Below are 258658 nucleotides of genomic sequence, written 5' to 3'. Positions count from 1 at the left end.
ACTGTAATCGTTCCCCATACAGTCATGGAAGTTGAGTCATTGCTTGCACACAGTATACCAATGACTGTAATCGTTCCCCATACAGTCATGGAAGTTGAGTCATTGCTTGCACACAGTATACCAATGACTGTAATCGTTCCCCATACAGTCATGGAAGTTGAGTCATTGCTTGCACACAGTATACCAATGACTGTAATCGTTCCCCATACAGTCATGGAAGTTGAGTCATTGCTTGCACACAGTATACCAATGACTGTAATCGTTCACCCATACAGTCATGGAAGTTGAGTCATTGCTTGCACACAGTATACCAATGACTGTAATCGTTCACCATACAGTCATGGAAGTTGAGTCATTGCTTGCACACAGTATACCAATGACTGTAATCGTTCCCCATACAGTCATGGAAGTTGAGTCATTGCTTGCACACAGTATACCAATGACTGTAATCGTTCCCCATACAGTCATGGAAGTTGAGTCATTGCTTGCACACAGTATACCAATGACTGTAATCGTTCCCCATACAGTCATGGAAGTTGAGTCATTGCTTGCACACAGTATACCAATGACTGTAATCGTTCCCCATACAGTCATGGAAGTTGAGTCATTGCTTGCACACAGTATACCAATGACTGTAATCGTTCCCCATACAGTCATGGAAGTTGAGTCATTGCTTGCACACAGTATACCAATGACTGTAATCGTTCCCCATACAGTCATGGAAGTTGAGTCATTGCTTGCACACAGTATACCAATGACTGTAATCGTTCCCCATACAGTCATGGAAGTTGAGTCATTGCTTGCACACAGTATACCAATGACTGTAATCGTTCCCCATACAGTCATGGAAGTTGAGTCATTGCTTGCACACAGTATACCAATGACTGTAATCGTTCCCCATACAGTCATGGAAGTTGAGTCATTGCTTGCACACAGTATACCAATGACTGTAATCGTTCCCCATACAGTCATGGAAGTTGAGTCATTGCTTGCACACAGTATACCAATGACTGTAATCGTTCCCCATACAGTCATGGAAGTTGAGTCATTGCTTGCACACAGTATACCAATGACTGTAATCGTTCCCCATACAGTCATGGAAGTTGAGTCATTGCTTGCACACAGTATACCAATGACTGTAATCGTTCCCCATACAGTCATGGAAGTTGAGTCATTGCTTGCACACAGTATACCAATGACTGTAATCGTTCCCCATACAGTCATGGAAGTTGAGTCATTGCTTGCACACAGTATACCAATGACTGTAATCGTTCCCCATACAGTCATGGAAGTTGAGTCATTGCTTGCACACAGTATACCAATGACTGTAATCGTTCCCCATACAGTCATGGAAGTTGAGTCATTGCTTGCACACAGTATACCAATGACTGTAATCGTTCCCCATACAGTCATGGAAGTTGAGTCATTGCTTGCACACAGTATACCAATGACTGTAATCGTTCCCCATACAGTCATGGAAGTTGAGTCATTGCTTGCACACAGTATACCAATGACTGTAATCGTTCCCCATACAGTCATGGAAGTTGAGTCATTGCTTGCACACAGTATACCAATGACTGTAATCGTTCCCCATACAGTCATGGAAGTTGAGTCATTGCTTGCACACAGTATACCAATGACTGTAATCGTTCCCCATACAGTCATGGAAGTTGAGTCATTGCTTGCACACAGTATACCAATGACTGTAATCGTTCCCCATACAGTCATGGAAGTTGAGTCATTGCTTGCACACAGTATACCAATGACTGTAATCGTTCCCCATACAGTCATGGAAGTTGAGTCATTGCTTGCACACAGTATACCAATGACTGTAATCGTTCCCCATACAGTCATGGAAGTTGAGTCATTGCTTGCACACAGTATACCAATGACTGTAATCGTTCACCATACAGTCATGGAAGTTGAGTCATTGCTTGCACACAGTATACCAATGACTGTAATCGTTCCCCATACAGTCATGGAAGTTGAGTCATTGCTTGCACACAGTATACCAATGACTGTAATCGTTCACCATACAGTCATGGAAGTTGAGTCATTGCTTGCACACAGTATACCAATGACTGTAATCGTTCCCCATACAGTCATGGAAGTTGAGTCATTGCTTGCACACAGTATACCAATGACTGTAATCGTTCACCATACAGTCATGGAAGTTGAGTCATTGCTTGCACACAGTATACCAATGACTGTAATCGTTCCCCATACAGTCATGGAAGTTGAGTCATTGCTTGCACACAGTATACCAATGACTGTAATCGTTCCCCATACAGTCATGGAAGTTGAGTCATTGCTTGCACACAGTATACCAATGACTGTAATCGTTCCCCATACAGTCATGGAAGTTGAGTCATTGCTTGCACACAGTATACCAATGACTGTAATCGTTCCCCATACAGTCATGGAAGTTGAGTCATTGCTTGCACACAGTATACCAATGACTGTAATCGTTCACCATACAGTCATGGAAGTTGAGTCATTGCTTGCACACAGTATACCAATGACTGTAATCGTTCCCCATACAGTCATGGAAGTTGAGTCATTGCTTGCACACAGTATACCAATGACTGTAATCGTTCACCATACAGTCATGGAAGTTGAGTCATTGCTTGCACACAGTATACCAATGACTGTAATCGTTCCCCATACAGTCATGGAAGTTGAGTCATTGCTTGCACACAGTATACCAATGACTGTAATCGTTCACCATACAGTCATGGAAGTTGAGTCATTGCTTGCACACAGTATACCAATGACTGTAATCGTTCCCCATACAGTCATGGAAGTTGAGTCATTGCTTGCACACAGTATACCAATGACTGTAATCGTTCACCATACAGTCATGGAAGTTGAGTCATTGCTTGCACACAGTATACCAATGACTGTAATCGTTCCCCATACAGTCATGGAAGTTGAGTCATTGCTTGCACACAGTATACCAATGACTGTAATCGTTCACCATACAGTCATGGAAGTTGAGTCATTGCTTGCACACAGTATACCAATGACTGTAATCGTTCCCCATACAGTCATGGAAGTTGAGTCATTGCTTGCACACAGTATACCAATGACTGTAATCGTTCACCATACAGTCATGGAAGTTGAGTCATTGCTTGCACACAGTATACCAATGACTGTAATCGTTCCCCATACAGTCATGGAAGTTGAGTCATTGCTTGCACACAGTATACCAATGACTGTAATCGTTCCCCATACAGTCATGGAAGTTGAGTCATTGCTTGCACACAGTATACCAATGACTGTAATCGTTCACCATACAGTCATGGAAGTTGAGTCATTGCTTGCACACAGTATACCAATGACTGTAATCGTTCCCCATACAGTCATGGAAGTTGAGTCATTGCTTGCACACAGTATACCAATGACTGTAATCGTTCCCCATACAGTCATGGAAGTTGAGTCATTGCTTGCACACAGTATACCAATGACTGTAATCGTTCCCCATACAGTCATGGAAGTTGAGTCATTGCTTGCACACAGTATACCAATGACTGTAATCGTTCCCCATACAGTCATGGAAGTTGAGTCATTGCTTGCACACAGTATACCAATGACTGTAATCGTTCCCCATACAGTCATGGAAGTTGAGTCATTGCTTGCACACAGTATACCAATGACTGTAATCGTTCCCCATACAGTCATGGAAGTTGAGTCATTGCTTGCACACAGTATACCAATGACTGTAATCGTTCCCCATACAGTCATGGAAGTTGAGTCATTGCTTGCACACAGTATACCAATGACTGTAATCGTTCCCCATACAGTCATGGAAGTTGAGTCATTGCTTGCACACAGTATACCAATGACTGTAATCGTTCCCCATACAGTCATGGAAGTTGAGTCATTGCTTGCACACAGTATACCAATGACTGTAATCGTTCCCCATACAGTCATGGAAGTTGAGTCATTGCTTGCACACAGTATACCAATGACTGTAATCGTTCCCCATACAGTCATGGAAGTTGAGTCATTGCTTGCACACAGTATACCAATGACTGTAATCGTTCCCCATACAGTCATGGAAGTTGAGTCATTGCTTGCACACAGTATACCAATGACTGTAATCGTTCACCATACAGTCATGGAAGTTGAGTCATTGCTTGCACACAGTATACCAATGACTGTAATCGTTCCCCATACAGTCATGGAAGTTGAGTCATTGCTTGCACACAGTATACCAATGACTGTAATCGTTCCCATACAGTCATGGAAGTTGAGTCATTGCTTGCACACAGTATACCAATGACTGTAATCGTTCCCCATACAGTCATGGAAGTTGAGTCATTGCTTGCACACAGTATACCAATGACTGTAATCGTTCCCCATACAGTCATGGAAGTTGAGTCATTGCTTGCACACAGTATACCAATGACTGTAATCGTTCCCCATACAGTCATGGAAGTTGAGTCATTGCTTGCACACAGTATACCAATGACTGTAATCGTTCCCCATACAGTCATGGAAGTTGAGTCATTGCTTGCACACAGTATACCAATGACTGTAATCGTTCCCCATACAGTCATGGAAGTTGAGTCATTGCTTGCACACAGTATACCAATGACTGTAATCGTTCCCCATACAGTCATGGAAGTTGAGTCATTGCTTGCACACAGTATACCAATGACTGTAATCGTTCCCCATACAGTCATGGAAGTTGAGTCATTGCTTGCACACAGTATACCAATGACTGTAATCGTTCCCCATACAGTCATGGAAGTTGAGTCATTGCTTGCACACAGTATACCAATGACTGTAATCGTTCCCCATACAGTCATGGAAGTTGAGTCATTGCTTGCACACAGTATACCAATGACTGTAATCGTTCCCCATACAGTCATGGAAGTTGAGTCATTGCTTGCACACAGTATACCAATGACTGTAATCGTTCCCCATACAGTCATGGAAGTTGAGTCATTGCTTGCACACAGTATACCAATGACTGTAATCGTTCACCATACAGTCATGGAAGTTGAGTCATTGCTTGCACACAGTATACCAATGACTGTAATCGTTCACCATACAGTCATGGAAGTTGAGTCATTGCTTGCACACAGTATACCAATGACTGTAATCGTTCACCATACAGTCATGGAAGTTGAGTCATTGCTTGCACACAGTATACCAATGACTGTAATCGTTCCCCATACAGTCATGGAAGTTGAGTCATTGCTTGCACACAGTATACCAATGACTGTAATCGTTCCCCATACAGTCATGGAAGTTGAGTCATTGCTTGCACACAGTATACCAATGACTGTAATCGTTCCCCATACAGTCATGGAAGTTGAGTCATTGCTTGCACACAGTATACCAATGACTGTAATCGTTCCCCATACAGTCATGGAAGTTGAGTCATTGCTTGCACACAGTATACCAATGACTGTAATCGTTCCCCATACAGTCATGGAAGTTGAGTCATTGCTTGCACACAGTATACCAATGACTGTAATCGTTCCCCATACAGTCATGGAAGTTGAGTCATTGCTTGCACACAGTATACCAATGACTGTAATCGTTCACCATACAGTCATGGAAGTTGAGTCATTGCTTGCACACAGTATACCAATGACTGTAATCGTTCCCCATACAGTCATGGAAGTTGAGTCATTGCTTGCACACAGTATACCAATGACTGTAATCGTTCCCCATACAGTCATGGAAGTTGAGTCATTGCTTGCACACAGTATACCAATGACTGTAATCGTTCCCCATACAGTCATGGAAGTTGAGTCATTGCTTGCACACAGTATACCAATGACTGTAATCGTTCCCCATACAGTCATGGAAGTTGAGTCATTGCTTGCACACAGTATACCAATGACTGTAATCGTTCCCCATACAGTCATGGAAGTTGAGTCATTGCTTGCACACAGTATACCAATGACTGTAATCGTTCACCATACAGTCATGGAAGTTGAGTCATTGCTTGCACACAGTATACCAATGACTGTAATCGTTCCCCATACAGTCATGGAAGTTGAGTCATTGCTTGCACACAGTATACCAATGACTGTAATCGTTCACCATACAGTCATGGAAGTTGAGTCATTGCTTGCACACAGTATACCAATGACTGTAATCGTTCCCCATACAGTCATGGAAGTTGAGTCATTGCTTGCACACAGTATACCAATGACTGTAATCGTTCCCCATACAGTCATGGAAGTTGAGTCATTGCTTGCACACAGTATACCAATGACTGTAATCGTTCCCCATACAGTCATGGAAGTTGAGTCATTGCTTGCACACAGTATACCAATGACTGTAATCGTTCCCCATACAGTCATGGAAGTTGAGTCATTGCTTGCACACAGTATACCAATGACTGTAATCGTTCACCATACAGTCATGGAAGTTGAGTCATTGCTTGCACACAGTATACCAATGACTGTAATCGTTCCCCATACAGTCATGGAAGTTGAGTCATTGCTTGCACACAGTATACCAATGACTGTAATCGTTCCCCATACAGTCATGGAAGTTGAGTCATTGCTTGCACACAGTATACCAATGACTGTAATCGTTCCCCATACAGTCATGGAAGTTGAGTCATTGCTTGCACACAGTATACCAATGACTGTAATCGTTCACCATACAGTCATGGAAGTTGAGTCATTGCTTGCACACAGTATACCAATGACTGTAATCGTTCCCCATACAGTCATGGAAGTTGAGTCATTGCTTGCACACAGTATACCAATGACTGTAATCGTTCCCCATACAGTCATGGAAGTTGAGTCATTGCTTGCACACAGTATACCAATGACTGTAATCGTTCCCATACAGTCATGGAAGTTGAGTCATTGCTTGCACACAGTATACCAATGACTGTAATCGTTCCCCATACAGTCATGGAAGTTGAGTCATTGCTTGCACACAGTATACCAATGACTGTAATCGTTCCCCATACAGTCATGGAAGTTGAGTCATTGCTTGCACACAGTATACCAATGACTGTAATCGTTCCCATACAGTCATGGAAGTTGAGTCATTGCTTGCACACAGTATACCAATGACTGTAATCGTTCACCATACAGTCATGGAAGTTGAGTCATTGCTTGCACACAGTATACCAATGACTGTAATCGTTCCCCATACAGTCATGGAAGTTGAGTCATTGCTTGCACACAGTATACCAATGACTGTAATCGTTCACCATACAGTCATGGAAGTTGAGTCATTGCTTGCACACAGTATACCAATGACTGTAATCGTTCCCCATACAGTCATGGAAGTTGAGTCATTGCTTGCACACAGTATACCAATGACTGTAATCGTTCACCTTACAGTCATGGAAGTTGAGTCATTGCTTGCACACAGTATACCAATGACTGTAATCGTTCACCATACAGTCATGGAAGTTGAGTCATTGCTTGCACACAGTATACCAATGACTGTAATCGTTCCCCATACAGTCATGGAAGTTGAGTCATTGCTTGCACACAGTATACCAATGACTGTAATCGTTCCCCATACAGTCATGGAAGTTGAGTCATTGCTTGCACACAGTATACCAATGACTGTAATCGTTCCCCATACAGTCATGGAAGTTGAGTCATTGCTTGCACACAGTATACCAATGACTGTAATCGTTCCCCATACAGTCATGGAAGTTGAGTCATTGCTTGCACACAGTATACCAATGACTGTAATCGTTCACCATACAGTCATGGAAGTTGAGTCATTGCTTGCACACAGTATACCAATGACTGTAATCGTTCCCCATACAGTCATGGAAGTTGAGTCATTGCTTGCACACAGTATACCAATGACTGTAATCGTTCACCATACAGTCATGGAAGTTGAGTCATTGCTTGCACACAGTATACCAATGACTGTAATCGTTCACCATACAGTCATGGAAGTTGAGTCATTGCTTGCACACAGTATACCAATGACTGTAATCGTTCACCATACAGTCATGGAAGTTGAGTCATTGCTTGCACACAGTATACCAATGACTGTAATCGTTCCCCATACAGTCATGGAAGTTGAGTCATTGCTTGCACACAGTATACCAATGACTGTAATCGTTCCCCATACAGTCATGGAAGTTGAGTCATTGCTTGCACACAGTATACCAATGACTGTAATCGTTCCCCATACAGTCATGGAAGTTGAGTCATTGCTTGCACACAGTATACCAATGACTGTAATCGTTCACCATACAGTCATGGAAGTTGAGTCATTGCTTGCACACAGTATACCAATGACTGTAATCGTTCCCCATACAGTCATGGAAGTTGAGTCATTGCTTGCACACAGTATACCAATGACTGTAATCGTTCCCCATACAGTCATGGAAGTTGAGTCATTGCTTGATCACAGTATACCAATGACTGTAATCGTTCACCATACAGTCATGGAAGTTGAGTCATTGCTTGCACACAGTATACCAATGACTGTAATCGTTCCCCATACAGTCATGGAAGTTGAGTCATTGCTTGCACACAGTATACCAATGACTGTAATCGTTCCCCATACAGTCATGGAAGTTGAGTCATTGCTTGCACACAGTATACCAATGACTGTAATCGTTCCCCATACAGTCATGGAAGTTGAGTCATTGCTTGCACACAGTATACCAATGACTGTAATCGTTCCCCATACAGTCATGGAAGTTGAGTCATTGCTTGCACACAGTATACCAATGACTGTAATCGTTCCCCATACAGTCATGGAAGTTGAGTCATTGCTTGCACACAGTATACCAATGACTGTAATCGTTCCCCATACAGTCATGGAAGTTGAGTCATTGCTTGCACACAGTATACCAATGACTGTAATCGTTCCCCATACAGTCATGGAAGTTGAGTCATTGCTTGCACACAGTATACCAATGACTGTAATCGTTCCCCATACAGTCATGGAAGTTGAGTCATTGCTTGCACACAGTATACCAATGACTGTAATCGTTCCCCATACAGTCATGGAAGTTGAGTCATTGCTTGCACACAGTATACCAATGACTGTAATCGTTCCCCATACAGTCATGGAAGTTGAGTCATTGCTTGCACACAGTATACCAATGACTGTAATCGTTCCCCATACAGTCATGGAAGTTGAGTCATTGCTTGCACACAGTATACCAATGACTGTAATCGTTCCCCATACAGTCATGGAAGTTGAGTCATTGCTTGCACACAGTATACCAATGACTGTAATCGTTCCCCATACAGTCATGGAAGTTGAGTCATTGCTTGCACACAGTATACCAATGACTGTAATCGTTCCCCATACAGTCATGGAAGTTGAGTCATTGCTTGCACACAGTATACCAATGACTGTAATCGTTCCCCATACAGTCATGGAAGTTGAGTCATTGCTTGCACACAGTATACCAATGACTGTAATCGTTCACCGTACAGTCATGGAAGTTGAGTCATTGCTTGCACACAGTATACCAATGACTGTAATCGTTCCCCATACAGTCATGGAAGTTGAGTCATTGCTTGCACACAGTATACCAATGACTGTAATCGTTCACCGTACAGTCATGGAAGTTGAGTCATTGCTTGCACACAGTATACCAATGACTGTAATCGTTCCCCATACAGTCATGGAAGTTGAGTCATTGCTTGCACACAGTATACCAATGACTGTAATCGTTCCCCATACAGTCATGGAAGTTGAGTCATTGCTTGCACACAGTATACCAATGACTGTAATCGTTCCCCATACAGTCATGGAAGTTGAGTCATTGCTTGCACACAGTATACCAATGACTGTAATCGTTCCCCATACAGTCATGGAAGTTGAGTCATTGCTTGCACACAGTATACCAATGACTGTAATCGTTCCCCATACAGTCATGGAAGTTGAGTCATTGCTTGCACACAGTATACCAATGACTGTAATCGTTCACCATACAGTCATGGAAGTTGAGTCATTGCTTGCACACAGTATACCAATGACTGTAATCGTTCCCCATACAGTCATGGAAGTTGAGTCATTGCTTGCACACAGTATACCAATGACTGTAATCGTTCCCCATACAGTCATGGAAGTTGAGTCATTGCTTGCACACAGTATACCAATGACTGTAATCGTTCACCATACAGTCATGGAAGTTGAGTCATTGCTTGCACACAGTATACCAATGACTGTAATCGTTCCCCATACAGTCATGGAAGTTGAGTCATTGCTTGCACACAGTATACCAATGACTGTAATCGTTCCCCATACAGTCATGGAAGTTGAGTCATTGCTTGCACACAGTATACCAATGACTGTAATCGTTCACCGTACAGTCATGGAAGTTGAGTCATTGCTTGCACACAGTATACCAATGACTGTAATCGTTCACCATACAGTCATGGAAGTTGAGTCATTGCTTGCACACAGTATACCAATGACTGTAATCGTTCCCCATACAGTCATGGAAGTTGAGTCATTGCTTGCACACAGTATACCAATGACTGTAATCGTTCCCCATACAGTCATGGAAGTTGAGTCATTGCTTGCACACAGTATACCAATGACTGTAATCGTTCCCCATACAGTCATGGAAGTTGAGTCATTGCTTGCACACAGTATACCAATGACTGTAATCGTTCCCCATACAGTCATGGAAGTTGAGTCATTGCTTGCACACAGTATACCAATGATTGTAATCGTTCCCCATACAGTCATGGAAGTTGAGTCATTGCTTGCACACAGTATACCAATGACTGTAATCGTTCCCCATACAGTCATGGAAGTTGAGTCATTGCTTGCACACAGTATACCAATGACTGTAATCGTTCACCGTACAGTCATGGAAGTTGAGTCATTGCTTGCACACAGTATACCAATGACTGTAATCGTTCCCCATACAGTCATGGAAGTTGAGTCATTGCTTGCACACAGTATACCAATGACTGTAATCGTTCCCCATACAGTCATGGAAGTTGAGTCATTGCTTGCACACAGTATACCAATGACTGTAATCGTTCCCCATACAGTCATGGAAGTTGAGTCATTGCTTGCACACAGTATACCAATGACTGTAATCGTTCCCCATACAGTCATGGAAGTTGAGTCATTGCTTGCACACAGTATACCAATGACTGTAATCGTTCCCCATACAGTCATGGAAGTTGAGTCATTGCTTGCACACAGTATACCAATGACTGTAATCGTTCACCATACAGTCATGGAAGTTGAGTCATTGCTTGCACACAGTATACCAATGACTGTAATCGTTCCCCATACAGTCATGGAAGTTGAGTCATTGCTTGCACACAGTATACCAATGACTGTAATCGTTCCCCATACAGTCATGGAAGTTGAGTCATTGCTTGCACACAGTATACCAATGACTGTAATCGTTCACCATACAGTCATGGAAGTTGAGTCATTGCTTGCACACAGTATACCAATGACTGTAATCGTTCCCCATACAGTCATGGAAGTTGAGTCATTGCTTGCACACAGTATACCAATGACTGTAATCGTTCCCCATACAGTCATGGAAGTTGAATAATTGCTTGCAAAAAGCAAATGCATGCCATTTGTAAGAAAGTTTAACGCAATAATATAAGGGAAACAGTGTCTTTAGTTTGAGGAACAAACAGTTTGCCAGCGCAAAGTTGTCTTCTTGTTGTTGTTAATTGTTAGCTTAAACAGCTTGTACCTGTTTAACATGCGTGGATAGTAACGAGATTATTACAAGTGTGTATCGTACACGTAACACTATTCATGTATTCCCAATCTTGGTAAATAGAAAAAGTCGTTTCGTACACAAGTTAAACCCTGAGGAATGTTTGACCTCCCAATCTAAATGAAGGATGCGTGGGTTCTAGAGCCAATGAGATGTCAGCTCTCTAAATCAATATCGTCACTAATTTTCAGGGATCCATACATAAAATGTTCACCACTATTTTTCATTTACATCCCAATTGAATCTGTTTCGGGGGATAATCGAGACTTGTTATTCTCTGGTGTTGACGTTTCATATTGACCGTCCCATAACAGGATACAAATATACCCTCGTTTGGATGTTAATATCGTGGAACAAGTTATCCACAACAATAAAAGAGCACGCTCTGTTTTGGGGGTATTCTTTTCGAAAATCCCCTATTCGCATCATGGAGATACAGAAATCAGAATGTCGTACACTCGTGCCCAGAATTTAGAAGCTTGGGCCCGTTGAACTGATTGGAAAGTTCATCTGAACACCTAAGAAGACGTCCTCAGATCTGTACACAGAGGTATCGTATTGAAAGAAAAGACATGATTTGAATTAGATGAAAACTATGAATCTATGAAGGTAACGTATTGGAAGAGTGAGTGATTGAGTATGGTTTTACGCCGCATTTAGCAATATTCCAGCAATATCACGGCGGGAGGCACCAGAAATGGGCTTCACACATTGTACCCATGTGGGGAATCGAACCCGTGTCTTCGGCGTGACGAACGCTTTAACCACTAGACTATCCCCCCCCCCCCGTATTGGAAGAAAAGATCTGATTTTAATTAGATGAAGACGATGAATCTATGAAGACGTCCTCAGATCTGGACACAAACAGGTATCGTATTGGAAGAAAATATCTGATTTTAATTAAATCAAGCAAGACTATGAATGTATGAAGACGTCCTAAGATGTGGACACAAAGAGGTATCGGAAGAAAAGATATGATTTTAATTAGATTGCGGTTGGAAACCACATCACTAAGTGCAACCAGAGAGAAACAAAGCTACTTCCTTGTGTTTCTGCCCTAGTTGCAAAATGCGCCGTCAGCATGAGGTGAGGTGAGGTGAAATGGGGTTTAACGTCGCGTCCAAGATTATTGCACTTATATAGCGACGTGCATGCACGTGTGTGTGTGTGGCTGCTTGTACTAGTCCGGACAGTTGCCGATTTATAGTGCTAGCTCACTGAGATACCATGCCAAAGTTTAACATGAATACCCCACTCAGACACAGTATACTGACTCCGATCCGACCAGTCCTTGTTTTAGCCCCTTAATACCGGGCGCCAGACAGGGTAACAACAAGTACCATCTTTTAACGTCTTTTGGTATGACGCGGTCGGCGGACGCTCTACCACTAGACCACGGAGGCGGTCTAGTCAGCATGACGTACCCATATGACAAAAACATGGCAGGGAAACTGGATTTGTTTCCCATGTATAACACATAGTGGTCATACTTAATTTGTTGAATGTTCATGAATGGAACTTGAGTTGTCTAGTCTATGATGTTATTAGTGGAGCTATTTATATGTTCTGCTTAAATCAAACGTAAATACTGAGGAATCATTTAGTTAATGTGTATATAGTGTACATTGACAAAACATATTAGGTGATTAAAAATCTAGAATGACAATCAAATTTGAAGATTGCTACCACTTGTAGCAATAAGCATCTATTAAGAAGTGAGTGAGTGTGTTTTAACGCTGCTATGACCATCGTTCCCTGATCAGTTTCAGCTTAATGTGGGAGGAATCCCGAAGTGATGCATGTTATTAGACGTTTATCACGCTTGTGAAACACTCGAGCACGGTTATGCTGCTGACAACATTATAATAATAATAATAATAATTTATGCATTTGTATAGCGCAGCATTCACTGTGCATAAGTGCGAAATCTGGTATCCGAACCCACGACTGTAGGTTCCTGGTACGCCCAAGGGACGCAACTCTTCCTAAGGGACGCAGCTGCGCCATTCGTGGCCCGATCTAAAATGGCAGAAACCCTGTATTTGTTCAAACACAATAATCTTGAATAGAAGCCTATTATCTGACACATTGTTCCATATACTTCGAATTCAGAGTTAAATGTATCTTAGACATATATTGAATGAGCACACCTCTTATAAATTACATGCGTGTTACAGATGACACCCATCGGGGAAAAACCATGTTGACAAGACTTGTTTCAAGTAGACAGCTCTCAGTAGATACCACCTATTCCCGCGCATCCACCATAGTGATTGACACCGAATACCTCCCTAGCCCTGCAATAACCACGCTCATCTATCACCAAGCTATCTCTATCATACACACACCGTTTATTATGGGAGTGGCCCGTCATTAAATCAAGATAAAGGTGAAACTAAACTATAACATGTTGAAACAATTGCCACGGTTTCATGGTCCCACCCACACTGATAAACAACAGTCGCCAAGAGCCTAGTTACTGACGTACACCATGCTTCTCAGGTGGTCTGGAGCGACCTGACCAAGTTTTAATATCCTTGACATAAAAAAATCTGAAGAACATACAAGCGCCATACAAGTGTGTCATCACAACTAAAAGAAAACATTATTAATCGCCATATTGCTATGAAAGGAAGTGACAATAACCACTAAGTCTTGCTTGATAAAATGTAAACGTGAAACGTAGATCGCGTGGTGTTTTACACATTCAGGAACAATGTGGACCTCCCCCTTGCTCGTTACGTTGGTAACTCTAGGTAGGTGCTTTTAGTATCAGACACCATATCTGCATTCATATATACCAAGGGGTATTTAATGACGAATTTGTTGTTTGCAACTGTGACATGTGTTTAGTACAACTCTTCTGACCTAAACTTACACTTATCTCTGATCTGTAATCAGAGGAAACATTTCCAGGACGGGTCAAATCAAATGACATTCTGATTCTTACTGCCTGAGATTTTCTATTGTAAGCTTATAGATTATGTTTATAGGTTTGTCAGCGCCTCACCCATGTAGGGATTCCCGCTTAGAAGTGGTCCCAGGCAACCTATTCTGGTTGTAAGAGGTGGTGACTTGGTTGAATGTGCATCATCGTATCCTGGTGGCATGCATCGTTGCTCATAATATCACTCACTGGATTATCTGGTCCAGATTTGATCCTTTACAGGCCGGCGTGACCTAACTAGAATGTGGCCGAGTGCAACAGGCTACACATGAATGTGAATGTTTCCAGAGGCTATGCCAAATTGACTTGTTTTGAAAATAGTATTGAACATCATAAAAACTGAATTATTATTACCATGGACACCAGAGATGTGCCATGTCACAGTACCAGTTGTGACCATTTTACAGGCAGAATTTACTGATGGATTTCAACTCCTTTAATCTTACAATGTTCCTTTATCAAACAAATTCAAAACGTCAACACTAGAGAATAAAGCGGTGCGGCAATTACGAATAAGTGACAAGTTCTTCGAAAGGAATCAAGGTTTTCAAATTTGCTATCTCTTAAATTATGGGAGCGGTGTGGGAACGGTTTCGGTGTTAATCCGTTCGCTCATCTCACCAAAGACCTGACACGTACCTTTTTATGCAGATTGTGAGTAGCGGGTGCTACCGGTACTGCAGGACATGCTTACCCTTTGCGCAAACATCGGGTGTCATCACTGATTTTCAGTCATCAATTCATATAGTTTTCACTCTCTTGCTATTTTGTCTTTTACGCCCAATATAATCTGTTGCGTGGGATGACCCAGACTAACTCGGTGTCTTTCTTTCTTTCTTGTTTAACGCCGCACTCAGCAATAGTCCAGCTATATAAAGGCGGTCTGTAAATAATCGAGTCTCGACCAGACAATCCAGTGATTGACATCATGAGCATCGCGCTACGAAATTGGGATACGATGACATGCATCAAACAAGTGAGCGAGCCTGACCACCCGATCTCATTAGTCGCCTCTTACGACAAGGATAGTCGCCCCAGGGCTCAGTCACACATTCGGGATTTTTACTGCCGTCCTTGATAGGACCATTGAAATTTGTCAAAGTCTGATCAAGATCCTCTGATTCGTGGCGGGAAATTCACAAATTTGTAAAAACATTTATTCAATCACGACAGCAATCAGATATTGTTCAGGAAGCGTCCCGATTCAGCAGTTTCCAGCCGAATTCGGCCCGATTCTCAATCCGAATCTGATCCGATTTGTATCTTCCGAATGCGATCCGACAGAGATCAGACAGTGACCGGACAGTGAACCGACAAAGACGGTTCGCATTCGGCAAGATCTGGACGCAATCTGGACTCAATCGACAAGAAACGGCAATGAACAATTTCCCCAAATCATGCCCGTTCATAACGACAGCGTCCCGATCCACAGGACACCGTCCAGACAACACAGGACATTGTTACGATTTTGATCCGATACAGCAGAATCCTTCACGACAAAGTCACGATTGTAATCCGACTAGACAAAATCGGAGTTTCCTGAATGCTACGGGACGCACCATTCTGTCGGGAGTGCTTGGCCGACCTCTCTGGACCTTTTCCGATCCGTAGGGCTCTGTTACGAACGTATACGACTGCGTTCAGACAATGATAGGACATTCCAGATCATTGAGGATAGTTATCCGACTTTTTAACTTTTTATGTAGTAGCTCCGTCTGATCTCAAGCAGGAGCCATAATCGGCACTGTGTGAATGCAGCCTTACTCGGCATCACGGAGTAATGCTGGAATTGTGCAAAACAACCCGATTCAACCATATTTACTCCTACATTCTTCCGTTATTTTAAACATTGGTAAACGTAACAATGCTATACTTCCAGCTTATCATGTGAATTTAATTGTATTAAATCGAAAGACTTCATTCTTATTAGTTTCCACAGTGACAACGTCAGCGGACTCAAGCGTCAAGTGCGGTGTCCCGAAGGTGATTCCTGCCACGTCACGTGTCGTCAACGGACAGGAAGTCAGGCGTGGGGCGTGGCCATGGATGGTATGGACACTGATTTCCTGCCTTTCTTCACTATTTGATACCTTCACATTTTAATTACCGCATGTCAACTAGTGAGAGGGCGTTTATTCGTTCTCAACAGCTCTAACACAATGTATAATGACCACGTCCTATTATAATTCTGAAAACTCATAATACCAGAAAATTGACGTTCTGTAGCTGGTGGTCACATATTTCAACTAACTCTTAGCCTAAAACAATTGGCCCATTATTCTGACGTTTGTCGAATTCATGACGATGGCACTGCCTAAACCTTTATGCAACTGCCTGACACAGGTTACCAAATAATTTTCGAAACATTCGCAAGGTAACGTTCTAAGGTGTCTTCTATTTGGGTTAGATTTTCTTTACTGTTTCCATCTCGGTGGACGGTCGGGTAGCCTAGTGCTTAGAGCGTTCGCTCGTCACGCCGAAAGCCCTGATTCGATTGGCCACATTGGTACATTGTGTGAAGCCCATATCTGGTGTCCCCCACCGTGATATTTGCTGGAACAAATGCTTAAAGAGGCGTAAAATAATACTCACTCGAACTAATGTTCGAATGGTCACTGTTCCATACCCGCAAAGTGGCAATATATATAGCTGTATACAGTGACACCCGATTACTCCGGACGGTATGATTTCGGGATGGGTGCGGTGTAAAACACTAAACGTCCAGATTGGGGGAGGGGGTGGGGCTCCAGACTCACGAGGTTTAACTCCATCTGTACCAAAGGAGGATGGTTGCTTGAGGCACATTTCTATCATATCAAAGATGAGGTGAGGTGAAATGGGGTTTAACGTCGCGACGTATATAGCGACGTGCATGTATGTGTGTGTGTTTGTGTGGCTACTTGTACTAGTCCGGACTGATGCCGATTTATAGTGCTAGCTCACTGAGATACCATGCCAAAGTTTAACATGAATACCCCACTCAAACACTGTATACTGACTCCGAGCCGACCAGTCCTTGTTTTAGCCCCTTAATGCCGAGCGCAAGACAGGGTAACAACAAGTACCATCTTTTAACGTCTTTTGGGGATCGAACCCCGGACCTTCCGCTCTCCGGGCGGACGCTCTACCACTAGACCACGGAGGCGTCTATCATATCAAGACTACATGTGAATTGATTATAGCGTATGTTAAAATAGGATTTATGGAATGTGTGCAAAGTTTGTAATTGGTCTAAGAACAGTTGCACAAAGTTTATGAATGACAGTTGTATGTAATTTATTTTAAGACAGATTGTATGACCTATTGAATACAGAAGAGTCTCACTTTTCACGTTACCCATATTCTTGGTTTCCAGGTACTCCTCCAGGAAATGACCACCTCTGTATGTGGAGGCGCCATTTTGAACAAACATCTCATCCTGACAGCAGCACACTGCTTTGACGAGTAAGCTTCAGCTTATACACTATACAAGTTATTTAGGAATTGAACGATGGGTTCAATGAAGTGTTAACGATTTCAAAGCGCTGGTTAATCTGTGTGAACCTCCGAGCTTGGTACGACATTGTTTTCATTGGTGCTAGATTCCTGTCATTTCCGAAAACAAGGCATCAAAGTCAATATCGCTCAATAAATCATTTCGTTCACCTCAGTAATTTTACAGAATTAATTTTCTTCACTTGCGTTATTAATATTGAAAAATAGCCATTCCATATCCAAATCACCGCAAGGACAATCCATTTTGTTTCATGAAGCAGCTAGACGACATCAATCATCAGAACCAAAGCATTTATTTATTTATAAGCCAGATGAAATGTAACAAGACCAGGCAAAATACTAAATTAATTGTTTATTTGTCCATCCTTAGAAAAACAAAGAAGACAATTTTACACAGATTCTACTTCATTGAATCCAATATGTATAAAATTATTTTCAATAATCCACTATTAGAATCATTGCGAAAATTGTCCAAAGTCTGTAAAATCATCTTGTCATTGTTTAAACCTATCCAGTAACTCTCCCCCTTATTAAATTGCACATATATTGCTGCCCTAGTGAATCTGTATAAATATGCATGCATGCTCGGCAAAGATGTTTTTGTATCTATTCTATATTTATATGTATATGATATTATGTTGTTGGAATAATTTTGTTAAGTTCAGGCATGCACAACGGATTTCAACGATAATGCTGTTTTATAGCGTTAGCCCACTGAGACGACTAAGCCTTATTTTAACATGGATATCCCACTCAAACGTCTTTTGGTGTGACGCGACCGGGGATCGAACCACCGTGTATGACAATGTGATGGAGCTGTGGCAATCGTAGCGCTAAGATCGCTTGCGCAAGTGCTGTTCAGTTTGGGTTTCCTGTCAACAATCGGTTACCTTGACCTACCCGGTTGTAAGGGGAAGCACTGTCGTCTGAGGCGCCGCGATTCGCTGTGCAGAGTTGCGTCCCTTGGGCACGCCAGAAACCTGTGATTGTGGGTTCGAATCCCGGTTAGCCCCAATTATGTTTCTAGGTTTGTCAGCACAATTCCCGTGCTCGTGGGTTTCATCGAAGTAGGTAAACGTCTGAGACCTGCATCACTTCGGGCTTTACTCCCACATTAAGCTGACACGCCGTGATATAACTGTTAAAAGCGGCGTTAAACACAACTCACTCACTCTGATTACGACCTTTGACAGTCAACACCTTATCGCTCCTCGTGGTGTTAAATGCCCATGGCTGTTCCAAGAGGCTGCCAACCCTCTTCTGGCTCGTGGGATACGGGTCTGTTTAGATGGTATTCGGGACTCAATCGTACTTGGTACGCAGATTCAACATTTAAAAAAAATAAAAGTGTACGTCTAGTTTATATAATTTTTTTTTTCAGTAATTGAACTTAAGCACGCATCCATTATTACTTTGACGTGTTATATAGGTAGGTATAGGTTATATATTCAGAGGTGAACCAAAAAGATTCAGATTGAAAAATTAGAGGGCAGATGGCAGTCGAGGTTCGGGAGAGGAGGGGGGCGCTTGGTTTCATCGCTAAAAGACCTCGAGCATTGGCATGAGTAAGCCGTGAATAATAATGAAGTTCTGCTCGCAAAATAACTAATTCTGTTTTACTTAGAGTGTTTTAAAACATTCCACAAATCTTGAAACTATTAACGCTAGCGCTGCTTTTTTTTCCAGCATGGTCAGTAGAAGCGTTGGGCGGTGGCGGGCAATAGGCGGCAAGCACCATACTGATCGGTACGACATCACGCAACGAACGTACCACGTGAAGAAGCTCGTGATGCACGAACATTACGATAGCCACAGCATCCTTAATGACATAGCCCTACTCGTGCTGCATGAGACGATCGACTACACCGACTACATCCGGCCTGTGTGTGTGCCATCTTCCTCGGAGGCTCTCTACGTGGGCCAGCACTGCTACCTGGCGGGGTGGGGAGATACGCTGGGTAGGTAATCGGGAGTGAGTGAGTGAATCAACAATAGTGTAGTCATATCACGGCATGCAAGCTTTGTGTGGGAATGCCCGTGAAGATATGAGTTAGAATTAGTCTTCAGCAACCCATGCTTGTTTAAGAGGCGGCTTACAGGATAGGGTGGTCCAGCTGCGGTAACCGTACCTGGGCCCACTTGCACAAAACGATCTTAGCGCTAAGACTATCTTTAGCCCATGTTAATGTATAGGAGTTAAGATGATCTAAGCGATAAGATCGCTTTGTGCAAATGGGCCCTGTTCTGCTCCCTATGAACGATTTTCATATTGGTTGTCCCGACACGAGCTATGTGTTGTGCTTTCATTGTGCTTTCCTGATAGATTCCCAATGAAATCTGTATCGCACTTTATATGCTTCAGCCATGTGCACGCGTTGTGATCTGAAGGTAAATGCAACATGATTCACTTCCAATGACACAAAGTCCGTGTTAACACCATGCAGGCACTCTGGGATCAGTACCAATTTGGCAACACCAGGCACCGACCTCGTTCTGGATGTCCAGGCGTCACCTCGGCAAGATAATCATATCCGTCTTGTTCACCTGCGAAATCGTTTTCAGACTGCAGCTTTGACAACCCGCCGTATCCCTCGCATTCTAAAAAGTCTGATAAATCGATTACGAGAGCATAACATCCGACGCTGTACGTTCAATGTCACAGCCACGTCGTCGAACTGCACACATGACACCGTCAATGTTCAGGGCCCACTTGCACCAAGCGATCTTAGCATTAAGATGATCGTAACTCCCATACTTTAACATAGGCTTACGATAGTCTTAGCGCTAAGATCGCTTTGTGCAAGTGGACCTAGGTGTGTGTTACAGGGCTGGAGGTTAGTCCTCACAGATGAGTCCAGGTTTCATCTTGACAGCAGTGATAGCCGTTGGCGTGTTTATCGACGTCGAATGGAACGTTACGCTAACGCGTATGTTGTTCAACGTTCTGCATTCGGTGGTGGGAGCGTAATCGTGTGGGGTGGCATCACTGCATATAACCCTAAATGGTCATCGATTGCAACAGACAGGGGCAAGGTACCGTGACGACGATATCCGTCCTCGTGTCCTCCCGTTTCAGCAGACCCATTGACGTCACATTCCTTTTCAGAAGGACAACGCATGCCCTCAAGTCGCACTGTGGTCACAGACTTCATTAGACAACAGAACATACCCACACTCCCTTGGCCTGCTGTTTTGTAAGATCTGTCACCCATTGAACATGGGTGGGATGAAAAGTTTACGCCGTCTTCCAAACAACCCGACTTGTTTTGTTTTGTTTGTTGTTTAACGGCGCACTCAGCAATATTCCAGCTATGTGACGGCGGTCTGTAAATAATCGAGTCTGGACCAGACAATCCAGTGATTAACCTCATGAGCATCGATCTACGCAATTGGGATACGAGGACATGCATCAACCAAGGCAGCGAGCCAGACCACCTGATCCCGTTAGTCGTGGGTTGCTGAAGACCAATTTCAGCCCGGAATCTTCACGGGACGCCCGACTTCTGAACTGACAACTGACCCCCACGTCACTTTCAGCCTGATATGACGTTTACATGTGTAGACACTGTCATGATGAATTCATGTTTCATGGACATCAATATATTGTCCTGTTGCAAAATCGTTTTCGTTTGCATTTTTATTATTTCCCATAGTAGTCAGTGATGCACATAAACTTTTTTTCCGCTAGTATATGTAAAGACACGAGTGGTACTTTACTTTGTTCCAGATGTATGGGTATAGTTTTGCTGCACCGAAATAAAAAAAACAATATTTCGTTTACCTGGGGAAATGTGTACCATATGAGTGAGTGAGTGAGTATGGTTTTACGCAGCTTTTGGCAATATTCCAGAAATATCAAGGCGGGGGACACAATAAATGGGCTTCACACATTGTACCCATGTCGGGAATCGAACCCGGATCTTCGGCGTGACGAGAAAACGCTTTAACCACTCGGCTACCCGACCGCCCCACCACATGGATGACAATGTAAAAGGTATGGTTATCATATACACATACACGACACAATAAGTCTGGTTTGCGCATGCATGACCTGTAACGTGATCTGCCCTAGGGACCGGCAACGGCAACGTCCTAAACCAGGCTGTTCTCCCTGTGATCAGCGACAACACGTGTAGCAGGCCTGACTGGTACGGTGCGGAGTTCACACCCAGTACCATGCTGTGTGCTGGCTACGAGGCGGGCAGGAAGGATGCGTGTAGTGTAAGTACGCCATTCTTAACCAACAAAGTGGGTCAGTAGCAATCTCATTAAAGTAAGATCCTAGTTCTTGCTACCGCTTATCAAAGATCTGAGGACATCCCATTAGGGGTCCCGTCAGAACGACCTTTCATTCGTTAATCAGAGCGTCGCGTACCAGATCACGAAAGTGACAGTCGGAATGTGATTTCTAATCATGCAACCTCGAACACTTTAACACGGGGTATTCGGAACGATAGTTACGGGCTCAATGACTGAACCTATACAATCTAGAACATCTATTAGCCATTTCAGAATGTTCTTTTGTTCAGGTTTCAAATTTTTAATAGAGAATTTATCAAAATATGTTTCGAAGCGTAGTCGCCAATTTGATGTTAGTGCCGTAAAGCACGAGAAAGCTGGCTTTTGATTGGCTAATGTCGACTTCTTGTCAGTCATTCCATTGGTCGGTCAAAGTTCGGACAAGGTCTGTCTGACGTGACCCGTAATGGGGTGTTCTCAGATCTTTGTTTAAGCGGTAGCTAATGAGATTGGGTCAGTAGTGTTGTACCCGCACTGAGCAATTTTCAAGAGGTTGTTTGGGACCAGTTGTAACCCTGAATTTAAACTCCCGATTCGATATCGATACAATAACATACTCGAATAATCAGTTACAGTAGATAAAATATCTTTACAAAGATCTTGGTGAAACAACCAGATGACGTCATCAAAGATTTCAGACAACAGTTACTGTCTGTATACATCGATCATGCCACGGTCAAGGACATGCGTGATATACATAGTTACACCATGTCACTAGTTCCTGTTACACATAAATCTGTCTCGTGAAGATCCGGGTGGGGGTGGAATAGGTCTTCAGCAACCCATGTTTGCCGTAAAAGGCGACTAACGGGATCGGGTGCTCAGGCTCGCTGACTTGGTTGATGCATGTCATTGTATCCCAATTGCTTGGAACGATGCACATGATGTCAATCACTGGATTGTCTGGTCCAGACTCGATTATTTACAGACCTCCTTCATATAGTTGGAATAGTGCGGCGTTAAACAACAAACAAACAAAAACATATAAATTGAGAACAAATCCGAACTATATGTTGTTCTTCTCTTCTGTGTTCCGACTGTATATAACACCAATGGAAACCTTCTTAGAACAGTGTTTCAAATGTTTTGGGTTTGTTTGTTTGAGACACTATGTAAACATAATACATGGAGACTGCTCCACCCTACTGTTGAATCTCAACAACATTCCTTCTCACACAGGGAGATAGTGGCTCGCCCCTGGTCTGCAAGCACGGGGATGCATGGTACGCCCAGGGTAAGAGTAAGACGTTGCTATTATTTCCCGTCCAGGTTTTGACCAATCAAGCGATTGAAGTACTTTTCGACCCTAAGAACAACAGTCCACACTCATGGGCAAAAAAATCATAATAACCATTGATTAAAGTGTGGAAGGAGGTGTTAACGCCGCAAACAGCGATAAATCAAGCGGCCTGTAAACAATCAGGCGTCAGGCAAAGCAGCGATGAACCACAAACCTTGCGAGGTAAACGCAGCAGCAAAAACCGCTGACTGTCCAGATACACGGTTCCCGGAAGTATTACCCCTGTATAGTGTTGCTCTCACTGCCCAGTATAACAGTTCCCGGAAGTATCACCCCTGTATAGTGTTGCTCCCACTGTTTAGTATAACAGTTCCCGGAAGTATTACCCCTGTATAGTGTTGCTCCCACTGTTCAGTATAACAGTTCCCGGAAGTATCACCCCTGTATACAGTATCTCCCACTGCCCAGTATAACAGTTCCCGGAAGTATCACCCCTGTATAGTGTTGCTCCCACTGCCCAGTATAACAGTTCCCGGAAGTATCCCCTCTGTATAGTGTAGCTCCCACTGTCCAGTATAACAGTTCCCGGAAGTATTACCCCTGTATAGTGTAGCTCTCACTGCCCAGTATAACAGTTCCCGGAAGTATCACCCCTGTATAGTGTTGCTCCCACTGTTCAGTATAACAGTTCCCGGAAGTATTACCCCTGTATAGTGTTGCTCCCACTGTTCAGTATAACAGTTCCCGGAAGTATCACCCCTGTATACAGTTGCTCCCACTGTCCAGTATAACAGTTCCCGGAAGTATCACCCCTGTATGCAGTTGCTCTCACTGCCTAGTATAACAGTTCCCGGAAGTATTACCCCTGTATAGTGTTGCTGTCACTGCCCAGTATAACAGTTCCCAGAAGTATTACCCCTGTATACAGTATCTCCCACTGTATAGTGTAACAGTTCCCGGAAGTATCACCCCTGTATGGTGTTGCTCTCACTGCCTAGTATAACAGTTCCCGGAAGTATCACCCCTGTATGGTGTTGCTCTCACTGCCCAGTATAACAGTTCCCGGAAGTATCACCCCTGTATGGTGTTGCTCTCACTTCCCAGTATAACAGTTCCCGGAAGTATCACCCCTGTATGGTGTTGCTCTCACTGCCCAGTATAACAGTTCCCGGAAGTATCACCCCTGCATAGTGTTGCTCTCACTGCCCAGTATAACAGTTCCCAGAAGTATTACCCCTGTATACAGTATCTCCCACTGTATAGTGTAACAGTTCCCGGAAGTATCACCCCTGTATGGTGTAGCTCTCACTGCCTATTATAACAGTTCCCGGAAGTATTACCCCTGTATAGTGTTGCTCTCACTGCCCAGTATAACAGTTCCCGGAAGTATCACCCCTGTATAGTGTATCTCCCACTGCCCAGTATAACAGTTCCCGAAAGTATCACCCCTGTATAGTGTTGCTCTCACTGCCTAGTATAACAGTTCCCGGAAGTATTACCCCTGTACAGTGTTGCTCTCACTGCCCAGTATAACAGTTCAAGGAAGTATCACCCCTGTATAGTGTTGCTCTCACTGCCCAGTATAACAGTTCCCGGAAGTATCACCCCTGCATAGTGTTGCTCTCACTGCCCAGTATAACAGTTCCCAGAAGTATTACCCCTGTATACAGTATCTCCCACTGTATAGTATAACAGTTCCCGGAAGTATCACCCCTGTATAGTGTTGCTCTCACTGCCCAGTATAACAGTTCCCGGAAGTATCACCCCTGTATAGTGTTGCTCTCACTGTCCAGTATTACAGCTCCCGGAAGTATCACCCCTGTATAGTGTTGCTCTCACTGCCCAGTATAACAGTTCCCGGAAGTATCACCCCTGTATAGTGTTGCTCTCACTTCCCAGTATAACAGTTCCCGGAAGTATCACCCCTGTATAGTGTTGCTCTCACTGTTCAGTATAACAGTTCCCGGAAGTATCACCCCTGTATAGTGTTGCTCTCACTGCCCAGTATAACAGTTCCCGGAAGTATCACCCCTGCATAGTGTTGCTCTCACTGTCCAGTATTACAGCTCCCGGAAGTATCACCCCTGTATAGTGTTGCTCTCACTGCCCAGTATAACAGTTCCCGGAAGTATCACCCCTGTATAGTGTAGCTCCCACTGTCCAGTATTATAATTCCCGGAAGTATTACCCCTGTATAGTGTTGCTCTCATTGCCCAGTATAACAGTTCCCGGAAGTATTACCCCTGTATAGTGTTGATTCCACTGTCCAGTATAACAGTTCCCGGAAGTATCACTCTGTCTGCTGTTGCAGGTATAGCAAGCTGGGGTTACGGCTGCGCGGAACCCAAGTGGCCTGGACTCTACACGGAGGTGTCCAAGTATGTAGACTGGATTCAAGCCAAGGCCACAGAGTTGGGCTACCCAATAAACTAACTAAGTCCAAATTCATCTTTCGTTCACTATTTAATGAAGCAAACTTGACATTAGAAATAACCAATGCAATACTTACTTATTGGCTTCACAAATCATTGATTTCACATCCTACACGTACACTTCTACACTTCTACACGATGTAGCGTGGGATTCCTCTCATGTATCCATTGTTAATCCACTCTGAACCATGCGTTGTTGATCATTTGTCTTCCAAATAAATTTAGTTAAAGCTGTTTGTAGCCGTTTCCATTTTTGTCATTTTATTAAGAAGAGGTTGGATATTGGGGGGTTTCTACATAAAATAATGTTTACATTCACGTAACATTATGTTACATATAAGGTCATGTTCGACACTACAATTACGTTTGTGAGTGAGAGAATATAGTTATACGCCCTTTTCGACAATATTCCAGTCCTATCAAGGGACCACCTCCCTTCATAATCATTATAACTATGTTTTGGTCAATAAACTTTAGAAATGTCAACTGTTCACAGATCAACAAATATCAAGTGTGTGTCAGAATATTCCGTTAATCTCTCCAGTTGCAAGACGTTCTTGAGCAGTTAAAAAGAGTTGGGGTTCGATTTCCAAAATATGTATCAGCCGTGAAGTTAAATTTACGCGTCCCCAGCAGTCACGTGACTTGAAAATTGCTAAAGGCGGCTCTAAACCCTATTCACTCACTCGCGCTCTCATACACGATGTGTATCATCTTTGACGCTGCGGACAGAATGGAAACTATGGAAGAATGGAAAGAATGGAGTGACTCTGATTAAATAAAGGGTATGGTTCTGGGGTCAACCTTATACTCGTCACAAACCGAATTTATCCACAAAGGTTTGCCAAAAAGCCGCAAGAGGAACATTTAGAACAATGCGTCTTTTATCTTCAACGAAAGCAATACTTTTGTGAGATTTAATGTCATAAATAATGTATCATATCTTGGGGCCTTTGTAATTTAGTAGGATAGAGACATTGTCAAATTTGTTGATGAATCAAACGTTACATCGTCGCGCTCGAGAATTACGTTCGGGTTAACCAGCTGATCATAAAGCATCATAATAATAACTTGAACTTTTGATCGTGAACAAATAGTACTTGATAATACTTTTCCAAAGACTAAGTATGTGCCATCATTTAACACCTGTAGAATTCGATATCACACATATGTTTTTACCACTTTATCGCAAAAGGGTTTCCCAAGAAGAAATAATTGTCTGTCTCGGGGTCAACCAAATTTGCTCTTTGATGAATAGTTCAAACCAAGGACGTATATACATATATATTCTATATACGTCTTTGTTCAAACGAAAAGGCAATTTGCTCACCCTCGATCTGTTAACTGTAATGTGGTTTCTTCAGAATCCGTATTCCTCACGCCCCTTTCTCTCTCTCTCTCTCTCTCTCTCTCTCTCTCTCTCTGACAAAAAGACATGTGTTCCTCAATAAAGACGCCACAGGGTTTGGTCAGGCCGTCGTCTTCTGTCAAAATGTGTCGGACAAAGTGCTGAATAGCAGTCAAGTGGGTGACCTTGTTGGAAGCGCTGCCCATGACAGCGTCTGTGACTACACCTTGGGGCCCCGCAATGCATTTCTGGCATTTGTTTGTACCTCCGAATGAAGGGTAAGTTTTGGAAGTTAGTAGTAGCCACTATCAACTTCATTCTTCTTCTTCTTCTCTGGGGGGCACGGGTGGCCCAGTCGTCTAAGGCGCCGCGATTCGTTGTGCAGAGTTGCGTCCCTTGGGCACGTCAGAAACCTATGATTGTGGGTTCGAACCCCGGTTCGCCCCGATTATGTTTCTAGGTTTGTCTGCACCATACCTGTGCTCGTGGGTTTCACCGAAGTGGTAAACGTCTAAGACCTGCATCACTTCGGGCTTTCCTCCCACATTAAGCTGACACGCCGCGATATAACTGGAATACTGTTAAAAGCTTCTCACTCACTCACTTTTCTTCTCTGGAATCGAAGCAACTACCTGGTACGGATTAATCTTACACAGACTCAACGGAGCTTTGCCGATATGCTGGCAGGTAGGCTTCCCACCGAGCACCAAGTTGACCAGTAATAAGCATTTGTTGTTATTATCTGCAATAACCAAAGTTTTGCGGCCTGTATCAGCCGGAACGGCCACGATGTCTGTAGGATTTGGTGTAAGTTGAGTTCTGAATCTTCGATGCCTGTCGGTCCCCTATACATAGAGTTAACAGTCAGCATAGTTGACAATGCATTTCGCAGATGCATCCCATCGACATTGTTTTTAAGGAATATATTCGCTACGCTACCCTCAGAAATCCTTGTGTCGGGGCAGGGATCACAAGCAAGGGCCGCTAACTTGCAAGATTGGTACATATCATACAGGTGACTGTCCGAGTCAGACTTGATGAATGAAGACAGCTGAACTGACATTTGAATTGATTTGGATTCCTCTGTCAGCTTCTTAGGAGACATGTTGGCAATTCCCTGTTCCTCTTCAGTCAGGTCTATCTCTTACACGCCTTTTTCATTTCCTCTTTAACTTTATCCACCCTGCTGGAAAGGGCATCCATCTGTGTGATGGGTATTCTCAATCTTTCCTCCTCTTTCTCAACTCTGCCCTGTGTTTTATGCTTGGTCTCCCTCAGCACGGACTTCATGTCCTCCGTCATGGCTGTACAGAGAGCACATTCTTCAGCAAAACTTAATTCCAACTAATTGTTACAAAAATAGAGTGAAAAGATTAAAAGGAGTCTTGAGAAACCATTGCTTCAGCAGTAAGACGCTTCTCCTTCGATAAGGGGTAGTGGGGCAGCCTCGTGGTTAAAGGGTTCGCTCGTCAGGCTGAAGACGCTGGTTCAATTCCCCACATGGGTACAATGTGTGAAGACCATGTCTAGTGTCCCCAGCCGCGATATTACTGGAATATAACTTAAAGTGGCATAAGACCATACTTATTCACTCACTCCTGACAAAATGCAAGTGTATCTCAGGTGTGTAAGGTGATTGTGTAAGATTTTATCGGTAGATGTATGTGTTTTCTTTTAAAAAAACACAGTTCATAATTTTGTGTTATAAAAGCTCAGTCTTCATCTCCTTGACACAATTCATTCTCAGTCTCACTAAAAAATATCTTGAACTCAATACGGCCAGGGCGGTCGGGTAGCCTATTGGTTAAGGCCGAAGACCCGGGTTTGATTCCCCACATGGGTACAATGTGTGAAGCCCATTTCTGGTGTCCCCCGCCGTGATGTTGCTGGAATATTGATAAATGTGAGCAAAGCCAGAAGCGCTGAGTTCAGTACGACTCTCAAGGAGACACTTCCCATTGGCTACATGAGTGACGTCATCATGCTGCTGATCAGGCGTGTTTGACTCTCCTATATAAAGAAGTGACATCCTATTATTTCTTCATCATCACCACCATCATCATGTTTTTCACCCTGCCTACATGGTGGCTACTTACATGGAAAAATGAAGCTCATGGACGGCAGCCTATTAAACACAATGAAAGGCATTCAGTTGCAGCTTTATCATGGACTTGAGCACATCGTTGAATACTCCTCTCTACCTTGGTGAGGTGAGGTGAAATTGGGTTTAACGTTGCGTCAGATTATTGCACTTATATAGAGACGTACATGCACGTGTGTGTGTGTGTGTGTGTGTGTGTGTGTGTGTGTGTGTGTGATTGTGTGTTTACTGACCCCGAGACGACCAGTCCTTGTTTTAGCCCCTTGATGCAAGTACCATCTTTTAACGTCTTTTGGTATGACACGAACGGGGATCGAACCCCGGGAACCGTCCGCTCTCCGGGCGGACGCTCTACCACTAGACCACTGAGGCGGTCCTCTCTTCCTTGAACTGAAGATATCATCTCTCCAGGCAATCTACCCTCTTCCTCTGTCAGCATGGCTTCACAGTCAAAGGACCTGGCCTCGAATATCACCAGTCTACACGACACCATGATTGCCCAAAATGAGTTATACAAGAACAACTACATGGACCTCCAAACCGCATTCAAGTGGTGGAACAAAAGTTGCCATGGATCATCTGTAAGTTGACAGGTATTTGCCCCAAAAGAGAGACACTCTACACCCTGATTGGTTGCCTCTGCGAGTTGACTGAGGATGGCTATTGTTGGATGGCTTATCATCAAGAACACTAACAACTGCTCTCTGGCGCCACCTCCAACAAACCCTTGTTATCACGAGGCGTGAATAACTTACACTGGTGTCTTCTACGCCATCAGCCACGACAGTATTGCCTTCTTCCACATCCCCTACCTCCTCCGTGTCCTGTCTGGTCCCTCAAGGGTATATCCACGGGATGCCTTTGATGAATACGTTGTTTTCCAAATGGGGCTTCATGTGACCTTGCCCAATGATGCTTCCATTGATGTGGTCAAACTTTCCCATCCAATTTAATCATCAGCAGTGGGACGTGGGCGTGAGTGAACTTCATTTTCCAATGACATGGCACAATGTGTCTTACCCCTTCAACTGGTTTGTCCTTAAAGTGAACTTGGAAGAAATGACCAGGATCTATAGCTCAGCTGCCCCTGATGATACAGTGACAGAAGAGAACCCAAGCATCCCCAGAGTGACCACTGAAAAGATCATTATTCCAGAGGGCATTTATTCCAGTCGAGAACTGATCAAGAGACTGAACAAATTGCTTCAACAAACTTGCATACCGCTGTTGCAGAAGTATACAGCTGATGTTTACCAAGCAGATGGTCGAGCGCATTACACAATCACCATGAACTACCCCAAAGAACGACTCCAATTTCAAATGCGTGGAAAAACGAATGTGAACTTTCATGCTCCAACCCCGAGAGACGTGTAGGAGTTTCACTGGTGCCCCCTGCAGAACAGGCAACCTACCTGGTCATGATGCAATAAAAGCAGCATACACCACCCAACTGGTAATGCCAGCTTCCTTGGTACGCATGTCGATGAAGAACAGGAAGTGAGCCATGTCTCTGATGTGCCTTTTCAGTTGGGTGTTTTTGACTGTCCTCTCTTCATTGGTGAGCAGGAAGCAGACCATCTAGCTGGTTTTGATACTGTCCACATCTACTTGGATGTGGTGGAGGATCAAATCCTTGGGGACGCCATGGCTCCTTTGCTCATGTAAATTCCTGTGTCCATCAGATGGTGGAAGACAGCATCGTGATCAAACGCCCCAACATCTATGCTACATGGGGTTGCGTCATGGAACCACGGATGCCATCAAAATCTATTTAATGGATTACTTAGGATGTCCCATGTCATTCCAGAGTGGGAAGACCATCATGACACTTCACTTCCGTCCGCGTCATCTGGGAACCTTCTGATGTTCAACATGATGGGACACCAGTTCATCCCACACCACCATGCCATCAGTTTGGGTGGACAACAGCAAACCAATCCCAATCTATGCAGTGTACTGTACGAATGCTCGAAAACTGGTATGAATCTGATGAGATGTTTAGGTACGGGTTAGAAATTTTCGTAAAATACGAATGTCTAATGTGTACGCATCGTCTTGTAGTATCCTCAAATTCAATGGTTTACAAGAAATAGAAATGCATGTACTTTCTATTCAGTTTCCCATAAGGCCATAGACTAAAAATATATTTAGAATGTTATATCAACACAGACAAATTTAGAAGAGAATAACACTCGTTCGATTGCATTATTCATTCACTAGTTCCACAATGAATTCACACAACAGCACAACTGTAATCATGGTAATGTCAGTGTCTTTTTATTCCACTTCACTTCCCCTTACTTGTCCTATTTATAGTAACATTAGAAGCACTATGTACTATTACACAAAGGGTTTTGATCTGAAAACAGCATTGTATGGTAACAGGATTTAACAAGAGATGTCAACCACAACTTACTTTTATGTCTGTCCATGAGTTTAAAGAAAATAGTGATAGGTTTTGACATGAGTTTACATATATGTTTAGCTTATACGCATGACTTCAGTGATGGTAACCTGACTAGATAAATTGAATTGTTTCTTGACCTTAAAGTTTTGATGTCTACACCAATGTAATTGTAACAGGGAGCAGTATTTACATAAGCCAGTTAGGCCTGTTTACCAATCCCTTTCAAGTTAAGTTGAACAAAATATGTTTAACAAACTGTAATGTGTAAAACACATATACCAAAAATGAATTGTCACAGACAATTTTCTATACAATTACCCATAAACCCCCATGTCCTTACAAACTCTTAACAGAACTATTACAAATAGACAACAGCCGCATGGCCTATGTGAAATGACATCGATCTACAGCTATCTGCTATGAAGATCTGGGGCAGAATTGGTCATCTGCAGCATACTCATCTGTACTCATACATTGTATGAGAGAATTGAACCCAGGACTTCGGAGAGACAATCAAGCACTTTAACAAAAAGGCTACCCCACTGCTCCAGAAATGAGAACAATTCATTATGGCCTTTGAATCAAAACTTAAAGAAAAATAAACAAACAATTTTGAGAAATCTATGTTTATTCCTGTTACCTGTGACACAAATCACACATGCATGTTTGCCTGCATGCTCCATAACAAGTACAAGAAAACCTCCTTGTATTGATGCCCTGTGAAACACCAGCATATATCCAGCGTTCCTAGACGAGCGACCATGACCATGGTGTCATCAGTCTGGACATTTACATGGTAAACTTATCAGCAAAAGGTAGTTTGAATTGTAAGGTATTACTGCCTTCATATTTCCTGATCATGTCCATCGTTGCATCCTTCTAACAGTAACCATGGCAACTCTACAAAGTTTCTAAATCTGCTCCAGGTTTAGATTGATGTAAGTTAACATAATGAAGTACAAACTGGAAACTTCCATTTCAAACTTAATCCTCAAATAAATATAATTATCATACCTCCATGTCAGAATGATGAGATCTGATTGGTCTATGTGATCTTGATAAAATACTGTTTAACACACTTTGGAGGGGAATAAATTTGTCATACAGGCTCACATGGATTTATGAGAGACAGAATAAATCCCTAATACCCCGCCTTAAAGCAAAAAGCTGCACACTTTTTCCGAGTCCATGGAAGGCACATGACATAGCACAAGTTTACCTCAGCTCAATCGAACAGCTGTTTTCCATCAATTTTGAAATTGTGTTAAATCTTTTACAATTTCACATTAAAACATGTCGGTAAGATATATTCGTTGAAGCAGGATCAATCAGGGTACATGGGGTTTTACCTATATATAACCTAACACAGGACGCATAAAACCCCATGTACCCTGAGTGATCCTGCTACAACTTATTATAGTCTCCTTACATTATCCTTTTCAGTTTTCATTCACATATGACCTTGCTCCAGTCAGTGTCATGCTGAGGTTCACTTCCTAGTGAGGGCCCATTCTACAATCTAGCATTTAATGCTGTGGGAAAACATAGGAAGTACAACAGTCAGTAGATGCCTAGTGGAATGGTGCCCTGGTTTGTACACTGTTGAACATTTGTGGCAGAATCATGTCCCATCACTTTTTACTTTGAAGAATGATCCGGTCGTGGAGAAATATTTCTGGTTGGCCTCCTGGACCTTCTTCTCTGCTGCTTGTGGGTTAACGATCTCCAAACCCTGCAGATAAACAATACAGCAATACATTAAATCCCGCTTGTGGGTTAACGATCTCCAAACCCTGCAGACAAACAATACATTAAATCCCGCTTGTGGGTTAACGATCTCCAAACCCTGCAGACAAACAATACATTAAATCCCGCTTGTGGGTTAACGATCTCCAAACCCTGCAGACAAACAATACATTAAATCCCGCTTGTGGGTTAACGATCTCCAAACCCTGCAGACAAACAATACATTAAATCCCGCTTGTGGGTTAACGATCTCCAAGCACTGTAGACAAACAATACTTATAAACCTATCACCTCGGGTAAACCTAGTAACCAGTTCATCTTCAAAACCTAGGTTTTGAAATGGGTAGTTTATAAACCTGCTTTGAGGTTTTTAACATTTTAACTGTAATACCTAGGTTTTACAGTTAAAATTTCATAAACTTGCTCCTGATATGAACACAACTGAGTTTGAAGATTAGGTAAAAGTCACATTTTTTTACATGGTAATTCCATGACGTAAATTGAGCCGGCAACCTCACATATTGTGTTAAGTTTTGTAACCCACCGTTTTCCCACTGAGCTATTGGGGCAAGTGATGTGAAGTTGTTCAATTTTACATGTCATGACTCCGTCTGGTCCATGCTGCACGTGTATTTTCTCTCACACGCTTTGATCGAATTCCTTTTATACCAAGACACACTGTATTGTTTCAATATGAGGTATGTCTATGTTTTCTTATTTGTCTGGTATTTCTTGTATTTGGGCAGTTCATAAGATGGCTAAAACATGCCTCTGAGGTTTGGGTTGAAAATGTAAAAAAAAGCAAGGGAGGGTAAACCCTGAGGGCCGAACTGTTTTATCCTATACATTAATACAGTCATCATACACAATCCCCACACTCACCTGTAGCAGTGTGAACCCCTGCCCTACACAATCCCCACACTCACCTGTAGCGGTGTGAACCCCTGCCCCACACTCACCTGTAGCGGTGTGAACCCCTGCCCCACACAATTCCCACACTCACCTGTAGCAATGTGAACCCCTGCCCCACACACACCTGTAGCGGTATGAACCCCTGCCCCATAAAATCCCCACACTCACCTGTAGCGGTGTGAACCCCTCCCCCTCCCTCTCACCTGTAGCGGTGTGAACCCCTGCCCCACACAATCCCCACACTCACCTGTAGCGGTGTGAAGGCCACACTGGAGGCTGTCCCTGCCACCTGCTTCTTCACGGTCGTGCTCCCTCCCCACACGGTGTTGGACTGCTTGCTCAACTTTTGCTGAAACACAATACCTCATATAAACATAAACTCAACCGACATTTCTCCTGTTTGAATACTTTCAATATCTTTTGACATGATAATAGACACTTGCATGACAGTAAAGTAGATGATGTTTTGTACCTAAGTCAGTACTATATATAATCACTGCGGCTTGAAACTGCCAGACGAGGCTACCAGTTGTTGAGAGCAGGGACTAAGTAAGCTAAGCATATCTTCAGGGCATGAAAATTATAATACAAAATATCCACTAGGTCTCACATTATAACCATCCAATCCTTCGTTTACTTGTCTACATGCATGGGACACATTATAACCTGGAGCCGATTTCTGGTGTTCCCAGCTAGTCTAAGCCATGATATTGGTGGAATATTGATGAAAGCGGAGTAAAACCTAACTCACTCACTCACTACCCTGGAAGTGCCACCAGGACTCTCCTAACACTGCATTGTGCACCTAGCCCACAAACACCTGCCCAGCATTCACGCACTAGACGAACAGTAGACGGATCACAGCAACCACCTGTGTGTAGGTAACCACTACTAATGGCTCTGTTCCTGGTGAAACATCACCAACAGCGTACATTTGCTTTCCTGGAGGTTCCTCCCCAGGGTATACGGTATGCATGGGCCTCCTCCATCATGTCCATGTCAGGCCCAACTATCTGCCAGTTCATTTGATTTAAACTTTGGTCCATTACGGTTTTTTCCTTTGTAAGAGATTTATTTAGTAAGACACAACCCTTCTGAGCATGATTAATACCTATGAGGTGGTGATGTATTCAAGGTTATATCACTGACATAGCGACCTGCATGTACACGTGAGTATGGCTCTAGTACTTGTTCAGATTTAGGATGGTTTTATGGTGCTGGTCCACTGAGGTATCTTGCCAAAGTTTGAAATGAATATCCCTCTCAGACATAGTACACTGACTCCGAGCCAACCAGTCCTTGTTTTAAACCCTAATGCTGAGCACAAGGCAGGATATCAAGTACCACCTTTTAGAATGACACCACCAGGGGATTACTAACTACAAAATACAATACTCACTTATCTTCGCAAAGATAAGGTGAATTAGCAACATGACTTTGCATTTCTCATTTTTGTGTCATAAAAAATATGTTACCTCTTTTCAGCATTTGAACTTTGCATATGTTGAAAATGTATATGTGATGAGTGAGTGAGTTATTGTTGTTTCAAGATACAGACAAACATAGTCCTTCTTTATCAAAGCAGCCTCATAATAATAAGCCTTGGCCAGCGAACCCAGTGGTTGATAGCATGAGCAATGCCCCATGACATTTGGCATGATGACACACAACCAGCCACGTCACACAATGTGACCATCAGGCTTTCTGTCTGCTCTTCCACAAACAAGGGGACGTTCAGTCACACACAACGGGGCAGTGTCAGATATGTACCAACCTGCAGTGTCTTGGATATCCTGGCTTTAGTCTTGGCATCAACCGGTGGCCCTCGGATCTTCCCAGATGCTGATTTGCCCAGGGATCCAAGTGAGAAACCCAGGTCGTCTTGGTATGCATCTTCTTCAATCTGACAACAAGTTGGTGCGTTGATCAATACAAAAAAACAATTACACCATGACACTCATACCAGCTCACTATGCATGTATGGAAGCGAAATAAATAAGGGTATTCGAACATTTCAATTTGAAAAATACAATCACTAACAATACTGCTTTAAGGAAGCATTGTTGAAATATGACATTATAGTTAGGTATAGTGATACCATAAATACAAATTACAATATGATAACTAAACACTAGGTGCCTGTATTTGATGGGAAGAGATACTCAAACATTCTACCATGAATTTACTCGATTCTGATTGGTCAATCAGAGGCTATTAAATCTCAATAAATAACTAAACACTACATGCCTGTATTTGATGAGAGATACTCCGACAATGACATGATCAAATGAAATAAACAGAGATCCAATCAAAACAAGCAAATAAATGTCATTATGAATAAGAAGCTAGAAAACTGGACATTATACTTCACAGTTTATTTTCATACCATCTTAATGTTCTCATTATATATACTAGTGTGATAATTGTGGTAGAAGCATAGCATTGATGAATCAATGACCGCTATGATATGGTGCCTGTCCTGCTCTACAGAGTGTGTGGTCCAGCTGACTTTCTACTCACCTCCCCGAAGTTCATTCGGTTGGTCTGTTTCCTCATCTCAGTCAGCCCCAGCCTCTCCTTCATCTTCCGTGCTCTGCAACACAACGTGGAAACATAAGGTACAGAATTGAAACATAGGTACAGTGTTGAAACACAACCCAGCAACCCATTCTTGTTGTATAAGGCGACTATGCTTGTCGTAAGGAACGACTAACAGGATCAGGTGGTCAGACTTGCTGACTTGGTCGATGCATGTCATTGTATCCCAATTGCGTAGATCGAAGCTCGTGATGTCAATCACTGGATTGTCTGGTCAAGACTCGATTAATTACAGACCGCCGTCTTATAGCTGGAATATTGCTGAGTGCAGCGTTAAACAACAAACAAAGTGCAGCCATAAGGTACATTGTTATCAGCAGGTACAGTGTGTTACCATCAGGTGCAATGTGTTACCATCAGGTACAGTGTGTTACCAACAGGTACAGTGTGTTACCATCAGGTAGTGTCTTACAATCAGGTACATGAGTTAAGGCTAAGATCATTTTGTGGGTTAAGACCTACATACAGGACAAGACGAGTTTCGACAAGTTAGACTGTCTGACTGGTCCCATTGAGAAACTATAACCCACTGCTCATATACCTAGCTACTCCACAAAACACCACCACCCACCTCCTGCCTCCTCTCTTCTTGCGCCCGGGATCAATAGGAGCTGGGAGTGGCTTCACAAACTTGACCGGGGGAGGCTCAGTCATCTTGTCCAACTTCTGCTCAATCTCAGCCAGCAGAGTGTCCCCCACATTGCCATCCAGACTCTCATGGAAGCTGTCAACTCGTGCTGCCAGAGTACACTTAGAGGACACCAGTCTCGCAGCCTTCCTGCGCAGATCCTGACAAGCAGACAGGACATAGGAAATCAGGGCTCCAGATAACTCTTCATGCACTGTGTATTTACTCACATGTATAATTCAGATTGTTTGTTTGTTTGTTGTTTAACCAAGGCACTCAGCAATATTCCAGCTATATGAAGGTGGTCTGTAAATAATCGAGACTGGACCAGACAATCCATTGACTGACATCATGAGCATTGATCCACGCAATTGGGACACGATGACATGCATCAACCAAGTCAGTGAGCCTGACCACCCGATCCCGTTAGTCGCCTCTTACGACAAGCATAGGTTGCTGAAGACCTATTCCACCCCGGAATTCACGGATCTAATTCAGATTGGATATTGATAGTTTTCTTTGGGTATTCAATACATTTCAATACATCTCTTTTTTTCAATAATTCTGCTTTGAAATGCTGTTTCAGGTGACTTCTAATTTGTATCTGTTAGTGTGCTGCCCCAAGTAACACGTCACATGAGTTCATAACAAAGATATACATGTCTCATCAACAAGCAGGCCATAGACCCTTTCAAGGCATTATTCACTACAGTAGTGTTCATGTATATGTGATGCCGTGACTGGACCAGTAACTAAAGATCTGTAAAGAAATACAGGTACGCAAGTTGAAATGGCTACACTGGGTAATAACTCACAGTGATGTTAAACATACTGTTGGGCTTCCTCAGTTCTTCAGGCGTACTTGTACACAAGCAACTCAAATTGAATCAGGTAATGATGATTTATTTTGCATATTTAATGCACATACACAGTTTATCTGGATCTCTGGACTATCCTACACAGACTGCTGTAGTGTCAATGATCAATCTACAGTTTGGAACAGGTCTCCCAACTCATTAAATTGAAGGCCTTGAACACGTTGAAATAGTTCGGACCAGTGACAGAGAGCATGAGCAAGGGGCCACACCATCACTGCAAGATGACACACAATGAACCCTGACCATCTGATTCTTTTTTATCAGCTCAACAAACATTGGATCCTTGCGATCTGGTTCTCATATAGGGACAAAGTCCATCGTAATGCATACAAAATATATCTATACTACTCAAAACAATTTAAAGGAAAACAACATTTTTTTCATGTGACTGACTAGACTATCAGTCGTATGTATAATGCAAAATTGGAACTGTGAACCTAGGAAAACAATATGCATCGTCAATATTTCACATTCTGTATCAATATAATTATATTACCGGAGGTGTTTTCTGTACAATCTCGCTGTAGTAGATGAAGCCTGTGTGAGGCAGGATGGCCGTGGTGGAGAAGCCAGACAGAGTCTTCTTCTGGGATCCGAGCACCAGGATGTTACAAGACGGCATCTTGGACAGGTTGGTCAGACCACCGGCCACACCTGACCATCAACAGCATAACAGGCATATAGAAATATCACTACTGAGAGTTACAGATATCTAGTACAGTGTGTTACCATCAGGTACATTGTGAATAAACAGGCTTTCACTGTGTAAAAAGCATGCACCTGTATATATGTACTATAATATATGGGGAAATATATTAGTTCTAGTTTTAGCATAAACAAATCAAATAAAGTTTCAGTTACCATCACTCAGCACCCAGAGTGAGAGCCAATGTCATCAAACAACACTGGCAGAAATATTCCAGCTGTGTCCAACCGCCCTCAAATAATCAAGTCTTGGCTGGCAAATCAGTGACTAAAATCACAAGCAACAATCACTGCTATCTGCATGTGAAGACACACAATCGGCCCAATGACAGAGACCTTGCCTCAATCAAAGTCAAACTGCTCAGAGTGATTCAGTCCGCTCAAGACAGTCAAGCTGATATTCCTTGTTAAGTTAATCTGTGAGACTCACCCATGAGTTTGGCTGCTACCGAGGCCCCGACAATGATGGACAGATTCGGGGAGATGAAGGACATCCTGGACTCCACGTACTCAAAGATGTTGACCTTGCACTTATGAAGATCAATAGCCTGCAGACATAGGTATGTGGGAGTAAATAACCAGTGAATGTCTGTCCAAGTCAAGTCAAATCACAGCACATTGCTCACATTTAGTGGGCAGCAAACCTAAATGTTCAGGTAAATTTCTTTAAAAAATGTTGTGCTGGCAGATTTGATATGCCTTGTACATGGAGGTTATCACACAAGTGTGTTCTGGGATGGTAGATATCCTGCATTAGGAACAAACATTACAGCCATCCATCCTTCCAACCACTTTAATCAATAATGACCCATTGTCAAAGGGAAACTGCTCTAGTTTGAGACATCACGTAGTCCGTAGTGTTTGAAGTCCGCCTGTCATAACTTCACGATATGCAGTCACATGTCCCATACAGCAACAAAATGAAACAAGGTAAAATATTTTGGCCAAATCCAACAGACACAAATTCTGTAAACAGCCCCAAGCCACAGATGTCTACAAGCACAGATATAGAAACTGGCCCAAATCCTGCTAGCTTCACAATTTAAATTTCTTAAGTTGCCTACAGATGCAAAATGCCTCAGCTTCACCCTTGTTAGATACTGATTTTTGCTATCTTAGACTCAATTTTTGATAATGATAACAATTATCCCTGTAATTTGTTTAGAACCCTGATAGTCAAAAGAGACTTGATTGACGATAGACAAGAACAATGCGATTGATGATAGACAAGAACAATGCGATTGACGATAGACAAGAACAATGCCATGCTTTTTTCGTAAACACTGAAGTAGTACCTTCATATGATATATATATATATATATATGACCTTTCATATTTGCATATTTATCCATAAATGACCCCAATGGATACCACTTTATCCTTTGGCTCTTTTCTGACATAATGTTTATTTTTCCGTTATAAAATAAATGTTGTCGTGCATTACTGACTAAGAGATGCCAGATACCAATATTTACTCCAAACAGATCCCAGTGTACTCCATGATTTAGTCAGTATCAGTTTTATAAACATACAGCTACAATAAACTTCTACCGCTGAATAACCCCTGTATCTTACCATGTCACAAGCCTCCATCACAGTGGCAAACTCTTCAGTGGAGAGAACAGACCTGGAACAATGACAGGTCAATGACATGAGTATTAGAAATCACCTGGAAATTACAACTTTACTTTGGGGCAGCAACTGCAAACAAATACTCTCAAATGGTTCCTTTCTCAAAGCTTGACTACTCCCAAAGACTAAGTTAATATAACAGATAAAAGGAAAACATGTAATATATGCAACTGCGTACTCATTAATTATTATTTCACTATTTATGGCAAATATCCAATGATGATGATGATGACGATGACAATGATGATGATGATTATGATGATGATTATGATGATTATGATTATGATGATAGGCCAAAACATAGGCACACTTCTGTTTCACACAGTCTGAATTCATGTTTGTTAACACGTATGAATTGGGCATCTTTGAGATAAGCTGATTATTGCTGACTGCACAAAACAAAACTCAATCACTCATGGTATATCTGTGGGTAGTTAGGTCAAAGTTTAATTCCTAAAAAAGATAGTTTTGATATGTTTTCTAGACAATAATTACAGATGTGATAAAATGTTGAGTTTGATCATTGAGTGCGTTCTAGTTACCCTTGTGTGGTGGAGGCTGTGACACTGACCACCATGATGGTGGCAGACGTGAGAATCTCCTGCAAGACTTCATTGTTCTTCGACATCTCCAGAATATTGTTGCCGAGTTCCTGAATGTTATCAAACAAATGTAAGGTCATCACATTAATGAACATTAAACAACATGTGACAAATGTTGTATTTTGGATAACACTTTTTCAGTAAAGTACAGATTTTCATATTTTTGGGGTTGAGTCCCATACAGGACCAAGACTACCGATAGGGTACTCAGTCTGGGAACCCACACAGGATTTAACCCACACTACCGATAGGGTCCTCCGTCCGGGAGACCACCTCATAAAACTCAATGAACACAGAAGCTAAAGTTCCAGGATAAGTTCTATTTTCACAATACGTAGTATCAGTAGGTACACTCATCAACTGTCTGCTCTGGTGTGCAGTAGACAGCTAAGATGACAGGACCAAGGGCGACTGGTGAAGACCCTGGATGACAGATGTCACGGGGATAGTGGGAAGTGATGACAGTATCTGACTTCCAGAAGCACCCTTATATAATGCATTTTCCCGAAGCAAGGGAGTTAACTGACAGTGTAAGTCCAGTCTCCACCCTTGCCGAACTAGACTGAAATTTCTGGGCTCAATAGTTGTGCCAACAGTGGCTATTACGAGTTATGTCCCTTCTATGCCCCACTATTGACCAACCAGATTCCACCTCTCATATCACTTGCATTTGCTTCAAACAAAATGGTGGCAGCCAGTCAAGATGATCACAGAGAAATTCAAGATCTATATTGTAATAAAACAGGTCATACCTCGCGAAGTGCATCAAATCATGTGAGCACCTTCATTAAAAATATGAAAAGATCTGGAAAATATCTGTCGATGCCCAGTTGATGGTACATATCATTTGCAAATCCTGCAGTCGACCGAAATCTGCACGTTGAAATCCATGTTGTTTATGAACCGGATGTCGATTTCGTTGCAAGGACCAGGAGGAAAATGGTCTTGAAGGTGATCAACTTAAAATCCTTGTCAGCAAGTAGTTCATACTCTGCTGAAGTCAAATCACGGAGGAGGATGATGAGATCTCAAGGAGGCGGCCAGAAATGAGATGACTGGTCTTCCAACTTATAGGACCAACTGCAGATATTTTCACTGATCAGTTAGCCAGGTCTCGATGGTCCCATGAAGTAGGGAATGGCTGTGTGGAAGGAGGGGGTTTCACTGGAGGGATCGGCACAGACGAGGGGGGAGGAACCCGAACCAGAAGCGGAGATAATGATCTAGAGAGGCTCGGAGAACAAGGATCCACACAAGCGACCAATGGAGACGAACATCTACGCGGCAGCGGAAGTCAGGATTGGACGAAGAGTAAGAATAACCACACCAGGGAGGATACAATTCCAAAAGGAGCCCAAGGAATCTCTTGCTTGCCTCGTAATACAGACAACTCTACACACAGCCCACGGAGATACCATGCAGTCTTAACATGGATATACACAGTACACTGGACCCGTGAATATCCGGGGTAGAATAGGTCTTCAGCAACCCATGCTTGCTGTAAAAGGCGACTATGTTTGTCGTAAGAGGCGACTAACGGGATCGGATGGTCAGGTTCACTGACTTGGTTGATGCATGTTATCGTATCCCAATTGAGTTGATCGATGCTCATGATGTCAATCACTGGATTATCTGGTCCAGACTCGATTATTACCGACCACTGTCATAAAGCTGGATTATTGCTGAGTGCAGTGTTAAACAACAAACAAACAAAAAAACACACTGTACTGACTCCAAGCTGACCAGTCCTTGTTTTATCCAGGCCAGGTAACAAGTACCATCATTTAACATCTATTGGTATGATGTGGTCGGGGATCTAACCACCGACCTTCCACTCTCCGTATAGACACTCTATCCACAAAAGCACAGAGGCGGTCAGGAATTTAGATTCGCAAAGACAGAATCATGACAATGAATGTTTGCAATGAATCCCTTCATTGTCAACCCAGATAAGCGAAAACCTTACCTTGACAGTGGAGATATACTCCATGGGGGTCTGGACGAGGGATTCTAATTCAGGAAATCGTTTGGAGTAGAGATCTCGCACAAACTTGTGAATAACATCTGAAAGATAAATAAGTCATGATCCACTTGTCAGAGAATAGTACTCTGAAACCAGAAACTCTTGATTGCTATGCAATTGCTCAAGTGTTGAAGCTACTTTTACTGCAGCAGCTCTTCAGAAAAGAAATCTATTTCTGTCACAACTCCATCACTGTTATTTCATAATAATCATTAGAAACCACCCTCATAGCATTTAACATGTTTAAGCAAATGTCATATAGTGGCCTTGACCTCTTTAATACTGACCGATTTCTCGGGGTATCAAACTTGTTTTGCAATTTATGTGAAACCCTTTTAGCAATTAGATTGAATCAATAGTGATATTTGTTCCAGCTATCCCCAAGAAACCAAAAATGTTAATGAGATAAGGGAAAAAAAAAATTTTCAGAGCGTTACTGGAATGACAAGTTAATTATGATTACTTACTTATTTCATTGTCGATTTCCACTGTCATGTTATTTGCGTCGACAATCAGTCGGTACTCAGGGTTTGCTTCAACAGGGCCAGCTACAGAAACAATCAACATGTACCATAGTACTGTCACATCATGTACCATAGTATGTCACAACATGTACCATACTGCCGTCTCATCATGTACCATACTGCCGTCTCATCATGTACCATAGTACTGTCACAACATGTACCATAGTACCGTCTCATCATGTACCATAGTACTGTCACAACATGTACCATACTGCCGTCTCATCATGTACCATAGTACTGTCACAACATGTACCATAGTACCGTCTCATCATGTACCATAGTACTGTCACATCATGTACCATACTGCCGTCTCATCATGTACCATAGTACTGTCACAACATGTACCATAGTACCGTCTCATCATGTACCATACTTCCGTCTCAACATGTACCATAGTACCATCACAACATGTACCATAGTACCGTCTCATCATGTACAATACTACCGTCTCAACATGTACCATAGTACCATCACAACATGTACCATAGTACCATCACAACATGTACTATAGTACCATCACAACATGTACCATACTACCGTCACAACATGTACCATAGTACCATCACAACATGTACCATACTACTGTCTCAACATGTACCATAGTACCATCACAACATGTACCATACTACCGTTTCAACATGTACCATAGTACCATCACAACATGTACCATACTACCGTCACAACATGTACCATAGTACCATCACAACATGTACAATACTACCGTCTCAACATGTACCATAGTACCATCACAACATGTACCATACTACCGTCTCATCATGTACCATAGTATGTCACAACATGTACCATACTGCCGTCTCAACATGTACCATAGTACGTCACATGTACCATGGTACTTTCACATCATGTACCATACTACCGTCACAACATGTACCATAGTACCATCACAACATGTACCATAGTACCGTCACAACATGTACCATGGTACCATCTCAACATGTACCATGGTACTGCACATCATGTACCATAGTACCGTCACAACATGTACCATAGTACCATCACAACATGTACCATAGTACCATCACAACATGTACCATAGTACTGTCACAACATGTACCATAGTACCATCACAACATGTACCATACTGCCGTCTCAACATGTACCATAGTACCGTGACAACGTGTACCATATTACGTCACAACATATACCATACTACCGTCTCAACATGTACCATAGTACTGTCACAACTTATGTACCATACTACCGTCTCAACATGTACCATAGTACTGTCACAACTTATGTACCATACTACCATCTCAACATGTACCATACTGCTGTCATAACATGTACCATAGTACCATCTCAACATGTACCATAGTACCGTCACATGGCTTTGGTCAGTAGTCTTAGAGCAAAGGAGGCTACTAGTAAACCAATCTGCTCTGTTAACACCTAAGACTTTAATGTTGCTTTTTATCGCTGACGAGTACATCATGATACATAGAAGTCTTTGATAAGCATTTACAAGTTGGGAGAACATGAATAAATGACACTTTTTATGGACAGCAACTTCTTTTATTCTTTGTCACGATGTTTCAGACCTACTTCTTGCTCCTTCATCAGGTGAAGGACCAAAGAGTAGCTCTGAAACATTGTGACAAAGAATAAAAGAAGTTGCTATCCATAAAAGGTGTCATTTATTCACGAATACATAGAAGTTCACCATTGCCCAAGAAACAGAAATGTGAGTATTAGGGCTTGGACAATACACCAACTGCTCGATCCGATACGCATCACGATGCTTGCATGTGTTCTTATCTGTGACGCATAAGCCATCTTTTTCATAGACAGGATGGCCATATACCTAGCACACTAATGATTTACAGTTGACAGTGTCAAGAACGGCGCAATGGATGAAAATATTTACATTTTCACTACTCATTCTCACTAGTAATTAATAGTGCTTGGTGTAACATTTATTAAAAAATACATTTAAGGTAAGAAACGATACTTTTTACTTAGTGTGCGATTGTGATCGATAGTTGTTTCGATCCATCAATGCATTGGTGTATCGTCCCACTTTTAGTGAGTATACAGTTGTTAGTTTCAGTATATTCAGTGTACATGATCTTATCAAATTTAGACACCTTACTTTGCCTTCTCACATTATGAACATGTCACCATACAAGAAATAATACTAATAATGAATTGGATTTATTTTTTTAAAACAAAGATTATCAGATCATTCTTTAAGTTTAGTTCCTCAAGGCAACCATGTCAAAAGATAGTTTAAGTACATCACAAGTACATACAGCTACAATCATGACCATATTTATACAAAATTATGTTTGGGTGATTTTTCTCAAACAGAAAAATTGTAATATCTCACCACCTTCCATCTTCGACTGTGAGGAATATTTCTTGATATTGTTCATTATTTCAGCCAGTTCTTGACTGTCACGTAACTTTGCCACACTTGTGACACGTGTTGCCTGGATCTCAGGTTCCATGACAACATCCTCAACATCTGCAACTTCAGCAACATTCTCGCCATCATCCTGCCCCACATCCTCTGTGCCCTCCTCCAAGTCCGCCAGCAGCTCGTCAGCAAGAGACATAGTTGCTAACTTTTACTCAATTCCAAGCTCAGATGTTGCAAATTCTGGAATAGGAAATATGAGTTATTCAATTAGTAGGTATCAGTGTTCACGTTTAGCAGGACAGGACGTGTCCGTATCACACGCATGCATGTACACAGTGTGCACCTGATCACACTTTACACAAGCCACCAACATAATTATCACAACACAAAACATGTCACAATTATCATTTTGTTTATTGACAAAAGAGATGAAAAGATGAGATTTATCATTTTCTTTCAATTGTAGGAAATACCAACAGCACAACCAACATGCACTATCATGAAATATTTCAAATTATCTCAGGCCTTTCCAACATTTATAATTTCTAATCGAAGTTTATTATGCAGGCATCCCACGTGCAAGCAATCAAGTGTCTTCTGTAGTTTATCAGATGTTTGGTTATTTTTTACAGTTAGTTAGTTGTCACTCAGTAGTTCATGTCTAGGCTATGTAGAATACAAGCCTAGTAGTAAAGATCTACTTTCTAGGTGTTGCCTATTACAAACTCACTACTTTCTAGGTGTTGCCTATTACAAACTCACTTTTCTGAATGATGCGAACATTGTTGATTGAATGAATATGTTACAAGTCAATAATAATTGTTCGAAATACTACCTTTCTGGGACTAAACACTGTGCAGAATCAACGTTTTACAACACATGTGGACGACAGAGAAACGTAAACAGGTAAACTTCCGGTGTACGTTTTTCATTTAGAGTTACTTCCCTTCAAGCAAGCTCCTTCCCAGCGCGTGACACCTTCGTTACACTCTCGGTAACACCGCTGCCACCAGTGTGGCTCATCCTCCTTTTAAAAAAACCCAGAAGAGATTTATGTCATGAAGAACTGAGAAAATAATATTAATATTCAGCTCCAAATGTTCAAAAATAAAAGAATGTATACTTCGGGAAGCAATTTTTTTAGTTTGTTGGCTGAAGAGAAGAACTTTAATGAATTAAATGGTTTATTGAAAACATGTCACTTTTGTAATATGTTTTTTTTAATACATCAACATGATTAGTATTATTTAATAAAGGGGCTTTTTTACTCGTTTTTTGTTTATCATAAACATAAAACCGCTACGCGAATTGACACAACATGAACACAGTGAGTGTGGTAGTGAGAATGAGTGTATGAGTTGTTAATATGAGATGTCTCTGCTACAAACAATCTCATTAAAATCAGATCCCAGTGCTCGCTACAGCTACTCATGTGGAGGTATGGCTAAGGTTTGCTACAAATGTATGTATGCCACGTGGTACTTGTGTATTACTAGGCACTGGCTCTAAATGAAGATTTTAAGGACTTGCACAACATGTTAAACACGAATCAAGGGTTAACAAAAACTGAAAGAAACAAACAACATTCTTACAGAACGTGAATGGTGGGTATTAGTCTTGTATCAGAAGTGATACAACGTATTCATTCTGCTTAGCATGACGCTGCATGATATCGTACTCGAAAGAGTTAGTGAAATTGTTGCTCCCCTTATGTGTGTATTAATTGCCAAAATACCTTGAAAGAATTAATAAGAATACATTATTCACTGAATTCAAATAATAGCATAAAGCTGGGTGAGTGAGGTGGGTTAAACGCCGCTTTTAACAACATAAAGCTGAAAGTCATAGGAATTGTCAAACGTATATGGGTTGCAAAAACACATAAGTTTATGTGATAATGATGAAGGAACGTTTCGTTTATTGTGCACAGACAAGGTCTCCAAACCCAGGAAATTGAATAACTCAATTATCTAATATTTTGCAAAACTGATAAAAATAACACTAGAGGGTTCGCGTAGACCAAAGTACCTGATGTTAAACTCATGGTTATTCAGTCAGAAAATAAAACCTCTCTTACTTTTGTCTAACAGGCCGTACATGCCAATCGATGGGGAAGGCGAAAATAACCAACAGGTCCCTGACCTATTGACTTTTGTTTTCGAGGAGGGCTTAAAATATAACAAGAAAAATCATACGACGTATGTGAACGGCGTCCCCATGTGATACATGACGCAGCGTTAGGAACGCCTCATTAAGGACCCACCAAACACAGAAGAAGAGGAGGGAAGAAGAGGAGGAGGGAGATTACTTTCGTCTCGTGTCACACGATTTACATCCAAATATAATTACACATCACATCTATTAACGTATTATGTCCGGCCAACATGGCCTATGAGGCACTAAAATACAAATATGGTCATTATACACGTAAGTGATGTTAAAAAGTAGACACTAAAACTAAACTAATACTAATGCAGAAACATTGTATAGCAAGGGGGAAATAGGTATGTGAACGATATCTCCACGTGTCGCACAGAGCAGCGCTCTAAACACTCCCCACAATGCATTCATCATATATACACATCAAACACATGAACATCAAACGTATCCGGCTTTTCACACCCATAACCTATGCCCGAGCCCCTTATACACACCGATCTACTAAATGATCTTCAAACTGATCTGAAACCAGCCGACGCATGACCGCAATATGAAGTATTACAAAGCTATGCGCCGTAGAGCGATCTTCGTTCTGAAGCATTTTTTTTTTTATAGAAAAGGATGCAATTATTGTTTTGGAATATCGTGTTACACAGATGAAAACTCAGCACGAGCCGGACGCATTGGTGCATGAGTCGTGTTGACTTTATAGACACCATGGCGGGCTTGTAATATATATAATACCTGCGAACAGATACGCCGATGCATGTGTGAGACTCAAAAACGAAATGTTTCTTGGGTAAAGCGCATCAGTTTAAATCATTCGTTCGTCATATAAATTGCCAAAATATAAATAGTTTCAAATATCCCGCGTTATAAGAAATAGATTATATTATATATTAAAATGAACACAAACGACAATGAAATCAAAACTGTTCCTTCCTTCCCATTCATATTTTCAATTTATAAAATTACTTTTTAAGTCCTATCTCCTTCCTCATTTTTGAGACAAAGGTACCCGAGAAACATGTGTATTCAAGTTTAGAGATTAACGTATCGTCCACATTATTGAGACGCACTGATTTTTGAGACAGTGCGTTGGGAGGGTAGGGGGTTTGGGTGGAGGGTTACTCCTATAGGGTACAAGAAAAATCATTCTTTGACGAATGACACAAGCTCAACAAGAACATGAAAAAATCTGGAAATATGAATTGCTGTCTTTTAAAAAATGCACCACATCTGGTGTGATAGTGTGGATCATTGTTCAAGTTCGCTGTGATATAGTTGAATGCAGCACAAACTCAACATTCACTCACTCACCCATAAGTTTCCAGTATGTTCAGTAAATCGCCGTTATATAGATAGCGAATGATTTACCAACTTACCAAAGACTGAATGTTGTTAAAAGCCGAGTTTGTGATATTCAAGCTTTCACACGGCGGACCCTAAAGTGGTCGACTCTTGACTATAGGCAAACCAGTGGATGAAAGCATGAGCACGGTCGACGCCATCTTGGCACGATGCCACACAATCCATTTACAAAATCGATCTCCAGATTCCCATGTTATTTGAGTGTTGTTTAGCGCCGCACTCTGCAGTATCCTAGCGATATGACGGCGGTCTGTAAATAACCTAGTCTGGAACAGACAATACAGTGATCGACATCATGAACATCGATCTACGCATTTGGGATACGATAATATGCACCAACCAAGTCAGCGAGCCTGACCACTCGCCTCTAACGGCAAGCATGGGTTGCTGAAAACCAATGCTAACCCGAATCTTCACCGGGTGATTCCCTTTTAACTTACACAAGTCTGAGGTTATACTCGAAACTCATTCTGACCCGGAATCCCCGAGGGATAGACTATCACAGTATAGTTGCAAGTTAAGTGTTCCATATTTATTTTTCTTACTTACTTTGTCTTATGAATACCGTACCAGGTGATGGTGTCGGACCACAGTCGAGCCGTATGGTTATGAATGATCTCAAAATGTGACATATCCTCCTTTGTTGAGCGTACAGGACATATTGCTTCTACCAATAAAGAACACATGGATGGATACAGATAGTGGTTGTGGTGGATGGACTGAAAAGGGTCACTGAGCACTAAGAAAGACATTAAAAGGACATTAAAACCTAACACCGGATAATGTTTCCTCACGGGGCTAACAGGGTCAGCACAAACGGGTTTTCGCTGTATTTGAGTCATATAGAGAATCTCACCCGAGTGTCTTTTGATATCAAATATATCAACACGAGTTGATAAAAGTGGAAAAATTCCGAGGCTTGCCTAAGATGTTTGCCACTTTTATCAACGAGTGTTGATATATTTGATATCAAAAGACACAAGGGTGAGATTTTATTTATCACCCAACATCATTCCTCCAGCTTTTTCAATTTGTAAACAGTAATTAGCAGTACTGCTAACAGCTTCAGTAGCAGAGTCATTAGTGATGTCATTTGACTGTGACGTCATGGTAACCAGTGACGTCACAATAGTCTTCAAAGCATTGTGATGTAATTTCATTGCAGCGATATCTACAGTGTAGATATCGTTTGATCTCATCAAAGCGATATCTCCTGTGGGAGCCAGTTTTGGATGATAAAATCTGTTATCAGTGTCCAGTTGTAGCTACTTGTTTGGCACCCCTGAAGATCCGGGTTAGAATTGATCTTTAAAGGGCAAGTTCACACGGAAATTAACCTATTTTTCTTGTACTTTTTCCACATTAAAAGTGTTAACCTAGAAGTGTCATAGACAAAAATATAAAAATATCACAATTAATTAACATATTTTTCGCATTAAAACGATTTATATTTTTCACATTTACCAAGTGTTCTATTTCCACAACAAAAACACCATGGCTTATGCCCCTTGCAATATGACGTCATTGGTGCCAATTGATAAACATTATGACGTCATCATGCTTTGTTAGAGCCGCTTCACGTGGTGTAGGTCTAGGTGTGTGATTCTAGCGTCTCAGATGCCAGCCAGCATAGTGTTATGCTGAGTCACCACTGCGCCGGAGTGTGTCGTAGGCCATGTTGTTTTACCGCAAACTGGTACTTGATATCTTTTGCGTTGAGAATAGACAGGGACCCAGTTGAATTGGCACCAATTACGTCATAATCTAAGGGGGATAACTCAGGCCTGTTTAGCTCGAAAAACGAAGGCCTCATAACGGCATATCATTTTCACACTATTGTGAGCTTCCTACTTTCACTGTGAAAAAAATGAGTGTATATTTTCAAACACAGATACTAATTAATTCTAAAATTGCGTTTTGTTTAGAAAAAGAAAGAAAGTGATTTTTGCGTGTACACTTCCCCTTTAAGCAACCCATGCTGGTCCTAAGAGGCGACTAACGGGATCAGGTGGTCAGGCTCGCTGACTTGGTTGATGGATGTCATCGTATGCCAATTGCGTAAATAGATCCTCATGTCAATCACTTGATTGTCTTGTGCAGACACGCTTATTGACAGACCGCCGTCATATAGCTGGAATATTGCGGAGTGCGGCGTTAAACGACAAACTTCCATGTACGTTTCACTTCTTGTGCCCGATCCATTTATATTCTGACAATAAAACGCGTTAAAAAATATATTTAAAACCCCCTGAAAACCCCCAACTTGTATCCAATATTGATTTATCATATAATGGGTAGGTTTCTCGGCAGGATAAAGCCAACGGATAAAAACGATATCCGTTGGGGTCATATGCGGATGGAGATGCAAATATCAAAGGTCAAGTAGGGACTACTTTCAGTATTTATAAACAAACATGGCGTCGCACTTGTCATTCGGCGATCGAGTCTGAATTAACTATCGTGAATCTGGATAAACTACAGGGATAATTGCTACAATTATCAAAAGAACAGTCTAATATACTGAAAATCAGTGTCGAACTGCGACGTAACTAAGGCTTTTTATAAGTTTTGGCAACAACGTCATTCGTGACCAACTCGTGTTATTCCGGGACAAGCCGAATAGCGACTCGTGCCCCTCTCATGGTTATTTTTGCGACCGGGTTCCTTCTTAGCGCAAACGGGCATACCTAAAACTCGTTGCGTAATGGTTCACATATATTTCCCCATACATTATATATATTTCAGATGCAATTTAAAGCACATCGGGACATGCGGAATTATACAGTATGGGTGAACACATGTAACTGTGTCTTGGGTATATTTTTAGATGTAAGACATGTAAAATCAAAACTTATTTCTGAGGGATTCTTTGACGAAGAACTTGAAATCATGCCCGCATTCTGATTCGTTTGTCGTATTTTCGCACATAACATTCATCGATAAGGGGACGAGTCTTCTTGCAGGTTACGGAAAGGGACGCGTGGTGACAAATGGCAACAACGTCTGAACGTGGCTAGGGTTAGAGTAGCTTCCCTTTGACAAAGGGCAGTTACTCTAGCGGACAGACCGATGGATTGCCGCGAAAGGCAAGTAAAAACAATTGTTGTTTTGCGTATATGTTGCTTCGCCACTGTATAAGAAACAGATTTCAGTTTGAACTATATTGGCTACTGTCACTGTCACATCATTTACCCTCTGACGTAATAAATATTAATGCGCGCATTCAAGGAAAACTCGCAATGTTCAGCTAAATTGAGAATGACGTATGATAAAGAGGTTATCACGCTTGTGTGTTTGGGGATGGTAAATATCCTGTATTAGGAATAAACACTATGTATTTAGCTCGCCAAGGCTCGCTGAATACAATGTTTATTCCTAATGCAGGATATTTACCATCCCCAAACACACTCGCGTGATAACCTCTATCTACTGTTACTCATGAAAGCAATAGACCTGGGACAACTGATACTATGATCCAATTTTGTGTTCAATAGCTGGCTGAATGCTCCATGGTTCGTGACAGACGCATGACAGACCGTCTTTTCCACACGGGTATCCGATTACAGCACTGAACAAATAATGTCTAAACAATTGCCAATAACGCCAGCTCTTCCCTCCACCCACGTGGTGGTGATTGACAGGTAACAACCGTAGACGTTGTCCTTGCGCTCCTTTGATGCTGCAGGGGTCAGTTTGGGGGTACAGATCAAGCACAGGGGGTCTAAGTAGGGTGAGGTTGGTGACTTGTTACCCTTATCACTGAAGGACCGACCATTTGATATTATTGGGGGCTTGGGATTTCCTGTCTAAAATAATTTTGTTTCAGAAAATATTGCTGCAGGCTTTACAAACAATACATTGGTCACCAGACATGTTGAATCTCCTGAGAAAACGTGTTATCAAAGAGAAAAGTTAAAATAATGTTCAGTCTCTCACAAAACTCCCAAATTGCTGCACGTATTTTATTCTTCGTACTTTTTGAGGAAACGAACGTGGGTGTTTCAACAAAATGCGTCAGTGACACGATCCCCAAGTAAAACTACATTTGTTTGCATGCTTGCTTTAGGCAGTAACTGGAATATAGGATCTCTCCGTCGCCATCACATCAGTCGAGTGTGGCGATCTTGATAGACGTAACATGGCATATGCGTTTGAAATAGCTCAAGGTCGGTTAATGAGAGAAAATAGTGTTGTGTTTTTCATAATACAGTATCAGAAAAAAAGAGTAGCGAGCCCGATCGGGAATATTTATCAAATAGTATGAGGTGCCGTATTAATGTTTGTTCGTTATTTAACTGTATAAAATATTAATTAATAATGCCATGTTACGACTATAAAATATTAATAAATATGAAATATTTATTATCACAAATTAGAGTTTATAATCATTAAGTATGTATTGATATATAAAAACCGATTTTCTGATATCCCTTTATGAATTACCAATATAATTAAACTGGGAATAAATAGCAACACCAAACACGGAGCCTCCTATAGATTCTATATACGCGTTGTCATATATTGAGTGCTGAGCACACAGCGTATTGTACGAAGAATGGCGTACTTTATTTAAACGGTCGACTGTCTTTGTGATGCAGATAATCCACCTGACTGAAACTCATGTCAAGATCAAAATTTTGTGACTTTGAAATGCTGAATTCTAAAGATAGACACACATTTCAAATATGCTTGGGGTAGCCTACTGGTTAAAGCATTCACTCGTCATGACGGAGTCCCGTGTTCGATTCCCCACATAAATACTATGTGTGAAGCCCATTTCTGGAATGGACCCCTGGTAAACTGGGCCAGAATTGGTCTTCATCAACCCATGCTTGTAAGAGGCGACTAAAGGGATCGGGTGGTCAGGCTCGGTGAATTGGTTGGTGCATGTCATCGTATCAGCATTACGTAAATCAGTGCTCGTGATGTCACTGACTGGATTGTCTGGTCCTGACTCGATTATTTACAGACCGCCGTCATATAGCTGGAATATTGTTGAGTGCGGCGTTAAACTACAAACAAAGAAACAAATACATTTCTGGAATGTTGATAAGCGGAGAAAAACGCACCTCACTCACTCATTTAGCTTTGGCAGTTATTTTGCTTTCAGTGACGTCCGCGCCATCACGCCGTAACAGTTATAACATATCAACATGCTCACCTAAAGGAATGCTCTTTTATTTTAACACATTAAAACCACAACGCGTAGTTCGAAATCGGCGCGTTGTACTTCTAGTTAATGGTGCCCTTTAATACCAGCCATTGACTGGTTTATCGGTTACTAGATTTGTTACCTCCCTTTTGTAATAGGCGACCAGGGGGCGTTGTAAATTGTGTCACAGGTAACTTTGACAGGCCAGTCAGGTGTATATGTCACTCCGCTGTAAATACATGGTCTGTCACGCTCTGTTAACTGTGTCAAAGTGCGTACATCTTTCAACACTTTGCCAACCGGGCTTGTTATATGATATATGTTAGTGGGCAAGTCGTGCAACGTTGAACATTCTGGCACACCTGAGGAGGGTGTTACCTGTGAAACGGAAAAACTGCCTTTCCAGCGTCTGTGGATGTTTACATTACATGTGAAGTCGTAGCGGCCGAACTTACCCCGTCGATAATTGCAGCTTTCTCCGGGTCTCTCGCAGTCGTTCTTATCTTTACCACACATCTCTAGTGATCGGATATTAGGTGCTTATCTAGGATGGAAACCTGTTGACCAGGTCTGAACGTGATACCTTCACATTGCAGTATTTCTGCACAGGTAAGGTCCAACAGATCGCATTACCTGACTGTCCATGGCTTGCTTGCACTCGTGTTTACGTAGTTTACAACTTTTTTAACATATGCTCCATTCACATTACTTACTTTTTTCTTGTTATTAAGTTTTGATTGTTGTTTTTAATTAATGTGAGTTTGAGTACACGTGAAATTCTGTATTAGGTATACTTAGTTTTACTACTTTGAGTGAAAATATTAGCATGAAAACACAATCGTGCAGATGTCATGATATCTCAGTAATAAAATTGTAATTATGTTATGACTTGATGTAAGGTGTGTTGAGCAGGGTTGGTGGCAAAGACGAAGACATGAGCTTCTTTGGTAAATTAAGTCCACTCACACTCCAATATAAGATTAAAAATAACAACTTTATTATCATCAGAATATTTTTTATGAACACTAATGAACACTTTTGTGAACAGTGGACAAATGATATATTTTCAACATCTTTTATATATTCAGTTGATAGGTTTTAAAGATGTTGTATCTGTGTATATTAGGTCTTTGAAAGGCATTTAAAAGTGATACACATAAGGAAGAGAATATATGGATGTCAACTTCTTTATTATGAAGAACACAACCTTTCGGAGTATATGCTTACTCCTAAGCATATACTCCGAAACGTTGAGTTCCTCATAATAAAGAAGTTTACATGCATATATTCTCTTCCTTATATGTGTATATTGGTAAATTTCAACACATTTGATTAAAATTAAAGATATTCAAGAGTTTCACCATTCTTACATAATCATTAATATTCTCTTATATTGGTCAAATGCCATTCTTTGTATATTTATAAATGATCATCATTGAAAAAATGTAAATAAGCTGGACGAAAAGATAAACTGAAGAATAAAGTCTGAAAAACATGACAATTGAGGAATTTAATCAGCAGTCGTCATGGTCTTGACCTTCTGATAGTCAGAATGATGAATGCTTTTGATACTCTTAATTTTTCAAGACTGTATAGACATGATGAAGTTAGCCTAGAAGGACTTAATTGTGTTTAACATGGGAAGGACTGCTGTCACAGCAATAATCAGGTTCACATTTCCTTATACCATATGGTTGATATTGGACGTTATCATATATTCTACCATGAATTTGGAATTTACTCGATTCTGATTGGTCAATCAGAGGCTATTAAATCACAATAAACCCCCTCTGATTGAAACAGCTGGTTTGATGGCCGCATCACCGCGGAAGCTAATATTCATAGAATAGTACTTTTTTCAGTCATTGTCGGTAGGCGTAATTAAATAATTATATCTACAATTACAGGTTACAAAATGCACAGATGCGGTTACTACAATATTCAAAGGATGTGTGGCAATACATTTCGTGCATAAAACATGATAGCAATCTACAAAGGGACTGTATTTATGTTTTGGAGACAACAGAGAGCTTGGAATTTTGGCAGGTTTTTATATACGACTATGACGTCATAAATTTTGCGTCACAATAAACAATATGACGTCATAATGGTGACGTGTGATGTAGAGCGAAAGCCTTGCAAAGCTTGCTTTGTTTTCTTTAGGGATTCCCAACTCATGTTAGCTTACCAAGTTGCCATGCTTATATGCTTTCAATGCCTGTCATATGTTCGAGTGAAGTATTATGGAGTAAACAAACTGCTTGAGTATATACAGCACCATATTGTGTTCGGTGATTCCGTAATTCAGATCGATCAGATCAAAACATTTGACTCAACTCATGCCGCTTCACTCAGTATATTTGCTAACACAAAAGAGTTCGCGTTTTATTTTGTCATGCGCGTTCGGTTCCAAATTCAATTTAGCGGGGTTAAATCTACAGGTAACCTAGCTCTACATTGAAAACACAGTATGTTTATCTCCTAATTATAACATACCTTATTACCTGAAGTACAACAAATGCAATGCATGTTTAGTTACAATCTGACATAGTGCCTATAGCCTTTATATGTAGATACAGCCCTTGAAATAAAGATTACTTGGTTCAACGACGTAAAAGTAGTCCGGAATAAGTATATTTTCAATCAAACACAACACTTTTTTAATAAATTTACTCCTTGTACTTTAAACATGTTTAGGTCAGGTTCATCAAATTTAAAAACTGGTCTGTCTGAATCCAAAATAAAGATGACACAGGGAACTGGACAATCCGTACCCAGGATATCCATACTTTGTATATTTTTACAGACTCATACACAAATGTTGGATAGCCAATACCTGCCAATACCAGATCAAGTGGATGACTTGTAAAAAAACCTGTATTTGTAAGCAATGAAAATTTATATGATTTTAAACATTTTTTGCTTCTGTTGTTATCTGAAGCAATGACCCAGAAATGATATTTGACACCATAGGTGCTGTGGTGACCGTGATGTTATTATGATATAATAACTTATATTCCCGAAACAATCTATAGTACAGTAAACTACGGTTATAACGAACTTGAAGGGACCACTTATTTTAGTTTGTTATAACCGTAGTTCGTTATGAGCATATATGCAGCATATATACAGGAAATGGACGGGACCAAAAAACAGTTTGTTATATCCGTCAGTTCCTTATACATGTTATAAGCGTGTTCTGTTATAAAAGTAGTTTACTGAAATTCCAATCGCTTCTGAAAAGTATCAGCTCTACCACAAAACATTGATGAAACATGTTTTCTAGTAAGACTTCTTTCTTTGTGTGTTGCATATAAGAACACATGAGTAGTCCAATCCCTGACTGTGTCAACTTCTTGTCACACTGGCCGACTTCCATGGACTCAGTAGTCTAATACTAAAACTACACGGACATGGCCATTTGTGTAGGACACTGAATATTCTAATTGGTGCTTAGTGTCAGGCATAGTCCCCAATTATCCCAATAAACATAGTGAGTGAATTGAATGTTTGAAATATATAATGAATGATTGTATGGGGTGTATTGAATTAAGAGTGCTCAAAGTGTTTGAATGTGTGAAAATATTGCTATTAATCAGTTGGTAACAATTGCTATGAAAGTGTATTAAATTAATAGTGCCCAAAATGTAAGTGAGAATATGTGAATTTAGTGTGAATAAGCTTATAAATATTTTATTTGTTTTGTCTTTAAGGTGTATACTGCATGGTTAACACAATCCTGTTTTGGAATCTTGTTTTAATACTGACTTGTTAAAAGTGAAACAAATGTGAAAATATATAGGTATGGGTCCTCCATATTTGTGTACGAACCATCTAGATTTGTGTATGGGTCATCCAAATTTTGACTCAATCAAATAAAGTATGAATGCTCCAAATGGGGTATGTATCAATTTTAGGTATGGTTTTGCCATTTTCAGTGGGTAAGGATTGTCTAGTATCCTACATATATTTCATACGAGATGTTTGAATATTCTGCATCTGAACTGTGTTTTCAATAGTGTCTTTCAAGTATGTTAACAATGGTTAAGGAGTGTCCAGATCTGATGTATAAAGCTAGGTCTTCAGTCCCACATTCTGTCCCATGTCGGTTTGTGATCTCTCAATTAGTCTGAAAACAGTTCAGACAATGTACCGAGCTGAACCCATGCGATTGTCACCAAGTGCAGATACAGCTTCCTGATAAAGGAGGGGTGTATTTAGTGATGTCACAATTCATGCATATGAAAATATATCACCAAAATAGTGTTGTTATACGTTTACCTTATGTCTACCCAACCACCTATTGAATTTCTGATTATATAAATGTAACAGGAGGATATCTAGTCCTGCTCAGAGGCAGATATTCGTCCCCAAGTCTGGAGCAAATGGCACTAAAAATTCCCAAGTTCGAATAACAAATTTCCCAGTCCATGTTAAGATAGTTATAGCTAATATTATGGCTGTGTAGTAGGGCTGTGATTGGTAACTCGGGTACCCGGGTCGGGTGGGTACTGAGCAGGACCCGGGTACCCACAGGACTACCCGGACCCGTGGTTAGTCATGTGATTATATTGTTTAATGGCAAGAATTATCTAGAACTCTATGGTTACACTATAAGTGATAAATGTTCTCATTTCTTTCTGACTTTGCACTCATTCCTTCTGACTATATATGTTTGCATATTGATAAAACATCAGTCAACGTCAGTGTATGCATGACCAGATCGGATTATACATGTACCTAAATTCATTTTGCCAGGGCTATGGTCAATCTATTCCCAATCGGACATGTTTTACCAATCTCTATAGACCTACAGCGGGTACCCGGGTAGGGTCAGGTAACAGGGGGGTGGGTACCCGGGTAGTAAATTTGGACTCGCCCCAGCCCTACTGAGTAGAGGTAACTGTCTATCACTGACAGGGGTAGTCGGGTAGCCTAGTGGTTAAAGCGTTCGCTCATCACGCCGAAAACCCGGGTTCGATTCACGACATGGGTACAATGTGTGAAGCCCATTTCTGGTGTCCCCCGCCATGATATTGCTGGAATATTGCTAAAAGCGGCGTAAAACCTCACTCACTCACTCACTCACTCACTCACTCACTCACTCACTCACTATCACTGACAACAGGACCATGAAGAGGGAGAAGTTTCACTGCTTGTTTTCACATTATTTTAATGTTAAAATACACTTGTACCTCAGAATTGTGGAAATAAGAGCTTGTATATAATCCAGTTTTGAACAAAATAATGAAATTGTCCCCCCAATTGGCTGCCAAGGATAGTTAGTTTAGAATTCTAGTTAAGTCCCTGGTTAACTATGCCTCTGGATTCAAGTATGGTCACCCACAATGAAAATATACAACCTGGTACTCAAAGGAATTTAAAGAACACTCAATTCTTTCATATTATCGTTGGGCATGGAAAATGCACTATAGTAATATGAAAGTATCTGATGTTCTTTTACTTCTTTTGCGTTGTATATTAGCAGCTGGTTATGGTTTGATGGAACATAATTATTATTCAGCCAGTGCTGAACACACTAAGGGAACAAGATGTCTTCCAGCAACAATCTAACATGTCCACAGCAACAATCTAACATGTCCACAGCAACAATCTAACATGTCCACAGCAACATGTGCAGAGGTCCACACATTATTACACAGGTCACAATTATATTTCTGCGCAGGCAAAAAATATTTTATTTTGAATCATTTCATCAAAATAAAATAATTTTAGAATCCACATGTTCAGTATGATGTTTCAATTGTATTACCTTTCATCCAAATATTTAAGACATGGAGGAGAGGATTTAAAAATTAAATATTAACAAACATTGAGGTCGTCTGAGTACAGCATCTGCTGACTGATGTGATTTGCATGAAGTATGAATGTTATTAGGACTGTGTTTATCGTGTTTATCATGTTTATTACATTTATCATGTATTTCATCTGTTTATCGTGTTTATCATGGTTTATTGCATTTATCAAGTATTTCATCAAGTAAAGAAGGTAGGGAACAAACATTTTGTTTGCCTGTAGGTACTTTGGGACAGTCAAGTGATGGAATTTCCTTTGACCCAACATGTTTACTACATAACTACTTAGTGATTAGTTATATTAGTGATGCTAAAACCGTGTTACTACTTTCTCTTTGAATATTTGAGTTACTATTATTTCCCCCACTTGCACTGTCCACTTGCACTGTCCACTTGCACTGACAAGATGTTGCAGGGTGATGGCGAGTTCGTGCACAGCAGGCCATGGTTTCCGAGTGCATGCTGTAGGAATCATGTTCCATATTTAGACATGTTTGCTATGTCAACGAACCAGTGGTGTACAGATGTGCCTGCTTGTGAAAGGAGAGTTTGTTGGTCTACGATGTACCATATCATGCCATCAACAACACACATGAGCATGGGATATTCTGGAGGAGTGACAGGTATATTCTTGTATTCTTGGGCATGTGGGGGACAGGGGTATTCTTGGGCATGTGGGAGGCAGGGATATTCTTGGGTATATGGGATGGGGAGCAGGGATATTCTTGGGCATGTGGAGTGAAAGGGATGTTCTTGGGCATGTGGAGTGACAGGGATGTTCTTGGGCATGTGGAGTGACAGGGATGTTCTTGGGCATGTGGAGTGACAGGGATGTTCTTGGGCATGTGGGGGACATGGGTATTCTTGGGCATGTGGAGTGACAGGGATGTTCTTGGGCATGTGGAGTGACAGGGATGTTCTTGGGCATGTGGAGTGACAGGGATGTTCTTGGGCATGTGGAGTGACAGGGATGTTCTTGGGCATGTGGAGTGACAGGGATGTTCTTGGGCATGTGGAGTGACAGGGATGTTCTTGGGCATGTGGAGTGACAGGGATGTTCTTGGGCATGTGGAGTGACAGGGATGTTCTTGGGTATGTGGAGTGACAGGGATGTTCTTGGGTATGTGGAGTGACAGGGATGTTCTTGGGCATGTGGAGTGACAGGGATTGAAAGAAATAATTTGTTCTAGAAATTACTTGAAAAAAAATGTTTGCCTTAGATTTAGCACACACAAAGTAGCTTCCTGAAAATAATGAGTGGTGACTTCCCCTCTCTTTCCCCTCCAGTTGTCCGTATCCTCTCCTTACAGAAAATAATATAGTGTTGGATTTTATGTTTTTGGACATCATACAGTTTCAGTTGTCTGTGTTTATCACAGTTACTCGCGAAATAGCAAAGGGAGTGGTGTCACCTAGACATGGTAAATACACGGATGATAGCTTATTTTTAAGATAAAGTTGCCTTTTATAAGTGTGGGAGATGTTTTACAGTTCATGTGATTAGCGAGAAAACTATGTATGTTTCTGAAGCGTCCGAAAACCCATAACACAGGGATATGTGTCTTGGTGATGGAGCAACGGCACAAAAATATTCTGTCTGCTGCAAAATTTCCCGTCACCATGGTCTCCAGAATCTTTATTATATTATTATATAGGAATGGGTGCCGTCCGTCCCTCTTTCCATCTTTCCATCCTTCCATCCATCTGTCCGTCACATTTCGTTTTCGGAGCAGAACACAAAAAACATGAGAGATATCTTAACCAAACGACTTTTACTTACCGGTAGACGGAAAATGGCAGTAGTTCTCGTTTCCGGTGCAGATCTTGAAAAACGTACAATATTTCTTCACCAAACTTGGCACATAGATAGGTCTAGTGGTGAACTGGTGCCTTTTGATAGTTTGGTATTTTAATTTTTTTTTTTTAAATTGAGTTTCCCTGGCAACGACTTTAACTTAGACGGAAAATGGCAGTAGTTCTCGTTTCCGGAGCAGATCTTGAAAACCGTACAATATTTCTTCCAAACTTGGCATATAAATAGGCCTAGTGCTAAACTGGTTCCTTTTGATAGTTTGGGAGTTTTTACGAATGTTTCCTTAGCAGGAGCATAACTCGGAAACCGTTTACTTATTCTATAAAAACATCTACGTAGGGTTGTCTGAGAACCGTTACCATAATTACCTAATTGAGATGTATACTTCATCGCAGTGCATGGTGGTAACATGAACAGTGGCACCCGAACCAGCCTACTTCCTCGCAGTGTAAGTTTGTTGGTGTGCTTGATGTTTTGTGTTTCACAAAAACCCACATCAATGATCAAGTCTATCCAGGAGACACTACACATGGTATTGCTGTGTATGTTTCAACAAGTTTCAAGAACAGTGTCCAGCTATGTGATGTAATGTCATCTCGCAGTCTTGAATACATTTCTTTTCTTGTTGGCAAGTTCTGCATTGCTTGTGTGTATGTTCCTCCAAAAGGTTCATGACACGGTTGTCACATTCACTTACTCATTTCATGCAGAAACTTCAGGATCTCTCCAAGCAGCATGAATGTGAACATGTCCTAGTTACTGGGGATTTCAACGTGGATCTGAGTGAAAAACTCAAACTTGAAGACTTCTTTAATGTGTGGAAAATTACTCAACTCATTCACTTTCCAACTCACTGTCTTGGAGCTACACTGGACTTGATGTTTACTGATCATGCCAGTGCTGTAGCATTCCAGACTCCAGTCTACTACTCAGATCATCAGATGATTGGTGCTGTACATAGAGAATACTACACTCATTCTCGTTAGATACCATAGAAAGTTCACAAGTTTCGTAAAAATGGTATCTAACGAGAATGAGTGTGGTATTTTATTTATTACCCACGTTAAATATATATTTAAGTGTAAATACATAACAACTTTCGTTCGTTGACAGACCAAACTGAAACCGGTTGCAATATCTGGTTGCGCATGAATATTGATATATGACCAAATATGGGCATTCTTGACATGTTTATGCATACGCATTATCAACATTCGCCTGCTGTTCTGTTTGCAAACAAACCAGCACCGAAGCTCAAGATCCTTTTGGAAGAAAGTCTTCAACTTATGGTAATTCAAGCGCCATGTTGTTGGTACGCAGGACCCCGATAAGAAAATTTGAAATGTCACATTAGCGCCGCGCTTTGAATATCGGACCAACAGTCACACGCATCACACTGCCGGGGTCCCGTCTGTGCAATTAAAATGGTTCGGTTTCCTTGATCTATCAGCTGAATTTGGAAGAGGGAAATCAGACTGTTCGCCAAAGACATTCATGTTAACTGTACCACCCTATATACTGAAGACGTGAAAATCAACAAACTCAAATCTGCTTGCATGTCAGTGACAGCTTCGAACGATCGAAGGGCAAGGTCGCCACCAGAATAAGAAAAGACAACCGCAATCCACTCACAGCGTTTTACGCTAGAGATAGGGAATGTTACTGTTCACATTTGGGATGTTTGAGGCCACAAAATCAGAAGTCAAGCACACTTCCACGGAGTTTTCGAATGATTTGTATCGGAACTGTGAACTTTAAGTGATCTGGTCGTGCTGTCGTGTTCGTTCATTCATGAACAACACCTCCCGAAACAGCGCCACAAAATACTCTTCAAGGGGGACACCGATGGCACAACCGGATCATCCCAAGTAAGTCTAGATATCTGTCCAGATAGTTTAAACAGACTTCATTTCACCACGCCTATCCTTTTACGTTAAATCAAATTGAAAGTTGCGAAAATGGTCGGGTGCGTCACGCTCAAGGGGCGCGCTCGATCGGCAGTCGTACATTGTAAATCGATTTATAGATCTAGCTCGATTATATGTCTGTAGGACCTCTATGCATAACTTATATAGAATGCAAACCAGATTTGATGTGTGTGACTATCTTGTTTGGTTTAATAAAGTGTTTGTAAATATCTCTCGTTCTCATGAATTTCTTCAGTTCTGCCTTGTAATCACAAAATGAATGACGTCTCACGATTTTTTATGAATGAAAAAAGTAGTCCCGGTGTGACAGAGGTCACGGTTATCCAATCAAAACGAATAAAACAAGGTCAACCTTGTACGACACACGTGTGACGTACGGATTTAGTATCTTACCACCTGTATCTTCACCACGTGGGTAATAATTCTCAGTACACCTCATGGTGACCCCTGCTCTTAATGATCTCTTAAGTAAAGTAAGAACTCCTTTACTTCTCTGATTATTGTTAAAGTAATTACACAACTCATTACATATACATACGTATTATATTATAAACTGCATATGGCAAAACAACACCAGTAATAACCTTTTTAGTGCTGCAATTACGCCATTTACAAAAACGTCCAGTGAACATAGTTCACAGGAGCTAATGCATTGCACACAACCGGACATGTTATATTGGCGGGGGTTATGAGTATTTAATGCTTGTTCCCTTTACAACACTGTGACTCTGCAGTAAAAGGATTGATGTGAATTATAATATGAAAGTTAGATGATGAGTCTTCTTGGAAACTATTGCCTCTAGCATGTCTAGAAATTGTGTATTAAATATTTAAACGCTAATCCATATGTCATAATAGTTGTGATATGTGATACATGTTGCTTTGCTACGTATTGCCTTATAATGTTTTTCAATTATTCCCACAAGAATTCTCTTTAAAATGTACACAATATAATGAACTGAACACCTAAAGATACAGCTGTAGAACAATGTGTTACCTTGGTTACCATGGTAACAGTTCTGATTGCAATGTGCATGTATTGCAAAATTAGTTATGTTGGTAAAGACATATTTCTGCACAAAATGTCCTTTAAACATGTTAAAAAATCAAACAAACAGAATTTCAGCCTTATTGTCTTGTATTTAATGTGTGAGTGAGTGAATGCTGTGTGATTCTCTCCTGGATGCGTCCATTTGTAAATTCTGGTCACCTCGACTTCAGTCACCACAAATTCCAGTTTCAAGCACAAAAACTAAACGTGGTCGACCTTGTTTGATTACACACCCACCTGTACTGTTTGTTTAAAGAAGACCAGCTTGAGTTAATGGAACGTTCCTGATCACAAAAAGCTACATCAAAGTGTTGAGATAAATCACCAGGAAATCTGACCACAAGACTAGGAATAAACACACACAAAGTCTAATGCTAACATTATTGCATGTAATGATTTAAATGTTAAATGCCTCTGCAGTCTGGGAAATGTCTTTTTAAGTCCACCTGCAAAATCATATAAGGGCTTGTGTAAATGGAAAGTGCTCGAAAACAAACACGCCACGTGGGCTGCTTCGTCACTTGATGTTATGTGTAAAGTGTGAAGTAGGAACATGGGGCTTAATTTAATATTTTTTGAGCATCCTGTCCTGTTTCCTACAATACTGCCATGTTTTGTGACATTTATCAAGTAGACATTTAGCAAGAAACAATCCACAGTTGTATTGTTCAGCCTTGTTTGAGAAACATTTTTACGTATCTTCAATTGCCATCTTGAAGAAATCTGTGTCTCTTTGGCATACTCCATGATTTGTACAAAGCAACATTACTGCGGCTTAATATGTGCTTAATCAAGGATTATTAATTAAAGTGATATATACACTTTCCAAGGGGAAAATTGTGTGAAAATATCCTCGTTGAATAGACCAAACTAATTAATTTTCTTCTTTTAGTTTTACAGATAATATACCTGCCTTTTACAAAATAGCAAGTATAAAAAGACAAAAATTCATAATGATCTTTTTTTAATTTAGTGAAAATATTCTTTATATGGAACAATATATTTTGAGACTCATAAGGCAATATATTGGTCAAGGATTTTTAGCAAATTGCAATAGACAATTGCTGGTCATGTTATGATTTTGCATAGTGTGAGTTTGGGATGAACAACTGTGTTTAATTGGAAAAAATATCAGGTCCTTGTTTCAAGTGTGATATAAGACCCTACAAGTCTGTAACAAGGCAACAGCTTGCATGCCATACAAATACCCATTAGGACTGTTTCGATTCACTCATGTATTCGGTGAATCAAATCGTATACCATCATGAATTGAATTCATAATTCGCGGACACAAGAATCCAATATTTAAAAAAAATAAAATGAGTGTTTTTTAAATACCAATATCCACAAGAATTAATTAGATTAAGTAGATTTCTTCAAAGACAACACTCTTATATATTTAATTTGACAATAATGTGGTCGCTGGTCATTGTCGCATTTTAGCAGATACTAAGTACCTGGATAAGTGCAGTATATAAATGTGTAATATAATAATAATCATTAACACTGTCAACATGGTCAAAACATTTATTTTGTTATTGTTTCACTGAATATAATAAATAATATATCAACTGATTCGTGAATAAATATTCAATTTCTTTACCCTATATTTGTGCTACATATCGTATTCGCCTTGTAGCGTATTTGTTGCAGCTCTAGTACCCATGTGGGGAATCAAACCTTGGTGTTGACATATGGTCAGACTTATGGGCAAACACTTGAACCACTCGGCTACCCCACCGCCTGTAATGAACACATTGAAACTAACGTAATTATCAGACGTGTGTTTAATAGTTGTCACACATTGCAGTAACATTGCAGATGTGATAAACAAATTATGAAATATATTCATGTGATTACACATGATTTAAATATATAAATATTGTTATTTTTAGTGGATTGTTTGTTAACATGGTTAGGGAAACAAATATTTCTACCATTCTTATCTTTGGCATCTACCTGTCAGTGATTGAGTGAGCTTGGTTTTAAGCCGCTTTTAGCAATATTCAAGCAACACCAGAAAATGGGCTTCACACATTGTACCCAGGTGGGGAATTGAACCCGGGTCTTCGGTGCGACGAATGAACGCTTTAACCATGTTAACTACTAGGCTACCCCACCGTCCCTCTACTTGTCTGTAAAGGTCAATATTGTTCTACAGACTGTAAATCGTGGAATTAATGCATCACCACACAAATTCAAGTGCCAACCCTAAAGCTAAAATGGGTCAAGAAACTGTATAACAACTGTATAAGCTTTGAAATTGCATAATACTATCTCATAAACATCATGAAAGTAGTCTTTGCATATCATACTGTTGTAGGGAATTTCACTTCTCACTCTTGAGGATGTTGATCTTCCTGAAAGTTTTCTGAAATGAATGTCAAATAAGGAATACCCACAAGCAGTAGGTCTGCTCAACTTGTGGAGATGGCAGACTTTCCAAATGTTACATGAGGTAGCATGAACACAAAGAATCAGATAAGCAGTGTTACGTATACATTAAGCATCACCACCTCTGTTGTTACGATGGTTGCTGGACCAGACATTTTCACAACATGGATGAGCAGTGTTTTGCCTTTAGTAAAAAGATTATTGGACGGGGTTGCCCAGAACGAAGATGCTCTCATACACAGATGGACTGTCATAACTGCTTGATCAATTTGTTCAAACAAACCGCATCAACCATGATGGGCTACCCATGTGGAAACAGTAAGTCTATTGCTGTGTTACCATGGTTACATGATTTATTGAGAGCGTCCTTATGTGATATGTGTCATTGTTTATGGCATGTGCAGTGAGACTGACAGACAAAGTCGGATATGCTCAGATATAATTTTATAAATGCGAGATGCTTATGATCATGAGGATATAGACATGATAAGGTCAGACCTTTTGGTTTACAGACTTTTGGCCTCAAAAGCCAAGTCAGTAAATAAATTTTTATAATTTGTTTAACATTCAATTTCAATTATTATTTTTATTTCCTTTTTCACAATTTGTCATCATTTGTTGTGTTTTGAAGTTTTTAAGATAAATTATAATAAATAACAGGTATTAATCATCACGATAAAAGCGTTTTAAATAATTTATTTACATTGATAGCTACAGAAAATGAGTTGTTGTTTTTTAACATTTTTCTTATTTCTGGTCAGCGGAATTAAAAAGCTACTGCTTTTCATTTATTTGTTTTTTCACATTTCTTATTTTGGGAGCCAGCAGATTTGTAAATCAAGTTTAAAAAAAGTCTGGCTTAAATTAAAATGTTGCTCTCTTTTGGATCTCATGGATATTTGTGATGAATCTTCTTATCATGTTTCTGGGCTATGACTCAGGCATAGATACCTGACATATTTGATTTGTTTGATGTTAAAAAGTAGTTCTATTGTTAACTTTCAGAGATTATATGCCAAATGTTACATGCAATATGATTGATGGAAATAGGCAGTGACTAGCAATTTTTAATGTTTTAATATCACACTTCTTATATTTAAGAAATAAATGACAAGTGGGAGTTGTTTATGATACAATAAATCACTGCAGGGAGTTTTTCGAGATATCAACATTTTGTACAGCCAGTTAACGATGTTAATAAAATGTATAAGCTCGAAAAATATTTACTTCTATTTAAATAATGATGACTCCCTGAATACAATTCAGGGCCATGGTGGACAAGTCCATTCCATGGACAGGGGGGTTACGTTTGGTATTTCCCGGATATTCTCACAATTATCACGTCCATTCTGTGAACCTTTTCTTCCAAAACAGATTATCATATCTGTCCCACATTTGGATGTGATCATTCAGCCATTGCATCATCTTTGGTGCCCTGCTACATCTATGGCGAACATCTCAGTAGACATATCCCGCTAAAAAATAACATCTTCCAATTTAAAACATCATCAATTTGCAAGCGCATCCATAAATTCTTATCCTTACTTTGCAAGCGCGTGTTCGAATATCCAGAAATGATGTCATGATAGAACAATGTTTTGTCGTGAAATAAACCATGCTTTGTTCTTCATTGTTCTTTGCGACTTATGGCGTAGCTATCTTATATATGTACATGAATCTCAGATACAGCTAGAACAAAGCAGTTCTGGTTTTGTGTAGGATATTAAAAATCAGTGAGTTGTTACAAGTCAGACCGGAGACCTGGGTTTGATTCCCCATATGGATAAAATGTGTGAAGCCAATTTCTGGTGTCTCCTGCCATGACATTGCAGGGATATTGCTATATACTCGGTTTGAATTAAACTCGCAATGTTTTATGTTGTGCACTCAACCTTGTCTTTTGTTTGTTTAAGCTGTCTGCAAACTGGGGTGTCTGCGAAATTTGGAATCACCATTCAGAGTAAGGGTGAAACAATATATCGATATTCCAATGCATCGCGATATATGACCCACGATACGATACACGATCAATGTGGGCCTATTTATCGATACGCCACAATACAGAACGCAAATCTTAAGTACAGTGTTCCCTGTCTATTGTGCCTTTCTATATAGAGCAAACTCGGTTATATCGCGTGGTAATGCATGGCTCCCAAAACTTACTTACTTACTTGCAGTGATCACCTGATATTGTTTTTTTAAGATGGAGAAAAGCATCGTGTCATTTTAAAACTTGAGCTAATTAAAAATGTAATGTAAAATGTAAAATCATGAAAGGTCCAATCTTGAAATGCTTGAAGTCTTGAAACTTGATAAAAGCTGGAGTACTGGAGTTATTATATCATTGCATTGTATCGGTTCTGGATCAGAATTTTGAGGTATATATCGTATCGTGACCTAGTTCAAAGTAGCGTTAAACCAAACTCACTCACTCACTGTTGAATCTAGCTACTGATTTGGGTCATTATTGATTCAAGGCATGAAGGGAAACCTGATGTTGCTTACATCAAATTGAGTATTGCATACTAACAGGAGTATCCCCCAATAACAGAATGTACACAATTATATTTTTTAAAGGGTTTCACATAATGAAGCCATATTTGATTATAAGACCTGTACATCTATGAAGATTTAGTTAATAGAATATAGGATATGAACTTATATCGTGAGTGGCATTTAGATAGTGACCCAAAATTGATATATTGCAGAAATCATCCAATCACAGCATGCTAGAAGAAAAGCTTGGGCTTTGAACAGGGTATGACAAATGTTGGTTAGGATAATGAATATTGGGGGCGGGATAGCCTAGTGGGTAAAGCGCTGGCTCATCATGCCAAAGATTTGGATACAATGTGTGAAGCCCATTTTCCCGTGTCCCCAGCCGTGATATTGCTGGAATATTGCTAAAGCAGCATAAAGCCATACTGACACACATTGTGTATATTGCAATGCAAGACTGTTGAATTCCTGTATGGAGAGCATTGTCTGGACTGGCAACTATTTAACCAGATTGGCAATTTATTTGACTTTCCAGTCTGGCTGGAATTTATCTGAATTTAGTGACAGGTAGATCTTGTGCCCATCGGCAGACGCTGAGGATGGTGACTAAAGGTCACAGTCACTTGTGATGTGGCAAGTGATGAAGTACATGTCAGGCATCTGACTTATGTGTGGCTCTCTGCAAGATGGAAACTGGCCGATCAGATTCCAGAGCAAACACTAATATTAATAAACAGGTAATTTCCTAAATTATCTCAATGTGTCTCATACACTTTTTATGAACTGGTAATATTTTCTTCAAAGGTTCTGGCCCGACAAAACCACAAAACTTATATACATTAGCGCAGTGGTTGAAAGTTTAGGGGTATCTCAATCCTAGTATTGTAGAAAAGCTTGATGACCCCCAGATTCCCTACTCTCTAACACTTTGAGCAATATGATCTTGAAGCACCTGCCCTGACTATTCGGAGAATGTGTAGATGATAATCTTTATGGATGGTAGTACTTATGTCAGGGTAATTGATGAGGATGTTAGTCACTGTGGCCGAGTGTCACAACAAAGAAGATGATGACAGGGCCTGATGTCCCCAGGCTGGCCTCTGCTTGGCCACAGTTGGCTACTATTTACCCACATCTTCCCTCTTCAATATGTTCAAGTTGACAAAATGGTAATGATGAACAATCATAAATATTTATGCTTCAAGAACATTTTGTAAAATAAAAGGGTTTTTTAAATATTTTTATTCTTCTTGCAAATTGGATGTAAGGACCTTTCTGTGTATGGTAATCGAAATACAACTTAATCATTGTTTACAGTCAGATGTCCTAAATGTTGCCATGCCATGTGAGCTGAATAGATTTTGTCTGCAGAGTGTTGGGGAACCTAGGTCAAACTTGAGTGGTCACTGATCGCAGTGAAGTCCTGGGTTGGATTCCACTAACAGTTATGACGTGCAGAATCCATTCTTTGTGTCCACCAGGGTCGTCTTTCTGGAATAGTGGCTTTAATACTGACTCTTTTAATCACTAGAGTTATATGTGCTTGGCACCCATGAGGATTCGGGGTAGAATAGGTCTTCTGTTGAGTTCGGCTTTAAACAACAAACAAAAACAAACTACTAAAAATAGTTTCAGATACAATTTTTGCCGATCCTTGCATAAAAATTCTGTAAAGTTATATCATTGGGTGTGTCTTGACCGAATCACCGGTCGATTCCAAGAAAACGTGTGTACAGCTGATTGCTGTTTCCGGCTTAGTTTACGAGAAAATACACAAGGTAATCTTAATCCTTGGATATAAAACAATGCCTAGAAGAACAATAAATACTATTTAAATGGTAAATCAACATGTCTGGTGATTTTTTTAATCTTAAATTCACCCGTTCGTTTGCCGGACTTCGCTGAACATGCTGAAGGGGTAAATCTACGGTGTAATTTTTTTTCGATTTTTTTTTTCTCCAAAATACTGAACCCGCTAGAGGGGTGGTGCGCATTATAAATGGGTGCGCACTATACTCAAGAAAATATGGTAGATGCCCTTGGACTGTTTCTAAAATTTATGAAATAAGATTGGTGGAATTAGCATTCTTATGTTTACCAGTACATTTGTTTATGAAACTTCTGGTTTGTTCATAGTACCCTTAGCCATGTTGGCAGACATCATGCTTACAAGTCAGTAATACCAACAGAAAACAGATTTTAATCTCCACCCTGTAATCAGTCAGGGTGACCTCTTGCCTATGCGGCAATTCAATTCCCATAACTCTGTGTAGAAATTCAATTTGGCCAGTTTTTGCATTTTTTACCCTTTTTGAAAAAATATTAACTGCCAATCACGATCTAAAGGCAGTGTGACATACATCTAGACAAAGCTACAACAGGTAGATGTGCACATAGATATTCTTTACCTATTGGCATACTGTTGTAGCTTTGTCTAGATGTATGTCACACTGACTTTAGATCCTGATTGGCAGCCTAACTACCATGACTGTGTAGGCCTTTCAATGAAGGTGTGAGAATGATGAATGGTTAACTATAGGATTCTTGCTTGTCAACTACCGTATATGAAGTAATTAAAGTTCTTAGGAGTAAACATAGGTAATCAGAATATAAATGGAAATTGGATGACGATGACTAAATGCAAATTTTGTTGCACTTAAAAACATGAAATGAGTGCCAAGTGCCATCTGTTGGTAATTTTTTGGTATGACGTGGCCAGGGATCAAACCACCGACCTTGACCTCTCTATCCACTAGACAGAGGTGTGACACCAATCAAGACGGGTAAGGTATTTGCATTATGACCGTCTCTTTCATGTCTTCCAACACCTGAGTTATTGAGGACAGTATCTGTGGCCTTAACTGCTTCAGTTATGGATCACAGTCCCTGCCATTTAAATACAGATAAACAAAGAGGGTATTTATGAACTGTTATGAATGATATACTTTGTAGATCTGCATTCCTCTATTTGAAGTCTCTGTATACCTTCAACAAAACTTGAACCAAGAGAATCACCAATGCAATGTGACAGCTATTGAGCATGTTGTATATAGGCAAATCTCTATATACTAACGTCAACATCAACACTGAACATGCTGAAGAAATTGTTACATGTTACATTGATTTGGTAAACCTATTTGGTTGCCCAGTTGATAATACCAAATTTTGGTAAATAATGGCAAAATCTAAAGACAATGATGACCCTTTTCCATGCTTAATGTAAAAAGGGTAAAGGTCAGATTCTTGGCAAAATCTTGAAATATCCTTCACTTGTGGAGTCTATTTTGACATACCGTATTCGACGTAATAAGCGCCCAGGGCGCTCTCAAAATTAGAAATAGGGGGCTCTTATTAGAATGTTATTTTGGTGAAAAAAACAGAGTTGAAAGATAAATTTTGTGGTTAATGCTGACAGCCTGAAATGTTGTACGACAGATATATTTTTCCAGAATTAAATGCCCATAATTAAGGGTGCATATAACACACGAGTGCATATTATACGCAAATAAATAAGTCTTGTGTACATTGATCAATCGGAAGGGGTGCTAATTGGGATTGTTCACTAGCCAATATCTGAGCAAATGTCGCCATGGGCGCTTATTAGAGCGGGGCGCTTATTACGTCGAATACGGTAGTCTGAAAACATGTCACTTCTGAATATTTGATAGCTTTATCAATAATTACCAGTAAGTAAGTTTTCCTCTGACTATCATACCCTGACGTGTAAAATCTTTACTCATAATCTTAATCACTGGATTGCCTGGCCCAGACTTGATTGTTTACTGGCTGCAGACATATAGCTGGAATATTGCTGAGTGTGGCGTTAAATAAAAACTAACACACTGACTTTTTCAATACTAATTACCAGTAGGTCTTTCTGTGACTTACCTTAAAGTAATTGCCAGTAAACTTTTCTCTGACTTTACCAGTAATAATTACCATTACGTTTTTCTAAATGGTATGAAAGGGTCAGCATCTTCCCAAGGCAAGGGAGTCCAGCTTCTACTCTTGCCAAACAAGGCTGGAATTATGGAGTTATATTTTGGCTTGACCCAATTTTATTGCACAACCTTGGACAGTAATGCTTGAACAAAACGTGACAGCATTGGAATATTGTGTGCCTGAGGTCATGTTGATGCACATATCCGTTGTATACACACTTGGGCAGGGACGAGTCCAATTTTACTCCTCGGGTACCCCGAATTCCTCCCTATTACCCAACCCTACCTGGGTATTGCTGTAGGTCTCGAGAGTTGGGTACAAAATGTCTCTTTGGGAATTGCTTTACCGAAGCTCTTACAAATATAAAAACTACCGTATTCGACGTAATAAGCGCCCCGCTCTAATAAGCGCCCACGGCGATATTTGCTAATACATTGGCTAGTGAACAATCCCAATTAGCATCCCTTTCGTTTGATCAATGTACAAAAGACTTATTTATTCGCGTATAATACACACTCATGTGTTATATGCACCTTTAATTATGGGCAATGAAATTCAGGAAAAATATATCTGTTGTATAAAAACATTTTAGGTTGTCAGCATAAACCACAAAATTTATATTTCAACTATTTTTTTTCACCAAAATAATATTCTAATAAGAGCCCCCTATTTCTAATTTTGAGAGTGCCCTGGGCGCTTATTACGTCGAATACGGTATTTATATCCATATATAAAATATGGTCATGCGTACACTGAAGTTTACTGAAGCTTTGTCTTTACTTAGTCATATAAAAGTCTGAAGGAATGTGTGCATAGACAGAAAGTAATGTGAGCATGAGCGAGGTGTAGTGTAACCATTGTAACAATTGAGTTTTATTGTTGTTGTCATGAAACAGTATATTACCACATAGTCCACATAGTCCAACTCAGGACCGACCCTACAAGTCAGCCTATCAAATGCTCTTACACCCCTTGCACCCTCTTCACAATCTCCTACCACCCATCGCCCCAAACATGACCACCCACCATCCCATCATGACCACCCACCATCCCATCATGAACACCCACCACCCCATCATGAACACCCACCACCCCATCATGAACACCCACCAACCCATCATGAACACCCACCACCCCATCATGAACACCCACCACCCCATCATGAACACCCACCACCCCATCATGAACACCCACCACCCCATCATGAAAACTCACCACCCCATCATGAACACCCACCATCCCATCATGAACACCCACCACCCCATCATGAACACCCACCATCCCATCATGAACACCCACCACCCCATCATGAACACCCACCACCCCATCATGACCACCACACCTCAATCTAAAATGATATATTGTCTCAAACATGTTGAAATGATATGTTGTTTCAAACATGTTGAAGTGATATGTTGTTGTCCCCCGCCGCGCGAAAGCGCGAAGCGGGGGATATAGTATTCACGACCGTCCGTACGTCCGTCCGTACGTCCCACCTGTTTGTTGCCGCGATATCTCAAGAACTAAACACTGGATTGTCTTCATATTTGGAACTATGGTGTATATACAAATTCCGCAGACACCAGTCGGTTTTGGTGACCTTGATCCCATTTTCAAGGTCACATCAGGCAAATCTGCTTTTGGAGTTGGAAAACGGTGTTGCCGCGATATCTCAAGAACTAATTGCTGAATTGTCTTCATATTTGGAACTATGGTGTATATACAGACTCCGCAGACACCAGTCGGTTTTGGTGACCTTGACCCCATTTTCAAGGTCACAGCAGGCAAATCTGCTTTTGGAGTTGGAAAACGGTGTTGCCGCGATATCTCAAGAACTAAACACTGTATTGTCTTCATATTTGGAACTATGGTGTATATACAGACTCCGCAGACACCAGTCGGTTTTGGTGACCTTGATCCCATTTTCAAGGTCACAGCAGGCAAATCTGCTTTTGGAGTTGGAAAACGGTGTTGCCGCGATATCTCAAGAACTAATCGCTGGATTGTCTTCATATTTGGAACTATGGTGTATATACAGACTCCGCAGACACCAGTCGGTTTTGGTGACCTTGACCCCATTTTCAAGGTCACAGCAGGCAAATCTGTTTTTGGAGTTGGAAAACGGTGTTGCCGCGATATCTCAAGAACTAATCGCTGGATTGTCTTCATATTTGGAACTATGGTGTATATACAGACACCGCATACACCAGTCAGTTTTGGTGACCTTGACCCCATTTTCAAGGTCACAGCAGGCAAATATGTTTTTGGAGTTGGAAAACGGTGTTGCCGCAATATCTCAAGAACTAATCGCTGGATTGTCTTCATATTTGGTACTATGGTGTATATACAGGCGGGGGACATTTCGTCACTTTGTGACAAATACTTGTTTTAAACATGTTAAATGATATATTGTCTTAAATATGTTGAATGATATATTGTCTCAAACATGTTGAATTATGTCTCTTCAATATGTTAAGTGCCATGTTGATTTAACTGAGTACATAAAGATTTACTTTATTTAGTTTGGTGAAGAACATGGGAAAAACGTCTCTAGATGTATCTTCATAGTTAATCTGTTTCAGAAACCAAATGCACCTAAAGAATGCACATCTATATATGAAATCCAAACTTACACAATGACGTAAACAATTTGTTTACCTGCGTTCATTATTTATCATGTGAAAGTCCTTGACTTTTGTCATAATCAAACATCTCTGTGAATGTTGACATGGTTATTTATGATGCTGCCATGTGAGACTGACGTCCTGTATTTGCACTGTGCACACACAGTCATACAAAGGCTGCTGACGTCTCACTCCAGGTGAAACTTGATGTAATTACCACACAATCTAGATACGCTGCCTCACTTTGGGAGGGCGCAGTAAAACTTTGTGTATGCAACACAATCTCTCCTGCATAAACATGTTATGGAACTAATGACTTTTCACACAATATTATCACCAGACACATGTTGAAAGGGCTTTTAAGTTTATTCCAGTATTTCATTTTTATCACAGACGTGTCTCATTGTGCAAACTTTGATATACTGACAATGTTTAACAGGATGTAACTGAAGATCACAGAAAACTGGAAATGATATAAATATGATCAAAAGAAATATACTTCCTCAGTGACATTTATGTGAGAAAGAGTTTTATGCATGCCTATTATTATGCTATGAATAAACATGACTTTAAATGATAGATCCCTGCAATATTGATATAATATGTCAAGCAGATCAAACAGACCCAGTCTGTTCAACAGCTAAGCCTCTCAAGTATGATTTGTGTGAACTATCCATCTGTTTTACATCCTTGTGATGCTCACTATACTCAAGTGGCAGTATAGACCTTCACCATGCCCAAGGGGACGTATAGACCCTCACCATGCTCAAGGGGCAGTATAGACCCTCACCATGCCCAAGGGGCAGTATACCGTATTTTCTTGAGTATAGTGCGCACCCATGTATAATGCGCACCCCCCTCTAGCGGGTTCAATATTTTGGAAAAAAAGAAATTTGAATATTATGCGCAGAAAAAATTTACCCCGTACCCTTTCAGCGAAGTCCTGCAAACGAACGGGTGCTGAGAAACTTCGTCAGTACAAATTCGAATACATGTTTATTTACCGTTTAAATAGTATTTATTGTTCTGCTAGGCATTGATTTATATCTAGGGATTAAGATTACCTTGTGTATTTTCTTGTAAACTAAGCCGGAAACAGCAATCAGCTGTACACACGTTTTCTTGGAATCGACCGGTGATTCGGTCAAGACACACCCAATGATATAACTTTATAGGATTTTTAATGCAAGAATCGGCAACAATTGTATCTGAAACTATTTTATTTATCAGGAATAATATATTCCGTTATTTTCTTAATTATATGCAGCCTTTACTAAACATATTTAAAATAATAATAACCCTAAGCGAAGCAGCTGATCGCTATTCCCGGGGATTATTTTTTACATGGAACATGTCTGGCCAGTCACCGTTAAGGCTCACGCGCATGTGAACACATGATCGCGAGAATTTCATGTTGACATAGAATCGTCAAACAAAAACAAATATGACTTTTAACGAGTCAAAGTATGTCATTTATGATATATGTATCCATTCTCTGTCAACTAAAGTTCATTTCAAGGCGTCAATAGCGGTATTCTGACCGTGGTTGCTGTTAATAACGGTGAGTTGTGCGATCTTCCGATCGCTTCACACACGATTTCGCCGAAATTAATAAAAACAATATTATAAGGAATCTTGAATAAAATTAATGAAGTAAGTTACAAACATAAGACCAGATATACAAAGAACACTTTTTATAGCCAGACAGTGTAATTACATAATTATTTTGAGTACTTCAGTATGGATTTGTTGACCTGGTATTTCCGGTGTTTCGTGCTCAAGGTAATGTCTTTCCATGGGGGAAAAAACCATCCAAACTCATAATTCGTGGATAATGCGCACCCCCTTCCTCAAAGCTGTGTTTTTTCGAAAAAAAATGCGCTCTATACTCAAGAAAATACGGTAGACCCTCACCATGCTCAAAGGCAGGTATAGACCCTGACCATCCTCAAGGGGCAGTATAGACCCACACTATACTCAAGGGACAGTATAGACCCTCACTATGCTCAAGGGTCAGTATAGACCCTCACCATGCCCAAGGGGCAGTATAGACCCTCACCATGCTCAAAGGCAGGTAAAAAACCCTCACCATCCTCAAGGGGCAGTATAGACCCACACTATACTCAAGGGACAGTATAGACCTCACCATGCTCAAGGGGCAGTGTAGACCCTCACCATGCTCAAGGGGCAGTATAGACCCTCACCATGCTCAAGGGGCAGTATAGACCCGTACTATGCTCAAGGGGCAGTATAGACCCTCACCATGCTCACCATGCTCAAGGGCAGTAAAGACTCTCACCATCCTCAAGGGGCAGTATATACCCTCACCATGCTCAAGGGGCAGTATAGACCCTCACCATGCTCAAGGGCAGTATAGACCCCTACAGTCCTCAAGGGACAGTATAGACCCTCACCATTCTCGAGGGATAGTATAGACCTCACCATGCTCAAGGGACAGTATAGACCTCACTATGCTCAAGGGATAGTATAGACCTCACCATGCTCAAGGGGCAGTATAGACCTCACCATGCTCAAGGGACAGTATAGACCCTCACCATGCTCAAGGAACAGTGTAGACCCTAACCATGCTCAAGGGGCAGTACAGACCCTCAACATGCTCAAGGGGACGTATAGACCTCACCATGCTCACCATGCTCAGGGGCAGTATAGACCCTCACTATGCTCAATGGACAGTATAGACCTCACCATGCTCAAGGGGCAGTATAGACCTCACTATGCTCAAGGGATAGTATTGACCTCACCATGCTCAAGGGGCAGTATAGACCTCACCATGCTCATTAGACAGTATAGACCTCACCATGCTCACCATGCTCAGGGGCAGTATAGACCCTCACTATGCTTAATGGACAGTATAGACCTCACCATGCTCAAGGGGCAGTATAGACCTCACTATGCTCAAGGGATAGTATAGACCTCACCATGCTCAAGGGGCAGTATAGACCTCACCATGCTCATTGGACAGTATAGACCTCACCATGCTCACCATGCTCAGGGGCAGTATAGACCCTCACTATGCTCAATGGACAGTATAGACCTCACCATGCTCAAGGGGCAGTATAGACCCTCACCATGCTCAAGGGGCAGTATAGACCCTCACCATGCTCAAGGGGCAGTATAGACCCTCACCATGCTTAAAGGGACAGTATAGACCCTCACCATGCTCAAGGGGCAGTATAGACCCTCACCATGCTCAAGGGACGTATAGACCCTCACCATGCTCAAGGGGCAGTATAGACCCTCACCATGCTCAAGTGGCAGTATAGACCCTCACCATGCTCAAGGGGCAGTATAGACCCGTACTATGCTCAAGTGGCAGTATAGACCCTCACCATGCTCAAGGGGCAGTATAGACCCTCACCATGCTCAAGGGGCAGTATAGACCCTCACCATGCTCAAGGGGCATTAGACCCTCACCATGCTCAAGGGGCAGTATAGACCCTCACCATGCTTAAAGGGGCAGTAAAGACCCTCACCATGCTTAAAGGGGCAGTATAGACCCTCACCATGCTCAAGGGGCAGTATAGACCCTCACCATGCTTAAAGGGGCAGTATAAACCCTCACCATGCTCAAAGGGACAGTATAGACTGTACATATCATGATATGATCGTAATACTGTTCAAAGCAATGGTAAAACCAATTTCTGTTGATGACATTTCACACTTCAATGAACCCTCGCAAAGAGAAAGTCATTTCTTGTGATTTTGTTATATTGCAGTGAGGTCTCACAGAATTTACAGCACACTGTGAAGCTCTGACATCAGGTACACAATCAATGTTGAAGGGAAATCATCTCTGAAAGTCGTCACTGACACTGAGCATGCTGAGCAGTGTGTCCATTATCTATTAAATCATGATTGCTGAAATTGAGTGATCATTTAAAGGTGAACGTATTATCAAATAAGTGTTGCAGAACGCTGTTGACTGTCAGCAGGGTCAGACTAGGCTCTGAGTCAGTCATTTTGGTGTGCATTCCTTCTGTTGGTTCACAAGGATTGCTCGTTCAAGTGAAAGATATTCTGTTTTGTTTGTTTGTTTCACGCTGCGCTCAGCAATATTCCAGCTATATCGCGGTAGTCTATAAATAATCGAGTCTGGACCAGACAATCCAGTGATTGACTATGTTTACATGAGCTTTGATATACACAATTAGGATAAGATGACATGCATCAAGCAAGTAGCTAACCTGACCACCTGATCCTGTAAGTTGGTTATTTTTAACAAGCATTGGACGCTGAAACCAAATTTGTTATCAGATCTCCACGAGTTAGATATACCGTCATGGACTTTTCAAATACATTTGTTTCAAGATTATATCTATTATCATGATTATATCTAACATGGCTAAAAAGTAATTCTTAACTTAGGTTTAATATGTACATTTGAACACAAGCATGACTAGAGGGTTCCCAAAATTGTCGATATGTATAAAATGTTCTGAAATACATTCATGTACTAAATGTACATGAAACTGTGTCTTTAACACACTTATAAATGTCAGTTCACAGTCATGTGACCCAATTTTCATCAAATGCCAACTCGGAATATATTTGAACTCCACATTGAAGTGTTGTCATGATGAGTGAATACTTGTTGATTGGTCAAATGCTCTCGGAATAAGATTGATGTGTGTTCTGGAACATGTTAAAGGCGCTCCTAGGTCACATCATTGATATGGCGAGGATGATAAGGTCTTGTTTGTATCCTGTAAGTAGAAGCCAACATGTGTAGGAAGTGGAAGACCAATGGGGAGATAAACATACTGTGTTTTCAATTTAGAGCTCTGTTACTGTTGATTTGACCATGGTAAATTGAATTGACACTGTATACCTGTCTTGTAAAGAATATGAAGAGACCTTCAACAAGAGACCACAAAAGTGTCAACCTGATACACATGTAACATGTATAACAGGACCCATGAAGATCCGGGTTAGAATAGGTCTTCAGCGACCCATGCTTGCTGTAAAAGGCGACTATGCTTGTTGTAAGAGTTGACTAATGGGATCGGGTGGTGAGGCTCGCTGACAAACAAACAAACAAAAAGAATTGAAACTGAATACACAGAAAATGTGACCTCACAGTCAGCTTTAAAAAACTCAGCAAATTTCAAGCTCTCTGTTGCCCCCAAAACTTGAAATGCACACTTAATCTTATTCTATGCTGTTTTCTGCAAAAAATATGTTCACTTTGAATATTGTAGTTACCACAAATCTGCATTTTATAGCCTGTAATTGTTCATATTATTTAATAATACCTATCGACAATGACTGAGAATGAAGTACTTTTCAATTAATATCATTTTCCAAGAGATGTAGACATCAAATTGGCAGTTTCTATCAGAGGTGGGTATTGTGATTTGATACCTCTAAGTATCAAGTATTTCCATGATTCATGGTGGTATTATTCATATGAAGGTTTTCTCCACCATGTCCACTGAGGAACACAAGTAGTGCGTGACGAGAGGACACCTATTTACTTAAACTTACTTCAGTACTACATGTACATAGTATGTTGTGTCTATATTTAGGTTTATTCTTAAGCAACTCTTGTATACTCTCAATATGAATGTAAATCTGCAGGTCATGTTCCTTGCTAGGTCAAGGGTATTTGGGGAACTGGCTGATGTTAACTTATACAAGAGACCATACAACTATATGGACAACAACTTCTGTTTTTTTGCATTTAGCAACGTTTTGTATAGATTCTTACACCGTTATCAATATGGAGTGACTACAACCAAGTGATGAGTGATATATAACATGACATGTTGTGATAGGCAGCAGATTAACCACAACAGTTAATGAATAACAAGAAGCACAAAGGAGAATACTAAATATGTCTGCCTATGTAGAAGAAATGTCATCTTAGTAGTAAGTGTACAATTAAATTCTTTATTACTGAAACTATTTTCTAAGTCTTGGAATTAATAATAGCAGCAACAAGTCTTTGCCACAACACCAAACTAGTGACTCTCAGCATGACTAATCTGACCATGTTGACAGTTAACAAGACAAGGCAGTACTTGGACACAGGAACATTCTGATATCCTCATGCATATTTGTCCACACAACTGGTGATATTTATTCTTGATATTGTGAAGGCAAGGGTTGCATTCTTGAGCCTTTTTATCCCCCCAACATATAATGACGGGGGGATATAGCCATCAGTATGTCCGTCTGTCCGTCCTTCTGTCCGTCTGTAATCATTGTTTGTCCGGAGCATATTTCCTAAACCTAGCTTCACAAAACTTGGTACACTTACCAATCAGGCTCAGAAGAAGTGCCTTTTGCTATTTAGAGATTTTTAGTATTTTTTATTTTTGTCGTTTCCATGGAAATATGATGAACTTAGGAAATTTGAGGGTAGTGCTCTTGTCCGGACCATATCTCCGGAACCATACAACTTAGCTTCTCAAAAGTTTTTACACCTATCAAGCAGGTTATGTAGTGGTGCCTTTGCTATGAACAGATTTTTTCTTTTTTTTTCTTTTTTCAATTTAAATTGAAAATTGATGAACTTAGGGTAATGTCCTGTCTGGAGCATATCTTCTAAACCATGCGACAGAGATTCACCAAACTTTATGCACATATCAATCATGTTCACTAGTAGTGCAGTTTGTTATTTACACACAGTTTACCGACATGCCACGTCTGGGGAATATGTCATCTTAGGATGACTCTTGTTTATGTTTTTTTAATCCTCAGTTCTCAGTTTTTTATTTTAAAGTACTTTTACAAGAATATAATTGTTTGATATTAACAATTGTTTCATTTTAACACATCAGAGCCCATGAACTAAATGATAAGGGCTGTGCATGTATTTCTGAATATAAGACTTGGATGTATTTGTTGTATATTTTGAGCCATTAGGATCAATGTCTAAGGATGAAATGTTGCCATTGAGTCTGCTGTGTGAGCATGATGAGTAGTATTATGTGCATGAACAACATTGAGTCTGCTGTGTGAGCATGATGAGTAGTATTATGTGCATGAACAACATTGAGTCTGCTTTGTGGGCATGATGAGTAGTATTATGTGCATGAACAACATTGAGTCTGCTTTGTGGGCATGATGAGTAGTATTATGTGCATGAACAACATTGAGTCTGCTGTGTGAGCATGATGAGTAGTATTATGTGCATGAACAACATTGAGTCTGCTGTGTGAGCATGATGAGTAGTATTATGTGCATGAACAACATTGAGTCTGCTGTGTGAGCATGATGAGTAGTATTATGTGCATGAACAACATTGAGTCTGCTGTGTGAGCATGATGAGTAGTATTATGTGCATGAACAACATTGAGTCTGCTGTGTGAGCATGATGAGTAGTATTATGTGCATGAACAACATTGAGTCTGCTGTGTGGGCATGATGAGTAGTATTATGTGCATGAACAACATTGAGTCTGCAGTGTGGGCATGATGAGTAGTATTATGTGCATGAACAACATTGAGTCTGCTGTGTGAGCATGATGAGTAGTATTATGTGCATGAACAACATTGAGTCTGCTGTGTGGGCATGATGAGTAGTATTATGTGCATGAACAACATTGAGTCTGCTGTGTGGGCATGATGAGTAGTATTATGTGCATGAACAACATTGAGTCTGCTATGTGGGCATGATGAGTAGTCTTTTGTGCATGAACAACATTGAGTCTGCTGTGTGAGCATGATGAGTAGTATTATGTGCATGAACAACATTGAGTCTGCTGTGTGAGAATGATGAGTAGTATTGTGTGCATGAACAACATTGAGTCTGCTGTGTGAGCATGATGAGTAGTATTATGTGCATGAACAACATTGAGCCTGCTGTGTGGGCATGATGAGTAGTATTATGTGCATGAACAACATGATTAAACATGTGGCATTGACATGAGGAAATAAAGGGCAGTAAATTAGACACATTGTAGACAAAGTGTAAACACTGTGGACCTGTTGTAGGCAGTATACACATTCTAGACTGTGTAGACAAATGTAAACATTGTGGACACATTCTAGACAGTGTAGACAAAGGTAACAATTGTAGACAATATACACACTGTAGACAATGTAGACAGAGCATTGAACATGTTCACAATATCATGTTTATGTTGTATATTGAACATGTTTACTATTTCATGTTTATGTTGTATACCTTATGGTTTAAACATATTTTTATTTCAAAAGAAATCTGGATCGGTAAACAAGCAAAACTTGCTTATGTAAATACCTCTCCAGGTAATAACTTTGCAACAACTGGTTATATATCAGATTATATGTAAGATAGTGCTAAACATAAACATACTAAATGCACAAATGAAATATATGAAGCCAATACAAGTGGTGTCTGTGAAATAAGATATAGCAGTTTTCCATTACTACATGCATAAAATTAAGCTACTCGAATCTTTTGCTTTTGACAATGAAATCGTGAACTGATTTAACAATAGTCATGTTTGTAGAACTGCTAACTGAACTATTGCCATGTTATATCGTTTTTAAATCATACCCTAATCATACCTTATTTTCTTGAGTATAGTGCGCACCCATGTATAATGTGCACCCCCCTCTAGCGGGTTCAATATTTTGGAAAAAAAAGAAATTTTAATATTATGCGCAGAAAAAAGTGACACCGTTCCCCTTCAGCGAAGTCCGGCAAACGAACAGGTGATGAGAAACTTCGTCAGTACAAAGCCAGACACAGCAATCAGCTGTGCACACGTTTTCTTGGAATCTACCGGTGATTCGGGCAAGACACACCCAATGATATAACTTTACAGGATTTTAATGCAAGGATCGGCAAGGAAATGAATTAAAACAATATTACCGGGTAAAAGGAATTTTGAATAAAATTAATGAAATAAGTTACAAACATAAGTCCAGATATACAAAGAACTCTTTTTATAGCCACACAGTGTAATTACATGAATAATTTGTGAACTTCAGTATGGATTTGTTGACATGGTATTTCCGGTGTTACGTGCTCACAGTAATGTCTTTCCATGGGGGAAAAAACATCAAAACTCATGAATTCTTATATAATGCGCACCCCCTTCTACACAGCTGTGTTTTTTGGAAAAAAAGTGTGCACTATACTCAAGAAAATACGGTATTGAACATGTTTACTATATCATGTTTATGTTGTATATTGAACATGTTCACTATTTCATGTTTATGTTGTATATTGAACATGTTCACTATTTCATGTTTATGTTGTATATTGAACATATTTACTATATCATGTTTATGATGTATATTGAACATGTTTACTATATCATGTTTATGTTGTATATTGAACATGTTCACTATTTCATGTTAATGTTGTATATTGAACATGTTCACTATATCATGTTTATGTTGTATATTGAACATGTTTACTATTTCATGTTTATGTTGTATATTGAACATGATTACTATATCATGTTTATGTTGTATATTGAACATGTTCACTATATCATGTTTATGTTGCATATTGAACATGTTCACTATATCATGTTTATGTTGTATATTGAACATGTTTACTATTTCATGTTTATGTTGTATATTGAACATGTTTACTATATCATGTTTATGTTGTATATTGAACATGTTCACTATATCATGTTTATGTTGTATATTGAACATGTTCACTATTTCATGTTTATGTTGTACATCAAACATCTTTATTCTGCCATGTTTATATTGTTGTTACGTTTGTTTCAGGATGATGATAAGTGCAACCCTCAGGATGGTTGAAATTCCTTTATTGACGTGCATTATTGCAGCTGTTCTTACCTCAGGTCAGTTTTAGTGAGAGTATACAGCTACATTCCACAAGCCAATTACTGTCATGCACACATAGAATTCCTTTCTCTCTGAACATGTACAGTAGGTCTTGTCAGGTGATTTTCGACCCATATAAATCACTCAACAAGACACTGCTATGGCTGGACTGTTGTTACCAGTCTGCCTGCATACAGGGGTCACTAGGAACACATTTGGGTCATTTTGCTGTGACACAATCAATATCCTTGGTGGACACTAGGCCAAAATATAACATGCCTTTGTTTCAGGCAGTACTCCTCAACCTGGCAAAAAGTTGGGGTTTGACAGCTGCAATTTCTTTCTTTCATATACATGTATGCCCTGCATATACTGGAGGGGGATCAAAAGGCAGGGGTTAAGGCCCCCCCCCCCCCCCCCCCCCTCCCACCACAACCACCACCACATACACACCCTTTTGAAAACCAAATGTAGTATGGTGTAGGCAGTAAAATTGACTGAGAGAGGATTTTGATATTTTGGACCCCTCCCTTTAAAAAATGCTGGAGCCGCCCTTGAAACTAACTACCTAAAATGCACCCACCCACCCACCCACCCACCCACCCATCCACCCATTCACCTACCTACCTACCCTACCTTTCATCTGTGTGTCTGTGTGCACCTTCTTCTCAGATACCCTAAGGCTAAAAAAGCTATTTTGGTGGGATACGTGTCATTCCAGGATGTACAATTGTATTCCGATTTAATCTTTGCATTTACCACGGATACATGATTTAGATTAAAAATTCATCTTTTTTTGTTAATAGTAAAAAGAACAGAACATTTCTAAGAATACCGAGGGATCGAGGTGGGACTTTGTGATAATATTAATAAGTTTCTATTATCATGATTATGTGTTTTAGACACATCTGTCGTCAACTTTGGCCATTGTGGATGATACTGCAATAATCTTATAAAGTGATCTACCAAATGTAGTGATACTTCACAGAACAGTTGTTACTATCGGCTCATAAACCAGACCTCATCCTACAGCCAATTAACAACCACGTTCCCATACTTAGTGACTAAAGATTTTACTATACCATATTCGACGTAATAAGCGCCCAGGGCGCTCTCAAAATTAGAAATAGGGGGCCCTTATAAGAATGTTATTTTGGTGAAAAAAACAGAGTTGAAAGATAAATATCGTGGTTTATGCTGACGGCCTGAAATGTTTATGTACGACAGATATATTTTTCCAGAATTTAATTGCCCATAATTAAGGGTGCATATAACACACGAGTGCGTATTATACGCGAAAAAATAAGTCTTGTGCACATTGATCAATCAGAAGGGGTGCCAGTTGGGATTGTTCAATAGCCAATATATTAGCAAATATCGCCGTGGGTGCTTATTAGAGCGGGGCGCTTATTACGTCGAATACGGTATACCGGTATATAAAATTCCACTCACTACCTGGTGAGAACAGTGCCTTGGGCTATTTTATTCATGTGCAGTTGAATGTGTGGAGATTAATGCCACTGCTTGTAGTATTGTTCCAATATCATGCCAGGGTTAATTGTCAAGAGCATTTACATATTGTATAAAGGGAATTATCATGATAACTACCTGTACGGAATGTTTCAGTATGATAGAATCTTAACATAGCTAACTCCCGGTACAGGTCGCATGACCCGGAGTTGACCCCGAATGTCGTGTGTATGGTGACGCTGTGCCATGACTCGTGTCTGGGATGGTCTTAGAATGATAAATGATGGACATCTGAGGCGGATCTTCTCAGCGTAATGTTTGTTGTTCAGGAAACATAAAGCTGCCATCATTGTTTATAGCTTCTGTTGTTTTCTACAAATGGCAGTTGTAGATCAGATGGTTGAGGTGGTTTATGAGGTTAGCTTACAAGGACCAAGCTAGCCCATGTGTGGTTTGGTCATGACCTGGTTGTCCATCTTCTGTCATTACTATCATCAATGATCAGCATTTATATCTGCGATGATCAGCATTTATATCATCGATGATCAGCATAGTTGTCTGTAATTATCTGAAGCCAGTGGAGCTGAAAGGTGAAATTCTTGTCCCCACCTACTGTGAGACCTCAGTTCATTTCAATACGACTGCCACTGGAGACAGTCTTTACAATATCTACCTGTGACCTTGGTCTTTATTTAAAAAATAAAATAAACTTGTTTGAATGGCTGTTGTGGAGTTATGTTTTTGCCAAGTTTTGATTATTGACTTTGATTTCTCCATGTTGACCATGGCCTGAAGAGTTTGAAAATTTTCTTTGACTGACGTTAAAGAAAATACCCTCTCACAGCTTCTTCTACAGGGCATAGGGAACTCTTATGACTCAACGCGGGGGGCAAATACGAAGGTCATGCATAGGTAGAACATATTTAATGGTTTGTGGTTAGACTTTCTGTCAATATTTTCATCACCAAACATTTGTGTGACAGCTCTAGCTTCCGGTCAAGGTCGCTGTTCTGAAATGGTTATCATGGTTATATCATTATGATCATTCAGGGCTCCAGATTATATTTTTGAGCCATTGTGTACTTAAATGTCACTATTTACATATGGGATTGATTGTTTTCTTTGGTGTTCGATATATTATTTGTGTCTTGGGTCCAGTCTAGTGGGGTTTTGTAAGACTCAGTCCCAGGTTGTGTGATGTTGCACATCAATGCATTATTCACTGCATAGGGTTCATGTACATAGGTTATGTCTGCATTCAGTCAGTGAGAAAAAATCTGTTGTGCATGCAGGCTGAACAAGAACAAGCTGCATTGGGTATTTGTGTACAGTTTTGTTACACTATTAAGTTATCAAGTTTCTTTATGCATATTTGTACGCAAGCAACCAGCATTCATTCAGTTATGGTGATTTGGTTTGTAAATTTTATATGGAGCTCTTATCATTGTATGTCAGCAGTGAGTGAGCGAGTTGGTTTTTTTTTCCGCTTTTAGCAGTACTGAATATTAAGGCGGGGGACACCAGAAATGTACTACTCGATACGAAGTTAAAGAACGCCTGATGCCATGACAGATTAACTACAGTAACATGAAATAACCGAGTGTTCTTTTACGTCTTTTGAGTAGTATACATCAAATGTCTTGTCAAAGGTCAAAAGTGTCTGTATCATTGATTGAAAATTATCAGTGCACTTTCATAATCCTGATAATCCTGAGACGGCATATAAAGATATATCCTAATAACACTGGGGCGGTTGGGTAGCCTCGTAGTTAAAGCAATCGCTTGTGACATGCCGAAGACCCGGGTTCGAATCCCGACATTGGTACAATGTGTTAAGCCCATTTCTGCTGTTCCTCGCCGTGATATTGCTGGAATATTGCGAAAAGCAGTGTAAAAAACACACTCACTCACTCACTCACTCACTCAATCACTCACAATAACACCAGTACGTCTGTATAATTATGTAAGCAAGAGACTCAAGAAGTTCTTGTTGAAATAGTTGAATGTCTACTGCATTCGTTTTCCAAAGCGGAAATGGGACCAAAATGTCGTCTAAGTTGCCACAAATAGCTTTGAAGAGTTGCCTCACTCACTCACTCACTCACTCACTCACTCACTCACTCACTCACGCACAATAACACCAGTACATCTGTATAATTATGTAAGCAAGAGACACAGGAAGTTCTTGTTGAAATAGTTGAATGTCTACTGCAGAATGCATTCGTTTTCCAATACAGAAATGGGACCAAAATATTTGGCTGTATGCCAACTCTTTTCAAGTCATTTTTTTTCTTCTGTGCTTGGCACTGTGTGACTTCCAAGGTTGAAATAGGATAGTGCTTCGCTTTGTTATTCCAAAAACACTCATGTTTACCACGTTGACCCTTGTGCATGTTGTGTGTCACAGCAACTGCTTGTTACAGATCACTGATAAGCCAAGCCATGTACTGTTCAGTTATTGTGATACCTAACAAAGCATTCAAGGTTAGATCATGAATATCATAAGATCTCATGTACAGACAACTCCTTAGTTAGGATTCTGGGAAATACAACACCTTTGAGTTCTTACATTGATTTTACCACGATAGGTTAGATGAAATGAGTTCACCTCGCTTATAGACTCCACTCAGATGCAGTGTACTGACTCAGAGCCTACTTGTCCTTGTTTTATATCTCTAATGCCGAGCACCATCTTTCTCCATGTTTTGGTTTGGTGCGACTGGGGATCGAGCCACTGACCTTCTGCTCTCCAGGCAGACACTATTCACTAGACCACTGACCGTCTGCTGACTCCAGGCAGACACTATTCACTAGACCACTGACCGTCTGCTGACTCCAGGCAGACACTATTCACTAGACCACAGATGCAGTCACAGAATATTAAGAGACCTTCAACTTAACCACAAAAGTGTCAACCTGATACACATGTAACAATACCCGTGAAGATCCGGGGTAGAATAGGTCTTCAGCAAACCATGCTTGCCGTAAAAGGCGACTATGTTTGTCGTAAGAGGTGACTATCGGGATCAGGTGGTCAGACTCGCTGACTTGGTTAATGCATGTCATCGTATCCCAATTGCTTGGATTGATGCTCATGATGTCAATCACTTGATTGTCCAGACTCGATAATTTGCAGACCTCCGTCAATAGCTGTAATATTGCTGAGTGCGGCATTAAACAATAAACAAACAAACAAACACATATAACAGACTGATATTGTCACAACCCTTCTTGCAGTTAATACTATAAAGTATATTTGTATTTTGATAATTTCCACATCTATGTAGCTGACAGGATATTTCATCTTATGGTAATGACACCGATGACAGGTAGCCCAGTTGTCAGGCTTATTGTCTAACTTAATCATCACGTGTCCCCATATTGAGCCCCTGGCTCCAATAACCATTACCTGACCAACTCCTTCACCAATCTGTTGTCCTTCCAAGTGACCCATACTTAGGCAGAAAAGGACAGGACAGATGCAGTTTCTTGCTTATGTAACAGAAAATGGGGCTTAGAGTGAGTGAATGAGTGAGTGAGTGATTGTGTGTGGCTTTACACCTTATTTATCGATGAAGCCTAGTAGTTAAAGAGTTCACACGTCACGCTGAAGACCCGGGTTCGATTCCCCACATGGGTACAATGTGTGAAGCAGTTTTCAGGCAGCCCCCGCTGTGATATTGCTGGAATATTGCGAAAAGCAGCGTAAAAACCATACTCACTCACTCACTCACTCTCACTCACTCACTCACTCACTCACTCACTCACTCACTCACTCACTCACTCACTCACTCACTCATTCACTTACTCACATATGAAATGTTTTATCTAAATGAATTATGACAAAGTCAGCGTATTGATTGGTGAAATGTAGAAAGCAGTCTGAGAAGGGAAATGATGTTTTGATGTGATACCATCTGTTCCCAGTATCCGGGGTTCCAACCATGCTGACTCCACCAGGGACCGTGACAGGAACTGTCGGAGGGACTGCCATTCTGAAGTGTCAAGTCCAAGACTTGGGAGAAGCCACGGTATGTACTTTAATAAGAGTATATATAGTTACATTAGTTTGGCCTCCTCAGTGAAACAAGCTGCCAGCTGTAACCATGCTTATTGTGTGTGATTTGTTGGCTTAGAGCGACTTCTTAGCTCCTCCAAGTCTTTCCCTCTGGTGTCCTGGTCCTCAAACTGTGATTCGATCAATTCAAGCTGTCTATCCATTTGTTTTGCATCTTCAAGTGTTAGTTTAGGTTTCAGCTGCATTTTCTCTGACACTTCCTTATTCTGTCTCTGACTGCCTCTTCTTTGTTGTCTCCGAAATCACTGTTCAGCTGGTTCCAGCTGGTTCCTAAAATACTCCGCAGATTCCTCCTGTTTCTGGAAGCATTGATAGAATTTGGCACGCTCGTGAATGATATTGCATCAAACTTTAGGACAAGATTTTCGTAATTCTTGTCCTCATCATCTCGCCATGTAGAAGAGGTCAGAATTGTGTCTGGTTCCTCACCCATGGCATACACAAATGACAGGGTTTGGAGATCCTCAGACACCTTGTTCAGTTTCGTGGCGATACGAAATCGAGAAAACCACTGTTGCCAGCGAGGCCATTCTACCGGGCTTCGTGAAATTAAAGTTGTGGGAGAAATTTTGCAATACTTACCGTTGACAGTCCGCTTCTGACATCATGCCATATAAACAAAGCTGTTGTCTCCATTCAACAAACTGTATTCTTGAAAGAACTACACAGTGGTTCATGCGTTTTCAGGTCATGCACATGTGCTCGACCCTCACATCCCATAATTCTCGGCAGGCGGCATAACTCCTGAATGGACATCTGCTGAATTAAAACTTAGTGATGGAGTAAAGACAAATTTCTTATCAAATCAGAAATATCTGATAAATAAAACTGACAATCATGTTTCAATTTAAATAGTTTTAATCTTTCTATTATACTTGCTCTTTTGCCTCCAAGTATGGGCAGCCATTCGGTCAAAAAATACAAAGTTGAAAAAAAAGGACAAAAGTACACAATTAAGGTCAAATATGACGAATAAAGAACTAAATGTTACTACTAAAGGTCAAAATACAATATTAATAGTCAAATGTTACGAAAAGACGTTATAAGAAAAGAAAGAACAATGTGTACGAAAAAACGTCATTGAGCACGAAAGGACGTTTTCAATAAAGAACGCCAGTGAGCACGAAAGGACGTTTTCAATAAAGAACGTCAGTGAGCACGAAAGGACGTTGACAATAAAGAATGCCAGATGGCGCTGCAATTTGTAAAACATTCCGAGTTTAATCGGCTTGTTCCGCTGTGTATATGATAACTGCATGCCGAGGTGCACAATGTATTACATCATTCCTCGTGCACTCACCGTCTGACGTCACACATATAAATGTGGATGTAAACAAGCGAAATAAATATGGTTTGAAAACGAACACTGGGGTCATAGATGAAACTCGATTTTCTTTATTTATGGCGAACTATTTTTCCAAACGAATGTGTAAGTTATACATATGCATACAAATCCATTTGGTATATATATTTGCTGTTCAGATATTAGGCAGCTTTTTGTTCGCACACAGTTTCCGAAAAGCTGTTAAATATAACAAACTCTCGCACAACGTTCACTTTTCAGATGAAAATGTGCGTCTGAAACAAAACTCTGCATCATAGAACCCTCATGTTGCACCAAGCATGAACAGTTATTGGATCACTGTAGATGAATCCTAGTTTAGCGTTAAGTGAGTGTTTTTTGAAGGTTGTATACAAAATACATGTACCAATTTTAGGCAGATGTTGGATTACACAGTATACTGTATTTATGAAAAGGCCCTTAAGCGGTGACAAAGACATGTTTATACACAATGTGTACATTATACATTATAAATACATGTATATATATGTGTGACGTCAGACGGTGAGTGCACGAGGAATGACGTAATACATTGTGCACCTCGGCATGCAGTTATCATGTACTATACAGGTCGGAACAAGCCGATTATACTCGGAATGTTTTACAAATTGCAGCCATCTGGCGTTCTTTATTGTCAACATCCTTTCGTGCTCACAGACGTTCTTTATTGAAAACGTCCTTTCGTGCTCACTGACATTCTTCCGTACACATTGTTCTTTCTTTTCTTATGACGTCTTTTCGTAACATTTGACTATTAATATTGTATTTTGACCTTTAGTAACATTTAGTTCTTTATTCATATATTTGACCTTAATTGCGTACTTTTGTCCTTTTTTTCAACTTTGTATTTTTTCACCGAATGGCTGCCCATATCCAAGTGCACTTGCAGTATTTATTATTTGCACTCCCTTCTTTAAATTTTATAAGTATAGGACACGGTCGTTTGCATCCAGCAAAAACCATTGCTTATTCCATTGAAATGGTAACTGGTTGTCCTGGTAGCTCGGACACCAGGCTGTCAAGGTGTAACTGTACTATTACTGATGGTGTTATTCACTCAGTAACTGTACTAGCGCCACTGAGGTTGCTACTGTGGACTGTCTGGGTATTACTACTATGTATGTTCATTTTGTTACAGGTTCACCCCGATTATGTTTCTAGGTTTGTCAGCACCATACCTGTGCTGGTGGGTTTCACCGAAGTGGTAAACGTTAGGGACCTTCTGGCATTCCTCTCACTATTAGCTGACATGCCATGATATAACTGGAATACTTTTAAAAGCGGCGTTAAACCCAACTCACGCACTCATTTTGTTACAAGACATTTTGTTACCTGACATCTTGCAATATTTTATTTCAGATTAACTGGTTATTTGTGGAACACAATACTCAAATATCTCAAGGAAGGACTGTCCTGGTTACAATGCAAGGGAAATACGGGTTTTTATCTCCTATTGGTAAGATGAGCACAGATTCTGAGAACCTCGTGATTAATCCTGTTTTGTGTATTTAAAGCATTAATTTATTGTAAAGCGAGTTTATCTCTGCAGCTGTTGTAATATGCAGCTACTAGCCGACTTGTCTCGCATCAAAACACAGTTCTGTGTACTCACGTGCAGTTGACCACGGAGTATGCTGATCACTGTGTCGGATTAACAAGACTAATTCATTGCAAATTACGTGTGTCGGAGTCCGAGTGCAAGACCGTCGGATTAGTGGGTCGACATAGCACTGATTTATTCGGTTCCCATCATTAGTGTCTATTGTTGGATTAATGAGACTTGACTGTAGTCAGATTCATAAAAAGGACTCTGCTGTTATCAAAGATTTCTCATGATTATTGAAAGGGTTTAGTTGCGTATATTTCTCTAACTGTACCAGTATTCGTATATTTGAATTAGAGCTTCATCCAGTTTTCTTTTTCAATGAGAGACACAAAGCCTCTGAATGGTGTCAGTACAAAACAGAAACTGAGTGTTAATATTTCCAGACAATTCAGCAGCTCGGCAGTTGAATCTCCAGATAACAGATTTGAAGATAACAGACGCCGGCCAATATCGGTGTTACGTGAGTGGGACAACCAGTAAGGTGGCAGTGATTCAGAAACTTCAAGTGCAAGGTAAGGTTGCATCCCAGGAGCTGTTCTATCCATTATCTTATCCACCTGCATGCCGGTGTACAAGGCCATCTTAGCGCTAAGGAGATCGTAACTCTGACACTTTAACATAGCCTTACAACAGCTGTAGCGCTAGGGTTGTTTTGTACAACTACTCCCAGGACAATTTCAGTTACTATTTTCTTTTATCAAATTTATGTCACTCTCATGCTATTTTTCCTCCAGGCATTTAGGCACAGTAGTTTCTTGTAAAGTGTTATCAGTTAGATGTGTGATTATTGGTGCTCCGTCAGGGTTTTACAAGGTTTTTCAAGTTTCAAAGATTTGTTTCACTGGATATATTAGTGTGGAAATGAGATCTGTCAGGGTGTTTCTCAAAGTGAAATTAGACTTGAGTTATTTGTACACATTTATTGCTAACCATGGTGTAAGAAAAGTATATCCTTATTGTACAGGTCAACAGTATGTTGTGGTTATATCAATCATTTGTGTGCATCATTTACAGGTGCACCTTACCTGCCAAAAATCACTCCAGAGCCAGCAAACTTCACAGGTAACAATAGGAAATTTCTAAAGTGTATGCTTTCTGTACATGTTGAGTAGTGGGTATGGTTTCTTTTGGCCACTTTTAGCTATATACCAGCAATATCATGGCGGGGGGACACCAGAATTGGGCTTCACACATTGTTCCCATGTAGGGAATCGAACCCGGGTCTTCGGCGTGACGAGGGAATGCTTTGACCACTAGGCTACCCCACCGCCCCCTGTACAAGTTGAACAAAGTGAATAATTTATGATTATGAAAAAAAAACATGGTTTCCACACATTATGAATAAACAGGCCGTGGTGTTATCGAAACGTGTTCACTTACATTCACATGATGTGGATGTTGGAGTATGTCGCGATGCTTCACATCTTGTGCACTTTGTGCATCACCTTTGCATCTGCTTGGCGATGAAGTCGCTTTTAACCAACAAATCAAACCAAGGTCTGGCTCCATTGTCCAATGTCGTCTAAGTTGCCACAATTAGCTTTGAAGAGTTGCCTCACTCACTCACTCACTCACTCACTCACTCACTCACTCACTCACTCACTCACTCACTCACTCACTCACTCACTCACTCACTCACTCACTCACTCAGTATGGTTTTAAGCCGCATTTAGCAATATTCCAGCAATATCATGGCTGGGCACATCAGAAATAGGCTTTACACATTGTACCCGTGTGGGGAATCAAACCCGGGTCTTGGCGTGACAAGCGAATGCTTTAACCACTAGGCTATCCCACCGCCCCCACGCACTCAGACGTTGACTTCTTGGATGCACCCCACATGTGAGGCATGATGATGAGGTTAGAAATGAGGATCATGATAATGGAGTCGTGTGTTTTGTCTGTTACAGATTGTTGTGTCCAACAGAACGTGTCCGCGTCCTGCCTGCCCGCCTGCACACCTGGCGTTGTCAGTCAGGCCTCGTTGAACCCACTCCAGGCGTGTCCCCTTGACCTAAACAAGCTGCTACACTGCTTCTCCGGTAAGATGCTGTATTTGCTGATCTAATGTACTTCACTGAGTTTTGAAAAGTGATAGACTTGTCACAGAAGTCCTGAATTGTTTAAAACTTAATTCTATACTACTCAAAAGAAGTTGAAGGACACCTGATTCTTTCATGTTACTGTTGTTCAACTGTCATGTCTTGATAGACTTTAGTAATATGAAATAATCGGGTAAACGTGCATTGAGTAGTATATATTTAATCAAGGTAAATTCACCAAGAGGTGTATTCATTTGACTGAGGAGGGGGTTTCCCAGAACCAATGTGTATTGGTGGTTTATAAAGAAGGTCCCTGTGTTGGTCCACAACAACCTATGCTGGCTATATGAGGTGACCGATTGGATCAGGAGGTCAGACACACAACAGACCCATGCTTGCTGTAAAAGGTGACTATGATTGTCATAAGAGGCGACTAACAGGATCGGGTGTCAGGTTCGCTGACTTGTTTAATGAATGTCATCATATCCCAATTGCATGAATCGATGCTCATGATGTCAATCACTGGACTGTGTGGTCCAGACTCCATTATTTACAGACTGCTACCATATAGCTGGAATATTGCCCAGTGTGGCTTTAAACAACAAACAAACAAACAAACAAACAGACACACAACAGTGTGTGGGTAAGAGCCACTAGTCTACACAGACTGACATAGAAAGACATTATTAAGGGGTTTATCTGCTTATTGTTTGCTACTTTCTCCTTCAAAACATGCATCTAAAGTTGTATTTCTTTTTTTCATTCAGATTCGCGGAACCATGCCAGCTGCTGTCACCGTCGCCTCATCCCTGACATCTGCACTGACTTCTGCATGAACAACCCCCCTCCACTCACTGTCAGCCACCTGGTGTGCCTCAACATGACCACCGATATCATCTCTTGCTTTGAAGAAGGACAAGGTCAGGCCTATAGGTTGTGTGCTCCATATCGGTAGGGTAGCTCGATGGTGAATGTGTTAACTCCCCCCTATCTTTGTGTTCCCTGTGATGATATTGCGAGAATATTGCTGAAAGCGGTATTAAATCTCAATCCATCCATCGTAGATTCAAAATGGCCTCTACACTAGCCAATTGAATGTTTTGAAATGTTTAGATAATTTTCAAGATTACTCCAGTTATGACTTTAATTAACTCAAGATGGCTTGCTTTATGCTAGTGCTATCACACAGACAGTGATCTTTGTATGCATATTTTGAGATTAGCACTTGACAGAAATGTATTATGAATGCTAGGTTGTTTTTTTGTTGTTGTAAAGTTTTCACAGACCAACGACACTAATAAGCCCTAAATGACACACAACATTTAGAAAAGGATAATCAGTTTCATGTAAACAAGTCTGTTTATCAGAAGTCACAATGGGTGACACTTGTCTCCATAGAGTGTTTACAACCTCAGCCATGTTTAACTGTCGTAGCCTGACTCTCTTTCTTTCACTCACTAGTTGCGAAAACTAAATGAATGGTTACTAAGTTTCAGTTATTCAGACTGTGTATTCTCCCCTTAGTTTTGCTGCCTGGTCCACCAACAGAGGTCTCTGTGCTGTCACTTCCTATCAACATCATTCTGGTCAACTGGCATCCTACCACTAAAAACCCTTCTGTTGTGACAAACTACAGGGTGTCCTACAAGCTGACGTCGTCAGAGGTTTATATGTCAGTAAGTAGACGATTTAGTAGTCTGTTTAGAGATACTTTCCATCTGCTTCGTTACATCCAGAACTTGGCAGCAAAAGAATTTGGTCATAATCAGGTTGTTTATCATTACAATAATTAGACTGCCTCCGTGGTCTAGTGGTAGAGCCTCCGCTCGGAGAGCGGAAGGTCCGGAGTTTGATCCCCGGCCGCGTCATACCAAAAGACGTTAAAAGATGGTATTTGTTGTTACCCTGTCTGGCGCTCGTCATTAAGGGGCTTAAACAAGGACTGGTCGGCTTGGAGTCAGTATACTGTGACTGAGTGGGGTATTCATGTTAAACTGCGGCATGGTATCTCAGTGAGCTAGCACCATAAATCAGCATCAGTCTGGTCTAGTACAAGCAGCCACACACACACACACGTGCATGCACGTCACTATATAAGTGCAATAATCTTGGACATGACGTTAATGGACGCGACGTTAAACCCCATTATTAACCCCAAATTACAATAATTCTGAGGACAGCTAACTGAGCTGACCAGCAGTATGTGCAACTAGCAGGTAGCAGGAGTTGTGTGATCTACCGATCACTTCGCATTGGATTTCGCCAAAGTTATTTTAAACATTATCATAATTATTGATTGAAATTTTGAATAAAATGAATTAAATATATTGCAAACATTAGTCCAGATAACAATGAACACATTTTTTGCATACTTCAGTTTGGATTTGTTGACTGGTATTTCATGTTAAGCGATTGGGGTGATCAGCTGATAATGTTTTCTGAGATGGGGGAAAACATCGTGTCATTGGAAAATTTGAGTTAGTTAAAAATGTTAGTAAATTTTGGGAGCCCGGCTTTACCGCGCGCTATGACAGAGATAGCTCTATATTGAAGAGCGCAATTGCAGGGAACACATTATCATCATTGATGGGCCTGATAGCTGCCATTGGTCTGTTTTGCCTGCAGTTTGGACCTGTTCTGCAGATGTTACTGATGCAGTTGTCTGTATGTTGGCAACATGTGATCACTCCAGGATATCCACCGTGTGGCCAATCTTTGGTGTTGTTTGTGGTGCTGAAACCTTTCTCCATGTGACAAAGTAGACACAATTTATGGATAACAATTTCTGTAATACTTCTTTAATACTGTTGTTATCCATAAATTGTGTCTACTTTGTCATCCTTCAACTTCTAAGCAATGTCATGCTCTTTGTTTTTTGTTTGTTTGTTGATTAACACAGCATTCAGCAATATTCCAGCTATATGACGGCAGTAATTGAAATCATGGACATCGAGCCACGCAGTAGGGATACAATGACATGCATTATCGAAGTCTGCGAGCCTGACCACTCTATCCTATTAGTCGCCTCTTACGACAAGCATAGAGGCGCCTCTTACGACAAGCATAGAGGCGCCTCTTACGACAAGCATATAGGCGCCTCTTACGACAAGCATATAGGCGCCTCTTACGGCAAGAATGGGTTGCTGAAGATCTATTCTCACCCATATCTTCACCGGACCAATGTCATGCATTCAATAGGCCTGTACAGCATGCCCTGGTGCCAAACATTTCAACTCAAATCACAAACCATGTTTGTTATGTTATGACCTAATGTCATCTTTAGAAGACATAACATATCAAATAATATCAAAATGGCTACACTACATTTCATATTTATGAAATTTGCATGTTTCGTGGTGGTTCAGTGTTGTTGTTGTCATCATCATGATGATTATCACTATTATTATTAGTGTGGGGGCACGGTTGGCCCAGTCGTCTAAGGCGCCACGATTCGCTGTGCAGAGTTGCGTCCCTTGGGCACGCCAGAAACCTATGATTGTGGGTTCGAATCCCGGTTCGCCCCAATTATATTTCTAAGTTTGTCAGCACCATACCCGTGCTTGTGGGTTTCACCGAAGTGGTAAACGTCTGAGACCTGCATCACTTCGAGCTTTCCTCCCACATTAAGCTGACACGCCGCGATATAATTGGAATACTGTTAAAAGCGGCGTTAAACCCAACTCACTCACTATTATTGTTGTTGTTATTTCAGTCTGGGTTGATTTCTGCTAACGCCACCCAGTACACCCTGATGGGCCTGGAGGGGGACAAGGAGTATGTGATCTATGTGACAGCCATTGGTCAGTACGGGTCCAGTCAGCCCTCCGAGAGACATGTGACCACGACCAGCATGGGTGAGTCTCGTGTCAAGATGCTCATGAAGGATGACTGTCATTCTTACTGTCTGTACTGGTCAAACTGGTAATGATACTGTGGACGTTAGTTTATTTATTTTTTCGTTTTACACTCCCCGTTAAAACTAGATTTCAGAAAAACATAGTGCTGATCACTGCATGTGAGTATCTCTGCCTTCAAGAATGGTTTACATTGTGAAGCCCATTGATGCATGGAGAATCTCACCCATTTCAAATATATCAACACAAGTCAACAACAGTTGAAGACTCTGAGGCTTGTCGAGTAATGCTAAACCTTTGGTGATGATTGTTGTTGGGCTGGGACGAGTCCAAATTTACTACCCAGGTACCCACCCCCCTATTACCTGACCCTACCCGGATAACCACTGCAGATCTCAACAAATAGGTACAAAATGTCCGATTGGGAATAGTTGACCGTAGCACTGGACAAAATGTATTTAGATACACGTATAACATGATCTGGTCATGCATACACTGAAGTTGACTGAAGTTTTATCTTTATTGACATATAAAAGTCAGAAGGAATGGGTGCAACGTCAGAAAGAAATGCGAACATTAGTGACTTGTAGTGGAACAAATATAGTTCTAGATCATTTTTGTCATTAAACAATATATCACATGACAAACCATGGGTCCGGGTAGTCCTGGTGGTATCCGGGTCCTTCCCACTACCCACCGACCCGAGTACCCGAGTACCCGAGTTACCCGTCCCAGCCCTAGATTGTTGATATTTTTTGTGTCCTAAGGCACAAGGATGAGATTCTATTGATCAACTTTTTCAGTTTATAAACAGTAATGACCAGTGTCAGAAGAGAAAGTACAGCTAACCAGTTTCAGAGAGATTAGTGATGTCCATTGTGAGTGCTGTCATGGTAACCAATGACATCACAATGGTCTGCAAAACATTATGATGCAATCTCATTGCCGTGATCTTGTGTTGTGACACTACTAGCAAAATACAAATAATATCTCAACAAACATTCTCAGCTCATCAAAGGAACTGATGTCATCCATTTTGTCCCCTGTTGACAGGTACACCCACCACCAATCAGTCGGCTGATATCAATGGTAAGCATATAGTCAAAGTGGTTTATAGTGTTCAAGGCCCATATACAAGAGTTACGTTTGATGGTTTATTAATTAACAGGGACAATATTATTACAGTATATTTCTTGAAAATTAGACTCTGTAGGATGTACAAACAGTTGCAGCTGTTTACTTAGAATGATCACTGGATGGCATTAATAAAGCAGCCATTGATCATGTAAATAATAACGTCAAAGATTTACAATATCTGAACAACTGAATATTCATAGCAGTCTGGTTTCAGTAGGAATATCTCATAACCTCCAGAATCTGCGGATTGCCGTACACCTGACATGTAAACTGTCCCTGCACAGGTTTGATTGTTATATAAGCAAGCTTGTATCAAGACACTGCCACAGGAAATTCACTGTTATAGCAAAAATTCCTGCAACAATTTTTTTATTAAAATGTGGCCTTTGACCAACTGGTTTGAAATAGCATGAAATCCATGTTGTTGTTAGTGATGGGGTAGCTTTGTTCCAGCCTGTTGCCAGAATCGCGGTGTCTCGACGTACTGTCAGGTCAAACTCTGTCAGTCTTCCACCTGGCGCATGCTCAACCCAGACTCGCTCTCCCAGTGTTACTCCCAGCTTGACAACATCTTCCATTGTCTGGCAGGTAGGTCTGATGTCATCTTCCATTGTCTGGCAGGTAGGTCTGATGTCATCTTCCATTGTCTGGCAGGTAGGTCTGATGTCATCTTCCATTTTCTGGCAGGTAGGTCTGATGTCATCTTCCATTGTCTGGCAGGTAGGTCTGATGCCATCTTCCATTGTCTGGCAGGTAGGTCTGATGCCATCTTCCATTGTCTGGCAAGTAGGTCTGATGTCATCTTCCATTGTCTGGCAGGTAGGTCTGATGCCATCTTCCATTGTCTGGCAGGTAGGTCTGATGTCATCTTCCATTGTCTGGCAGGTAGGTCTGATGTCATCTTCCATTGTCTGGCAGGTAGGTCTGATGTCATCTTCCATTTTCTGGCAGGTAGGTCTGATGTCATCTTCCACAATCTAGCAGGTAGGTCTGATGTCATCTTCCATTGTCTGGCAGGTAGGTCTGATGCCATCTTCCATTGTCTGGCAGGTAGGTCTGATGCCATCTTCCATTGTCTGGCAGGTAGGTCTGATGTCATCTTCCATTGTCTGGCAGGTAGGTCTGATGCCATCTTCCATTGTCTGGCAGGTAGGTCTGATGTCATCTTCCATTGTCTGGCAGGTAGGTCTGATGTCATCTTCCATTGTCTGGCAAGTAGGTCTGATGTCATCTTCCATTTTCTGGCAGGTAGGTCTGATGTCATCTTCCATTGTCTAGCAGGTAGGTCTGATGTCATCTTCCATTGTCTGGCAGGTAGGTCTGATGCCATCTTCCATTGTCTAGCAGGTAGGTCTGATGTCATCTTCCATTGTCTGGCAGGTAGGTCTGATGTCATCTATCATTGTCTGGCAAGTAGGTCTGATGACATCATCCATTGTCTTGAAGGTAGGTCTGATGACATCGTCCATTCTCTGGCCGGTAGGTCTGATGTCATCTTTTGTTAAGCAGCAAGGTCTGATATAACATATATTGACTCTCTATCTGACATAGCACATTATCTATTGGTTCATTGGACCATAGAATTGTGCACTTGGTCATTGAGAACTGAAACCAACTTCACCAAAGTAACATTTCAATGCAAGACAAAATGAGTGTTACATTGTTTCTGTTTCAGGAGGACGTAACCACACCCCGTGTTGTATGAGTAACAAAGTCCCAGATGTGTGTCTTGGACTCTGCAGTGGGTCGCCCCCACCCCTCTCCTGGAACCACACCCATTGTGTCCTTCATATGCACATCATAAATGCCTGTGTACAGCAGGGATACAGTAAGTACCTCAACCCCTCATCCCCACCCCTCTCTCCCACCCCTCACCCCACCCCTGTCCCCCACCCCTCTCCTGGAACCACACCCATTGTGTCCTTCATATGCACATCATAAATGCCTGCGTACAGCAGGGATACAGTAAGTACCTCAACCCCTCATCCCCACCCCTCTCATCCATCCCTGTACCCCACCCCTGTCCCCCACCCCTCACCCCTGCCCATCACCCCTGCCCCTCATCCTCAGCGAATTCAGGGAAATGCACACGTCATAATAATTAAACTTGGTCAAGTTGATCCGTAGCAACATGCATCAAGTATTGATTACGAAGCAAAATACCAATCATAATATGTACTTTGCTGTAGGTAACTTGCCAAGTGCTCCCCGCTTCGTGGCTTTGAAGTCTGTGACAAGTTCCACTGCTGAAATAGAGTGGTCTGCCCCTTTAGGGTCGGCCGTTGTCAAGAATTACCTCGTCCAGACGAAAGAAATTGGAGTTGAAGCGGACTTTGGTCATACGGTGAGACTTTTGGTAATTTGGTGAGACTTTGGTCACATGATGAGACTTTGGTCACATGGTGAGACTTGGGTCACATGGTGAGACTTTGGTCTTTCAGTGAGACTTTGGTCATTTGGTGAGACTTTGGTCATTCGGTCATGCAAGTGACTTTGTTCGAAATATGCCTCTGTCCACCCAGCAGTGAGTGGGTGCCTTGCAATGTGGCTGTTAACCTTCTAGTGCCTCATAGGCAGCTTGTGTTGTATACTCCCCAGGGAGCTGAGAATGAAATAAGAGTGAACACTGATCCATTGACAGGTATAATAAGATTGCTTATCTGAAATGACATGATCAGTTTCTTGCTAAGTGTAATTTAAATAATCAAATGCTTCTTATCTCATTTTGAAAAGAATGGATGAAAAGTTAATTAAATATCACTTTGGCCTTATATTGAATATAAATATGAAAGTGATTTTGTTTCATTTTCTGTAAGACAGAGATGGGTCTGTATTGACCATGATGTCTCCACAGAGAGGAGGGAGGGAAGTGGGGTAGCCTAGTGGTTAAAGTGTTCACTCATCATGCCAAAGACCCGGGTACGAAGCCCATTGTTTCATTATCTGTAAGACAGAGATGGGTCTGTATTGACCATGATGTCTCCACAGAGAGGAGGGAGGGAAGTGGGGTAGCCTAGTGGTTAAAGTGTTCACTCATCATGCCAAAGACCCGGGGACGATTCCCAACATGGGTACAATGTGTGAAGCCCATTGACCATGATGTCTTCGCAGAGGAGGGAAGGAAGTGGGGTAGCCTAGTGGTTAAAGTGTTCACTCATCACGCCAAAGACGCGGGTACGATTCCCAACATGGGTACAATGTGTGAAGCCCATTTCTGGAGTCCTATGCGATGAGTTTGCTGGAATATTGCTCGAAGTGGCATAAAAGCTCCTTACTCACTCACTCACTCACTCACTCACTTTCCAGGAGGAGGTCATGCAGATGGTGGTGAAATTGACCAACCTTAAGGCAAACACAGAATATGCGGCCCGTGTCATCGCTGTTGGCGAAACTGACAGCAGTCTCCCATCAGAGACTGTTGTTTTCTTCACTTACTCAGGTAAGATCAGGAAACATGTGTCTTGTACCAGTATGTAGACATATCTCCAGCTATCCTCAGGCCTCTTTTTGTACTTACGTTTATACATTTTTTGTAAACATGAGTTAGTGATTAATACGAACAAAAACTATTTAACCTTTAGCCTGCTGAATTGTTTTCACACTTCTTAGCCCTGCCTGTTTTCTTTCAGAAAATTATCATGTATTAAACTATTAATTAATGTGTCCGTAAGGAGGTCATGCTCTCACTCACTTTGTGTTTTTCTTTCAGTTATCCCGCCACCTGATACAAGTGTAGCAACAATACACAATTTTTCTGGTAACAATATCAATTATTTAACATTCAATCATCCAATCAAACTTCCACAAAATTTAAACCTGTCATTGTAATTTTGGAAGAAATCATGAAAATATGAAAATTCAATGCATTTTTACAGTCAGTTATTATGAATTGTGTAAAGGTTAGAAGAAGAAAATCGTATGAAACTGTTTAGGATTAAATAATATGAGCAGTCTAATAAAATGGTCATGATTAAAAGATAGGACCTGATTTACTGTTAATGATTAAAAAAACAGAATATGTAAATTTTTTGTTGTTAGGAAGACAATTTGAAACTTTTTGTTGCTATAAGCGATATAAAACTTGTTCACCTGACATGTGGGCCACATCCAATATCTTTTCAGAAATGTACTCCTAGTGATATGATCACATTGTAATAAATTCCTTGAATTATATCTTTAAACAACGTGAACTTTCATCATGTCAGCCTGCTGCATCGACAACAACGTCCAGTCCAGCTGCCAGCCTGCTTGTACCTACGACACAAGATCTATCCTTGACTTCTATGGGCAGATAGACAAATCGATCGCATGTGTTGGGTCTCTGAAGTCCATTCTTACCTGTGCCTCAGGTAGGTTAAGTACCTGCAGGGTTCTGGGGGTAGATGCTACAATATGCTGAAGTCCATTCTTACCTGTGCCTCAGGTAGGTCAAGTACTTACAGGGTTCTGGGGGTAGATGCTACAATACGCTGAAGTCCATTCTTACCTGTGCCTCAGGTAGGTTAAGTACTTACAGGGTTCTGTGGGTAGATGCTACAATACGCTGAAGTCCATTCTTACCTGTGCCTCAGGTAGGTTTAGTACCTACAGGGTTCTGTGGGTAGATGCTACAATACGCTGAAGTTGCAATACCAAACATTTTGTAATCAACTCTTGACATTTAGTTTCCTGTTGGAAAACAGGTTCGAAACATTTTATTCACAAAATGTGGAGATTCACATTTTGTCGTTTACTGTATGCTTCTGGTGGAATAATTTGTCCTCCTCATCAACAAGACGTGTGTGGTGCCTAAGAAACTATGCATTGGAATTCCAGGATAGCAGGGGTGATGGCGTAACATTGTGGTTAAACACACCCATGCTTGGGTTTGATTCCCAACATGGGTACAATGTGTGAAGGCCGCTGTGATGTTGCTAGAACAAGTCCCCAGTAGTAAAGGATGGTTATGAAGAAGAGGACTAAGGTTGACACCGAGGTCTTGACTGAGAATGTAAGCCTGGAGAAGAGAGAAATTGGGGAGGGCTGAAGGCATGCCCCATTTCCTGCTTCCCCAGGTTTACGTCCACAGTTAACACCTCGGTGTCAATTTTAGTCCTCTTCTTCAAAACCATCTTTTACTACTGGGATCTCCTCCGTGGTCTAATGGTAGAGCGTCCGCCCGGAGAGCGGAAGGTCAGGGGTTCGATCCCTACCGCATCGTACCAAAAGACGTTAAAAGTTTTTACCCTGTCTGGCGCTTGGCATTAAGGGGCTAAAACAAGGACTGGTCGGCTCGGAGTCAGTATACTGTGTCTGAGTGGGGTATTCATGTTAAACTGTGGCATGGTATCTCAGTGTACTAGCACTATAAATCGGCATCAGTCTGGACTAGTACAAGCAGCCACACACACACATACATGTTCATGCACGTCGCTATATAAGTGCAATAATCTTGGACGCGACGTTAAACCCCATTTCATCTCACTACCTTTACTTCTGGGGACTTATTCTAGCAACATCACAGCTGCCTTCACACATTGGTTTATCAGTGGAAGGTCAATCCACTGAAATATTTAGGGGAGACATTTGTCATTTGATTTCACATTTCCCCATTTCGATTGTGATCAAGTGTAAAATAGACCTCTAGCAAAGGAAATTCTTTAGATGATCCCCAGGACAGAGGGACTTTCTGTAGAACATCCCCGGGACAGAGAGACTTACTGTAGAACATCCCCAGGACAGAGAGACTTACTATAGAACATCCCCAGGACAGAGAGACTTACTATAGAACATCCCCAGGACAGAGGGACTTACTGTAGAACATCCCCAGGACAGAGGGACTTTCTGTAGAACATCCCCGGGACAGAGAGACTTACTATAGAACATCCCCAGGACAGAGGGACTTACTATAGAACATCCCCAGGACAGAGAGACTTACTATAGAACACCCCCGGGACAGAGAGACTTACTATAGAACATCCCCAGGACAGAGAGACTTACTATAGAACATCCCCAGGACAGAGTGACTTACTATAGAACACCCCCGGGACAGAGAGACTTACTATAGAAGATCCCCAGGACAGAGAGACTTACTATAGAACATCCCCCGGACAGAGGGACTTACTATAGAACATCCCCGGGACAGAGAGACTTACTATAGAATATCCCCAGGACAGAGTGACTTTCTATAGAACATCCCCAGGACAGAGAGACTTTCTGTAGAACATCCCCTGGACAGAGGGACTTACTGTAGAACATCCCCAGGACAGAGGGACTTACTATAGGACATCCCCCGGACAGAGGGACTTACTATAGGACATCCCCAGGACAGAGAGACTTACTATAGAACATCCCCAGGACAGAGGGACTTACTATAGGACATCCCCAGGACAGAGAGACTTACTATAGGACATCCCCCGGACAGAGGGACTTACTGTAGAACATCCCCCGGACAGAGGGACTTACTGTAGAACATCCCCAGGACAGAGAGACTTACTATAGAACATCCCCAGGACAGAGGGACTTAGTATAGAACATCCCTGGGACAGAGGGACTTACTATAGAACATCCCCAGGACAGAGAGACTTACTATAGAACATCCCCAGGACAGAGGGACTTACTATAGAACATCCCCAGGACAGAGAGACTTACTATAGAACACCCCCGGGACAGAGAGACTTTCTGGAGATAATCACTGCTGAGAGGCTATGAAGGCAGGGTAGAACAATAGGATGAAGTAACTAGAGGTTTATAAGTGTGACTCAGCAGATTGTGTGTCATTATACTTGGGCAGCACGGATTGCTGCTGGTGACTTAAACAGCCTGACAATTGCCAAATACATATTTGTGTGTTTTGTGTGTAAAAACTGAATTAACTGGGAAAGCTGATCGTCTGTGGTCTTGTGGTAGAGCGTCTGCCTATAGTGCTGAAGGTCAGGGGTTCGATCCCCGGCTGCGTCATACCAAAACACTTCAAAAGATGTGACTTGTTGTTGCCCTGCCTGGCACTAGACATTAAGGGGATAGAACAAGGACTGGTCAGCTCGGAGTCAGTATGCTGTGTCTGAGCAGGGTATTCGTGTCAAAACGTGGCCTGATATCGCTTTGGGCTAGCACTATAAACTTGGCATTAGTCCGAACTAGTACAAGCAGACAGACACACACACACACACGATTGCACCTCCCTCAATTATTGTTACTGTTGCTTAATCCTTGTTATATCCTTGTTGTTTCATCCTTGTTATATCCTTGTTTAGTCCTTGATACATCCTTGTTGTTATATCCTTGTTGTTTCATCCCTGTTATATCCTTGTTGTTTCATCCTTGATATAACACTTGATTGTCAGGAGTGATGGGGTAGGCTCACTATGCCAAAGATCTGGGTTCTATTCAACAACACATCTGAAGCTAATTCTTGGTGAAAATCGCTGTGATGTAGCTGGAATATAGCTAAAAGCAGTGCAAAACTCACTCACTCACACACTTCTTATTGCCACTGAACCAATCAACCTACCCGTTATTACAGATATACCTCCTTTGAAACAATTGAGTCTATAACTTTGTATGCTTGACCAAAGCAATAGCGACATGAATGGCGAACTGTTTATTCTTACTGATGCCAAGGGGCGGTCGGGTAGCCTAGTGGTGAAAGCGTTCATTCGTCACGCCGAAGACCCGGGTTCGGATCCCGATAGAGGTACAATGTGTGAAGCCCATTTCTGGTGTCCCCCGCCGTGATATTGCTGGAATATTGCTAAAAGCGGCGTAAAACCAAACTCACTCACTCATTACTGATGCCAAAGTTTAAGTGAGCTACAGAGCTGTTAGTATTTTTCAGCCTTTTTCACAAAGGCTTACGTCTTGTTTAAGGACTGTTTATGAAGTTTGTCTTTGTCTGCTCCAGATGGTCGGGATCATGTGAACTGTTGTAAGCAGCGTTATGTGAGTGACGTGTGTCACATGTTCTGTAACTACACAGACTCCTCACCCCCACTGGACTTCAGCCACGTGACGTGTCTCGCCCAGATGGACCTCATCATCCAGTGTTACACAGAGGGAGTGTGTGAGTAGCTGCTTAATCAGAAAGGAAATGGGGCCTCATTTTTGGCAGTGACCCTGACACTAATTTTAGCTTTATCAAATATCTCAAATAACTTCAAACAAAAAAACAAGAAAAAGGTTAAAAATTCAAAACTAACTTCATAATGTATCTGGAATATTGCTGCTCTCAACAACAAAAACAACTTCAAATAACATACCCTGAGAACATAACACTTCCCATGTTATTTGCATCTAACAATTTGCTTACGACCGCCTCCGTGGTCTAGTGGTAGAGCATACCCCGGAGAGCGGAATGTCCAGGGTTCGATCCCTGGCCACGTCATCCCAAAAGACATTAAAAGATGGTATACTTGTTACCCTGTCTGGCACTTGGCATTAAGGGGCTAAAACAAGGACTGGTCGGCTCGAAGTCAGTATACTGTGTCTGAGTGGGGTATCTCAGTGAGATAAATCGGCATCAGTCCAGAGTAGTACAAGCAGCCACGGACACACACACGCATGTCGTATATAAGTGCAATAATCTTGGACGCAACCTCAAACCCAATTTCAAATAACCTCTTTAAGCTTACAATATGCCAACACATAACATGTGCATGCAGGGCATTGTTCTGCCAATCTGGCCTTGAGAACGGACCCAGGAGCCTGGCTTTGCTTGAAGTAAGATACAGGAGTCATTGGGGACAGACGTCCTTAATGGCTGATGAACAGTCAGACAATGCATCATGGACTCTAGAAACCCTGATCTACCCGTGGATTTGTTTGTGTTTAGACTAATGAATTGTTTTGTTGCTTAACGCTCAGCAATATTTTAGCTATAGGATGGCAGCCTAATTTCAATCATTAGACACTATTTGATGTGCAGAAAGACAAACTGGCCTTGTTTTGTCCTGGTTGACTGTGCCATCTGATTCCTGATGTTGCAGTGTACCTACCCAAGCATCCCGTCAAGGTGGAAGTTGTCAACAAAACCAAAAACACGGTGATTGTGGCTTGGGAGAGGGCGCAAACTGGACCCAGTGTGGACTACTACACCGTTGCCTACACACCAGACCTCCTCACTTGGACCAGGGTAAGTGTTCAGGGTTAACTCAGCTCATGGAAGTGTCTCCGAGTTAGTGTTCAAGGTTAACTCAGCTCATGTAAGTGTCTCTGTGTTAGTGTTTGGGGTTAACTCAGCTCATGTAAGTGTCTCCGAGTTAGTGTTTGGGGTTAACTCAGCTCATGGAAGTGTCTCCGTGTTAGTGTTTGGGGGTAACTCGGCTCATGGAAGTGTCTCCGTGTTAGTGTTTGGGGGTAACTCGGCTCATGGAAGTGTCTCCATGTTAGTGTTCAAGGTAAACTCAGCTTATGGAAGTGTCTCCGTGTTAGTGTTTTGGGGTTAACTCAGCTCATGGAAGTGTCTCCAAGTTAGTGTTCAAGGTTAACTCAGCTCATGGAAGTTTCTCCGAGTTAGTGTTCAAGGTTAACTCAGCTCATGGAAGTGTCTCCTTGTTAGTGTTCAAGGTAAACTCAGCTTATGGAAGTGTCTCCAAGTTAGTGTTTTGGGGTTAACTCAGCTCATGGAAGTGTCTCCGAGTTAGTGTTCAAGGTTAACTCAGCTCATGTAAGTGTCTCCAAGTTAGTGTTTAAGGTTAACTCAGCTCATGGGAGTGTCTTCGAGTTAGTGTTCAAGGTTAACTCAGCTCATGTAAGTGTCTCTGTGTTAGTGTTTAAGGTTAACTCAGCTCATGGGAGTGTCCTCGAGTTAGTGTTCAAGGTAAACTCAGCTCATGGAAGTGTCTCCGTGTTAGTGTTTGGGGTTAACTCGGCTCATGGAAGTGTCTCTGTGTTAGTGTTTGGGGTTAACTCAGCTTATGGAAGTGTCTCTGTGTTAGTGTTCGGGGGTAACTCAGCTCATGGAAGTGTCTCTGTGTTAGTGTTCGGGGGTAACTCAGCTCATGGAAGTGTCTCTGTGTTAGTGTTCGGGGGTAACTCAGCTCATGGAAGTGTCTCCATGTTTTTGTTCAAGGTTGACACATCTCTTTAAAGCAAATCGTAGAGGTCATTGTGTGTTGCTCTTTCCATGTGACATAAAGTAAAAACTTTCCCTTTCAGGAAAATGTTACATCCACTTCATATATCCTGCAAAACCTCGACCCTGGCACCATGTACACAATTGAGATTATCTCCGTAAATGACAACGGCACCAGCCCCCCCAGCAACAGGGTCAGCGTGTACACCGACACTGGAGGTAAGGAAAACACAGGAACTAAGCTATTACTTCAAGTCAACCGTAAGTTTGACCCATCAAAGTTCAACACAATGGTGTTTGACTGCAGAGGGAATACTACCGTAAGGTGTCTGAAAACAAAGGGGGCATCCTCATCTGGACCCGCCCTTGATGATTCCAGTGAGAAGGTCCAGGGAGCCAAATTTAGATAGTAAAATAGTCTTGAGAGCAGGGATTGCACCTCCTTCTTTGACCTGACTGATGTGATTTAGGTGGGTAGAGTGTGTGATGTGGCTGATTGGTCCAAGACGTGGATCTTTGTTCATACAGTCCAGCACTGGTTTGCCTGACTCAGACTTGATCTCTAAATGGGCAAATGGTCTAAGCCACTGCAATTTGCGGTGCAGAGTTTGATTCTGGAATTGCCCAGATTCATATTCATGCTCATGGATTTCACCTGACTATGATCCTAGGTCAGCCTACCTTTCGAATTCAGCACCACAAAATGTGTCCCCGTGGAGATTCCGGGCTTGACTTGCTCCACAGCAACATATCTTTGTCATAAGAGGTGACCAAATGGTTTGGGTAGTCAGACTTGGTGAGTGGTCAGGCTCGTGAGTGGTCAGGCTCGGAGAGTGGTCAGGCTCGGAGAGTGGTCTGGCTCGGAGAGTGGTTGATTGCGTCAAACCCCAATGATGTGATCTTTGTTCACTTGAAAATTTACACTCTGCTGTTACAGTTTGACTATTGATGATTGGAGCGTTAAACAACAAGCAGACAAACAAATCACTCTGGTGTTTTGATTCGCTCTTAGGTATAGAACTGGTTACTACAGGTGCTGTTTCATATTATTTATGGCATCCTGCTTTATGACTTTGTCAGCAGTTATAGCCCATGTTATATTGTGTGGAAGAAGATGTTGGTGTAGTTGTGTCTGAACATGCAAGTAATCCCAGCCTGTTTGTTTTGCAGCAGTGCTTCCTCCCCTGGTCATCAATGGTACTGTTGTTGACGGAAGAGTCATCTGGGCGGATAAATCAGGTAACATGTTCATTCTAAATGCGTCAAAATCCCAAATCTCAGTCATCAAAAGTGTAGAGACAAGTGAGCCAACACAAGTCTCTAGCAATGCACCCTAGAGGGGATTCCAGTATAGAACCTGGTCCCCAGTAACACAAGTCTCTAGCAATGCACCCTAGAGGGGATTCCAGTACAGAACCTGGTCCCCAGTAACACAAGTCTCTAGCAATGCACCCTAGAGGGGATTCCAGTATAGAACCTGGTCCCCAGTAACACAAGTCTCTAGCAATGCACCCTAGAGGGGATTCCAGTATAGAACCTGGTCCCCAGTAACACAAGTCTCTAGCAATGCACCCTAGAGGGGATTCCAGTATAGAACCTGGTCCCCAGTAACACAAGTCTCTAGCAATGCACCCTAGAGGGGATTCCAGTACAGAACCTGGTCCCCAGTAACACAAGTCTCTAGCAATGCACCCTAGAGGGGATTCCAGTACAGAACCTGGTCCCCAGTAACACAAGTCTCTAGCAATGCACCCTAGAGGGGATTCCAGTACAGAACCTGGTCCCCAGTAACACAAGTCTCTAGCAATGCACCCTAGAGGGGATTCCAGTATAGAACCTGGTCCCCAGTAACACAAGTCTCTAGCAATGCACCCTAGAGGGGATTCCAGTATAGAACCTGGTCCCCAGTAACACAAGTCTCTAGCAATGCACCCTAGAGGGGATTCCAGTATAGAACCTGGTCCCCAGTAACACAAGTCTCTAGCAATGCACCCTAGAGGGGATTCCAATATAGAACCGTGGTCCCCAGTAACCAATGCTTATCCTACTAGTTGATAGTTTGATAGTACCCTGACAGGGTGGATCACTGCTCTTAATACCAATCAGTTTGGTTCAGACTTTATTATTTTCAGGCTGCCAATATATAGCTGGAATATTGAGGCATGTGTGTGTTACCATCAAGCAAAACTCTTGAGGCCTGTGTCTGTTACCATCAAGCAATGATCTTGAGGCATGTGTCTGTTACCATCAAGCAATAATCTTGAGGCCTGTGTGTGTTACCATCAAGCAATAATCTTGCGGCATGTGTGTGTTACCATCAAGCAAAACTCTTGAGGCATGTGTGTGTTACCATCAAGCAATAATCTTGAGGCCTGTGTGTGTTACCATCAAGCAATAATCTTGAGGCCTGTGTGTGTTACCATCAAGCAATAATCTTGAGGCATGTATGTGTGTTACCATCAAGCAATGATCTTGAGGCATGTGTGTGTTACCATCAAGCAATAATCTTGAGGCATGTGTGTGTTACCATCAAGCAATAATCTTGAGGCATGTGTGTGTTACCATCAAGCAAAACTCTTGAGGCATGTGTGTGTTACCATCAAGCAAAACTCTTGAGGCCTGTGTGTGTTACCATCAAGCAATAATCTTGAGGCCTGTGTGTGTTACCATCAAGCAATAATCTTGAGGCATGTATGTGTTACCATCAAGCAATAATCTTGAGGCATGTGTGTGTTACCATCAAGCAATAATCTTGAGGCCTGTGTGTGTTACCATCAAGCAATAATCTTGAGGCATGTGTGTGTTACCATCAAGCAATAATCTTGAGGCATGTGTGTGTTACCATCAAGCAATAATCTTGAGGCCTGTGTGTGTTACCATTAAGCAATTATCTTGAGGCATGTGTGTGTTACCATCAAGCAATAATCTTGAGGCAAGTGTGTGTTACCATCAAGCAAAACTCTTGAGGCATGTGTGTGTTACCATCAAGCAAAACTCTTGAGGCATGTGTGTGTTACCATCAAGCAATAATCTTGAGGCCTGTGTGTGTTACCATCAAGCAATAATCTTGAGGCATGTATGTGTTACCATCAAGCAATGATCTTGGGGCATGTATGTGTTACCATCAAGCAATGATCTTGGGGCATGTATGTGTTAAAAGAACCATTAAGTAATAATCTAGTGGATATTTATTTTTCAGAGTGTTGTTTTAGGAACAACATATCGTCGTCTTGCACTGCTCTATGTACAGGCCAGGCCAATGACACGTATGAAATGTGTTTCGACGACATCGCCATCATACTTGCATGTGCCTCAGGTATGTAGTGATTGTATGTGCCTCACATATGTTCTGATTTCTTGTGCATCAGACATGTAATAAGTTTAATGTAACCATGGAGTTATATTTTTTATTGTCATTAAACAATATATCACGTCTCTAAGCACGAGTCCGGGTAGTCTGGTGGGTACACAGGTCCGACCCAGGACCCATCTGACCCGAGTTCCCGAGTTACCTATCCCAGGCCCTTTCATGCTCATTTTGTATCTTATGACAAAGGTTTTGAGTTTATATTTTATTTTCATTCAATTCAGTAGTGTTTTCACTCATCCACATGTCGGTTCCAGATGGCAGGGATCATCGGCCATGTTGTCAACAGATTGGGGTTCCATCAAGTTGTCTGTCCTTCTGTCAAGGTCATATCACCGGGAAGAACTTTGTGACTGCTGCATGCATTGCTTGGACAAACCACATTACAGGCTGTACCTTGGATGGAGCAAGTAAGAAATGTACCATCATGGGCTTGATTGTGCAAATTGAGAATTGAAATTCTTTGTAACATCTCATCAGGGGGTTGCAGGTGGCCCAGTGGTCTAATGTCTCTACGGTTCTCGTGGTTTCATCGTCCCATCGTGAGAGACTGCCTCCGTGGTCTAGTGGTAGAGCGTCCGCCCGGAAAGCGGAAGGTCCAGGGTTCAATCCCCGGCCGCGTCATACCAAAAGACGTTAAAAGATGGTACTTGTTGTTACCCTGTCTGGCGCTCGGCATTAAGGGGCTAAAACAAGGAGTGGTCGGCTCGGAGTCAGTATACTGTGTCTGAGTGGGGTATTCATGTTAAACTGCGGCATGGTATCTCACTGAGCTAGCACTATAAATTGGCATCAGTCCGGACTAGTACAAGCAGCCACACAAACACATACACGTACATGCACGTCGCTATATAAGTGCAATAATCTTGGACGCGATGTTAAACCCAATTTCACCTCACCTCTCCGTCCCTTGTGAGAGTTCTGTCACCTTGATTCCATGGATGTATCGTTGATCGTACCCATAGTCTTCACTCCCTAGGATCAGTGTAAAGTTTAAATATCTCCCCTGATTTTCCATAAAAACTCTGTTCAACTTTCTGTCACTATTTTATTATTTTATGAACTTTAACATTTACATACACAAACTTTGCAGGGGTGGTGCCATCGGAACCACAAAACATGACTGCTGAGCTTGTTTCTAGTGGAGTGATAAAGATAACGTGGAAGCCTGCAGCGCAGAACTGTGCCAACAACAGCTGCCGCTACAGCGTCCATTACTGGGAAGGTGATCCCTACAGGTGGGGTGGGCCGGGATCCACAAGCAAAGAGGTTGGTGTCGCTGTCATACATGTAACTCCCCTCAAACTGACCATCTCATTAATTATCCTCTCCGTTTGACACACCCACACACTCCCCACCCATCCACCTGCAAACCCACTCACTGACCCACCTCCAAACCCACACACTCCCCACCCATCCACCTGCAAACCCACTCACTGACTCACCTCCAAACCCACACACTCCCCACCCATCCACCTGCAAACCCACTCACTGACTCACCTCCAGAACACACTCATTCAGTTTCCCATCCTACATCCAAACATCCGCCTGCAAACCCACACACTCCCCACCCATCCACCTTGCAACCAACTCACTGACCCACCTCCAGAACACACTCATTCAGTTACCCATCCTACATCCAGACATCCACCTGCAAACCCACTCCCCACCCATCCACCTGCAAACCCACTCACTGACCCACCTCCTGAACACACGCGTTCAGTTACCCATCCTACACCCAAACATCCGCCTGCAAACCCACACACTCCCCATCCATCCACCTTGCAACCAACTCACTGAACCACCTCCAGAACACACTCATTCAGTTACCCATCCTACATCCAGACATCCACCTGCAAACCCACTCTCTCACTTATCCACTTCCCAACTCACTCATTTACCCACCCACCCACACACCCACCCACTCACTAACATTCAGTTACCCATCCTACATCCAAACATCCACCTGCAAACCCACTCTCTCACTTATCCACTTCCCAACTCACTCATTCACCCACCCACACACCCACACACCCACACACCCCACACACCCACCCACTCACTCACACACTCACACTCACTCACACAACCATCCGGACTGCCTTTTGGGGCAAGTGGATAGTGCTTCTGCCCGGCAAGTGGATAGAGCTTCTGCCCGGCAAGTAGATAGTGCTTCTGCCCGGCAAGTGGATAGAGCTTCTGCCCGGCAAGTGGATAGAGCTTCTGCCCGGCAAGTAGATAGAGCTTCTGCCCGGCAAGTCGATAGTGCTTCTGCCCGGCAAGTGGATAGTGCTTCTGTCCGGCAAGTGGATAGTGCTTCTGCACGGCAAGTGGATAGTGCTTCTGTCCGGCAAGTGGATAGTGCTTCTGCCCGGCAAGTGGATAGTGCTTCTGCCCGGCAAGTGGATAGTGCTTCTGCCCGGCAAGTGGATAGTGCTTCTGTCCGGCAAGTGGATAGTGCTCCCTGGCAAGTGGATAGTGCTTCTGCCCGGCAAGTGGATAGTGCTTCTGCCCAGCAAACAGATCAGTGATTCAGTCTTCAGATGGTGCTTGTTGTTCCTCTGCCTGTGGATAAACCAAGGTTTGGTTGTCATGTAGTCAGTAAGCTGTGTCTGAGTCGGGTATCCACGATTAACTACGGCATGATATCTCAGTGGGCTAACACTGTAAAAATGACTTTAGTCAAGACTAGTTCGCACACACACACACACACACACACACACACACACACACACACACACACACACACACACACACACACACACACACCACACACACACCACACACACACCACACACACACACACACACACACACACACACACACACACACACACACACACACACACACAGCACCTTGCTTATACGTTTTCCTGTAGATGAATGTTTCTCCATACAGGATTATTGTCATTAAAAGTGTATAAACCCCATTAATTATACTTTTGTGATAACCTATTTCAAGATGGGTGATAGATACAAATCTGTAGAAAAAAGTGTCAAGTTGGAACAGCACTGAACACGTTTGCAAGCTACTCCCTTCTTTCTTTCAATTGGACAGTGAGATTAGTACATTTACATTTGAAAAATGCTTATCCTAAACAACAGTTAAATATCTTGCAGCAGACAAGCATCCATCTTTGATATGTTTTCTCCTTCGTCCCCAGAATGTCCAGAGTCCCTACAACCTGAGGGGCCTGGAGACCAACAAGTTTTACCGTGTGTCAGTATCAGCACAGAACCAGTATGGCGCCAGTCGACTGGCCCCGCCTCAGACCGTCTTTACAAATGACTATGGTAATTGTTTGGTTTCTGGCACTGAGACTGATATAAGGTGCACATTGCTTCTATAGCGAAGTGTGAAGGTCTACAACATATGCATAAGTTACGTGTTGATTCCCAACTTGAAACACCAAGGTTAACTCAGAAGTCAGTACATACAGAACTTAATTGTCAAATCAGTAATAGACCACACAAAATCAATGAATTATTAACAGCAGAGCAACCCATGAAGATCTGGGGTAGAATAGGTCTTCAGCAACCCATGCTTGCTGTAAAAAGCGACTATGCTTGTCGTAAGGTTGACAAACGGGATCGGGTGGTCAGGCTCGCTGACTTGGTTGATGCTTGTCATCATATCCCAGTTGTGTAGATCAATGCTCATGATATCAATCACTGGATTGTCTTGTCCAGACTCGATTATTTCCAGACCGCCATCATATAGCTGCGATTTTGCTGAGTACGGCATTAAACAACAAACAAACAAACAAAACAGCAAAGCTGTCAACACCGGGATCATGCATGGATTATAAACACGACAGTCTATGAGTGTTTGATTTGCTGCCCCTAACTATCATCAGGAATAACACAAAGTATACTGCCACGTAACACATGATATTGTTATAAGGGTTATTGAAGTCCTGTTGTGTGGATTTGGCCATTGTGTAGTGACATATGTAAAGAGTTACCTGCCCTTGCTGTGTATGAAAGTCCAACTGGAATATGACACAGGTGGTTAACATAAACTGACTAGCAGTAACAATACCATGATCACATTAATATTTGTATAAATTTGTGTAACAAGTTACAACAGTAATTATGTACATCTCAAGGTTAATATGGAGATCCAGAGTAATGCTTAATAAAATAAAAGAATTGGTTCTCAGGCAATGGTTTTTGAAAATATAGTGTGGATGGGCGGGCGAGGGCGGGCGAGCGGGCGGTGTCTTTTTTTTTAAGTATTATTTTGTTCAAACTAGTATGTAACCAAATAAAGAGTTGTGTACAATCAACCTGGGAAAGGGCTCCTCTACATAAATATATTCCTTAATGAGTAAAATACTGGAATACAGTTTTGACTACCATTGGACTTGGAATATTTAAGAATGTTTGGTTTGTTTTTTAAAATGGAAATAAAAATGAAATGTGCCACAAACTTTATGATGATGCGGGCGGTGCCTAAGAACCAAGACTATTATTTTTTTTAGCCTAACCTATGATTGTCATCAATGGATCAGGTGGTCAGGCTTGGTCAGACTTGGTCAGGCTTGGTCAGGCTTGGTCAGACTTGGTCAGGCTTGGTCAGACTTGGTCAGGCTTGGTCAGACTTGGTCAGACTTCAGGATGACTGTTTGTCATCATACCCCAAGATCAAACATAAGTTTGTTTGGACTGGTAGCTGGTCACCAAATATAACAAAAAATTATGTTTCAAATGCAGGATGCACAATATTTTAACAGTAAAATGTACATGTATCTATAGCTGTCAGTGAAGATTTTGTTGTCAATAGAGTGTTGGAATGCAGTTGATGTGTTTGTGTCTGAAAGGTTCACAGTCCTGATTTGTTATGTTATGATTCTAAAATATCAAAGATAGAGCTGTTTGCGAAAGAAGATCAAATTCAAATTCTTTCTATTTTATTTTCTGATTATGACTTTCAAATCTGTAAACCAAATATACACTGTAGTGAAAGGTTTTCCCTGCTCGCTCAACATTTCAGGAATACAAGACATAAGCATCAGTGTGAGTCCTGATGGAGTTGTGGATGTGGGTGATCCCGTGAAGATGTTCTGTGATGTCATCGCTGACCCCACCGCAAACATCACCTGGACGAAGGACAGGAAGGTGGTTGGTACTGCAAGGAGGCTGGCTCTAAGATCCATCAAGGAAGCTGACAGTGGCTCGTATACATGCACCGCATCCAACAGGGCTGAATCAAAATCACTCACAGTTCACTTGTCCGTCAGATGTAAGTTGAAAACAGTTCAGAATTTTCACTTGTATTCACTTGTCCATCAGATGTAAGTTGAAAACAGTTCAGAGTTTTCACTTGTATTCACTTGTCCGTCAGATGTAAGTTGAAAACAGTTCAGAATTTTCACTTGTATTCACTTGTCCGTCAGATGTAAGTTGAAAACAGTTCAGAATTTTCACTTGTATTCACTTGTCCGTCAGATGTAAGTTGAAAACAGTTCAGAGTTTTCACTTGTATTCACTTGTCCGTCAGATGTAAGTTGAAAACAGTTCAGAGTTTTCACTTGTATTCACTTGTCCGTCAGATGTAAGTTGAAAACAGTTCAGAATTTTCACTTGTATTCACTTGTCTGCCAGAAGTAAGTTGGAAACAGCAAACAATGAATTTCCTTGATACAGTAGATAACTGAAAGCAGTTGAAAGAGTTTACCCGATTTAATGATTACAGTATGTTGGGTTTTTTTTCAGTTAAGCCCAAGGTTGTTGAAAACCGAGATGACACTGTGGCTCCAAAAGAGAATCTAACAGCAGTGATATCTTGTTGGTTTTCTGGCTTCCCTGATGTTAACAGCATAAAATGGAAGAAAAACAACAAGATCTTTAGAGCTTCTTTACCCAAGGTGAAGGCGTATAATGAAGTCAGAGGTCACACAGGAATAACAGTGGCACAGCTACGGATCAAGGACGTTGTTGGCGGAGACTATGGTGATTACATCTGCTCCGCAAGTAATAAGTATGGGTCTGCCACTGGAGCTGTGAAACTGATAGGTAAGCAAGCATCAACTCTGTTACAAAAACCAAAGTATTGGAGCACTTGTTGAGTCGTGGTAAGATGAATGTAGGATCAATTTGGGTTGTCACCATCATAGACGATAACTGACACAAAAAAGCATAACAGACATATTAAAGTTATGTTCGTGTAACAGGAAGTGTTAATAAGGGAGATAATTAAGGTATTTCATGTGCACCCAACGAGTAACAGAATATACAATAAAAGCCTGTTTTGATGCATAAAACTTTGTTTTTTCAAGTTTGGGAGAGGTTTACAATGGTGTATTGGAAGCTACCGTTCTTCAGTAATTGGTTAATGGCATTTGTGAACAAAATCACTCCTGCTTACTAAATTCAGTGTCACAAAAATAATAAGAGTTAGCTGTGACATAGCAAAGATTACAACCAGCCTTGTTACCAGACAACAATGAATAATGGCTAATTTGTTTTCAGATCCATTTGCTCCGACCCGTCTGCAACCGGCCAACAGAGTGACCAATGTCACAGGTCAGTAGTACACAGCCAGTCTGTAACGCCCCTATCTAACTGGTTGCCACTTTCAGGCGTCAATGTCTGGGGCTATGTATCACTTGATAGTCCTGCACCAGGACTGTGGAATTTATATTTTTTAGGAATTTTTTTTTACTAAAAGCGTAGGCAAGTCTAGATCAAACTAACCAAGTCTAGTTCGCTTAGAAGAGAAAAGGTTCTTTCAAAGAAGAAAAACTTAAATATTTTAATGACATGTTTTAACTGACTAAGTATTGGTCTAATCACTTGAATGTGACCTCCATAGACCAATGTGACTTCTCTGGAGGTTTCTTAGAAAGTGACAAAAATTGAACCCTTTACTTTTATGTTATTATGTGTGATATGTACATCAAGCAAGAGAATGTCTTAATCCCACATGATATAATTTAAACAACTGATGTTGTCAGAGTCTCTATATTTTACCCAAGTTTCTGATAAACAGGTAAATAATCTGTTGGATTGTTGCACTGAGAGCATTTTTTTAGATATTAAGAGTCACACTTTCATGGGCATTCCAGCTTGAGAACTTCGTATAATGTACATCAGAACATCACTAATGCAATAAACCAGGGCCTCGTTCCTCAAAGCAATCTTAGCGCGGCGATGATCGTAAGCCTATGTTAAAGTATGGGACTTACGATCACCTTAGTGCTAAGATCGCTTTGAGGAACGGGGCCCTGAAGTTGTTATCCACAAAATTGTATGTTTTTTTATCACTTTAATTGATACTAAATTTAAATTTGAAGAAATAATTAAGGGTTTATTATGGTTAAACTTAAATGACAAGCCAGTATTGGTTGTAGGGAACTAACTTTGTTTGTAATATTCATGGGGATGGTCACCATTGTTGCAATGTTTTATTCCGTCAGCTTGCTGTATACAGAAGAAGATTGACCCTGACTGCATGGTAGCATGTTCCTTTGACGTGGACATTGCCGCCATCATCAACAGACCAAACCTGTTCAAGTGTCTGAACTTTCTTCCCACTTTTGTACAGTGTGCAGCAGGTACGTCAACAAATGTCCCTTCCTAGTGCTGGAAGAGGCTCCTCATGGATCCTGGAGCGTGATAAGCCTTAGTGTTTCCTGCTTGTTGAATAGAGTGTCATTGTTTGTTTGTTTGTTGTTTAACATATTCCAGCTATGTGACGGCTGTCTGAAAACAATCAATTCTGGACAAGAGATTCCAGTGACTGACATCATGAGCATCCATCTACGCAATTGCGATGACATGCATCAGCCAAGTCAGCAAGCCTCTTACAAGGATGGGTTGCTGAAGACCAATTCTAACCCGGATCTTCACGGAGCTGTAGGGCTTGTACAATAAGAGAGATAGATGGTATTATATGTATGGATGGGTGACCATTACACTTGGAACTACTACTAAACAAACCCGTGAAGATCCGATAGAATAGGTCTTCAGCAACCAACTTGCCGTAAGAGGCGACTAACAGGATCGGGTGGTCAGGCTCGCTGACTTGGTTGATGCATGTCATCGTATCCCAATTGCGTGGGTCAATGCTCATGATGTCAATCACTGGATTGTCTTGTCCAGATTTGATCATTTTCACACCACCATTATATAGATTGAATTTTGCTGAGTGCGGCGTTAAACAAGAAAGAAAGAAACAAACAAACCAACAAACACCGAAACAAACTAAGAATTGATTTGAGCACTGTGTTTTTGTAAGCAGAGGTTCATTTGTCTACAGGCAACAACATTCATGGCTCATTGGTCAGTTTGCCATCTTTCGCCCCCCTGTTATCAACTGCATGGATTATGCAGATCAGTGGTGTCAATTGTAAAGTTGTGGTTTTTCTCCAGGTTGTTTAGCTGTAGTTGGCCCCTGTACACTGACAGTCCCCACACTATTGACCACAGGTTTATCGTTGGTTCCCTTCAACAATAATCTTAGAACTAGTGGGAATGGGTGGTCCTGTCATCTCAGGCACCACGATTTGATGTGCAGAGTTGTGTCCCTTAGGTGTGCCAGGAACATGATAATGGCTGGATTCTAATCCTGGTTCACCCCGACTGTTTCAAAATTTGTCAGCACCATACCTGTGCAAATGGGTTTTCCATGAGGCTTTGTCATCCAGCTGACACACCGTGATAAGTTTACACAATATACAGCTATTCCATTGGACAAGAGATTGGTCACATGACCGCAAAACTGATTTTCATAAGTGTATGAACGACACATTTGATGTTCATACATTTTTTCACAAGACTGCATTCTTGAAATGACGTAAATACTGACATTCCTGTGGAAACCCCTGGGAATTCCATAGCACGAATAAATACAGAAGCGTTGTTTCTCATCATTTAGACCCTTTAATCTTGAACTGCATTTTAGCATACATTGGGATAATTTGATTGCATGTCCGTTCAAGGATATCCTCCCTACAACCCATCCAAACTATCCTCGATACAACACATCCAAACTATCCTCCCTACAACCCATCCAAACTATCCTCCCTACAACCCATCCAAACTATCCTTGCTACAACACATCCAAACTATAGTAGTATTGACCTGATCCATGTCTGGACTACAGTAACAGTCTACAGCAATCTATGAATTTACCTTAGTATCTATTTTGCACATCTTTACAATCACCTTACAATGATCAACCAAATGATCAGTGATGACTAATACTTGTAATAGCCACAGGTTCATTAAAGTCTACGGAAATCCCTCCTGTCAGGTTTATCGTGTAGGCCATTTTGACGTCTTGTACTTGATGTAAATTTATTACGACATGCTGTCATTGTGACTGACTTACTGAGGTAGTTCTGAACACACCTTTCTCATCTATTATTAGTATTATTTGAAAACATTTGTAAGAACCTACAAAAGATGTTTCTGAAGAGCATGTTGAGGATACATAATCGGTCACTCATGTCTCTCTCGTTTTGAGGAACTATTTTATTCCTCGATACAGCTGGTCGTTGTATGGCTGTCATGTTTAAACATGAAGTCACACATACTAAATATAATTGTGTATAGAACAAGGTCTACATCCTTTGAGGTACAAATAGTGATATAAAAAATTATAAGATTTGAATTTCACTTTGTGTGAGTTCATTGGAGTATGAACCTTCTATGTACAATCATGCTCTAATGAACTCGCACAAAGTGAAAGTCAATTATGAACCTTTTATGAACCATCATGCTCTTATGAACTCGCACAAAGTGAAAGTCAATTATGAACCTTTTATGAACCATCATGCTCTTATGAACTCACACAAAGTGAAAGTCAATTATGAACCTTTTATGAACCATCATGCTCTGATGAACTCGCACAAAGTGAAAGTCAATTATGAACCTTTTTATGAACCATCATGCTCTTATGAACTCGCACAAAGTGAAAGTCAATTATGAACCTTCTATGAACCATCATGCTCTTATGAACTCACACAAAGTGAAAGTCAATTATGAACCCTCTATGAACCATCATGCTCTTATGAACTCACACAAAGTGAAAGTCAATTATGAACCTTCTATGAACCATCATGCTCTTATGAACTCACACAAAGTGAAAGTCAATTATGAACCCTCTATGAACCATCATGCTCTTATGAACTCACACAAAGTGAAAGTTAATTCTTAATTAAACCCAACTCGCTTATTAGAACTGTGTAATGCATCCATATTTTGTTTGTTTAACGCCGCACTCAACAATATTCCACCTATATGATGGCAGTCTGTAAATAATTGAGTCTAGACAATCAGACATTCAGACATTCCCGTGATTGACATCATGATCATAGATCCATGCAATTTGGATACAGTGACATTCATCCATCAATTTTAGCAAGCCTGACCACCCGATCACGTTAGTCGCCTCTTACGACAAGCATGCGTTGCTGAAGACCTGTTCTAATGACAGTGTGGCCGATTGAGCAGCCATGTTGTGCTGAATTGTGCTGAATTGTGCTGAATCTGCTGAGGTTCATGGGCAGCACTCACAGCACCAGGCTGGCTGTTTAAGGCAGGGCACAAGTGGCATTGTTGTTTAAGTCACTGCAGTTTACTGTGCAGATTTTGAAATCCAGAATTGCTCCGACCATGATTATAAGTTAGTCAGCACCCTACCCATGCTCGTATGTTTCCCCGAAGTGTAAAAGAGTGTTCGTCCGACATTTAGACGGTGCACCATGATTTAAGCCAAATTCTGTTCTTTGCGGTGTTCAACCCATTGCAATCACTGTCTTGTAAAAGTCTAGACAATTCCTATCTCCTGTGTTGTGTCTAGACAATTCCTATCTCCTGTGTTGTGTCTAGACAATTCCTATCTCCTGTGTTGTGTCTAGACAATTCCTATCCCCTGTGTTGTGTCTAGACAATTCCTATCTCCTGTATTGTGTCTAGACAATTCCCATCTCCTGTATTGTGTCTAGACAATTCCTATCTCCTGTATTGTGTCTAGACAATTCCCATCTCCTGTGTTGTGTCTAGACAATTCCTATCCCCTGTATTGTGTCTAGACAATTCCCATCTCCTGTGTTGTGTCTAGACAATTCCCATCTCCTGTGTTGTGTCTAGACAATTCCTATCTCCTGTGTTGTGTCTAGACAATTCCTATCTCCTGTGTTGTGTTTCAGATGGAAGTGATCATAGTCAGTGCTGTGAGAATGAGGGCGTGGCACCCTACTGTCTACCATTCTGTTCCGGCAATACTCCAGGGACTGGGAACCCTTTGAGTGATCCAAAAATGCTACAGTGTATTGACCACTCGGACAAGATCATTGGCTGTATGGAAGAAAACAAAAGTGAGTTTAACCTGGCTTTCCTCCAGTAGTGTGCTCTATGACATCCGGGAAACCCCAGCGTACACATTCTGCACTTCTCACCCTCATTAGAGTTGATCATGGCTTTCCTCCAGTAGTGTGCTCTATGACATCCGGGAAACCCCAGCATACACATTCTGCACTTCTCACCCTCATTAGAGTTGATCATGGCTTTCCTCCAGTAGTGTGCTCTGTGAGATCTGGGAAACCCCAGCATACACATTCTGCACTTCTCACCCTCATTAGAGTTGATCATGGCTTTCCTCCAGTAGTGTGCTCTGTGAGATCCGGGAAACCCCAGCGTACACATTCTGCACTTCTCGCTTCATACTCGACAAGATTTTAAGAACATGTGCTTGGGTTTTGGGGAAAACCCCATGGAAATCCAGGGATGAATATGCCCCCCATTAAATCATGTAAAGAGGGCTTTTGATTATGGATGTGTAAGCAGTGACTGGGACAATGTTTAGACAACTCTAAGCAGTGACTGGGACAATGTTTAGACAACTCTAAGTAGTGACTGGGACAGTGTTTAGACAACTCTAAGCAGTGACAGTGACTGGGACAGTGTTTAGACAACTCTAAGCAGTGACTGGGACAGTGTTTAGACAACTCTAAGCAGTGACAGTGACTGGGACAGTGTTTAGACAATTCTAAGCAGTGACTGGGACAATGTTTAGACAACTCTAAGTAGTGACTGGGACAGTGTTTAGACAACTCTAAGCAGTGACTGGGACAATGTTTAGACAACTCTAAGTAGTGACTGGGACAGTGTTTAGACAACTCTAAGCAGTGACAGTGACTGGGACAGTGTTTAGACAACTCTAAGCAGTGACTGGGACAGTGTTTAGACAACTCTAAGCAGTGACAGTGACTGGGACAGTGTTTAGACAACTCTAAGCAGTGACTGGGACAATGTTTAGACAACTCTAAGCAGTGACTGGGACAATGTTTAGACAACTCTAAGCAGTGACTGGGTCAATGTTTAGACAACTCTAAGCAGTGACTGGGACAATGTTTAGACAACTCTAAGCAGTGACTGGGACAATGTTTAGACAACTCTAAGCAGTGACTGGGGACAATGTTTAGACAACTCTAAGCAGTGACTGGGACAATGTTTAGACAACTCTAAGCAGTGACTGGGTCAATGATACGACAACTTTAAGCAGTGACTGGGGACAATGTTTAGACAACTCTAAGCAGTGACTGGGACAATGATACGACAACTTTAAGCAGTGACTGGGACAATGTTTAGACAACTCTAAGCAGTGACTGGGACAATGTTTAGACAACTCTAAGCAGTGACTGGGTCAATGATACGACAACTTTAAGCAGTGACTGGGACAATGTTTAGACAACTCTAAGCAGTGACTGGGACAATGTTTAGACAACTCTAAGCAGTGACTGGGATAATGTTTAGACAACTCTAAGCAGTTTCTGGGACAATGATACGACAACTCTAAGCAGTAAACTGGGACAATGTTTAGACAACTCTAAGCAGTGACTGGGACAATGTTTAGACAACTCTAAGTAGTGACTGGGACAATGTTTAGACAACTCTAAGCAGTGACTGGGACAATGTTTAGACAACTCTAAGCAGTGACTGGGACAATGTTTAGACAACTCTAAGCAGTGACTGGGACAATGTTTAGACAACTCTAAGCAGTGACTGGGACAATGTTTAGACAACTCTAAGCAGTGACTGGGACAATGTTTAGACAACTCTAAAGCAGTGACTGGGACAATGTTTAGACAACTCTAAAGCAGTGACTGGGACAATGTTTAGACAACTCTAAGTAGTGACTGGGACAGTGTTTAGACAACTCTAAGCAGTGACAGTGACTGGGACAGTGTTTAGACAACTCTAAGCAGTGACTGGGACAATGTTTAGACAACTCTAAGCAGTGACTGGGACAATGTTTAGACAACTCTAAGCAGTGACTGGGACAATGTTTAGACAACTCTAAGCAGTGACTGGGTCAATGATACGACAACTTTAAGCAGTGACTGGGACAATGTTTAGACAACTCTAAGCAGTGACTGGGACAATGATACGACAACTCTAAGCAGTGACTGGGACAATGTTTAGACAACTCTAAGCAGTGACTGGGACAATGTTTAGACAACTCTAAGCAGTGACTGGGACAATGTTTAGACAACTCTAAGCAGTGACTGGGACAATGTTTAGACAACTCTAAGCAGTAAACTGGGACAATGTTTAGACAACTCTAAGCAGTGACTGGGACAATGTTTAGACAACTCTAAGCAGTGACTGGGACAATGTTTAGACAACTCTAAGCAGTGACTGGGACAATGATACGACAACTCTAAGCAGTGACTGGGACAATGTTTAGACAACTCTAAGCAGTTTCTGGGACAATGTTTAGACAACTCTAAGCAGTGACTGGGACAATGTTTAGACAACTCTAAGCAGTGACTGGGACAATGTTTAGACAACTCTAAGCAGTGACTGGGACAATGTTTAGACAACTCTAAGCAGTGACTGGGACAATGTTTAGACAACTCTAAGCAGTGACTGGGACAATGTTTAGACAACTCTAGGTAGAGACTGGGACAATGTTTAGACAACTCTAAGCAGTGACTGGGGCAATGTTTAGACAACTCTAAGCAGTGACTGGGGCAATGTTTAGACAACTCTAAGCAGTGACTGGGACAAAGTGACTGGGAGAATGTTTAGACAACTCTAAGCAGTGACTGGGACAATGATACGACAACTCTAAGCAGTGACTGGGACAATGTTTAGACAACTCTAAGCAGTTTCTGGGACAATGTTTAGACAACTCTAAGCAGTGACTGGGACAATGTTTAGACAACTCTAAGCAGTGACTGGGACAATGTTTAGACAACTCTAAGCAGTGACTGGGACAATGTTTAGACAACTCTAAGCAGTGACTGGGACAATGATACGACAACTCTAAGCAGTGACTGGGACAATGTTTAGACAACTCTAAGCAGTTTCTGGGACAATGTTTAGACAACTCTAAGCAGTGACTGGGAGAATGTTTAGACAACTCTAAGCAGTGACTGGGACAATGTTTAGACAACTCTAAGCAGTGACTGGGACAATGTTTAGACAACTCTAGGTAGAGACTGGGACAATGTTTAGACAACTCTAAGCAGTGACTGGGGCAATGTTTAGACAACTCTAAGCAGTGACTGGGGCAATGTTTAGACAACTCTAAGCAGTGACTGGGACAAAGTGACTGGGAGAATGTTTAGACACTCACTCACTCACTCATAACACATTTTGATAGCTTATGATAGCTGATAGGTGCAAAATTAGAAACCATTCAATTAGAAATGATGAACGACTACTTAGTTGCTCGGTGAATATACAACAGGTAGTTCTCAAGCTTCCATTGTCCCCAGATAACCTCCCAGATGCCCCGGTGATGCATGCTAAGATCAAGGACAACAACATTGAAGTCAGTTGGGACAGACCAACGAAGAATGGCCAGAAAGTGAAGCAGTACCTGGTGCATGTACAGGAAGGGAGCGTCAAGAGGGAGCCACACATTGTGGTCAGTAGTCAGCATAAATTATACACATGTTCATCTGATTTAAATGTATGGAGATTCCAATGTATATTAAGGGTCCAGCGTTCAGGGGGACGTGAGGTTGGAAAATACGAACAGGGTCCAGTCTACTGAATAGATAGTAGAAGAGTCGGGGGACGTGAGGTTGGAAAACACATACAGGGTCCAGTCTACTGGATAGATAGTAGAAGAGTCAGGAAGAAGTGGGGTTGGAAAACACATACAGGGTCCAGTCTACTGGATAGATAGTAGAAGAGTCAGGAAGAAGTGGGGTTGGAAAACACATACAGGGTCCAGTCTACTGGATAGATAGTAGAAGAGTCAGGAAGAAGTGGGGCTGGAAAACACATACAGGGTCCAGTCTACTGGATAGATAGTAGAAGAGTCTGGGGAATGTGAGGTTGGAAAACACATACAGGGTCCAGTCTACTGGATAGATAGTAGAAGAGTCAGGAAGAAGTGGGGTTGGAAAACAGTGTTTCCAGTCAGTACAACTGGAGTATGATTCTAAATGTGATTAGTTTTTAGTATGGATGTATATTAATGTTTTGAAGCAATTTGATTTTATGGCAAGTGTTTCATCTACTGGTACTGTGATTTGTTTATGATTTTTTCATACCCTTTCAAATCACAGGTTGTCAACCATGGGTTCAAAGTTTTTGTAGAAAGAATATGTGGAAAAAAAATAAATAATGGCACAATAAATGTGTTAAAAAAAGGAATAAAAATCCTTTAAAATGCAACAGAATGGGCAAATAAGATTCACATTTCCAGAGATTCTTTGATCTAGTGATTTATATCATTGATAATTGATGGCCCAAGTATTCCAAGAGGAGTTTCCTGTAACACTGAATGGAGTGACTTGTTAAAGAAGTTTCCAGATGTGTAAAACTGCTTGGGTTTGCTTCCAGTCCAAGAACTTTTACACTTACACCGTGACCAACATCAAGGCCTACGTCAACTACACTGTGTGGGTCGTGGCATCCAATGACTTTGGTACAAGCCAAACATCGCAGATCAGAAACATATATGTGGGAGGTATGTCATCAGATGAACCCATATACCAGGCCCATTCTCTTTCTTGTTTTATGGGGCCGCTTGGGTAGCCAAGTGGTTAAAGTGGTCACTTGTCATGCCAAAGGCACAGGTTTGATTCCCCACATAGGTACAATGTCTGGTGTCCCTCAATGTGATATGCCTGGAATATTGGTAAAAGTGGTGCATTACACTTCTCAGAAAACTACTGGTCTTGCCTTATGATTAACAAATGGAGGCAGTTTGTTTTCAAGGTGTCAATCTCTCAATATTAGTGTTGATGGTTTTCGAGATAGTGTGTTATGAGGGTGTTAAATGTCCATATTGTTTTCTGTCAAAAGAAATGTTTGATGTGTTCACCTAGTTCCCAGGATGCCCAAGTTTTACCAGCATCCCAAATCAAGTGTCTCAGTTATTACAGTAATCAGTGAGATACAGAGGACATTTTTCTGAAAGATACGTTATGTGATTTCTTTGCAGGCCTGCCGCCCAATCGCCCATACGATCTCGAATTTGTCTCCTCAACGACCAGGCTGCAGTGGAAGGCTGCAAAAGATGGCCCAGCTCAGTCAGGATTTGTTGTGTTCTTCAAGAAAGAAACAGAATCCACTTATACTCAGGTAAACACCAGTGTCTAGAACAGGGCGTTACACCATTTAGAAATCTGCGTCCAGTATGTACAATTTATAGAATGGACGCAGAAAAAAAGATATTACATCCTGAGGGACGTACAATAATATTCATTGTACCAACTTCTTGTAAAGAAATATATAGTTTCTGTAATGAAAGTAATTATCAAACTTTACAGTACACTCCACTACACCATTTCATTACAACCCACTATATTACCGGTACAAACTGACCCATGAAGATCGGGGGTAGAATAGATCCTCAGCAACCCATGCTTGTTGTAAAAGGCGACTATGCTTATCATAAGAGGCGACTAATGGGATTGGGTGTTAACATCAGGTACAGTGTGTAACCATAGGGTACATTGTTACCATCAGGTACAGTGTGTAACATAGGGTACAATGTTACCATCAGGTACTGTGTGTAACCATAGGGTACATTGTTACCATCAGGTACAGTGTGTAACATAGGGTACAATGTTACCATCAGGTACTGTGTGTAACCATAGGGTACATTGTTACCATCAGGTACGGTGTGTAACTTAGGGTACAATGTTACCATCAGGTACAGTGTGTAACATAGGGTACACTGTTACCATCAGGTACAGTGTGTGACATAGGGTACAATGTTACCATCAGGTACGGTGTGTAACATAGGGTACAATGTTACCATCAGGTACAGTGTGTAACCATAGGGTACAATGTTACCATCAGGTACAGTCCGTAACTTAGGGTACAATGTTACCATCAGGTACAATGTGTAACCATAGGGTACAATGTTACCATCAGGTACAGTGTGTAACCATAGGGTACAATGTTACCATCAGGTACAGTGTGTAACCATAGGGTACACTGTTACCATCAGGTACAGTGTGTAAGATAGGGTACAATGTTACCATCAGGTACTGTGTGTAACATAGGGTACACTGTTACCATCAGGTACGGTGTGTAACCATAGGGTACATTGTTACCATCAGGTACGGTGTGTAACATAGGATACAATGTTACCATCAGGTACAGTGTGTAACCATAGGGTACAATGTTACCATCAGGTACGGTGTGTAACTTAGGGTACAATGTTACCATCAGGTACAATGTGTAACCATAGGGTACAATGTTACCATCAGGTACAGTGTGTAACCATAGGGTACAATGTTACCATCAGGTACAGTGTGTAACCATAGGGTACAATGTTACCATCAGGTACAGTGTGTAACATAGGGTACAATGTTACCATCAGGTACGGTGTGTAACATAGGGTACATTGTTACCATCAGGTACAGTGTGTAACATAGGGTACAATGTTACCATCAGGTACAATGTGTAACCATAGGGTACATTGTTACCATCAGGTTCAGTGTGTAACAAAGTTACAATGTTACCATCAGGTACAGTGTGTAACTTAGGGTACAATGTTACCATCAGGTACAGTGTGTAACCATAGGGTACAATGTTACCATCAGGTACAGTGTGTAACCATAGGGTACATTGTTACCATCAGGTACAGTGTGTAACTTAGGGTACAATGTTACCCTCAGGTACATTGTGTAACCATAGGATACAATGTTACCATCAGGTAAAAAGTGTAACATAGGGTACAATGTTACCACCAGGTACAGTGTGTAACATAGGGTACAATGTTTCCATCAGGTACAATGTGTAACCATAGGGTACAATGTTACCATCAGGTACAGTGTGTAACATAGGGTACAATGTTACCATCAGGTACAGTGTGTAACCATAGGGTACAATGTTACTATCAGGTACAGAGTGTAAACAAACAAACCGGTACAAACTGTATCCAACTCTATTACTGGTTCAAACTTGCTCCAACTCTATTGGTTGATGCATGTCATCGATCCCAATTGCGTGGATCGATGCTCATGACATTAATCACTGGATTGTCTGGTCCAGACTCGATTATTTACAGACCGCCGTCATATAGCTGGAATATTGCTGAGTGCGGCGTTAAACAACAAACCAACCAACCAAATCTAAAAAAACATGACCAAAGCCAGGTATTCTATGCAGCTCATGGGTTGTCGACTTCGCTGGGTGGAGCTCTGTTCTTTTTGGTTTGAAAATTGCATCATGGATGAGCTAAAGGTCACACTCGGAAATTATTACATGCATGATTTAAAGCCACCCAGAGCCTTCGACGTACTGGCCCTTTAGGGATCTACAAAGATTTGTTGGGAAGGAAATGAAGTTCATTGTTTTAGTACTTTTGAGATGAAACATATTGACGGCTCTGTCCACAATAACTCTTTCTGTTCGGGTGTTAGGTAGCCTAATGCTTGAAGTCATTCGCTTGTTGTGCTGAAAAAAACACAGTTAATCTCCCAAATGGGTTCAGTGTTTTGGTGCGCTTTCAGGATTATCCATGATGTTGCTGGAAGATTGACTCATTTACTCAGTTTCTTCTTACAGATCCATACCAACAACCTAAATGTCCCTTTCGAGCAGCAACTGGACCTCAACACAGACTATGAGGCATATGTGAAGGCACGGAATCCAGCTGGTTACAGCAGTGTTTCAAATACTGTCAGGTTTAACATTGGAGGTGAGATTGGAGACACTCTGGAAATTATCAGTGGGATTTTTTTTGAGGATTGACTATGGACAGATCTGAAGCAATCTATCTGACACCCTACACACATACTACAAACAGACCTTCAGTGCAGCCTACAAACACAATTACACCAGACTTTTTTATTAGCTCACCTGACTGAAAGTTTTGTGAGCTGATATTATGGTCTGTTTGTCCGTCGTCCGTCATGTGTCGTAACATCTTAACCTCTGAAACCACTTGACTAATGAAGCTGAAACTTCACATCCCTGTTTCCGACAAGAATGATACCCTGATTTGTTCAATAGGTCCAAATCAGATTTTCAATATGGCCGCCATAGCAATCATTTGAAAAACTATTTATGGCCATTACTTAGACGTACATGTGTGGTGGACTTAACATATATATGCCCTTTTTTGTGATATCTTAACATGATTTGACCTCCTCATTGCTGAAACGTCTTAAGGCCATTACTCAACCTTACTTGGTATGAACTTTGGTATGTGTGTAATTAGTAGTAGTGCTCAACACATATATTCCCTTTTGCACAATATTAAATTTGACCTTTTTTTGTACCTTTGCACTTCGACTTCAATAATATTGAAAACCTATTTATGGCCATTACTTGGCCGTTGTTTTTTAAAATGGAATGAAATTTGATACACCTCCAGAAGGGAGCGGGGCTCAACATGTATGTTCAGGTTCTTGGGATACTTTTACATTTTGACCTTGACTTGACCTTTCCACTTTGACCATGCTGAAATTTTAAACTGTTGACTGCATATCCAGTCTCATATATACAGTGCTCATGGCACTATTTTTTCTTGGTTCACAGATATTATTTGTGAAAAATTCTGGTTGGTAGGTGGGAAAAAATTATAAAATTATCCCCCTTGTGACCCCTTTTCTGTCTTCCTTGGACCCCTTTACTATGTCCCCTTGGGCTCCCTTTACTCTGTCCCCTTGGGCTCCCTTTATTCTGTCCCCTTGGGCTCTCTTAACTCTGTCCCCTTGGGCTCCCTTTACTCTATCCCCTTGGGCTCCCTTAACTCTGTCCCCTTGGGCTCCCTTTACTCTGTCCCCTTGGGTTCCCTTTACTCTGTCCCCTTGGGCTCCCTTTATTCTGTCCCCTTGGGCTCCCTTTACTCTGTCCCCTTGGGCTCCCTTTACTATGTTCCCTTGGGCTCCCTTTACTCTGTCCCCTTGGGCTCCCTTTACTCTGTCCCCTTGGGCTCCCTTTAATCTGTCCCCTTGGGCTCCCTTTATTCTGTCCCCTTGGGCTCCCTTTACTCTGTCCCCTTGGGCTCCCTTTACTATGTTCCCTTGGGCTCCCTTTATTCTGTCCCCTTGGGCTCCCTTTAATCTGTTCCCTTGGGCTCCCTTTACTCTGTCCCCTTGGGCTCCCTTTACTCTGTCCCCTTGGGCTCCCTTTACTCTGTCCCCTTGGGCTCCCTTTATTCTGTCCCCATGGGCTCCCTTTACTCTGTCCCCTTGGGCTCCCTTTACTATGTTCCCTTGGGCTCCCTTTATTCTGTCCCCTTGGGCTCCCTTTACCCTGTCCCCTTGGGCTCCCTTTACTCTATCCCCTTGGGCTCCCTTTACTCTGTCCCCTTGGGCTCCCTTTATTCTGTCCCCTTGGGCTCCCTTTATTCTGTCCCCTTGGGCTCCCTTTACTCTGTCCCCTTGGGCTCCCTTAACTATGTTCCCTTGGGCTCCCTTTACTCTGTCCCCTTGGGCTCCCTTTACTATGTCCCCTTGGGCTCCCTTTACTCTGTCCCCTTAGGTCACTGTACTATGTTCCCTAGGGCTCCCTTTACTCTGTCCCCTTGGGCTCCCTTTACTATGTCCCCTTGGGCTCCCTTTACTATGTTTCCTTAGGCTCCCTTTACTATGTTCCCTGGGGCTCCCTTTACTCTGTCCCCTTGGGCTCCCTTTACTATGTCCCCTTGGGCTCCCTTTACTATGTTTCCTTGGGCTCCCTTTACTATGTTCCCTGGGGCTCCCTTTACTCTGTCCCCTTGGGCTCCCTTTACTATGTCCCCTTGGGCTCCCTTTACTATGTCCCTTAGGGCTCCCTTTACTCTGTCCCCTTGGGCTCCCTTTACTCTGTCCCCTTTGGCTCCCTTTACTATGTTCCCTAGGGCTCCCTTTACTCTGTCCCCTTGGGCTCCCTTTACTATGTCCCCTTGGGCTCCCTTTACTAAGTTCCCTTGGGCTCCCTTTACTATGTTCCCTTGGGGTCCCTTTACTATGTCCCCTTGGGCTCCCTTTACTCTGTCCCCTTAGGTCCCTTTACTATGTTCCCTAGGGCTCCCTTTACTCTGTCCCCTTGGGCTCCCTTTACTCTGTCCCCTTGGGCTCCATTTACTATGTCCCCTTGGGCTCCCTTTACTATGTCCCCTTGGGCTCCATTTACTCTGTTCCCTAGGGCTCCCTTTACTCTGTCCCCTTGGGCTCCCTTTACTCTGTCCCCTTGGGCTCCCTTTACTCTGTCCCCTTGGGCTCCCTTTACTATGTCCCCTTGGGCTCCATTTACTCTGTCCCCTTGGGCTCCCTTTACTCTGTCCCCTTGGGCTCCCTTTACTCTGTCCCCTTGGGCTCCCTTTACTATGTCCCCTTGGGCTCCCTTTACTATGTTTTCTTGGGCTCCCTTTACTATGTTCCCTAGGGCCCCCTTTACGCTGTCCCCTTGGGCTCCCTTTACTATGTCCCCTTGGGCTCCATTTACTATGTTCCCTTGGGCTCCCTTAACTCTGTCCCCTTGGTCTCCCTTTACTATGTCCCCTTGGGCTCCCTTTACTATGTTCCCTTGGGCTCCCTTTACTATGTTCCCTAGGGCCCCCTTTACTCTGTCCCCTTGGGCTCCCTTTACTATGTCCCCTTGGGCTCCATTTACTCTGTCCCCTTGGGCTCCCTTTACTCTGTCCCCTTGGGCTCCCTTTACTCTGTCCCCTTGGGCTCCCTTTACTATGTTTTCTTGGGCTCCCTTTACTATGTTCCCTAGGGCCCCCTTTACGCTGTCCCCTTGGGCTCCCTTTACTATGTCCCCTTGGGCTCCATTTACTATGTTCCCTTGGGCTCCCTTAACTCTGTCCCCTTGGGCTCCCTTTACTATGTCCCCTTGGGCTCCCTTTACTATGTTCCCTTGGGCTCCCTTTACTATGTTCCCTTGGGCTCCCTTAACTCTGTCCCCTTGGGCTCCCTTTACTATGTCCCCTTGGGCTCCCTTTACTATGTTCCCTTGGGCTCCCTTTACTATGTTCCCTAGGGCCCCCTTTACTCTGTCCCCTTGGGCTCCCTTTACTCTGTCCCCTTTGGCTCCCTTTACTATGTTCCCTAGGGCTCCCTTTACTCTGTCCCCTTGGGCTCCCTTTACTATGTCCCCTTGGGCTCCCTTTACTATGTCCCCTTGGGCTCCATTTACTATGTTCCCTTGGGCTCCCTTTACTCTGTCCCCTTGGGCTCCATTTACTATGTTGGTTTGGGTCCCTTTACCTTTACTATGTTCTCTTGGGTCCCTTTATTATGTCCCCTTAGGCTCCCTTTACTTTGTTTTCTTGGGCTCCCTTTACTATGTAACAACTTTATGGTCTGACATAATGCTGATGAGGTTTGTTTACAGGATCCGCTGACGTCTCCCCACTCACGAAAACGTCCGGTCCTTCTGGGGCGCAAGTTGGGTTGGGCGTTGGACTCACCATCGTCGTCATAGCAATCATCATTGTTGTGCTGCTCATCGTTTATTTGAAGTAAGTAATTGATGAAGATAATGCTTCTCTCTTCTTTAAGTTCCTAATCACTTCTAAATATATATCATATTCAGCTTGTTTGAGTCAGAGATGGAAGGCAATGGAATTAAACAAAAATAGCATGCGAGCACATTGTGTTCAATCAATTGCCTGATGAAACTGGTTGCAAAAAGACTAAGAATATAGTGTATGGATTTTGGATGGATTCTGACCTCAAAAAATAAGTATAGATCCTGACCAAGAGAAATACAGTATAGATTCTGACCAAGAGAAATACAGTATAGATCCTGACCAAGAGAAATACAGTATAGATTCTGACCAAGAGAAATACAGTATAGATTCTGACCAAGAGAAATACAGTATAGATTCTGACCAAGAGAAATACAGTATAGATCCTGACCAAGAGAAATACAGTATAGATTCCGACCATGAGAAATACAGTATAGATTCTGACCATGAGAAATACAGTATAGATTCTGACCAAGAGAAATACAGTATAGATTCTGACCAAGAGAAATACAGTATAGATTCTGACCATGAGAAATACAGTATATATTCTGACCAAGAGAAATACAGTATAGATTCTGACCATGAGAAATACAGTATAGATTCTGACCATGAGAAATACAGTATAGATTCTGACCAAGAGAAATACAGTATAGATTCTGACCAAGAGAAATCGGTATAGATCCTGACCATGAGAAATACAGTATATATTCTGACCAAGAGAAATACAGTATAGATTCTGACCATGAGAAATACAGTAAAGATTCTGACCATGAGAAATACAGTATAGATCCTGACCAAGAGAAATACAGTAAAGATTCTGACCATGAGAAATACAGTATAGATCCTGACCATGAGAAATACAATATAGATTCTGACCATGAGAAATACAGTATAGATTCTGACCAAGAGAAATACAGTATAGATTCTGACCAAGAGAAATACAGTATAGATTCTGACCAAGAGAAATACAGTATAGATTCTGACCAAGAGAAATACAGTATAGATTCTGACCAAGAGAAATACAGTATAGATCCTGACCAAGAGAAATACAGTATAGATCCTGACCAAGAGAAATACAGTATAGATCCTGACCAAGAGAAATACAGTACAGATCCTGACCAAGAGAAATACAGTATAGATTCTGACCAAGAGAAATACAGTATAGATCCTGACCAAGAGAAATACAGTATAGATCCTGACCAAGAGAAATACAGTATAGATCCTGACCAAGAGAAATACAGTACAGATCCTGACCAAGAGAAATACAGTATAGATTCTGACCAAGAGAAATACAGTATAGATCCTGACCAAGAGAAATACAGTATAGATTCTGACCAAGAGAAATACAGTATAGATCCTGACCAAGAGAAATACAGTATAGATTCTGACCATGAGAAATACAGTATAGATTCTGACCATGAGAAATACAGTTTAGATTCTGACCATGAGAAATACAGTATATATTCTGACCATGAGAAATACAGTATATATTCTGACCATGAGAAATACAGTATAGATTCTGACCATCAGAAATACAGTATAGATTCTGACTAAGAGAAATACAGTATAGATTCTGACCAAGAGAAATACAGTATAGATCCTGACCATGAGAAATACAGTATAGATTCTGACCATGAGAAATACAGTATAGATTCTGACCAAGAGAAATACAGTATAGATTCTGACCAAAGACCGATGATGTGTGGTATATTTATAAGCACCTTCATTTGTTGTTGGAGCTGCTGATTCTTTATGTTTGTCACAATAAATTGTGTGGATGCAAAACATGAACCATCTTCTCGAGGCAAGAGAGTTAACTGACTTTAAAAGTCCAGTTTCCACCCTTGCCGAACTAGGCTGGAATTTCTGGGCTCGACTGTAGCGCCACCAGTGGCTATTACGAGTTATGTCCCTTCTAAGCCTCTCCTATGGACTAATCAGATTCCACCTCTCGTATCACTTGCATTTGCTTCAAACAAAACAGCTGTGCCTAGTCAAGACAATCTGATCAATAATCAAGGTCTATTTCATGATAAAACGGGTCTTACATCCCGAAATGCATCAAATCATGTGAGAAACTTGATCAAAAACATGAAAAGATTTGGGAAATATTTGTTGACAATGAGTTGGCGGTGCACATGCTTTGCAAATCCTGCAATCGACCGAAATCTGCACGACAGTTTACGAACCGGATTTCTATTTCGTTGCGCGATTTTGATTGGACTATGCATAGACTCAATAGTCCAGCCAAAAAGTAACTCCATAATACCAGCCTAGTTCAGCAAGGGTGGAAACTGGACTGTTATAGTCAGTTCACTCACTTGCTTCGGGAAGATGAACATCAACATGAGAAAATATAGTTAACATATTGTAAGATGTATGCTGATAATTATTGTGTTTTCGTCTTGGACTGGATGCAAACAAGTTGCTATTTTGTTTATATTTCAGGTTGCGCCAAAACAAGAACAATGCAGCAGCAGAGGCTGTGACATTTGAGAATCCATCCTACGGACGCAGCCAGATACAGGTGAGAGTACCACAGTCTCTCATCAACGTTCCCAAACACTAACAAGAAGTACCAGATATAAAGTTTATATGTATAAAGTTAACTGAAAATAATTCTATAAAGGAACCCACAAGTCTCTTATTTTCAAAGACCAAACAAATCTGCCAGGCTTAACATAGTGTTCTCAAATGTAAGAAAGATATGATACTTATAATACCTCAAATATATATGCTTGTAGATATCCGGTCTGCCTGCAGAGGTAATGCAGCCATCCAACCAGTTTTCCTACGGGCGTCTAGACGAGGACTACACAAATACAGAGAAAGTTGTTCAAATGGAGAACCCATATTCAAGTCTGGACCAAGATGGCCGCCCAGAGGTGAACGGCAACAATCCGGCCACCCTTCCTGTTACAACTGATGAAATACAAATACAGACACCTAGCAAAACTGAATCATCAACATGAGAACATTTGATTGGCTATGCATGGATGTTGACTGATTGCGTGGTGTGAGTTGACATCTTCCATACACTCTAGAAGATGAAGCTGTTTGTGACAAATTTTATTGAATGACTGAGAAATGTTTTTACATTCTATTGAAATTTTAGCACATAATTATTTTTGTTTACAGTTCTTGAAGATTCTGTATCTAGAATGTTCAAATTTGCTTTTGATGGAACATTCTTCTTGTAGAGGAATAACAAAAAGGACAAATCAAGTGCTACCATGTATAAATATTGGCAAATGATCAAATAGCAATATTGCTGTATAGTTTGTATTTTGATGACAGCATCTCTTTGTGTTTACAATCATAAGCTCATCTTCATGTATGTCTGCACATATTTTGCAAAATATTTTTACCTGGTTTATGACCTCCCCAAATGACGATGTCTTGCATGACTTAAAGAACATTCCAAACTCAGATGGAAATATTTATACACAAGACGAATTTAAAATGGGGGATATATGGTATTGGCAGGTTCTACACACAAAAAACGTTTTGTGCTCCTGTTCATGAATTAATAAAAGTTTTATATAGAAAATATTAGGCACTCATCGCTTGCCCATGTTAGGGAGTTCCTTGGGGAAGAATGGAAACTTGATATACTGTTTTGACTAGTTTCCTATATACTAGTATATCATTATTCCTGCGAGTGCTGAGAAAAGGTTTCTTGAAGTATATTTCTTGTTTCTCATGACCTATTTTTTTTATGTTTAATCATTGTTAAGAAACTACTTTTTCAACTTGAATTTCATATTATCATCAGGTTTGCAGGTCATGCATTCATAGTTGGTCCCCATCTTTTCATACTTTGAGCCAGAATAGGTCGCAGGAATTTATAAACTAATCACTTTGTTATGGATATGTCTTTTAGGTCTGTGTGCAAAAACATTTTTGACAGCTCGCCTGTTTCGGTTTCGGGATGTCACTTTAGAAATATTTCTCAGAGGCAACAGTGTCAGAGGATGATGTTGCCTTGAAGGAAGAGTGGTGCTTGTGTTCATACATTACTTGTCTCACAAAGCTCTGTAGCATTGCATAATCCGATCCTGTGTAACCTAGACCACCAAGGACAATGTCAGCCACAGCACTTCAGATACTAGTGACACTGAAACTATTTGAACAGTGGCATCATGAATGAAACTTACAGAATCACTGAACTCAATATAAGTCATGTCCAAAATTCAATCTAGGTCATGTCTGAACTCAATCTAGCTCAGGGCTGATTTCAATGTAGGTTATGTCTGGACACAATCTGGGTCATGTCTGAACTCAGTCTGGGCCATGTCTGAACTCACTCTGGATCATGTCTGAACTCAGTCTGGGTCATGTCTTAAGTAGGGGGGGTGGCAAGATGTGAAACATGTCAGGTTCAAAATAAGTGAAGAAAATATGATTTCACCCACCACTGAGTGTCCTAACCAGCTTGGATGTAACCACATCAAACGCAACACAATCTTGGAAATTATGCTTATTGTGCATGATCAAGTGTCACAACAGTCATAGTACCAGTAGTGCTTCCAGATGTTTCTTACATAGATTGTTTTTAGATAATGATCCGATTTTGTTATATTAATATACAACTTATTTTGCTTTTACATAACTTTTAACAATAAATATTGATGCTAATTATAACCAGTGAAAACAGTGTCATGCTGTTTGAAGTGTCATTTTTACCTGTGAACTAAATTATCTAAAGGTTCAATTATGTTCATTGCTGAGAAGCTTGTTAATATAGGCAATCTCCTGATGTTCAAACTCTTCCAGCTCTACAAGTCAGCCCAGATCTCGGCTTCCTGCATCTTCCCGAGGGAAGAGAGTTAACTGACTTCACCATTGTAATGTTTTCATTTCCTGCTTTTTTTATGAACATGTTTGTTACAATGTATAGTCAGGGTGAACTATGTAAACCACATGTCAGTGCCAACCATATGTAAACTTGGTGCACTTACACACAGTTAAACCAGAGGTCATTCACTCACTCTTTATTTTTATAAGGCTTGTGCTCAGTTGGATGAAGGGACTTTTGCTACAGAATTGGATGGGAGGGGGAGACAACTCATGCATGCCTCAAAGATGACCCTTCCCTAAAGCCAATCCATTTGTTTTTAAATCTTCCCAAAAGCAGTTTCATGACAGCCATTATGATACTAAAGTAGTTCCCTGTTGTGTAAACCATAGAAATAATATTTCATGAATATATTCCAGTAAACGTCCTCGTAAGATTCTTCTCCAGAATCTTGCCTAACAGACCCTGATATGTACGACATGCAGTCCCTGAAATGTCATTTCTCTTTTCAAACTATACTTGGGTAATGCATTTTCTGCATGCTCTACTGCACCTCACAATATCACAGTACCCGGTATGTCTCTATCTTTTTTCACATTTATTTTACAAGGAATTATTTTGTTTGTCAATTTTTTTATGTACCGATACGATGAATGTGACATTATTGTTTTGAATCTCATGTATTCTATTTTGCTGCTTTCGAGCATTTAATACATAGCAATACAGTTTTTACCTGACACAAACCGTTGTGATGCTTGCATCAACTTTTTACTGATCTGACTGCAATACAAACTTAGCCTAACCTTGGAGCTTGGAGCTCGAGTCCTCCCTCAGTCTCAATACTTTCTACTTTTATCTATGATGTTAATACTCAGTGTATTTACAAAGTTATATTTTTGATTATGCAGAATCTCTCATAACTTATAGTTCTAGTTGTAGTAGATAACTTATGCAATTTCATTTTGTAATCTTATGAATAGTTTGTGTGAATAATATCTTACAGATGTGATATATTCACTGTACATATATAGGGGTGCAACGATATGATACGTATCTCGATACACTGGTCACATAATGATATGTATCTCGATACACTGGTCACATGATGATATCTATCTCAATATGTCAGTATAACAATACAAACACATGAAATTGAAAAGTTTGTTTTTTTATTTCTTAAAGAAGACATAAAGTCACTTACATGACACTCAACTGATCTTGTAGCAGAAACAGTGAGAAAATCCTCTTATATCTGTCCCGAAATACAGGTCCGTTTGTATCTTGTTTTGTATCAAAGATCGTGTTTCGGTGTATCGTTTCACCCTTAGCGATATACTCACTGTACAGATGTGACAGGATCATTGTAAAGATTTGATGTTTTCACCATACAGATGGGATATATTCAATGTACAAATTTGATGTATTCACCATACAGATGGGATATATTCACTGTACAAATGTGATATATTCACTGCACTGATCCAATATATTTACTGCACAAGTGTAATATATTCATTTTATTGACTTTATTTTTAAATGCTTCTCATCTTGACATTTAATTCTCTCTATAAAAGCACATGTGATGTATATTTTGACCTTCATGGAAAGGTGAGTGACTTCATAGATTGAATATATATTCGTCCATTAGATGTAGAGTATTATTTTCCTGATTAATTAATCATTTCAGACAAAAACAATTCTTTGGGATTTGTCATTTTATGAGTTAATGTTATCATCTGATGTTATCGAAGATGTGATTTTATCCTGTGTTGTGTACATATTTTCTTTTTCTAATTCAGTGGTCATCAAATTGTACATTTACTTCTGTATCATCATTTATGAATGCTAAATTCTAAATCTTTGGATATCTTTTTCTTTCACATACTTACAATGTTACTTACACAGTAACAACAAAATAATATTCTGAAAAAGGTTTTGTACCTTTACAACATAGCAAGTCTGTACTCTGATCATAGGTGATTTATTACTGCCAATGCAGCTGACCTGACTACATGTGAATACAATTCCTGTTCTTTGCCAAAATAGGACCAGCCATGTTCATTTCTTGTTTTAAGAGGACTTTGCCCTGAACTTTGCATTAGTAAAAACAAATACAAATGCTGTTATTGACAAATTTTTGTTTTAGTTTTTATCTAAAAAAAATGTTTCTCTGTGCAGAGTTGCCTCCCTTACCAGGGTAATCCACAAGCTCCTCACAGCGACATCCCATTCGTGGAGGTCTTTATACTATCGCTGCCACCAATCAAAGCTCCCCACTGTTAAAGGTGGCTACAACCATGCTTGAAGTTGAACTCACAGCCGACTGACCGTTATGTTTACAAACAAGTGATGACTGCCGTGAGGCAAAATACTCTTACCCCTGCTAAATTATTTTCTTTGTTTGTCAATTTGAATTTGTTTAATTACAACTCTCATGTAATTGATATAGTAATTTATATTAGTATAGTAATGTAAGGGGGGAAGTTGATTGATTTTCTAATCGTCTGCAATCTTGAACAAACCAAGTTCCACTTGGTGATTAGCAATTTGAGAATAAATAACATGTCCAATGCAATAATATGCAAGTTCCATGTATAAATGGTAGCATACACTTGTGCCTTGTGAATATCTCAGAGTCTAACATGTACAGCCGACAGTCACCTGCTTCCATAGTCTGACACAAATCAGAAAATGTCACTGTGGTACCTTACTTGTGATTCCTTTGTTTTAATGTTGGTTTCCCATGATTACTATGTTGTGAATATGAGATCTGTGTGCAGTGCTTATTGCATCAATATCACTTTTGTGAACTTGTCTTTAATATATACATGTACAAACATAGTAATTTCAAAATCAAATATTGATTCCTTAAAAAAAAAGACAGCCCCAGGCTTAAAGGCATAAAAAATACCTCAACAATTAGGGATTATGAAAACACTAGCTGTTGAGATATTCATATTCTTTAACCAATTTGGGAGTGTTATACAAAAAGGGGTCATTATGGTTGATGTCTCTAACGTAAACTCATGGATACCAAACCGTATTAGGACCTAGCACTAGTACTATTGTCACAACCAACAGCATTCATAGGACCAGAAAAGTTTTATGCCTTACTTATATTTTTCATAATATAGACAGGTGACTTAAATGAATAGGTTTCTATGACATCGTAGCCCCCAAAATAAATGTTGAAACCTGTATGATGGCTCTTGAATCTTAAAAACCTTTTCAACCCACTTTATTAATTATCAAACAAATAACTCAGGTTATTAATTTTTTACACCTGATTTCATTTTATGAATAGCACATTTTCTCAATGTAATATATTATCATTAAGGGGGAGAGAAAGGGTAAGTTCAGAATCTCTATTGACATATTGCTCAATGGAAACTTTACAAAAGAGTTTTGACAAATATTGACTTTCAGAATAACCTGAAGCAAATGCCATTGTTTTATGTACATGTGTGACAGCAACCAAACATTCCATTTCAATGAATAAACTATTTTATCAGAAAGGTTTTTGGGGTTTTTTTGGTCTAAGAGGCCATGCTCCTCAGCAGCAGAAGCTGTCACAAGTAGCTTGATGTTGTCAACGTATTTACTGTTAACTGGGATTCAATTCCAGTTTAGACAGCAGTCCGGAGTAGACAGAAATCCAGTTCTGGCCAAGACTTACATCCCTTGGTATCTCATGCTTAATGAACAGTCTGGTATTGACAGTTCTGGATTAGTCTGGGATTAAGACAGATTCCACTGTATGCGATCACCTGAGCCTGACCACTTGATCAATTGTCACCTTAAGGAAGAGAAAACAGTCAAGTCTCGTTAATCCGACAATCGGCTTTATCCCACACTAATGATGGGAACCGATTAAATCAATGCTAGTTAGACCTGTTTATCCAATTTGCAAAGTTAATCCGACACAGTGATCAGCGTACTCCGTGGTTATCTGCCCGCGAGTACACAGCCAGTATTTTGATGCGAGACAAGTTGGCTGGTAGATGCATGTTACAAAGCTGCAGAGATAAACTTTACTTAACAATAAACAATTAATGCTTTAAATAAAGAAAACAGGATTAATTACATGCTTAGATTACATCAATCTCATTAAAATCAGATACAAGTTCTCGCTATCGCCAAGGACATCCTATTACAGGTCACGTCAGAAGAACCTTTTGCGGACTATGAACCACGAACGTTGGTACTACTTAATTTCGTTAACCGACAATCATATGCAACCAGCCATGTCGGATTAACGTGACTTGACTGTACATTTGTATATGGATGTCAACTTCTTTGTATATACATCATCGGGGGTTGGGACTTGTGCTGCTTGTGCCTCTGCCATTGGCTTGTAGATGGGTCTTGATGGACTTGGCGCTAGAGAAGGTGACATCTATGTTGGCTTCCCTTGTTAGTTTCTACCCTCTGCTATTTTCCACCTTTTGTTATGTTATTAATTTTGTTGTCCTTACATGTACATATATATGCTCTGTTTCATGGCATTCATTCACCTGATGGAGTAAGCATATACTACGAAACGTTGTGTTCCTCATAATAAAGAAGTTGACATCCATATATTCTCTTCCTCATATGTATCACTTCCAAATGCCTTTCAAAGACCTAATTGTCACCTTGTATGACAAGTATAGGTTGCTGGTGACCAATTCTAACCTGGAATCTCCACAGGGGTGTCAGCATTGTGTAAATATGACCCTAGACACCAGGTCTGTGACAGATGAAGTAAGGTTGTCAGTATTGTGTGGATAATACCCTGGATGTCAAGAACCAGGCAAGTTCACTTCAGAAGGAAAAGAAACATTACTGTTAACTGGTCATTATTCGATATCAACATAATTGATTTATTCAATTTTTTTAAATACAACAGAACAATGAGTCTATTTCTGAAAATATTTAGTTCATACAAAAGTGTGTTCTTTCTTCACATGAATTTGTATCAAATGTCATAGGAACAATGTTAGATGGGACGAGAGAACAATATCATGGAGGCACTCGAACCACAAACAAATTTTATAAATACCTGTGCATCTTGTAAAATAAGTAGCAAAAATGGTTGGTAAAACATCTCTGTTCAATAACCAAGTGTTAAAATACACCAGTACTACCATAACCTCGCAGAAATAGGTCACCATGACCTATTGAAGAGATCTATCTCACCTTCACATTCACAGAAATATTCTGATGCCTCAATATTACTGTTTTACCATTACTTATTGACGTGATGTTTATGATTCCAACATTGTCCCAATTCCCTCCCCATATCCCTTAAACTCATTTTTAGCATCAATCTTCTAGGTATTCATCCCTCATCCTTTGTCACACATTTTTCTTGTTCACCTTCCTCCTTCACAGTGGCTGAATGTGACTGCTGTTCATCCTTCTCCACGCCTACCCCTCCAGAATCCCCATCCTTTGTCACTGTCCCATCATCTGTTTCAACCTCTAACTTCACTTTTGCCTCAATGGGTGCCACTTCTTCTTTGACAGGTTTCTGGTCACTTTCCTCAGCCGTGTCTTTCTGTTCATCAGCTTTTGTTTCTGATCCATTCTCCCCACCAGATAATTCAGCTTTCTCCTCCGATTTAATATCCTTTCCTTTTTTAACAGTTAGTTCCTTAACAACCTCATGGAAATTACATTTTCTGAACTTAAAGAAATCTGTGGAGACTCCTAAACAACAGACATTAGAGATGATCTCCACTAAAACAGCAACATCAGGACTGTCACAGTTCACTCTGTTCAAAGGATTCAAACTTTTGACGACTTCACCCAACAAGGGTAACACACTATCCCGACCAATGCCATTATTATTCCTCACTTTAAACATCACAGCATAGGATCTCTCCTGGCCCTTCTCTGATGGGAAATAAGGAGGCAGGATGTTGTCTGCTAGCTTCTTCACTTCATCAAGCACCGCTTTACATGTCCCAGCAATAGGCAACATCCGCATGGCATATCTGGCCTTGGTCACTTTTTTCTCATAGAGGTCTGAGAATATCTTGTGATGCAGTTCTGTGGGGTTGTCTAGCGATGTCCGGATAAAGATGCAGTTTTTGGCGTGCGTGTCCGTGTTCTGAAACCGCCTCTCCACACTCTGCTGAACTTCCTTGATGGCCTTCAGCTCTCGAGCCATGGCCTTCTCCACATCCTCCTCTTCCTCAGTGTCAGACTTGTCCGAATCTCCATCTTTCCCTGTTAACTGCAACATGTTATACATAATCAGAACTGAGATTACTGGTAGCTTGAATTATGAACAAGTTATTTTGTATATGTGTATGCATCCTCTCCTCAATGCTAAGGTACAGCAGGGATGGACTTTAGCACTAGCCCGCTATAGCCCAGACCAGTTTTGTTAACGTTAAAGGTATCTTAAGTGCTAGTAGAATTTCAAACATTTTGTGGTGTATGGCTATATATTATCACTATTCGGGCTAGTAGATGTTCTTGCTTAATTTCCATCCCTGTGGGGTAACTCAGTGAATGGTGCCTTGATGAACACAATGTTTGTTTTGACTAAAATGTCAACACACAATGCAGGTGCATGCACAGACCCCCAGTTAAGATCTGGGGAAGAATAGGTCTTCAGCAACCCTTGCTTGCTTAAGAGGTGACTATGCTTGTCTTAAAGAGGCGACTAACAGGATTGGGTGGCCAAGCTCGCTTACTTGGTTGATGCATGTCATCGTATCCCAATTGCATGGATCGATGCTCATGACATCAATCACTGCATTGACTGGTTATTTACAGTGTTAAACAACAAACAAGCAAACAAAGCTTGAACATTGGTCACATCAGGTCACAACCCTGAGGACATCAGTTACCAGGCTACACATCTTCAGCATTGACATCATCTCTTGCTTGACTTTGTACAACAGATATAACTATACTGAACCGCAAAAGAAACATCACCATAGATAGATACCTTATTTGTCAAAACACTGTAAACATACTTTGAGACATATTAAAAAGATGAAACTTGGCAAAACTGATCATCGGGGTTGAAATTAAAGTGTCAAATGTTCTTAAGTGAAACACAACACTGGTCTCTGAGAAAATGGCATCACAAGTAAAAGTATTTTGTGTGTCCGCAATGTGAATTGATGACTGCGGTGCAACATCGATACATGGAATGGATGAGGCACTTGAGCCCACACTCTGAGGAACAGCTGACGCAGTTCAGCTGCAGTTGTCGGCCTTGGTCGGACGTCATTCAGCCGTCTTTGAATCTCGTCCCACAGGTGATCAATGGGATTTAAATCAGGACTGAGGGCAGGCCACTGTATGGTTCTGATGCCATTCTGCTGGAGGAAGTCTCTTGATGCTCTCGCAGTGTGGGCACGGGCGTTATCATGCTGAAACCCGTGTTTGTGGTGACGTGTATTTCCATTTGCACGGAACTAACGTGCAATAGGTTACCATGGCCGTTGCTGTGATGCGTTTGGGCGATCGGTTTTATTGTCATCTGCTTTGTTTTTTTATCATCAAATTTCATTTTAGGTAATGTTAAATTTTAGAAACTTTGACAAAAATTACCCACATATTTAAATGACAACTTTTCATGCAATGTTACTTGGGGTGACATTTATTTTGTGGTTCACTATATTATATTTAAACTAACAAAAATATCACATAACATGATACAAATACAGGTATGGAATAGTTGAAGTGTAATGGAGTTCAATGTAGCATTGAAGATTATTGCACTTATATAGCAATGTTCATGTATGTGTGGCTGCTTGTACTATTCCTGACTAATGCCGGTTTTATAGTGTTAGCACACTGAGATACAATGCCACAGTTCAAAATGAATACCCCAATTATACTGGCACTGAGCAATCGGACGGGAGTACACATTTACCTTTTCAGGGCCATACATCTCATCAGCATATTCATTGAGGATGTTGTAGCACTCTCTGACTGCCTGCTTCTCATTGTTGTTACATGTGATCAGGAATCCCCTCATGCCAGCAGCCAGGTTATTTAATCTCTGGCGCTTTTGGTGACATGACTTCCGGTAGTAGGACTTCGGACGCTTCTTTCCCCTTTTTTCACTCATGTTGAATGATCCTGGTAAAATAAATAAAGCAAACAACTATAGAATTAATCGTTATGGTTTCATGAATTCTTCATTGTGTCTGTACGGCTTAAGAGGGTACCGTAAGTTTAAGTCCTTTTCAGGGTCATAAATACAATTTTGTTCAGATAATAATAGCATAGGCATTAGGGAGCGACCATTTGATTTCTATGGGGGGGGCCGGAAGTATTTACAAATGAATAGGTTGGAGATAATCAGTAAAATAAATAGAATGTTTACTACTGTGAGAAAAATGAATAGTTTGTTTCCAGATATAATTTTGCATGTCATTGCAACATTTATCTATTAAATTAAAGAATTATTCCAGCATTATAAACGTAAAAATTTTCCGCCGCCTTCGGCGCAACATCACTATTACTTTAATCTTATAAGATGAAACCTCTCGTCACCACTGAATTTTCTTCAGAATGTAGTGCAAAAGATGACTGTGAGAATCCAGTCATTTACAGAACAAGTACTGACATCTCTTTGTCGTGGGAGGAGGGTCAACACACTACTCTTCAGGAGAAGTTAAATTCATGGATTGCCAATGAACATGATCCTCGACCATGCCTGTTTCAGGGTAAAGACTCCAATGAGAATTGTTCTGGTGTCCGAACATTCTCTTCAAGACTGTTCACCATTGATTCCCCACCAGTAGTGTACATAGAGATAGACAATTGTCCTCTCACCAGATACCCCAATGTTATTCAGATGAATGAACGAGTATATACACTATTTGCTTTAGTGTATGGCAATGGGGGTCATTTCGTGGGATGTGTGTGTGTGCCAGGCAAAGGTTGGTACAGTTACGATGGCTTGGAAGTATACCACCGATACGGGCCGGGACTAAAGAAACAGCTATTACCGCGTCCTCCACCAGGCTACAAACAGGACTACTGTATTTATGTCAGGGAATGACAAAAGACTATTATAACGGGTGTTCTATAGCTGTTCATGTTATAATACACCACAGGCTGCATTTGCTGAAATATGATTGCATATTTTACTCTATAATAAAATTGCAAAATTACCATCTGAAATGAATAGTTTGTTCAGCTGTTTGTTACAAAAAAATAGTTTGTTAGAAATGGCTTCAGAAAAAAATAGTTTGCTGAGAAAACAACTCCCCCCCCCCCCCCCACCCCCTAGAAATCAAATGGTCACTCCCTTAGTAAATAATCCAACATTATGTTTTGCATATACATGGTGTCATGAGGAGGATCTTGACATCAACAATGCAACAAACAAATTGAAAGTGTCGGCTGTACATAGTGTGAAGTGATCACACTAATAAGCGGCTTTTATTACATTTTCATTTTACTATGAAAGTTCAGTTCCGACGATAATTAGGGCCTAGATCCTTATTGTTATGAGAAAATGATTGCAAGAAGACGAAAGGCTTATTTTTTCAGAAAAATGAGCTGCTGCGACAGTGTTAAGTTTATTATGATGAAGCTTTGGACGCGTGAAAATAATATTTTTTGACATTTTGGATAATCACATGGTGAATGATGAGCAGACGACAAAGTGATCATAAACAGGATGTTTTCCAATTTGGAAACAAAAAATACAGAATTCGACTCATTTCCTAGTTATATCACACAGGGGTACACAGTGCAAACGGCGTCGTAGTTCTAACAACTTACAACCAAACAGGTCAACAGGAAACACGAAGATTTAAAACATCCCGACACACGTGTGTTTGTGTTTTCAGAACTTAACAGGTAGCGAATAGTTAGATTCTGAAACGAAACTACAGGTTAAGATGTTTCTAGGAACCACTAAAAAATGTTGGGAAAAAGAGCCATAACTATTATCAAATATTTATTCATATAAATATTTTATCACAAACAAGCTCTGAATACAATACAGGGTGTATATCGGTTATGTTTGAATCTGAAGCCGTTTTAAATTGTGCATATGTATTTCAAGCTTTGACTGCGAGCCTATCGTCGATTAATACGTGTGTCTGTTTGACTAATATTAAAGAAAGATATAGGTTTGGTGCCTAAGTTTGAAGCGAAATATGTTCATATAAAATACGTTAAATGCTTGGAAATACTAAAAGGATTTTATATACGACTATATACCGCAGTAACACCTAGTTGATATTTCCAAAATGGCTGACGTCTCGTTAGACGATTACATTCAGAAGAAGAATTTCCGTGTTCAGATCCAGTAAATATACATTTAATTCGAAACATTTCGTATGGTCTTAATGAAAAAGATTCCACTCTCAAGAGATGTTGACATTCAGTTGACAAAGTCTATATTTTAGCGTGCTACTTGTTCTACTTTCACTTAACTCTCAGAAGATCACAAAGTATATTTCTCCGATGTATTGACGCACGTGACATTTATTTCGATATTAAAAGATCAATTACGTGAGATGAGAGGTAGAATCTACGTTGTCGGTCCTTATATTGATTGTACTGTAGGGAATTGTATGTTGTTTTGCAATTGATAATAAATTTAAGAGTTGTGTATAGGCTAATAATGTTGAACGCCAAATGTAGAGTTGTTATTATGTCGGCCTATTGGCAAGATACTCGAGTTTGCTCTGGCTGTGGCTTGCACTTCACTTACCATGTGATTCTCTTACATATTTAAGATGTTACACTACTATGAGTACCGTGACGTTAAACAGTATACAGAGAAAGAGAAAGATTACTCATACTGTAAAGGGGGTGTAACATCACACAGACTTTGTAAATACTCAGATGATGGCTTGCTTTGAAGAGAAAGTTGTCTTTTATGAGTGAATGAGACATTTTACAGTTGTTCAAGTGATTAGAGAGAAAACTATGAATGTTTCTTAAGCGTCCGAAAACCCATAACACAGGCATATATATAAGATCTTAATATTTTTTACTCAGTTTTCAAAATTAAGAGTCCTGGGGCCTTTAATGTTGTGCTGCTATGTGGTATAGTATTAAAATTTAGCTTGTCTATGGGCCCCTCTTAGCCTTCAGCCTTCAGCAGGCAATTAGTGTTTTGTAACTCACAAGCTTTCTCTCGAATTTGCTTCTGTTAAAAAAACAAGACTGAAGCCAGTTTACTCTGCGCAGTGCTTGTGTTTTTGGCTTCACTGTGTAGAGCTTTGGTTGGTTTTGGTTTGAGAACTGGATCGGGCATGTGACATATCATAAATCATACGTATGTGTTTTCATATGTGTTACATCAGACGTGTTTGTGCAATGATTATTTATGTAACACAGTACCATGACCACAGTTATGATGAGGGGGCAAGGGTGGCCCAGTCGTCTTAAGGCGCCGCGATTCGCTGTGCAGAGTTGCGTCCCTTGGGCACGCCAGAAACCTATGATTGTGGGTTCGAATCCCGGTTCGCCCAAATTATGTTTCTAGGTTTGTCAGCACCATACCCATGCTCGTGGGTTTCACCGAAGTGGTAAACGTCTGAGACCTGCATCACTTTGAGCTTTCCTCCCACATTAAGCTGACACGCCGCAATATAACTGGAAAACTGTTAAAAGCGGCGTTAAACCCAACTCACTCACTCACAGTTATGATGACTTTTTCAGAAATGACTGGAACCAAGGAGGTAACGCGGGTCTGACAACTCGAGGAGGGAACGCTGGCTTTACAACTCGAGGTGGCAAGGCTGGCTTCACAACTCGAGGTGGCAAGGCTGGCTTCACAACTCGAGGTGGCAAGGCTGGCTTCACAACTCGAGGTGGCAAAGCTGGCTTCACAACTCGAGGTGGCAAAGCTGGCTTCACAACTCGTAAGAATCAGAACAGTCCCGGAGGAGTCAATAGGATTCAGCCTAATCAGAACAGAGGCCCATCTGTGATGGTAACTGGACTTGGAAATGTTAAAAGTTTTGATGCCAGACAGAAAATTGGACAAAAGGTTCAATTTGATGCCAGAGATCGTCTTCAGATGAAGAAGCCTGTGGATGCCAGGATGAAAATAAGTGGACCTCGGGGCCAAGTAGGGGCAAATACGATAAATATCCAAGGTGGAATAAGGCAGAGAATAACTGGCCCAGGAGATGGGACGAGACAAACAATCTCAGCCCCAGGAGTAAGGCAGCAGGTTGTTGGACCAGGCAGTGGCATCAGGCAACAAGTGTCCAGGTTAAGCACTGGCTTGGGGCAACAACTGACCAGGCCAGGAAGTGGGAAAATGGAAGAACGTACCTTGACTGTTAAACTTGGTGAGCTGGGAAATGATGCCAGGAAGAAGATAATTGCACTCAAAACAAATAAAGGAACATATGACGCCAGGTCACGGATTGCCATCAGTCCACCCAATCAGCAACAGCAAGTTACCATCACTGGAATTGGGAAGGTCTCACAGGGTGCCGAGGGAACATTCATGAGAACTGTAAGTAAACTGGTTATAATGGTTACAGACTAAAAGGAGCTCACCGTCTGATAATTGTAGTGATATCAGGTTCCCCATGAATGTTGAAAAATTTCCTAATATGTTTACTGTTTTACCTTACTCATGTTAGCATTGACAAGGCTGAGGATAATGTCTCAACACAGACAGTAGTCGGTAGCTCTAAGCAGTGTGTAAGTAGTTGTATTGTATCCGATTGATGGGAGGCTCAGCATATAATCTTCATCTTTCCAGCCTAAATCATGAGCTCCCTCAATGGTAGCTCATGATGTTAGCACTTTGTTCATGTTGTTTACCATGTCACCCTCTCTGGTATATGTTTAAGGATTGAGGCATGTGTAATGGAAGTTAAAATGCTTAGCCATGATAAATACCACTTAATGCTGAGACTGCTTAGTGACTTGAAAGCAGGATAGTTTTGCATGAAAGGACTACCCTGTTTTGGTAAATTGCTTTTCACACCAATTGGTTATTTGAAAGGAAATTTATTCAGTTGTAATACATGTTAAGTACATTTGTCTGTAATTATCACTTGTTAAAAATGCTTGATATTCATGGTTATTAAAGTAATCTTTTGTTTACACAGGCCAACAGTGCAGGTTCCCATCAGATTCAGAAGACTGGACTGATTACTCGAACTGTAAGTAAGATTATCATAGACCTTTTTGATGTACATAGACATAAATTCACATATGTAAACTTTGTTGTCTAAAATGACCTAAATGAGACAATGAAAATAATTATATAAAGTATATATATGGTTTTGTTCTTTGTGGTTTTCAGCTGAACAACACACCATCACAGTCCAGTGAAAGCGGAATAGCATCAAGGATTCAGTTGACCAATGGTGGACTACAGGTGACGCGAGCTATCCCATCAGCCACTGTGTCATTTGAAGGCAGCATGCTGACTGTTACAAAGAGAACACAACAGTACCAGGTACAGAGAACACTTATGTTTTGGATTGCGCAAAAATTATGCAAATTGTCATGCACTTCTTCATGGTTTTTTAGACCAAGGTTATTTTTTTTAGCTCATCTGACTTAATGTCAGTTGAGCGTATGTCTTCGCGTGTTGTCCATCCGTCCATCTTTTGCATTTTCAATATCTACGCAGAAACTGTATATGGAGCTGAAAGTTTGTATGAATAATCCCAGCTTTGATGTCTTTAAACCTTGCTCACAGAATTTGATTACCAGGGAATATTGATAAGTCCAGGGTGCCATTGTACAAAACAACCTTAGCGCTGCGACTGTAGTAAGTCTCTGTTAAGGTAGGGGAGGTATGATCACATTAGCGCTAAGATCGCTTTGTACAACGGCACCCAGATTTTTTACTTTTGTATCTCCTTGGATCATGTGGATCATGCACACATTTTCATCTGATTACATGTCTTCACAGCAGGAAGAGGAACCGCCTCAGAGTGAAACCCAGGACAATCAGTATTCACAATACAATGAAATGGACAGTTTTGAAGATGAAAATGATTTAAATTTGGGAAGTTACTCCGAAGAAATTAAGCCACAGCTCCTACAAATTAAAAAGACAATCAGAACTACTCCATTCCCCGTAGAAAGTGCGCCAAAAAGTGTGCCGGCAATGTCGACATTAAAAAGGAAGGCTCCTCAACCAGCAAAGGTTCAGTCAAGTGGTCCTCTGAAGTTTGTGAAGCCACCGGGAGGCCCTCACATTCCTATTATTGTGCCACCAAAGAAAGCCAAGATGACTGCTCCTGTAGCTAAACCCATCGTCAAGCAGACCAAGGTTCAGGTGAAGGAGCCTGTAGAAGAGGTAATGCTAGTCAACTCTCGAGATAACAAACTCCATGTCACAGTCAACTAGAGTAACAATGCATTATAGTGTTGATGTATTGATATGTCATAATTTCTGTTGCAGGGTACTGTTTCACAAAGCAGTCGTCAGTCATATGTGTGTGTAAAACAGGCGTATCTTTGAAATACTGAACTAGGGGTGTTTCACAGAGCTAGTGTAATATTACGTCCGTGTAAAATTTACGTACATTGTACCCGTGGTCTTGGGGTAGTTTATTTATGCAAGGGGTTTAAGATGGTGCTCAATCTAAATGGGGATGAGATGAAAAGAAAAGTGTGTTGTCGAGAAATCCTTTTCAGCAACAGGTCCTCCTTTTTATTGTGCTTCATCTTCTTCTCTGAGCACCTGCCACAGTAGATAACTGTCGTGCTGATTTTCCTACCTCACAAAAGGAAAGAGCTCCAGTCTTAATATTTTAAGGGCACGTAAGGTGGCAACATTTTACGGCAGTTTTAGTGTAGCTTTGTTAAATAGTCAGTACTATTTTTCAAGTATTTACCTTTGGCAATACAATGTACTCAAACAGCTAGTTAAATTTCCTATTTTTTTCTTGAATTCTTTTTGTTGCCTAAAGTGAAGTCGTCAAAGCTATTTAACATGTTTAAACTGTCACCTACTACATTTGTACTACTAACTTTGTGGGATGTAAAACTGCTCCTGGTGCAGAATAGCTGCTGTTTGCAGTGCTGGCAGTGTATGTGATAATCATTGAGACATTGGTATTTGACAGTGAATCGCAATGTTCCCACATACATTTTATGTCAACTATCACAATAATTGTGATGTAGTTTTTGAGTACCAATCTACACACCTACCTTCAACATGATCAAAACCTGTTTTTGTGTCTGAAGTTTGTTATTTCTCAAGTAATATCATTGAATGCCTTCTTCAGGATTAGAATTGGGTTAACACTATCTGGCGTACTCAGCTACATCTGGAGTTCAGGTTGACTGTACATGGTATCACCTTCGTAAGGCTATGTTAGAACCAACAGGGATTTTTTTCAACCTTTAAAATAAGACAAAGTGACCAAGGCTTGTGTCAAGGACAACTCAGGTGTGGCGTGGCAGATTTGGCATCACCCTATCCTGATTATTGCACACAATCCGCCTCTGGTTTGTTTAGCTCTTTCTTTATGCTGAGGGGGGCACGGGTGGCCCAGTCGTCTAAGGCGCCGCGATTCACTGTGCAGAGTTGCGTCCCTTGGGCACGCCAGAAACCTATGATTGTGGGTTCGAATCCCGGTTCGCCCCGATTATGTTTCTAGGTTTGTCAGTACCATACCCGTGCTCGTGGGTTTCACCGAAGTGGTAAACTTCTGAGACCTGCATCACTTCGGGCTTCTCTCCCACATTAAGCTGACACGCCATGATATAACTGGAATACTGTTAAAAGCGGCGTTAAACACAACTCATTCACTCACTCACTCACTTTATGCTGAGGTGGCATAATGCACATTGATTTGTATTCTTCTTTTGTTTGGAGGAAGAGGAAACGACTCAAGACATCCTTAGTCCACTGCAAGGCTATCGAGTGTATGTTACTAACCTTCACCCAGTCGTCAACCAAGATGATATCATTGTAAGTACAAAACCACAAGTTTTGCTGTAACAATGCAGTAGTCTTTCACATTGTCTACCTACAAGTTATTCAGATGTAAAGTAATCTATATATAATGTTGAGTCAGGAAAACATTTCCTGTTTAAGGGTATTTTGACTTGTGTCTTGTTGTATTTGCTTTCTAGGAGTTGTTTGGCGCAATTGGTGCTCTTCGTAAAGCCAAGCTGATAAAACAGGGGACTGCGGAGGTTGTGTATGTGAAGAAGGATGATTCCCTCAAGGCTGTACAGAAATATCACAACAGGGAGTTGGATGGTGAGTTGATAAACTGTTACTTTCAGGCCAAATTAGTCTTGCCCTAGGAATACAAGAGAGAGAACACAGGCATTGCTCTTATTGATTGCAGTTGACTTTACACTGAACTTGAAGAGATGATTATGTCTCCACAAATAACAGCATACAAATCACTGATACAAATAGGAATATTGCATATGGTAGCTAGGTCGTTTATGATGAGACTATTGAGTACCAGTGATCCAGTGTCAGGATTCAAGGGTACAGTAGGTCTTCTGTACCCCATTCTTGTTGTAAAAGACAACAAATGAGGACAGGGTGGTTACAGCTTGTATCCTGCCTGATTCAGTACCAGTGATCCAGTGACAGGATTCAAGGGTACTGTAGGTCTTCTGTGCCCCATTCTTGTTGTAAAAGACAACAAATGAGGACAGGGTGGTTACAGCTTGTATCCTGCCTGATTCAGTACCAGTGATCCAGTGACAGGATTCAAGGGTACTGTAGGTCTTCTGTGCCCCATTCTTGTTGTAAAAGACAACAAATGAAGACAGGGTGGTTACAGCTTGTATCCTGCCTGATTCAGTACCAGTGATCCAGTGACGGGATTCAAGGGTACTGTAGGTCTTCTGTACCCCATTCTTGTTGTAAAAGACAACAAATGAGGACAGGGTGGTTACAGCTTGTATCCTGCCTGATTCAGTACCAGTGATCCAGTGACGGGATTCAAGGGTACTGTAGGTCTTCTGTACCCCATTCTTGTTGTAAAAGACAACAAATGAGGACAGGGTGGTTACAGCTTGTATCCTGCCTGATTCAGTACCAGTGATCCAGTGACGGGATTCAAGGGTACTGTAGGTCTTCTGTGCCCCATTCTTGTTGTAAAAGACAACAAATGAGGACAGGGTGGTTACAGCTTGTATCCTGCCTGATGCAGTACCAGTGATCCAGTGATGGGATTCAAGGGTACTGTAGGTCTTCTGTGCCCCATTCTTCTTGTAAAAGACAACAAATGAGGACAGGGTGGTTACAGCTTGTATCCTGCCTGATGCAGTACCAGTGATCCAGTGATGGGATTCAAGGGTACTGTAGGTCTTCTGTACCCCATTCTTGTTGTAAAAGACAACAAATGAAGACAGGGTGGTTACAGCTTGTATCCTGCCTGATTCAGCTGCCTCATTGTGCCCTGGCAGCATGGATTGTTGGTCTGGCTATCACCCACTTGTTTGCCTCACCCCGATTATTTACACAAAGCGATTTAGTTGGAATATAGATGACTGTGGCATCAATACACAGTAAGATCCCAGTTAGAATTCATCACCAGCAACCCATGCTTTTCATAAGAGGTGAGCAACAGGATCGGGTGGTCAGACTCGCTGACTTGGTTGATGCATGTCATCGTATCCCAATAGCGTAGAACGATGCTCATGATGTCATTTGAATTGTCAGGTCCAGGCTCAATTATTTACAGAATGCCACCATATAGCTGGAATATTGCTGAGTGGAGCATTAAACAGACAAGCCTGGCATAAATCAACATTCACTCATTAACACACAGCCCAGTAATGTGCAATTTCACTTTGTTCCGAGCATGGACTGAACATCCTCAGTCTCCACCCCAGTGAGAGTGTATGAACCTCCGTCCAGCCAGTCTGGTGTTGTGCTGATGGTACTTACCTTGTCTTCCCACCCCAGTGAGTGTGTATGAACCTCCGTCCAGTCAGTCTGGTGTTGTGCTGATGGTACTTACCTTGTCTTCCCACCCCAGTGAGCATGTATGAACCTCCGTCCAGTCAGTCTGGTGTTGTGCTGATGGTACTTACCTTATCTTCCCACCCCAGTGAGAGTGTTTGAACCTCCGTCCAGTCAGTTTGGTGTGGTGCTGATGGTACTTATCTTGTCTTCCCACCCCAGTGAGCGTGTATGAACCTCCGTCCAGTCAGTCTGGTGTTGTGCTGATGGTACTTACCTTATCTTCCCACCCCAGTGAGTGTGTATGAACCTCCGTCCAGTCAGTCTGGTGTTGTGCTGATGGTACTTACCTTGTCTTCCCACCCCAGTGAGCGTGTATGAACCTCCGTCCAGTCAGTCTGGTGTTGTGCTGATGGTACTTACCTTGTCTTCCCACCCCAGTGAGCGTGTATGAACCTCCGTCCAGTCAGTCTGGTGTTGTGCTGATGGTACTTACCTTGTCTTCCCACCCCAGTGAGCGTGTATGAACCTCCGTCCAGTCAGTCTGGTGTTGTGCTGATGGTACTTACCTTGTCTTCCCACCCCAGTGAGCGTGTATGAACCTCCGTCCAGTCAGTCTGGTGTTGTGCTGATGGTACTTACCTTGTCTTCCCACCCCAGTGAGTGTGTATGAACCTCCGTCCAGTCAATTGTGTTGTGCTGATGGTACTTACCTTGTCTTCCCACCCCAGTGAGTGTGTTTGAACCTCCGTCCAGTCAGTCTGGTGTTGTGCTGATGGTACTTACCTTGTCTTCCCACCCCAGTGAGCGTGTATGAACCTCCGTCCAGTCAGTCTGGTGTTGTGCTGATGGTACTTACCTTGTCTTCCCACCCCAGTGAGTGTGTATGAACCTCCGTCCAGTCAGTCTGGTGTTTTGCTGATGGTACTTACCTTGTCTTCCCACCCCAGTGAGCGTGTATGAACCTCCGTCCAGTCAGTCTGGTGTTGTGCTGATGGTACTTACCTTGTCTTCCCACCGCAGTGAGCGTGTATGAACCTCCGTCCAGTCAGTCTGGTGTTGTGCTGATGGTTCTTACCTTATCTTCCCACCCCAGTGAGTGTGTATGAACCTCCGTCCAGTCAGTCTGGTGTTTTGCTGATGGTACTTACCTTGTCTTCCCACCCCAGTGAGTGTGTATGAACCTCCGTCCAGTCAGTCTGGTGTTGTGCTGATGGAACTTACCTTGTCTTCCCACCCCAGTGAGTGTGTATGAACCTCCGTCCAGTCAATTGTGTTGTGCTGATGGTACTTACCTTGTCTTCCCACCCCAGTGAGTGTGTATGAACCTCCGTCCAGTCAGTCTGGTGTTGTGCTGATGGTACTTACCTTGTCTTCCCACCCCAGTGAGCGTGTATGAACCTCCGTCCAGTCAATGGTGTTGTGCTGATGGTACTTACCTTGTCTTCCCAACCCAGGTAGCGTGTATGAACCTCCGTCCAGCCAGTCTGGTGTTGTGCTGATGGTACTTACCTTGTCTTCCCACCCCAGTGAGCGTGTATGAACCTCCGTCCAGTCAGTCTTGTGTTGTGCTGATGGTACTTACCTTGTCTTCCCACCCCAGTGAGCGTGTATGAACCTCCGTCCAGTCAATGGTGTTGTGCTGATGGTACTTACCTTGTCTTCCCACCCCAGTGAGCGTGTATGAACCTCCGTCCAGCCAGTCTGGTGTTGTGCTGATGGTACTTACCTTGTCTTCCCACCCCAGTGAGCGTGTATGAACCTCCGTCCTGTCAGTCTGGTGTGGTGCTGATGGTACTTACCTTGTCTTCCCACCCCAGTGAGCGTGTATGAACCTCCGTCCAGTCAGTCTGGTGTTGTGCTGATGGTACTTACCTTGTCTTCTCACCCCAGTGAGTGTGTATGAACCTCCGTCCAGTCAGTCTGGTGTTGTGCTGATGGTACTTACCTTATCTTCTCACACCAGTGAGCGTGTATGAACCTCCGTCCAGTCAGTCTGGTGTTGTGCCGATGGTACTTACCTTGTCTTCTCACACCAGTGAGCGTGTATGAACCTCCGTCCAGTCAGTCTGGTGTTGTGCCGATGGTACTTACCTTGTCTTCCCACCCCAGGTAGCGTGTATGAACCTCCGTCCAGTCAGTCTGGTGTTGTGCTGATGGTACTTACCTTGTCTTCTCACACCAGTGAGCGTGTATGAACCTCCGTCCTATTAGTCTGGTGTTGTGCTGATGGTACTTACCTTGTCTTCTCACACCAGTGAGCGTGTATGAACCTCCGTCCAGTCAATGGTGTTTTGCTGATGGTACTTCCCTTGTCTTCCCACCCCAGTGAGTTTGTATGAACCTCCGTCCAGTCAGTCTGGTGTTGTGCTGATGGTACTTACCTTGTCTTCCCACCCCAGTGAGCGTGTATGAACCTCCGTCCAGTCAGTCTGGTGTTGTGCCGATGGTACTTACCTTGTCTTCCCACCCCAGGTAGCGTGTATGAACCTCCGTCCAGTCAGTCTGGTGTTGTGCTGATGGTACTTACCTTGTCTTCTCACACCAGTGAGCGTGTATGAACCTCCGTCCTATTAGTCTGGTGTTGTGCTGATGGTACTTACCTTGTCTTCTCACACCAGTGAGCGTGTATGAACCTCCGTCCAGTCAATGGTGTTTTGCTGATGGTACTTCCCTTGTCTTCCCACCCCAGTGAGTTTGTATGAACCTCCGTCCTGTCAGTCTGGTGTTGTGCTGATGATACTTACCTTGTCTTCCCATCCCAGTGAGCGTGTATGAACCTCCGTCCAGTCAGTCTGGTGTTGTGCTGAAGGTACTTATCTTGTCTTCCCACCCCAGGTCTGCCAATGCAGGTGAAGCTGCTGACTTCTACCACAGCAACGGTGAAAGTTCCAGCACCAGCGCCAGTTGAGGCAGATGACAATGCAGATGCTTCAAAACAAGGGCCTCTCAAGTGAGTATATAGTTCTAACAAGGAATTCCGGCCTCCCATGGACATTTTTTTTTGTGACCTATAACTTGAAAACTGCTACATGGATTCTCCTCAAACTTTGTGCTCTATACCAATAGGAGAGGTGCAGTGCAAAGTTTGATTTCAATATTTGGATTTCTGAAAAAATTTGTCCCATAACTACTTGAAAGCTCTTTTTCAAATTTTGGAACAGTTTGCATACTAACAGAAGAGGTGCAGTGAAAAGTTTGAGTTTGATATGTGAAAAATATGATTTTTTCCATGAATGTTTTTTTTACTTCAACATTTGTGTGACCAATAACTTGAAAACTACTTCATGGTTTTGTCCACTAGTCCTTATAATGATAACATATAGCAAAACCCTTAAAATGGACCAATTTTTACTAGTCCTTAGGATACCTTTACTATTGGGCAGTTTGGTAAGGACTACAGGACTAGTGCCAATTTCTAACGCTGGGACATAGGTAGTCAAACAGTCCAAGGCACTGTAACTCTTTGAAAAGAGTTGCATCCCCTTTCACTGTAAGGATCAGCTGATATTTGGTTTGAATCCAATATTTGCCAGATTTATGATAGTTGGTTTGTATTATAATGTGTTTCACCAACGCAGTAAATATCATCAACCTGCATTGCAAAGCTTTCTTCCAAGATTAAGCTGAAGTGCCATGATGTAGCTGAATACTCGTGATTTATTCAGTGTTCCTGATCTACTTTTAGGTTGTTGAAACAGGCATCTTCAGCATCTTCCATCCTGCGTGCCCAAGCGGAGGCGGAGTCTGCAGTGGAACCATCTCTTGTACACAGGGCTCTGTTTAAGCTTGGAGCACAGGGCTCCAAGCCTGTTACCTTCACGGTCAAGATCTAGAACTACATCAGTTGTGTCCCTTGCTCATTGTTTTGAAATGATAAGCATCCTTCTCATCCAGTGTATCTACCATAGAGAGATGAACCTTGTACTGGTTCAGTAATCATTCACACGTGACCATGAACACATGAAGGTGGACCTTTGCAGTGTCATTGACACCGAGTGACAGTCTTCTGAAGTACCGTTCTGTGTAGTTCTGTGTTGACAACCCTTCTGAACAGCCTCGGAGAACTCATACCCATAACATACCAGACTGATTAGGAGTTTAAACTGATTAGTGCTTCCTGGTGAAACTAGTCATCAATGGACATCACAAGTCAATTAGACCATCATTATTTAATTTGCAGAGACAAGTAAGTCTTAATTGTAAATTTTCTATTTTCTGTTGAGATTATTGTTGATGGGTAATTCTCAGTTTATTAAACTTTATTGGACTAAATATGTCTCCGATCTAGATCTGTTTAGTTTATATTATTGAAGAGATCATCTCATCCATCCAGGAATGTTTTTGTGAAATGTCATCTCACATCATGTCTGAGAAATGAAAACTACAAAATACCTTACGTGTCGGAGAGCAAAGGATTTGTATATGGTTCTGGGGTTAGACTGACATTGAGGTGGATCTCAGCATGTGTTATGTGTCATGACATTTTAGAGTTATCAATATGTCAATATATTGATACTGTTTGCATCAACGATATGTTCATGTATATGTTTTGCAACTGTTTAAATACCAATGTAATGCATTGGAGATGAATGTACATGTATTTTACATTATCAAAGGTTGGTGCTTTTTTAAATACACATCTTATGATGTTGACAAACAATGTCTTGTCATAAACTTTTGATGTAAAAAAGTATTTTCGTAAGTTTGAATTATTCTCCGGCATGTGTTAGAGCTGAAGGACCTTGAAAATATTTCCCTTAAATTTATTTCTTCATGAACCCTCATTTGTATATGTGAAGTGATCATAACACGACATTTGTAACATAGTTCCTTGAAGTTTGTTGAATCACCTCTGTACAATGTTGAATATAAAGCATATGGCCCCATTTTTGACATGTTGAATATGAAGCATATGGCCCCATTTTTGACATGTTGAATATGAAGCATAAGGCCCCATTTTTGACATGTGGAATATGAAGCATATAGCCCAATTTTTGACATGTTGAATATGAAGCATAAGGCCCCATTTTTGACATGTGGAATATGAAGCATATAGCCCAATTTTTGACATGTTGAATATGAAGCATATAGCCCAATTTTTGACATGTTGAATATGAAGCATATAGCCCAATTTTTGACATGTTGAATATGAAGCATATGGCCCCATTTTTGACATGTTGAATATGAGGCATATAGATTAGTTCTAACATTGTTGAATGTGAAGTATGTAGCCTAATTCTAATTCTGACATTTAAAAGAATGCACAGAGCCTAATTCCAACAAGGCTTTAAAGGATGCATACTGTCCCCATTAAACAATGTTTCATGTGTACAGGCTGGTCGACAAGGCCAGGAGATATGTTTGATGAGAGATCTCATCTCACACTGCAGCAAGAGATGTTCATTATATTGGCTGATGAACTGGTCCATATTATATGGCCTGAACTACACTCAGTCATTGTTGATACAGCAGTACTTAAAGAAGAGGTTTCACGATAGCATTAAGGGTAATACCAAGTCCCTTAGACCACTTCCCCTTCCTGTGTTTGAATGAGAATAGTGTGAATGCTGTGTTGAGGACGTGTTATCTGTGATTCCATGTTCATGGGGAGCCCAGGGCCATCTACAACATAATATCTCGAGAAGGTAATACAAGTCTTCCTTGTGGAATCTTTGGAAGAAGAGCATGAGGACTGTTATCATGATGACACTGCCTCTGGTGTGACCTCGACACATTGCTAGTATTGGCAGGCAGTGTGCTTGTATATAGATGAGCTGTTGGTCCACACAGGTTTGAGGTTAGACTATCTGCTTGGTTTGTGAAGGTATGTCTGGTGTCGTTGTTGTGTCATGCCAATGTTCAACAACCAATGGCTATTGAATAAATTTTGTCAATACCATGTGTATTTGTGTTTTAGCTCATCTGGATGGTTTATTTTCAGTTTACATTTTTACTTGCATGATTATCAAACCAATTAAGTTGTGGACAAAACCTCAAAGACTTCCGGAGTGAGTGAATGTGGGTGACAACATGAGCAACAATCCAAGCAGTCAGTACACAATGGCCCACAATCGGCCAGGTCAAACAGTATGACCATGCACTCCACAACTGTTCTGTGCCCAGTATTTTCCTGCTAACCTAATATGACACCGTATACGGCAACTAAAGATACCATAAGGAATTTATTATGCCAAAATTTATTTACACTCTGGTATCCATATCGCACGTGTCATGTCAAATTGAAAACTTGACACTAACAACGGTACATTGAGTTGATGTTAAGGGTGAAAGGGAGACTACTCTTAAAACCTAGCCCAATATTTTTCTGCTAACTTAATATGACCCCATATATACAGCAACTCAAGACACCATAACTAAAAGCATCTTGCTGACCTTTTGTAAAAGAGTCTCCCAAAAGCATTGTCCCTCTGTGGACTAGTGTTTCACTCACTAGGCTACAAGTACGAAGGTCAAAAGTTCAATCCCACTGAAATATTAGAAACATTTGTTGTTGATATTACATCATTCCGGCACGTTTCCTTAAGTTAGCATTGTAATGGGTGTTATAAAGATTGTGTTCAATAACTAGGGACATTTGATACATGTCAAACCCACTTTACAAATGTTACCTTCTGAAATACCCAGAGACTTCCTTTGGAATATCCCTGGGACAGAGGGATATTCTGTAGAAAGTCCCTGCTAATTGGTTATTCTATGAAAATACAGCCCCGTGAAAACAATAGGATGATGTCACTAGAGGTGTCTGGTAGGGCTGGGATGAGTCCAAACTTACTACCCAGGTACCCAACCCCCTATTACCTGACCCTACCCGGGTACCCGCTGTAGGTCTCAAGAGATAGGTACAAAATGTCCGATTGGGACTAGTAGTTTGACTGTAGCCCAAGCAAAATGCACTTAGATACACATGTAGGACGATCTGGTCATGCATAAAACTGAATTTGACAGAAGCTTAATCTTGAATGTGTTTATAGTCAGAAGTAATGCGAACGTTAGTTGTTTGTAGTGTAGCCATGAAGTTCTAGATACCTTTGGTCATTAAACAATATATCACGTGACTAACCACAGGTCCGGGTAGTTCTGTGGGTACCCGAGTTACCCGTCCAAGCCCTAGTGTCTAGTTCTTGGGCCCTATGATGGCCTGGAGTCCCCATGGGTGATACCTGGGGACTGCTCATCCAAAAGTGAATGACAACAAGATGGGCGGCCAATCCTGATTTTTCTTGATATGAGAAACGGACACGACAATAGAAATAAGCCATTTTATTGCAAAAGTTGGAACAACTGTAAACAACTTGTCTAGAAAGCAATAATTGTGAATGGTAACAAACACAGATACCAAAAAATTGTGAAATGAAATAGTTTCAGGATGATCGATGATATCATATATCATAAAATGTCATAAAAAATGTGCCTGGTTGCAAAATTGGTGAAAGATGCAAACATCTGAAATAAAGGCTTTGGCGGACATTTTGTTTATTTTATCATGATTATGATTTGTACAGTTATTCTTGAATAGCAAATTAATTATAAAAGACATACACAATAAAACATTTTATCAAACTGACAAATGCACACAAATAACAAGGTAACAAAAAGTCATATAGTTTTCTATGTGACTTTGACTTCCAGCAGCCCTTCAGTCCAAAAAGATGGGTCAGTCAGGGGTAGTCGCCATCATCTTATAGAGGAAGGAATAATAAGACTTTACATATATTTTGGGTGTATGGTAAAGATCAGCATGTGAGAAAAAATAATACAAAACAAAACTTGCACCATTATAACTGAAACAGAATTACACAGCATAAAATATGAAATTGCTCAGAACAAATGAGTAGATCGAAAACAATCTTGAAAATGACATGCTCCTGTGAAATGATGTTCATTATGACAAGCAAAATAATACAACAAAACTGAAACCTGATCTGTGAAGGAAGGGGCAGCAAGATCATGGGAATGAAACCCTGGCAATGTGTGAAAGGCAAACACACTAACCACAGGGCTATCCCGAACAGCATACCCTTTCCCACACTTCTACACATCTTCTGGGAGTCACACAAGCTTGAGACACACCCACTGCACTCTTTGGAAACCACCCCAAGCCTTCTCTAAATCACGGTACCTTGGCTACCCCTACCACAGCTGAAACTGCAACATCAGTGATATAACATGACAATCTGAAGGGGATTCAAAGTCAAACAAATCTTCTTGTGATGAAATTTGAAAACACCTCAGCTACCGATCTTGTTGCAGAGTTAGGTGGGTCAGAGCTTTTCAAAGTACTAATGTTCCAATACTGAAAATAATTACCCTCCCTATTAATGCTTGTCATATTTTTTGGTACATTTTTTTCATGACCCTCCCCTAAAAGACAACATGCAATTGCAAATATGTGTTTTACTTTTTACAACCCTCCCCTGGAGACGTCATAGTTTGGTGACCCTGCCCTGACTCCCCACCCTATAATAAATTACCCTTACAATACAAAAAACACCAAGCATGAGATATTAGTTTTAGAACAAAGCTAGATATTATACATTTCCTATATACATGACATTGTTACACCCTAAACATGGTTTTGACACTCTTGCATTCACTAGTAACCATGGTAACTCAGAAATGTACCTGTCACATGATAATTTACACTATGATACACACACCTTTGCATAGTCTACAGACAGTCTAAACAATTGTCTCCGAAACAACAAACTTTTGAAGATAAAAAGTGTTCTGTTCAACATCCTACAGAGGTGACAGTCTTGAACATGTAAGGAGTCCATTTTGGAAATTGTGAAAATTTCTCCAAACAGATTTTGATTACCACATGTTTAAGAACATTGTGAATACCAATATTTGTGATCAATTCTAAATCTCAGTTTGTCTAGCTTGCTGATGTAGTCAAGGGGTAATACAGGGGATAAGGGAATATAAGAAGAAATCTTCAAGTGGCTTAAAACATGGAGACACCACTGTAATATTTGAAAGTGCATTTTACAAATTCTTTTTACTATTTGTGATCTACAATTCAATAAAATTATTTCCACTGTGTGACAACTGTGTGGGTCTTTATACAAAACATGTTGATTTTTGGCCTTGATTGTTTATACATAAACCTGGGTGCAATCTTGAAAGGTTATGTGTTATTTGTAAGAGAAAAATCATGTTAGTGTCAAAACATATACAGTTATACTTTGGTTGACAATGGTTTGAAAAAAATGCATAATATACTTTAAAGCTTTTAAACCTTTTGAACAATGTGCTGTTTTAAGAAAATGTGAAAGTATTGTTCCATAAATGACCTGTAAGATCTTGTGAAATATGGTTTGACGTTGGATGGAATTATAGTGCAAAAGGTGTCTTGGAATCCTAAATTCAGCAAAAACATACAGATATATCAAAATATAAAAAAAAGTCTTCATATACATTTTCAATTATCAACACCAACAACAGCAAAGCAAGTATGTTCCTAAGTGTATCAATACTTTTAACTGATGACAAGTTCAGAACATAAAAATGATAACCAACAATCACAGTGTCTACTGGACATCGCTCATAGGCATCCACATCTTCCCGAGGCAAGAGAGTTAAATGACTTTAAAAGTCCAGTTTCCACCCTTGGCGAACTAGGTTGGAATTCCTGGGCTCTATCGTAGCGCCACCAGTGGCTATTAGGAGTTATGTCCCTTCTAAGCCTCTCCTATAGACCAATCAGACTCCACCTCTCATATCACTTGCATTTGCTTCAAACCAAACTGGCTCCATGTCAAGACGATCTGATTGATAATCAAGGTCTATATTGTGATAAAACGGGTCTTACATCGCGAAGTACATCCAATAACTATGCATAAACTCGTTAGTCCAGCCAAAATCTAGATCCATATTACCAGCCTAGTTCGGCAAGGGTGGAAACTGGACTTTTATAGTCAGTTAACTCTCTTGCCTCGGGAAGATGAGGCATCCAACATGAAGGAAAACAGCCAAAGTATAGTACAGCCATTGAAACCACAACAATCCAACAGCGCCTTCACTGGGATCACTGCACAACATACACAGTAATCACAGCATATACAAAGATTCATTCAAACACCTGAAAAAGGGAGGCCTTTTTATTAAAATTGGTTTAAAACTCCTGCATGAAGCTCTGTTCTGTAATCAGGGTGTCCTTGGTTATGTGAAGAAGGTACGAGCAAAAGTGGATGTTAATGCTGCTCTGAAGTGTATTTCTGTTATATCACAGTGTGTGGCATTTATGTGGGGGGAAAGCCCAAAGTGAAGCAGATTTACCCACAAGCTTGTGTGAAGTGCTGACAAACCAGTGAGTATGGAATCGAACCACAGATCAGCAGATCTTGGCACAGCTAAGGGAGGCAGCTCTGCAAACAAAACCTGTTCTCTATAACTTCCTTCTTGTTAAAACCAAGAGACCATGACCATATTTAACCCATACAATAAAAACTGGGATTCATATGAATAAATGTTATACAAAGCATTCAGACAGTTAAGCAGTTTCCTCCCTTGATTGAAGGCCAAGCGGTGACCTGAGCTGGAGAGGAGAGTGATTGCCTCGAGTCTCAATAAGTATGTTATGGCAAAAAGGTCAACAGACAAAAGATTGTTTGAGCAGTGAATTTGGCTGATTGTCAAATTATGATTGGTTTTCTGCTTAAAATAATAATAAAGGCATGATTAGTCATTACAATGCTTAAACAGAAAACAAATTGGCATATGTAAAAGATTTGTCTTGAACTGAAAAAATACAATGAGTGAGTGTTTTTTTAAAAACACATCATGTCATTTTTGAGGAAGTGATGCAGGTATTGTGAGTGAGTGTGTTGGGTTTAACGCCGCTTTTAACAGTATTGCAGTTATATCACGGCGTGTCAGCTTAATGTGGGAGGAAAGCCCGAAGTGATGCAGGTCTCAGATGTTTACTACTTCAGTGAAACCCACAAGCACTGGTATGGTGCTGACAAACCAAGAAACATAATCAGAGCGAACCGGGATTCGAACCCACAATCATAGATTTCTGACATGTCCAAGGGACGCAACTCTGCACAGCAAATTGCGGAGCCTTAGACAACTGGGCCACCAGTGCCCCCGATGCAGGTATTGAGACGTTTACCACCATTGAGAACGCCACAAGCAAGGGTATGGTGCAGCCAAACCAAAAAAATTAATCAGGGTGAATCCGAGATTCAAACCCAGGTTCATAGGTTTCTGGCACACCTGTCAAGTCAGGTCTGCACTGCAGTGCATAACACAACTGGACCATGGCGTGGACTGATCCAGCCATACAAAATGCTATGACTACTGATAGTGTTACTTTCAGTTAAGTGATACAGTGGCACAGGAACAAGATACAGTGGTACATGTATACATTAGCAGGGTACACAATGCTGGAAATAGTTCAGCAATACAGGAACATACTTATCAAGAACACTCAGATTGGAATACAATGACATACTGGACATATTGATCCCTGGTACATCCGTGATACATCGAGTGCACAATGGGTAGTCAGTCACAGGGACACATGATGCTAGAGAACACGTGTACACGAAATGTGGAAACAAGACACAAGCAGTGGTTCTGTAGTACCAGAAATGAATGTATTCAAGCCCGATTAATTTAGTGAGTGAGTGATTATGGTTTTACGCCGCTTTTAGCAATATTCCAGCAATATCACAGCGGGGGACACTAGAAATGGGCTTCACACATTGTACCCATGTCGGGGGTCTTCGGCGTGACGAGCGAAGCTTTATCCACTAGGCTACCCGACCGCCCCGATTAATTTAGCCCATGGGCTTAAAAACGGAAAATATCGTTTGTTTGTTGTTTAACGCCGCACTCAGCAATATTACAGCTATATGATGGCGGTCTGTAAATAATCGAGTCTGGACCTGACAATTCAGTGATTGACATCATGAGCATCGATTTACACAACTAGGATACGTTGACATGCATCAACCAAGTCAGTGAGCCTGACCACCCTATCCCATTAGTCGCCTCTTACGACAAGCATAGTCACCTCTCACGGCAAGCATGAAATGTTTTTGATGTCACAGACATAATGCGAAATAAAAATTTGGTACTTGATATATTGGAAAACATGTAATAGCATGTTAATTCATGGAGTGGTGAAGGCAGTTCCACAATGTGACTGATGCTTGAAGCTTCCACATTCAGAAGTCATACTGAAAACTTGTGACAATTTAAACACATATGGCAGAAAACCTGTATCACATGTGAATCATACATCATAATGGCTCCCATCCAACAGAGCAAGCTGTACCCTTTTCAGTGTGGAGGTGTTATTGTTTAAAGTTACCAATTATTACAAATACCCTTACTCAAACTTTCATGTATCTTTGGGTTGTTTTTTTTAAGCCCAGGGCTTAAACCTGAGGAAAAATGTCACTCAATAAGAAAGGGTAAACACTTTTTAAGCCCAGGGCTTAAATACATGCATTATTGGTACATGATTCAATGATACAAGGACATGATTCAGTGGTACAAGGATGCATGCATGTGCTCAGTACAAAGCTACAAGGTATGATTCTGTGATTTACACGATTCAGTGGTACAAGTGCATGATGGAGAATGGCTAGACTGCTGTTTGAGCAAGGATTGTCTAACATGAGGAAGACTAGCGGGCTGAACACTATAGGAATATACAGCATTGGCCATTACACACTATAGGAATATACAGTGTTTGGCATTACACACTATAGGAATATACAGTGTTGGGCATTATAAAGGAATATACACTGTGTTAGGCATTACAAAGGAATATACACTGGTGACCATTACACACTTAAGAAATATACACTGTGTCGGCCATAATGTCAAATAACAGGGTCAACAACAAACTCAAGACACATAAAACTGTTTCGTTAACATCATCTCAAACTTGACATTTTTATGCATCAAAATGACATCAGCATTATGACAAGTGATAAACACCTAAATTTCCACAGGGTATGCTAGAATTCAGTCCTGAATCTCAACAGGGTATGCTGGAATTCAGTCCTGAATCTCAACAGGGTATGCTAGAATTCAGTCCTGAATCTCAACAGGGTATGCTAGAATTCAGTCCTGAATCTCAACAGGGTATGCTAGAATTCAGTCCTGAATCTCAACAGGGTATGCTAGAATTCAGTCCTGAATCTCAACAGGGTATGCTGGAATTCAGTCCTGAATCTCAACAGGGTATGCTAGAATTCAGCCCTGAATCTCAACAGGGTATGCTGGAATTCAGTCCTGAATCTCAACAGGGTATGCTAGAATTCAGTCCTGAGCAATACAAGATATTTGAATGGACTACAAGATGTTGTCTTACTACAATGGGGGACATGTTGTAGACGTGGATGTTCACAACCGTATGCTTTTATCCTTGCTGCCGCGCCACAAACTGTGGTTGAGAAATTATGTGTTACATTATTGATTCAATCTACTCCACTTTGGAAAGACAACAACACCCGATACCATTGGTCAATCACGGTCAACTAACCAATGAAATGATTGACCACAACCACAAGAAGACTGGCATCAAAACTACAACAGGGTCAACCAGATCTGGGTTGGTCAGTAAATACAATTTCCTCCTTACAAGATTCCTCATCCGAGATTACGCAATCATTTCAAAACTATATGCACCTTCTCAACCAAATTTAGCCCAAAACACAAGTTTTACATATTGAAAAAACAAATACACACACACATATCCTACACCATTATTCATCAATGTCACCAGAGCTTAAAATGGATCTCATGGCCTTAACACTATTCATAAAACATTTCATAGATATACACATCAAATTCACATTTCTGAAACCCTTTTTCGTCATCAAGAATACAATTATCAAATTGATGAGACTATACACACATACATATTGTCTCTGAGGGAATTGATGATAAATGGAGTTATCAAGAAGGGAAGTTACTGTTTGGTAAACTTGGTACAGTACACCAAGCTTCTGGACAATTTCATCCTCTGTAACTAAACCAGATCATGTTTAATTATTGTTTTTGGAAATACAGCACCAAAATGTAACAGCTACTGTAATATTCATGACATTTGTTGTGAATACAAATATGGTGCATGATTCTCATAGTGTACATTCAGACAGCAACGCTTACACTTCCGGTTGACCATACTCTACACGCTGCAGCATAATAATAACATTCAAACAGAAGTTACGAAGCGAGAATTTAATGACATGGCAAAATGATGACCATGTTTTGGTAACTGATACCAAAATGATACAACTTTTCAAAAAATAACAAAATATAATCGTTTCAATGCAAAAACAACATTAATGCAAATTTCTCTCAATAAGAATAAACAATACAAAATATTCAAACAAAATGACACAACTGTATAAATACATTATCTGTTGATGATCAAACATTTCTCAATGAAAACATTCAGACATTTTGTTTATCTGCTTTAAACAAATGAAAACTGATAGCCTTGAAACTTTGCCAAAATACTGACATCATACTATTTTGATTTTTCAGGGATACACATATACGCAGTGTATACACTTGCCATCTGCATATAATCTACTCGTGTCTACATATGCTGATAATATTGCCTTACAAACATATGGCCACCTGTATCAATCCACAACAGACTGACCACAGCATTTTACACAGTAAACTAGACAACCTCAAATGACAGCAGTTATTTTTAATAACAGAAGAAGAAAGATCTGACATTCAAATGGCACTCTTTTTGAAACAAAGGAAAATAAATGTTTGACTCACCATTTGTTCAAATGAAGTTGCATGAGAAGCAATTGCTGTTATATTTCAGTGTTACATTGCAATCTCACCTTTCACAACACATAGATCTGACAGGTACAGGCAGAACATGGCAGCTCATGGTTCTAACTCACCCCACACAGCACACAGCACACAGCTCACATAGGTAGGGGGGAACACAGTTCTAACTCACCCCACACAGCACACAGCTCACATAGGTACAGGGGAACATGGTTCTAACTCACCCCACACAGCATACAGCTCACATAGGTAGGGGGGAACATGGTTTTAACTCACCCCACACAGCACACAGCTCACATAGGTAGGGGGGAACATGGTTCTAACTCACCCCACACAGCACACAGCTCACATAGGTACGGGGGAACATAGTTCTAACTCACCCCACACAGCACACAGCACACAGCTCACATAGGTACGGGGGAACATGGTTCTAACTCACCCCACAAAGCACACAGCTCACATAGGTACAGGGGAACATGGCAGCTCATGGTTCTAACTCACCCCACACAGCACACAGCTCACATAGGTACGGGGGAACATGGTTCTAACTCACCCCACAAAGCACACAGCTCACATAGGTACGGGGGAACATAGTTCTAACTCACCCCACACAGCACAGAGCTCACATAGGTACGGGGGAACATGGTTCTAACTCACCCCACAAAGCACACAGCTCACATAGGTACGGGGGAACATGGTTCTAACTCACCCCACAAAGCACAGAGCTCACATAGGTATGGGGGAACATAGTTCTAACTCACCCCACACAGCATACAGCTCACATAGGTACGGGGGAACATGGTTCTAACTCACCCCACACAGCACACATAGGTACGGGGGAACATGGTTCTAACTCACCCCACACAGCACAGAGCTCACATAGGTACGGGGGAACATGGTTCTAACTCACCCCACACAGCACACAGCTCACATAGGTACGGGGGAACATGGTTCTAACTCACCCCACACAGCACACAGCACACAGCACACAGCACACAGCTCACATAGGGACAGGCAGAACATGGCAGCTTCTGGCACTAACTGATAAATACTGTGCAAAGAAATGGTACGAGCAAAATATTCTAAACACACTACTTAAAAGAAGTTACGGAACACCTGATTTAGTCAAATTAAAAAATCGGATGTACTTTAATTCTCTTGAATACCATAGTATATCTTCTTTACAGCATTTGGCACTGCATGGACACTGAAAGCAGAGAATTCTTGCTATTTTAGAAAAATCTCATCTAATACTTGAACCTGTCATGGACATGTACTCCTTTACATTCTACAGTGTCTATACTGACTACTACTGAGCATTGAATGAATATCTACCACAACCAGCCCTTTATGAAGGGCTTGCAGCTACTGGCAACTTGATGAAGTGAACTTACAACACAGCTCAATGTAACTGAATATATAACTTTCATTAAAAAAAACAATAAATCATAATAAACTGTAAACTTGTGACACCAGTTTTTGATTATTATTCTAGAATATTTGTAACTGTATATAAATCATTAAGCACCTGAAAAACCTGAGCTTAATGTATACTTATATTCACTTTGGTATTCATCAATGAAAAATATTTTCAAATAAAATGTTATGGCGATGTCGTATCAGATTTATCATGAACCATATAGAAGTAAATGAAATGCAATCTAAGAGGGCGAGATGTATCACATATAGTTCCAAAGCTACAAACAATACTTGTGACAGCAAAACTATGACAAAACATGAGGCAAAACATGGCTTTACAAAAATATGTTACGGAACATCAAAAACAGCAAATAACACAACCTTGAACACCACAAATCTCCATATTCACACAGGCCATTCAAATCAGTTCAGCAGACTCAGTGTCTGGATTATGTATTGTCACGACCTGCACAAGGCTACGATTTATAGGATGGCAGATGCTACACAGAGGTGGTGGTCAGATTACAGAAGGCTAGCCTCTACTGCATCAATCCGAGGAAATGTTCAGGATGTGCAACGACAGACAATCTGTGTAAATGACTCTTTTCTAACCTGACAGCTCAGTTGGAATTGTATTTTGTTTCAATGCATGATATTTTCACATAATGCAGAGAATGAATTGAAACATTTGATCAAACTGATAAATATGTTTCAAAGACTTGAAAATCTGATCATCTGTTTTACCTAAACTGAGAGTGCAAGCAAATATCATCTCTGCATATATACTACTTAAAATAAGTTAAAGAACACCTGATTTTTCATATAACTATAGTTAATCTGTCATACCATAACGGATTACGGTATTAAACGTAATAAGCGCCCCGCTCTAATAAGCGCCCACGGCAATATTTGCTAATACATTGGCAATTGAACAATCCTAATTAGCCCTCCTTCCGATTTATCAATGTACACAAGACTTATTTATTCGTGTATATTACGCACTCGTGTGTTATATGCACCCTTAATTATGGGCAATTAAATTCTGGAAAAATGCATCTGTCGTATATAAATAGTTCAGACTGTCAGCATAAACCACAAAATTTATCTTTCAACTCTGTTTTTTCCACCAAAGTAATATTCTAATAAAAGCCCCCTATTTCTAATTTTGAGAGCGCTTATTACATCGAATACGATAACTATAGTCATATGAAAAAAACATCAAGTTTTCTTATCTTCTTTTGAGTCGTAAATGCTAGATCCTTCAAAATACATCACACTGACATAAAAATGTTTTCCTGAAAGACAGTTATATCTGTAGCAACCCAGTCAAAGACAAAATTGTTCAGCAAGGCCACACTGATCTACATCTCCATCAGCGGGTTGATATAAACATGAAAACACAATGGTAGTGACTTAAACACTGGAACTCTCTGCCACATTAACTTAATACTAGTATTGGGGGAAAGAGTATATTGGTGGTTTATCACATCCCAAAGGAACAGAGCAAAGTCCTGCTGGGAAACAATGGAGTGTCATCCCAATACTTGCTTCTCATGAATACTAGGCATGTTTGCAGGTGCACCACAGACTCAAGGCTGACTAACAACTAACTAATACTGTAGACTCACACAGACCAACAGGGATATTATACATGGTAGCAGCATCGACAAGGAGATCTCAACTGGGGAGGTAGTCCAACTGTGTACATCCAACATACTTTCAAACATGGGCAAACAGACCTTTGAAGACTCACATATTTACAAATGCCTGTCCTTATACAGAGGAACCTCATTAATCCGGACTACTGTTTCCAGTGAATTTGTCTGTTTCTGGATTAACAAACCATGGTAAGGAATAATGTGCTTTGTTTTTGACGTCTCGAACACTATCCCTGGTAAGAATACAGGTCCCCAGCAACCCATGCTTGTCGTAAGAGGTGACTAAACGGAACGGGTGGTCAGGCTTGGTGACTTGGTTGATTGTATGTCATCAGGTCTCTATTGTGTGGGTCAAGGCTCATGATGATAATCACTGGATTTCCTACAGTAGTCGTCCAAAATGAGGGGTTTCTAGAATAACAGGGTCCAGGCTAACGAGGTTTCACTGTCTATGGTGGCCACCAAGATGCGAGGTCTACATGCAGGAAGGAAAGGAACATGTATTGAGTGATGTGTAGTGCACCATATTAAGGGTGATGTAACAACGTATATCTCACACTGTGGGTATATTTACTAGCCCTGACTGGGGAGCTATTCTGTTACGTATTCTGATACGTCATCCCACATATCTCATGACTGCACTGACACTGATGTTGACTTACAAATCGGACATTCTTCACCGAGTGTAATGTACACTACAAAGCACCATGGTAAACACACAGCCCTATATTGTGTGGAACATTAAGAGGTCAAAAGCTTCTAAATTCACATTACAAGGAATCTGCAAAAAAGTCATGAGATACCAGCAATATCACAGCAGGAAACACCAGAAATGGGCTTCACACATTGTACCCATGTCGGGAATCAAACCCAGGTCTTCCGCTGACAAGCAAACGCTTTAACCACTAGGCTAATCGACCTCCCCCTCAATCCTTTGATGAACAGGTGCTGGGGACTGAACACACTATATATTACAAGTCGTGTGCACCAAGGTAACGAGATACCCCTAGCTACTCACAAACATTCGGTGCTTCATACTTCACACCCCTATCATGAAATGACAATTGATCAGATAGGGGCCAGCTCGTTGCTAGGCATGATGTCAGGGGTCAGAAACTATCTTACTAACATCATAGAATATCCCTACCAAATAAAGCCAGATAATCTTTATTATGTGAATCAGTGGAAGTTGTCCTATGAGGAATCTGATTACAAAGCATCTGTGCCAAGAGAGACTAGATACCCTCGATTATGTGAAACAGCAGCTGTTCTTCGAGGATTCACATTACAAGGCATATGTACCACGAGAGACCACCCTTCATAATGTGAAACACCAGGTGTTCTGAAAGGCTTCACATTACAAGGCATCAGCATTGGGAGGCAGTTTGACCCCCATGCTGTGTAGAATGTTGGAGGCTGGGCCTGGCAGCCCCTGCTGGGCAGTGTAGGACTCCAGAGTGTTCTTGACCACATTCAGATTGATGTTTACAGGCACAAAACCATCATCTTCATCATCAATATCTCGCTTGTACTTCCTTGGACTAGATGTCGGGGTGTTGTTAGGCCTTGGTGGTGGGCGCTGCGGAGGTCGCTGTGAAGGTCGTGGTGGAGGTGAAGGTCGAGCTGGGGGTGAAGGTCGGGAAGAATGTGGAGGTGAAGGGCGCGGTGGTGGTGGTTGTTTTGGACGTTGTGGTTTGGGTTTGGTATTTCCATTCTGAAAGTTCACAGAATACAATATTAGATGGAATTACGTTATCTCAACAAGACAAACCAGAAGTCCATTGTCAGTTTCATGTTGCATTATCATTCTGGACCTTTGACCTCTTTCATATTGAAGGTTTCACTGTATGATATAGTTGACTTGTGTTTACATAAGACTGTTCAAAAATATATCATTATCTTTATCCATCAATGTGTGACCAGTTGGTTGAGTAATTGAATGCTGTTTTACACCACAGTCAGCAATATTCTAGCTCATCACATAAATAGCCATCAGCCAAATGAAACAAAAGGTTAGGCTAGAACTGAAACCCATGGGGTGGAATGCATTGAGTATTGAGGACTGTTTCTACCCTGAAATCCCCATAGGGAGAAATGTATTGACTATTTGGGACCTATTCTACTCTGAAATCTCCATGGAGAGGAATGCATTGAGTATTGAGGACTGTTTCTACCCTGAAATCCCCATAGGGAGAAATGTATTGACTATTTGGGACCTATTCTACTCTGAAATCCCCATAGGGAGGAATGCATTGAGTATTGAGGACCTATTCTACCCTGAAATCCCCATGGAGAGGAATACATTAAGTATTGAGGACCTATTCTACCCTGAAATCCCCATGAAGAGGAATGCATCGAGTCTTGGGTAACCTGTTCTGGGTTACTGTTTGAGATGAAGGGTTCAGTCTGACCACACCTACCTGTTTGACTGTTTCCCTCTCGAAGCTCTTCCCCACGTTGGTCTGAGCCAGCTCCCGGTCCATCATGTCCATCACGTTCTGTATCTTAGGATCTGGCCGAGGAGCAGCTTTCTTGGGGGACTTCCTAGTATGGGGCCTCTTGGAAGGAGAGTGTTTAGGCGGCGACTCAAAGTCATCATCACTGTCATCCCAGTCATATTCCTCAAATTCATCGGAGCTGGATGCATCGTCCTCATCATTGAATTCTGGGTACAATATGAGTGATGATAATGAACATATTAGCATATTGAGTGTGAAGGTCATCACGCAAAAGATACAGGTAGCAAAATACAAGAAACATTGTGTTGGGAATTGAAACAGTTTTTGTATTTCAAGGCTGTTTTACCAAGTTTGAATTACCGGGTTTGGGTTTGTGCCAGACTTTTCACCAAGTTTCCGTTTCTTGGTTTTGGTTTGTGCCGTTTAGGATTTTGGCCACTATTTTGGAAACCATGTTTTGTTTGGAAGTTGATAGCTGTGGTTATCGACAAACTTTGACTTTTATGGGGATTTGAGGCACCAAAATTTTGTTAGTATGAACAGAGAATGCTTTGTTTGTACCCAATACATATTATTCTGCAGTTTACATGTTGTAAAAAGGTAACTTAAACATATATGGTTTTTCCAGCAAGGATATGACTCAAACTAACAATCAGCAATCCTAGTACTGCCAAGGGAGGCAACTGTGCATAGTAAATTCCATTGTAACTTGGCCACTAATGCCACCATTAAAACATTGATTTCATCAAGACACAGTAAACATTAATCATGTACAGAATGAGAGGCATTTTACTGATGAAGGTAGTGCCCAACTTTCAGTATTGAGTCTGAGTGAGTGATTGAGTATGGTTTTGTTCCTCTTTTAGCAATATCACAGCATTATCGTGGCAGGGGACAACAAACAATTAAATGGGCATCTAACATTGTACCCATGTGGGGAATCAAACTTTGGTTTTCGTCCTGACAAACCTAGTAAAAACTAGATTTTGTTTTTAAATTCGTACACTTATCCTGCATTACTGCTTAATGCATCTACTGCTAGTTCTTGACAGCGCCCCTTTTAGTATTTAACATTGCTTGATGTGACAGTGAATCCTTCCAATGCAAGATGGCGGTGTTCTACTCACCAAACATCTTCTGCATGGCATGAATGAAGCCTGTGCTCTCAAACTGTATCTCTCCCTCTTCAGACTCTCTGTAAACATCGTAAATACACACTAGAAGTCAAGAAACTATTGAATCCATGAAGAAACGGGGGGCACTACATGTATGAATTTTCAAATATTAGATGACACATGTAAGCTTGTAATCAATAATATAAACTACTTTTTAAGTTATCAAAAATCGTAAAATTAACCAGGAGGGCCCTGTTCCACTAGGCTACAGCTGTAACCAAGGAAAATGGCCCAGGAGTATGTTTCCTCCTCATCTTCACATTGTCCAAAAATATTATAAAACAGAAGATGAAGCTGCATAATAGTAGGTGAGCGAGTATGGGGAATCAAACCCTGGCCCTCGGTGTGACGAGAGACGGCCTTAACCACTAGACCACGCAACCGCCTCCCAAACAGTGTTGAAGCAGATTAGCAGGACAACCGTCTCACTTACTGCGGAAACTCGGCTCCTTCTACTCCTGATACATGTCCTACAAATGTCTTCATGGAGTCTGCGACTTTGGTCATGTCAAAGGCGTCAGGGTCGGACCTCCCTGAAGCCTTCTTTAGGATCTCATCCAGAGACTCGGGGGTCAGGTTCAACCAGCTGTCATCTGTGGGAGAGAAGAGCAATTGGATGATGATGACGTCGACGATGATAGATGTTTTAAGTGTTTTTGGTAGAGACGATTTTCCTCTCAGGAAAGTAGCCAGGGTAAGTATATTCTTGTATATCATTGTGTCAAATGTCCAATTAAATCACAAAATTTCCACTAACATAACTTCAGCCACACTGTTAAAACTATATGAGGCTGTGACACTGAACTTCTGGCACTTCAAAATACCAGGACACCCTCAGAATAACTTGTCCATATCCCAACTGTAAGTTTGTAAAATAGCACTGAAAAGTTGATTTGTGTGGCCTGTTTCTGGTCTAAAAACTTGGCAAATGGATAAAAAACATTTCAACAGCAATAGAATCAAGATCTAAAACATTGTTGCCATCCCTGGGACAGATTTCACCATCTGCATCTCTCACTATCCTCTGGACCAGGCAGGTGGACTCCTTACCGTCAGGCGAGGCCAGCGTCTGCTCCTGCCTCCGGAGACTGTCCAGGTCATAGGTGGTGCTGCCCACCAGGTCCAGCACTTCCTCCCCTGGGCTCGCCCTGAAGGAGCCACTGACAACACACAACATCACATGAGAGAAGGAAGGAGGAGCTTCTTGGGGGACAGTGTAATCATTGTGTGCTGCTATATGCCACGAGGGACACGCTTAACTTATCTCTGAATGTAAAACATTCAACTTGGTACATTTGTCAAATATAGATCTGGGATAGAACAGGTCTTCAGCAACCCATGCTTGCCGTAAAAGGCGACTATGCTTGTTAAAGAAGTGGCTAACTGATTGGGTGGTCATCATATCCCAATTACGTGGATCCATGCTTAAGATGTCAATCACTGGATTATCTGGTCAAGACTCGATTATTTACAGACCGCCGTCATATAGCTGAAATATTGCTGAGTCAGGTGTTAAACAACAAGCAAACAAACAAACAAAACAAAGGAAATATTAACAATTTTTTGCAGGTGATGAGCAAATGAATCACAGTTGTTTTCTACAGACCAAATTACACCTTTCAAAAATTATTAATTTCATATTTCTTCTGGACTATAAAATTCAAATGCCAGCCAATCCATCTCCAGGTACTCATCGACTCATAGGGAGATTTTACAAGTGCTTCACACTATTGTTAATACCAAATCAAGACATGCATACACTTTCTGTAAGGCTCTTTCACTTTCCCCAAATGCTGTAATTTCTATGATTTCCATGTCATGTTTCCTACACGTGTAACCCGTGCTGATCCATGAGTCGTACCTGTTGCTGATCTGCAGCTGATCCATGTAGAACTTACGAGCCTCCACCAGCAGCTCCGTGTACAGCTTGGACCCTGTCACTTCATCCTGGAGGAAGATAGATCAGTCACCGTACAGCTACATAACTTGGGGGAAGATAGATCAGTCAGCAAACAGCTACATAACTTAGGGGAAGATAGATCAGTCAGCATACAGCGACGTAACTTGGAGGAAGATAGATCAGTCAGAGTACAGCTACGTAACTTGGGGGAAGATAGATCAGTCACCGTACAGCTACATAACTTGGGGGAAGATAGATCAGTCAGCATACAGCTACGTAACTTAGGGGAAGATAGATCAGTCAGCATACAGCGACGTAACTTGGAGGAAGATAGATCAGTCAGAGTACAGCTACGTAACTTGAGGGAAGATAGATCAGTCAGCATACAGCGACGTAACTTGGGGGAAGATAGATCAGTCAGCATACAGCTACGTAACTTGGGGGAAGATAGATCAGTCAGAGTACAGGTACGTAACTTGGGGGAAGATAGATAAGTCAGCATAAGGCTACGTAACTTGGGGGAAGATAGATCAGTCAGCATAAGGCTACGTAACTTGGAGGAAGATAGATCAGTCAGCATAAGGCTACGTAACTTGGAGGAAGATAGATCAGTCAGCATACAGCTACGTAACTTGGGGGAAGATAGATCAGTCAGCATACAGCTACTTAACTTGAGGGAAGATAGATCAGTCAGCATACAGCTACGTAACTTGGGGGAAGATAGATCAGTCAGCATACAGCTACGTAACTTGGGGGAAGATAGATCAGTCAGCATACAGCTACGTAACTTGGGGGAAGATAGATCAGTCAGCATACAGCTACGTAACTTGGGGGAAGATAGATCAGTCAGCATAAGGCTACGTAACCTGGGGGAAGATAGATCAGTCAGCATACAGCTACGTAACTTGGGGGAAGATAGATCAGTCAGCATACAGCTATGTAACTTGGAGGAAGATAGATCAGTCAGAGTACAGCTACGTAACTTGAGGAAAGATAGATCAGTCAGCATACAGCTAAGTAACTTGGGGGAAGATAGATCAGTCACAGTACAGGTACGTAACTTGGGGGAAGATAGATAAGTCAGCATAAGGCTACGTAACTTGGAGGAAGATAGATCAGTCAGCATAAGGCTACGTAACTTGGAGGAAGATAGATCAGTCAGCATACAGCTACGTAACTTGGGGGAAGATAGATCAGTCAGCATAAGGCTACGTAACTTGGGGGAAGATAGATCAGTCAGCATACAGCTACGTAACCTGGGGGAAGATAGATCAGTCAGAGTACAGCTAGGTAACTTGAGGGAAGATAGATCAGTCAGCACACAGCTACGTAACTTGGGGGAAGATAGATCAGTCAGAGTACAGCTAGGTAACTTGGGGGAAGATAGATCAGTCAGCATACAGCTACGTAACTTGGGGGAAGATAGATCAGTCAGCATACAGCTATGTAACTTGGGGGAAGATAGATCAGTCAGCATACAGCTACGTAACCTGGGGGAAGATAGATCAGTCAGCATACAGCTACGTAACCTGGGGGAAGATAGATCAGTCAGCATACAGCTACGTAACCTGGGGGAAGATAGATCAGTCAGCATACAGCTACGTAACCTGGGGGAAGATAGATCAGTCAGCATACAGCTATGTAACTTGAGGGAAGATAGATCAGTCAGCATAAGGCTACGTAACTTGGGGGAAGATAGATCAGTCAGCATACAGCTACGTAACTGGGGGGAAGATAGATCAGTCAGCATACAGCTACGTAACTTGGGGGAAGATAGATCAGTCAGCATACTGCTACATAACTTGAAGAAACATACAGTCTTTATGTGAAGGAAAATGTGAAACAAGTCCTTATCTCGGGGTAAGTGTGAAACAAGTCATTATCTCGGGGTACGTGTGAAACAAGTCCTTATCTCAGGGTAAGTGTGAAACAAGTCCTTATCTCGGGGTAACTGTGAAACAAGTCCTTATCTCAGGGTAAGGATATAACAATGTCATCCCAAGTTCACAAGTAGAGGACACATAAACATGCCTTCAAGGATGAGCTGGTTGGATGTTTTGAGCCAAAGTCAAACATTCACCTACCCTGAAATATCCACTCATGTTGAGTGACTTGAGGTACCTCTGCCACCGTACATCCCGGTCAGATGAAACTGTGTGACCGTTGACGCCCATCCGCTGACCGCTGGAACACTTGGTACACAGGATCTCGAAGCCATGAGCCTGCAACAAACACAGGAGTTGTGGACTCACTACCAGATAAACTCAGATTATACCTGCATGAGTGACTCTTGTTCTACACCCCTTTGAACAGTATTTCAGTTATATCAAGGCATGTAAGCTTAATGTGTGAAGACGATGGTCTTAGATGTGTACCACCTGTTGAGGAAACCAATTAGCAAAGTATAGTGCTGACAAACCTAGAAACATCATCAGGGATTCAAACCCATGATCATAGGTTTCTGGCACACCTAAGGGAGGCAACTCTCCACATCGAATTGTTGTGTCTTCCATCCAACCAAGTGCAATATCTTAATCTGATTTTATTAAATGAAATTAATAAAAATTGAGATTATTTTTCAATCATCATTTTTCATGCAAAAAGCCTTGAAAGTTAGAGTGAGAGTTGACCAATGGATGTCATGGTAACTCAATCAATAAAGCCAGGGCAGTTTCAATATCTGACCGGCTCTCATGATCATCATGCAAGTCAATGCTGACCACACCTGCCATATTATGCAACTGATAATCATAATAATCATGATAAACATCTGAATTGACAAACTGAACTTATCTCTAGCTAATAATAACTACATAGAGAGACTGACCAGTTTCATGCCCAGGTCATGTGACTGGAACTTGGGATTAGACGACGCGGGCAGTGTGTAGCCGCTCCTCTTGTCCGGGGTGAACTGTTGGTGCATCAGCTGGGCATACAGGCAGCGAGTCAGCTTCACCTGCACACACAACACATGGTGTCACACATCTGTTACTAGTGGGCTGGACCCGTGAAGATCCAGGGTAGAATAGGTCTTCAGCAACCCATGCTTGACGGAAAAAGCGAATATTCTTGTCATAAGTGGTGACTAACGTGATCGAGTGGTCAGGCTAGCTTATGGTATCCCAATTGCATGGAATGATGCCAATGATGCCAATCACTGGATTGTCTGGTCCAGACTCGATTATTTACAGACCTCCAGCATATAGCTGGAATATTGTGTGTGCAGTGTTAAAAAGCAAACAAACAAACAAAACAAATCAGTGGGCTGCACATGTAATATCAGAGTTATCCCCCTTACAATACATTATGTTAACTATGACTTCTTTGTTAACTATGGTTGTTTAATTAGGCCTAGAGTGCAGTGTTTATTTGTTGTTTAACGCTGCACTCAGCAGTAGTCCAGCTATATGACAGCGGCCTGTAAATAATCAAGTCTGTGCATATGGCTACCACACATACTCACACCTAAAGTGTAACCCAGAAAATGAAAAAAAACGATAACACTATTGTGATTCTGGAAGTTACAATTATTGACAGTTACAAATACGAAGGGAGATAACTCTGACATTAAATGCTTGAGGAGAGGGACATTTATTGGATAACTGGCAGTGAGATAGCCTAATATATCAAAGAGACAAATCCCTGGGTCACAATAAATATATCAATTCTAACCATGACACTTGTTGAGAATAAAAGCATATTTGATAAAAGTCAATAAATATCCTCAATGTTCTGAAACAAACATTTGTTTGTTTGTTGTTTAACACCACACTCAGCAATATTCCAGCAATAACTTTCCAGTCTGTAAATAATCGAGTCTGGACAATCCAGTGATTGATATCATTAGCATCGATCCACGCAATTGGGTTACCATGACATGGATCAAACAAGTCAGCAAGCCTGACAACCTGATTCTGTTACTCGCCTCTTACGACAAGCATGGGTTGTTGGGATCTTCATATGTATTTTTGCCACAGTAAGCTATATTCCAACTAAATCTGTTTGTTGTGTAAATAATCAGGGCAAGGCAAACAAACATAGTCGCCTTTTATGGCAAGCATTGGTTGCTGAAGACCTTTTCTAACCCAGATCTTTACAGGTTTCTGAAACAAACAAAGGTGTGCAACATGGTGGTTTGACTGACAAGTGGAAGCGTTCAAACTTAGTTCAAAAGTATATGAAAGGAAAAACCTGTGGCGCTGTTTCATGTAAATAAGATCTGTAATATGCAAGGAAATATGGCCTGCCATGTAAAGTTTCAGTCTTATACAGTTATAGAAATTACTTACAGATTGAGTAGGAGCAGGTGACTTTATACAGCTAATAAGGTACATTGAAACACGGAATGTGATCACATGTAACCACCATTTTTCACAGAAGACATTGAACATAAAGGGAGATAACTCAGACTGGATTATTTTGGGTTAGCATGAAGCTGGACACATAAATGAAGAAACAAAATGGATTGCTGTCGATCAATGATCAAAACTGTGGAAGATCGTCAGTTGAAGGGAAACTCAGGATTATTAACATGTGTCTGTTGTTTGTCAGCAATGATTCAATGTGATCATGATGACAAACTGTATGTAGTTTGTAGGGTTTGGACAGGTAACTCGGGTACCTGGGTCGGATGGGTCCTTAGTAGGACCGGGGTACCCACAGGACTAACTGGATCCGTGGTTAGTCACAGGATATATTGTTTAAATACAATAACAATAAAAGTCGCTCATGTTCCATTTGTTTCTGAATATGCACGCACTATTTCTGACTTTTATACGGTTGACTACTTGTAAACATATGACTTCAGTGTATGCATGATCTTATCATTTTATACGTGTATGGAAATAACATTTGCCAGGGCACCGGTAAAACAATTCCCAGTCGGACATTATGTACCTAACACTTGAGATCAGACAGGGTAACAACAAGACCCCGGTAGGGTCATGTCATAGGAGGTCGAGTTCCTGGGTCGTAAATTTGGACTCGTCCCAGCCCCTGTAGGTTGAGAGTTTGTGGTTACCATGGTTACAGCATACACAAACACAGCTGATGGAGATCAGGCATTAAACAGTTGACTTTCCTTACCCTTGCTAGAACTTGGTCAGTTGGTGAGAAGATCTGCATAGTTCTACAAGCCTGTAATTGAAGAGTTTCACAACATTACAGTGAATTTCTATATGAGCTTGACTATTTTACACTCTGTCAAAACAACTGTCACAAAAATATAATGATGACGGCAGCTGTCTTGCAAAAGTCTTCATTAAATGAATGAATGAATGCAAGAAGATTTACAAACAAATGTGCGATAATTTTTATGTGGCAGTAGAGTTCATTGTAAGTTTAGTCACTGGCAATGGCAGCATGTAAATGAAGCATTGGTAAAATGTGGAGTGTTGCTGGTGGCAGCAAAAGTGGAAATTAGAGTTATCCACCCCTGGTTGTTGACAAACATGGCAGACTTGATCGTTCGAGTTGTTTTGAGATGGGACAGTTTCTAGAAGACTGGCTGTACCAATATAAGAGAGATAGGGTGATTCAAGCCCTTTGCTTACCTGAGCTATGTCTGACTAATGACCAGTAACTGTCTTCCAGTGCCATCTTTAAGGTATTTCAACTGAGCCCTATCATATAACAACTACCTGTAGGTCTAGAGGGTCGCGGTAGTAGAAGGCGTGCACGGCGGGTGCGACCAGGGCAGGGTTCCGCCGTAAGACCGGCACCAGTTTTGCTGGGATGTAGCAGTTGGTGTGATGGACATTTTCTTTAATTTTTTCAGGGAAGCTGAAATAAAATGTTATCCAATGCACAGCCAGAAAACATAATCATATTTGTACATGAACATGATACATATCTCCACTGTTCACGCCGTGCGATCTACACACTGGTTGTACACACTGACATGTTTGGGAATTCACAACATCATCTACAGATCGTCATCTCCATGGTATGATAGAGTGAGAGAGAGTGATTTTTGGGTGAATGCAGCTTTGAACACTATTCCAGTTATATCATGACGTGTAAGCTTGACCTGGGAGGAAAGCTCAAAGTGATTCAGGCGTCAGACGTATACCACTTTGGTGAAACCCACGAGCACGGGCGTAGTGCTCACAAACTTTGAAACGTAATCGCTGCAAACCGGGAGTCGAATCCACAATGATAGGTTTATCTTGTTAACTTACTCACATGGTACAAAAGAAGGTATGAACAAGAAGCGATGGGAGATGAAATTCTCTTGAGTGTTTACTTCTGTATGTTGCATATATGTAAGGGTCCTCACACATCTATAATGTTCCTGGCTGTACAAGGTGGGATGAAATGGGGCTTAACGTCGCGTCCAAGATTATTGCACTTATACAGCAACGTGCATGCACGTGTGTGTGTGTGTGTGTGGCTACTTGTACTAGTACGGATTGATGCCGATTTATAGTGCTAGCCCACTGAGATACCATGCTGCAGTTTGACATGAATACTTCACTCAGACACACTATACTGACTCCGAGCCAACCAGTCCTTGTTTTAGCCCCTTAATGCCGAGCGCCAGGAAGGGTAGCAACAAGTACCATCTTTTAACGTCTTTAGGTATGATGCGGCGAGGGATCAAACCCTGGACCTTCTGCTCTCCAAGTAGATGCTCTACCACTAGACCACGGAGGCAGTCGTCACAGGTACAAAATACATTGTGTATGGCTAACAACTGACTGTAACATGAATCTATATAATGAGTGAGTGAGTTGGTTTTAATGCTGCTTTTAACAGTATTCCAGTTATATCGTGGCATGTCAGCTTAATGTGGGAGGAAAGCCCGAAGTGATGCAGGTCTCAGACGTTTACCACTTCGGTCAAACCCACAAGCACGAGTATGGTGATGACAATCCTAGAAACATAATTGGGGCGAACCGGGATTCGAACCCACAATCATAGGTTTCTGGCGTGCCCAGGGGACGCAACTCTGCACAGCGAATCCTGGCGCCTTAGATGACTAGGCCACCTCTATATCATCACTTCAGATAGATGTTTACAAGAGATAGTGATGAGGAAGTCATACAGACCAGCTGAGCCGGGAGAAGATGTATCGCTGTATCTGTGGTGATGCCCGGGTGAGGCTGGTGTGTTCACGTATACAATTGACACCATCGGGGATGTCTGGAGCAAACAACGGGAGCTCCATCATCTCTGCTGGGGTTTGTGGGATAGGTATAATGTGTATATCTCCCTGATAGATGTACACCTGGAAACAAGATTGAAAAAATAAATCATGAGGTTTTATATCCTGCAGTGATCTTATTGTACAATACACAATTCCCACAGGACATTTATTACTTATATGGGCCATGCCGGACATGTCCATTTTATGAACAGGGGGGTTCAGTTTGGTATTTCCTGAATCATCTCACAATAATCATGGTCATTATCTGTATCTTTTGTACCATAACAGATTGAATGTCGCCTACTTTTGCAATAAGCATTTATCTGTGTTGCCCAGCTACATCTAAGGGGAACAACTCATCAACCTCTAAAACATAATGTCATCTTATTTATGATATCATCATAGCTAGTGTATGTTCGAATTTCCAGAAATGAAGTCATGACAGAACACTGTTTTATTGTGAAATAAACCACGCCTCATTCTTCATTGTTTTCAGCGATTTATCACATAGCTATCTTATGTAACAGCAAACTTCACACAAGGTATAATGTGTATATCTCCCTGGCAGAGCTACATCTGGAACACATCACAGTGAATGCTGTTATAAAGCAGTGTAATTTACTGTTAAACAATGATTGTAACTGTATTACATTGAGATTCAGTAGAAGTTCATTGCATTGTATTTGGACAATGACTGTTGTCAGGAATGTAGTACTTCTTAATGTCAGCAGTGGTGAAGAAGTTTATACCATGGAATATTCTGTGATGTTCCAGTGACAATGAACTGGTCAAGCACTGTGTGGAAAGTGCCGGAAGCTAGTTAGACTATATAAGTGGAGCAGCCGCGTGCCTGTCATCTCACATTTCATTTGACATTACATCTTTCATGTCAAGATCACTTATCACCCAGGATTTCCAGCCTAGGCCTATCTCTGAAGCTTGACCACTGTTGCGGATAGGTGAATATTATTAATACTGAACTTTTTGATATCACCACTGCTATCATATTCTGTATTTGATACTGCCAATGAATTTTGTACTACCACTCAATTGCATCCTGCCCTTGTAATTGCTGTGCAGTAATTTGTATTGATCTGTAAACCTAGTTAATTTTGTAGTACAATTGTTGATAGTATACCATTTGTTTGTTTGTTGGTTTACACTAAGTTCATCTACATACAGATTTCTGGTTTTACATATTGTTTCAATCTGGGAATGAACACATAACAATGCAGTGAATGAATTTAATTTTCAGTATGCACTAGAAGTTTGACCTCAACAGGACTCCTGTGTGTAAAATACTATAATCTACAGTAACACTTTTCATTAATCAATGAAGACTATACAAATCCTACCGTGCACTGACACAGTACCCTTCATACTCAGTACAACTGATATAGGATACATTTCCTATGTCCAAATCAAGAACTTTTGTTGACAAATCTGTTCATCTGTTAACCATGTTAAATATATGTTCTTTCTTTTCAAATGCTGTACCAACTCGTCGCACACCTACCCTGTTGTCGGACGTCTCTGGTGTCAGCCATTTAGGCAGTGCTTCAGCAGCCTCTATTAGCAGGAACTCTCCGTCATTGTCTGATGTTCTGCAATACATTACCAGAACTAATCACATCACTGATAGTTTTCAATTAAATTACCATGATTAACTAATCAATCACTGAATCCATGGACATAATGATCCTCAAATAGCCCTTAGAAATACACACTGTCAGGTGGTCATCAGGTCCGGGTTTCAAGTAATTCAGCATTGTCCTCACATAGTGAAGCTTCATCTGACCTTGCACACAACACAGGGTGCATTCGACCACTACACACAACACAGGGTGCATTCGACCACTACACACAACACAGGGTGCATTCGACCACTACACACAACACAGGGTGCACTTGACCCTTGCACACAACACAGGGTGCATTCGACCACTACACACAACACAGGGTGCACTTGACCCTTGCACACAACACAGGGTGCATTCGACCACTACACACAACACAGGGTGCATTCGACCACTACACACAACACAGGGTGCACTTGACCCTTGCACACAACACAGGGTGCATTCGACCACTACACACAACACAGGGTGCACTTGACCCTTGCACACAACACAGGGTGCATTCGACCACTACACACAACACAGGGTGCACTTGACCCTTGCACACAACACAGGGTGCATTCGACCACTACACACAACACAGGGTGCATTCGACCACTACACACAACACAGGGTGCACTTGACCCTTGCACACAACACAGGGTGCATTCGACCTCTACACACAACACAGGGTGCACTTGACCCTTGCACCCAACACAGGGTGCATTCGACCACTATACACAACACAGGGTCCACTTGACCCTTGCACACAACACAGGGTGCATTCGACCACTGCACACAACACAGGGTGCATTCGACCACTACACACAACACAGGGTGCATTCGACCACTGCACACAAGACAGGGTGCATTCGACCACTACACACAACACAGGGTGCATTCGACCACTACACACAACACAGGGTGCACTTGACCCTTGCTCACAACACAGGGTGCATTCGACCACTACACACAACACAGGGTGCATTCGACCACTACACACAACACAGGGTGCACTTGACCCTTGCACACAACACAGGGTGCATTCGACCACTACACACAACACAGGGTGCATTCGACCACTACACACAACACAGGGTGCACTTGACCCTTGCACACAACACAGGGTGCATTCGACCACTACACACACAACACAGGGTGCACTTGACCCTTGCACACAACACAGGGTGCATTCGACCACTATACACAACACAGGGTGCACTTGACCCTTGCACACAACACAGGGTGCATTCGACCACCACACACAACACAGGGTGCACTTGACCCTTGCACACAACAAAGGGTGCATTCGACCACTACACACAACACAGGGTGCACTTGACCCTTGCACACAACACAGGGTGCATTCGACCACTACACACAACACAGGGTGCATTCGACCACTGCACACAACACAGGGTGCATTCGACCACTACATACAACACAGGGTGCATTCGACCACTACACACAACACAGGGTGCACTTGACCCTTGCACACAAGACAGGGTGCACTTGACCCTTGCACACAAGACAGGGTGCATTCGACCACTACACACAACACAGGGTGCATTCGACCACTACACACAACACAGGGTGCACTTGACCCTTGCTCACAACACAGGGTGCACTTGACCCTTGCTCACAACACAGGGTGCACTTGACCCTTGCTCACAACACAGGGTGCACTTGACCCTTGCTCACAACACAGGGTGCACTTGACCCTTGCTCACAACACAGGGTGCACTTGACCCTTGCACACAACACAGGGTGCACTTGACCCTTGCACACAACACAGGGTGCATTCGACCACTACACACAACACAGGGTGCACTTGACCCTTGCACACAACACAGGGTGCACTTGACCCTTGCACACAACACAGGGTGCATTCGACCACTACACACAACACAGGGTGCATTCGACCACTACACACAACACAGGGTGCATTCGACCACTGCACACAACACAGGGTGCATTCGACCACTACACACAACACAGGGTGCATTCGACCACTGCACACAACACAGGGTGCATTCGACCACTACACACAACACAGGGTGCACTTGACCCTTGCACACAACACAGGGTGCATGTGACCACTACACACAACACAGGGTGCATTCGACCACTGCACACAACACAGGGTGCATTCGACCACTACACACAACACAGGGTGCATTCGACCACTACACACAACACAGGGTGCACTTGACCCTTGCACACAACACAGGGTGCATTCGACCACTACACACAACACAGGGTGCACTTGACCCTTGCACACAAGACAGGGTGCACTTGACCCTTGCACACAAGACAGGGTGCATTCGACCACTACACACAACACAGGGTGCACTTGACCCTTGCACACAAAACAGGGTGCATTCGACCACTACACACAACACAGGGTGCATTCGACCACTGCACACAACACAGGGTGCATTCGACCACTACATACAACACAGGGTGCATTCGACCACTACACACAACACAGGGTGCACTTGACCCTTGCACACAAGACAGGGTGCACTTGACCCTTGCACACAACACAGGGTGCATTCGACCACTACACACAACACAGGGTGCACTTGACCCTTGCACACAACACAGGGTGCATTCGACCACTACACACAACACAGGGTGCATTCGACCACTACATACAACACAGGGTGCATTCGACCACTACACACAACACAGGGTGCACTTGACCCTTGCTCACAACACAGGGTGCATTCGACCACTACACACAACACAGGGTGCACTTGACCCTTGCACAAAGACAGGGTGCACTTGACCCTTGCACACAACACAGGGTGCATTCGACCACTACACACAACACAGGGTGCACTTGACCCTTGCTCACAACACAGGGTGCACTTGACCCTTGCACACAACACAGGGTGCATTCGACCACTACACACAACACAGGGTGCATTCGACCACTACACACAACACAGGGTGCACTTGACCCTTGCTCACAACACAGGGTGCACTTGACCCTTGCTCACAACACAGGGTGCACTTGACCCTTGCTCACAACACAGGGTGCACTTGACCCTTGCTCACAACACAGGGTGCACTTGACCCTTGCTCACAACACAGGGTGCACTTGACCCTTGCTCACAACACAGGGTGCACTTGACCCTTGCACACAACACAGGGTGCACTTGACCCTTGCACACAACACAGGGTGCACTTGACCCTTGCACACAACACAGGGTGCACTTGACCCTTGCACACAACACAGGGTGCACTTGACCCTTGCACACAACACAGGGTGCACTTGACCCTTGCACACAACACAGGGTGCACTTGACCCTTGCACACCACACTTGACCTGACCATATATTTTTTATCTGAATTCTAAAACATTATTATTTCAATGTGGTCATAGTTAACATGTTGAATGGAGGCATTTGTATAAGATTTTTAAGATGGATGCTCTTTTCTTGGTTGCTGTCCATGCTGTCTGTTTGTTTGTTTGTTTGATACTTAATGCAACAATATTCAAGCTGCCTGAAGTTGTCTTGTAAATAACCAAATCTGGTCCAGACAATCAAGTGATTGATATCATGAGCAAAGATCCATGCTGTTGGGGTACAGCAAGACGCAATCAACCAAGTCACTGAGCCTGACCACCCAATCCATTAGGTCACCTTTCTCGACCAGCATTGTTTGCTGGGGACCTATTCCAACCCGGTGGGATATTTCACCAAAGCAGGTGAGGCAACAGACATGTTTTATGCACATATTAACAGCGTTCTGCTCCAAGTTGAATCTCCCCATGACACTACAGATGACCTTCAGGAACAACTCAAGGTCTTGATTATGGAAGAGTGGGTGAGTATGGTTTTACGCCGCTTTTAGCAATATTCCAGCACTATCACGGCGGGAAACACCAGAAATGGGCTTCACACATTGTACCCATGTGGGGAATCGAACCCAGGTCCTCGGCTTGACGAGCGAAAGGCTTCACCATTAGGCTACCCGACCTCCCCCTGATATGGATGAAGAGACATGGATGTCATTGAGGGTTCATCTCTAACCCCATCAGAAGCAGGAATGGAAATTAGCACTTGCCCCGACCAGTCTCCACTTAGTTGTCTTGTTAAGGTTAAAAATATCCTAAGGAATAGTAGAATTTCAAACATTTTCGGGTATTGCTATATGTTATCACTATTTGAGCTTGTAGACATTCTTGGTTACCTTCCATCCCTACAGAAGAATGGGTCATTTGAAAAAAAGCTCCATTACCTCTACCTGATGATCTGATCTCACAAAATCCCTCTGAGGAATAATAACCCTCTGGGTATAAACTGCTCACAAAAACTTGAAAGAGGTCCCATAAATACAAAATCAGATTTACGTCCTATACTCTTGTGACGAAGACCATGACCTATTAAAAAGACATATTCCCTGTAGCTGGATATAATTTGCTGCAAATCCCATTCACTTCATGACTTAAACATTCCCAGCACCTGTAAACCAACCTATAGACAACGGTTAGACTGCACCTCCCTTATAAGCAAGTCCATCATTTCCTCGTTACAACACTTGCAGTGACAGGACCCACAGCAAGGCATTGTCAGGCAGCAGAGATATGGGATATTTAGGATGCCCCTTGTTAAATAATAGCCAGGAATGTGGTTTTTATGAATGGACTGTCTGGTTGAAGCAGCGAGGGAGTGATTTATCAACTTCTTGAGGCTCTGAGGTCAGACTGACTTGAGACCAGGCACAGGGCACATGACTCCTTCCAAGATCTTCCTATATTGATTTGGGTATTTTCTTCCTTTTTGCCAAAATACTTTTATCAGACCAAATAGTTTCTAATTTTGATAATGAATTTATTTCAAACATAAAACTGGCTTTCATTGCAAATGTGCACTTAATGCCTCTCACAGGATATTAAAAGTTTTTTTAAACCTCTTATCAACAACCATATCTATTTATCTACTTTAGCTAGCTTCAGTAAATTTCATTTTGACTGTTTGTTTCCAGTTTGCTTTCAGTGGCGTTTATATATATTAACATGAAAAAAAGGGATCCAACATTTTTGCTTTTTGTAAATACTCATTTATCATTCATTAGTGTAACAATTTCCCCATAGCTTTCATTCGAAGTGCACTCATAAATCATGAGTATTGATTGTCTGGAATGCTTACTCATCTTAGACCAACAGGATCCAAGGGCAGAATATGTTCTAGTACCCCTCCTCACCTCACACACAGTGATGTAATATTATTGTCCCCTATTTTACTCAGATTTATTCATAGTTGTACCATCCCATATCATGCACAAACATATGAAAGTTGTCAACGTGAGTGAGTGATGGATTATGGTTTTACACCGCTTTTAGCAATATTCCAGCAATATCACGGCGGGGGACACCAGAAATGGGCTTCACACACTGTACCCATGTCGGGAATCAAACCTGGGTCTTTGGCGTGACGAGCAGCGCTTACCCACTAGGCTACCCGACCACCCCAAAAATAGTAAATGTAACATCAAATACTGTACAGCGATGATACTCAAGAGGTCAACCACTTGGTGAAACCAGGTCGGCATGATGCTGACAAACCCAAGGAGAATACCCATGCAAACTGGGGTCCCAATCCACAACGGGCAGAGGCGTGGAGCTAAGGGCGACAACTCTGTACAGCAAGAGACCAAAATGTCAACACCTTATGAGTACCAGTTTTGTATGTCTGTCTGAGTGAGTGAGTGAGTTCGGTTTAACGCCGCTTTTAACAGTATTCCATTTATATCGCAGCGTGTCAGCTTAATGTGGGAGGAAAGCCTGAAGTGATGCAGGTCTCAGACATTTACCACTTCCGTGAATCCCACGAGCACGGGTATGGTGCTGACAAACCTAGAAACATAATCGGGGCGAACCGGGATTCGAACCACACAATCATAGGTTTCTGGCGTGCCCAAGGGACGCAACTCTGCACAGCGAATCGCGGCGCCTTAGACGACTGGGCCACCCGTGCCCCCCCCATATGTCTGTCTGAACAAGAGGGCGTGCAAACGAAGGGACAAACAGGTTTTACAATTCAAATGTAAAACCTCCAAACAAGTCTTACAATTCAAATGTAAAACCTCCAAACAAGTCTTACAATTCAAATGTAAAACCTCCAAACAAGTCTTACAATTCAAATGTAAAAAACCTCCACGTAGGTCCTACAATTCAAATGTAAAACCTCGAAGCAAATCTTACAATTCAAATGTAAAACCTCCAAACAGGTCTTACAATTCAAATGTAAAACCCCACGTAGGTCCTACAATTCAAATGTAAAACCTCCAAGCAGATCTTACAATTCAAATGTAAAACCTCCAAGCAGGTCTTACAATTCAAATGTAAAACCTCCAAGCAGGTCTTACAATTCAAATGTAAAACCTCCAAGCAGATCTTACAATTCAAATGTAAAACCTCCAAGCAGGTCTTACAATTCAAATGTAAAACCTCCAAGCAGGTCTTACAATTCAAATGTAAAACCCCTCAGCACGTCTCACTTGAAAGTGGTACCTCTCACAAGGTTAATATGAGACAGCAAGATACCAACATCACTATATCAAAAAGTGGCAGTAGGTTTTTTAGACCCAACAGCACTCAAGCCAATAAACAAACCCTACAATATAAAAATGTACCCATCTTGAACAGAATTTAATAACTACACACATGATTCATGCATGCTTCTCCATACATTACTCTACTAAACCAATAGAGAACAGTCCACAAGTTGCCTAAGCTGACATGCATACTAAACCCATAGATAACAGTCCAGCTGTAGTAATGGTCATGTCATTATCTGTCACTCACAAAGAGATGTAAGAACTATATATAGAACTAACCATCAGGATACTGCATATAAACAACTGACCTAGTTTCAAACTCCAAGGGCATAATAAAAACTTTCATCATTATGTAATCATTGCAACTGTCAGTCTGGCCTCCGTGAAGCCACTCTATGTATGTATTCATTGTCATGACTGAATATTTCATCAAACAGTGTGTTTGAATACACCATCATACAGGCCTGACATGTTTATAAACTAAGTACGAAACTGTGTCCACATTATGTTTGTTTGTTGTTTAACGCCACACAGCAATATTCCAGCTATATGACGCCAGTAAATAAATAATCGTGTCTGGACCAGACAATCCAGCATTAGTATCATGAGCATCGATCCATGCAATTGGGATACAATCTCATGCATCAACCAAGTCAGCGAGCATGACCACCCAATCCCGTTAGTTCCCTCTTACGACAAGCATGGGTTGCTGTAGACCAATTCTCTACCCAGAACTTCACAGGTGTTATAAACTAAGTACTTGTGTTTATACTATGTATGCATACATGATCCTGATATGTCTGAGGCTGTATACAGGCCTATTTCAAAGAATTTTGTATTTATCATTTTCCATGACGCCCCCTAAATATTCTGGGTTGTACCATGGATGGACCTGTGTCAAAACCAACAAGCATGGCGAAGACGGTAATAAAATGATCGAGCCACTCTATCATGTCGCTCAAGATACTGTGTTTGTGCCAAAGCTGGGCATCCACTGACAATGTGTTGGACAGTCTCATTAAATTCATTACATAATCTACATTTCATATTTACATTTTGATGCAAAATCACACAATGACAGTTTCGAAGTGGAAGTGACTGGTCCTGAGCAGCAAACAGACAGCCTTCTGTTTCACTTTTCAGGCCAAGCCGATCTCATCCAAACGAAGGACTCTGCAAGGTTGCTGATCCTCTGAATTTCTTGTTTCGTCCAATCAACAACACCAAAAGAATATGAAAGGACGAGTATCAGTATTTGTGGCTTTAACTTTATTGCGAGCATTCAGCTCTGAACTCCAGATTTTCTTAAGTCTATATGTGTACTCAGCCCAAAGTTTGTCCTTGATATGAGCATTCTGGAGTTTGTCCCTAATCTGCATCCCTAAATACGTGTAGGCCTGACCTTCCACGAGATGGTCATTCTCAACTCCCTGGGCAGTATACAACCCATGCTGCCTAGGGGCGCTAGAAGGTTTATGTAACATAGCTGGGGATAAGGTGTTTCCAGGTGTTTCAGTAGAATGTAGAACAGCAGACTGGGGGCTTAGAGTCGCACCTGGCATGGAGATCCTAATGAGAATCATGGTTTGGCTTTAACTGGTGCCAGCGTGTAAGCCTCTATCAACTATTCATTATCCAATAGGGGAATTCTACAGTGAGAGAATGGGGTCTAACCAGTAGTCAGCAAATATTGCTGCTGTTATTCCACATTGAGTGAGTGAGTGAGTGAGTGAGTGAGTGAGTGAGTGAGTGAGTGAGTGAGTGAGTGAGTGAGTGAGTGAGTGAGTGAGTGAGTGAGTGAGTGAGTGAGTGAGTGAGTGAAAAGCATACTCTGCTTTAACACTGCTCTTACCAATATTCCAGCAATATCATGGCAGGGAACACCAGAAATGAGCTCCACCCAAGTACCCTTCAGTGTGACAAGCGAACGCTTTAACCACTACGCTAACCAACCTTGTCTCACAGGAAGAACTTAGTTGAAGTTTATTTCAGTATAAATGCCAATATACTATATCATATTGTACCACCCTTTGTATATAATACATGTATCTATATTGTACTTGGGCCTGTGGCCATTATACTGAAAAAGAACTCAACTACTTAAACCATGAATTCCCACAGAAGACAGGATTAGATACTGGGGAAATATTCTGCCCCTAAATTCTCACGAGCAGACAAGCGTACCAGGTATTACGGGGACCCACTCTGCTCCTTAATCCCCATAACAACCCGAGATTACGACGGTTGACTGATCTTCATCAGATGTAATGTCTTCAGCATCACAGGCCCTGTAATTTCCTAGCCCTGAGTACAGGGAAGCTATGGTTACAGCTGACTTCATGCCTGCCTACCTCTTACCCCACAACAACACCATCCCGCACCAAGCACCTGCAGGGGTCACTGAAGGTCAGTTCACATGCGAAGACTATCATAACATCACCTAGATCACATACACAAGCCCTGTATCACACCTCATGTTCTTCAATTTCAAGACCAAAAAAACAGACGATGAAAGATTTTGATAAACAAAACAGGCTGAAAGAAATCTGACACTTTCTTGAACATTGAAAGAAAAAACCTTTCAAACATTAAGCAGTCAGCATGATATTTAAGACACAAATCTTCCATTCAATTCCTTTAAATATGCAAACAAAAGATAGAACTGACATAATAGAATTCCAAATAAAAGAAATACAAAGAGAGGCATTAACCCCTTTAGTACTAAAACATTCTCTATTTACACTGTCAACATGAGTGCATACAATCTCACACATAAAGAGTCATCATTCAGACCAGATGGTCCACAACGAACTGCCCTAATCCTTTTCATGGAAACATGAAAAAGATTAGTGGCCCACGGTTCCCTAGTTGACTCAAGATCTGCTTCGTGAACACTTTTACATATGTATACAGTCGTCCATGTCTGCTCGAAACATGCCACACTTGTGTCCTTCACTCCATAATGACGCTTTCTTCTACCAGATCAAACAAGTGCTTTCCTGAAATATTTGAATAGGCACAAGTGTGTTCTCTATTGAACATGCTGAAATACTCAGATATATATAGAACTGAAATTAAAAGGGTTTTATATGAAGAGATGTTGTCGAGTTCTGGGTGCGGAACACATGGACTACATACCTGCTTAAAGCTTGTTCTTTGTGCACATATTTAAACTTTATATTAACGTAACTGGTTCACAATGCCTTTTAGAAAGTGGTCAAATGTAACATGTTATATTTGGGATTACACTTTCTTTCCAAAAGGTTTTGTCTATTTGTAGCAGGGTGTGGAGTCATACCACAGATGACATCCTTACCTTGTCAGCTTGCTGACGGGGTTAACTTCTTTGGTCATGTGGACAAGGCGTCCGACCTCGGATCAGAAGGTCCATTGTTCGAATCCCATCACGGGACTCGGAAAATTTATGGCCGCTACATTGGCGCCCAACGTGAGGCTGAGGACGTTCATATTAAATTTGAGCAAAATAAGCCTTAGTACCCTATTATGCGGCCCGGGACGTGCTTTCTGTTGACGGGGGAGTATGTAGCAGGGCGTGGAGTCATCCCACAGATGACATCCTTACCTTGTCAGCATGCTGACGGGGTTAACCTCTTTGGTCATGAGGACAAGGCGTCCGACCTTGGATCAGAAGGACCGTCGGACCGTCTGCCTATTTACACCTATCAGAGGGGTACAGAGGAGTGTGATCTCGACATCCATTTTGTGGACACCTTGGTGGCTGAATGGTTTAGGTCGCTGACTTTGGATGCTGACAATTAAATGCCTCAGTCTGGCAGTGTGGATTCGAATCACAGATCGGAATCCACCCCATAAAGTACAAGAATTTGTACTTCACTAAGAAAGCATAATCCAAAAAGTAAATGTTACCATGGTTACAACTTCATTCGCTACAATGGTTATCAAGGTCACATCTTCAGCAATGTCAGCATGCTCACAGAAAAGTATTACACCTCATTCAGCATTAGAATTTCTGTTTTCAAGACTAACGTTAACCTTATCTCACTAGAATTCAAAGTTCGTAGTTGGTCCTGCTTGAACAAAACAAACATGTTTACTATGTGTACATCTTCTGTCAGTTTTATTGACTTCCAAACTGGAGCCAAATTGAAGCATTGAGAACTGGTTCGAAATTATAGCCCTCAATTTCTACTAGTCAAGGAGGATGTGTCCTTGTCATCTTCATAAGTTAGCATTGTATGATTTCATTCTGTTTTACCACCTGCACCTGGTGCAACCAGGTGAATTAATCTTGTTGTACCACCAAAATATTGGGTGCACTATTTTATCATAAATTGAAACACTGTATTTTTAGTTATTTTGAATAATAAATAAATTCAAAGAGAAAATAAACTTGAGAATGTGGTCCAGTATTTTATTTTTAGGGAATCTGGATATGGCTTTTCACATCTTGATATGTGTTTGATGTGATTGTAACCTCATGAGTGACTGTTCAAGAGGTAATTGTGAAGAATTAGTTCTGCAAGTTCACTGCATTCAGACCTTCTGTGCATTTCACTATTTCCATGAAGTTTTGTTTCCTGGAATCTAAAAAATTGCAACCAATTCTAAAAGAATTCAGTTCTCCTCTCTTAACAAATATAACTGCTGTGGTGGGAAATGTTACTGCAATGTTGCAACCTGGGAATAAATGTGCAGCTTGGATATAGCGACATCAATCCCTGGTTAGTAATCTCAAACTGCTTACCATATTTTCTATAGTGTGCACTTTTTTCCCCAAAAACACAGCTGTGTAGAAGGGGGTGCGCATTATACACGCCATAATGAGTTTTGACCGGAAATACCATGTAAAAAAATCCATACTGAAGTATGCAAATTAATTATGTAATTACACTGTCTGGCTATAAAAACTGTTCTTTGTATATCTGGACTTATGTTTGTAACTTATTTCATCAATTTTATTCAAAATTCCTTTTAATATTGTTTTAATTACTGAATCCACTAGAGAGGGGTGCGCATTATACTCAAGAAAATATGGTAACGGTCTAACATGAACTTCGAAGGCTGTTTATTGTTGTAAATTGGTACGCAAATTGGTTTCATTTACTGTTCTATTTCCATGTTCAGGAGTAGACCTGATGACATGGCCATTCCTCAAAGTGATATTAGTGCTATAATTCTCTTCATGAGGAAGTTGGGTTTAACGCCGCTTACAAACAATATTCCAGTCATATCACAGCGTGTCGGCTTATTCGGGGAGGAAAGTGATGCAGGTGTCAGATATTTACCACTTTGGTAAAAGCAGGTGAGGTGAAATGGGGTTTAATATCGCATCCAAGATTATTGTGCTTATAGTGAGTGAGTGAGTGAGTATGGTTTTACGCCGCTTTTAGCAATATTCCAGCAATATCACGGCGGGGGACACCTGAGAAATGGGCTTCACACATTGTACCCATGTCGGGAAACAAACCCGGGTCTTCGGCGTGACGAGCCAACGCTTTAACCACTAGGCTACCCGACCGCCCCTATTGTGCTTATATAGTGACGTGCATGCTGTGTGTGTGTGGCTGCTTGTACTAGTCCAGACTAATAGTGCTAGCCCACTGAGATACCATGCGTCAGTTTAACATGAATATCCCACTTAGACACAGTGTACTGACTCAGAGCCAACCAGTCATTGTTTTAGCCAGGCAGGGTAACAACAAGTAACATCTTTAAATGTCTTTTGGTATGCGTGGCCATGGATCAAAGCCCGGACTTTCCACTCTCCGGGCGGACGCTCTACCACTAGACCACAGAGGTGAGACCAACGAACACAAAGACTATCATTACATGGGTGTATGATTGTCATAACTCAGCAATCGTTGAGGATGTGGAAAGTAGTCCCACAATTCCCATCACATTTAGCATTGAATGAGAATGACTTACTTGATGACAAGACTTGGGTACGCCCTGGAGAGCCGGAACAGGAGGTACACGATGAACCATTCATCGTCGATGTTCTCGCCAAAGCTGGTGCTGCTGTACAGGTGAGGGGGGAGGTTACCTGGCAACAAAAACAATTGATATACCACCAGGGCTGTAACCATTTGTTGAAGCATTGTGCACTGTGACAATAGGTGCCTCGTTGTGTTGAATTATCATCATCATGAGTTGTGTATCGGATACTGGACTATATCGACAGTTGACTCTGAGCACTCAAGGACTATCATTAATAAACTGAGTTATCCCATGTTCGGGACAAGAAAAGTGCTAGTATTGGACCACAGACTAATGTGTTGATATGGATCATAAGCTATAGTGTGGATATGGACCATAGGCTATAGTTATAATATGGATCATAGACAATAGTGTTGATATGGACCATAGACAATAGTGTTTATACGGACCATAGACCATAGTGTTGATATGGACCATAGACTATAGTGTTGATATGGACCATAGACAATAGTGTTTATACGGACCATAGACCATAGTGTTGATATGGACCATAGACTATAGTGATGATATGGACCATAGACTATAGTGTTGATATGGACCATAGACTATAGTGATGATATGGACCATAGACTATAGTGTCAATATGGATCACAGACCGTAGTGTTGATATGGATCACCAGTATCCAGTGTGAATAAGAAAATAATGAAGTCTGGACCAGACAAACCAGTGATTGATATTTTGAGCAACTAAACCTACACCCTTGGGTACAATAATTTGCAATCAACCAAGTCACCGAGCCTGACCATCCAAATCATTATGTTGCCTCTTGCAAAAGGCATATGTTGCAGAGGACCAATTCTGACCAGAAATCCCCCTGGGGTTTGTGTACATGTGGTTTCACTGATTTTTACAATCAGGATAATGAGGATACCTCACATGGTATTTTAAGGAATGGTTGAGATGAAATACAGGCTAATGACAGTCTGTAAAAGAGACTTCAAGATACTGTCAGTAATAGATTGATTCAAACTACCAGCCACTCAGCCACTAGACTATGATATAACATAACATGAAAAGTGCTGAGTTTTCTCGCACCAGAGCATGTATCCCATCACAACCTTAGTCACCATACACAACGTTACAGCCACCATACAAGACCTTACAGTCACCATATATTGACCTTACAGTCACCATACACGACCTTACAGTCACCATACACAACCTTACAGCCACCATACACAACCTTACAGCCACCATACACAACCTTACAGCCCCGTGACCATACACAACCTTACAGTCACCATACACAACCTTACAGCCCCGTGACCATACACAACCTTACAGCCACCATACACAACCTTGGAGTCACCATACACAACCTTACAGTCACCATACACGACCTTACAGTCACCATACACAACCTTACAGTCACCATACACAACCTTACAGCCACCATACACGACCTTACAGCCACCATACACAACCTTACAGTCACCATACACGACCTTACAGTCACCATACACAACCTTACAGCCACCATACACGACCTTACAGTCACCATACACGACCTTACAGTCACCATACACAACCTTACAGCCACCATACACGACCTTACAGTCACCATACACAACCTTACAGTCACCATACACGACCTTACAGTCACCATACACAACCTTAGTCACCATACACGACCTTACAGTCACCATACACAACCTTAGTAACCTTACAGTCACCATACACAACCTTACAGTCACCAAACTCAACCTTACAGTCACCATACACGACCTTACAGTCACCATACACGACCTTACAGTCACCATACACAATGTATCCTAGCCTTTCTCCAAGGTTGTGCAGAATAACAAATCTATGAATGTATAGTAATTCTTTCCTAATAACAGGCAAGTCTAGATGAGCCGACAGTACATGAAGGGTGCCAGTCATTTAAAAGGACAACTTGTTATTATTTATTATTATTATCTAGGAATTATGATTCAAACTGATAATCATTACCTTAGAGACTTTTGAAAGACTTGTTTTAATTATTTACATGATCTAGACCTTATGATTTGAAATAATACCGTACGACCTTACGACTGATTAATGTACACAATTTGTGTACATTTATTCGTGTATAATACGCACTCATGTGTTATATGCACCCTTAATTACGGGCAATTAAATTCTGGAAAAATATATCTGTCTTGTATAATACGCACAGACTTTTCTTTTCTATCATTTCGGGCTGTCAGCGGAAACCATAAAATTTACGACCTTTCGACCTTTCACCAAAATTATCTTCTAATAAGAGCCCCCTATTTCTAATTTGGAGAGCGCCCTGGGGACTTATTACGTCGAATACGGTTATCATTTCCTTAGCAACTTGTGCAAGTTTAAATGTATTTAAAGTGACCCATTAATGTCCTATCATACATATATGATACATAGAATACAGGAAGTAGCTTACGTTACAAGGCTTATGACTTACCCTATTTGACCAAATAAGCGCCCAGGGCGCTTAAAAAAAGACAGAAGGGGTGGGCGCTTATTGGGACCAATTCAGACTCAAATTGGCGAAAATTCATCAGTAAGCCTTACCGTATTTTCTTGAGAATAGTGCACACTTTTTTTCACACCGGAAATACCATGTCAACAAATCCATACTGAAGTTCGCAAATTATTCATGTAATTACACTGTCTGGCTATAAAAAGTGTTCTTTGTATATCTGGACTTATGTTTGTAACTTATTTCATTAATTTTATTCAAAATTCCTTTTAATATTGTTTTAATTAATTTCAGCGAAATCGTGTGTGAAGCGATCAGAGGATCCCACAACTCACCGTTATTAACAGCAACCACGGTCAGATTACCGCTATTGACGGGAGGGGCGCTTATTGGGTCGACTACGGTATGTACAATTCTTCCTAACTATCAACTTTAGATTTAGAAAATCCTGAAATTAACGCGAATGTGAATTAAATGTGCAAAATGCGAGGTCTTTTTTCGCATTAATGAAACTTCGCATTTATGTCTCCAAATGACTATCAACAATAAGACAGCCTCACTGCACACTTTGGATAGCGGAAATACCAACTTGAATATAAACACAAACATGGTTTAGTGAGCAGCTGTTGTAACAAGTATATAACCATGTCATTCAAAGAATAGGAATTAAACAATAGACATCCGATGAGTTATCACTGCTTTGATCAAGAGTTCTACCCACTCCAGCAGTCCAGACAGATGCCACCCACCCAACACATCGTCAAAGGCCGACACGACCCAACGCCCACCGCACCGATAGGCTTCACACTCTGATCTACAGCCTTTGTCTTGTCATCTGCCTTCAAGTGTGTTGACACCTTCTCCGTATACCAATCAGTAAAATGGTGTTGGTTCAATTATTTTAGTGCCTTGGAACTTCCTTAATGCCAGTCAACAGAATAAACACATAAACTGTGTGTTTTTAGGTTTGATTTGATTAAGTTAATGTTGGATTGATGTTTGTTTGTTTAACGCCGCACTCAGCAATATACCAGTTATACGACAGCGGTCTGTAAATAATTGAATCTGGACCAGACAATCCAGTGCTTGATATCATTAGCATAGATCTACGCAATTGGGATCGATGACATGCATCAACCAAGTTGTTGGATTAATGTAAGGATATGTATAATTCCACTGGGGATGGGGTGAGGGGAGTTAAGATTTGACATGTATTGAAAATATTAAGAAATATCACATTTTAGCCCAAGCCCTTTCTGAGAATGTGAAATATAGTCACACCTACCCCGGTATTCCTATCAAGTTACGCAGGGAAGCTTAAATAGATTCAACTCTCAAATACTCCTCCCGTAACAACAGTTAACAAGCAACACATTTACTAAACGATTCCTGAAACATGAAGATGGGTTAGAGGCTAGGACAAACAAAATGTCTGAGACCAAACTTTCACAGGACAGATCTAAGTTCATTCTTGCCTGCTCACATGAGATACTGTTTGTACCACAGCAACAAGCAGACGGACATCAGCCCTGCCATACAGCAGCTAAGTAGGAATATCTGCCATTGCTCTCATTGTGATAATGTCACATTTGACCTTTCAACAGAGATATACCAAGTCATATTGTGGTGTGGTCCTGTTGTGGCCGGCTCCAGCATCACAGCTGACGTCAGGGCTAAACCCAGGGTGCAGCTGTCACATACAGCCTTGTCTGAAACTCTGTTACATCTTTGTGTGTGTGTAACTGGGATTACCATTCACAAAAAGCACGGGCAACATCACTGGAAAGCATTATCAAATGGTGTGAATCCAATATTACTTCTGTTGTATCAGTTAAAGTCCACTGGAATTCAATATTAATTTCTTTACATCAACATCAACTTTATTTCCATCTCATTGATTTTGTTTTTAATACAGATTTGTTTTTCTGATCATGTTTATATGAGGAAGGTCTTACAATTTTTCAAAGGATTGTCACAGATGTGTGAGGCTAGGATCTCTAATCAATATGTTGCAATGGTCACATAACTAAAATCAAATTCATTTTCATAACGTTAATTTGTTGAGCAAATTTGCAAATTTTACCCCTTAAATATATTTTCTCCCCTAACAGACCAAACTGTCAAACAGTCAAATATTATGTTCCTAGCTTGTCCACTAATCTGTATGTAACTGATGTACTGTGCTGTACCATAGGGTCAGGGAGTCAACATCTTCAACAAACATCAGGTCATACTGACATCGGAAAAGAAGATTATACATAACAATGTACAAGGAAAACATATTCGCTGGCAAAACTAGTTGTCATCAGGTGCTATTTATAGGTCCTTGTTGTCACTTAACACACCTGTCTGTCATGAAATGAGGTGTCACTACCTCACACAGACCTCCTGTTACCTGGCTACATGAGAGGTGGTGAAGTGAAATTGGGTTTAATGTCGCATCCAAGATTATTGCACTTACATAGTGACGTGAATGCATGCGTGTGTGTGTGTGTGTGGCTGCTTGTACTAGTCCGGACTGATGCCGATTAATAATGCTAGCACACTGAGATACTATGCCGCAGTTTAACATGAATGCCCCACTCAGACACAGTATACTGACTCCAAGCCGACCAGTCCTTGTTTTAGCCCCTTAATGCCGAGCGTCAGTCAGGGCAACAACAAGTACCATCTTTCAACGTCTTTTGGTATGACGCGGTCGGGGATCGAACCCCGGTCCTACCGCTCTCCAGGCAGACGCTCAACCTCTAGACCACGGAGGCGGTCCCTACATAAGAGAATTTATCTGACAGATGTAGAAGAAATCAAAGTGAGTGAGTGAGTGAGTGAGTGAGTTGGGTTTAATGCTGCTTTGAACAGTATTCCAGTTAGAAAGTCCTATAAGTTTAGATTAAATCCACCATAATCGCTATTGATTATTTCTTGAGTTCACCCAAGGCAGAACTCCTATGGCAAATTCACTTTTAAACTTCAAGATCTGACAAAATCACCAGTCAATTCAGTTCTCTAAATTCAGCCGTATTTATCCTGATCATTCCCTGATTACACCACTGGCAGTGTGTGAGCTACTGGCTTGAAGGAAACGTTCACTCCAGATTGAGTATTCTATGGGGACCAGAGGTTTATACCAAAAGGAGCGCAATCAATAATGCAGAAGGAAGGGTTAAATACATACCTCACCAAACTCACATCAATACTTTACCTTACAAAGCCAAGGAAGTGAACACGAGTTATCACGGTCATGTGTTTGTATGTCAATAGTGCTTCTTAATTCTTGCACATACCATAATAATATAGGGCACAGGCAACATGTAAGGTGTGAAAAAATGGGGGTGTGCTTCTGGGTCAGGCATACAATAGTTCAGAATTCTCAAATATTTCAGACCAAACTTGAGCACCACATTCCACTGCCAGCATGGCCATTGCAGCATTTCAGAATTTACTCTTGCCATACAAAAGATATGAAACATCTTGATGCTTTATTACTACAAGAACAACATCTGAGGAGCATCTATTGACTGATCATAAAATCAAATTTATTTTCTTGCTACTTCTTCATCTGTTAAATGTGTTTGTTTGACAGTTGTGTCAAACCATTCTCAGCAATATTCTAGCTATATGGAAGCGGTCTGTGCCAGACAATCCAGTGATTGGACAAGTCATTTGGATACAATGGCATGCAGTCAACCAAGTCACCAAGCCAGACCACCTAATATATTCGTTTTAGTCGCCTCTTACAACAAGCAAAGGTTGCTGGGACCTATATTCTGACCCGGAATCCCCGTGGGCCCAATGTTGTTGGTTGGTTTGTTGTTTAGCGCCACACTTTGCAATATTCCAGCTATATGATGGCAGTCTGTAAATAATTGAGTCTGGACCAGACAATCCAGTGATTGACATCATGAGCATTGATCCACGCAATTGGGATACAATGACATGCATCAACCAAGTCAGCGAGCCTAACCATCCGATCCTGTTAGTCACCTCTTACGAACAAGCATAGTCGCCTTTTACTATGAAGCTACTGTGAAAGACAATAAGGTAAAAAGCCTTTCTCATATACATTGAGAGTCTTTAGATTTATCTGCTTGACTAACAGATCTTGAAGCAATATTGAAAGCTATAGGTATACCTCGATTTGAAATACTAATAAATATGTATCACAATACGTTTGGAAAATACCGGTATATTGATTTTTCAAACTCATGCATATTTTAATCTTGTTGGCAAAAGGTACATGAGTGACAACTTGAATTGAAATTCTGAAATTCTGAAATTAGCAACTCATTCCAGTGATCCGAAAGTGAAATTATTCACCACCAGCTTCCTGTATATAAAGGGTCTACTGTCCATATGTTGTCACCATGGCAACATCCAACAAAAGTTTGAAGTTGTCAAAAATGTGTGTGTTATTTTTATTCAGTTTTATAACAAATGACAGATGAAAGAACATATGCAATATATTGTGGTACTTAGTGCAATACATGACTCAATATTGCAATACATTGCAATACGAAAGCCAGGCCAATACCCATCACCATTGAAAGAACAACAGTTAGATCATGTAGATGGTGTGAAAACATTTCTCGACCAATGTATCATAATTATCCTCACTGAAAATTCTGAAAATTCCCTAATCTGGTCACAAGGCTCTTATCACACCAAAAAATACCTCATGCTTTGTCCAAATCCTTGGCTTTCTTGTGTACATGGTGTATTTGAAAATGATTTTTCCCCTGAACTTTCCCCAATCAGCTGATTGTATTGAAACCTTGTTAACTCAAATTCGCATGGAATATAGGAGACAGCATGCCTCACATCATATGGGGCTCATATGGAAACATAATATCAAGACAATATAGATTGAATTTACGAGTTTGCCATCATCCATATTAATCTTGTCAACAAGAAAGGAGGCAAGACATGCAATGTAATATATCAGGTGAGTTGAGGTGAAAGTGGGTTTAACGTCGCGTCCAAGATTATTGCACTTATATAGCGACGTGCATGCATGTGTATGTGTGTGTGTGGCTGCTTGTACTAGTCCGGACTGATGCCGATTTATAGTGCTAGCACACTGAAATACCATGCCGCAGTTTAACATGAATACCCCACTCAGACACAGTATACTGACTCCGAGCCGACCAGTCCTTGTTTTAGCCCCTTAATGCCGAGCGCCAGACAGGGTAACAACAAGTACAATCTTTTAACGTCTTTTTGTATGACGCGGCCTGGGGTCGAACCCTGGACCTTCCGCTCTCCCGGCGGACGCTCTACCACAAGACCACGGAGGCGGTCTGTAATATATCAGAAATTGTTTGTTGTTTAATGCTGCACTCAGCAATATTCCAGCTATATGACAGCGGTCTATAAATAATCGAGTCTGAACCAGACAATCCAGTGATTGACATCATGAGCATCAATCTACGGAATTGGTATACAATGACATGCATCAACCATGTCAGCGAGCCTAACCACCCTATCCCTTTAGTTGCCTCTTACAACAAGCATAGTCGCATATTATAGCAAGCATGGGTTGCTGAAGACCTATTCTTACCTGGATCTTCACAGGTAAGTGATAAATGTCTGAGACCTGCATCACTTCAGGCTTTCCGTGATATAACTGGAACACTGTTCACAGTGGCCTTAACGCAACTCACTCACTCACTTAAACACACAACATTCCTCCTTCACCAGGGACTTTGTATAAGGGCTGTTATACAGTGTAGTAGTGACGTGTCATTTATTAGTAAGCTAGTGGCTTGATTTGTTAGAGTGTCATTTCAAATCGTCTTTATGTATTCACAAGTGATGGAGAAATGTAATGTGTACAAACCCATGAAGTATAGACGATGAAACACTAAGTGATTTATCAGTTAGACTTTGGGATGGTATTGCTGTTACAATTGTATTATGGAATACAAACCACAGCCACTTTACTTTGAACTTGTATATCAGTAAGTATTACGATAGTATTTTCTTTTCTATTCTACATTCTTTGCTTTCAAACTTGTAAACCTATACTTCATACGTTTTTAATAAAAACAAACCAGTTCTTAAAAATAGTGAGTGAATTAATAGACTGTTCTGTCATATCATAGTGTGTCAGCTTGATGAGAGTGAAAGCCCAAAGTGATGCAGGTCTTAAGACTATTATCACCTTGATGAAACACAGGAGGACAGTTAAGCTGACAAACCTGAAAATACAATTAGGGAAATCTTAGAAATACGCCCATGATCATTAGTGGTGTAATGATACGGTGATACACTATTGTATCGCAATACAAGGCCCATGATACAATACATCGATTTATGATCCCTGTATCGCAATACATACATAAACATTTCATTACAAGTTATACTGGTGTAAAAACATGTGAATAACAACAGAAACAGTTCAACGACCAGCTTTAGCAGATTCTCTAGTGTTTCATGGTTGGACATAAATAGCATGACATTCATATGTTTTGGTCCTACAATATCCCATCTTTGATCTCTGAAACAAATTATTCAGGGTTGTGATTCACCAGCAAAAAGAAAGAATATCAACTTCTGCAATAAAAGTACTGTATCGGAACATGAACTGTATCGCACCTATAGTATCGTGATACGTATCGTATCGCTACCCCACCGTATCATTACACCTCTAATGATTTAAGGTTTCTGACACGCCAAAGGGATGCAACTCTGCACAGCAAAATAAGGGTCCTTAGACATCAACCTCATCATGATCAATATACAACACAACATGTATAGCAGTTAACTGGTGCATTAAAACATTATTACTTGTGAAGGTTCAGACATGTTTGTTTTGTTTTTTTGTTGTAGTATAACGCCACACTCAGCAATATTTGAGCTATATGATGTTGGTCTGTAATAATCAAGTCTGGACCAGACAATACAGTGATTGACATCATGAGCATCGATCCATGCAGTTGGCACACGATGACATGCATCAACCAAGTCAGCGAGCCTGACCACCAGATCCTGTTAGTCGTCTCTTACGACAAGCATAGTCGCTTTTTACGGCAAGCAGGGGTTGCTGAAGACCTATTCTACCTTGAAACTTCACGGGTCAGTTCAGACACACAAAAAGACTATTCAAACATTCAATGAGGAGGTCAGCTACAAAATTTGTACTCATCCCCTAAAATGGTGTCTATCTCTTTATACAGCGATTCTAATTTGGACCATCTCAAACAGACAAGCAAAACAACAATGCACAGGTCATACAACCCTTCAGACTGATTTGAAAATCAATACCGATATTAAACATTCAAACAGTGTTAAAGGGAAGCTCTTCTCAGCTAATCAAGCTGAGACTGCCAAATTGAATTTGGTTATCCAAATAACACTTTTGTTGTCTGCAGATTCATGTTCGATCGTTACGTTAAACCTGACTATAACAGGATTCCAAACAATGAACTTCAATAAAGGAGTAGCCATTGATTGTCCGTATGATAGCCAAGGAGTTTCATTCAATTGGTTGGGTTTTTTCTTAAATTCCTTAAACAAAGCAATTTTTGAACTTGTGACAATAGCGTCATAATTGTAACATCTTAAAACACATATTTGTTATCTACAATAGTTTTTGTTTAAGAAAATAATTTATCATCCTGAACTGGCTTTCAAAGGAGGTATGCTTGGGAGGCCAAGCGATATCTCCTATAATACATTGCTAGGATATATTGCTACAATGAAATTGCATCACAATGCTTTGCAGACCATTGTGGCATCATTGGTTACCATGACGTCACAATCAAATGACATCACTAATCTTTCTGACACTGAAGCTAGTTAGCTGTTTTTTTAACTATGTTTACACACAAGACACTGGTTTTTACTGTATACAAACTGAAAAGTTGGAAGGTGATTTTGGGATGATAAAAGGAATCTCAGCAAGCCTCAAGGTTTTAACTCTTATAGACTCGTGTGGATATATTTTCAAAAACGAGAGAGTGAGATTTCTCTACATATTCTGTTTCTAACATGTCTGTTGACAGATATTGACTTGAGTACAAAGCAAATGTAAGTGAGTGAGTGAGTTGCAACTTAGAACAGTATTTCAGTTATTACGACTATATCATGGTGTACCAGCGTCATGAGGAGGAAGGCCTGAAGTGTCTCAGGTCTTAGACAAGCACTTAGGTGAAACCCTCGAGCATGGGTATGCTGAAAACAAACCTGGAAACAATGAGGACAACTCTGGAATTTGAACCCACAAACAAGGAGTATTGCCACCTTATCATACGTCATATCGACATGGAAATGTCCATTGAAGATCCGAGTTAGAAATGGTCTTCAGCAAACCCATGCTTGTTGTAAGGGCGACTAACAGGATCGGTTGGTCAGGCTCGGGTTGATGCATGTCATTGTAACCCAATGGATTAGATCAATGCTCATGATGTCAATCGCTGGATTGTCTGGCCAAGACATGATTATGTACAGACTGTCGTCACATAGCAGGAATATTGCTGAGTGTAGTGTTAACAAACAAACAAACAATACAATAAATCATCAAAGAAGTCTGTACAGGTTCCCCAGCCTCAGTGACACCAGGACTTGAGAGTACCTATCCAGTCTGGATAATATATTGTTGTAAAATAAAATATGGCTACAATTTAGAAAATAGTAATAAAAAACAGCTTAATAAATTCATCATTCTCCGTTTTCACCATTACTACAAGCATGAAAGGCCTCAACTAAGGATGTGGTCCAAACGACCTGCAAGAGAAACAACCTTTCACAGTTGCACCCAATAACATTAAATCTAGTGTGCCCTTGCCAACACAATTTGGCAGCCAACGGCCAGTCAGGCCAAACCTACTCTTTATCCAGTGTTATCTGGACTGCAGGTCAATTTCTTCTATCTGACAGACAAATTGCTGGATTATGTTGACAGTGGCTGCGTTGCTCAATTACTCCTTGATAGGTTTAGGAGCTGTAGGAAATTAACAGGCCATGTGAGGATGATGAATTGTCCATGTTATTTATGCAACACAACATGATAACTGCAGAACCTGTGAAGATCCAGGTCAGAATAGGCATTCAGCAACCCATGCTTGCTATAATATGTGACTACGCTTGTCGTAGGACGCGACTAACGGGATCAGGTGGTCAGGCTCGCTGACTTGGTTGATGCATGTCATCGTATCCGAATTGGGTAGATCAATGCTCATGATATCAACCACTGGTTTGTCTGGTCCAGACTTGATTATTTACAGATCACCATCATATACCGGTAGCTGGAATATTTCAGTGTGCAGCGTTTAACAACAAACAAACAAAACAATCTTTTTGGAACAATTACTGTATTGGGTTCAAAATGTAATACTTTGGGGAATGTTTTTTTTCAAAGATAAATATTTCAATAATTGATACATGTCACATATCGAGACCACTGTTTCCAGGCAGCATGCTGAAAAAGTTGTTTGTTTGCTGTTTGTTGCTGAGACAGATAATTGACAGTCAAAATTTGAAAAGAAAAACCTGTTCAATGTCAAACTATTTTCAACATCATCATGATCATAACAATCAGCCCCGTGGGGATTTCAGGAACTGTGTGTCCTGTGAGGATCGTGTTGTAAAGCTTGGTGACTTGTTGTATTAAGTGTCATCATATCCCGACCATGTGTGATGATGCTCATCACATCAATCATTGGTTTGTCTGATCCAGACTTATTTATTTACAGGCAGACGTTGGAACATTGTTGAGTGTGGTGTTAACCAACAAACACAAAAAAAACCTCATGGATTGTTTCATCTTAACTTTGTTTAAAACAATGCATTTTGATGAGTTTTTTTTTTAAAAACCTGCACATCAACTGACATGATAATGCAACCTGTCATGACCAGACCAACATTTTTTTATATTCATATAATTCATATAATTGAAACCACAATATTCGTAGGTCTAAGGGAATATCAGCATACAGCCCTCTAAGTAGCGACCATTGCGGCAGCCAAATGAGACTTAAATCTATGATACCAACCTAAATTGATCTACTGCCCGCCATTTGACTACCTAAAAGTAAACAAAACTGGCAACAAAATCTCTTTAGGTATCTGTTGGCTCCTAAAATCTTTGGTTTGGCCCCTAACATGAATATTTAAGGGCCAAACCAAAGTTTTTAGGAGCCAACAGGGAGTAATGGCTCCCTAACAAAAAAAACCAACTTAGAGGGCTGTCATACATGGTCCCTGTTGAGCATGTCGAGCGTTGGTAACTTGTTCAGGTAGCCTGTCCAGAGTTAAACTATGAACGCGGATAATGTACTCTCGTCAACTTTACCCCATACTGTCAACATGTTCAGAAACTATTTTGTAGTTTCAACTTTGTCGTGTTAGGGGCCTTAGGTCCACAAGGTGTATGGCTACAGGGTATGAATCTAGCCGCCCTAATTATTCTCTCAACAATAGGTTCAGGACAAGGACCCCTTGACTTCCATGGATAATTTCAAACACTACATGTCAACGCCATCTCACACACAATGCCACATCCCCTCAACACAGTTCAATTCCTACAGCTGATGCGAGAAACTACCCTACTCTGTTTTCTAAACCTTGAACTTTGAACGTATGTTTCGCACATGTGCCTTCAACAATACCAGGACAGCTGGAAACGGTCATAGGTGCGACAGAAACAAACAGCTAAACTAATACAGCAATATAGTCACAGAAAACAGCAACATCCAGCCAGCTCAAAATCCATATCTGTATACATGGAATAAGACCAATGTTATACTTATAATTGGATTGGATTAATCAGGCTAATGTGGAAATATTTCATGACCCTCCAAGAATGCATGCCAAGCTATTTCAGGGGTGCCAATTCAAATACGTCATTGACGTACATAATTGAAATACAGGCCATTCAGGATGAAGTACATGTGGGGAAATCAATAAGCTTCTACTATACAACATGTACTGTGGGGGATAACAATAACACCAATATTGACAGTTGCTGTCCCCGGGTAGTGACACTGTTGGTAATAAAACCGTAATACATCATAAAGACAGGAACGATTAATTACCTGTAGACAACACTATTGTTTGGTAGTTCCTACAGCTGAATAAAAGCTCTTGCTCTTGAAGCAGTTGCACTGATGCACCAATGTTCTGTATTCAAGGGGCTCCAGGGTTCTGTAGTCAAGGGGCTTTATGGCTTTAGGGTTCTGTAGTCAAGGGGATCTTAGATTCTGTAGTTAAGGGTCTGGCTCTATGGCTTTACTCAAGGGGCTCCAGGGTTCTGTAGTCAAGGGGCTCTTAGATTCTGTAGTTAAGGGTCTGGCTCTATGGCTTTACTCAAAGGGCTCCAGGGTTCTGTAGTCAAGGGGCTTTATGGCTTTAGGGTTCTGTAGTCAAAGGGATCTTAGATTCTGTAGTTAAGGGTCTGCCTCTATGGCTTTACTCAAGGGGCTCCAGGGTTCTGTAGTCAAGAGGATCTTAGATTCTGTAGTTAAGGGTCTGCCTCTATGGCTTTACTCAAAGGGCTCCAGGGTTCTGTAGTCAAAGGGATCTTAGATTCTGTAGTTAAGGGTCTGGCTCAATGGCTTTACTCAAGGGACTCCAGGGTTCTGTAGTCAAGGGGCTTTATGGCTTTAGTCAAGGGGCTCCAGGGTTCTGTAGTCAAGGGGCTGGCTCTATGGCTTTAGTCAAGGGGCTCCAGGGTTCTGTTGTCAAGGGGCTGGCTATATGGCTTTACGCAAGGGGCTCCAGGGTTCTGTAGTCAAGGGGCTCCAGGGTTCTGTTGTCAAGGGGCTCTAAGACTGTTTTCAAGGGGTTCTATTGTTCTGTATTCAAGGGCCTCCAGGGTTCTGTATTCAAGGGCCTCCATGGTTATGTTTTTTTGTTTTCAGGGGGTTCCAGTGTTCTGTATTCAACATTCAAGAGGCTCTTGAGATTTGAATTTGAGGGGCTCCAGGGTTATCTACTCTTCTAAACAGAGATACGCCATTGAGTAGGTTGGGTTTAACACTGCTTTGAACAACATTTTAATTATGTTATGATTTGGAGGAAAGCCAAATGTGATGCCGTTAGGTGTTTTCCAGTTTGGCAAAACTTCACAAGCACAAGTATGGTGCAGACAGGTCTTTATGATTTGATCTCTATCATAAAAGATCCCTGTCAGAGGATTCAGTCAAGTCCAGACTCAACTATTTCTGGACCATAGATCGTTCAAAGATAGAATAGTTCTTAATGTATTATTAACTCAAACACTTTTATAACATAATGACACACTGAATCAGACAATCATACAAAGAGATGTAGTTCTTCATTTCACATCAGCTGATGACACAACAGACTGCACAATCCTTATTTTAGATTTTTTTCAAATTGCATTTCTCTAAAAAAAAATGCACACCTTTAGCCTTTGTCATTAGCCTTGACAAGAAAACTAAATCAAGCTTTGGGTTCATCTGTTTGTCCGGAATCCCTATGCTCCTAATTGTAGTTTATCTGCTATCTGTAAATTAGTGAAAACATGACAAAGGTCAACTGTTCTGCACCTGGGTTTAGGGTGCATATGTAAAGCCTTCATTTAAACTAAATGACAAACATTGTCAGTTAAATGGTGAATATTCATCTTAATATATTTTTCGGTTCCTCAAAATTAATAAATTTAATTGATGTTGACCATGATTGTACCTAAGACTACAACATGTGTGTAAAATTATTTTTGACTATTACTATGTGTGTGATAGAATGAACAAGCATCTACTAATTCTACAAGCATCTTGCTGACATGAAATTTATTCTTAAAGAGTGTATCACTCATAATTACAAACAAGCTAGAATGTGACAATAACTGTGCTGGCTAAAATATCAATGACATGACAATGATCATTTCATAATTGACAAGGAAAATGTCTCTCCTGAACATCATCTTTTACAAAATAAATGATATATCAGCCTAAATTCGATTTACACGCGAGCCCACTGATTCTGGTTCTGTCATAAATTTGCATGAGTAAGATGAAAATATTTTGACAACAACCAAACCACCTCTAAGAGAAAAAATCAGACGAATGACAATGCCATTGTTATGAGATCAATTAAGGATTGACAGCCCTGAGGGAATCTTCGTTGCTACTGAATGAGTGGGCTACTCAGTGACTAATCTGTAAAACGTCAACCTTACCTTTCCCTACAACGGGGGACAGCGTGAAGGGTTCGCACTGCCAAATATAGTCGATCAGGAACGGGCTCAGATGAGCTAGAAAAATGTCAACTTGTTCCTCAAGGTATGCCTGAACTTCATCGTCTCCTATTCGGTTTGGAATGGACGGAAACAGATAATACTCCACGGTGTCTTCGCTAGACCGATGGCCCTTGCCTGCCATGCCGATGTCGTCCTGTTTCGTTCTATAAACGAAAACACGGAAGTGGAGTTATTCGGTAGGTCAGCCAATCAGAAAGCGCGTAACATTGCGCTTCAGAGGATCATGTGACAGGTGCTTTCCTCAAAGATCCAAGGATTTCTCAACATTGGCAGGAAAAAGACGAAGTAATGTTAAAACCTAAAGCTTTGACGCAGGTTTTAAGTCAAGCAAACACCGGAGGAGTAAGCAGTACACTGTAGGTTGAATGCTCTTTGTTGGTATTTCCAAGGGGCGTTCTTTTCGGAGCCTTATACTGGGGGTATGGTGTTAAAACCAATTCTATCTTCATCAGTTCATCACCATCAGCTAGCTGATCATGGACCTACGTAAGATTTCCAAATGACGCAACTGCTTGCATTATCACACCAATATCTCAAATCTGTTTAGATATATGAGAGACTAGGAGTGGCAGTGTAAGATGCAATGCAGTACACCCTTTGCAATATACGTGCCAACTTTTAGTGCATTACAAGTCAACTGACATCATTAGATCGAGTCGACTTCATCAGCTGTGTTCATTACATTGTAAGAGAACCCAAGCCTGTGACCCCCATGATCTAATTGCTTCACCTTTTGTTGTGGCTATAAATTATAATAAGAGTCCTCTTTTAAATTGACTAGAAGTCTCTCTTGATATGATTGGAGTATGAAATCATTGTTGGATTGAACTAGATTATCAGACTTTAGTTTGTAGATGAGGAGAGTGAGTTGCATCATGAATTCTAATCAAGAAGTGAAAGTCATTGACCATAGATTAGCCAATTCTATTCTTAAGATGTGACTACTTCTGTCTCAGGAATGTCAAGAATTATATGGTGAATCAATAGTTCATGGTTCAGTTCACCCCATGCGACCCCAGTTTGGGATTGGCCTCCAGCAATGCTGGTCCAGACTCGATTACTTATGCAGACCACAGTCATAGCTGGAATATTTCTGAGTGCGGTGTTAAACAACAACAAAAAAACTATCCAGAAAAGTGTTCGTTAGTACTTAAAGGTGTTCATGTTTATCCAGAAAAGTGTTCATGTTTGTCCTGAAAGGTGTTCATGTTTGTCCTGAAAGGTGTTCATGTTTGTCCAGAAAAGTGTTCATGTTTGTCCAGAAAAGTGTTCATGTTTGTCCAGAAAAGTGTTCACATTTGTCCTGAAAGGTGTTCATGTTTGTCCAGAAAAGTGTTCATGTTTATCCAGAAAAGTGTCCATGTTTATCCAGAAAAGTGTTCATGTTTGTCCTGAAAGGTGTTCATGTTTGTCCAGAAAAGTGTTCATGTTTGCACTGAAAGGTGTTCATGTTTATCTAGAAAAGAGCTCATGTTTATCCAGGAAAGGGTCCACGTTTGTCCTGAAAGGTGTTCATGTTTATCCAGAAAAGGGTTCACGTTTGTCCTGAAAGGTGTTCATGTTTATCTGGAAAAGTGTTCATGTTTATCCAGAAAGTGGATGTTGGGTCAAAGTAAGTATCTGTCCTTTCACCATGTCGATTCTGTCCAGTCTGCTCAACAATGAAGGGTCCCTGTTGGCATATTCCGGTTACGGAGACAAGGATGCTGCAGTCACTGCCGCCATCGCAAGCAGCATCTGGACATCGTATGTGAGGAACGGAACCCAGGCCTTCAATGATGACAAGTTACAACATGTCCTTGTAGAGTGCAAAGTAAGACTGCATCCAGTGTTGCTATCCCAACATGATAGTGATCAAACTTAAGATATTTAGTATATGTTTACATGAAAGAGATTGTTGTTCCCATTCAGTGTTTGAAATAATTTTAAAACCCAAACAGACAGTGGGGCACGTGACCCATAAGTGTTGCCTGCCCATCTTCAAAGTTACCTGCCCACATTCAGACATTATTAATATTAAAAAATCGCAAATATAAAAGTCAGATCGCGTCATGATTCAGTTGAATTAATGCAAACAATGTAGGAGAAGTTATAATAAAACTGAATATGTCTTAAAATTATCTGCCAGACAGTCCAGCAGGCAGAGGAAAATTTCATGCAGCCCAACAGAAAAGTTACCAGCCACGGGCAGGCAGTTATTTCAGACACTGTTCCCATTACATTGATTTCTTAATTAGGATCACCCAGTAGCAATAACTATCTGCATATACTTGTTGGTAGCTTAAAAGGAACATGGAAAAAGCAGCCTCTCCTAAGATATAATGTCCCCCGCCGTGACATTGCTGGGATATTGCTAAAAGCGGCATAAAACTGTACTCACTCACTAAGATATAAGTGAAAAGCATGTTGGTTGTTTTTAAAGTTTGTCAATGAAAGTAGGCTCAGCCTCTGTCGAGTCAGATTTGGTCCTGTTAGGCAAGCTGATCCATCCGAAGTGTTGGAACTACAATTTTCTGTTCAACTAAGCAAGAGGTGTTATATTGCGGATCAACTTTCCCTCACTGTGAACGATACTTGCATGCAAAAAGTCCACTCAGTGGCATGTTTAACATATTTTATGAGAGCTTCAGTCAATGTAATGCCCCTGTTGTTTCAGGAAGGGAAGGTCGGACTCACGAAGGTGGCCAACCTGCTCCTGTGTGTGTGCTGCAAGGACAGTGTGGGATTTGGAATGTTAAAAGCAAAGGTATGTAGTATATCGTGGAATCATTGGATTTCAGACATCATACTTCGTTGGTTGGCAATGTTTACCACGATTACTCACGCATTAACAGGCACTGTAGCATCACGCAGGCGTAAATTCTCAGATGATGGTTTGTTTGTAAGAGGAAGTTGTCTGTTATAAGTGAATTAGATGTTTTACAGTTGTTCACGTAATTAGTGACAAATTTACAAAGGTTTCTTAAGCGTCTGAAAACCCATAACAGGGAAAAGTTTAGTATAGCCTTTTATTTCGAGGAAATAATGTGACTACTGTCTGTGCCAAAACCTTTTGATTCTACTAACCCAAACTTGGCTCTTATTATACTTTAGGGTATGATTGCTCGTCCACTAGACAAGAAAATATATTTGTCTTTGCTGAAGAAGAAATTTCCTGCTTTTGAAAAAATCATCAAATGAAAGAATTGGCAAGGTCTTGCAAGGATTATCTCCCCTGTATTGTAAACATCCTGTTTGTTGTTGAATGGTGCACTCATCACTATCCAATATATATGGGCAGTGTAAATAATGAAGTATGACCACCCAATCCATTTCAAGTCACCTGTTACAACCAGCATAGGTTATTAGGGACCACTTTTAAGCCAGAATACCCCTGAAGATCCTGGTCGGAATAGGTCTTCAGCAACCCATGTTTGCTGTATAAGCGACTATGCTTGTGCTGGCTGACTTGGTTGATGCATGTCATATCCCAATAGGGTGGATTGATACTCATCATGTCAATCACTGGATTGTCTGGTCCAGACTTGATAATTTACAGACCCGTCATATAGCTGGAATATTGCCAAGTAAGGCGTTAAACAACAAACAAACAAACAATTTTAAGCCAGAATCTCCATAGGGTGCGCAACCACGAAAGTGTGATGAGAATTTGGTGGGATATTGTATTGTTTCAGCTGGAAGCATTAGCCACATACTTGGAGGAACCTCTATCTCAAGTGGCAGCCTCCTGACAGTGGGCAGCAGGCTAGATGTGAACAGACAGTGCTGTATACGGCTTCTGTGACCATCACGGTTGCTTCCTGCACCATTCCCGGCCTTGGTGCCAGAAACAGGCTAACTCTTTGAACAAACACAACTTTGGTTTCCTCAGTATTAAACTCCTCCCACTTCACAGTTCGAAGCATAGGCATGTGTACAAGTTGTTAAGCACCCAAAAACCTATCTGTTAAAGTCAGTGATATGTCAGACTTTGCACTTAAGTCATGCAAATAGTAACAGTGATAATAATCTAGGACCACCTGAAATGTTGTTTTGCTTTCCCTAACTATAGAAAAGTAATGCTGTTAATGTTTTGTGAATACAGATAAGGATATTTGACATATCACATCAGAAACATTTTGCAGTATTTTGGCCTGTAATATACACTACACAAAAGAACACCCAATTCTTTTATATTTATAGCAATATGAAAACCCGGGTGTTCTTTTGAATAGTAAATGTTAGTTAATCTCATGCATTGTCAGTGGTGCCATATTTGGTCATACTGCTGGTGTGTAAAAGCATGTCCTGCTGAGGCTTAAATAAAGAATATGTTCTCGGGCAACAGCTTTTGAAAAAGTAGTGCGGGCGGTGGTGTTTTTTTCCCCCATTTTGTTGACAATAATTTCAGCAAAATCATGCTGAGGTTGTGTGTTTTCGATAAATGGAATATTTAAAGATTTTTATATAAGGTAGACACAATTTTATGGATAACAACTTCTTTAATACTGTAAAAAGGGACGTTTAGGTATAGATCCTTATGCCGTTATCAAGCAAGACTGAAGAAGTTGTTATCCATAAAATTGTGTCTACCTTGTCATCCTTCAACTTCTAGCAATGCCTATCAAACAATTTTTATATATATTTTTTTTAAATGGAAATAAAAATTAAATGTGCCGCTGGATTTATGATGATGCGGGAGAACCAAAACTATTATTTTTCTGTAGCCTATGCTGGCCAAAACACCATGGTGTCAGCATGCTGGTGCATGATCATCAGCTTTACTGATCACTAACATTTGACTTAATTGAAGCGGTAGGATTCAGTAAGCTAACAGAGAGAATAGCTAGGCTATTACTGATACTTAAAAATATAAGGATTCATCCTTCACTTGGGGCAGTTGGGTAGCCCAGTGGTTTAAGTGTTGTGAGAAAATGAAGCTTTGCTATAGCAGCCACTGGGCGGTCGGGTAGCCTAGTGGTTAAAGCGTTCGCTCGTCACGCCGAAGACCCGGGTTCGATTCCCGACATGGGTACAATGTGTGAAGCCCATTTCTGGTGTCCCCCGCCGTGATATTGCTGGAATATTGCTAAAAGCGGCGTAAAACCATACTCAGTCAGTATAGCAGCCACTGAAAAATAAAAGGATTTCTTCTTTTCACTTGGGGAGGTGGGTAGCCTAGTGGTTTGGGTGTTGGCTTGTCACTCTGAAGGCATGAGTTCAATTCTCCACATAGGTATGATGTGAAGCTCATTCTTGGTGTCCCATAATAATACTATTAAAAAGCAGCAAAAGACTCTCCCCTCCCCTCCCCAGTCCCCACTTTCTCTATATGTTCATTTAATGAGATAAATATACTGGTTTAGTTAAAATGTATATCACTACAAATGTTCTGTCATTAAGTCAAAGAGCACGTACAGCAAAGCTTGTGAAAATTTATTTTTGTCCAAAACACTAAAGAGTTTCTTGTATGCAAAAGCCATGTATGTAAATAAACTGTTAATACAACTGAAATGTTTGTCATTAATTTGTGTTACTAAATACAAAGTTAAAATCTGTAATTCAATTTAAAATGTTTATTTTTATCAAGTTTTTTTTTTTTTTAGGGGGGGTGTCAAAAGAGGAAAGAAAATCTCAATTATGATTTGTTTTTCACTGAAGATGTCATGATTGGTGAAGAATGTCCTGACACATCCTTTGTTGATAATTTCTGAATGTAAAGAAAACAGACAGCATTTGGCGGGAGTGTCCATCCACCAGTGTCAGACAGCACTTGCAGATAATGTTAAACCATACAAGCATCAGACAGCACTTGCACACAATGTTTGACATACAAGCGTCAGACAGCATTAGGGAGACACTGTTCCACCATAAGAGCGTGGGACAATCCTTGAGACTGTGAGAGATTCAGCCATCACAGAGTCCATGCAGTATTTGTATTTCCTTGTGATACCCCATACCAGCCGGTGTTTCCAGAACCATGGGAATGTCGTCAAAGTTCGGATCGGTCATCACTCTGCGAAAACCCTCAAGGCCGATGTGGCCCTTACCTATGTTCTCGTGTCGGTCCAGATGGCAGCCCTTCACACCTGGAGCAAAGGAACAGAATCTCATACAGGTTTCCATCCTGGCTGATTCAGTCAGTGAACTTTATCTACCAGTATCAACCGGAGGCATGCCAGAAAGTGATGCATACGAGCACTGCAACTGATTTTTTCAAATTTATTTAAGGATTGAATCCAAAAACCAACATGCAAACTTTTGTAAAGCATCCGCTAAGCAGATTCATAGAGTTTCCATGAACCTCTATTCATACCTCCATGAACCAACCAAAATACACAGTCAATCCTTATAATATAATTCCACTAGAAAACATGTGATGTCTACAATAGTTTAACCAAGAACAGTTGTATATATCAAAGCACACAAAAATGACGAGATTGACAAACATTCCTTGGAATACATACCACGGGGTGACATGGATCAGGTGATTGCTTAATTTATGCACATAACTTGACACGCTCACAATCTCATTAAAATCAGATCTTAGTTCTCTCTACGGCTAAACAAAGATCTGAGGACATCCCATTACAGGTCACATCAGACCGACCTTGCGCAAACTTTGACCGACCAATGGAATGACCAATCAGAAGGCAGCTTTCTTGTGCTTTACGGCACTAATTTCAAATTGGCGACTCCGCTTCGAAACATATTTGGACAAATGCTCGATTACAAATTTGAAACCTAAACAAAAGAACATTCTGAAATGGCTAATAGATGGTCTAGATTGTATGGATTCAGTCGTTAAACCTGTAACTATCTTTCGGAGTTACAGTTTTTGAGGTTGCATGATTAGAAATCACATTCTGACTGTGACTTTCATAACCGTAACCGATGCTCTGATTGGTCGGATGAAAGGTCGTTCTGACGTGACCCCTAATGGGATATCCTCAGAACTTTGTTCAGCGGTAGCGAGAACTGAGGTCTGATTTTAATGAGATTGACACACTCACAAAGTCAGAATTCCCTCGATTGTAATACTGAGATTCCACCACATTCAGTAGTGATAAAAGTAGTCTCGTTGGGCGTGGCTTAATTCTTTACATTCATTTGGAACTTGGAATTACAATTAACACAACGAAAATGTAATTATTTAAGGATAGTTGTTTCACTTCAATGATTTTGACAAAGCTGATAGTTATTGTTGTCTAGCAGCAACAATTGAACAATGGCAGCCGTCACTGGATGTCACGAATGTGTCCTGGCAATATGTCATGCATATTTTAACAGCTCTAGCCAGCCAGGCCAGCGAGATATTGCTTTAATAGCCAGTATCAGATTTCAGCACCTATTTTGTTGCCCTGCCAAGGAGAAATCTGGTAGCAGAGAAAAAAAACAACCCATTATTTTTCAAGTTTCAACAAAGTCAGAACTTCAATCTCAATCAATAATGAACAGGTTTCTCATTTGAAGAACTAGTATACCAGTAAGTTGTGACAGCCGAGTCACAAGCAATATTCTTTTTTTAAGAAATCGATCTAATTTTTCATTTTTATATTTGTGAAGGAGGAAGTATATATGCCACACAATAGAAGTTAAAAAACAACTTTTTCATGACTGCCATGGCCATGACAGATTTACTATAGTAATAAATAAATAGTAATAGGAAAGAATCTGGTATTCTTTTACTTCTTTTGAGTAGTATATATTATAGTTCACTAGATAGAAACTTAAGCTAACCAGTCAGGCTACCTAGATTATATTTCCACAAGCCAGAAAGAAAAGGACGTAGCCACGTGCTACCGGGCTGCAGCCTACGTCGCACACTGATGTCATGATGTGAGAAGTTATGGCTTAAAGTAGACATATGCTGTTATGCTTTACTGGTGCAGGTTGTGCTGGATTACAAGTCTATTTTAACCTCATATGGGTTAGATTTATCACTCATGAGAAGACTGTAGTGAAGCGAAGTGCTAATTAATGTGTGCACAGTTGCATGTCACAAGGGTATCCAAGCATGTTCCATCTCACCCTTGGAGTCGTTCAAGTGCAGAGCGTCAAGATATTTGAAACCAACAATCTTGTCAAAGTCTGATATGAACTTCTTGTAGCCTGAATCAGTTGCCAGGTCGAAGCCTGAAACAGGAACATTATCACATTGGGCTACATGGAATCAGTGCATGGTGAGACGGTCCTCACAGGTGATGGAGAAACAGCGTATACAAACCCGCAAAGCAGTGACAATATGGTACAGTATGCTGGGCATGATATTGGAGTCTCCTGTCATATTGCCAAAACAAGCTAACACAAGAAAACAGTGTCATCACTATCCCTCGCCATGGGGCACATTAAAATGTTGTTTATTCAAATACATGTAGTAGTGACTGCAAACTATAAAATAGAGTCCTATAAAGCCTTGAGAAGAGATAGCACTTAGTACGCTTTAGTGAGTGAGTGAGTTTGATTTTAAGCCGCTTTTAGCAATATTCCAGCAATATCACGGCGGGGGACACCAGAAATGGGCTTCACACATTGTACCCATGTCGGGAATCGAACCCGGGTCTTCAGCGTGACGAGCGAACGCTTTAACCACTAGGCTACCCAACCGCCCTGGTACGCTTTAATGTCATCAGTAAAAATGATTAAATGTGAAATTATTACACACAAAAGGCCTCTTCTCTGGACAAAATAACTAGATAAGTATCTCCTAGTTAAGCAAACTTTAGTAGTTTCCTACAAAACTTGTCCCCAATGTAGACACTACACACTAAGTAAACTAAAATGGATCAAGGGCCGTAACTCTTGTCAAAAGAGAATATCCACTCCATTCCCATGCTTCCTCTTTGAGAAAAGCCCCTATGGGTATTCAGGGTTAGAGTAGGCCCCCCGCAACCTATGCTGGTCGTAATGGATTGGGAATTCAGTAGCATCAGGCTTGGTGACTTGGCTGAGAGCATGTCATTGTCCCCTGTTTTCGTGGACCAGAAAAGAGCAGTATCGACCTCATTTGGCTGATATTGCTTTTTGGCATTTATAAAAACTGGTATTGACCTCACATATGGTCTATCTTTGTTGATATATAATAACGTCATCATTTTGATTTAGGTTTGGACAACACTACTGCTGGGTAATTCCCGTTCTATTCTTAGTACAATGCAACCAAGGCCCTGTCTATGATACAGAATGTAGTAATAACAGTGGCAGCGCTAAGATCACAATGTGGAACTGGGCTAATGTCCTACCTGCAGCGAAAGCATGACATGTATCAAGGCAGACTCCTATTCGAGATTTGTCCTTGACCTTGTCAATGATGCCTCGTAATTCTTCAAACTTTCCTCCAATTGTATTTCCCTGACAGCACATATTTTCTATCACTGAAATGAAAGTGACAACAAATCAGCTTGATTGATGTTCCAGGCATTTTGTCCTGACTTAATGTGACTTGACTGAGTTCGGATTAACATTTTGCCACACACCTGTCCTGACATACTTGGTCTTGGAGTGAGCGATGTTGATACTCTCTGCAATGAGGGCGATACATTCCTTCACGGAAATCTCCCCACAGGTGGAGCCTGAAACACATGCACTTACTCAACATACAGTAACATATGTTTATAACAAACACGGTATAACGAACTGCGGATATAACAAACTTATTTTTTGGTCATGTCCATTTGCTGTATATATGCTCATAACAAACTACGGTTATAACAAACTAAAATTAGTAGCCCCTTTGAGTTCGTCATAACCATAGTCTGCTGTACATCCAAAGTCAACACGGTTTACAGACACTGCCAATACCATAGTTTACTGTACATCCTATAGTCAACACGGTTTACAGACACTGCCAATACCATAGTCTACTGTACATCCTATAGTCAACACGGTTTACAGACACTGCCAATACCATAGTCTACTGTACATCCTATAGTCAACACAGTTTACAGACACTGCCAATACCATAGTCTACTGTACATCCTATAGTCAACATGGTTTACAGACACTGCCAATACCATAGTCTACTGTACATCCAATAGTCAACACGGTTTACAGACACTGCCAATACCATTGTCTACTGTACATCCTATAGTCAACACGGTTTACAGACACTGCCAATACCATAGTCTACTGTACATCCTATAGTCAACACGGTTTACAGACACTGCCAATACCATAGTCTACTGTACATCCTATAGTCAACACGGTTTACAGACACTGCCAATACCATAGTCTACTGTACATCCTATAGTCAACACGGTTTACAGACACTGCCAATACCATAGTCTACTGTACATCCTATAGTCAACACGGTTTACAGACACTGCCAATACCATAGTCTACTGTACATCCAATAGTCAACACGGTTTACAGACACTGCCAATACCATAGTCTACTGTACATCCTATAGTCAACACAGTTTACAGACACTGCCAATACCATAGTCTACTGTACATCCTATAGTCAACATGGTTTACAGACACTGCCAATACCATAGTCTACTGTACATCCAATAGTCAACACGGTTTACAGACACTGCCAATACCATTGTCTACTGTACATCCTATAGTCAACACGGTTTACAGACACTGCCAATACCATAGTCTACTGTACATCCTATAGTCAACACGGTTTACAGACACTGCCAATACCATAGTCTACTGTACATCCTATAGTCAACACGGTTTACAGACACTGCCAATACCATAGTCTACTGTACATCCTATAGTCAACACGGTTTACAGACACTGCCAATACCATAGTCTACTGTACATCCTATAGTCAACACGGTTTACAGACACTGCCAATACCATAGTCTACTGTACATCCAATAGTCAACACGGTTTACAGACACTGCCAATACCATAGTCTACTGTACATCCTATAGTCAACACGGTTTACAGACACTGCCAATACCATAGTCTACTGTACATCCTATAGTCAACACGGTTTACAGACACTGCCAATACCATAGTCTACTGTACATCCTATAGTCAACACGGTTTACAGACACTGCCAATAGCATAGTCTACTGTACATCCAATAGTCAACACGGTTTACAGACACTGCCAATACCATAGTCTACTGTACATCCAATAGTCAACACGGCTTACAGACACTGCCAATACCATAGTCTACTGTACATCCAATAGTCAACACGGTTTACAGACACTGCCAATACCATAGTCTACTGTACATCCCATAGTCAACACGGTTTACAGACACTGCCAATACCATAGTCTACTGTACATCCTATAGTCAACACGGTTTACAGACACTGCCAATACCATAGTCTACTGTACATCCTATAGTCAACACGGTTTACAGACACTGCCAATAGCATAGTCTACTGTACATCCTATAGTCAACACGGTTTAAAGACACTGCCAATACCATAGTCTACTGTACATCCCATAGTCAACACGGTTTACAGACACTGCCAATACCATAGTCTACTGTACATCCTATAGTCAACACAGTTTACAGACACTGCCAATAGCATAGTCTACTGTACATCCTATAGTCAACACAGTTTACAGACACTGCCAATACCATAGTCTACTGTACATCCTATAGTCAACACGGTTTACAGACACTGCCAATAGCATAGTCTACTGTACATCCTATAGTCAACACGGTTTACAGACACTGCCAATACCATAGTCTACTGTACATCCTATAGTCAACACGGTTTACAGACACTGTCAATACCATAGTCTACTGTAAATCCAATAGTCAACATGGTTTACAGACACTGCCAATACCATAGTCTACTGTACATCCAATAGTCAACACGGTTTACAGACACTGCCAATACCATAGTCTACTGTACATCCTATAGTCAACACGGTTTACAGACACTGCCAATACCATAGTCTACTGTACATCCTATAGTCAACACGGTTTACAGACACTGCCAATACCATAGTCTACTGTACATCCAATAGTCAACACGGTTTACAGACACTGCCAATACCATAGTCTACTGTACATCCAATAGTCAACACGGTTTACAGACACTGCCAATACCATAGTCTACTGTACATCCTATAGTCAACACGGTTTACAGACACTGCCAATACCATAGTCTACTGTACATCCTATAGTCAACACGGTTTACAGACACTGCCAATACCATAGTCTACTGTACATCCAATAGTCAACACGGTTTACAGACACTGCCAATAGCATAGTCTACTGTACATCCAATAGTCAACACGGTTTACAGACACTGCCAATACCATAGTCTACTGTACATCCTATAGTCAACACGGTTTACAGACACTGTCAATACCATAGTCTACTGTACATCCAATAGTCAACACGGTTTACAGACACTGCCAATACCATAGTCTACTGTACATCCAATAGTCAACACGGTTTACAGACACTGCCAATACCATAGTCCACTGTACATCCTATAGTCAACACGGTTTACAGACACTGCCAATACCATAGTCTACTGTACATCCTATAGTCAACACGGTTGACAGACACTGCCAATACCATAGTCTACTGTACATCCAATAGTCAACACGGTTTACAGACACTGCCAATACCATAGTCTACTGTACATCCAATAGTCAACACGGTTTACAGACACTGCCAATACCATAGTCTACTGTACATCCTATAGTCAACACAGTTTACAGACACTGCCAATACCATAGTCTACTGTACATCCTATAGTCAACACGGTTTACAGACACTGCCAATACCATAGTATACTGTACATCCAATAGTCAACACGGTTTACAGACACTGCCAATACCATAGTCTACTGTACATCCTATAGTCAACACAGTTTACAGACACTGCCAATACCATAGTCTACTGTACATCCAATAGTCAACACGGTTTACAGACACTGCCAATACCATAGTCTACTGTACATCCTATAGTCAACACAGTTTACAGACACTGCCAATACCATAGTCTACTGTACATCCTATAGTCAACACGGTTTACAGACACTGCCAATACCATAGTCTACTGTACATCCTATAGTCAACACAGTTTACAGACACTGCCAATACCATAGTCTACTGTACATCCTATAGTCAACACGGTTTACAGACACTGCCAATACCATAGTCTACTGTACATCCTATAGTCAACAGTTTACAGACACTGCCAATACCATAGTCTACTGTACATCCAATAGTCAACACGGTTTACAGACACTGCCAATACCATAGTCTACTGTACATCCTATAGTCAACACAGTTTACAGACACTGCCAATACCATAGTCTACTGTACATCCTATAGTCAACACGGTTTACAGACGGACTACACAGATCCTCGGATGGCGATGACAGTAACACATTTTAAACCAAGATCTCACCAGGATGAAAGTTGTAGAGGGTGAGGCCCAGTTTTTCACATCTCATCAGCTCGTCCACCAGGGCATCGCGACTCTTACGCAAAGTGTCTGGGTTGGGAGAGCCGCAGTTGAGCAAATAGGACCCATGTGGAATTATCTTGTCGGGAGAGAACCTATATTCCTAAACACCAAATAAGTGCAGATACTAAACCTTTACTGAGTATGTAAGAGTATTTATTACCTATGAGGGCAAACATATCAGGGTTCATAAAAATCATATGTGCCCTTGGGTCACATCTCATCACAAGGGGCTGGTCGGGTAGCCTAGTGGTTAAAGCGTTTGCTCGTCATGCTGAAGACCTGGGTTCGATTCCCGACATGGGTACAATGTGTGAAGCCCATTTCTGGTGTCCCCCGCCGTGATATGGCTGGAATATTGCTAAAAGCGGCGTAAAACCAAACTCACTTACTCACTCTCATCACAAGACAACAGTGTATTGTTTCCATCATCCGGATGGCATTGTTGACGTCATTCAAATCGTATTGTGACGTGAGGTCAGAATGACATCACACTAGAAACAACGTCGTAGCTGAAGATTGTTGACGTCATTCAACAAATTGTGGTTCCGCTGCTGTTGCAACTGGTTGTTCTTATAGGTAAACACTAAAATTCATCTCTGTATGTAAACATCTTCTTTGGTAATTATTGGAATATTATATTCGTGTTCATGTCATACTATGTTTACAGCACTCATGCCGAAATTCCTCTTGCTTGGGAAATACCAGAATTTAGAGTCGTAAACATAGTATGACATGAACAGTATAATATCCTCTATATTTGAGAGAGCAGTGGCAGATCTTCTTTTTCACATCTGATGACATTTGCATTGTCAACATGTTGATTTGGTTGGTAAAGTAAAATTGATAATGGTTTACATGTAGGATAAACCCAGCCTAACTGCAATGATCAATGCTCATGATATCAATCACTGGATTGTCTGGTCCAGATTCCATTATTTACACACCGCCGTCATATAGCTGGAATATTGCTGACTGTGGCATTACATAACAAACAAACAAACCAGAATTTCAATAGGCGACCTGGCAGATAGTGTGGCATCATACTCAAACAGCATGGACTGTCGCTCATACTATCAACCATCGGTTTGCCTGCCCTAGACTCTTGGCTGATTGATATGGCTGATTGACATGAAATAACCACAGACAACATCAGGAACAGAGGATACCAATCTTGTTGACCAATTAAATTCTTATCTAAATTCACATTTCTGCAATAAGCAATCAGAAATTCCTATAAACATACACCTTTATAAAACAGTTGGTTTAGAGAGGTATATTTCCATCATATGATCACAGACCTTACATGCATCTTTGAACTTTGCAACAACCTTCTCATCTAGTGGTTTAGCCTTCCATTGTCGCTGCGACTTGAGAAACATGGCAAAGGATGTGGCGCCAATATCAGCGGCATTGTACACTGCATTGTGTGCACCTCCTGGAAATATACAGATGGTAATTTTCTACCAAATTTACAGACATATGTCTTTGTGATTAAAACCACAGAAAAAATGTGTAATACGTACCAGAAAATATGGACTGTCAAGTATAATTTGGGGCTAATATAGGGGTGCTGCCTGACTGATGCCGATTTATAGCGCTAGCTCACTGAGATACCATGCCACGGTTTAACATGAATACCCCACTCAGACACAGTATACTGACTCCGAGCCAACCAGTATCCTTAATGCCGAGCGCCAGACAGGGTAACAACAAGTACCATCTTTTAACGTCTCTTGGTATGACGCAGCCGAGGGCGGACGCTCTACCGGAAGACTACAGAGGCGGTCAGTTTTGTTTAGAAGTTGGTATATCATATTTTGAATAAATGCTTTGTATTGTATAAACATGTTCTCCCACTGGTGAAAAAAATAAACCACTGACATGGCTTGCCAATGGTTGATTGATAAGACAATGTACAATGACACCTGGATCTGCCCACCTTGAGATGAGACATGTGCACCAACCAGCTTCCTGCAAGAATGACCTTTCTTACTTGTCTTCTTCTTACTTTTCACCTTCACATCTTCATCAAATCCATCTTCCTCCACTTCATCTTTTACCCGAGAACGTGATGAAGATGCTTTACCCTTTTTCACAACCCCTTTCTCTTTTTTCACAGTTCTGCCTTTCTTACTGTGAGAATTGTTTTTATCTTTGGAGAGGTCATTGTTTTGGTCCAAAGGATCAATTTTCACTTTCTTATTAGCTAGTTCACCGCTCTCATCGACATCAGTGTCATTTTTTCTCTTGTCTGTTTTCTTTTTTATAGATTTCTTTTGTTGTTTGAGAACTTCGTCTTTCATGTCGCCTTCATATGGGGATTTGGGGGCACCTTCTTTCTTGCTTACTTTTTTATCTTTGGACTGATGCCTCTTTGAAATATTTTCTTCCAAACCAAACTGTGTAATAATTCTTGGTTTCCTTTCCCGTACTGGGCGACTTCTTTCACTGTCCGCCATATCTTTTTCAAAGGCTAAAGCATGAAGAAAACAAAGATAAATTATTCATTACCTACTTGTTTCAAAAACATCCTTATTTCTAATTGGATACGATAAAAGCAGATCATTCTTGAAACTGATAATTTGATAGTGAGCAGCTATGACTAGGCCAATAACACAAAAATGTTTGGAAGCTATATTGGATTTCTTATGAACAGCAATATGTAACAAATGTTATATTTGGGATAACACTTCCTCCGTAAAATACAGATTCTAGTACTTTTTTTACAGTTGATTCCCATGCAGGATTCGAACCCACACTGCCAGAGTGAGGCACCTAAAGGTCAGAGATCGAGCCCACCGAGGCTTCCACAAAAAGGAAAGTCTAACAACTGAGAAGTCAGATCACATACTTTGTGTACCCCTCTGACAAGTGCAAATATGCCTTTGCAAACAGCCAAAGCTTAACAGCTCACATGTTAATCTATATAACTATTGAATCATCTTAAGCGCTAAACATGGCATAGAGAACATTAAGATATCTGCTGTCTCGGATTGGCTAAATCATGTTAATTAAAAAATTGGCAAACTTGGAACTTCTCTTGGATCATAAGCCTAGTTTTCAAACTTGTAAAAGTAATAAGGAAAAAGCAAAAACTTTTTTCGGTGTTACTGTCTTTAATTGTGTCTAATAAGTTCCATCGTATCGTTCTCGTTTGTTTCAGCTGCACGGAGCTGATTGAAGTTTTCATATTTAGGTGCCGTTTTGACGAAGTGACGTTTAGTCCGCTTGCATAACAGTATATAAACTAAATTTACGGGGCTACCACTATCCCCTGCAATAAATATAATAAGTTGTCATTCACGAATAAGCATTTACCTCAAGCCTCAAAGTCAAGTACAGTCTCTTTTTACCAAAGACAGTTTCCCGCGGTGATTCTCTGTTCAACAAGGGCAGGTCACTCTTATTACGTACTGTAAGAGTTTCCTGTCATGTGAAACACAATCGCTGACTAACGCGTTCGAATCACCTCGGGATTTCGATGGACTCAAGTTTCCCTGTTTTCAGTTTTAATGATAATAACTCGCGAAAATGTTTATTCATCAAAGGTATATACTATTCCACCCTCATAAATAAACTAGCAGGAAATAACTACAAATGCAAGCAGAGAAGACAAAACTGGATACTGTTGTATCGCCTTTTTCTAATCAAACATAGAATAAAGATGTGAGGATGAAATGGGGTTAAACGCCGCGTTCAAGACTATTGCACTAAAGGAAAGTGCATGCACGCGTGCCTACGTGCGTGCGTCAGTCTGTCTGCCTGTCTGTGTGTTCGTACGTGCGTGCGTGCATGTGTGTGTGTGCTTGTACTAGTCGGACTAATGCCAATTTTATAGTCTAACCCACTTAGATACCGTACAGGAGTTTAACATGATTACCCCACTCAGACACAGTATACTGTCTCCGAGCCAACCAGTCCTTGTTTTAGCCCCTTAATGCCAAGCACCAGGCAGGGTAACAACAAGTGCCATCTTTTAATGTTTTTTGGTATGACGTGGGCGAGGATCGAACCCCGGCCCTGCTCTACTGACAGACGCTCTATCGCTAGACCACGGAGACGGCCCCGAACGGTGTGATAACATGCTTTGGAAAAAGTGTTTTCATGTTGTAGCCTATCTCAAATTTCATGATTAAAATGACATTAGCTTTCTTTAATGTATATGCACTTCAATTAATAAACAGACAGAGAAATATAATAAAGACATATATGATGTTTTCACAAATGAACTGAAACAAAATTGCACCTACAATAGTTTACATTACTAAATATAATTTGCGGATTTCAGTGTACATTAATCTGAAATTTAAATCTAAAAATTAAACCATCTGACGATCGGAGTCCAAATCCCTTTATTCATATTTCGTATTTATCTCCCGATCGTGGTTATTTAACTGTTACTGTAAATATTGTGTGCGGGTAGGGGGAATTAGCTATTCTTAAATGAAATAAATATATAATTAATGTGACACTAAAACTTGATGACGTCACATCCCAATATACATGTACAAGCATATTTGTGTCTGAAATGGTCTACATAGTTCCAATAATATGAGGGATGGCGAAATATCGGAAGACCCAGGTTCGATTACTCACATGGGTATGTTGTGAAAAGCCCATTCTTTGATGTCCAAATCCGTGATATTGCTGAAATAGTGCTAAACGTGAGGTAAAACCCCATTCACTCCAATAACACAACTGTCAAACATCTGATCGCCAAACATTAAATGCAGAGACAATCTCTTTAAAACAGATCTCAGTGCTCGCAAGAAGAGACCTGTTTTAACCAATCAGATGACAATGGATCAATAGGTAGGAACTTGGACCAATCAGATGGCCATTGCGAGGTAGAAACTAGATCCAATTGATGCAGTCCTCTTAAAAATCCTCATGCACTCGCTGCATATATGGCAATTTCCAATTTACGAGTCCAGTTAAAAATATCGAGTTATTAAACAAACAAAGGAATCCTAAAAGATAAAGATGACACGGGCCCCCTACGTCTTCATAGTTCCGTTGTTTGAAAGGATATTCTATTCGGTCGGATTATAACACCGCGCCCTTCGAGTGTCAGATTGAAGTTTCTGGAGCCATATAACAGCTCACAGCGTGTTGAGAGTCTCATATGTGCATCTTTAAAATATATTACAACACATTGTTTTGTAGGTCAATAAAATCATGATGCGGACAAAAATGAAATCCTTACGAAAAGCAATCTCAATTAAAATCAGATCTTTTACTGCGATACGATGCGTCTTGATGCAGAGCAGTTTTGTAAAGCTATTATTTTAAAGAGCTCGTTCATATAGTTGTTGGATGTCTTACGACATATCGGTGGATTGAACAAAGAGTAATATTTATTTTTAGTTAAGACAGACGTTGAAGCGCGCAATATACAGACCCGGCTCTATTTATATAGTGGAGTGAAAATGCGGGTATCAATAATTGTAAGACAGAGTTATTCTTTCAATGCGACGTCTCGAGTAAAAATAATTCTGACTTTGTTGATACTTCAGCTTCTAAATTGTCACTTTAAGATATCAATTTTGTCGACGATTAATACCGTGGATTGTTGCAACATTTCAGTTCATAGGGGCACGGGTGGCCCAATCGTCTAAGGCGCCGGCTGCACAGACCTGCGTCCCTTGGGCACGCCAGAAATCTATGGCTTCCCGTCTCGCCCCGATTATGTTTCTGACGTTAATAAAACGGGGTAAAAACCCAATTCCATCTCTCACATTTCAGTTCCTAATTAATCTGGTCAATTTGAGTTGTTTATATATATATATATATATATATATATATATATATATATTAGTTTTACGATCTACGTACAACAGTGGAGTTAGCATTAGTCGCAGTAAAGAGCCGAGGTACACAGAAAACGATTCAATCTGCCCTCACACAGCGAGTGCAATGACCCTGTGTTGTACACGCATCAGGAACGGCGTAATTCAGTCATGTCTCGTCATGAACATCTCCGCATCTTTGCAGACATTAGTTCTCCCTAATTCCTAATAGTGTTCTATTGTGATTCTCCGCATGACCTTCAAAGACCCATTAAATTCGTTCTACATATCCCACAGCAGGCAGTGTTTGCATACCCAATATGATCGTGCTTAGGTCATATACAAGGGCATGCAGGAGATATATCCGCAGTGGAAAACTCCCTGTAGGTCGTGGCTGAAATAAACATAGAGGTAGCTATATTTGTTGATAACGTTTAGCGTGTTACGTCACAGTGGCAGATCATGTCAATATACAGTAGAACACGGATATAACGAACTACTAGGGACCAGAGAAATCACTTCGTTATGGAATATGATATATACATATTTTGCTATATCCCCCGCAATGTATAGTCCCATTATTCAGACAAGGCCTTGATCGAGCCATGGGGATCGTAATACCGCATCGGTCTGTTTGGTATACTTCAGTGATTCGTTGATTCTTCTTCACTCACAAGAACGGGTTCGACTCCTTGAGTATACGTATAGCGGATCATAAAATTCTGAGTACCGAACCTTCGATCACAATGGGGAATGCTTGTCGATCTGACCCAAATGGTTCATCCTCGTCAATGCTGACAAGGTAAGGAGGGATATATGTCTACACACCCCTGAAGATCCGAGGTAGAATAGGTCTTCAGCAACCCATGCTTGCTGTAAAGGGCGACTATGTTTGTCGTCAGAAGCGACTAACGGGATCGGATGGTCAGGCTCGCAGACTTGGTTGATGCATGTCATCGATCCTAATTGCGTGGATCGATGCTCATGATGTCAATCACTGGATTGTCAGGTCCAGACTCGATTATTTACAGACCGCCGCCATATAGCTGGAATATTGCTGAGTGCGGCGTTAAACAACAAACAAACAAGAAACTGTCCCCGTATACTGTGGTCGTCACTCACTCTGTCCCCATTTCGACATGGACCTCGTTCGTACCACGTGTCAATTTCCATTTACGAGAATTAGTTGAAAATATCGAGTTATAAAATAGACAATGAAATCCTGAAGCGTAAAGCTGACAAGGAACACCTTCGTCTTCATAGTTCCGTGTTTGAAAGGATATTCTATTCGTTCGGATTATAATACAACGTCCTTCCACTGTCACAATGATATTTCAATGCTGTCGTCACTCACTATGTCCCCATTTCGAAAAGAACGTGACCCCGTGGGTCATAAAGAGTATATTTTTGTTTGTGTGGTGGTTTATAGTTAAGAATTCCCGAGGTTCAAGCACCATCGCACGATGTTTGTACAGACTATATACCCCATATGGTTTATTGGATAGAGTGTCTGCCCGGAGAGCGGTAGGTCAGGGGTCCGATATCATGCAACGTCATACCAAAAGAGGTTGAACGATGGTACTTGTTGTTACCCTGTCTGGCGCTTGGCATTGGGTAGATAAAACAAGGACTGTTCGGCTCGGAGTCAGGATACTGTGTCTGAGTGAGGTATTCATGTTAAACTGTGGGATAGCATATCAGTAGGCTAGCATAACCGACAATACTAGTACTTGCACACACAAACACACGCACGCACGCACGCACGCACGCACGCACGAACGCACGCACACACACACACGTACGCACGTACGCACGCACGCAATAAGTGCAATAATCTTGAACGCGACGTTAAACCCCATTTCACTTCACTGCCTACCCGAGAAATGTCTGTATTTTATATCTGGAAAGTCGTTTGGTCTGAGTATGCCAGCCCAAAACGCAGCTACTTAAAGTTTGTATGAAATGTTTTATAAAGGGCCAATGGGGGTCAATACTTCAGAGAGCTGGGAACGTTTGGCGCTAAGGGCGGACAGACAGACAGACAATAGTTTATTAACGTCTCACTCCTGTACATACATAAAACAGCTTTATACAACTTGACATAGATGAAATGTACAGAACCATTCAATAGAATTATGAGAGTCGAATTATCACAGAATTTATACATAAATGATATAAAGATGATATAGTAAAAAGTTATCCATATAAAAGATGTTTTCTACGATTAAGAATTAAAAAGCAGACTTTGGCAAGTATAAAACACACACTGGAGTCACTGAAAATAAAACAAAGTTTGTCGATATCAGGTATATCTAAAATATTATAAGATTTAGCAATACATTCATTAAAAAGAGTTGCCCTGATATCATCATATAATGCGCAATGAAACAAAACATGGACCTCGTCTTCTACGCTGTCATTACAGTGAAAACATTTTCTATTATTGACAGGTACACCTTCGTATCAACCGGTTTCCACTCGAATAGGAGCCACTCCACATCTAAACTTGGCTAGTGCCGATCTATAGTTTCTGGGCATCTTATTTGAAACATAGTATTCTGTCCCATATACTTGTTTGTAACATCGATACATTCTCAATTTATTAAGCCCATTTCGCCCCTCTTCCTTTCTTAACATATCACTCCAACGGGCAACATATTCATTTTTACACCATTGTTCCACCTGTGTACAAACAGAAAATTTATCAATAAAACCTGTAGCGTTTAAAAGATGTCCTAAATCCATATTAATAAACTTCTTTCTTACCCTACCATTCCAATTTTTACAACCATTTACAGCGGTAGGGCAGGGGTCCGATATCATGCAACGTCATACCAAAAGAGGTTGAACGATGGTACTTGTTGTTACCTTGTCTGGCGCTTTGCATTGGCCGGTAGATAAAACAAGGACTGTTCGGCTCGGAGTCAGGATACTGTGTCTGAGTGAGGTATTCATGTTAAACTGTGGGGTAGCATATCAGTAGGCTAGCATAACCGACAATAGTCCGGTCTAGTACTTGCACATACACACGCACGCACGCACGCACGCACGCACGCACACACGCACACACACACGCGCGTACGCACGCGCGCGCGCGCACGTAGCTATATACGTGCAATAATCTTGAACGCGACGTTAAACCCCATTTCTCTTCACCTCACTGCCTACCCGAGAAATCGCTGTATTTTATATCTGGAAAGTCGTTTGGTCTGAGTATGCCAGCCCAAAACGCAGCTACTTAAAGTTTGTATGAAATGTTTTATAAAGGGCCAATGGGGGTCAATACTTCAGAGAGCTGGGAACGTTGGGCGCTAAGGGCGGACAGCGACTAAGTAGGCCTACGTGATGCATGCACGTTGTGGGAAAGGTCGTGAGCACAGTAGCAGCCGCCCTTCGTTGATACAGGACATTGTTATCAGAGGATGACCTTAAACAATATGATGCTTAAAACATAATAGTCAACACTGAATGATGTATAAGTGTCGTTAGGGAAATGTTCGTACTGGCGGTTGATGTGAAATATAGCACATGTGCCCGTGCCATTATACCCATCTATTTGGGTGTGACAGCCATGTCCTATACAGATTACATACATGCTCAGATTTAGTGTAGGCAGGAAATATTTACCCACTGAGCGTCGATGAAACGATATAATACTCTATGTGCCTATTTTGAAACGTCTTTGTTTTGTTGTTTAACGCTACGCAACAATATTCAAGCTATATGACACCGTCTGTAAACAATCGTGTCTGGACAATCCGTTGATGCATAATGAGCATCCATCTGCACAACTGGGTACGATGACATGCATCAATCAAGCCTGACCACCCGATCCCGTTTTCCTCCTACGACAAACAATGGATGCTGAAGACCAATTCTAACCGGGTCTTCCCTGGAGTTTCTACAATGATAGATGTGTAGAGCCCTTTGGTGAGCCATTCAACAGGCAATACTCCAGTCAGACTAACATCTAGTCACTGAAATGAACATATTTTACAGATAAAATACAGTTGTTAAATTATATTGATAAATTATAATAAAAATGAGCCAAGAGACTCTTCATATTCCAAAACCGCAGTAATCTAGACTTGCCATACATTACAGACTTATGGGCTGTATTGGATATAATTGTTTCATGGTTTGTATGACAGACTATACGTCAGTGAATTCATATACCAAATATCTCTATACTACTAGATTGTATGGCTATATGTTCGGATGAACTATTTTCCTCCGACAATGTAATTGAATATTGTTTTACGCCTGAATCAGCAATTTCACAACACGACCCCGTGTCAGTAATCTCTTCCAATGAGGTGGGATATTAGTGACTAATTCTCGTGCAGGTGAGGTGAAATGGGGTTAAACGTCGCGTCCAAGATTATTGCACTTACATAGCGACGTGCATGCACGTGTGTGTGTGGCTAATCTTGTACTACTCCGGACTGATGCCGATTTGTAGTGCTAGCACACTGAGATATTATGCCGCAGTTTAGCAGTGACAGCCCACTCAGACACAGTATACTGACTCCAAGCCCAACAGTCCTTGTTTTAGTCCCTTAATGCCGAGCGCCAGAGTAACAACAAGTATACCATCTTTTAACGTCTTTTGGTATGACGTGGCCGGAGATCGAACCCCGGACCTTCAGCTTTCCGGGCGGACGCTCTTCCACTAGACCACGGAGGCGGTCTGCATTCTCATGGAACCCCGGTAAGTATTTTGTTTTTGTTTTTTTTAACGCCGCATTCGGCAATATTTCAGTTGTATGACGGTGGTCTGTAAATTATCGAGTCTGGACCGGACAATCCAGTGATGGACATCATGAGCATCGATCCATGCAATTGGGATACGATGACATGCATCAACCAAGTCAGCGAGCCTGACCACCCGATCCCGTTAGTCTACTCTTACAACAAGTATGATCGTCTTTTACAGCAAGCATGGGTGTCTGAAGACCTAATCTTAATCCAGGTCTTCACGGGTCCCCGATTGGATGCAGTATGTGAACTAACTCATAAACCCTTAGAAGTCATTTACTTGTGGGGTGTAGTGTTATCAGGTAGCTAAACTTAACTCAGAGCCACAACTCTGCATACACATGCATGTGTCAGTTCATGAAGGCGGTAACGTGGGGAATCTAATGTGGTAAATATACCGCTCAAAAGAGAAGTAAAGAAAACCCTAGTATTATTTCTTATTATGCCTCAAAGTGAGATTGACCATTCAGAGCTGACCTACTAACCCCACAAGAGCCCGTACACCGTATGTACAAAGCCAAGATGGTTGTTACTGACCTAATATCAGCCCGTATACCGTCAGTAAAAGCTATTTGGGATTTTCCAACACCCACCTCACATATTACATATGACAATTCTGGTACAGAAATTTGTTATTCGACACTGTTTTGAGTTTTAATATCATTAATCGCCATGGGCATGAATTTTTAAAGACGCCACGTTCGTGACTTTATTAATAAAAATTATACAGAAAAAAGGACGTCACTGATTTACAAATGCACATGTTGCTGCGCAATAGCAACAAGGATGTCTGCGTGTATTGGGAAGATATCACGGAGGATGGTCGTGTTTTGTGTCGTGTCATGTTATGATCTGCTTCCTTTATTAATATGCCATCGACCCATCTATCTATTCAGAGTGAACGAGTTTAACACCGCTTTGAACAATATATAAGTTATACCATGGCGCGTGATGTGAGAGGCAAGCCCAAAGTGATGCAGGTCTAAGACGTTTATCACTGACAGACAAATCAAGAAACAAAATCAGGGCGAATCTGGGATTCAATCCACGATCATAGCTTCCGGCACGCCTATATAAGGGACGTAACTCTCCACAGCGAATTGCGGCGTCTTACACTGAGCCACGCGTTGCCCCGGAATTTCATTAAAAGCTATGTTACAATTGCAAAGATGGTGAAATCACGTCAATCCCCATGGTAACGTTCCCAGTTACACTTCGTCCAGATTAACAATTGTCCGGATAAACGAGTCCTTCAGGAATACATAGACGTCCTCATCAGTACTTATAGTGGGGCCGGGAGATCTGGATCAACGGGTTCCACAATGTAACGAGGTGGCACACGCATCTCTGGGAATTCCAGGCTAGAGAACAGGTCGTAAGCAACCTATAAGCTTGTCATAAGAGACGACTACAAAGACTCCAGTTTCCACCCTTGTCCAATCAAAATCGCGTAACGAACTAGACATCCGGTTCGTAAACAACATGGATTTCTGCGTGCAAATTTCGGTCGACTGCATGATTTGCAAAGCATGTGTACGCGGTACCGCGAAGTGGTCTTTAACAGATATTTTCATGTTTTTAATCAAGGTGCTCAAGTGATTTGATGCACTACGAGAGGTAAGACCCGTTTTATTACAATATAGATCTGGATTGTCGATCAAATCGTCTTGACTGGGCGCCGCAAGTGCAATCTCACGTTCAGCTATTTTCGTCAAGCCTGGATAAAAGACTGGTTATGCTAATGCACTCTGTTGGCAGATTGATGCAAATGATGTGAGAGGTGGAATCTGATTGGTCAGCAGGAGGGACATTGAAGGGACATAACTCGTCATAGCAACAGGTGGCGCTATGATTGAGCCACGAAATTCCAGCCTTTTTCGGCAAGGGTGGAAACTGGACTTACATCGCCGGCGTGTCATCGTACCCCGACGGCGTGAATCGTTGTTCATAATATCAAATCCTGGAATGTCTGGTCCAGACTCGATTATTTACAGGCTTTCATATTGCTTAGTACAGCGCTAAACAACAACCACATTTATGGCAATGTAGACCACAGGTCCAGGGCTATGTATGATAATGATAACAGTCGCATAGTTGGAACCATCACAGGTTTATACAGGAAATTACTGGAGACAGTTACCTCCCACCAGACACCCGGTTGTGGGTGTAAAGTAGGGGGAGAAGCGCATATAATTAACACAATACCAGGCCCGTGAAGATCCGGGGTAGAATAGGTCTTCAGCAACCCATGCTTGCAAAGGCGACTGTGCTTGTCGCAAGACCTAACTAACGGGACCGGGTGGTCAGGCTCGCTGACTTTGTTGATGCATGTCATCGTATCCCCATTAGGTAGATCGATGCTCATAATGTCAATCACTGGATTGTCTGGTCCAAACTCGATATTTACAGGCCTCTAGAATATTGCTGAGTGCGGCGTTAAACAACAAACAAAAAAGCAAAAACAGAAACAATTAATTCTAATTATGTCAAGGGGCGTTTGGGTAGCCTAGTGGCTAAAGCGTTCGCTCGTCACGTTGAAGACACGGTTCGATTCCCCATATGGGTATACTGTGTGAGGCCAATTTCTGGTGTCCCCCGTCGTGATATTTCTGGAATATTGCTAAAAGCGGCCTAAAACCACATTTAATTCCTCAATACTCTATTTTACGCTATCCTAACTTGGTTCTATATCAAAACATATAACAATATACGGCTTTTTTTCTATTTAGAAAATGGGCCATAAATAGCTTAATCAGCCCCACGGTAGACTGGTATGGTAGTATGGTAGTGTGGCGTTAACCAACAAATAAACAAACAAACAAACACAATACCCATAGCTAGAATAGGACAGTCCTTATAACAGGCTCTACTCGGGAAGGTTTGATCAGATAGATTGTCTTGATTTCCCTCAAGTTACAGATAGAAAATACAGATATAATATGCCAATCATCAATAGTACGTTAGGTCTAAATTATCCATGTAAAACTGTCACATTCCACGTGACGAAACACTTGCAATCGATTTCTTAATTTCTTAATTAAAATCGAAAACAAATCTTGTTTTAAACACAAGCACTAAATGTATGGGGCTTAAATACGTGCATTACCTGTATGTCACAGTTATTTCACCGTTAATTAATCCTTTTTTCCCAAGAAGAGATTTAAAGTAAAAAAAACATAAAATAAACCTGCATGATAACAAGTACATATGCCCATAAATAAAGCATAATGCTGTATATAGTCACAGAATTATTTAATTACGACTACTTATTATGTATTTAGTGATGAAATACTATATTTATCTGAAAATATAAAATCGATAGTTCACGTAATTTGATTCGAGTGAAATAACATTTCATGCCGGAACTACTTTCAATCTGCGACGATACATCATACACAAAACATTTAGCTTGTGAAACATCCTTAGAATAACATCTAGTCCCTGAAATAAACATATTTTACAGATAAAAACCAGTTGGTGAATTAAATATAATTGAAAGGAGCCTAGAGACTTTCCTCATTTTCAGATACTGCAGTAATCTAGACTTGCCAAATATTATAGACTTGCATGGGCTGTATTGGATATATTTGTTTCAGGGTCTGTATGTGAGACCAAAGCATCCCCTACACGTAAAAGACCCCCTGTGGTCTAGTGGTAGAGCGTCCGCCCGCAGAGCCGAAGGTCCGGGGTTCGATCCCCGGTCGCGTCATTCCAAAAGACGTTAAAAGATGGTACTTGTTGTTACCCTGTCTGGCGCTAAAGGGGCTGAACGAGGACTTGTGGGCTCGGAGTCAGTATACTGTGTCTGAGTGGAATATTCATGTTAAACTTAGACATGGTATGTCAGTAGGCTAGCACTCTAAAATCGGCATCGGTCCGGACTAGTACAAGCAGACAGACACACCCACACGTGCATGCACGTCGCTATGTAAGTGCAATAATCATGGACGCGACGTTAAACCCCATTTCGGGGCGGTCGGGTAGCCTAGTGCTTAAAGCGTTCGCTCGTCACGCCGAAGACCCGGTTTCGATTCCCGACATTTCCGGTGTCCCCAGACGTGATATTGCTGGAAGATTGCCCAAAGCGGTGTAAAACCATACTCACTCACTAAACAACATTTCACCTCACCTTCAGGCCCACGTGACACGGCGATACCACAATGCACAACCCAGTGTGTTACCAATGCACTATACAGTAATGGCGAAGTAACAGGATGTATAGTGGTATCCATCAAAAGCATTTAGGCCGACGCAGGTCAGTTGACAAACGCAATAAAAAAGAGACCCTCCGTGACTCAGCAAATCTTAATGTTATGTTTTCTTTGTAACAGCATCTGCTGGGCCTACTCCTCACTTATATCCCCCTCCTTCATGGCTGTTCTATACACGTATACACAGGTCGGAATCGGTTCATGGCTGAATTGCTTATCATGGTTGGTAGGACAGTGTAAGTAGTGTGTGGGTGTAACCTATCCGAGTTGTGAACAGGATTATAAGGTGTAATAAGCTATTTAACATCAATTATAACTACCCTAGTGTTCCCTTACTAGCGCTATATTAATTACTTCAAGGTTCTCAAGAACTTTGGATAATATTCACATGGCAAGGAATTAAAAGACTTTTAAAACATCATATTACGCATTTTATATTATTTGGAACTGGTTTCGTGGGAAACATGACAGTGATAATGCAACCATGCCTAAAGCCGGGACCAGACAGACTAGTGGTTGATAGTATGAACAACAATACACTCCGTGATGTATGTGGTGAGCGAGTGTTTGGTTGTTGTCTAACGCCGCGTGCACGCAGCAGTACTGCAGCTATATGACGGTGGTCTGCAGATAGTCCAGTCTGGACCACAATCCAGTGATTAACACGTTGATAATCGTTTTACGAAATTGGGATACGATGACATGCATCAACCAAGTCAGCGAGGCTGACCACGTTATCCCGCCTTTTACGACACGCATGGGTTGCTCGAGATCTTGATGAGTGGTGGTTTAATTGAGTCTTTCAGTTACATCACGACGTGTTAGCTTGATGTGAGAGGAAGGCCCATTGACGTGATGCACGTCTCAGACGTTTCCCGCTTTGGTGAATCTCTCGAACGCGAGTATGGTACCGACAATAAATAAACGTAATCACGGAGAATATGGGATACGAACCCATGCTCGTGGGCTGCTTGCACGCCAAGGGGACGCAACTCTGCATGTGCGAATTGCGACGCCTTGGTGACACACATGGCCCTTATGGTGACACTGTGTCATCCATGACGCATCTAAGAATCGATGTGCTATTATATAGATATCACCCCTAAAAGTACTATATTCATACTTAGTGATCATTGTTAGCACCCAATTCCAATTTTAATCGGATTGTTTGGCAATCAAGCGTCGTTCTGCCTCGAACTCCGTAACAATACCTATGGGACATATCAGAAAGTATGGAGAATGATGATTTCCATTGTTCCCACATGCAGGATTTAACATGGTAGTCATGACTTTCCTGAAAATGGGATTAGGAATGTGCGCCAGACCTATAATTACTGCCGATAATTAACACGGTACAGTGTCGAGGTAATAACTGACCAGAGGCTCGGCATGTGGCGGTCTGGTCTGACCATCGGGACGAATTATTGTTCATTATCACCGTTACAGCCATCACTTATTAATGCGGGACGCTGGTCAAGACAATAGCCCCCTGTGGAGCCAACTCGGATTGACAAGTTAATACAAGCTGCAATGATTATTTTCTAATTATAGGGTGATGTCGTGTATATCTATAGAACTGCACATGTAACACAGCGGTGTAACAGGACTGTCTGCCCAAAGACGCATGCATGTACATGGGCGGATACAGCTTTTTTGAAAAGGGGGTGGGGGGTGCACAATTGAGGTCTATTTATTGTCTTTGGTGGTAATTTATACAGAAAAAAAGATTCCCCCCCCCCCTCTGTATCCGCCCATGCATGTATGCTTGTAAGTATGTATGTATGTATGTATGTATGTATGTATGTATGTATGTATGTATGTATGTATGTGTGTGTGCGTGCGTGCGTGCGTGCGAGCGTGCGTGCGTGTGTGTCGTGTGTTCGTTATTTCATTTATCGTTCATTGGTTTAGCGCTATGTTAAAATGCCGCTTTCTCTATGATGTTTTATTTTTTTCTTATTCATTCATCTGTATTATTGATCCTTCTTTCATTCATTCTTTCCTTCATTAAACTCATTTAGTTTGGGTCATCACACCCATTCAGGGACCGACCATTTAATATATTCTGGGGCTGGGGCGGGGACAGGGTTTTATCCAGAAACAAAATTGTCCCCGAAAATTCGTTAATTCTTTAAATATATAATAGATTGTTGAAAGAAGAGAAATTGCCTGCCACAAAAATGACATTGTTGCAAAGTCTTTTTTCTTTTTAAAACATTCGGGCTCACAGTCTTAAATTAAAAAAATATAACTATCTGGTTTTGTGGCTCTAGCCGAAACAAAATATCTAATCTCGATACTAAATAACCCCTCCCCTCAAATAGTCGGTCCCTTTCTCTGTAAGAGGAAGATGAAAGTAATGAATGGCGGGTGGTCAGTGTGTGTCCCCACTGGACACTCACGGGTAATATCATAAGAGGCACATCAAGTGGACATTCTCACAACTCAAAACACTCACATCAATACGAGAAAGCTGTTTGTCCATTTATCACAACGGTATACCATGAAACTGTTTGATCTTTCTGTTATCAATCTTACTAAACAATCCCTTTCAAGACTCTGACACAAAGATGAACGTGGTACAGCTTTTTCTAGCCCGTACACACGGATCCTTTGTCAGTTGGCATAATGAGACAGATTGCCGTCCCAAGGTTATAATTTAGTGCTCAATTCCGGGTATTGTCCTCGCCGCCCCGCTAACAGTGAACGCCACACACGGGGTATGGACAGCGCCTCCCTGGGGTGCGGATTTGAAACATGCATGACTAACAGAGCTTTAAGGCCAGACAGACAGGCTGAAGAGCACAAGGGGGTTGGGACACGCTATTAATGGCATCCAGTAATGAAACACACGCGTGTCCTAAATCGTGGAGCTAATCACAAAATCAATATGACTTTGTTCGACAGTTGGTTCACGGTGTGTATATATTAAGGGGCAATTTGATGATGTATCTGGAACTCGAGTACTCGGTCGAGGTTCATAAATGTTGCTTCCCCGACGGAGAGCCTCAAGTAGAATTGGTTCTTCGGGGCGTAGAAGGTTTGGAGGGACGTGAGCAACGATTATTACACCAGAGCTTTATATGGCATGACCCAATCAACGTCTAAAACGGTGTCTTTCATGCGAAATTAAGAACGTACATGTATATAAATTAAACTACGTTTATACCAAACACGCTTATAACGAACTGACTAATAAAACAAACTCTTTTGGGGTCCCGTCCTTTTGCTGTATATATGTTGTATATGTGCTTATACGAACTTTGGTTAAAACGAAATAATATTAGTGGTCCCTTTGAGTTCGTTATAACCGTAGTTTACAGTATGTTCTTTCTAGACAGGTCGTTTTGAACATATACATCCTATTCTAGGACGCATTTGACGCTTGGGATTGATGTTCTGTAGAATTTAACTGATAGACAAGAAATGGTAGAGTAAGAAGCATTAAGGGTCGCTCCTGGTCTACAAGTAATTACTTCTAAACCGACCCGTGAAGATCCGGGATAGAATAGGTCTTCAGCAACCCATGCTTGTCGTAAGAGGCGACTAACGGGATCGGGTGGTCAGACTCGCTGACTTGGTTGATGCATGTCATCGTACCTAATTGCGTGGGTCGATGCTCATGATATTAATCACTGGATTGTCTGATCCAAACTCGATTATTTACAGACCGCCGTCATATAGCTGGAATATTGCTAAGTGCGGCTTTTAACAACAAACCAACCAACCAACCAACTCCTAAACCTATAGTTTATATTAAGAAAGAGGGTAGCTGCCATTAGGTCTTAAAAGCAGTAAGAAAATCTTTGTAAGTTCGACAAAATTGGTGTCATATCCGCTCCAGATTATCTTCATGTTTTCATTCCTTCAACAAATGAAACGTTTACGAAACAAGTTGCATCTTTCAATCCCGAGATTTGGAACAAATCGTTAATTTATGACAGTAGTCATGTGGAATCAGCTTCCATCAGTATAGCTTGTCGTAAGAGGCGACTAAAGGGATCGGGTGGTCAGTCTCAATGACTTGGTTGATGCATGCCATCGATCCCAAATGTGTGGATCGATGATCATGATGTCAATCACTGGATTGTCTGGTCCAGACTCGATTATTTACAGACCACCGTCATATAGCTGGAATATTGCTGAGTGCGGCGTTAAACAAAAAAACAAGAAAGTGAAAGGAAGAAATTCATCAAAGCTTTTTAAACAAACACCAAGCCAGAATACAAAACACTGTGGTTTGTTGTGTTCTAGAAATAGGAAAGCAAATGCATACAAAATAAACACATAAAAGAATCTTAGAACCGACTTATTCAAATGTTATAATGTCTTAAGTCCAAAAGAAAGTACACCAAGACGTGTTTGTCTGATTACTTTATAAAGTAAAAAAGACAAGTGAAATCGTGGTAAAATGTGTTGCAAAATACACTATAATCAATTAAATCGTTTAACAGTAATCCAATCCAGAGAGAGACAGAGCCACAGAGAGAGAGAGAGAGAGAGAGAGAGAGCGAGAGAGAGAGAGGGAGAGAGAGAAAGAGAGAGAGAGGGGGAGAGAGAGAGAGAGTCACCCAAGCCCACGATGCAAGAACATTCGGTTGCACTCGTGTTTGCATAACCAGGTTGTTGCGACGTTTACGGGTTTACGGGCGACAGGTCGGACAACTACAGACACGCCCATTGAAGACCGTCACACCTGTGTTTTCATTGTTTCAGCAATGGCATTGACAGCACTCGGACATCGTGTCAGTTGACAAACAGGGAACATGGTGTCCGAGCACGTTGACCCTGCCGTGGAATGACGTTGCCGTGGCGTCGTGGTCTGGGGAGTAATCGGTGGAGACGAGGCTGGTTGTCATTGAAGGCAACGTTACTGCACAGAGGTATTGGGATGACGTGCTGCTATTAATCCAACAATTTTAACAGCCACGCGGTATAGTCTGACAGCATGATAGCGCTAGACCTCACACTCAAGCAGACTGACACGGGTCTTCCTTAACAACATGAACGTCATTGTTGTGCCATGTTGTGCATGTTCTCCTGACATGAACCCCATCGAACATTTGTGGGGTCATCTTGACAGGCAAGTCAGAAGGCGACCGCTACCACCAGTTGACCGTCAGAATATGGAGCGATGTCTCATCCAGACATGACAACGGATACCCGATAACGTCATCAGGCGTCTGACTTCATGTCGACAGCGCGCTGCCCCTGCATAGAAGCACGGGGTGGACATACTCAGTATTAAACCGGTGATTTATGACTTTGCAGTGACTTACAAGCCTGTTGTTACACACATGTTTTAACAATGACAATATGAATTATCTCAATTTGACCCCCTTTATCTTTGTGTCTTTGTTAAATCTCGTGCAATACTCTAAAAAGCCAACTTAGAATACGTGCGATTGAGTAAATGCATCAACTCGTTGATCATGCTGTGAACTCATCTCAACCAGTGTTATATTTGCATTGTGTATATAGTGTGGCACGGGTACCCACTAGGTGTTTGTTTGTTTGCTTGTTGTTTAACGCCCCACTCAGCAATATTCCAGCAATATGATGGCGGTCTGTAAATAATCGAATCTGGACAAGACAATCCAATGATTGATATCATGAGCATCGATCCACGCATTTGGGATACTATGACATGCATAAACCAAGTTAGCCAGTCTGACCACCCGGTCTCGTTAGTCGCGACAAGCATAGTCCGCTTTTACGGCAAGAATCGGTTGCTCAAGACCTATTCTACCCCGGATCTTCACGGGTCGTACCCACCAGGTAAACATACTTGTCAACTGGGACTAACCCTTGAAACTTCCGCATAACGGTTCTGTGTGTGTGTGTGAGAGAGAGAGAGAGAGAGAGAGAGAGAGAGAGAGAGAGAGAGAGAGAGAGAGAGAGAGAGAGGTTATGTTCACATGTGACCGTTTCAAGTGTCTTCATCACGTAATATGTTAGCCCGCCTCAATTGTCAGACCGGCAAAAGGGTTCTGTCATCAAAATTCCGATGGCAATAAAGCTAAAATTCCATTTTCTGATGAGTTTCAGCATGTAAACAGTGCATGGAGGTTTTAGTATTGGGCAAAACAGCTGTGCAGTTATAACCGATTTATCTTGATCGGGGTTTTTAAAAAAATATTTTTATTTAATGCTGCAACATTCCAACTATATAACAGCAGTCGAATAAATAATAAAATAATCGAGTCTGGACCAGACAATCCAGTGTGTGACATCATGAGCATTGATCTACGCAATTGGGATTTTTACTATAACATGTATCAAGTCTACGAGCCTGACCACCCGATCCCGTTAGTCGCCTCTTACGACAAATATTGGTTGCTGGAGACCAGTTCAAACCCAAATCTTCATGATGTTTGATCGGTTCCTATGATGGAGTTGTGGGATGTGGCATGGGAAGTTACAGGGGAGTCGGTCCACTATCTCAATATATACGCCCTGCTAATCGCGAGGTTTTCTTGTCGGGGATTCTATTATGGAAAACTGAAATGTCAGTGCATGCCTCGTTACCACATCTGTGTCATTGCTTGGCAGTCAACGTACAGGCCTCGCGTAGCCTGAAAACCATCAAATTTTACAGGATTAGTCAGATATCGCCAATACATGACATACATTATATGAGTAACATATTCGACAGAAACCGTTGACCCGTGAAGATCCGGGGTAGAATAGGTCTTCAGCAGCCTATGCTTGCCGTAAAAGCCGATCATGCTTGTCGTATGAGGCGACTAACGGGATCGGGTGGTCAGATTCGCTTACTTGGTTGATGCATGTCATCGTATCCCAATTGCGTGGATCGATGCTTATGATGTCAATCAGCTGGAATATTGCTGAGTGCAGCGTTAAACAACAAACAAAACACAGGAACAGTTAATACCAATTGCATGGTGTTAGGGGGCGGTGGGGCAGCCTTGTGGTTAAAGCGTTTTCTCGTCACGTCGAGGACCCGGTTCGATTCCCAACATGGGTGCAATGTGTGAGTCCCAATTCAGGCGTCCCCCGACGTGATATTTGTGGAATATTGCTAAAAGCGGCCTAAAACCACATTCACTCCCTCAAAGCTCTATTTTGGGCTATCCTAACTTGGTTGTATAAAAACATATAATAATATGCGTTTTTTCCTATTCAGAAAAATGGGCCATAAATAGCTTACATAGCCCCACGGTAGACTGGTATGGTAGTACGATAACAATGACATGTCTCATCGACTGTCTAGACCAACCATATTTGCTCTAGGGGATTAATACACTGCACAGTTATACAATTATACCGGTGGCCCGACAAGGCTCTAAAACGATGGTGTTGTTAATGATTACGAGGTAATTTCTACTAACGCCTGAAATAAACGAAACCATTATTACCAATAAACAATGCCGTAATACTCATAATACCATATGCCTAAGAACCAGACCCATGGACAAATAAGGAAATGGATGATAGCGATTTTTTGTGTCCAAAGTAACAAGCGAGTCAATTGTTGCGTTCGGTCGACCTGGTCATGTTTATGGCCAGAAGCTGGGCGTCGTGAAAACAGGGTCAGCCAGTATGGCAAGGGCTAATGAAACCTGTTTTGTAAACTGATACAGTGCGAATAACGATACGACGCATGGGGACGCGACAGAAACAATTGAAACTGGCGCTGAAACGATCTGAGTCATCATTGATCGAGGGATGTGAACGGCACCAAATGAGGAAATGTTGTATAGGGAATCTGTCGCCAAGGATTCTGTTGCGCTTTACAGAGAATATAATAGACCGTGGGATAAAGAGATAGCAACGACTAGCAGCGTATAATCAATGACCATTAGATATATAATTTGGTTAATTTATGATGGATATGCAGCATTATGATTTACATAGGCTGTTTGTCGTCTTCATAGTCCTTTAGATTAATTCATCATCGGCGGCCAAATAAAGTAAAATCACCGTCATTAGGTACATGCGCACTGCTTGACAAACTGTCTGGTGAAAGATAATACTTTCTAACAAATGTTTTTGCAATCGGTAGACAGAGTGAATATTTGATTTATAAATACAAGGTATAGTGACATCAGATGAGACACGTTGTTTTTTATGTCTGGACGTTTGCAGTTTTGAATCTAATAACATAAAAATATGAAATAAGCCGAAACAATTTTGCCCATGTGTGGTGCCTTGGTGTAGCACGGTGTGGCGTCGCGTGGTCTATCTGACCATCTTTGCGGTTACGGAAAGGAGCGAGGTTGGCCGAAAGTTCGCAGTGTGGTGTAACGTGGCTTGTTATGACGACGTGTGGTCTGGCTGAACATCATCGGCTATTTCCGGTGAGAACAGACCTTCTTTGCGATTTACAGAAAGGGTCGGGGTTGTCAGAAAGGTCGTGTGGCTTGGCGTGGCGTGGCGTGGCGTGGCGTGACGTGACGTGACGTGTCATGAGGTGGTGGGGTGTAAACCCACGATGGTGCCGACAAACCATAAACAGGGCGAATCTGAGATTCGATCAGTGGACTCTGGCTCAACTAATAGGGGATGTTAGATGCAGCGCGTTAGAT

General features: G+C 41.2%; 8 protein-coding genes across 13 annotated transcripts; 4 read left to right on the top strand and 4 right to left on the bottom strand.

Annotated features, from left to right (window-relative positions):
* The first annotated feature begins 14223 nt into the window (after nt 1-14223).
* On the top strand, nt 14224-26329 carry LOC124122146 (plasma kallikrein-like). Of its 2 annotated transcripts, none has more exons than XM_046485267.2 (7): nt 14224-14436; nt 16567-16676; nt 17983-18071; nt 19809-20080; nt 22195-22343; nt 23601-23655; nt 25973-26329. In XM_046485267.2, the coding sequence occupies exons 1-7, from the start codon at nt 14397-14399 to the stop codon at nt 26092-26094; spliced, it is 837 nt and encodes a 278-aa protein (XP_046341223.1). In that variant the 5' UTR covers nt 14224-14396; the 3' UTR covers nt 26095-26329. The 2 variants fall into 2 exon arrangements, with proteins under 2 accessions (XP_046341223.1, XP_046341222.1); XM_046485266.2 differs by having other exon boundaries at nt 14226-14436; nt 16558-16676.
* A 6230-nt stretch (nt 26330-32559) lies between these two features.
* Nucleotides 32560-47594, bottom strand: LOC124122130 (U4/U6 small nuclear ribonucleoprotein Prp31-like). Of its 3 annotated transcripts, none has more exons than XM_046485246.2 (13): nt 47413-47583; nt 46545-46817; nt 44141-44221; nt 43617-43714; nt 41591-41700; nt 40992-41043; nt 39847-39964; nt 39208-39365; nt 37777-37994; nt 37128-37200; nt 36382-36510; nt 34855-34956; nt 32560-33681 (listed from the first exon to the last, which is right to left on the bottom strand). In XM_046485246.2, the coding sequence occupies exons 2-13, from the start codon at nt 46771-46773 to the stop codon at nt 33571-33573; spliced, it is 1479 nt and encodes a 492-aa protein (XP_046341202.1). In that variant the 5' UTR covers nt 46774-46817; nt 47413-47583; the 3' UTR covers nt 32560-33570. The 3 variants fall into 3 exon arrangements, with proteins under 3 accessions (XP_046341202.1, XP_048248665.1, XP_048248664.1); XM_048392708.1 differs by lacking the exon at nt 32560-33681 and adding an exon at nt 33718-33901 and having other exon boundaries at nt 46548-46817; nt 47413-47594; XM_048392707.1 differs by lacking the exon at nt 32560-33681 and adding an exon at nt 33720-33901 and having other exon boundaries at nt 47413-47594.
* A 7843-nt stretch (nt 47595-55437) lies between these two features.
* Nucleotides 55438-147238, top strand: LOC124153105 (Ig-like and fibronectin type-III domain-containing protein 1). The gene is made up of 37 exons (XM_048392706.1): nt 55438-55869; nt 87026-87102; nt 92483-92586; nt 95335-95431; nt 95965-96093; nt 96596-96643; nt 97492-97623; nt 98391-98543; nt 99148-99299; nt 101336-101477; nt 102531-102566; nt 103068-103202; nt 104290-104442; nt 104804-104958; nt 105921-106053; nt 106324-106371; nt 106820-106963; nt 110497-110655; nt 111578-111723; nt 112749-112884; nt 113836-113904; nt 115865-115981; nt 116290-116442; nt 117126-117301; nt 119196-119325; nt 121028-121276; nt 121750-122049; nt 122506-122559; nt 123453-123590; nt 127191-127358; nt 130767-130918; nt 131845-131971; nt 132449-132588; nt 135028-135160; nt 138790-138916; nt 141374-141452; nt 141670-147238. Exons 2-37 carry the CDS (start codon nt 87027-87029, stop codon nt 141895-141897), a joined length of 4818 nt encoding a protein of 1605 aa, XP_048248663.1. The 5' UTR covers nt 55438-55869; nt 87026; the 3' UTR covers nt 141898-147238.
* Nucleotides 147239-148620: 1382 nt separating this feature from the next.
* Nucleotides 148621-153595, bottom strand: LOC124153104 (THUMP domain-containing protein 1-like). Its single transcript, XM_046526258.2, has 3 exons — nt 153468-153595; nt 151603-151811; nt 148621-149943 (listed from the first exon to the last, which is right to left on the bottom strand). The coding sequence occupies exons 2-3, from the start codon at nt 151798-151800 to the stop codon at nt 149044-149046; spliced, it is 1098 nt and encodes a 365-aa protein (XP_046382214.1). The 5' UTR covers nt 151801-151811; nt 153468-153595; the 3' UTR covers nt 148621-149043.
* A 322-nt stretch (nt 153596-153917) lies between these two features.
* Nucleotides 153918-167465, top strand: LOC124153103. Its single transcript, XM_046526257.2, has 9 exons — nt 153918-153999; nt 155364-156171; nt 156776-156829; nt 156973-157128; nt 157591-157980; nt 159508-159603; nt 159768-159897; nt 164404-164518; nt 165254-167465. The coding sequence occupies exons 1-9, from the start codon at nt 153941-153943 to the stop codon at nt 165399-165401; spliced, it is 1956 nt and encodes a 651-aa protein (XP_046382213.2). The 5' UTR covers nt 153918-153940; the 3' UTR covers nt 165402-167465.
* An 11426-nt stretch (nt 167466-178891) lies between these two features.
* On the bottom strand, nt 178892-222140 carry LOC124153098 (protein ecdysoneless homolog). The gene is made up of 14 exons (XM_048392704.1): nt 221888-222140; nt 206228-206345; nt 193648-193735; nt 192034-192212; nt 190624-190765; nt 190070-190120; nt 187812-187940; nt 187069-187206; nt 184946-185031; nt 184135-184244; nt 183518-183677; nt 183037-183104; nt 181871-182115; nt 178892-181164 (listed from the first exon to the last, which is right to left on the bottom strand). The coding sequence occupies exons 1-14, from the start codon at nt 222087-222089 to the stop codon at nt 180808-180810; spliced, it is 2073 nt and encodes a 690-aa protein (XP_048248661.1). The 5' UTR covers nt 222090-222140; the 3' UTR covers nt 178892-180807.
* Nucleotides 222141-222163: 23 nt separating this feature from the next.
* On the top strand, nt 222164-226434 carry LOC124153100 (ragulator complex protein LAMTOR2-like). 2 transcript variants are annotated; one of them, XM_046526255.2, is made up of 4 exons: nt 222164-222324; nt 223619-223781; nt 224625-224714; nt 225643-226434. In XM_046526255.2, the coding sequence occupies exons 1-4, from the start codon at nt 222257-222259 to the stop codon at nt 225697-225699; spliced, it is 378 nt and encodes a 125-aa protein (XP_046382211.1). In that variant the 5' UTR covers nt 222164-222256; the 3' UTR covers nt 225700-226434. The 2 variants fall into 2 exon arrangements, with proteins under 2 accessions (XP_046382211.1, XP_048248662.1); XM_048392705.1 differs by having other exon boundaries at nt 222324-222454.
* A 916-nt stretch (nt 226435-227350) lies between these two features.
* LOC124153099 (probable endonuclease 4) lies at nt 227351-238758 on the bottom strand. 2 transcript variants are annotated; one of them, XM_046526252.2, is made up of 8 exons: nt 238670-238758; nt 237291-237824; nt 236650-236786; nt 235292-235451; nt 231424-231519; nt 231190-231321; nt 229979-230083; nt 227351-228036 (listed from the first exon to the last, which is right to left on the bottom strand). In XM_046526252.2, the coding sequence occupies exons 2-8, from the start codon at nt 237808-237810 to the stop codon at nt 227855-227857; spliced, it is 1332 nt and encodes a 443-aa protein (XP_046382208.2). In that variant the 5' UTR covers nt 237811-237824; nt 238670-238758; the 3' UTR covers nt 227351-227854. The 2 variants fall into 2 exon arrangements, with proteins under 2 accessions (XP_046382208.2, XP_046382210.2); XM_046526254.2 differs by having other exon boundaries at nt 237345-237824.
* Nucleotides 238759-258658: the final 19900 nt, after the last annotated feature.

The sequence above is a fragment of the Haliotis rufescens genome, unplaced genomic scaffold, assembly GCF_023055435.1.
Source record: "Haliotis rufescens isolate VD_foot unplaced genomic scaffold, xgHalRufe1.0.p SCAF_11, whole genome shotgun sequence".
In the NCBI taxonomy this organism is placed as follows: Eukaryota; Metazoa; Mollusca; class Gastropoda; order Lepetellida; family Haliotidae; genus Haliotis; species Haliotis rufescens.
Note: the sequence above shows the minus strand (reverse complement) of the source record. Positions and strands in the feature narration are given on the sequence as shown.

What these genes read in the sequence shown, in the direction of transcription:
- LOC124122130 (XM_048392707.1), bottom strand. Translation starts at nt 46,773, where the DNA reads ATGTCTCTTGCTGACGAGCTGCTGGCGGACTTGGAGGAGGGCACAGAG. An exon ending in ACAGCCTCCACCACACAAGG is followed by an intron (nt 41,044 to 41,590) that starts GTAACTAGAACG and finishes TCATTGTTCCAG; the next exon opens with GTCTGTTCTCTCCACTGAAG. An exon ending in TGATGGAGGCTTGTGACATG is followed by an intron (nt 39,965 to 40,991) that starts GTAAGATACAGG and finishes CTATGTCTGCAG; the next exon opens with GCTATTGATCTTCATAAGTG.
- LOC124153099 (XM_046526252.2), bottom strand. Translation starts at nt 237,810, where the DNA reads ATGGCGGACAGTGAAAGAAGTCGCCCAGTACGGGAAAGGAAACCAAGA. An exon ending in TGCACATGTCTCATCTCAAG is followed by an intron (nt 236,787 to 237,290) that starts GTGGGCAGATCC and finishes GTATATTTCCAG; the next exon opens with GAGGTGCACACAATGCAGTG. An exon ending in ATGTCATGCTTTCGCTGCAG is followed by an intron (nt 230,084 to 231,189) that starts GTAGGACATTAG and finishes TTCCTGTTTCAG; the next exon opens with GCTTCGACCTGGCAACTGAT.
- LOC124153103 (XM_046526257.2), top strand. Translation starts at nt 153,941, where the DNA reads ATGGCTGACGTCTCGTTAGACGATTACATTCAGAAGAAGAATTTCCGT. An exon ending in AGAGAACACAACAGTACCAG is followed by an intron (nt 157,129 to 157,590) that starts GTACAGAGAACA and finishes ATGTCTTCACAG; the next exon opens with CAGGAAGAGGAACCGCCTCA. An exon ending in TCAAAACAAGGGCCTCTCAA is followed by an intron (nt 164,519 to 165,253) that starts GTGAGTATATAG and finishes ATCTACTTTTAG; the next exon opens with GTTGTTGAAACAGGCATCTT.
- LOC124153105 (XM_048392706.1), top strand. Translation starts at nt 87,027, where the DNA reads ATGATGATAAGTGCAACCCTCAGGATGGTTGAAATTCCTTTATTGACG. An exon ending in AAGACTTGGGAGAAGCCACG is followed by an intron (nt 92,587 to 95,334) that starts GTATGTACTTTA and finishes ATTTTATTTCAG; the next exon opens with ATTAACTGGTTATTTGTGGA. An exon ending in CAGAAACATATATGTGGGAG is followed by an intron (nt 131,972 to 132,448) that starts GTATGTCATCAG and finishes ATTTCTTTGCAG; the next exon opens with GCCTGCCGCCCAATCGCCCA.
- LOC124153104 (XM_046526258.2), bottom strand. Translation starts at nt 151,800, where the DNA reads ATGAGTGAAAAAAGGGGAAAGAAGCGTCCGAAGTCCTACTACCGGAAG. An exon ending in AGATGTATGGCCCTGAAAAG is followed by an intron (nt 149,944 to 151,602) that starts GTAAATGTGTAC and finishes AACATGTTGCAG; the next exon opens with TTAACAGGGAAAGATGGAGA.
- LOC124153100 (XM_046526255.2), top strand. Translation starts at nt 222,257, where the DNA reads ATGTTAAAACCTAAAGCTTTGACGCAGGTTTTAAGTCAAGCAAACACC. An exon ending in GGAGGAGTAAGCAGTACACT is followed by an intron (nt 222,325 to 223,618) that starts GTAGGTTGAATG and finishes GATTCTGTCCAG; the next exon opens with TCTGCTCAACAATGAAGGGT. An exon ending in TTGGAATGTTAAAAGCAAAG is followed by an intron (nt 224,715 to 225,642) that starts GTATGTAGTATA and finishes GTATTGTTTCAG; the next exon opens with CTGGAAGCATTAGCCACATA.
- LOC124122146 (XM_046485266.2), top strand. Translation starts at nt 14,397, where the DNA reads ATGTGGACCTCCCCCTTGCTCGTTACGTTGGTAACTCTAG. An exon ending in CGTTACGTTGGTAACTCTAG is followed by an intron (nt 14,437 to 16,557) that starts GTAGGTGCTTTT and finishes CATTCTTATTAG; the next exon opens with TTTCCACAGTGACAACGTCA. An exon ending in GGGGTGGGGAGATACGCTGG is followed by an intron (nt 20,081 to 22,194) that starts GTAGGTAATCGG and finishes GATCTGCCCTAG; the next exon opens with GGACCGGCAACGGCAACGTC.
- LOC124153098 (XM_048392704.1), bottom strand. Translation starts at nt 222,089, where the DNA reads ATGGCAGGCAAGGGCCATCGGTCTAGCGAAGACACCGTGGAGTATTAT. An exon ending in TACCCAAGTCTTGTCATCAA is followed by an intron (nt 193,736 to 206,227) that starts GTAAGTCATTCT and finishes AATGTATTGCAG; the next exon opens with AACATCAGACAATGACGGAG. An exon ending in ATCTTCTCCCGGCTCAGCTG is followed by an intron (nt 190,766 to 192,033) that starts GTCTGTATGACT and finishes ATTTTATTTCAG; the next exon opens with CTTCCCTGAAAAAATTAAAG.